Source organism: Canis lupus, chromosome 9 (genome assembly GCF_048164855.1).
Source record: "Canis lupus baileyi chromosome 9, mCanLup2.hap1, whole genome shotgun sequence".
Classification (NCBI taxonomy): domain Eukaryota; kingdom Metazoa; phylum Chordata; class Mammalia; order Carnivora; family Canidae; genus Canis; species Canis lupus.
In genome coordinates, this window is record NC_132846.1 from 36,663,765 (window position 1) to 36,912,943 (window position 249,179).

A 249,179-nucleotide genomic window follows, 5' to 3' on the forward strand; every position below is an offset into this window, starting at 1 on the left:
GCGCCACCCAGGGATCCCTTGAAATAGTTTTAAAGAAAAACTGTACAAATTGCAATTTTAGGGGGCACCTGGGTGGCTCAGTCAGTTAAGCATCTGTCTTCAGGTCAGGTCCTCAGGGTCCTGGGAGTGAGCCCCAAGTTAGGCTCCCCACCGGTGGAGGGAGTCTGCTTCTCCCTCTCCCTCTGCCCCTCCCCCTGCTCGTGCTCTCTCTCTCTCTCTCTCTCTCTCTCAAATAAATAAATAAAATCTTTTTAAAAAATTGGAATTTTAGTTCACAGTCGCCTTTAAGAACTAAGTCAAGAAGTACGCGGTTATTTTTTAGTAATATTTTATTTCCAGAAGTTTTTATCTTTTAAAAATATGAATTATAATATTCTTTATTACTATTTTTATTTTATTGATGAATAAAAATGTTTTTTAATCTGGGCATTTGGGTGGCTCAGTTGGTTAAGCATCCAAATCTTGATTGCAGCTCAGGTCATGATCTCAGGGTTGTGAGGTCCAGCCCAGCGTCAGGCTCTGTGCTGGGCATGGAGCCTGCTGAAGATTTTCTCTCTCCCTCTGTCCCTCCTTTCCCTCATTCTTTAAAAAAAAAGAAAGAAAAGAAAAAGAAATGTTTTGCAAACTACTGAAAAGACACTTCTCAAAACCAAATTTGTGGGCAGCCTGGGTGGCTCAGTGGTTTAGCGCTGCCTTCAGCCCAGGGCGTGATCCTGGAGTCCCGGGATTGAGTCCAGAAGTCGGGCACCCTGCATGGAGCCTCCTTCTCCCTCTGCCTGTGTCTCTGCCTCTCTTTTTCTGTATCTCTCATTAATAAATAAATAAAGTCTTTAAAAAAAAAAAAACAAATTTGTGCATTTTTTTCTCTCTTAAATTTTTGTTTTGGTGAGGATTTTTCCTTACAATTATGATAAAATGAATGATTTTATAGCCAAAACATGAAATGCAGTAACTTGAATGTAGAATATCCAGAGGGACACCTGGGTGGCTCAGTGGTTGTGTATGTCTGCCTGGAGTCCCCGGATCGAGTCCCACATTGGGCTCTCCATACAGGGAGCCTGCTTCTCCCTCTGCCTGTGTCTCTGCCTCTCTCTGTGTGGCTAGCATGAATAAATAAATAAAATCTTTAAAAAAGAAAAAAAAAGAATATTCAAAGGAATTCAGAAGTAGCTTTGAAAGTGGTAATCATCTGAAATCAAATTAGTAACCATTTATGTTTTATTTATTAGGCCTTTCTTTAACTGTATGGTCTCTTCAAGATATCAAAAACCAAATCATCAACATCATCATTTTCTATATAAAATACATGTGATTCTGAAATGCTGTTTAAAATTAAAATAGATTTTTCTTTTTCTCATTAAAAATTAGTATTTCCGTAGGCTATGGATAACATTCTAATTAACTTACAAATGTTTAAATATATTTCATACCAAAAGAGTTAGATTTTTAAACATTACAAAGAGGGGGGAAAGGTTAGTGATGATCTTACTATTTTTGTAAGCCATTTTTGGTTACATTTATTTTTAAATAACATCTTTATTTTAAATTAAAAAAATAAGATCATGTGGTATAAAAGCTGTAGATTTTAATCAGGGACCTGCATGTTTTACACCTTGCTTACTATAAAACATTCTTTTCTAGAAAATGTTTTAGTTCATTTTAGCAGTTTAGCTCTACTAAACTTTAGTTCCATCTTTAATTATAACATAATTATAATCTTTAATTATAGCATAATGCTCCCTTTCTCTTTTCTTCCTCCCCAAAATGTTTTGCAAGTATGTTTCTCAAAGATCAACCAAAAGAGGCTAATCTGTAAAAAAAATATATCAATAACATTTTTAAGTTTCTAGTTATTTCTTATTTCTTCCCATCATTTTGACTGAAAACAAGTATTTACAAACACTGGTAGCCTACTTTCTTATGGTCTTTCACTTTTTTATGAAGTGCTTTAAAAGAGTTCAATCAACCTTAATGATGGTGCATTTTTAGTTAAGGAAATAGAATGGGGAGAAGTCAATTTGAGCTCCCAGACGAACAAGTGTCTTGAGAAAGAATAGGCATAAATGGATTTAGAAAACAGAGAGTAGGAGTAAAATGCAGTGAGCAGAGCACTCAGGGAAGCCAGATACAATGGAAAGAGTAAAATACTGCAAGAGCTTTTTAAGCTACATACAATTGGAACAATGGACTTGATCCAGCCATCTATGTTAAACTGTTAAAAGGTGAAAAGCAAGCTGGAATTCTATAAAGAGTGTTGAGGAACAGTAGAATGAAGAGCTTTAAATCTAAAGAGAATGAATGCAGTCATTCAATAGGATGGAAATGAAGTCAAAATTGGCATATTTCCCTGGTTAATTTACCTTGTGAAGGACTCTGTTCAGTTTTAGATATTAAGCCATTATTAGCAACAAAATAGTCTTTAAATTGCCACCTTTGGAGTTTTTAAGCAACAATATAGTGTACATCTGTGAATTTCATATGTACATACCACATACACATATACATGCAAATAAAAATACAACACATAGGTCTCATATAATTGTAACAATTTAACATTATAGACTACAGCAATAAGTACACTATATATGTCAAACTTACCATTCTTTAAAAACAAGGCTAATTTAGAGTTAGTGACAAAGATGCAAGTGTACAATTACAAAAACTTGAAAAAGAAAACTAATTTAAAATAACACATGTAACACATAGAACAGAATACTGTGGAGTGATTGAATGGCCTAATGTTTTCTTAATTAGCCGACAGTCAATCAGAAAAAGTTTTTTTTTACATTTTGAGGAAACTTTTATTGAATGTATCAATATACTTTCCTGCTTTGGTAACTAAAATAAATAAAATTTTATTTTCAATGATTTATAGTGAGAGCCTCATGGTGATAGTTGTTAATAATTTACAATTTTACAGAAATATAGCTGAAGAAAGTGTATAAAGTATGTACTGAGGACATAACCTTGAAAGTTGCTTATGGCCAAGAACTAATATCGTATTATATTACTACTATGTTTTGAATGAAGGTATATCTATGGAACCAAATCTAAAACATCTGTAAATAATTTAGAAACTGAGTAAGACTAAAATCCAAACATGTATTAATGTTAACAGGTTGGGCTATTTGTTAACTCTCAAAAAAAGAATTAGCCATATAATCATCATCCTTTTTTCTGTTATTAAGTGCTCTACATATTTATTTATTCTATTTAGACTTAGTATTATTAACTGACTAATATTGACATTATCAAGGATTTAAACAACAGCTACAATGGACTTCTACAACACTGAAGATTTCTTAGTGTCACAAGAACCGTTTCAATACAATGCTAATTTCAGGTTTTTTTCAGTGCATCGTAAGAAAATAAGAGTAGAAATATGTACTTACAACATGAGTATTTTGGTTGACTTCAATACTTAGAAAAGAAATCATCAAAAACAGTTATTAAAGATCATAAAGGCCAAACTTAATTTTTAAAGAATATTATTTTCATGGCAGAAACAAAAAAAATGAAAGAAAATTAATTTTTGGTTGGAAGCCATTTCTCTTATAACTCAGAAAGTGAAGTAGTTGTTTCTAATGTTAGATGCTGCATATTTTTTATCACTTTCAATCATATTCAAAAGATCAAAAAAGAATACTATGATAAGCCTAAATGAGGAAAATCAAGTGAAAACAAAGCAGAATATTGGTATCAAGGTAATTTTATTCATATTGATTATAAAGAAGTTTACCTCCCTTATTGGATCATAAACATTTAAGTTATTTTACCCAGAGAATAATTATTAATATATACTGTTTTGTTTCTCACTGAATTTTATAATTGTATTTATTGTGTTTATAATGAGTCCTTCAATGATATGTGGTGGGAAAAGAATAAAAATGATTTTTTAAAACAATTCTAAAATCTACTCACTAATTTAACTGATGGTATAAGATTATTTAAAAAATACTAGAAATTTATGGGCTTATAAGTTTTTAAAAATTGATACTATTCCTTTGATATGTGTCACTTTTTCATGTATGTGTGATCAAGCCTACTACAGCTAACTGGCCTATATACTATTTTTTAAATATTTTTATTTATTTATTTGAGAAACAGAGAGAGTACATGCACACACCAGTTGGGAGGTAGGGGGAAAGGGAGAAGCAGACTCCCCATTGAGCAGGGAGCCTGACATGGGGCTCAATTCCAGGACCCCAAGATCATGGCTGGAGCCAAAGGCAGACACCTAACCGACTGAGCTACCCAGGTACCCCTAAATGGCCTATATATTAAAGAGCTAAGCACATGAATACTATTTTGGCAGAGAATAGAAGATACACAAGTAACAAAAAATATATATATAAATCAAAGAGCTGTCTTTCCACATAGTAGATCATTTCTAGTTCATGACATGATACTATTATTGTTCTTTTACATTTATAAAATAATAATTCTCCATCTGGGAGACCAAAAACTCAAATATATACTGTATCAAATCTTCAACTGAACATATCAGTATAACAAAGAAAACAATATCAGAGCCAATTCCATGATCTATGAAATTATTTCCCTAAGAATTACAAGCTTAGAAGACTTCAGGGACCTGTCATATAACCTAAATAAAGGAGATCAGATAAAACAAAAATTAACAGCCAGAAATATAATTGACTGCACTCTTACTAAAATAAAATGTGCTAGCTTCCATTTGCCCTTCCAGATATACTCACCACCTTTTTCCTACGTTGTGATTCTAGAGAATGACTCATCAATTGACAACATCAATTAGGGTTCTCTGTCTCTCTATCTGGCAGGTGGGTTTAGCCAATGGGAGACACTGGCAGTATATCAAAGAAAGGGAGAAGAATAAAATTTAGGCTTTAGTAGTAATTCCTTTACAAGGGCCCCAGCTCCTCTTGGGCTCTCCTAAAACTCTGGATTCTAGCAAACTGAGCCCTCCTCTTACCTTCAGGCCTAAGGCGGTTGCAAATTTGTAATGTTTCACCAAAGCTGGTCTTTTATTATTTGTTACTCATCTGTTTGGAACTGATACCTGACATCTTTTTCTTCTACAGCAAGATGTTAATGTGAGGTTGGAGTTGTGATGTGCTACATGAAATACAGACTTCAATTCTGGGAGCCATATTTTTAAATCAGCCTCATGGAAAAAAAAAAAAGTGTTCCCAAATACAGGAACTTTAATTATGGATAAAAATCTTTGCACAGTATTTTTACATATTACTCCTGCAAGGTCTATAGAATTCTGGTACTCCAATGTCACTTAATTTTCAATTCACTAAATTCCATTTATAACTATTCATTCTCATTATCAGTATTGAGAAAACTAACTGCACAATTAGTTCATATTCTTAAAGTTTGAAATCCTGTAAACATTGAAATTTAGTCTTAAAGTCCATAATTTTAGAAGTGTCATCAGACCATCACTGATTTTTCTGGAAATTAATTTCAGCCTAAGTAAGGGGGCCAGACTACCCTTGTCAAGTTTGCAAAGATTAAATTTCTCTAGGATTGAGTAAAGTAAACCATACATCTGTGTAACTACTAATGAATGTCTTTCCCGAGAAATTTTCAGAGCATTTAGATGTAATATCTGCCAAAAGGCTGTCCTTAAACAAATCTTCATTTGTGATCTGAGCCAAGAATCTTGTGGATAATTTGCACAAATCAGTTTTCCTGGTTGAAAAAACTCTCTTCAAAACCATGCTTGACTAAGCACCAAATCTGTTGTGCAGTACAGCAATCTATAGCATTGTGCATCCAGCTCATTAAGCTCCCAGCCCTACTCCACCGCCAACTGTACTGTGGCTTTTCCCCCCCTCAATTGTAGGTAATTTACTATTTTGGGCTAAAAGCCTAAAGAATTCTTTTTCTTTATTATTAAATCTTACTAGCTGTAGCCCTGTGCCATGCTCCAGAATTTTTCTGTTTCCTTTACTGGTAACCAGTATTTAAGGTTTATGGTTAGGTCCTCCTCTGTGGTTGCTGATGGTGATTTTTTTTTTATTGTTTCTGTTGTTGTAGTTGTTATTTTGTTAGAAATTGGGGGACAGTGATTCATTTGCCTATCTTAATCTAGAAATTCTTAATGAAGATTTTCATGTCTTTCCTAAACACTTAAAAATAATTCATGTGTGTCTTTAATGTCCAAAATGCTGAGTAAAGCTATATCAATCTAAAGGGAATATAGTGTATTAAAGATTGGTTTTTATCAAGGTTAGTAGAAATAAAATGTGTTTGATTAGTATATTCAAGAAGTATATACATAGAAACTTTGAGGAACATTAGACAAAATGGGAAACCCAACAGAAATAAAGAATGTTTTGCATTGTTTTCAACCCAAGGAGTTGAAAGAAAGCTAAGGATGCTACCTACCAAGGATTAAGGTTTTGGTGAAGACTTCCTCATGACTACTATAGGTTGTCCTGGCAATGGGAGCCCCACCATATGAAAGTGATATTATGATGAAAACAAAAACAACCAAACTCACACACATGAAGTACATGAGAATTAAAGGCAAAATAACTTACGGTCTGGCTAGCTCTATATTGGGAAAATGTCTGGGGATGTTAAGTTTGAGTGTGGTTTATGCTGTATATAATCAGATAATGTAATCAAGTGTTATGTATCCATAGTAACTTATCCGTTGTACTTATGGCAATCATAACCTGGAAGAGTTTTTACATTGAGAAAATGAAGGAGCTTATTATCTTCCTGTCAAGTATAAGTTGGCTGGGGATTTAGGGAGTTCCAGTTCTTTGTTGTTTACATAGCTTTCCCCATCCTTTGCTATGGGCCCAGGTTTATTCTGCACAAATAGAAAAGTGGGATTAGAACTAAGAGTCAACACAGAAGTTCCTTGCTTCCATCAAAAATCATATGGAACCTACAAATAAATAGAGATAACTGATTGTTCATTGTGCTTTTCTCAGCAGAAGTAGACAATGCTACAAATAATATATCCATACAGTTTTTCCTGTAACCTTCACAAACGTCTCTACCATTTCCTTAACTTACTGATGAAAAGAATTTCTAATCAGGTTAGTGTTGGGGCTGCCGATGATAGGGGTGGGCACACAGGACCTGAACTTGAGATATGGACATCGGGACAGTGATTTATTTTTTCCACTATGAGTGTGAAGCCTCTGAAGGCATTTGTAGGCCATTAGGAATCTATTTGAAGAATAAAGCAATGCAAAACCAAAAGTGGAGAAAGTCCTGACGATGGTCTTTGAGCCTCTGGATGCAGTTTTTTCTTAAGATCTATCCTTAATCAATCCTACATGAATTGATAAGTCATTTGGGGAATTCAATTGCTGTCATTTGCAACCGAAAGTGTTCTGACATAGTGCAATGCATAAGATGTAGAAGATGATATCCTTTCTGTTTTGAGTTCTACAATTAAAGAGTAACGAAGAAATACAATTCCCCCACTTCCCACAATAGTAAGGATATTTGGTCATCAATTCATAAAACAGATTAGCTTTAAAAGTAAACAAAATGTAACTTCTCTTAGGATCAAAGGAACTATGGCCTGGGGAAAGAAAAGCTGCGAAGTTAATTGCTTGAGAAACTCAAAAGCAGGAGTAAGACATAGAGTAAAGCTATACCATAGGAAATCACATTTGATATAAGACTTTCTTAACAGGGAAGAAATAATTAAATGTTTCATAAGGGTTTTTTTTTTTTAAGATTACAATCTGGCCTGTACAAGGTGGTATACAACTTAAATAATATAGTAATAAAAGTCAAAGGACCCATTACCCATCTATAAAATCCTAACTTCTCTGGACCTCTGGTTTCTCACCTCTAACACAAGCATCTCTTTTCACCCCTAAAATTGTGATTGAACATTAAAAGTTCATTTCAGTCTGACAATTAAATTTCTCGGCTACTACCAACATACACAAGCTTAGAAAAGCATGAAGAGTAAGTAGAAAAATTTCAAATCATAAATTTGAGCATAATGCAACAGAATTTGATGATATCAAATTCTTTTTCCAACCGCTCTATGCTTTTCATTGTTTCACCATACTGTACTTTTAAATCTATTAACTAGCCCTCTTTTCAACTTCTGATGCATATCTAGAAATCCATTCGTAGCTTCAACCACTTAAAAACTTTCTATTGTAGTAAAATATACAGAACACAAAATTTACCATTGTAATATTTTTTTTCAAATGTGGTGGAATATACATAAAATTTACCATCTGAACCTTTTTTTTTTTAAAGATTTATTTATTCATGAGGGACAGAGAGAGAGAGAGAGAGAGGCAGACACAGGTAGAGGGAGAAGCAGGCTCCTCACAGGGAGCCTGATGTGGGACTCAATCTCGGGACTCCAAGATCACACCCTGGCCAAAGGCAGGCGCTAAACCACTGAGCCCCCCAGGGATCCCCAACCATTTTCAATTGTACAGATCAGTGGCATTGAGTACATTCACAGTGTTGTGTAACCATCACCACCATCTATCTCTAGATCTCTTTTCACTTGCAAAACGGATATTCTGTACCTGTTAAACAACTCCCTATTCCCCCTCCTGTAAGCCATTTTATTTTCTGTCTCTATGAATTTGATTACTGTCATATAAGTAGAATCATATAGTATTTGTCTTTTTATGACTGGCTTATTTCACTTAGCATTATGTCTTCAAAGTCCATCCATGTCATAGCATGTGTCACAGTTTCCTTCTAAGGCTGAATAATATTCCATGGTAAGTACATACCACCTTTTGCTTACCCATTCATCCATCAATGAACTTGGTTTGCTGTCACCTTTCATGGAATAATTCTGCTATTATGAATAATGCTACTATGAACATTGGTGTACAAATATCTCTTCAACTCCCTGCTTTCACTTCTCTGAGGTATATACCCAGAAGTACAATTTCTGGGCAATATGGTAATTCTATGTTTAATTTTTTGAGGAGCCACTATACCATTTTCCACAGCAGCTGTGCCATTTTATATTTCCACAGGCAATGCACAAGAGTTCAGTTGAGAACTACTTTTATATATTAAAATATTTTATTATTTTTAAATAGTGTGCATTTCAAAAACAAACACTGAAATGATCATCTAACCATGCTAACACGGCTATTATTTTCTAAAATCCAAAAGTTTTCTCATTTGTTTATTTTTACAGAACTGTAATACTTTATATTTTTTATTTTTTCTGCATTATACTTCTAAGCATTTTCCATGATATTAAAAAGCCCCAAATTATCATTTTAATGTCTGGATTATATTCAACCAAAGGGAGATACTATTATTTTCTTAATCATTGAAACTTTGAATATTCGAGTTGCTTCCAATTTTACATTAGAAATATGTGATAAACCTATGTTCATAAATCCTTTTCTTCTGTTGAATATTTTCCATAGGAAGGTATTAATCAGTTAAAAAGTTTACACATTTTTATAGAGTTGATAAATATCACTAAATTTATTTCCAAAGGGATCATAACAATTTGTATTACCCCAGCAGTCTCACTGCAGTGACCCATGACTGGAGGGAGTTATCCTTCCAGGCATCTCTAATTCTCTAACAAGCTGCCTATCACCTGGTAAACACACAATCTATGTTTACTAATTGAATTCAAGAATAAATAAATGAGAATTCCATTTAACTTAATCCTCAGCATTACTGAATTTTATTTTGTTTGCTAATTTACGATAGCCATTGCATTTTAGACTAGCTTAAACTATTTAAAAAATTTTTGGCCTGCAAATCAGAAGGTCCATAAAAAAATGAATCTTCTTGCCAGCATAAAAGTCTTTCTTGATATGTAAATATTTTCCTATACATTTCCAGGTGTAATGTAATTTCACTCAATTACAAACTTTCTAAACATAAAATTGTATTGTGGGGTCATTTTCCTAACTTGCCATCTTAAGTATTGGGTAGATATAACCTCTACTTAGCATTTATGTATAAGCAAACAAAATAGTATCAGCCATCAACTCGTCATAACCAAAATGTAATTGGTTTTAAGTTTTCTTTGTCTTATTTTTTCTTGTGAATTTTCTAGCCATTAAACTGAGTTTCTGACATTAATGTTTCTTTTTCATCTTTGTATCTGCCAAACTGACAAAATTTTGCATAGTAGGAATCAACAAATAGTTTTGGTATATATATTATGCTATATATTTTATTTGATCTAATTGAGAATAATTTTAAAGAATCATAATAAAAATAAATTATATATCCATTAAAAATACACATAAGGTACCCTCTTTATGTTAAACTACTAGAATAAAATTATCAAAAAGATTTAAACTATCCTGATATTCAATGTAGTATTCAATTCTTCTTCACAGGTTGTAAATGATAATGGGAATGTTACAAAACTGTCAAATTCTTCCCAAAGCAATCTTCAATTTAATCAACATAGACAATCACTCTTTTCATTTCTATGGCAATAAGAAAATTTTAAGCAATATCTTTTGATTGGAGTTATCTTGAAAATTGCTTAGTTGGAGGCCTTTATTTTAAAATGCAACAAGCCTGAAATATTAAATGTAATTTGTCATGCAGCCTAGAGAAAGAATGAAGCATTTGGTACATTTTTCCTAATTGTTTCTGATTGCTGCCTGGATAGCTCCAGCACTTCTCTATCTTCAAAATCACCTTTCATGGCTTCAACATCCTTGACCATTACTTTTAATCAAAGAGGCTAAATATAAAATAATTTGACTATTATGTACCAGAAATCTTAACAATACTGGCTTTCACATTTTTATTTAATTGATCTTAAAGAGAGAGCCCTCAGTAAATTGTTAATGAATTCTGATTAGGGTGACAAATTACCTATGTTAATACCGACAGCAATCACTGTCCCAGGAAAAGTGGTCAATACTGAAGTCAGTAGAATTCAATTTTCCAATGATAATCATGTTTTGGCCTGCTTAACAGTAAATAAGGCTCATTCCTATGTTTAAAGTGTGATTATTTAGAAAAGTTACACACCTTAAAAATTTGCATCAGTTTGGGACGCCTGGGTGGCTCGATGGTGGAGCGTCTGCCTTTGGCTCAGGGCATGATCCCAGTTCTGGGATCAAGTCCCACATGGGGCTCCCCACAGGGAGCCTGCTTCTCCCTCTGCCTAAGTCTCTGCGTCTCTCATAAATAAGTAAAATTTTTATTAAAAAAACTTGCATGAATTTCTTTCACATTAAGAATACTGTTTTCTTAAATTTCCATGTTGTTATCTGAAGTTCCCATGTCCATTTATCCAAAAGGGAAGAAATCACTTAAGTTAATGCTTTGATAAGGGGTGAAGAAAATATTTGTCTAACAAATAGGGATTATGAAAAAGGGACAAAGTATTTCAGAGCATTCTCCAGTAGGACTACTTTTGTTTCCGAACAAAATGGGTCATTTTCCTTGGGAGGAGGTAATAATGGATGGGATATTAATGCTGTAACTAAAAGGAGGGGAAATTAGCGTAGGGCCCTACTTGTTCACTTTCTCATAAGGCAAACATTATTCACTATGTGCACCAGAACAAAAACTAATAAAAATTTTTCCTGGAGGAATCCACATCACATTCAGGTTAGAATTTTTAAGATGTACTATATTTTTAAAGAAAATGTTGGGGGAAAGAGACACAGATTTTTAAAAAGAAGTCCTTTTACAGAGTAAATGTAACTTGTAAGTTTTCCTAGTCCAGTGTTCTAGCCCAGAGTATATGTGAGCATACCAATGATGGAGGGACAAGTTGCACAGGGATACGGACTGAATCGTGGGATGCCAAGTATATGCCTCTACACTAACTGTGCCATTCAGAATACAAATAGTTTCATCTGAGTTTTTCAGCAGAGAACATGAATATTTGTTGGTTTGTTTTTTTTTTAAGATTTTATTTATTCATTCATAGAGACACACAGAATGAGAGGCAGAGACACAGGCAGAGGGAGAAGCAGGTTCCATGCCGAGAGCCTGACGTGGGACTCGATCCAGGGTCTCCAGGATCACTCCCTGGGCTGCAGGGGGTGCTAAACTGCTGCACCACCAGGGCTGCCCATATTTGTTGTTTTTAATTACACGTGTTAGACAGGACCTATGTGCCCTTAAAGAAAGCTTGTTTCTAAAATTTTATTCATTGATGCCAAGAGGAAAAGTTACAAGGGAGAAGATTCACAGGAAAAAAAAAAATTCAGACTAGCTTTATATATTAAAAAAAAAAAACAAAACAAAACCAGAAAACAAAAACGATCCATAGTTTTTTTTTTTTTCAAGTTTTTATTTAAATTCCAGTTAACATGCAGTGTAAGATTTATTTCAGGTGTAGAATTTACATACCCAGTCCTCATCCCAACAAGTGTCCTCTTTAATCCCCATCACCTGTTAACCTATCCCCTCCACTTACCTCCCCTGTTTGGTTCTTAATACATGGTTGCTTCCACAAGTTAATACATCTTTCCTGCATGCTGCTCTTTGTTGTTATATATGTTTTCTAATTACAAAGTCTTTTAGGAGGAAAATTTTTTTAAAGTTTTTTTTAAATTTTTATTTATTTATGATAGTCACAGAGAGAGAGAGAGAGAGAGAGGCAGAGGGAGAAGCAGGCTCCATGCACCGGGAGCCCGACGTGGGATTCGATCCCGGGTCTTCAGGATCGCGCCCTGGGCCAAAGGCAGGCGCTAAACCGCTGCGCCACCCAGGGATCCCTAGGAGGAAACTTTCTACGTAAAAAGTGAATCCAATATTTGGCTTGAAATTCATACGTAACAGTTTATTTATTTTTAAATATTTTTATTTATTCATGTGATACACACAGAGAGAGAGAGAGGCAGAGACATAGGCAGAGGGAGTAGCAGGCTCCCCACAAGGAGCCTGATGCGGGACTCGATCCCAGATCCTGGGATCAGGACCTGAGCTGAGGCAGACATTCAATCGCTGAGCCATCCAGGTGTCCCCGTAACAGTATTTTAATTCAGTAGGTTTAATTATTATTTTAATGTTCATTTCTATACATTGGTTTTCATTTAAATTATAAGCCTAAAAATGCAGCTCTTATTTTTAAAAAAATTTGTCTAATTCTTGGAATAAGTTTTATTAAAAATTGTACTTTTATTTAGGGGTAGGGTGGGGAGAGGCAACAGAAGGAGGAAAGAGAGAATCTTAAGCAGGCTCCACACCTAGCACAGAGCCCAACTCAGGGCTCCATCTATGACCCTGATATAATCTGAGCCGAAATCAAGAGTTGGGATGCTCAACTGACTGAGCCACCCAGACACCCACCAAAATTGCTGTACTTAAAAATTATGTTTCTAAGGGTGCCTGGGTGGCTCAACTGGTTAAGTGTCTGCCTTTGGCTCAGGTCATGATCCTGGAATCCCTGGATGGAGCCCTGCATCAGAATCCCTGCTCAGTGGGAAGTCAGCTTCTTCCCCACACCCTCCCCCCAACCCCAGCTGGTGCTCTCTCTCTGTTGCTCACTCACTCTCTCTTAAATAAATAAAATAGTTTTTAAAAAGTTATGTTACTAGGGGCACCTGGCTGGCTCAATTGGTGGAGCATGGGACTTGATCTCAGGGTTGTGAGTTCAAGCTCCACGTTGGGTGTAGAGATGACATAAAAGTAAAATCTTACAAAAAAAATATATTGCTAAAAGATAAGTCACATATAAAATTTCCATTAACATTTAGTTATTGTTAGCTCAATAAAATAGGATTCCCATATACTTTGTTATATACATGTTTTACGTATGTACAAGTAGTTTACATATACATATCTGTATAAATAACACTAATACATGTAAAATTTACATACTAAAAATTTTATGTGCAACATTACAAAGAAATCCTAATCTTGAGAATATATATATAAATTCAGCAAAGGCTCTCATTTAGTATAAAATAAACTCACTTTAGGGATTCCTACAGATATATCATTGGAGTAGTCCAGATTCTAAAGCAGTCTCTGATTACCAGAGCTCAAAATGCACTGATATGCCAAGTAACTTATTGTGATTTCCAACTGTAATATAACATTTGAAAATAACAGCATTTCTCTCCCCATGAAAGCATGAATACTGTAATCATTTACTCATAGAAACTAGCCAACTATATATTCCAGTCATTTTCTGGATAAGTGTACTATTATAAAAAACAAAACTTCCCTATGCCAAGTGGATTTTTTGGAAGTGTAGAGATATTTTTTTTTGTCAGTTTAATTTTGTATATAATTATTTATCTGAAGATGATAAAAGTAATACGTGTTGTAAAAATACAATAGCATAAAAGAGTGACATAAAAAGCACAAGTTCCCCTTCTCATCAATCCCCAATTAACTTCTCAAGGTTAACTTCTTTCATAGCTCCTTATGTATCCTTCAAAATAAGCATATCCAAAGCATGCTCATGCTTACATCTAGGTTTTAACATAAGATCATACTATAACTTTATAAAAACTGGAATTTTTAAATTTTTTAAGTTAGACACGTTTGCAGAGCAACACACACACACACATATATTCCCTTTTAACCTAATTTAACCTGCTCTCTATTGAAGAATGTTTTGTGTTTTGCTAAGTTCTGAGTACATCTTTGTACAAATATTACTGCATACTTAGGTGAGAAATCTGTAAAGGTGGGATATCTTTTTTAGAAATGAAATTTCTCTGTCAAAGGGAACTAAAGAGCCAAGCTAAGTTTCAAAGTTTGCAATCTACTAACTAACCCACCAACACTGGTTATTGTTGATATTGCTGTTATTTATATTTCATGTATAAATTTTGTTGTTGATATAGTTTATGTACAAGGTTTTTGTGTTTTGTTTTGTTTTTTTGCTAGATGTGGTTTCTTTCCCTTAAATATTTATCTGTGAGTAACCTCCAATTTTTATATTTTTAAACTTATTAACCTAAAGCAGGCATTTTTTTTAAAGATTTATTTTTATTTATTTATGATAGACATAGAGAGAAAGAGAGAGAGAGAGAGAGAGGCAGAGGGAGAAGCAGGCTCCATGCCAGGAGCCCGAGCGGGACTCGATCCCAGGACTCCAGGATCGCGCCCTGGGCCAAAGGCAGGCGCAAAACCGCTGAGCCACCCAGGGATCCCCTCTATATGGGCATTGATATGGCTATGGAAGCCCAGGTTCCATCCTGGAGGGAAGGGCTGAGAGTCGTGGTCTATGTCCTAGAGCTGATTCAGAAGGAAATATGGCTCTGTATGTGTCTAGAACACTGTGCTCTAGAATTGGGTGTCTTTGGGATAAGAAAGTTAAAACTGTGGTGATCTGAGACTGGTCCTAGTTCAGGCCAAGGCCAGCAGCTGGACAGAGCTCAAATCCAGCCTCTCTCTACTTGGAAACCGGGGGTCCAGCTGGGTCAAGGACAGAAGCCTGATGGATCCAGAGCAGAGCCTGGCAGCATGGCAGCATGGCAGCATGCCAGCATCCCAGCACAGAGCCTTAGTGCAAAAAGGGCCCTGGCTAGGATGCCTGGTGTTCCAGAATCTCTCCAGAACAAGGCAGAAGGTGGAGTGGGGCAAAAAGGAAATCAATCCTGAGCTCCTGTAGGGCTATAAATCTATGGCTCAGTGGCAATGAAAAGGGCATAGTGCTCCCGGGATAAGCTGTAGGAAGTAATTCTAATAAGTGTGGACTTTTCCATTCAACAGCAATAGTATCATGACTCTGGAAAGACTGTGAGTATATAAACTTTTTTCTACCTTTAGACTAATTACACTGAACTTCCTCTCCACCCTCCCCCCGACACACACATTCAATTACAATTTCAAACAGAAATTTTATCAGGCAATTTGCTCACTGCACATCCTTATATGTTCATTCTAAAGGAAAGTGATGATAACATTCACATAATCGTAAACAATCCATACATTTATAAATAAAGAAGTTATCAGTTAAATGCCAGAAAAGGACGTCTAAGAACTCCACCTCTAGCTTTAGAAATTAGTATTACTAAGACATATCCTTGGTACAGCATCAATAGAAGTTAATTTATGTTCCAATCTTAGTGTAGAACACTGGGAACAGATTATGAAATTTCATTTGCAGTCAGTTCTTATTTACATGTGCCAAAATAAGGGGAAATTGTTTTAATTCAGATCCATGTGTACCTTAATTTTTGTAGAGTCAAATCATGAACACATGTGGATATTTACAGATTTTGATCTTTCAGTGAAAGTTATATTCACAAACTCTTACAAATTTAACATAATTTTAAAAACAAAACTCTGGCCTTTTAAATATTTCAATTTTAGTGATTTTCAATCTACCAATAATTCTACTGTGTTCTTTTTAAATGAATACCTAAAACGTTTTTTGGAACAACTTTTTAAAATAGTATTAACTAAAGCACTCCTAAAATTAAAATCTAATCTGTTAAGTTACTGATATGAATAATGAAATTTAAGAAAATTAAAAATTCTTAAAACCAATATCTGAGAAATTCTATCCTTTTCACCCTATGCAACACAGAAATTAAACTTTTCAGAATTGTAATTTCAAATATAATGTATTTTATGACAGTTTAAAACTAATTAATAACAAGCTACAATTACATTATGTATTGTTTATGGTCCTATTTATGAATGTTTACCTAGCATGAAATTCTTTTTTATATTAAAGGAAGTTTCAATATGAAACTTTATAATTAATTATTGGTCACTCCTTGTCTTATTTTATTAAAATATAGTTGATACAAAATGTTACATTAGTTTTTGGTGTACAACACAGACTGGACAAGTTTATAAGTTATACAATGCTCACTTTAAGTGCAGCTACCACCTGTCACCATACTATCCTATTACAATACCACTGACTGTATTCCCTATGGTGAGCCTTTTATCTCTGTGACTTATTCATTCCCTAATTGGAAGCCTGAATCGCTATCTTTCATCCATTTTGCCCATCCTACAATCCTCCTCCGCTCTGGCAACCATCAATTTGTTCTCTGTATTAATCGGTCTGTTTCTGCTTTTTGTTTCAGATTTCACATATAAGTGAAAGCATGTGGTATTTGTCTTTCTCGGACTTTATTTCACTTACCATTATATCCTACTCCCTGTCTTTAATATCCTCATAACTCAATGTCACCCAACCCATATGCCTGTGAGCATACTAAAATTGCTACCTATGATGACATGCCCATTCACAGGGTCTTTATATACATTTATATACATATCATGTTTTGTGACATAAAGAAATTAGATGAATTTCAAAAGCCGTGTAAAAAATCATCTCATTTTGTAGGCCCTTTTCTCTCTCCTAATGGTTTCCTTTATGTTTACTAATATCCAAACTTTGGCATTCTCTTTCAATCTCATGATTTCATATAACTTATTTTAAGCGTAGAACACTTCTAAATCTCTAGGTCATGACCAAGGTCTAATCCTGTATCTGCAACTGGACATGTCCCACAGGCCTTTAAAACACATAATGTCTCAAGTGGATGATCTTTCTTTCCAAACCTATTCTTCTTATGCCTACTTTGGGGCACCTCACATAGCTTGAAGCTTAGGCTCAAACCTTTCCCAAATTTTAGCTTTTCTGTTTCTTTGCCCTGGAAACTCAGCTTCCAAATTCCCTGAAGCCACTTCTCCACTTTAAATCATCTTACCCTTTGCTGCAGCTCTGTATTATCTTCAGAGCCCTCTGGTCAGTGGTCTGTGGGCAATAGGGCAGAGTGAGGATTTTATAATTCTGGATTCTTTTGTTCATTTGTTTTTTACTTTTTGGCAAGAGGAGTAACTTGAAAACAGGCATCACCATTACACAAAAACATGTATGCCATGATAATGGCTGGGTTAAACATTTTCTCTGGCTGAAGCAGCAGCTTCAGATTCTTGGTAATATTTCATTTTGTGTCAATCAGCAGGGTTAACAGAAAAAATATGGATCTTGAAGACATACAGATATAGGCTCAATTCCAAATCTCACTTACCTTTCTGAGGCTCAGTCCTTATATATGACATGAGAATAAGCTACCTCCATAAGGTTAAGTTTAAATAGGGTCCATATATATCTGACTTATGTTCAAAATATTTGCTAATTGAATGGATAACGTTCCTCATTCTGGAATACCTCTTCTCCCGCATCTTCACCAGCTAACTAGTATTTATTTTTTTATACTTCCGTTGCGGCCATCCTGAATTTCCCTAGAATGATTCTTATGTCCCACTTCAGTGTTTCTATGGCTGCAGTGCCTGTTTATCACACACTCTGTAATTACTGATGTCCTTAAGTCTCTCATTATATTCTGGTAAATTCCTTGAGGATACAGATCTTGTGTTACTTGATTTTGTATCTATAGCAATAGGTATGGTTCCTGGCAAACAGCCTCCACTATTTCAATAAATGATGAATGAATACTTTTTATATACAAGTAACCAAAGGCCTTGTACCTTAAATTTACTAATTTTATTCCTAGTGCAAAGTAATAAACATACTAGAAAAAAGAGAAAAAAAAAAGAAAAAAAGAGAAAATTTTAACAACCAAATATCTGCAGCAGGTACCGCAAAAACAAAAATATTAATTCTGATTGAATTATCCTAATTTAAGGTGACAAAAATACGGCCTTTCTATGTAAAGAGAATAGTTCAGCCTAAGCACTGAAGCTGTGCCTAACTAAGCGATTGTCAGTTAATGTAATCCAATCTACCCAATTCCCTGCGCAATAAATTGTCTCTATTATTACTGCTACTTTACAATCCTGTATCACACAAGCAGTGAGCTGTGATGTCAGGGTTCCAACAATTTGGGCTTCCTGACTCCAGAGCCTCTACTCTTGACACACTACCCGGACTTCCTAGCAGTTGCAGATGCCCCAACGATGCTTAATGTGGTACTCTGACACACGATGACTAAGGTTATGTCTTTCCCCCACAATGTGGGGAAACACGGAGTCCATTCCCCCTTCAGATCCAACCGTGAAAGGTTCTATCCACCAACTGTGTCTTTGAAGACAAGTGTAGGTACATCATTGAAACTGCATAGGGAGGCAGCCCAGGTGGCTCAGCGGTTTAGCTCCACCTTCAGCCCAGGGCGTGACCCTGGAGACCCGGGATCGAGTCCTATGTTGGGCTCCCTGCATGGAGCCTGCTTCTCCCTCTGCCTATGTCTCTGCCTCTCTCTCTCTCTCTCTCTCTGAATAAATAAACGTAAAAAAGAAAAAAAAATGCACAGGGTTGTCTTCCACACACGTAAAATAAACTACACTTTCCCTCTGAATAGAGTAGTATCTTTTGTATATAGGTATCTATATCTATAGAGTAGTACCTTTTACATATATTTATATCTATATATAAAAGAATGCTTTGGCTTTCTTTTCATATTAGCACAAAAAGTCGTCCTATTATGGCCTGAAAACCTAGATCTTTAAGAACTAAGACATCATCTCCAGGAAAGCCAGAAAACAAACAAAGGCTGCATTTACAGCCTTGAGGTTAAAGAGACCCAAACAAGGCCGTCCTGGAGCGCTCAGGAGTCCCAAGTAGGCACAACTGCTAGAGTGTCAATCACTTAGGGAAACCCAAGTACCTCAATACTGACAAATGGGCTTCAGAGTTCCCTCAAAGAGCCTCTAAATCACTGGAGACCAATGAACCAGTTTAACGCTCTAAGGGGCCGCCTCGTGGGCTTCCAACTGGCAATCTGGAAGATGTCCAGAACACGGGCAAGGACTCTAACTCCATTGGGCGTGTAACTTTAAACCAGCAAAACTGGGACTGGGACTGGGACTCTGTGGCCACCCTGTAGAGACTCCCGCATCTTAAACTGCCTCTAAGTACAACAGTCCGCCACGGGGTTTGGTTTTGTTATTGTTTTGTTCCGATTAGGATCCGGGGGGGGGGGGGCAGGGGGGGGCTTTGCCTTATTAAACAGACGCCTCCTTAGTGGCAATGACGCAGTGAAGGACACCGCTGGCACATCGACTCAGCTCCAATCTTCCAAGCCGAAGAGGACGTAGGAAGCGGCCCTTAAAAGCAAGCATCACCCGCGGCGAGCGGCGGAGGGACAGGCAAAGCGCGGACGCGGTTAGCGGAAGTCGGCGGGCAGACCCCCGGGAAGCCAAAGCTCGCGAAATGGCGGCCGCACGCACGTCAATCGGCCGGAAAGCGCCACCCGCCCCTCGGACACGTCACGTCACCAGGGAAACGGCGCTCTTGCGTAGGGGCGGGGCTCCGGGTGAAAGTGCACGGCTGAGGCTGAGCCCTTTCTCTCTCGTCCGGGTGGAGGCCTCGCGGCCCCGGGGGCGGCCGGAACTCGAGAGGCTCCCGCCGCCCGCAGTCGCGGGTTGAGGAGGGAGCGTGGGCCTCTCCCGCCAGCCCCGCCTCGCCCCGCCCAGCCGCCGAGCGGGGAAGCGCCCCTGAGGCGAGCGCAAGCCGAGGGGCGGGGCGAGCCCTCGGCGGCGGCGGAGCGCGCGGGAGTTGACGTTAGCCATGGAAACGCGGAGCGGGCTCCGGAGCGAGCGCGGGGAGCTGGCGGCGCGGCCGCCCGCGCTTCTCCGCCTCCGCGTCGCAGGGAGCCTCCGGGCGGCGTCGCCCACCCCGGGTTTACCTGCAGAAATGCAGTTCCCGGGATTCCTTCGCCTCGCCTCTTCCCTCGGGTGACTCGAGGTACGTTTGATTCCCCGTCACCCACCTGGGGACTTCTTGCCCACCTTGATTTCCAAGCCCGTGCAGAGCTACGCGTTTCTTTGCAGTTTTGATTCCCACAGATTTCCTCGTTCTTCGTTATACGACCTTTAAGTGCGGTTATTGCGCTTTTTAGACAGAAGGTGAACTCAGTGGCTGGAGGAATCTATACAGTGGGACTTTAACTTTCTTTCGAACGAGTGCTGTAGCCCGTTGAGTTGCCGCGTTTTGTTTCTAAGAGATGCTTGCGAAATGGACAATGGCCCATTGCGTCTTGATTTAGTGATGTCCTTGTTATTCTCAATAAAGTTTGTGAATTGCGTCCCTAGGGTAATACTGCGCTCATTCCTTACCTCCAGCTAAACCACTTTTGCCCAAACGTAGTCAGCTTCTGGCCCCTTGAACATGAATGACCATCTGCTGGTCTCTTCACAACCCTATCAAGGACCAGCGTTTACTTCAGTGAAATCTGCAGCAACAGAGGTTGTTTATCAGACCTGTGGAGTGATTATCTGGGTGGGTTTTTTTTTTTTTTAAGATTTTATTTTATTTATTCACGAGAGACACAGAGAGAGAGAGAGAGAGAGGCAGAGACAAAGGTAGAGGGAGAAGCAGGTTCCATGCAGGGAGCCCGACGTGGGACTCGATCCCGGGTCTCCAGGGTCACTCTCTGGGCTGAAGGCGGCGCTAAACCGCTGCGCTTCGCGGGCTACCCTGATTATTTGTTCTTTACCAACCATTTCTCTTTTATTCAACTATATAATGTTAGGTGAGGGTTTTTTTTTTTTTTTAAATCATTCTTACGATTAGGGTAAAGGCTATCCTTTATATTATTGAGTGTCCACTGCCACCCATGCCAAATCTCCAAACCTTTATCGTAACATCCAGAGCCAGACTCATGACCAGAGATACTGCCATTTTAATAATTTAACTGGGGATCCCTGGGTGGCGCAGCGGTTTGGCGCCTGCCTTTGGCCCAGGGCGCGATCCTGGAGACCCGGGATCGAATCCCACGTCGGGCTCCCGGTGCGTGGAGCCTGCTTCTCCCTCTGCCTGTGTCTCTGCCTCTCTCTCTCTCTCTCTGTGACTATCATAAATAAATAAAAATTTAAAAAAATATATTTAATAATTTAACTGAGACATCTGTCAGCCACTCTTAAGTTTCCTTCGAGTTATTAGACAAGACCTGGTTGGGGAACTTATCTGTTTTTTTTTTTCTTTTGTTAAGAACTTTGTTGAAATATAATTCACATTCCGTATAATTCACTCATTAAAAGTGAAGTCACTCATTAAAAGTGTACATTACACATTTTTGGATGTATTAAACATTTTTAAAAGTGTACAGTTGTTTTTAGTATATTCAGAGAATTGTGCAGTTATAACTACAGTTAATTTTAGAACATTTCATCCCCCTTCAAAAAAGCCCTGTACCCTTTAGGATTATTCCCTCCCGTCTTTGTCACTATCTCCTCCAGCCTTAGGCAAACATTAACCTGTTCTTTTGTCTTTATAGATTTGCATGTTCCACACATTTCATATAAATGAAAGCAGACAACATCAACATGTGGCCCTTTGTGATTGTCTTCTTCCACTTAGCATTCAGTTTTCAAGGTTCATCCATGTTGTAGCATATGTCAGGACTTCATACTTGTTTGTAGCCTAATAATATTCCGTCGAGTGGATTTATTACATTTTATTCATCTGTTAGTGGACGTTTCGGGTGTTTCCACTTCTTGACTATTCATATTTTTGCTGTGAATGTTCCTATACAGATTTTTGTGTAGTCTTATATTCTTATTTTTCTTAGGTGAATACCCAGGAATAGAATTGCTAGGTCATATGGTAACTCTAAGTTTAGCCTTTTTAGGAACTGCCAGACTAGTTTTGAAGGCAGCTGGGCCATTTTAGCTTGCGACTTGCGGGTTCTATTTTTTCCACAATCTCAACAATACTTGTTATTGTCCATCTTTTTCATAACCAGTCAAGTGGGTTTGAAGTGATAACTCATGGATTTGGTTTGCATTTCTCTTTTCTGATGTGGAGCATTGTCTTTTGTGATTATTGGCTATTTGTATATTATCTTTGGAGAAATGTCTATTTTAATCCTTTAAAGTGACTTGTTTTTTTCACCATTGAGTTATAAGGGTTCCTTATATATTCTAGGTGTAAGTCCCATATCATATATGTGATTTGCAAAATGTTTCTTTCCATTCTATGGGTTGTTTTCATTTTCTTAATAGTGAGAACCTTTTTCTTCTAGACACTTTCCCACTTGTTAACTCTTGTTGAGTCTTGCTTGCATGCCAGTGTCGTCATGCCGGCTTAGCTGACAAAAGTTTCCCATTTGACATTTTGGAGATTCCTCTTAGGCCTTCTTTTCCCTGAAAACTCTTTCTCTCAAATTACCTTCTATTTTTTCTAGCCTCAAAAAATAAAATTCCCTTTCATTTGTCAATGACTTAGTATGACTGAAAAACTCAGGCACCAACTGACGTGGTGTGTTGGTTAAGTCACTTAATTTCACTGGTTCTCAGTTTTCTGTTAAGTAAGTTGGTTTACTTCTAGTACTCCATGTGAATGGTAGACTTCATTTACCTGATACTTGATTTTGAAAGAAAAACTTTAATTAAGTTGAATTAATTGAATTTATAATTGGTAAGATATACAGTGTGGAAAGGGTAAATTGGGAGAGAAGGAAACGTGTCAGCTGGCCCTGCTGCACATTTGTGATGTGCGGATGTGACTTTTGGCTATTTTCTACCATCTTATTTTTTCCTTAAAGTAACAGAATGCTAACAATTCATATTCTACTGTTGTGCACTTGGGAAAGGTGAATTGTAGAACTGACAACTCATCATTCTACCTGTGAAGCTTTCCCAATTTCTGCAATAAATAGATCCCTTGAGCTATCTACTTACCCTTTCCATCCAGTTATAGTTTTCTCTCTAATTCCTGTGAATTTACAGAAAGCTCTTAGAGTCAAAGACCCTTCTAAAATCTTGAATTTGAATAAATGCCATTTTGTAGATCAAGGAGATGATACAGTCTTTCATTTTAAGACTCTTTTGGGTGCTTACTACATAATTGATAAACTATAACATGAAATGTGTTTTTCATGTTTTAGCACTAAATGTCTTTCAAAAGGCTCTTCGAGAATTTAACTGTCCATTGTATGGCATTTAGTTAAGATTCATAGAGTATTTTCAGGATTATAGGGGTAGCTATCTTTTCATCTCTAGATTCCTATTAATATCCTCAACTGTTAGCACTTAGCTATCAAAAAAAAAGTCCACAGGTTTTTGCTTTTTAGAACTTCTTTCACAGTAACAAGTCATTGTATCCAGTGCAAACTAGAATTAGGTTGTGTTCTAGAATGTTTTTGAGTAAACCATTTTGTTTCTTTTCCAGACATGAAGTTTTTGTTTTCTTTTTTTTTTTAAGATTTTATTTATTCATTCATGATAGAGAGAGAGAAAGAGAGAGGCAGAGACACAGGCAGAGGGAGAAGCAGGCTCCATACTGGGAGCCCGACGGACTGGATCCTGGGACTCCAGGACCGCACCCTGGGCCAAAGGCAGGCGCTAAACCACTGAGCCACCCAGGGATCCCCTCTTTAAAAAAAAAAAAAAGATTTTATTTATTTATTCATGAGAAACACACACAGAGAGGCATAGGCAGAGGGAGAAGGACCCTGGGATCACAGCCTGAGCCAAAGGCAGACAGATACTCAAGCACTGAGCCACCCAGGCATACCAAATTTGTGTTTTTTTCCAAATTAATAAAGGTGTGATGCTTAGAAAAGTAGAACTTCAGTATATTTCCTTTCACATTTTTATTTTTTTATTTTTTTCCTTTCAGATTTTTAAAAATACTTTTTTAGGAACGTGGATGAGGACATTCTATTTATTACTGATAAAGTTTGTGTAGGCATTTTTTAAACAAGCAGAAATTGGGGATCTCGGGATTTAAAAGATTTTTTAAAAAATCTTTTAAAAAAGCAGAAATTAATTTTTCTTGATGAGTTAATTTTGTTTAAAAATTTTATGTTATTTATAAACTGTATATTGCTTATTCTCTTGATAATGAAAATGAAAGTAAATCCAGGGTTGCTTTTACCAGTAATAATTATTTGAGAGGGAAATGATAAATTACCTCCCCTACCCCATTATAAACTTCTTTGGATCAGATACCAGTCTTATTACCATTACCTAGTACATTGTAGGAATTCAAAAATTTAAATATGTTGAGAGTATTAAATTTTCATTTAGCTATCTCTCTATGAAAGGAAGGTTAACATATTTGTCTATATTAACAACTGTCAAAATGAACTCTTTAATTCTTACCAGCATCTTTTTTTTTTTTTTTTTAATTTTTTATTTATTATAGTCACAGAGAGAGAGAGAGGCAGAGACACAGGCAGAGGGAGAAGCAGGCTCCATGCACTGGGAGCCCGACGTGGGATTCGATCCCGGGTCTCCAGGATCGCGCCCTGGGCCAAAGGCAGGCGCCAAACCACTGCGCCACCCAGGGATCCCTTACCAGCATCTTCTAACAGTGCTTCAAGCACAAGTTAACATAGGGGGAGAAAAAAAGATTAGAACATATGTCAGAGTTAATATCCTTAATATATAAAAAGTTTTTCAAATTAATAAGAGAAATGAACACTTTAAAAGAAAAAGGGGCAAAGGACAAAAAGAGACAATTTACAGAGAAATTAAATGACATTTATCTGCGTGTACACACTCATGTATAGTGAATATTCTCAGAAAGACCATATTAATGAAATAATAATAGAATCCTATAAAAAGGGGAACATCTAGGAATTAAAGATGTACTTTTAAAAATTAAAAATAAGGGCAGCCCAGGTGGCTCAGCAATTTAGCGCCACCTTCAGCCCAAGGCCTGATCCTGGAGTCCCGGGATCAAGTCCCACATCAGGCTCCCTGTGTGGAGCCTGCTTCTCCCTCTGCCCGTGTCTCTGCCTCTCTCTCTCTCTCTCTCTCTCACTATTTCTCATGAATAAATAAAATCTTTTTAAAATTAAAAAAAAATAAAATATGAGAGCAAAGATTTAATAAAATTTGACAAATATATTAGGATATAGTAAGTTTCCTGAAAGTATAATAAAATACAGTTGAGGCACAATGCAGAAGTGCTCAATAAATATATGTGGATTCAATGTTACCTCACACCTGTGAGGATGGCAATTATTTAAAAAAAAAAAGGAAGAAAAATAACAAATGTTGGCAAGGATGTAGAAAAATTGGAACCCTTGTAGAGTGTAGGTAGGGTGCAAAATGATGCATCTGCTGTGGAGAATAGTGTGGAAGGTCCTCAAAAAATTAAAAATAGAGCTACCATATGATCCAGCAATCCCACTTAAGGGTATTTATCTGAAAGAATTGATATCAGAATATTGAAGAGATACTTGCCTCCTGTGTTCATTGCACCATTATTCACCTTAGCCAAAAAGTAGAAGGAACCCAGTATCTGTCAGTGGGTGAATGGATAAAGAAAATGTGTTATATACATATGATGGAATATTGGCTAGCCCTAAAAGGGAAGAAAATCCTGCCATATGTGATCACATGGGTAAGCTTTGAAGACATAGTGAAATAAGCCAGTCAGAAAAGGACAAATACGGTAGGATTCTACTTATATAAGGTATCTTAAAATTGTCAGACTTGTTGAAACAGTAGAATGAAGATTACTAGGAACTTAGAAGAGGAAGAAATAGGTGGAAGACTTGCCATATAAAGTTTTAGTTGTACAAGATGAGTAAGTTCTAGAGATCCACTCTAGAGCATTCTGTTGTTACTTAACAATACTGTATTATATGCTTAAAAATTTGTTAAAAGGGGACGCCTCGGTGGCTAAGTGGTTGAACGCCCCTCTTCGGCCCAGGGCGTGATCCTGGAGTCCCAGGATCAAGTCCCACATCGGGCTCCCTGCATGGAGCCTGCTTTTCTCTCTGCCTGTGTCTCTGCCTCTCTCTCTGTGTGTCTCTCATGAATATATAGATAAAATCTTTTTAAAAAATTGTTAAAAGGATATATCTCATATTAAGTGTTCTTAACAAAAAAAATCTGAATCTAATAGAAAAAAAACTGTGGGTTCAATGAATGAAATTAACCAATCAATAAAAATAACATAGGATAAAAACAAGTAAACTTCACTAAATAAAAATCAGACAATTGGCTAAAACTTCTTTTTTTAGGAATTCTGTTTGCCAAACTAAGAAAACTATAAGTTTATTGTAATCCCACCAAAATGCTACTTTTTGTTATCTTTTTTTTTTTAAAGGGGTTTTTCAGGTTGATATCTTGCCTGATTCCTGCGTTAAAGCTGAAAAATAAGAATTCCCTCCTAGCATATTGCCAAATTGATCTATTTCTCAGCCTTCTGGATAATGCATAAGAAACATGGCTCAAATTCCAAACAAAGCAGCGTTTCTATGGCTACTTTGTTGGCCCACTTTCAGAGTAGCATATGAAGAAAGCATATGGCCAAAATCAATGTTGTGATGCCATCTTTATCCCTTAACCTTTCTTTTATGGCGTTTTTTTTCCCCTAAGCCTTGAGACACATTTCGTTTTAACTTGTTGGAGGCAGCAGCCATACAAATGCATTAGTCTGCTTAGAAATTATCTCTAAGAATATATGCAAAAATCTCATTCAGGAAGTTAAATTTTAATTATTCTGATTTTACTTTCCGTTCCAGTAATCCAGATTAGGATTTAAAAGGTCTCTGTATAAATGTTAAGTGTTGCTTCCTATGAAGAAAATATTTTTTTAAATATTTAAATCTGTAAATTAAAAATCACAGTATCAATTTATCATAATTTTTGCTTTAATGAATTTCTAGCATCTGTCCTACAATCTTCCTTTATCCTTAAAATATTAGGGAAAATATACCCATATTAGAAATAAGCTTTTCAGCAACCTGATATACTTGTCACTTGTCAAATTTCCATCATAATCTCTTTCCTTGTCTACCTTTGTGAATTTCTACTTGATTGGTATATCTTTTTTAATTCTCTTGGCTTAGCTAAATCTTTAAGATCCTAATTGTAGCTCGACCAATATTTCTTAAAGTGGTTTAAATAGAACACTACACACATGAACTGTTGCTAGGTATCTTGGGAAAGATGAGTTCCCTGTTCAAGTAATTTTGGAAAATTCAAATGATACATTTAATGCAGGTTTGCAGTAGTGTGTTGTTGTGTTTTGTTTTTTCTTTTTAACTTCAAAGATGTCTCAAAGTCTTCAGTTTGCTGATACCTACTATGACCCTTCAAGATAACAGTCTAGTGTGTTATTACTCAAACTTCTTTGGCCATGAGCCCCCTTTTAAGAAACATTGTATAAGGCAAATAATTCTGTATACTACAGCCTTGCTTTCACTGTCACATTAAAAATAATTCAAATCACCATCTCAGTGTCCTCCCACTTGCTGCTGCTTTTTTATTTTTTTTTAAGATTTTATTTATTTGAGAGAGTGCCTGCGCAGTGGGAGAGGAAGAAGCAGACTCCTTACTGAACAGACCTTGAGATCATGACCTGAGCCAAAGGCAGATGCTTAACCAACTGAGCCATCCAGGTGCCCCTCTCCCAAATGCTTCTAAGGTGTCTTGAGGGAACTCAAGTATGAACACTCTTTTCATACTTCTCAATGTGCTCTCACTTCTTTATTGATTGCTCCTGCCTCATTTTCATTCTTGTACTTGCTATTTTATCTCTGCTCTTCTTCACTAGTATGATCTAGCTTCTCTTTCCTAATAATGAAGTTAAAATGTAGCATGGATTTCTGACATGTTAAAATTCTCCAGCCATTTCCTTCTCCGTTGCAGAAACCTAACCATGTTTATTACTATCAATAAGTACTTTCATTATTTATTCTATATTAAAAATAAATTAAGATATTTTTAAACATTTAAAAAACAAGAATAGTTTACAACTTTATTGTTGTGAGTGAAGCAGAGTATGTAAGAAGAGGTTTTCAAAAACAGTGAACTGGGCAGCCCAGGTGGCTCAGTGGTTTGGCACCGCCTTCAGCCCAGGGCCTGATCCTGGTGACCCAGGATCCAGTCCCACGTCAGACTCCCTGCATGGAGCCTGCGTCTCCCTCTGCCTGTGTCTCTGCCTCTCTCTGTGTGTGTCTCTCCTGAATAAATAAATAAAATCTTTAAAACAAAACAAAAACAGTAAACACTCCCAACTTCCCTTGTAAACAGCAGTATTTAATGTTTTAATTTTAATTATCTTATTTAAGCTACACAATTAATGTATCACATTTCTCTCCATGCCAAGATATTTTACTAAATATTAATGGAGAATTGGAAGTGTCTCAAGATTTGACCCCTGCCCACAAATAACGTATTAGTAAAGATGTATATATGAAAAAATAACACATAAAGAGGTGAACAATAGAAGAAATGCCCTATGTTGATATATGTTACAAGATGAGTGGTATGAACAATCAATGTTTAATACGCAAAGAGAAGAGAGTACTCTGGGGAATTTTCAGAAAGGATTAGACTCAATCTTTTTTTTTTTTTTTTTTTAAAGATTTTATTTATTTTTTCATAGAGACACAGCTAGAGAGAGAGACAGAAACACAGGCAGAGGGAGAAGCAGGCTCCATGCAGGGAGCCCGATGTGGGACTCGATCCTGGGGTCTCCAGGATCACACCCTGGGCTGCAGGCGGCGCTAAACCGCTGCGCCACTGGGGCTGCCTGGATTAGACTCAATCTTGAAAGTTGATCAAGAATACCAATTAGGGAGCGAAAGAAAGGACATCCTAGGCAAAGGAGAGGGCATGAGCAGAAGCACCCAGAAAGAAAAGACTAGATGAACCTGTTTGCGGGCATGGGGCTGAGAGTTCTAGAGGTTATTTGATAATTTGAGGATGTATCAAAATGTTCCATGTAAAATACACAGGCACACAAGCACACCCTAGCGTGTATACTATCTGGAATTTTTTGCACCTATACAAACTGTATACAACCATAAGTGTGTGTACTTTTTATTTTTGAAAGTGCAAATGGGATCATCAGTGTGTCTTTCACTTTTCAACATATGGCATCTTTCTGTTTCCACATAAACAACAGATCTTCAGAATATTTCAGTTTGGAATATAATCACAGAGTATTCCATCAAATGGGTAATAACATTTCAACTATGCTCTACCAAAGATTCCAAAGTAGTAAAAGGTAAATGAATATGGGTAGTAACATGCAGCTAGATAATCTGGTTCATAAGGTGTCTTCAGTTTCTGGCTTCCTTTCCCAGCAAGCCATCTCACCTTGTTCCTGACTGATTTGCCTCAGTGGAGCAGAAAGGACTAGCTTTTACCTGACTCTGAATAAATTCCAGGCACATCCAGTCTCTTGAAAAAGCCCAGGCCAGACATCTGAGTTCATTTTCCCTTCTGATGGCATCTTCTGTGGATAATTTAAACCAGAATATTTATACCCATTCACAGGAGTATGCCCTTACTTACCCTTTGGCTTCTATAGAACAATCATATATTTTTTAAAGATTTTATTTATTTATTCATAGAGACACAGAGAGAGAGAGGCAGAGACACAGGCAGAGGGAGAAGCAGGCTCCATGCAGGGAGCCCAATGTGGGACTCGATCCCAGGTCTCCATGACCACGCCCTGGGCCAAAGGCGGCGCTAAACCGCTGAACCATCCGGGTCACCCCGAACAATCATATTAGAATAGAGGAATACACTGAACCTGACATCAGGACAGGAGTTAAGCTCATCCAGAGTGGAGACTACTTTTTATTCCTTGAGATTGAACCATCAATGACTAAGGTTCCATTTGGCCCTGTAGTTCTCTTATTTTGTGAGTACTCTAATGATTCGTGGTGTTGAGCATCTTTTCATGTATTTATTGCCATTTGTATATCTTCTTTGGAGAAATGTCTATTCAAGTTCTTTGCCAATGATTGAATTGTTTTATTGTAGAGTTTTAGGAGCTGTCTATATATTGTAGATAGTAATCCTTTATCAGATAGATATGTAGATATTTTGTCCCATTCTGTGAGTTGCCTTTTCACTCTGTTGATAGTGTCTTTGATGCACACAATTTTTAAATTTTCATGAAGTCTAATTTGTCTATTTTCCTTTTGTTACTTGTGTGTTACCTTTGGTGTCATATCCAAGAAGCCACTGCCAAATCTAGTATTGGAAGCTTTTGTTCTATGTTTTCTTCCAGGAGCTTTATTGTTTTAGGTCTTACACTTAGGTCTATTTTGAGTTAATTTTTGTATATGATGTTAAGGGTCTAATTTCATTCTTTCGCACATGGATACTCAGTTTTCCTGGCACCATTTATTGCAAAGACCATCCTTTCCCCCATTGAATGGTCTTGTGCTCCTGTCAAATATACAACAGCAGAATTGAGTCATTGTAGCTGAGATCATATGGTCCACAAAAGCTGAAATATTTACTCTTCAGCCCTTAGAGAAAAATTTTACTAACCATTATAATAGAGGGAAAGTTTAAAAACAAACATCAAAAACTCTTAGGGAAACAGTTAAATCACTGGCAGATTTGCATTGGAAGAACTGGCTTTTTGCACTTTTCTTTGACTTAAAAATCTAAAAATGTTAGCTAATTTAAGATCTAATCCCAAATATCTAAATAAATTAGTAGTGAATGATTCTTTTTCAAGTGAAAAAACAACTTCATGACTATTTGTTTAGTGCCCCATGTGTGTGAGGCAATGGGGAAGAGCTAGAGAGGTGAAATTATAAATCTTGTCCTTGAAGGAATTAAGGAGATAAAATAGAAATGTGGGGTTCCCCTCACCATCTTTTAAGTATGACATGGTCAAATAGTGACTTTTTTTCTTTTTCTTAGAGACTGCTGTGTTACAGAAGAAGATGCGGCTTTCAGAACAATCCTGAATAAGAAGGATGAGTCCAGATGTGCCTCTGCTGAATGATTACAAACAGGACTTCTTTCTGAAGCGTTTTCCACAGACTTTTCTTGGAGGCCCTCGATTCAAATTAGGCTATTGTGCCCCTCCTTATGTATATGTTAATCAAATTATCCTTTTTCTGATGCCATGGGTTTGGGGTGGTTTAGGAACACTTTTGTATCAATTGGGCATTTTGGAAGACTACTACACAGCAGCACTTTCAGGTGGACTAATGCTTTTTGCTGCATTTATCATCCAGTTCACAAGTTTATATGCCAGAAACAAATCGGTTTCAGTAGAAAGAATGCTAACCACAGATATCTTAGCAGAGGAAGATGAACATGACTTTACAAGTTGTGCTGGTGCTGAAACGATCAAATTTCTCATTCCTGGCAAGAAATACATAGCCAATACAGTTCTTCATTCTTTTCTTGCTGGGTTAATGTGTGGTCTTGGAACATGGTATCTGCTCCCAAATAGAATATCCCTGCTGTATAACAGTGCAGGAGGCACTGTTCTACTGTTTGTCTTTGGATGGATGACATTATGTATAGGAGAATATTCATTAATTGTAAACACAGCTGCAGAGACTGCGACTTTCCAAACCCAGGATACTTATGAAATCACTCCTCTTATGAGACCTCTTTATATTTTTGTCTTTGTTTCTGTAGATCTTGCACACAGGTAATAAGTTATCAAATACTTTATAACTTGCTTTGTTTTTAAGCATGCATAATATGAGCTCTCCTTAGTATTAAAAAAAATGGTTCTATGAATTGAAATCATCAAGACCAAACCATTGGATGATAAGATTGTTTTGATGATTAATCTCTTAGGAGTAATCTCTGTTAAAACATGCATGCTAACACAGTCTCTAAACTTTATTGAAAAGTAAAAGAAAATCCTTTATAAGGTAAGATAAATAAGCAAAATTTCAATTCTTTGTTTCACTTTAAGTAAGGATCTATGAATCTGTAAGATAGCCTGGCTGAGACTTATGAAAAGAGATGAAACTTTCCTTTGAGGATCTAATGAAGAATTTTAAATTATACACATAAATATTATGTACAGATTAAGTAAATTTAAGATGAATAACATTTCTAATTCTGTTGTAACTATTAGAAGGAATAGTGATAATTTTTATGTTATAGTAGAAAAATAGAAAATAGAGTTTTTAAACAAAATTGTTTACCAACTATTTATATAATTGTTAGATAACCCTCTTTACTTGCCTTTTCTAAATCTGACTTTTATTTTTCTGTTTCTGTAGATTGTAGCTTTCTCTTTCACAAGTTTGTGTCCAGGTAGAAATGTATAGGCATCTAATAAACTAAATATTCATGTCCACCCTCAGATTCATATGTTGAAGCCCATCCCCCAGTGTGACAGTGTTTGGAGATGAGGTCTTTGCGAGGTAATTAGGAAAATGAGGATGGGGCCCTGATCTGATGGGATTAGTTCTCTTTTAAGAAGAAACACTGGAGAGCTTAATCTCTCTCTCTCTCTCCCCACTGTATGTGGATACAGTAAGAAGGCTGCTGTCTGCAAACCAGGAAGAGAGTTCTCAGCAGAACCTGACAATGCTGGCACGCTGATCTTGAACTTCTAGCCTCCAGAATAATTTCTGTTATGTAAACCACTCAGTCTGTGGCATTTCATTATGGCAGCCCAAACTGATTAAGACAGATTTTGATACCAAGAAGTGGGTTGCTCTTGTAACAGATAAGTAAAAATGTGGAAGTGGCTTTAAAATTGGGTAATGGGTAGAGGCTGAAGAGTTTTGAGGTACATGCTAGAAATATGGACTTAAAGGCATTTCTGGTGAAGTGTTAGGAATGCGAATCTATTTTTGGAAACTGGAGAAAAGGTGATTATTGCTATAAAGTGGCACTTGGCCAAACCATTTTCTAAAGTTTTGTGGAAAGTAGAACTTGAGAGTAATGAAATTGGATATAGAGGTGAGGATATTTCTAAGCAAGTGTTTGAAAGAACAGCTTGATTCCTCCTGACTGCTTGTATGAAAGGAGAGATGAATTGAAGAAGGAATTGATAAATAAAAATGGACCAGAACTTGAAGGTTTGGAAAATTTTCTGTATTACCAAAAAAAAAGAGAAAGCATGTTCTGAAGTGAGCACCAAGAGTGTGACTGAACTACCACTCAATGGTTTATGGGGTTGTATGACCAAAAATACTGTCAGTTTCAATGAAAGGGGTCAGAGACAAGATGAATGAACTAAGGCTGTTAGATTTCTTAGATTTGACAGGTGTTTAAGTAGAGGGAAAAAGACCCCAAAAGTGATTCAGAGATTGTCAGGGATATTTTTCCTTGGTTTCAACAAACTAGAAGCTGGAAGCCTTGGGACTGGTACTGCCCTACAGAGCCTTGGGAATGGGACCCCCCACCTAGAGCTGTTTGGGTAATTATTGCAACCCTGGAGGCCTGGAGGGCAGAGTGTGAAACCAAAGAGGATTCTTTCCCAGCCTTAAGATCTAATGGAATTTGCCTTGCTATTGGGACTTTTTTGGAGCCTGCCACCCCTTCCTTTCTATTTCTCCCTTCTGGAATAAGAATGTCCATCCTGGGGCTGTCCCACCATTTTGTTTTAGAAGCACATAAATTGCCTGATTTCACAGGTTCACAGCTGGAGAGAGATTTTGCTTCAGGATAGAGTGTACCTCAAGTATCACCTATATCTGATTTAGATGGTAGTTAGGTAAACTTTGGACACCATAGATTTTAGAGTTGATGCTGGAATTTGTTAAGACTGTTGGGATAGAATGAATGTATTGTGCATATAGGAAGAACATGAATTTGGGAGACTGGGGTGGAATGTTATGGAATAAATGTATATGCCCCCTCAAGATTCATATGTTGAAGCCCTAACCCCTCAGTGTGATGGTATTTGGAGATGGAGGTCTCTGGGAGGTAATTAGGTCATCAGGGTGGTCCTATTTTAATGGGATTCGTGCCCTTATAAGAAGAAAAACTAGAGAGCTTTCTCTCTCTCTTTCTCCACCATGAGAGAGCACAAAGGGAGAAGGAGAAGCAGGCCCCCCGCTGAGCAGAGAGCCTGACTCTGAGACTTCCAGTCCCACGCCCATCCTAGAACCCCAGGATCATGTACCCAGTGGAAGGCAGACACTCAACCGTCTGAGCCACGCAGGCACCCCCAGAATTTAGATTTTGTAGTTATTGTCTCACTGTGCTATTTTTGAAATCAGAAATTCCATACCTGCCTATATTACATCTTTACATTTAAAATGATGCCCTAAATACTTGGAATTTTTTTAAAATCTCAGTTAATTTATAATTTGGTTACTTTGACTCTGTGCATTACCCATTTCTAAATGAAAAAGCATAATGTTTTTTACTAAATTCTAGTTGGATTTAATATACAGTTTTAATGTTTATAGTTTGATCATTACAAAGACAGTTCACTTTTTTTTTCAACTAAAAGGAAAAGACAAAAGCAGGCCAAAATCTATTTTTATAGAAAAAGATTGATATATTTGTGCATAACAGTTACCTCCCACTTGACTTAGAAATTTAAACAAAATAGGAATCAAGATGATCTTTATATAGTAGGTATGATACTGTAGATAAATAATGTATGAAATGTGTGCACTGTTGAAGTTTGGACAGTTGTCAGATAAATCAAATTGTGTCTTAATTTTATTTCAGAGAATGTAAAAGTCGAAGAGACCAGCCTCACAGTATAATAATATTTTCTCTTTCCCTGTTCTTTATTCTACTCAGTATACTTGTGTATTAATAATTTTAAGTGACTTTTTCTGTGCATTTTTATTAAAGACAAGTGTTAAATCTTCAGTGCTTTTTAGTTCTTAGATCTCAGGAATTGTTTCAATGAATGATGCATATATATATCATCTTAGTTACTATAAATACTTTTTTTCATAATTTTAAGTGACTTTTTCTGCATTTTTATTAAAGACAAGTGTTAAATCTTTAGTGCTTTTTAGTTCTTAGATCTCAGGAATTGTTTCAATGAATGATGCATATTTATATCATCTTAGTTACTATAAATACTTTTTTTCTGGGCAGGTGGATCTTAGTGAGTATACAGAATTGGAAATGTTTTTATAGCTGTTAGATATTCAAAAATATCTCTGGAAAGCTGAGATATTTTACCATAGAAAATTCCTGTTACATCATCAGAAATAGAATTTAAACATATTTTCCATATAAAAAGACTTAACCACAATAATCATATTATTTGAAAGACTTAACCACAATAATCATTATTTGAGTCTAAGTCATACAGGAAAGTGATCACAGTGTTTGGTTGCTTAAGTTATGTATGCTTATTTTTGTGTATGATATTCTTCTATATAGACAGATTTTCTGTGTCATTGCTTAAGAACAAGAAGATTTGGGGAGGTTAAATCGAATTTGGGTAAAATATTTCTTGAGTATACATTATTTTACATAAATTATACTGTCGTTGAATATGTTAGAAATGTTGTCGTTAACAAGAAAAATAACTACAGATCTGCATGTTTTCCTTGACCTTCCTGCAGTTTATTATGTGTGGTTTGATTTTCCTTTTTTTTTGTTACTTGAGTATTTTCTTCCCAGAATGAAAATGAAGTGTATTTTAAAACTATACTACAAAAAGGATTGTCCTCTAATTTAGCATCACATTGTTAACCTTGTATTCATTAATTCTCTGCTTATAAAATTTGAAGGACATACATTCTGAGACAGAGTGCGTTAACCACCATAGTCCTGATAGCTGTGTAACCGAACACATTGTGTCATTATTATAATCCATGTTTGCTATACATTTGCTTCTGGGCTGTTAACATACACTTAAGTGGGTAATTATTACAGAAGGTGCCTTCTCCTTGACTTTGATTCTTAGCAGCTCAGGTATTCAAGTACAATTACGCTATAAGTTTTGAGATTTAGTTTTCTCTTTTGCAAGTTATTTTTGGAACCTGTATTCTGACATTACTGGTTTCCAGACAAAGTGTTTGGTCAACTTTATTCTAAAGAATTAGTAAGATATTCTTAGTGTTTATTCTCTTATTTTCTACATTTTTGTTAAATTATTTAAAACCATATAATACTATATTTAACTGGTAAGTGCTGTACCAAGAACCGATTTCTCCACCTTATAGAAGCCATCTCTAATTTATGAGATTTTATTTTGCAAGTTTGTATTCTCAATTCCATACCACTATTTATATAAAATAAAAACAGTATTATAAGCCAATTAAGGGGCACCTGGGTGGCTCAGTAGGTTAAATATCTGCCTTCAGCTCAAGTCATGATCTCAGGGTCCTAGGATCAAGCCCCGTTTCAGGCTCTCTGCTCAGCTAAGAGCCTGCTTCTTCTCCCTCTATTGCCACTCTGTGTACTTGTATGCTCTCACAGTCTCTCTCTCTCTCTCTCTCTCTCTCTCTTTCTCTCTCTCTCAAATAAAATGTTATAAAATTTTTTTAATTAAAAAAAATGCTAGTTAAGTTCATAGAGGCACATTCATAACGTTATATTCTCGACTCCTGATACTAATTCTACTGACTTCAAATCTGGGTCTGGGGGTTAAGACAGTATGGTAGGAAGCAAGAAGAGCTCTCTTTGTTGGCAACTAATGGTAAGAACATCAGTAAGGCTTTGGCTTTCCCAGAGTTACAATTTTAAATTAGAAAATTTTAAACTCAAGAATCATTGGTAGAGTTTCAGCCAATGTAGTTTAGACAATTAAGAGTGAAATGTTTCTGCTCTGGGCTCAGTTCAGCTTTACAAATCCCTAAATTCAATTATATTCTAAGTAAATCGCTTTTATTGACTTCTTCCTTCTTTCTACATTTGAATCCACAAATTGTTTTTAAAGATTTTATTTATTTATTCATGAGAGACACAGAGAGAGAGAGAAGAGAGAGGCAGAGACACAGGCAGAGAGAGAAGCAGGCTCCACGCAGGGAGCCCGATGTGGGACTTGATCCCCGGACTCCAGGATCACTCCCTGAGCTGAAGGCAGGTGCTTAACCACTGAGCCACCCAGGCATCCCTGAATCCACATATTTTCTAAGTGCTAATCTATGCAATTGAGTAAGGATAGTCGCTGATAAAGGGGAAGGACAATGGTCACAATTTATTAATGTCGATCTTTTGTAGTTTGGGACTAGGATCTTTTTGTAAGTGTTCTTTGTTTTGGGGAGTGGGTTGCATGCATTGTTTTTCCTGGAAAGATCCTCTTCTGTATATCATTTGGTATGATTTAAATGTATCCTTTTTCTTATAGGTTTATGATAAATGTGCCAGCTCTAGAACAAATGAATCAGATTTTACACATCTTATTTATATTTTTACCCTTTCTGTGGGCACTTGGGACTCTGCCCCCACCTGATGCACTTTTCTTATGGGCAATGGAGCAGGTTTTAGAGTTTGGCCTTGGAGGCTCATCTATGTCAACTCACTTATGGTAATCATCTTAAATATTAAAGTTGTATGTAACTTATTCTTAAAGTATAATTTAAAAATTTTTAAAGCAAATCTTTCTTTTTCTCTGCAGGTTATTAGTAATGTTCACCATTTCTGCTGGAACAGCTGTAACATCATATTTCATTCCCAGTACTGTTGGTGTGGTTCTTTTCATGACTGGACTGGGGTTCTTACTAAGTCTTAACCTAAGTGACATGAGTCTTGTCTTCAAACACAGTGTCACCAGAGTTGGAACCAAATCTAAAGCTTCACCCAGTGGTTCAGAAAAACAGTTTACTTGGAAAGAATGCCTTTTCTACATCATCATATTAGTCTTGGCTCTCACAGAAACTAGTTTGCTGCATCACTTTGCTCGTTTCCCACAGATTTCCAATAACAGTCCTCAGGCTATTGTTGGCTATATTTTGATGATATTGCTTATAATACTATGGATACTTAGAGAAATTCAAAGTGTTTATATCTTTGGAATTGTCCGAAACCCTTTGTATCCAAAGGATGTGCAAACTGTGACTTTATTCTTGGAGAAGCAAACAAGACTTGTGAAGATTGGTGTTGTCAGACGGATTTTGCTAAATCTAGGTAGGAAGATAAAATCTATATGGAATTCCCATATTTTTGCATATACAGCATGCAGGCGTTTATTCTTTTATGTTTGTTTCTTAATTTTTTTTCAGTTAATTGCTTAAATATGCTCATAAAAATCATATTAGCCAAAATAAAATATGGTAGAAGCAGTTATTTTGCTTTAAATTTGTTTCTCTCTCTCTCTCTCTCTCTTTTTTTTGTCCTAGTGTCACCCTTTGCTATGATAGCATTTCTTTCACTGGACAGTTCCTTACAGGGGCTCCACTCTGTGTCTGTCTCCATTGGATTCACAAGAGCCTTTAGAAAGGTAATCCAGATAAGCACCCAACAGTATTTTTGTACTGCTAAATGTAATTGCAATGTTGTTTATTCTACCAATTTACTTAAATCATTAAACTCTACCTAATAAAGTGGATACTCTGGTACTACAGGTATGGCAGAGTACAGAAAATGCTTTATTGGAGACAGTCATTGTGTCAGTAGTACACTTGCTGATCTCCAGTACAGATGTGTGGTGGAACAGAAGCCTGGATACAGGAATCAGACTCTTACTGGTAAGTATATATTTTTAATAGCTCTATTTATTTATTTATTTTATTTATCTATTCATGAAAGACAGAGAGAGAGAGAGAGAGAGAGAGAGGCAGAGACACAGGCAGAAGGAGAAGCAGGCTCCATGAAGGAAGCCCGATGTGGGACTCAATCCTGGGACTCCAGGATCATGCCCTGGGCTGAAGGCAGATGCTCAACTGCTGAGCCACCCGGGCATCCTGTGTTTTAATAGCTTTATTGAGATGTATTTGACATACCGTAAATCACCCACTTACTCTGTTAGTTCAGTAGTAGAATCCTACAACCATCACCACAGTTAATTTTAGACCATTTTCAACATTCCAAAAAGAAATCTCACACATATTAACGTCATTTCCTATTTCCACTCTCCATCTCACACATCGCCCCATTCCAGCCCCAGCAACCATTAATGTACTTTCTGTTTCTCTGGTTGTGTTATTTATCAGATGATTGATTTTTAGGTTGATTTCACTTTTTGTCTATAATGAGTAGTGTTGCTATGAACATTTGTGTACATGTTTTTGAACATAGGGTTTTTTTTTGGACACATGTTTTCATTCCTTTTAACTATATATACCTAGGACTGGAATTTCACTTCCACTTCGTGGCTTGCTCTTTTATTGTTGAATTTAACAGTTCTTTATATATTCTGGATACAAGTTCCTTGACATATATATGATCAACAAAAATTTTCCCCCATTGTATAGGCTGTCTTTCTCCTTCTTGATAATATGCTTTGAAGCAAAGAAGTTTTTGATCTTGCTGAAGTTCAGTTTATTTCGTTTTTCTTCCGTCTCTTGTATTGTTGGGGTCATATCTAATAAACACTGCCTATTCCCAAATCATAAAGATTTACTGTGTTTTTTTCTAAGAGCTTTACAGTTTTAGGTCCTACATTTGAGTCTATGATTCACTTTGAGTTTATTTTTGTATATGATGTGAGGTGGGGTTCCAAATCCATTCTTTTATATATGGTATATACAATTGTCCCGGCATCATTTATTGAAATGTCTTTTTTTGGTACTCTGGTCAAAAATCAAATGAAACGTGAGAGTTTATTTCTGGATTCTCAACTCTTTTCCATTTATCTGTGTGTCTATCCTTATGCTCCTACTATCCTATCTTTATTACTATACTTGGTAGTAGGTTTTGAAGTCGGGAAGTGTGAGTCTTCCAACTTTGTTCTTTTTTAAGATTGTTTTGACCCAGTGCCCTTGCATTACCATGTGAATATTTGTTTCAGCTTTTCAGTTTTTACAAGAAGATACCTGAAACTTTGCTAGATTACCTCAAATGTGTAGATCAATTGCCATCTTAAAAATGTTAATTCTTCCTACCCGTCAACATGACATGTCTTTATATTTAAAATCTTTATTTCAACAATGATTTGTAGTTTTCAGTGTTACAAGTTTTACACCTCTATTAAATTTTTTCTAAGTATATCATTATTTTTGATGATATTATAAATGGAATTGTTTTCTTAATTCATTTTTTAGCTTGTTTATTGCTTGAGTTTAGAGTACAGTTGATTTTTTTTAATTTTAATCTTGTGTCCTAAAACCTAACTTCTATTAGTTCTAGCAGATTTTTAGATTTTTTTTTAAAGATTTTATTTATTTATTCACAAGAGACAGAGACAGAGAGAGAGAGGCAGAGACACAGGCAGAGGGAGAAGCAGGCTCCATGCAGGAAGCCTGATGTGGGACTCCATCCCAGATCCCCAGGATCACGCCCTGAGCTGAAGGTGGTGCTAAACCGCTGAGCCACCCAGGCTGCCCAGATTTTTAGTAGATTTTTAAAGACAATTTGTGTGTAAGATCACATCATCTGCAAATTAGATATAATAGAGATATTTTTACTTCTCCCTTTTCCATCTAAATGTCTTACCTACTTGTCCTTGCCACAACCTCCAGTATAATATTGAGTAGAAAAGTAGACATCAAAAAAAAAAAAAAGAAAAGAAAAGTAGACATCTTATGAGGAAAGCATTCAGTCTTTCTCCATTAAGTTGATGTTAGTCTTTTACCATTAGAACAATATCAGCTATTGTAGATGTTCTTTTGCACATTGAGGAAGTTCCCTTCTGTCTGGTTGATCTTTTCATCATAAAGAGTGTCTAAAGTGATTTTGTCAGATGCGTTTCCTGTGTCATGTGGTTTTTGTCCTTTAATCTGTTAACATGGTGTAATATGTTGATTTCTGGTGTTAGACCAACATTGCCTTCTAAGAATAAATGCCATTTGGTCATGGTGTCTAATCCTGCTTATAGGTTGCAGGATTTGGTTGGCTAGTATTTTTGTGTGGTTGATATTTACATGTATTTGTGGCTTTCTTTTCTTGTCATATCTTTTTGGTTTCAATATCAAAATAGCACTAACTTCATAGAATGAGTTAGGAATTTCATACATTATTCTTAAATGTTTGATTATATTTGATAAGTATCTTAAAATTTTTGTGGTATGTAGTATTTTATAATATAATAATATCCGAGCCTCAGCTTTTCTCTGTGAGTAGCTTTTAAATTACAGATTCAATTTCTTTACTTTTTATAGCTCTGTTCAGTTTTTCTATTTCTTCTTGAGTTGCTTTATGTTTTTCAAGGAACTTGCCAGTTTCATCTAAGTGATTAAATTTATCAGCATATAGTTCATAGTATTCTCTTATAATCCTAATTTTTTTTGTAAGATTGGTGGTTAAGTTACCTCTTTCATTCCTGATTTTAATAATTTGAGTCTTCTCTGTTCTGTTCTTGGTCAGTGTAGCTAAAAGTTTGTCCATTTTATTGATCTCAAAAAACTAGCTTTTGATTTCATTGATTTTCTCTATTGTTTTTATATGCTCTATTTTATTAATTTCTGCCCTAATCTTTATTATTTCCTTCCTTCTGCTTACTTAAGGTTCGGTTTGTGCTTTGTTTTCTAGTTTCTCTAGTTTCCTAAGGTGGAAGATTAGGTTATTGATTTAAGATCTTCTAAAGTAGTCATTTAAAGTTAGCTATAAATTGCCCTCTGAGCATGTTTTAGCTGAAACACAAGTTTTGGTATGTTGTATTTTTGTTTCATTCATCTCAAAATGCTTTCTCATTTTTTTGTGTGATGTCTTCTTTGACCTGTTGGTTATTTAGCAATGTGTCTTTTAAATTTTTTTGGTAAGTTTTTTTTTCTTTTTTTTTTTTTGTAAGATTTTTTTTTTTAAGAACTCTCTACACTCAGTGTGGTCAAACTTACAACCCCAAGATCAAGGCTTGCATAGTCTACCAGTTGAGCCAGCCAGGCACCCCTGCAATGTGTCTTTTAATTTCAAGATGTCTTTCTATTTGTTTTTTATTCCTATTGCTGATTTAATTCTGTTTTGATTAAAGAACATACTTTGTGGGCAGCCCCAGTGCCCCAGCGGTTTAGTGCCGCCTTTGGCCCGGGGTGTGATCCTAGAGACCTGGGATCAAGTCACACGTCGGGTTCCCTACATGGAGCCTGCTTCTCCCTCTGCCTGTGTCTCTGCCTCTCTCTCTCTCTCTCTCTCTCTGTCTCTGTCTCTGTCTCTCTATCATGAATAAATAAATCTTTAAAAAAAAAAAAAGAACATACTTTGCATGATTTGTATGAACATAACTTAGTATAACTGCAATCTATTAAGTTTGTCTTTGGCATGGCTTCTGTTTCTTAATTTATAAAAAATACTCTCTAAAATAAGGATGAATTAAGGATAGTTGCTTAGCTATTTACCACTTCTGGTTCTTGTGACCTAACAAGCATAAAATAGAAAAGTTAGTCAATCTTGAGACATAGCTAGCACTCTGTTGGTTCTCTTTAGTATTACTTTTTTTCTAAGAGAGCTCAAACTTTTAAAAATGTAGACATTTATTATTTGTGAGGTTGGAAAAAATTATAACAAAGAATCATATAAGGACTATTTCCTCAAAAATGTTACAGCCATAATAAAATTCTACAGTTTTCCTTATATGATCTTGAAAATTCATGAAGTCTTTGAAAATAAAAAAAATCATTTTTACATTTCTACAGGTTGGTATCATGCGTGATCGTCTGATTCAGTTCATCTCTAAACTACAATTCGCTGTGACTGTACTTTTGGCATCGTGGACTGAGAAAAAACGTCGAAAGTCAACCACCTCTTTATGTATACTCAACATTGTCTTCTTTCCATTCGTGTTGGTCTTCATAGTTTTTTCTACACTACTCTCCTCTCCCTTACTCCCCCTCTTCACCCTTCCTTTGTTCTTGGTGGGCTTTCCCCGACCTATTCAGATTTGGCCAGGAGCAGTGGGCACCACAGCCTGCATGTGTGCAGATACAGTATACTACTACCAGATGGTCCCAAGTTTGACCACTGCATTGCAGTCTGCAATGGCAGCTGGAAGTTTAGGTAAGTACATGGGTTGTGCTTTAAAAATCCTCACTAATGTAAAGTACAAAAACATGAATATAGAGAAAAAGTCTTTTATCCAAACCATTATGTAGATTTTAATATTTTTGATATATGGCAGAAGGAGTAAATATGAAATAGAAGTATATCTCTTCTTATTTTGAGGTAAATAATAAAAAAATAAAAAATAGTAAGAAAAAATTTCATTAAGGTAATTTGACATTTTTAAAAAACATTTCCTTAAATAAAATCAGGTTCTAATCCCAGCACTATACCATGAAAACACCTATCTCCCAAAATTTCCATGAATTTATAGTGTGTTCACATCAAGTAGATGCAATGGCTTAGATCCATAAATAGGAAAAATTAGCTTTAATATCAGATTGAAGGGCTTATGAGAGTTTGTTCATATCTTATTAGTTATTGTATAGCAACGTAAGCAGTCTGACAAGGTTACAGGGCAAGATAACAAAAGCTGTGGTCAATGATCGGTAGTCTCCCAAAAATGAAGTACTATGCAAGTATCCATAAGGAAAAATATTTTTGATGAGGATGAACTAATTTTATGAATTAATGCTTTCATTGTATGCCAACTATAAATTCAACTATATTTAACTTCTTGAGGTTAGTTTCAGGTTAGGCACAAGCTGATGACAGTAGTGTGTTGTCTCCTACCATATGCCTTAGCTCTTGAAACTTGTTTTAGAAATCTCCAGTGACATCTTGGCAAACCTATTCCAGGCAGAATAGCAATTTCAAATTGGAATTTTAATGAAATGCTTACTTGGATTGAACTTTTCTAATTATCTATTATCTAAAATATGCTAGGTAATCTAGGAAAAACTTTGTAGTATAAATTTTTTAATGAATAATATTTCTTTCTTAAAATGATTTTTTAATCATTTCATCCACTTCTAATTAATGTTTATTATCTAATACTATGCCACTTTTAAAAATACCTGTGAGATTTGACTTACATCTGAAGTAATAAATAGGTAGAAATTAATACTTTATAATCAAATCAGTTATACTCAGCAAGAAGTGTGTCATAAAGTTTCCCTGGGGACAAAAAAAAAAACAATGAGATAACATTTCACATATATCTGGCTGGCAGAAATATAAAAGTTTAAAATTACCAAATACTGGCTAGGATATGTGGAATGGGAACCTTCATACCCTCCCGGAAGGAAATATAAATTCATAGAACCACCTTGAAGAGTAAATAGTCTGTAGTAAAGGTGTACATATCCCATAACCTAGGGATTTAGCTTTAGGTTCCATAATTCTAATTAGATTCTAATTCTGGAGGAACTTCTACACATGTGGTTTGGGGGTCCCCAAGCCCATATCCTGGTTTGGTGATTCACAAGAGGACTGGCAGAGCTCAATATATCTTTGGACTCACGGCTAAGATTTATTATAACAAAAGGATGCGGAATAAAATCAATGAACAGAAAAGTTAGGTAGAGTAAAACATGGTGCAAGCTTCCAGATGTCCTCTCCCAATAGAATGCCACAGAACGTGCTTAATTCCCCACCCATATGTTGTCACAACTTGTATATATGGTGACTACTAGGAAAGCTTATTTGAGACCCTCTACCTAGCATGTACCAAAATTCCAGACTCCCAGAAGGAAAGCAGGTGTCCAGTATAAACTGTATTGTTTGTACAGGGGGATCCTTGGATGGCTCAGTGGTTTAGTGCCTGCTGTCAGCCCAGGGTGTGGTCCTGGAGTCCCAGGATCAAGTCCTACATCGGGCTCCTTGCATGGAGCCTGCTTCTCTCTCTGCTTAGGTCTCTGCCTCTCTCTGTGTCTCTCATAAATAAATAAATAAAATCTTAAAAAAATAATAAACTATTGGTTGTACAAACTGTTTAGGCACAGTGAGACTTTTATCAGGGTCACCACCATCAACCAGCTTTGCAAGTAGGACTTTTAAAGGGTAGCCATCAATTCTGCTATTTTAACTCTTTACTGTACAGTACATTGTATAAGCAGACTTACGCAAAGCTAATCCCTGCAGTATTAAAGTTTTTGTACAGTGTGGTAGGTAGCAATTACTGTAAATTTTAACACCACAAAACATTTTTATATGCCTCTTTATAAAAGTGTCCAAAATGCTTTAAGTAAATAATTAATGTGAAATTCAGTTTTATGCATTTTTTACATTTAATACTTTTATACTTTTAGTATTTTTCCTACTGTATTTAGGATTTTATATAGCAGATTCTACTTGTTTCTCTAGAAAATATATCCTTGAATTTTTATGTATTATCACCTATAGATTTTCTCTTCTGTTCCTGTTCCAGTTCCAGTAAAGAGCTTTAATTTAGCCCCCTGATATGCAATGAATAATTGTTTCTATTCTTGACATAAAGAGAGAATAAAAGGAGCTATGAAACATTCCAAATGTGCTATCAATTTTGAAGATTCACATGGCAAAATAAAACAAGCTTGAATATTACTTACCTTTTTTCTCTAATTTGTTTTAGGTCTCCTCTTACCTGGGTCTCATTACTTGGGCCGTTTTCAGGATCGTTTAATATGGATAATGATTCTAGAATGTGGTTATACATACTGCTGTATTAACATTAAGGTCATTGTACATTTGAAACCTCTTTCTAGTATTATAGCACGTGTGTAAAATTTTTTTACCTGTTATAGACATATCATACACTTAATATTTCAATTTAAGAGTATCAGTTTAAGAAAAAAAGAGTATCAATTTATCAGCCTGTGAAAACACCTAGGGATTTTTAAAGTGTATTTCAATATGCACATGTTGATAGGTAGGCTACTGTTGATTGCATAATAGAGCATAGTAATAAAATACACCTGCCCTCTTTTTGTCCAGTCCTGTTCTTTTTATCCTTATCTAGTTGAGCATCTCAAAATTGTGACTCAGTAATATTTTTTCACTCCTACATCACATAAGCATTCTCAACGTAATGAAAGAGCTTATTCTGATCCTTACTCCCCTAACTGCTTCACCCTGTTTTTCTCCTCTTTTTAAAGCAAAATGCCTTAATAGGATTACTTATAATCAAACATCAAATTTCATTTCTCCCATTTTCTCTTCAACTTACTCTAGGTTTTTGACCCTGTTGCCTGTTACTGTACCAAAACTGTCCAAGTTTCCAGTGGCTATCACATTACTAAATCCAATGACTCGTTCTCAGACCTGGTCTTATTTGACCTGTCTGCAGCATTTGACACAGTCAGTGTCTTTTTTTAGCTTATTTCATGGGTCAGTCCTTGTCAGTCTCCTTTAATGGTTCCTTCTCTTTCCCTTGACCTCCTTTTTTTTTTTTTTTTAAGATTTTATTTATATATTTGAGAGACAGCATGAGTGGGGGAGGGGCTGAGGAAGAGAGAGAAGCAGACTCCGTGCTGAGCAGGGAGCTGGATGCCAGGCTCCATCCCAGAACCCTGGGATCATGACTTGAGCCCAAAGCAGACACTTAACCAGCTAAGCCACCCAGGTACCTTTCTTGACCTCTTAATATCAGACTGCCCCAGAGCCTGGCAGTCTTTGGTGACAACCCCATACTTCTGGTTGCTCAGCCCCAAAGCATCTGATCTTTAGTCCAGTGAAGTAAACTCCTGTTTACTTCATACCCCGCATGCACTCCAACAAGAATCCTGTTGGCTCTGTGTTTAAGCCATATCCTATATCCCACCACGTCTCACCACCCTACTATTAGCTCTCTTTATCTCTTTCCAGGTAATTGCAATAGCCTCCTAAATGGTCTCCCTGCTTCTTTCTACCTGTGCCTCCCTATGTCTTCTCAACTAGAGTTACCTTTAAAATCTAACTCATATCATGTCAATTCTCTACTCAAAACCATACAGTGTATCTCTTTTTTTTTTTTAATTCAGAGTAAAAGCCAAGGGCCCTGGATGGTCAGGCTATTTCCTCTTGGCCTCATCTTACTACTTGAATCTTGAATCTTCTCTACTCCAGCCTACTGGCTCTTCTCTCTACCTGGAACACCCCTCCTTCACATAAGCACACAGCTAACTCCCTTACCACCTTCAAGTCTTTCTCAAATGTCACCTTCTCAGTGAGATCTACTATGGCTATCCTATTTAAAATTGTATTCCCACACCCATCCTGGCACTCCCAGTCATCTTTGGCTTGCTTTACTTTTTCTTTATTTTTATAGTACTTATACCTTCTAACAAACTATATAATTTACTTATTATTTTCATTGTTGATTGTCTGTGTCCCCTTTACTCTCTAATGTAAATGTCACAAGGGCAGGGCTCTCTGAAGAGACATATCCTAAGCCCCTGGAACAGTGTCTGGCACATAATAGGCCCTTGATAAATATTTGTTGAATGAATAGTGGTGAATGAATGAATGTTTTGTCTTAGCACCAACAGGATAAAATTGCTGGTGACTAAAAAGCTTTTTCTTTTGCCCAGTGGTTCTCTAAATTAAGCTCCCTAGATTAGTAATACTAACATCTCCTGGAACTTATTAGAAATGGACATTCTTGGGCACCACTTCAGACCTACTGAATCAGAAACAAGAAGTGGGGGGCTGACAGTCTGTTTTAACTGCCCTCCAGTGGTTCTGACTTACCTAAAGTTTGAGAACCTAGTCTAACCTGTACAGGTAAGAGAAGGCAAAAACTCATGCAAAATATGAGGACATACTGCTTCATTTAGGCTGTATTTTTAAAATGGTATGTTTTATAATACCTAATAATGTGGATCCTTTATTGATCTTTTGTGCTCTGTCATATATGTAAAGATTACACTTTTTTGATGACAAACTTTTTTCTTTTTCATTTATTTGGACATAAGGTGGCTTAGCAATATCATCTTAACCAATATTTATTTATTGTATGCTTTAAAGTTTACAAAGCACTTTTTAAGAAATTATTTTTTAGAAAGAGATTGTTAGAGGGGAGGGGCAGAGGGAGAAGTAAAGAAAGAATCTTAAGCAGGCTCCACGCCCAGCACAGAGCCGTTGTGGGGCTAGATCTCAGGACCCTGAGGCCATGACCTGAGCCGAAATCTAGAGTCCAAGGCTTAACTGATGAAGCCACCCAGGCACCCCAACAAAGCACTTTTATTACTTAAATCTTCACAACCCTATGTGCAAGGATTAGTTTTCTTTGAAAGAGAAAGAAAAGGATTCTCTGGATAAGTGATCTACTCATGATTATGTACTAACACCTGGTAAAGCCATGATTTAAAAATGGCTTCTGATGTCACATTCCAGACTCACTGCTTGGATCCTAATACAACCCGACAGCATTGTCTTTTATTAAAGGCACTGGTAATTTTGTAAATATGTGTAAATAAATGAACAATGGTAGCAATAATAACAGAAAACAGTGACCTGGTTCATCCTCTTCAAGTGATTCCTTGTAGAGAAGTAACAAAAATGTGTTTAAAATTCACATAAAAACACATTCAGGGGTCCTGGGTGACGCAGGTTGGGCATCAGAGTTGGTTTTGGCTCATGTCATGATCTTGGGATCATGCGATTGAGCCCCACATTGGGCTCCACACTGGGTGCAGAGTCTACTTGGTACTGTCTCCTCTCCCTTTACTCCTCCCTCCCTTCAAATGAATGGATACATCTTTAAAAAGGAAATAAATAAGGGGATCCCTGGGTGGCTCAGCGGTTTACTGCCTGCCTTCAGCGCAGGGCGTAATCCTGGAGTTCCGGGATCGGGTCCTGCGTCAGACTCCCTGCATGGAGCCTGCTTCTCCCTCTGCCTGTGTCTCTGCCTCTCTCTCTTTCTCTCATAAATAAATAAATAAGGTCTTTTAAAAAAATAAAAAGGAAATAAGTAAAAAGGAAATAAAAACATATTCATAATATTCATTCTGTCAGCATATATTTGCTGCATACCTGTTGTGTGCCAAGTACTGGTTAGGCACTGCAGGTATAGTAATATCCAAAAGAGAGCTGCTTTATGGAGTTTACATTATAGTTAGATGAGACAGACAGTAACCAAATACATAAATCTATATGATGATGATGATGATGATGTTATAATTAAAAACTGGAACAGGAAAATGAGTAAATCATTGTGGCATATCCATACAGTAGAATAATGCTTTCATATAAAGTAGGATAAAAAACTACTGTATATGCTATATAATTCCAATTTTACCTCTTACCCTCCAAAAAAATTTTATATTAAAAAGTTTTTTGTAAGTGTGATTTGACCTTGACTATACATATAGTCATTCAAAATTGCAGTCATAGTCAATTAAATTGTTTTGGTAATTTCTAGTGGCATTCTATAATTTCTTTTAAAATAGCATTTTTCATCTGTATGCAGCATCAAGTGTGTTTAAGTGGCAATAAGTTTGAGTAAAGGTATAGTTCTTGAGTTAAATAAATTTTTTTGCATTTTCTATATTTTAATTATAATCCAATATGTGGGCACATAGAAAAGTAGTTGCTTTTCTCTGTGTAATAAGTGATCATAAACTGAAGTACTTTTTATTTCCTGTTTAGGGGTTAGAATTGCAAGAGACGTCCTGTCATACTGCTGAAGCTCAAAGAGTTGATGAAGTTTTTCAAAGTGCCTTTGAACAAGAATCTTCAAGAATATGTTCTATTAATGAACACTTTGGAAATGTCTTGACACCTTGTACTGTTTTGCCAGTAAAACTCTATTCTGATGCCAGGAATGTTCTATCTGGCATAATCGATTCTCATGACAATTTAAAAGAATTTAATGGTGACCTTATTAAAGTACTTGTGTGGATACTTGTTCAGTACTGCTCCAGAAGACCCAACGTGCAGAAGGTTGTTCACGAAATGGAAAATAAAGGGAAAGCATCCCCAATAATCCTGCCTGCTTTGACTGCTTCACCACAAACCCAATCCCCAGAAGACACAGATAGTTTAAATTCAGAAATTTTGGATGACTGGTCTGATGATAATATTTTTGGCGATGAGCCAACTATCAAAAAAGGAAAAGAAAAAGATCAATTAAAGGTTGTACCAGGTATAAATTTGCCTATTCCAGGATCACTAGAAGCACAGGAGGTTGGCGATCATTTTTTAGGCACAGTTCCTGAAAGCAGTCTTTACAAGTCAGTTATATTGGGATACCCTGTGGTTGACAAAGGAAAACCAAAAGATATGGCATATATCCCTCTCCTGGAGTTCAGTTGTTCTCATTCTCACTTGTTAAGCTTACCTGAAGAGTGGACATCTAATTGTTTGCCTAATTCCAAAATGAGGGAGATGAGCTCATTATTTCCAGAAGAGTGGTATCAATTTGTTTTAAGGCAGTTGGAATGTTTTCATTCAGAAGAAAATGCCTCAAATGTACTGGAAGAAATTGCAAAGGACAAAGTTTTAAAAGACTTTTATGTTCATGCAGTAATGACTTGTTATTTTAGCTTTTTTGGAGTAGATAATATGGTTCCCAGTCCTGGTCATTTATTGAGAGTTTACAGTGGTGTTTTGCCTTGGTCTCTTGCCTTGGATTGGCTCACAGAAAAGCCAGAACTGTTCCAACTAGCACTGAAAGCTTTCAGGTAATTCGTTTTGATTATATATAAATTACTGGTAGAAAATACTGATTTTTTAAAAAATAACCTAGAAGGAGATACTTCATTTCTAACTTTCAAAAATAATCACTTTCCTAAAAATGGGGAAAAAGATGCTTAGCGATTATATCAGGAGTACATTTTAATTTCTACTTCTTTTTATTTTGTTTATGTGGAGAACCTGTTTTTCATATGACTTAATGGATTTCTTCACTTTCACTTCACTCTATCATTCTCCTTGATCTTTTTATCTAAAATATGTGTGATTTCAGTGCAGAGTCTTAAAAATATTGATTGAACAAAATCTATTTCACCTATAAGGTTGATTTTATAAATTTTATTAAAAATTCTAAAATTCTTTGTTTCTCCATTTTTAAGGTATACTCTGAAATTAATGATTGATAAAGCAAGTTTAGGTTCAATAGAAGACTTTAAAGAGCTGACTAACTGCCTTGAAGAATATGAAACTGACTGGTACATTGGTTTGGTATCTGATGAAAAGTGGAAGGAAGCAGTTTTACAAGAAAAACCATACTTGTTTTCTCTGGGATATGACCCTAATATGGTAAGGCTAAAAATGTGTTTTTAAACATTTTTGTATATTAACCTTAAATAACAGAAATCAGTTATAAAGTATTTGAACTAGTTGATAGAGATACAACATTCTGGGTATGGATATATTAATTATCTTGTTAAGGCATTTGCAACCGTGACTTTATGGCCAACATAGTACAATCCTAGAATGACTATTTACTTTTGGAAACGTAATGTGAGCCAATTAAAAATGTGTAGCCATTGTGTAATAACTGACCTATAAGATAGCCAAGTAAACTTAATTTCTTAAATTGCTATAACATATTTGACTACATGGATTATATTCCTGTGCCAAATTTGAGTCATGACTTATCATTTTGGACTTGACTCCTAGAAGAAAAATTAATTTATAAGTGGCAGAGTATTCCTTTTGCTGACTTCTCTGTTTTATTTTTTTTCTATTTTTTTTCTATGTTTTATTTGAAGCAACTCTGACCTGTGAAAAATCAGAGACTCCGGGAGTTTTTGTTTTTGTTTTTTTTTAGATTTTATTTATTTAATTCATGAGACACACAGAGAGAGAGAGAGGCAGAGACACAGGCAGAGGGAGAAGCAGGCTTCATGCAGGGAACCTGATGTGGGACATGATCCTGCGACTCCAGGATCACGCCCTGGGCCGAAGGCAGGCACTAAACCACTGAGCCACCCAGGATCCCCAGGAGTTTCTTTTTTTTTAAAGAAATTAGTGGCTCTTCTCATTACATTTAAAATGTCATCAAGTGTGCACAATGTGATTCAGTGTTATAAGCTCATTATAGGTTTCATATCTGGTATTGCAGCTTGAGGAGCTCCACAGATGTGCTCTTCATCAAAAATAATGAAAGTTATTTTTTTTTAAGGTTTTATTTATTTCAGGTAGTGAGAGAGAGAAAAAGAACAAGCAGTGGGGAGAGGGAGAAGTAGGCTCCCCACTGAGCAGGGAGCCTGACATGGAGCTTGATCTCAGGACCCTGAGATCACAACCTGAGCTGAAGGCAGACACTTAACGGACTGAGCCACCCAGGCACCCAAAAGTTATTTTTAAAAAACAACCATTTAAAGACTTGGAATGGTCCTCAGGGCATATGCAAATGAAGAAACATTTATTCAAGAGTTTCAACTAAAACCCAGTAAGAAGAGTGAGGGACTGCAGTATTTGAACCAAGACCCATTCCTTCCCAACTTGAGACAGAAATTCCACCCAGACTGATATGAACAAGAAGAGTTCCCTCTCACTTCAGCTCCTATCTAGTTGGAGGACTGTTTTCCTGGGAGAGTCAGGGCTTCGGTGTTTCTTATCTTAGCTGCCTGTTGTGATGTTAGATTCTGAGCATGTATAGTTAAGAGGTGAGAATTCCTTTTTGGCTACCCCATCACTTTGGGTGGAGACTTTACCCTGTATTTGGTGCCACTGAGAATAATGGGGCCCTGGCCACTCTTACCTCCTTGGAAGGTGGAGTTTCCACACTGGGAGAGGCAAGCCAAGAAGGCCTGAGATTACTGCTCCCCTTCTACCTCCTAAAGCAGAGGTGTCTCTCAGAGAGAAGCATGCCATTGTCTCATCCCCAGATACAGAGCTCTGGCTCAGAGATTTTGCCCAGTGGGAGAAGCAGACCATTGAAAAAGAGAACTCTAAATTTCTCCCACAGGAAATTAGTTTATTTGCAGCAGTATGTATACATTGACACCTAAGATGCTCTCAAAAACAATGGAGCTTATGGTAAAAAGTAATTAAGGGGCTACGGGTAAATTTGTTAGAGACATAAACTAAACTTTAGGCTGAATAGGTAAATAGATCCAGGGAAAGAATCCATAGAGAAGAGCCCTCCTGGGGTCAAAAGTGTCCATGTTTAATTGGATCAGTCTATAAAACAATTTACTTCCCAGGTCATTGTTGAAAACAAAGCAACCACCTGGCAATCATTGGAGCTTAGCAGTTGAATGTGAGCAATTATAGATGAAGAGAGCCCTGCTAAAACCACTGCCATCTCATCGTAATTGTGGACATTCACAAGGCTGCAGTCCCTGAGGAACTACATCAAAGGCTTCATACTTGTTGGGAAGGTTAGGGATTAATTTCACTAAAGTCATCCAGCCACTTACTAAACTAACAAGCAAATAAATAACAAGCCCTAGGGTAAGGGGCGGCGGGGGGTGGGGGGGGGTGGGCAAGGATCAATGCTCAGAATTGCAGTGGTGTTACATAAAATATCCAGTATTCAACACGAATTATAAGACATAAGAAACAGGAAAGTCAGACCCATGCACCAGGGAGGGGATATTGCCTATGAGTGACTAAGATGTCAGATTTAACAAAGATTCCAAAGTAGCCAGTATAAAAATGTTCAAAGGGCTGAAAGAAACCATACTTAAAGAAGAAAATAAAGTAGGCAACAAAGTGGATATAGAAGGAAAGTACCTCAATAATAAGGCTATATATGACAGCCCTCTGCCAGCTTCATACTCAGTGGTGAAAAGCTGAAAGCCTCTCCTCTAAGATTAGGAATAAGATAAGAATACCCACTCTTGCATAGTATCAGAAGTCCTGCCCCAGCAATTAGGCAAGAAAAAGAAATAAAGTCATCCAGTTTGGAAAGGAAGAAGTAAAAGTGTCACTGTTTGCAGATGACATGATATTATGTATAGGAAGTCCTAAGTACTCTACTAAAAAACTTAGAAATAATAAGCAAATTTAGTAAAGTTGCAGGATACAAAATCAATATACAAAAATCATTGTGTTTCTATACATTAATAGCAGGCTATCAGAAAGGGAAGCTAAAACAAGTTACAATTGCATCAAAAAAATAAAATGCCTTGGCGTAAATTTAACCAAGGAAGTGAAAGACCTGTACATTGAAAACTAGAATACATTAAAGAAATTTAAGAAGACACAAATAAATGGAAAGATGGATTAGAAGAATTAGTACTATTAAAATGTGCATACTACCCAAAGCAGTCTACAGATTCATTGCAATCCCTATCAAAATTCCAGTGGCACTTTTCACAGAAATAGAACAGACAATCCAAAATTTGTATGGAGACACAAAAGACCCCAAATACCCAAAGCAATCCTGAGAAAGACCAAAGCTGAAAGCATCATTCTTCCTGATTTCAGTGCATTTTTGTGTCTATATCACATAGAAAGGTGTATTTGCCAATAATTGCAGAATGGAAGTCAGTGGAAACAAAGCTATACTAAGCAAAAGAAATTATTCCAGATGGTAACTTGAATCCATAGGAATAAAAGAAAACCAGAAATAATAAATAAAAAGTTAATGTAGCAAAAGCAATAAATATACACTTGTTTTCTTCTCGGTTTCTTTAAAAGATGTAAAATAATTATAACAATCTACTATTGGGTTTGTAACATTAAAGATGTAATATGTATAACAATACCACAAAAAGTGGCAAAAGGAGAATAGAACTATACAGGATTATTTTTTATATATCTCACCAAAATTAGTATAAACTAATGCTGATTCTAATAAGTTATTCATGGCAAGCCCTAGAGCAACCACTGAGGAAATAGTTTTAAGTGAAAAAATCAGGGCAAAAAAAAAAGAAAAAAGAAAAAGAAAAAATCAGGGCAGCCGGGGGTGGCTCAGCGGTTTAGCACCACCTTCAGCCCAGGGCCTGATGCTGGAGTCCCGGGATCAAGTCCCAAGTCAGGCTCCCTGCATGGAGCCTGCTTCTCCCTCTGCCTGTGTCTCTGCCTCTCTCTCTGTGTGTCTCAAATAAATAAATAAATAAATAAATAAATAAATAAATAAATAAATAAATAAATTCTTTAAAAAAATCATTAAAGAAATTAAACTTCTGCATTAGAGGATATTCACTTAAGGCAAAAGAAAGCCGTAAAGGAGGAATAGAGGGATAAAGATGAGATTAGAAGACAAAAGGAAAATGACAGACTTAAATCCAGCTATATCAATAGTAACTAACATTAAAAGATTAAACAGTTGAAAGAGATTGTCAGACTGGATAAAAAAAAAAAAAAAAACGTAAGTAAAAAGGTGAAAAAGATATATCAGGCAAGCAGCAACAAGAAAACTGAAGTATCTAGACTATTGTCAGAAGATAATAAACTTTAAGAAGGGTACATGATGTAACGAGCTCTGGGTTTTACACGCAACTGATAAATTATTGAACACATCTGAAACTAAGGGTGTACTATATATTGGCTGATTGAATTTAAGTTAAATAAAGAATAAAATAATAGACTTTGAAACAAAAAAAAAAAATGTTACTAGAGAATAAGAGGGACATTTTATAGTGATAAAAGTGTCAGTCCAGGTCAGTGGAGCTAACAATCATCAAAATCTATGAGGCAAAATTGACAGAAATAAAGAGAGAAATAGAAAATTCAATAATAATTTAAGATTTCAAAACCCTACTTTCAGTCATGGATAGAACAAGTAGGCAGATCAGCAGAAAAATATTTGAACAACGCTATAAACCTGTAACAGCAGACAAACATCTATTTAATATTCCACCTAAAAACAGTAGAATATGCATTTTTCTGAAGTGTACATGGAACAATCTCCAGGATAAATCATATACTAAGACATAAAATACATTTCAAAGGATTGAAATACTACAAAGCTTATCCTCTGACCAAAAGAAAATGAAAAATCAGTAAGAGGAAGAAATTTAGGAAACTTACAGATATATGGAAATCACAACATGTGCCAAGTCACCAGTGGTCAAAGAAAAAATTAGAATATACCAAGAGATAAATGACAATGAAGAGGACACAGTATACCAAAACCTGTAAGAGGCAATTAAAGCAGTCTTTAGAACAAAATTTGTAGCTTTAAAATGCCTATTTAAAAAGAAGAAAGATTTCAAATCAATGCCTTAACTTTCTACCTTATAACACTTCTGGAAAAAGAAGAGGAAACTAAAAGCATACAGAAGAAAAATTAATAAAGATAAGAAAGGTGATTATGAAATACAAAAAAAAGGGAACATTACTACTGACCTTATGAGAATAAAAATGATGATCAAGGAATACTGTGAACACTGGTATGCCAATGAATTATATAACTTAGATGAAATGTACATATTCCTACAAATACAAACTACTGAAACTGATTCAAGAAGAAGTAATCTGAACAGACCTATAACAAGTAATAATCAAAATACTAACCGTAAAGAAAATCTGAGAACTAGATGGCTTTGTTACATAGTTCTACCAAATATTTTAAAGAATAGTACCAGTTCTTCAAAAACTCTTCCAAAAAAATAGAAGAAAAAGGAGCACTTACCAACATTCTATGAAGCCTGCATTACCCTGATACCAAAAGCATTAAAGACATTAAAATGTCTTTAATGTCACATAAAGACAAGGAGAGAAAACTACAGACTAATATCTCTTATCAATATGGTTGTAAAAATCTGTAACATAATAGCAAACTGAATCCACTAACATATAAACAGAATGAGACACCATGACAAAGTGATATTTATCCCAGGAATGTGGGGTTGTTTTAACATCCAAAAATCAATTACTGTAATATACCATATCAATTGAATAAAAAAAAAAAAAACTGTGTAGTCATATCAGTAGATACAGAAAAAGCATTAGACAAAATCCAATACCTTTCATACTAAAAACACTTAAATTAGGAATAGAAAGGAGCTTACTCAATTTGATAAAGATATCTATGAAAAACCCACAGTTAACATTCATACTTACTGATGAAAAGCTGAATGCTTTCCTTAAGATCAGTAATAAGACAAGGATTTTATTCATCATTTTTATTAAACATTATACTAGAGATTCTAGCCAAAGTAATAAAGCAGGGAAAAAAATACTCAGATTGGAAAGGAAGAAGTAAAGTTATCTCTATTCACAGATAACATGATCTTGCATATAGAAAATCTAAGGAATTCTCTAAAAAACTTAAAACTAATCAGTTCAGCATGGTTACAGGTTACAAGATAAACATACAAAAATCTGTTGTATTTGCATACACTAGGAATGAACAATCCAAAAATGAAGTTAAAACAATTCTACTTAATAGCATCAAAAAGAATAAAATACTTAGGAAGAAATTTAACAAGAAAAGCACAAAACTTATTCTCTGAAAACTATAAAATGTTGGAAGAAATAAAGATTTAATAAAATGGAAAAACAACCCATGTTCATGGTTCAAAATGATATGATGGCAATACTCCCCATTTGATTCACAGATTTGGTACAGTCCCTATCAGAATCTCAGCTGGCCTTTTTGTGAAATTGTCAAGCTGATTTTAAAATTCATAGGAATTTCAAACATGTTCAACAAGTGGTATTGAGACAGCCACATTCAAAGAATGTCATTGGACTCTGTAGTAGTTTCCAGAGCTGCTGCAACAAATTACTGCAAACTGAGTGGCTTGAAACAACAAAAATTTATTCTCTTACAATTCTGGACGTCAAAAACCTGAAATCAAGATGCCAACAGGGCCACACTCTGTCCAGAGATATTAGGGAAGAATCTTGCTTCTTCCAGCTGCTGGTGACCTCTCACATTCCTTGGCTTGTGTCAGCATAACTCTAATCACTGCTTCTGTCTTCACATGGATGCCTTTTCTATAGACCCCATGTCAGTTCTCCCATCCCTTTCTAAGGGTATCAACCACTGGATTTAAGGTGACCTAAATTCAGAATGATCTTAACTCAAGATTCTTAATTACATGAGCAAAGACATAGCCCAAATAAAATTTACAGCTATCATTAGTACTGGGATATGTCTTCTTTAAGATACAGTATTCAGCCAACTGCAGACCCTTACTTCATACTATATTCAAAAATGAACTCAAAGACCTAAATATAAGAGCTAACACTATAAAAATCTTAGAAGAGAACATAGGAGTAGATCTTTATATCTCAAATATGGCCGTGGATTCTGAGATACAACACCAAAAGCATGAAAACAAAACAAAAATAGATAAATAGGACTTCATCAAGAGTAAAAAAAACCTTTGTGCTTTAAAAGATACAATCAGAGGCACCTGGGTGGCTCAGTAGGGTAAGCATCTGCCTTTGGCTCAGGTCATGATCTCAGGATCCTGGGAATGAGCCCCACATCAGGCTTCTTGTTTGGTGAGGAGCCTGCTTCTCCATCTCCCTCTGCCTGCCACTCCCCCTGCTTGTGCTCTCTCTCTGTCAAGTAAATAAATAAAATCTTAAAAAAAAATACAATCAAGAAAGCGAAAAGACAACTCACAGAAAGGGAAAAATATTTGCATATATCTGAGAAGGAACTTGTTACTAGAATATTCTAAGAACTCTTAAAACTCAATAATAAAAGGGCATTTTTATTTAAAATATGAGCAAAGGATCTCTATAGATATCTATTCAAAGGAGATCTACAAATGGGCAAAAATAAGCCCATGAAAAGATGTTGAACATCATTTGGTATAAGAGAAATGCAAACCAAAACCACAATGATATATCACTTCATATAGGACATACTATGATGGCTGGAATTAAAAAAGCAGATAAGTATTGGTGAGGATATGGAGAATTAGAACCCTAATATAGTGCTGGCAGAAATGTAAAATGATACAACCATTTTACATTTTGGCAGTTTCTTAAATGATTAAACTTAGAGTTACCATATGACTCAATAATAGAACTCAATAATTCTGTTCCTAAGTACACATACACCCAAGAGGAATGAAAGCATAGTTCCACATAGAAACTTGTACATCAATGTTTATAGTAGCATTATTCATAACTGACAAAAGGTGGAAAAAGTCCAAGTATCCATCAACTATGAATCCATAAGAAATTGTGTTTTATCCATACAATGGAATATTAGTCCACCATAAAAAGAAATGAAATACTGATATATGCTGCATGAATGAGGCTTGAAAACATTATGCTAAGGTAAAGAAGCCAGTCACAAAAGACCACATTTTTTATTATTCCATTCATATGAAAAGGCAAAACTATAGAGATGGAAAGTACATTAGTGGTTGCTTCTGACTGAGAGAATAAAGGGATAGGAGGGTAATTGCTAAAGAGTACAGGGTTTCTTTTTTGAGGTCATGAAAATGTTCTAAATTGTAGAGATATTTATATATATTTGAGTATACTAAAAATATTGAGTTATACACTTTACATGAGTAAATGGTATAGAATGTGAATTATATCTCAATAACACTGTTTTTAAAAAGAGTCTATTGTGTAATTATCCACTGACTAGTATTTATGACTGACTTATCTCTGTTGAAGCCGGATGGGATGAAGGAATAGAGAAGGAAAGGAAAGAGAAGTGCTGAGATTTTGCTGTTTGGGTTATTGAATGAATGTCATTTCAAGCTTATTCAGAGAGCTACCAAATAGAGGTGATTCTTGATTATGAAGACAAGTAACTTGTGTGTACATTTTAATACACTATTTTCTGTTTAAATTTGCCTAACCACAATGGAATTTTTCTCTGAGTTTATAAATAAAATATAAAGGCTTGAATGTAATCTCTTTATCCCCCTTTTATACTTCAAAGGGAGTTTACACTGGGAGAGTACTTACTCTTCAAGAAATGTTGGTCCAAGTTGGGAAGTTAAATGCTGAAGCTGTTAGAGGTCAGTGGGCCAATCTTTCATGGGAATTGCTTTATGCCACAAACGATGATGAGGAACGATATAGTATACAAGCTCATCCACTACTTTTAAGAAACCTTACGGTACAAGCAGCTGATCCTCCCTTGGGATATCCAATTTATTCTTCAAAACCTCTCCACATACACTTGTATTAGAGCCCATTTTGACTTGTAAGTGTATTATCCTCAATTGAGATGTTTTTATTTTTTCATTCTAGAAGAGTAACAATGTTATTCCTTATAATTTCACTGAACTTCTCTTTTTCCTCCTACAAGTCAGATGCCTGGGAAAAGCAATCTGTGTAAAGTTGATTCTCTTAGCTATCTTAATGATTAAAAAAGCAAACAAACTTTGTCTAACATAAAAGTTAGAACTAGTTGGCCAATATTTGTGCCCTATGAACTGTAGTAGACTTTAGCAAATATGAAACATTTGTATAAGATTATGTAATGAGTTTCTTAATGTTTTCTTAAATATGTGATAGGTGACTTGCCTTACAGAAGTCAACAACAATGTTGACTTTTACTAGAAGATATACACACATATCAGTGTTTTCATGTAATGATAATGGGTCCTATTGAAAGTTGCATAATGTGTATATATTTATTCGAAATATTAAATTTTATAGTATTTTCAAACTGCTGTTTTAACGTTTAACATGGTCTGAGTGTCTTCATATGATCTATTCATTTTCTTTTCATATGCTTCAATTCATAAACCTTAAAAGCTTTTAATAAAACATCTTCCAATAAAATATTTTCCTTCCTTTCCCAGTATCCTTTTGATATATGTGAAAGGAAACGGGTTTACCTTGTTCATCAGAATTAAGTGTTTGGGTACAACATAATGAGTGACTGCTAGAGACCATTCTGTAGATGTGACTTCTTAAGAATTTCTTCTCAATTAAATATACTGTTTCTGGAGAATTACTTGACCCACTAGGACTAGTGGTTACTAGTGTCTTAGGTATCTAAAGGTAGAAAGAAAAATTTTCATAATACGAACAGAATTTTCATTCTTTTGCTGCTTATAGGTACAGAGGTTGATGGTTGCATGAGGAAGTGGGTAGGGGAGGATGAAATGGGTGAAGATCAAAATGTACAAACTTCCAGTTATAAATAAGTCATGGAGAGGCATGATACTATAGTTAATAATGCCATATCACTCGCCTGAAAGTTGCTAAGAGTATATCTTAAAAGTTCTCATCACAAAAAAAAAAAATTTATAACTCTGTATGGTGACAGATGTTAACTAGACTTACTGTGGTGATCATTTCAGAATAATATATACAAATATTCAATCATTATATATACCTAAAACTAATGTTATCTGTCAGTGATATTTCAATTTTTAAAAAATAGTAAGCATTTTCTAAATTCCATGTCCATTGTAGCCAATAAAAAATATTAAGCTATGGCTGCTTCCTGGTGCCTGGTGATTCAGTTGGTTAAGCATCCGACTCTTGATTTTGGCCACACACCACTAAAACTCAACCAAAATTTAAAAAGATGAAATAGACAATCCCAATATCTTATAACCATTAAATAAGTTGAATTTTTGGGATCCCTGGGTGGCGCAGCGGTTTAGCGCCTGCCTTTGGCCCAGGGTGCGATCCTGGAGACCCGGGATCGAATCCCACATCGGGCTCCCGGTGCATGGAGCCTGTTTCTCCCTCTGCCTGTGTCTCTGCCTCTCTCGCTCTCTCTGTGTGACTATCATAAATAAATAAAAATTTAAAAAAAAAAAAAGAAAGATTTAAAAAAAAAAATAAGTTGAATTTTTAATTTAAAATCTCCTGAAAAAGAATAATCCAGACTCAGATGCTCTTCTTTTAGATTCAGCCATATTGTTGCATGTATCAATAGATCATTTTTCTTGCTAATACTCCATTGTATGGAATAATCCACAATATGTTTATTTCATTCATCTGTTGATGGACATTTGGGTTTTTTTACAGTTTGGCACTATTATGTAAAAGCTGTTATGAACATTCATTTGCAAGTGTTTGTATGGGCATATGTTTTCATTTCTCTTGGGAAAATACCTAGATCTAGAATGGCTGAATCATATGGTAGGTATATTTTTAACTTTTAAGAAATTGCCAAACTTTTTCAAATCAGTTGTACCATTTTACATTCCCACCAGCATTATCTGTATATAAACTATGATTTCATGTATAAACCCTAGAAAATGCAAACAAATCTATAGTGACAGAAAGTACATCATTGGTCACCTGGGGTGGGATAGGCAGGGGCAGCAATTACAAAGGGGCACAAAAGAACTCTGGAGGCTGAGGGATATGTTTGCTCTCTTTATTGTGCTAATAATAGTTTCACAAGTGTGGCCTATATGTCAAAACATTTCAAATTGTATGTTTTAAATATGTGGAGCCATAGTACATCAATTATACTTCAATTATACTTCAGTAGAGGTGTTAAAAATAATAGGTTATTTATTTACTTAATAAGATATGTTTATTTCGCCCCTGAATAACTGATTGTGCCTGAGGTCTGATGTGACTTACTGCAGCACCCAGTAGTCAGCAGACTAAGCCTGAAGCCATAGCTTCTGCTGGTGACTCTTCTAACCGGCTCACCAGTTGTCACCTTGCACAACCCCATCTCTGCCTCATTTTCAGCATTGATAGAATGAACACATCATTTCCTTCCTATTTCAAAGGGCCAGTCGAGATGATTAGGAAATGAGAGGTCAGAGCAAAATAATAAACTTCTAAATGTATGTGAACAGTTGGTTTCATAGCTCTTGACTATCTTTGACAAAAAGCTGCCTTTCCATCTTGGACTGCTCACAAAAAAGACCGAGGAGAGAGGGTTTATAACACAGAAAGGTACATAATTGTATATGTCATAGAAAAATGCCATACAGATGAATTTGTAAAGATCATTTTGTTTATGCCTCTTCTACTCTTCATTGGCTGGAGTAATTGAGCAAACCGAACCATTTGTTCCTTCATCCTCATACTATGCTTTGAGTTTTCATTCATAACATTCTGGAAGACTGGCATACTCTCAACAAACCCTAAACATTGGTGACCATAATGACAAGGTTTTGGAGATTTAATGACAGAACTGACCTGGATAACAGTCTCTTGAAACCTTCGTCTAAATTCCACCCTTTCGAGGCTCAGTGCAAATTACTTTCTCCACAAAGGATTTCCACACTTCTAACTGCCCCGGAGGGGTTTCCATAGCATAGTGATTATCATGTTCACCTTGCACTATTCTATATTCAAATCTCTCCCTTTTCTTAATTATTTGTGCTTATAGTACCATGCCATGTGACAATGTTATTTTGTAGCATTCTAGAATTTTTCCAACAATTCATTTTTTTTTTTTAACCTCAGGTGTGGTGTATTCAATCATAATGCCCGTTTTCATCACTGGTTGTGCAAGAGCCCTCTTGTATATTATATTTTATCCCCATACTGTACCCTCATTCATTGCCTTCCTCATCCTGAGTTACCATTTTAATAAATCTAATGTATATCTTTTTATTGTATGTTTTCTTATAAAATGAGCACTACCTTCCATGCACGTAAATTTAAGTGCATGTAAACAGAATTGTGTTATGGCTCATCATTTATGTCCTCTACTCATTGCCACTCTCTTAGGATATAAGCATGTTGCCATGTGTTCATTTATTCCATTGCTGCTGTACCCCATGGTATACCTCTGTCACTTCCCCCTTTTGTTAAGGATAGCCATCCGAGTGGCCTTGAACTTACCCAACTATTCTAGTTATTTTATGTATATTGACTATAGCTAAACTATTAACTGCTTATAAAAAAGAAACATTTTTCTTCTCTACATCCCTCTTGATGGTAGGTGGTCAAGGAATATTTGCTGATTTTCTGTTGTACTTATGTATGTTTTCTACTGTAAAGGGGTAAACATTAAAGTAAAACTCATAATAAAAAAGTAAAATTAATAATAACTAAAGAGTTGCCAATGGAGTTTACCTGAGTTGAATTTAATCCTAGCTTTACCTTTTACTAGCTCTGTGACTTTGGGAAAGTAATACCTACTTGCTTTGAGCATCTCTTTCTTCCTCTATAAAGGTGGATAATACCACACATACCTTAGTGGGCTGTTAGGAATAAATGAATTATCTCATACAAAGCACCTCAACAGCAAACACCATAGGACAGATGTCTAATAATGGGTGCTATGAGCCCTACCCACTGCTTCAAATTATAGTCACTTGCACCTGTCAGCTGAGAGTGTAAGTACCTTAGAGGCAGGTCCACTTCAGCTACATCTTTATATCTGCTCATTATCCCACACTCTGTTTCATATAATAATCCATACATTTATGTCTAGTGGGTTGCTATAATTTTTTGGTTAGCATTTCTACTAACCTAGATTTTAAATATATATGCTGGAGCATTTCAAAATGCTTTTTGCTGGAGGGGAGATGGGTAGGGCATTTGAAATAGCACTGGGTGTTGTATGCAACTGATGAGTCACTAAACTCTACCTCTGAAACTAATGAAACAAGTACCAAAGAAAGAAAAACCATTTTATTCAAGAATGCAGCATGTGTTAATATCTTTATTGCAAGATTCGTGGCAAGCTTTTATTTATTAATTATTACATGTTGAAAGAAAAGCTTTATCTACTGAAAAATAAAATCCGAAGTTAATTTTCAGTGTATAAGAAGATTGCAGTTTTCATTTCTCCCTCCAGCGGTCTAAAAAAATGCAAGCACTCCTTCAATCATGTTTTGTCTTCCAGGTTTTAAAGTAAGAGATATCTGCATCCTATAACAAAGTGACAGAACATGAATCAACTCCTCATATTTACCTCATATTTACTAGTTTTTTTTTGCTTTATTTCCTTCCTTCTGTTCCTTCTGTTTTTAGGAGCTATATCATTATGATTCACTGTTAAGAATCCTTTTAAAACCTGGGCAAATGCTCAAATTAGAATAAAAGTCATAGCCAGAATTCTAGATCTACAGAAAAATATCTCTGTAGGGCTTAGTATTATTACATCCTCTATCAGGTATAAATATCATTGGCATCTACTCATGCCACTTCTTAAATGCTGCAACATCTTATTATTATTCTGGACCAACATGTCTTTCATACCTATAATAAATACAAAGAATTGGGGCGTCTGGGTAGTTTACATGGTTAAGCCTCCAACTCTTGATTTCAGCTCAAGTCATGATATCGGGGTCGTGAGATCTAGCCCCGCATTGGGACTCCACACTCAGCATGGAGTCAGCTTGAGATCCTCTCCCTCTGCCCCTCCCCCACTGCTCACACTTGTGCATGTGCATTCTCTCTCTCAAAAAAAAAAATTGATCTTTAAAAAAGAAAACTAGGGATCCCTGGGTGGCGCAGCGGTTTGGCACCTGCCTTTGGCCCAGGGCGCGATCCTGGAGACCCGGGATCGAATCCCACATCAGGCTCCCGGTGCATGGAGCCTGCTTCTCCCTCTGCCTATGTCTCTGCCTCTCTCTCTCTCTCTCTCTCTCTCTCTCTCTGTGACTATCATAAATAAATAAAAATTAAAAAAAAAGAAAACTAAATAAATACAAAGAATTGGTCAGGGTATTTAGAATTAAGTATCTGACAGACCACTCTAAAATGATTTATGAATTTCTAGTACATTGCTTAACAGAGTAAACCAAGGCAACTCAATAATCCTTAAAACATGACATTTCATTTGGGAAGATATGCATTTACCACTTCTAACAATTTGCACTAAGATAAAAAAAATAACACAATTCAGTGCAGTTATTGTTCTTGATCCTGAAAAATGATATACACTCATAAAAACAAAGTTCCAGACATAATGTTCCTACTCTAAACAGAAATTCAAGTATTATCAACAAGTACATTTAGCTTTATTGGCATTACCTTAATATAGATGCCTTATAGGCAATTTTCAAAAAGGAGATAGATATATGAGGGATCCCTGGGTGGCTCAGCAGTTAAGCGCCTGCCTTCGGCCCAGGGTTTGATCCTGGAGTCCTGGGATCGAGTCCCACCTCGGGGTCCCTGCATGGAGCCTGCTTCTCCTTCTGCCTGTGTCTCTGCCTCTCTGTGTGTGTGTGTCTCAGATAGATAAAATATTTTAAAAAGTTCTTTAATAAACAAATGAGATATATATATATATCTATTGCATATATACATGCAGTACAAAATAATGGGTGGGAAAAAAGGGAAGAGAAAACTGAGTACAAAAGGAACAATTTTTTTTTTAAGTTCATATGGAGTGTAAAAAATGAGGTATTTTATCTCAGAAATGTTCTTGGGACATGAAAGGATGCCTCGTCTATAATCATTAAAAAAGTGATTAGCAATAAGACCATTCAATAAGCAGGGGCACCTGGGTGGCTTGGTCAGTTAAGCACCTGCTTTCGGCTCAGGTCATGATCCTGGGGTCCTGGGATTGAGCCCCACCCCATGTTGGGTTCCTTGAGCAGCAGAAACTGCTTCTCCCTCTCCCTCTGCTTCTGCCCCGCCCCTCTGCTTCTGCTGTCTCTCTTAAATAAATAAAATCTTTTAAAAAGAAAAGACCATGTAATAAGCAATATATTAAAGTTGGTGTTAAGAAGAGAAAGGCCATCATTTTAGCAAAGACTAGACATAATCAAATGCTTGATTTACTGAGTAATATTTACATTTTACAGTTAGATGATCTGTACACCAAACAAAATAATGTTACTGTGGACATTCCAAATAGCACAATTGATACTGTAGTACCAAAACTCTAGCCCTGGTCCCCTCTTCCTTCAAAAACAATCACTTCTATAATGTATTCTTTCTTCACCCTATTGCTTAACTCTGTGATCTTTACTATTAGCTAAATATCCTACTACCATCAAAAGAAAAGCATTAAGGGCTAGTTCCTAACATAATGTTCCAAGATATGTTTTAAGTGCTTTCCATAAACTAACTCACTTAATCCCCATGACAATCCTATGACTAAGTGCATCATTTTGTAGATGGGAAGATTGACTTACAGGAAAGAACCTGCCTGAGACTGAGGGATGAGGTCATAGGATAGAGCTGGGATTTCATTGCAGGGAGCCTGGTAGGAGGCTCCATGCTCTTAACCAGGATGCTATGTCACCTCCCCAGTATGGAGGCCTTTCTTTCTCAACTCTTATCCATCAATGGGCACAATATCACTATATCAGCTGTCCTCTGACTTTAAAATTCACATGTAAATCTTTGCTGAAGCTCTACCTTTGGAGCCATCCCACATTTCTATATCCCAACATTACCAAAACACTTATAAACGGCCCACATTACACCTTGGTAGAAATGGATAGCCCCCTACATGATTTTTTTCAAGCTCTGGACTTGTTAGTGTATCATGGAAGTTTTATAATCTTTAAGTCTCTTTAAGTATTTTAGTTTGTTTTTGCTTTTTTCATGGATTCATGTTCACTGTCCTGCAAAAACTGGTAACAAATTAAGTGCCTAACAATTTGTGGATTGTTTAAATATTGGTAGGTTATATAATGATACATGTGGTATGCTCCCACTGAATAATTCTCTTTATGTATCGATCCCTGCTACCTTATTTCTAGTAGTCATTGAAAAAATACTTTAACAATAAAAACTATCCACAGAAATGGGCTTTCTTTGCATAATTGTATCCATAATTTTTAACCTAACCCATTACATTTTCTGTGCTCTTTATACATTAAACTCCTGTGATGGTCACAATTTTCTGAGAAATAGTTCAAAACATTCCTCACTTTTCTGTAAGAATGAGTGCCTAAAGAATGAATAATCACTATATTTTTTTCAGACACGGACATTTTGGTACATCTCATAGGTACACAGTGCTTCCAGAATGAGGCCAAAGGAAGCAGCACTATACAGAGAGAGTGCATGAGTGTTAAGAGTGCTTTGAGAGAATTAAGTACAGAGCTAAGGTACATGTCCTGGGGAGAAATTGGGAGGGGATGCCAGGTAGCAACCCAAGGAGATGATATGAGGTAGGAACTTGTGGTGAAGAACAGGAGCAAAAGAGTATTCTGACACATACACCAATCAGTCAGGAAGTGTTGAAGATAAAATGGCAATGTATGATTTGTTTTTACCTTGTAGAAACTTCTTTCTCCAAGACCAGTAGTAATTTATAGTAAACCAACAGATCTGCATGGGGGACACAATTCTTACATCATGGTGGAGGGTTACTAAAAAGTTTTCAAGCACTAGAAAATGCCATACTTTACTACAAGACTGATTAAGAATTGTATAAATTGGTCTTACCAAACCATTCTTAAAGTTCTCAATTCTTTTCTTCCCTAATATGTTGGTTAGCCACCAAGCCCAGGTTGGCATATATTGCCACAAATATACCACCAACAAAAAAGGGTGATCCGCAATCCAAACTTCTTTCAAATCATTGGCCATGCTGATTAACATCAGCCGCACACAACGACTGGTCGCCATCTTGTGGGACTGGACTGTATCAATGCCTACAGACTAAGAAAATGTTAAAAAAAAAAAAAAAAAGTGAATGCTGAGTATTTTAACCAAGATATTTCATAGAACTTTTAAGCTAGAAAGGATGCATAGGTCATTTAGTGACTTTTTCATTGGGACCTCATTCCCCTTCGTAGCCCCACAGGTACTAATGAGTGTCTGTCTATAAGCTATTTGTAAAATTTCAAAAAGCTAAGAGAAATCATACACTTACCAGATAAGATTGTACAGGCTAAATAAAAGATGAAGGTTCTTTGCTTTTACTTAGATCGCCTTTAATGTATTTACTGATAATTATATGTCATTTTGGCAATGAAAGTTTTTAAACAAATTATTAATATATTTAGCAAGTGAAATTCTATAAAACGTGGAGTTCATAGGGATAAAAATGGAGGAAGAAGATAAAAGCAGTTTCTGGTAGTGAACAAATCTGGTACTGCTCATCTAGTTAACCCACCACCACTCTACGAATACATAAACTGAGGCCAGGAAGTTAGTGACTCTTCTATGCTCACACAGATCATTAGCAGTAACCAGGTCTACATTCCAAGTCACTTGATTCCTAGAATAGCATGCTCATTCTATTTTACCTTAGAGCCTCACAGAAAATGTGAAAATATAAATTTGTAAACTTTTACATAGAATCATAAATCGATCTACATCTCAGTAGAAAGTGATCTTTATGAAGAAGAAAGAAAATTTCATGATCTTTAGTGGGATTTTGTATTATTGAGTGATACTGGATTCTTCAGAAGACATTTGTCATCTACTGGGGAACTCACTATGCGTAATCCATGAGCCAAGGGAAACACAGGCTTGTGGTTGGTTGGTACAGGTGAAGCTAACCTAAAATTATCACAATTCACCAAGGCTTTTTCACTTTTAGCCCCTCTTTGAAATTCCAGTAAGATTTGATGTACTAAAATTCAGCCACATAGAACCTTTCAATGTTGCTATAACTTGTGAATTGATAGAAACTGGGTTTTAAAAATACTGACAGCCCACATAATAGTGGATTACTTCTAAGCAGTATCTTATCAATTTCTTTAGCCTTTATTAAAACTGAATGCCAAAGCACCATCAGCTAACCTTAACAGTGTTCCTAATGCCATGAGTTAAGTTTTGTAAACAATTCATAATGTGATAACATGTTAGTCTAACATGTTAGAAAAAATTCTAAGCCCTGAGACAGAGTGGTATAATACAAATAGATAACTAATAAAGCATCCAAATTATTCTCCAGCTAGACATTTTTACCTTTGTTACTTCTTCAGTTAGGGAGTTCTTCACAATATTTGATTGCACAGGTCCTGGGCAGATGTTAGAAATTACTATACCTGGGTACTCAGCAAGTTCAACCCGGAGGCAATTAAAAAAACCCTAAGAGGCCAAAAAAAAAGGGGCAACAAATAAAATTAAATATACATATCTCATGTTTGCTATTAGCATGGAATTACTTTTCTTCAACTTTTTATGAGGGACAATAGTGGCCCATTATCAAAATATGTTTTGAAATGCCAAGTAAATATAATATATATATATATAAATATATATAAATATAAATATATATTACTTTATATAAATATAAAGTAATATAACTCGGCAAGCTCATTAAACGTTTTTAACTGTAATACTGGAGGAATCTAGAACAGGCATCCTTAGGTGTCATCATCTTCTGGTATGAATAGTTCACCCCTTTGACAGTGGTGGCTCATAACATCAGTGATTTTTTTTATGGTAGGTGCTAGACAAGTGAAAAACTAACCCTGGAGATTTTTCAGACACACCTTCTTCACACCAGTCCCCAGCTCCCCATTCCAAAGGTGCATGTTCTCCTTTAAGAATCACTGAGGTTGGGCTTCTTTTATCCCTCAAAGTGGTCTACAGTGCCAATGTTGGCACCAGAGGGAGCGAGAGGGGTTAGTAATACTTAACAGAAATTATTAGGAAGGATTTAATTTTTTCTATTTCTATTACTATTTTATTATTTTTTTTTCTATTACTATTTTAATGGACAATTCATTTCAGCAAAATTTTTAGGGTTAGCAAGAGAGTACATGGCTGGTTAAAAATGTAATATGACTGCTTAACTTGATGGCTTTTGTAAAAACAAGCCAGACCCTCTAGACTTAAAGATACTGGCCATTTCAAGACCAACTAGGGAGTAAACATCTACTTCCCCTCGTCTCTTTTTCCTAAATTAGGAAATGTTCAAAGACTACATTTGTATAAGCTGAGTTAACTATTGAAAAGCCTAAACAGCTAACCCAGAGTGTGTTCATTTATGGTAACATTAAACAGTTACCAGCTCTTAATGCTGACCACTAACGAACAGACTGTAAGGGTTCACACTGTCAGACAGACTTATAAAGCACCTGACCCAGATGGACAGGAAAAAAGGCTTTGTAAATTCAGGAATTCCCCTACCCTTAACTTTTTGCCTTTCTATAACAAAAGAGGAGACAGGACACCATGAACACAAATCCTTCAGATGCTAATACATCTCCTTGTTTGAAGTCACAACTGGTATAGGGTGTGAACTTTCTAATGATAAACAAATTGACTCTACAGCTTATCAGGAATCAGGGTAGGAAACTGTTCTTCAAAAAAGTGCCTCCTGGTGCCAGTGTTCAGCTACTGGCTTAAGGAACTAGAGTCTCAACCTGCTACATTGTATCAGAGGATCAAATCCAGTAATAAAACAGTGAGTCCTGGAAGCCAGGCCAGACAATGCAGTTGTGTTTTATTGAAAGCACTGTGCATGTCAATGAGAAACTTGGCTGCCTTCCCTCATCTGCCTGCCTGAGACTTGCCCAGTTGTTTTGCAGGAAGTGACTACTACCCCATTACCAAATATGGGGAAATCATTAGGGTAGCATCCTGCTTCACCAGTTTGCAACTGTTTGCTCTCCACAGCAGAAACAGGGTACCCTAAAGAACCAAAGTTTCAGATCTTCATGAAAGTGTGATGACCATTCAGATGTTGCATCTCATTATTCCAACAGTGAAACATTCTACTTACATTGACCCTCAACAGCATTAATTATAAATTATGTGTCTTGGCTTTAGGCTCTAATTTGTTCCATGTTACAATTTAATACCTCTTCATATCCACTCTTAAGCCAGCACTAAAACTGCATTTGCTTCCAATATTTACATCTAGTAAGTTATGCAACCCAAATCAAGATTTTCTCCTAGCCTCTGCTTTGACTAGATTTTCTTCTTTCAGTGAAGCCTTGGTCAATAGAGTCAAGCCCAGTCCCAGTAGGGATATAAAACCTAGGGCTAATCATCCCATGGGGAGCTCCTATTTCGTGTGTGTGTGTGTGTGTGTGTGTGTGTAGTCACAGAAACAGGAAGGACAAGTACATCCTCAAGTGTGTGCGGAAGAAACGAGGGGTAGATCCCAAATTTGCCATGAAAATGTGGTAGACGTGAGGATATGGGTGACAGGTTGACTAGACTATACATTTCTTGAGGGTGGGGACAGTTTCTTATCTTTATATCCCCAGGATCTGTGGCAGTGCAAGGGCATGGCAGAAATGTAGACAGATACTCAATACATGTTTGCTGAATTCAGAAGAGGCATGTGAGATTTAAGTCTTTTAGCATCTTCTGGGGATGTCCTCACCAAAGGTCTCCTTGGGTCTCTCTTGCTGTCTCCCTACATCACTGCCCAATTCCAATGACCTCTTGCATTGATGGCATATCTCCCATATGCCTATTTAGATCAGTACCATCAGAGTTGAGTTTGAGCAGCCTTACCCGAAGAGCATGTTTGCTGGCACAATATCCACTAGAGAGGGGTGCAGATATGATACCCAGGAGGCTATTCACAGTAACAATCTTTCCTTGCTTCCTCTCGATCATGTGAGGCAGAACACACATTGTCAAGGACACCGTCCCTAAGTAGTTAAGCTCCATTAGCTCCTTGAACACATCCAGGTTGGTGTCCACACACAAAGAACGCTGGGATTGTCCACCATTGTTGACCAGAATGTCGATCTAGTTAAATAAAATCAGAAAAAGGGGCATTTTGAGGATGACCTGTAAGTGGAATGATGGAATTCTTAGGGATGGCTGGTGGTATCATTAACTTAGAAAATCAACGGAATGGTGAATTTCCAGAAGTCAGCAATAAAGAGATAAAATAAAAACCAGAATTCATCTATGGAATTTCTAAATGTCATAAAAATGAAAGGCAGAGTGAATTTTTACCTTCTTGTGTTCTATATCAAGGAATTAGCACTTGTTAAGGTATGGAAAGTACTAATTGCATAAAGACAAAGACTTAGAGTGTAAGAGACTCATGGGCACTGATCTCACTAGTGGACCCATTTACCTCAAGCCCTTTCAATGATAGAACAAAGACAGGAATCTCTGTTGTTGCTATATCAAAGCAAGACTTATCAATTCAAAATAGCTCCTTACTTTACCAAACTCCTGGAGTACCGCTTTGGTAGCGGCTTCATGGGAACTTCTGTCGGTCAGGTCAAGCGGTAAAACGAATATATCTTTTTCTTTTAAAATGCCATTCTCTAAATAAAAACATTTAAAAATTAGTGTAGAAGTCATGAGATAGTTCAATCAAGCTTCTTTCTACTTGAATTCAGTTTAATACCCGCTCTTACAACTGGACTTGGCAACGAACTCATTTTTGGGTGGCCCTGTAGAAGAATTTCTCTCAGTGCCCAAGAGGACTGGTGGTAATAAGGAAACATCTTATCAGACAAAAAGCTGGCTGGGTACACAGGAAGTAGAATGGCTCTCTTCAATTGGAATATATATAGTCTAACACTGGAACAGACTCTAGAAGAAATCAAGATTATGCTACAAGCTAAAAAAATTTTTTTAGAGCTATTCAAGTACAGAGGTATATTTGTCTTATGATAGGTTCACAGAGTATAGCTGCTCTTTAATACAAATTGAAAAATAAAAACCATTTATGTTTTATACTCGTAAGGCATTCAGAATTCCCCAGTCACATGACACACAGAATCTTCCTTCCAGAGAAAAGGATTCCAGGAAGCAAACAAGGAACAGGACACAATGCTGAAATTCCCAATCAAGATAGATGTTGAGGTACACCTGCGTAGCTCAGTGGTTGAGCATCTGCCTTCAGCTCAGGGCGTGTTCCCAGGTCCAGGGATGGAGTCCCGCATCGGGTTCCCTGCGAGGAACTTGCTTCTCCCTCTGCCTATGTCTCTGCCTCTCTTTCTGTGTCTCTCATGAATAAATAAATAAAATTCTTTAAAAAAAAAGAAACATGTTGACCTATACTGGCCCTTTCTATTACAGTTCATCAGAAGAATAAGACTCTAACTTCAAAATACAACTAGAATGCCAATAAGGAAAATAAGCCAATAGGGAAAACATAAGAGGTAGAAAGGTTTTATGGGCAAAGTGTAAACTGTGAAACATGACCTGTTTTAAAAGAAATGGAAATGTTTGCACCAATGATCAGACAGAAAAAAAGGAAAATAATCAGCCAAGAAATGCTGACATGGTGCTTTTCTGCCAGTATAGGACTTGCAAACTCTCAACAGCTGGAGGAACAACCACCATAAGAAGTGTTCCAGTGCAAAACACAAGAGGCCTCTTAAGGCAACGTGTCTCAAGAGGCCTCTTTCACGACAGTTGCCTTCAGAGGCCTTGTGGCCTTGGCTACTGACTCTCTTTTTTGGGTGGTTAACATCATCAGCAGCAAACTAAAACAAAGATGCTAAAGGAATGACAAGTAGAGAGATGACAAAAAAAAAAAAAATGGTCTGCTTGAAAATTCAAAATTATCTAATTTTAGGTACTAAATGTCCCATGAGACATTTTATTTTATTACTTGAGACTGCTTTCAAGTGAACATAACTATACCAAACTCAAACCAAAAAATAAATAAAAATGAACATTGTTGCTCTATATTCTGTGAATACGAATATTATCTCAAGCTGCATCTTAAGACCTAATTTAATGCCTGTTCTTTCATTTTTTGTTCTTTCATTTTGATAAAAATCTTATAGTATCCCATATGACTTTAATATCTGACATTTTATCAAAACGAAGGATCCTTTCTAATTAAGCTTCTATGATTACATACATGTATGCCATACATAAGAACCAAACTGTTCTTTAAGACAAAAAAATGTAAGATATGTGGTCACTGAAAACCCACCAGCATTTGAGAGAATTGGTGGTCACTCCCTAATACCAAGAGTCAGTGCAAAAGAAACGTAGAAAGGCACACATGAATCAATGGAACAGAACAGAAAAAATCCAGAAATAAACCCACAATTATACAGTCAATTAATCTTTGACAAAGCAGGAAAGAATATCCAATAGGAAAAAGGCAGTCTCTTCAACAATGGTGTTGGGAAAACTAGACCACCACATGCAAAAGAATGAAATCTGGACCATTTTCTTACACCATACCCAAAAATAAATTCAAAATGGATAAAACACCTAAATGTGAGACAGGAAATCATCAAAATCCTAGAAGGGAGGGGTGCGTGGGTGGCTGACTCCTGATCTCAGCTGAGGTCTTGCTCTCAGGGACGCTTGAGGTCAAGCCTCAAGGTGGGCTCCAGGCTGGGTGGGCTCCGGGCTGGGTGTGCAGCCTACTTAAAAAAAAAAAAAAAAAAAAAATCCTAGAAGAGAACACAGGCAGTAACTTCCTTGACATTAGCTGTAGCAACTTTTTCCTAGCTATGTCTCCAGAGGCAAGGAAACAAAAGCTATTGGGACTACACCAAAATAAAAATCTTCTGCACAGCCAAGGAAACAATCAACAAAACTAAAAGGCAACCTCTGGAATGGGAGAAGATATTTCCAAATGACATATCCAGTAAAAAGCTAGTATCCAAAATATATATTGGATACTTACAAAAACAACCCCCAAAAAACAAAGAACCCAACTAAAGAAATGGGAAGAATCTGCAACGATGTGGATGGAATAGAGTTAATATTATGCTAAGTGATGTAAGCCATTCAGAGAAAAACAAATACCACATGGTTTCACTCATATGTGGAATTTCAGAAACAAAACAATTTTGTATATGTGCTGCCAAAGCAAGCTCTGAAAAACAAAACAAACAAGTATAGGGAAAAAAGAGAGAGAGAGAGAAGCAAACCAAGAAGTGGACTCTTAAGTACAGAGAACAAACTGATGGTGGCCCGAGGGGAGGTGGCTGGGTGATGGGGGGTATAGGTGATGGGGATTAAGGAAGGCACTTGTGATGAGCACTGGGTGTTGTTTGGAAGTGTTGAATGTCTACATTGTACACTCGAAACTAATACAACATTGTATGTAAACTAAATGGAATTAAAACTAAAACTTAAAAAACAAAACAAAGAAAAGTAGAAAGGTGTCAGAAAAAGAGAAGAAAAAGGCCAGGGCAGTTAATGAGAGGATGCCCAAAGGAAGAGGATTTGGATCTGAGCATTTGAAGCATTTGGAACCAGAGTGGATTGCCCAGGAAAATCCCACTCTTTCCTCTAAAATTCTCAAAATTGTATTTGAATTTGGATTCTGGTTTATTTCTAGGAAGCATTGCTGCCATTTTAGATTTACTCACCAAGGCACCTTCTCTTCACCCTTTCCAGCTCCTGCACTCTTCTGGCTGACAGCACAAGGGAGACTCCTAGTTTAGACAGCTGGTAAACCAGCTCCTCACCAATCCCACTCGATGCTCCAGTCACCCATATCACCATATCAGTCAGCTCCCATTCTAGTGAGAAACAAGTATGGAGTAAAGGCAGAAAATAAGTTATGGATTATACCTATAAATAAAAGATTACCAAAAAGATAGTCTTAAACACTACCACTAAATATGAACACATAATGTGTGGAGTTTTTAATTTTTAATATCCTATATTTTGGTCTTGATTCTGGTGATGATCTCACAGGTATACACTTACCTCAAACTAACTGAGTTGTATACATTAAATATACAGTTTTTTAACATGCTAATCATACTTCAACAAAGTGACTTAAAAATGTTTTTAATTAAATATCCTCAGAAAGCACCTAACCTAATTTTTTTAAAAAGCGTGAATACAAATCTGACTAGTAACAGTTATCAACACATTACCTTGGATATTCCACTCTTGGGTGCATTTTCCAGACTTTATTTAGGGTGAGCCTTGTAAACTCGATGGTCTGACTCCAAGGGTCTATTTATCTATATATTCAACTAAGAAAGGTAAGACTAAGTGGACAAAAAGTCTGTCTGGACTCACCTTCTCACTTTCATTACCCATGATGAGGGATTCAGATAAGATGATCACTAAAGGTCCCATGACAGTTTTGAATTCTATTATTCTGATTTCTTGCAATGGAGGTATCGATGATGACTCTGAATATACCAAGTTCTACCGTACAGCACGGTGGAATCATTCTGGATTTTTGCTTTCCCCATTTGCCAATCGTATCTGATACCTATCAAGTGAAGGCCATTTTGTAAAAGTGCTCCCCAAATGCCTGAGCTTCCATCTTGGAAAATAACTGCTCACCCAAGATGAAATGCACACGATAGAGAAATGAAATGCTATTCTCTGCCTGCCCAATTATGTTCTTGTTAAAGACTGTAAAAAATGTTACAGCACTCAAGCAATGAGTGGTGGTTTATTCTCCTTTTCTCCAATGAAAAACTTAACTTGCATTGTAGGACAGGATAACCACTGTCTATCTGAATTCCTAGAGAGTCATTGTGGTACAACACTCCTGTGTACTTTCTTTATTAAAATATGTGTTATCAAAAACAGCAAGCTATCTGGATGGCTCAGTCGGTTAAGCATTGGACTTCGCATGATTTCAGCATCCTGGGATCAAGCCCCATATCCGTCTCCCTTCTCAATGGGGAATGAGTTTGTCCCTCTGCCTCTGCCCCCATCCCCCGCTCATGCTCTCTTTCTTTCTCAAATATCTTTGCAAAAAACAATAAACAAGGCATCACTTAACCACACAGACTTCTGATTTTAGATCATAAAAATTAAAATTGGGAAATCAGTTTATTCTTTTAGTCAAATCTAAAACCTAACTGTCAGGTTAACAGTATAAGCTCTGGAGATGGCCAGGGTTCAAATTTTGGCTCTGTCACCCAGAACAATGAAATGCCTCCATGAGAAAACTTGGTTCCTTAATTTTCCACGGGATAAATAATAAAACCTCCCTCATAGCACTGTTGAGAAAAAATGAGTTAAAATAAGTCTCCAGAGCAGTGTCTGATACATATTCAGTGCCTAATGAAATATCAACTAATTATTGCTAAACTGTTTAACAAATAGACTTTTTAGCAGCAAAACATAAAATATTCATGCAATAACGTATGTATTCTCATGTGTTCAGCCAGGGGCAATGGGGTTACTAACTATAATGGCTTAATATATTTCCATGACTTCTATGTGCTTAAACACATTACCTTATTAAAACCTTCACAAGAAACTTATGAAATAAGAATTCTCTTAATTTTGTAAAAAAGGAAACTGAGGATCATAGACATGAATTTGCCCCACTAGACTGCATACTCCCTTAAGGCTGGGACCCTGTCTGCCTTATTCACTGTTCAGGGCCTAGCACAGAGCCTGGAATATATTAAGAACTCCATCAGTAACTGTTGAGTATTTTTTTTAAGATTTTATTTATTTATTCATAGATACACAGAGAGAGAGAGAGAGGCAGAGACACAGGCAGAGGGAGAAGCAGGCTCCATGCAGGGAGCCTGACGTGGGACTCGATCCAGGGTCTCCAGGATCAGCCCCGGGCTGCAGGCGACGCTAAACCGCTGCGCCACCGGGGATACCCGGTAACTGTTGAGTAAACACCCAACAACCCTAGCAGGGCTGGGATATAAGCCCAAGTACATCTAGTTCCAAAGCCCACACTCTGACCACTAGCCCATGGTGTCCACATTTTAATATGATCAATATTTTAAAGCCCAACTGTTTCTTAGCCATTCAAGAAAATACACCTTGCCTTCAGAAAAGAAGTTTCATGTAAAGATCTGAACTAAAGTTGGAAACATCCCAAATAGCCTATGTCTAGGCTACAACGTGCTTTTATGGAAATGCACAACAGAGGACTCCATCGGGAATAGCAGAATGTATATTCAGATAATCATGTATTCACTCACTGAAGACTCCTTGTTCCAAAATTCTGTAATACCCAAGACTACAGAGTAAATATTGTTAACTACTCATTAACCAGCATAAAATTAATAAAAATTTCTTCACGTTTACACTACTAAGCAAATATTACTTAAAACCAATGATGAAAACCCCCCAGGCTCATGCAGACCTTAGGTCACCTGTAGTTCTGGCCCCCTTCTTCCCACCCTGAAGAAGAAAACTTGTATTTAGCATCAATTTTTGTTTACCACTTCCATAGAATCTAGCAGACATAATGGCTCCCCTACAGAGTCTCTGAAAGCAGATTCTCAGAGTTGGAAAGAAAACTTCAGGAGAGTTCAACCCCAACCCAGTTTGAGAATTTTCTCCTCAAGCTATTGACTAATGTCTACTTAATTCCTTCACAGGATGAGGAAGCTAGTTATCTCCAAAGCACCCCCTCCTTTTCTGGAGGAGTCTCATTCTTCAAGGGGTCAAGGATTCTTTCTTTCTTTTTTTTTTTTATAAGATTTATTTATTTATTTATCCATGATAGACATAAAGAGAGAGTGAGAGAGAGAGAGGCAGAGACACAGGAGGAGGGAGAAGCAGGCTCCAAGCCGGGAGCCCCGGGAGCCCGATGTGGGACTCGATCCCAAGGCCCCAGGATCATGCCCTGGGCCAAAGGCAGGCGCCAAACCGCCGACCACCCAGGGATCCCCAAGGATTCTTTCTTATACTGTGATATACCTTTAACTTCTCCTGCCCTGCGGCAGTTGGCAGCGGCTCTGCCTTGTGCCAACATTAAGAACACATCAGGCCTGACTGCACAAGACAATCCTTGGCGAATTTGAAGATGGCTTACGTGTCTTCCCTAAATTCTCTCTTCTCTTGCTTCTCGAAGGCTAAATAAGCACTTCCAATGTCTGCGACCTTCCCTCAGAGGACGTGGCTTCAGGTTTCCCCACTCTTTGGCTCATATCCCTCTGCACAAACTCTAGTTGGTCAATATTCCTATTGAAGAGAAGTGGCCAGAAAGGATCCAGGATACCGTGGGGTCTCCACAATGGCTGGCTCAGTCACTGGGGCGTCCCAGGGTCCAGCACGGAGGCAGATACATACAAGCAGCTATTTAGAAGGCATCTGTTGTGCACTGCCATTTGTTGCTTCAGACATGACAAGCCTCCTAGGCTTGCCTAATCTTTCTTGGCAGTCATTTCACAGGTCACTCAGAGGGAGGCTATTGCCAACTAAAACCCAAGTTTTCCTCTGGCGCACTGCTGCTGGTGACATTCCCTGCTCTGGACTAGAGCCAGGGATCTTTCTGGAACTAGGAGCAGGATCTAAAATTAGTCACCCTTAAATTTTACCATGTGATATATATGCTTGGAAGATGGAGAATTTCTCTAGGTGGGAAATATTAGTTGCCTCTAGAGAGGCATATTTGGTGGCTGGGGGCAACTTTTCACCATATTATTTTTGTGTCATTAAATTTTGTAGCATGTGAATATATTATCTATTTTTTTAAGGTGACAAAAACAATAAACCTATGGAGAAGACAAGGAGAATTTGTTTATTTATTTAAAAAAATATATTTTGTACCTTAATAGAGTCTGCCCATCTTTCCAGTCTAAATTATTCTGAGAACCTGATGGGAACCTGAGTGCATCACCATGTGCCTTTAAACAATCTTTTTAAAGATTTTATTTATTCATTCATGAGAGACACAGAGAGAGAGAGGCAGAGACACAGGCAGAGGGAGAAGCGGGCTCTATGCAGGGAGCCTGATACGAGACTTGGTCCTGGGTCTCCAGGATCACCCCCTAGGCCGAAGGCAGGGGCTAAACTGCTGAGCCACCCAGGGATCCCCTCCATGTGCCTTTAACTTTGTTTTATTATCACTCTCCCAAACCTCAGTAGTCTTTCTAAGCATTTTTGTTTCCAAAAAACTCCCCCATGAAATTTTATCACCAGATATACTATATATCTATTTATGTACTGTACATACATATATCTGTGCTTTATACATAAAAAAGAAGTTCAAGAAAGCTTATTCTTCAGTCAATGCAGGTTTGAGAATGACTAAATTTAAAAATTAAGTTAAAAGTTAAATTAAAATTTAAAAGCCATTACCATGTAATTTTATTATAGTATTTGCAGAATAACTTTTAATGTCATTTATCTACTTAGATAAATGATAACCTAATTAGATAAATGATAACCTATCAAATTAGTATGCAAATTAGCCTATTACATAAGTTCATAATAATAGCAATGTAATTAAATGTATCTTAAAATCCTTCAAAATTATTTTTCCAGCAAAACATTGAACAGATTAATGAATTTCTTAAAAATTAGTTTTAGTCAACTTTTAATTTTTGCTTAATAGGTGAAAACCTTAATATAACTAGTTGTTAGATATTCATTCGGACATCGTCAACATTCTTCCTCTTCACCACTTGACATAACTGATGGATCCAATGACTTTTGCAGAATTAAATTCTTTTAAAAAAGCTATTTTTAGGTAATCTCAAAGTCCAAGTTAACACAAAAGCGCTGGGGGTCAAATGTAAATATCCACAAAGCAGCCACAAGGCAGCCATCAGACAAGAGAAAGGCCCATCAAGAGAAGGCCTGACAATCACAACCATCTATTTGCCATCGCTTTGTAGCCTTGACCTCGCATAGGTGCATTTCCCATGAACCCAATAATGGCAGCACTCCAGAGGTCGTTCCCAAGAAAATGCAACGAGAAATGAAACATTAAGGAATAAAATTTTGTCCAGTAGGGTTGGGCTAAAACACGGTACCATCTAAGATTTTATCTGACTCTCAAGAACCAGGTTTGACACCCTGAGGAGCCCTGTCTCTTCCCTTCCCTCCCAGGGCCTTTTTGAAAGCAGAGTCCATCTTCTGAACTGCTATCGCTTCCCAGTAAAGTTCCTCACATGCTTTTCGGGTCCAGGAAACGAAGTCCAGGGAAACCCCACTGCCCCTAGTCCTTAGGGATCCAAAGCCTGGTTTCCCTGTGTGGAAAGTAAGATTAATGATGCCTACTTTGTAAGAGTCTGTAAAGGCCAGAGGTCAGGTGTGCGAAGGGCGGAGCACATCGCTGTCGCACAGAGAATGTGTTTAGTGAACGACACCAAATTTTCACCAGGGTACAGGTGACAGTGGGATGGGCTGAACGCCCCTCAGCAGGCCAGTAATGACCTCACTGCACGCAAAATCCAGTTCCAACTGGGGTGATCCTTCTAGCCCTTGGCTAGTTAGGGGAGTCACTCCGGATTATCTCATTTTATTTCACAATTCAGGGAGAAGGAGCAAGTTCAGGAAGTAGAAAAACCGGGCTCGGGTTCTCGAAAGAAGGCTTGCCCGCAAAGTCCGGGGCCGGGCGCTGTTTCTCCAAGGGGGGCCGCCGGGGTGGGGGGGGGGAGCCGCCAGTCCCGAGGGCGTCCCGCCCAGCGCAGCGCCCCCTTCCTTGGGCCAGCGGGCGAGCCCTCGCCGACCCCGACGGGAGACCACGGGGCACGACCGCCAGCCACCTCGGCCCGGCTCCGTCCTCCCCACCCCCACCCCCACCCCCGGCCGCCCCAGGCTGCAGGCTGCACGGCCCCCAGGGCTGCGGGGCGCGCGGGGGCGGCCGCACGGAGCCCGGCCTCCCGCTCCCGAGGCGCGGCCGGGCCTCACCTGGGCGTCGCCCCTGCCACTCGGCCCACAGCAGGGTCAGGTCGCCATCGGCGCGGACGAAGCGCAGCAGCTGCACCAGGAGCGCGAGCAGCGCGCCCAGCGCCAGCAGCCAGAGCAGCAGCTCCCAGCTCATCGCGGCCGCGCGCGCCCGGCTCGCCGGGGAGGACTGGCCGCCTCGGAGCCGCCGCAGCTCGCGGCAGTCGGCGCGGCCGCCTCCCCGGGCCGAGAGCCGCGCGCCCCGGGCCCCGCCCAGAGAGTGGCAGGAGGAGGGGCGGCCCGGGCTGGGCGGGGAGTGTGGGCGAGGCCCGCGCCGCCGAACCCCGCGAGAGGGGCGCGCCGGCCCGCGTCCGCGCCTGGCCTAGGGCGGCAGGAGGGACCCGAGGCGTGGACGGCTCTGAGGCTGCGCGCCACCTGCTGCCAGGACACCGGCCACAAGGCTGTGAGATAAGAACGATCCTCTAACAGTTGCTTTGACGGCCTGTAGTTTCAAGGTTGGGGTTGTGTCAAAAGGAAGAGCACAGATGTTCCAACTTAAGATCGCCACTTCCTCCATCCTCATCTTTCTATTTTTTTTTTAAGATTTTATTTATTCATTCATGAGAGACACACAGAGAGAGAGGCAGAGACACAGGCAGAGGGAGAAGCAGGCTCCATGCAGGGAGCCCCATGCGGGACTCGATCCCGGGTCCCCAGGATCACGCCCTCGGCCTAAGGCGGCGCTAAACCACTAGACCATCCAGGGATCCCATCTTTCCATTTTTAACTAAACGAACCGAACAAACTATCAAACTGTCTTCCACCCTGCCCCCACCCAAATAACCGCGAGTCTGAGTTGGCACCCTGTCGGTTTACATTTGGGAAGCAATTGCAAAGAGAGTTGCCTCCTTGCTGGACGAGAAAGTGCAGTTTCAGTCAAGATCGTCCACGAGGACTAGCAGGATTGGGGACCTTGACCCAAGCAGGTTCCACCCTCAGCAACCTAAGTACATTTATCTTTAGGTAGCTACAAAGAATAGGGAAGTTTAAATAAAATGCCAGTGAAGGGCACAGTAGTTCGTACGCAATGATTATATTCATTCTTTGATAACTATGAGAATTGTCATTATTAATGATTATTTATTTTCTCCACTATAATTATCGTTTCTTAGAGTCCAACCTGAAAGACAGGGACTTTGTTTATAAACTGCTATATTCTGGTCGTATAGAATTGCCCTTGCTTGTGAAAGCGGTAAGAGTGTTTAAATTGTGATGTATCAGATCCTGTACTGATAGGGATCTCATTCTCCAAGGAATATGTACACTAGCTAAACTTAGATTTTGATCGATTGTTTACCTCAACTATAACTTGATATAATATTGCTCAAGAGCTGCCCTCTTTAGTTTACCTTTGCAATATTGGTTTTGTCTTATGATAAATGACTTTTAAACTATGGTGCTTAAAATACCACACTGAATCTCACTCCTGTGAAAAAATTTCAAGAGTTTCCTCTGAGCCTGGGTCCCCTTCTGTAAAATTAAGGATTGAATTAGATTTAGTGTCCCAAGCCAGACCATTCAATGGATGTGTCTCTGGATTCTCCATCACAAACTCCAGCTCTGGGGAGGGTGAAAGGGGAACAGAGCTGTTTTTATGGAAAACTGTGACTAATACACAAACTTTAATAAAACCACAGGGTCATTTAACCTCACTAGCAGATTATAAATAACAATAGATTCAGATCCCTGGATGGCGCAGCGGTTTAGCGCCTGCCTTTGGCCCAGGGTGCGATCCTGGTGGAGCCTGCTTCTCTGTCTCTGCCCCCCGTATGACTATCATGAATAAATAAATAGAATCTTTAAAAAAATAGTTTAATATACAAATTTCAACATTATAAATTTCATTTTACCTGAATGGAAGCATAATTCGTTTTGGAATTCAATTAGATGTTTAAAGAAGCAGTCACTATGCTCAGAAAAACAACTGTGACAGCGAGTATCTTTGCAGTGCCTAATTGTCCTCATTTGTTTTATTCACCAGTGAGAAAAATCCAGCCTCAGAATCTGCTGCCTCTGGTGAAGATACTCAGCAAGTTCTTAATGCAGTAGCATCCATCAGGATTGCCTCTTGCTATTTTGAGCAGAATTTATCTCAAAACTGGAGCCAGAGTGCTCAAAGCAGATAAAAGACAGATGAATAAACAAAAGAAGGGACTCCTCAGAGGCCCATAGGGGACAATGGGCAGAACAGTGGAACCCCAGCCTCTGCTGGATTAGTTCATTCAGGGACAATTTCAATCATTTTATAAAATTCCAATAATTTTAAAAAGTAGATTCAAATACCAGCTCATTATTTCCATTATGAACAGAGAAACTTAAATGACTGCCAGAGTCAAAAAAGAAGCACTCTCCATTCAACCCCTTCTTCATTCCCACTTAGAAAGAACATTCGACTGCTCCCTCTACTCACATTTCCGTTTCTTTTCATGAAGCCAGGACAGTGCTGATGTAAAGTGGCCATCACACAAGTTCCCATGAGCCAAGGCCATGGCCCCTGAGGACAGAGTCCTTGCACAGTTAGAGAAAAAAAGACTAATGCCACATGCCGTATTTCAGTGCTTTACAATGTGCTTCTGATAGCACACAAGTTTACTCTTAGCCGAACTATCTGTTTTGGCAAAGCAAATTTTAGTTGGGTGCTAAATATCCCTGTTCCCACGCTGTGATTTACCTCCCAAAGGAAACAGCAGAATAAAAACAGAGAATATAATCAAAACAGCACTAATTGCACAAAATACCAAGATACTATTCTTGATTCATTTCCACTAGAAAGGAGCTTCAAAACATTTAATTACTTCCTTCTAAACACCTACATGTGTTAAAATTAAGACTATAAAAATAAGGGTTTTTGATCCACAAGACCCCTAGGAACCTAGTTAGAGTACATAGAAATTAGGTCATGGCTGAGAACCATAGACAGTCTAATGGAGAATGTCATAGGTGTTGATGCAATAGTACGTCCATCCTCTCTAATTCCTAGAATACCTCTTATGCTCTGGTGTCAAAGGCTGTTACTTGGCCTGTAACTTTAAAACAGTGATGAAAGTGAGAGAGACAATGGCTCCCTTCCTCAACATTTTATTTCTTCAGTCTTGCTTAACAAGCTTCTGCTCTCTTTTGTCTTGAAATGTGTTGACTATTACCTGCAATAATTAAGTTTCCTTAAACAGCCTTCCTTCTCCCTTTCCAACCCTGTTGCAAACCTCTACCCCAGCTCCCCACTCCTATCCTCCTCTAGAAAGATTTTTGTGCCTCTCAGGAGTCATAAACACCTCTTCCCTAGGCTCACCTCTTTTTATAATTACTTCTGATGGGAACTATATCTAATATCTCTATTTTCAGGGTTAATAAATTATTACCCCAATGAAACTAAGTTTCTTGAGATCAAGTACCAAAGCTAGTACTTCTTTTGAAGAGTCTACAGTACTTAGCTTAGTGTTAATACAACAAAGGATAAGCCCACATTGAATTGAACTCTCCTTTTCTTAAAAGTTAAACCTCCTTGTAGTTCTTAACTCAAGTTGATAGAATAAGCGTTGCTAGAATTTAACAAATCAATCTTCCCTGAGTGTCATTAAAATACTTTAATAAAATCCCAACCAAGGCCTTTTGTATAATTTGTACCCTTATTTTTAAATTTCAGCTGTGATAGAATGGTAACCCCTTCTTTCCTTTCAGTACTGTTCACTTTTTGGTGGTATGAGCTCAGGCCTACTCAGGATAGACCAGCAGAGATGGAAGTCAGTCACGTGTAAGAAAACGGTCACTTTCCATAATAAAAGCACGTATAAAAATAACTTTAAAAATCCAGATCCAAAAAAAATCCAGATCTCCCATTATTGGCTGTCTCTGGGGAAAAAAACAAAACAACAACAAAAAAGAAAGATCCTTTGAGTGGAAACACAGCCTCGAGGAAGTGGGGGGAGAAGATTATTCTTCTGACAAGAAGAATGGGTTTGTGCTTCTTGCTTGGGGTTATTATCACAACCTCTAGATACTTATTTTGTTGAACGTATTTTGTTTTCCTGGTGTCAGGTGGCCAAGGGCCAGAAGTGCTAAAGATCTGGGCAGCCTATAAAAGCATGCCCAACAGAGAATTGTCTGACCCCAAAAGCCCCCAGTGTCCCTGTAGAGAAATTGTACAGCCCAACCTTGGTGGACACGTGCCCCTTGATCTCTTCTCTGATGAAGGGAAATATTCTCGCATTCCTCTGCATCTGCTTGCCTGGACTCATTATATATGCATTCTGGCTATTGTGTACTATTCTGATATTCTTGCAGGCAGATCTGGTCTTACCAGAATAGTTTTGTGTCTTTGTGTCTCATATAAATTGTTTCCTTATCTTTAGTAATCTTAAGGGATTCCTCAATGAGAAGATTTCACTGCACTGTTGGCCACATGTAGTCCTTGCATATCATTGAATTGATCGTCTTTTTAGATAGCTGATTTCCACAAGATCTTGAGTCTCTTAGACTTAATTCACTCTCTCCCCCTCTCCCTCTCCTTCTCTGTCTCTGTCCCTTCCTCCTTCTCTCTCACAAAATGTCTCATTTCAAACTTCCCCTTACATTTGGTAATAACCGTTACAGTCAGTGGTGGTTGTTACTCAAATCTACATAAGTGATAAAATTGCCTAGTACTATATGCACAGGCACACACACCTACACACAGATGCATATATGTGAAGCTGGTGAAATTTTAATAAGGTCTATGAATTGTGCTGATAACCATTTCCTGGTTCTGTTTCTGTCCTAAAATTATGTAAAATGTTACCAGTGGGGAACATGGAGTGAAGAGTACACGGACTTCTCTGTACCATTTTTGCAACTTTCTGTAAATCTGTAATTATTTTAAAGTAGGAATAATTTGTTATAAGATGCTTGCACTACCTGGAAAGCCAAATAGTGTTGGGGTTTGCTTGGATTGATTATAAATGTACAATGCAAATTCTAGGGCAATCACTTAAAAAAAGTTTTTTAAAAAGTATATTGATATGCTAAGAGAGAAGAGTGTATTTGGGCTCCAGAGAAACAGAACCAAAAGCTATGGGTATGTGTGTAAGAGATCTATTATAGTAGTTGACTCATACAATGAGAGAGACCAAGAAGTCCCATGACCTGCCATAGAGAAACAGAACCAAAAGTTATGGGTATGTGTGTAAGATATCTATTATAGGAGTTGGCTCATACAATCAGAGAGACCAAGAAGTCCCATGATCTGCTGTATGTAAGAGGGAGAACCAGAAAAACCAGTGATGTAATTGGCTCCAAGTCTGAAGGTTTGAGAACCAAAGGAGCTGATGGTGTAAGTCACCACCCAAGACCAAATACCCAAGAACCAGGAGCACTGATGTCTTAGGGCAGGAGAAGATGGATGTCCCAGCTCAAGCAGAGAATAAATGTGCCCTTCTTCTGCTTTTTTGAATGAATTGGATCATGCACACCCATAATGGTGAGGGTGACCTTACACAGTCTACTGATTGAAATACTAATCTCTTCCAGAAACACCCTCAACAAGGTGTCAATTCTTCCCAACTGATCTATAGATTCAATGTAATTCCAATAAAAATTCCAGCAAGTTATTTTGGGGAAAGTGACAAACTGAGTCTAAAGTGAATATGGAGAGGCAAAAGCCCAGAATAGACACCCTAATATTGATGAAGGACAAAGCTGGAGATGAAGGACAAGTTGATACTACTTGACTTTAAGACTTACTATAAAGCCACAGAAATCAAGATAATGTGGTATTGGGCAGCCCCGGTGGTGCAGCGGTTTGGCGCCGCCTGCAGCCTGGGGTGTGATCCTGGAGACCCGGGATTGAGTCCCACATCGGGCTCCCTGCATGGAGCCTGCTTCTCCCTCTGCCTGTGTCTCTGCCTCTCTGTGTGTGTGTCTATGAATAAATAAATAAAATCTTTAAAAAAATAATGTGGTATTGGTGAAAGAATACACAAATAAATTAATGGAACAGAATAGAGAGCTTGTAAGTAGACCTACACAAAAATAGTCAACTGATCTTTAGCAAAAGGGCAAAGGAAATAAAATGGAGCAAAAACAATCTTTTCAACAAATGATATAGAACAACTGAACATTCATATGCAAAAAAATGAATATCTGCTCTGCAAAGACCGGGTCAAGAGAATGAAAAGACAAGCTACAGACAAGGAGAAAGTATTATAAAAGACACATCTGATAAAGTAGAAGAATTTCCCCATCAAAATTGCAATGTCATTTTTCACAGAAATGGAACAAACAATCCTAAAATTTGTGTGGAACCACAAGAGACTCCAAATAGCCAAAGCAATTTTGAGAAAAAGAACAAAGCTCGAGACATCATGCTTCCTGACTTCAAACTATATTACAAAGCCATTTTAAACAAAACAATAAGGCATTGGCATAAAAACAGACACACAGATCAATAGAACAGAAGAGAACCCAGAAAAAAACTCACACATATATGATCAATTAATTTATGACAAAAGAGCCAAGAATATACAATAGGGAAGGGACAGTCTCTTTAATTAATGTCAGGAAAATTGGACAGCTACAGGCAAACGAATAAAACTGAACCACTATCTTATACCATACACAAAAATTAACTCAAAATGGATTAAAGAATGTAAGACCTAAAATCATAAAACTGCATGAAGAAAACAAGCAGTAAGCTCCTTGACATGGGCCTTGGCAATGATTTTTTTGGATTTGATACTAGAAGCAAACAACAAAGCAGAAATAAACAAGTGAGACTACATCAAACTAAAATTCTTTTGCACAGCAAAGAAAACCATTAACAAATGAAAGGCAACATAACAGAATGGGAAAAACCATCTGCCTATTGTATTACCTGATAAGGGGACAATATCCAAAATACATGAGGAACGTATACAACTCAATAGCAACAAAACAAAACAAACAATCCAATTAAAAATGGGCAGAGGATCTGAATAGACATTTCCAAAGAAGACTTACAGGTAATCAACATGTACATGAAGAGGTGCACGACATCACTAAACATCAGGGAAATACAAATCAAACCACAATGAGCTATAATCTCACATCTGTTAGAATGGCTATTATCAAAAAGGCAAAAAATGTGTTGATAAGGATGTGGAGAAAAGGGAACCCTTGCGCATTGTTGGTTGTATGTAAGGCAGCGTAGCCAATATGGAATATAGTATGGAAATACCTAAAAAAAAAATGCAATAGAACTACCATATGATCCAGCAATTCCACTTCTGAGTATTCATCCAAAGGAAACAAAACCACTAACTTGAAAAGATCAATGCATTTCAATGTTCATTGCAGCATTATTTGTAATAGCCAAGCCTGGGAAGCAACCTAAGCGTCCATAGATGGATAAATGGATCAAGAAAATGTGTTATACACATATAATAGAACATTCATGAAAGGAATGAAGTCTTGCCATTGTGACAATGTGTGTGGAACTTGAGGGCATTATGCTAAGTGAAATATGACAGAGAAATGCAAATACCATGTGATCTTACTTATATGTGGAATCTTTAAAAAAAAAGCCAATTCATAGATACAGAGAACAGATTGATGATGCCAGAGGCATGGGCTGTGAGGTGAGCAAAATGAGTGAAACTACTTTCACAAAAGGTACAAACTTCCAGCTATAAAATAAATGTCACAGAGTTGTAACATATAGCGACTATAGTGACTATAATAAATAATACTGCATTGTGTATTTGAACATTGGTAAGAGAGTAGGTCTTAAAAGTTACTATCACACGCAAAATTTGTAATCTTATATGGTGATGGATGTTAACTACGCTTACTGCAACGGTCATTTTGCAGTATATACAAATGTCAAATCATTACACTGTGCACTAGAAACTAATATAATATCTCAATTATATCTCAATTTAAAAGATATGACATCATTTAAAAAATGATGTCTCCCATCTATAGTTGAGTGTCCCCAAAGAGGAAATTCACATGTACTTACAAAGCAGAATGTCAGCAACAACCTCAAATCATCTATCCTCATCTTTTGCCTCTATTCCCACTTGTTCATGACTGACTCCTACGGAATCAATTGTGGAAACCTCACTGCTTCCACCCACCATTGCAAGAACATCAAGTTAGGTGTCAAGACTTTTGTCTCCAAGATTTCCATTCTGTGGGATAGTCACTGGTTTCCCGAAGAGTCTCTTCCCTCCCCTATGCCTTATGTATTATACTCTTCCATCAGCTTCACAAAGCTTGTGTAACTCCACTAGACCCTACGAGCCTCAAACCTTTCTCTTCATGGGAGCCACAGACCAGCCTAAGGACCAGTAGGGACAAGATGGTACTCTGAATCATCTTCCCCAGCACAAGCCCCATAGCTAAGTCTATAAAGGAACATTAATGGGCCCTGGGCCTGGGAGTGTGGGACATAGTGCCCATACTATCCTAGTCTTGGCTCAGCACTCAGAAAGGTACCTTTTCATCAGTGCCTGGGCTGAGACAGCACAGAAACCTGGATGTTCTGACAACAAAGCTGATGACCATGCTTCTCTTTGGTAACAAAGTCATGTTTGATGAATGCTGTCTGTCAGAGGCTTCCTTTAAAAACAAATTTTTTTTAAACAAAATAAAAAAATAAAAATCTGAAACAGACCCATAACTACAGAGAACAAACTGATGGTTGCCAGAGGAGTGTGGGGAAGGGGTATGGGTAAAGTGGATGAAGGGAAGGGGTATGGGTAAAGTGGATGAAGGGGGGGGGGGTACAGACTTCCACTTACGGAGTGAACAAGTCACAGGAATAAAAGACAAAGGTTAGGGAATATGGTGAACAGTATTGTAATAGCACTGTATATGGTGACATGGCAGCTACACTTGTGAGCATAGCATAGAGATAGATTTATACAATCACTATGTTGTACACTTGTAATTAATATAACATTGTGTCTTAACTACAATTAAAAACATTTTTTAAGGCTTTTATTATATACCAAATTTTGCATCGTTCATTGAAGCCATCCATGAATAAGTTAGCACTGCCCTCTACTGGATGATCTGTTTATTACTCAATAAATAAATAACCACCAAATGATTTTTAAAATAGGATTTTTGATATTTTTTCTTAACATCAATGAAAAACTAATGGAAACTAGGACATCGGAGCTGTCTAGATATCCCTCCATACCTACTAATATGGTGAGATAAAAAGTTCCTCGAGAAAAAGGGCTTAATTTTCTAGTTTTGAGAATCATAAGTTTAAAAAATGAATTCTCATATATTAACAACAAAGAAAGAAAATGTCAGAGAGACAAAAAGGTAGAGGGGAGAGAGAAAATGAATTCTCATCTGAGCACATGGGGACTGGTTTCCTACTTTGGCAACCTCAAAAATAAACTCAAGTAAATGCTTTCTTTGTGACATCACCAGCTGCAGTTCTTCTAATGTGTGTGCTAATTCTGGCTCATGGGATAAACTTTTTATCTTCTTGAGACAAAATGTAAGCTGAGTTTAGTCAACTGTAATGATCGCTTCTCCTGCTATGAAAATGGTATGTTCCTACCTGAGCAGATTAAATTGTGGTTGGTTGGGAGTCATCCAGCAAACTGTTATACCTGATACCTGACATAGTAGTAGCATTAAAACTGACTGAAATGTAGCCCAAATTTTGACTTCTAAGATAAGAAAAAAAATAAAGAGTCATTAAAAGATATTACTACTTGACTCATCTTGTTAAGCATCTGACTCTTGATCTCAGCTCAGGTCTTGATCTCACAGTCAGGAGTTCAAGCTCCTTATTGGCCTCCACTTAAAAAAAAAAGATATTAATACTTAAGTAGCATTTACAAAGCAAAAAGAAAGAAATTTTTAAAAAAGAAAAAAAGAGGAATATCTAATATAAATTAAACTGTATGCCATAAATTACCATGACAAGAACACCTGGATGCAATCTTCATAAGACAAATGCAGAAACGGAATGAACCATCATTTCTGGGTTAGAGACTCCCAACACAGAGACTCCTAACTCCCCCAAAGATCCTAGAAAGAACACAGGGTTTGGCATAGACACCTTGGATTCAAGCTGCAGCTCTGCTATTGTGCGGCTTTGAAAAGTCCTCGCTTTCCTTGTCTGTAAGGTGGAGACAATAATATGTTACTCAGAGAGCCTGACAAAAATGGGGTGAAATAAAGCATGTAAATCACTTAACCCAGTATCTGGCATATATTAGGTTTTCAATAAAAACATGGTTTTGGGTGGCTCAGAGGTTGAGCATCTGCCTTTGGCTCAGGTTGTGATCCCAGGATCCTGAGATAGAGACCCACAGCAGGCTTCCCACAGGGAGCCTGCTTCTCCCTCTGCCTATGTCTCTGCCTCTGTGTCTCTCATGAATAAATAAATAAAATCTTTCTAAAAAGTTTTAAAAAACTACTGTCCTTTTCTCTTTTTGTCTTCCTTCCAAACTCCTATATCCACCCAGCTATTTTTTAAAAAGATTTTATTTATTTATTGATGAGAGACACACACACAGAGAGAGAGAGAGAGAGAGGCAGAGACACAGGCAGAGGGAGAAGCAGGCTCCATGCAGGGAGCCAGACGGGACTCGATCCCAGGTCTCTAGGATCACACCCTGGGCTAAAGGCGGCACTAAACCGCTGAGCCACCTGGGCTGCCCTATCCACCCAGTTATTAGACAGCCTCCAGGTGACACACAGGCCATCATTTCCAAGCACCATGTCTAGAACTCCTTTCTCTCCTGCCTATTTCCTAATTACAGCCACCATTATTCACCTAGTTGTCCAAGTCAGACATTTGAACATCACTCTAGATGCCCTTCTCCTGCTCACCTCCTCACATACTTAAAAGATTCCTTCTCTGCCTTCAAGACTCAGTTCGGAGGTCACTTCTGAGAAGAGCCTGGATTTTTCTGCTCCTCTCAGGTTGACTTAACTTCTTGATCTGGTCACATGTTTCCAGAGCCCCCCACATGTGCCTCTATTAAAGAGTTACAGTGCTGTTGTGACTTGTTTTCTCTTCCCCACTGGGGTATGGGTATTTTTCGAGGAGGGACTGTGTCTGATTCAAAGTTTTACCCCCAAGCTCTAGCATCGCACCTGTCATATGAACATGTCGAAAAACATCTGTGTAATAAATGTAAAAATGGATTCATGGATTAATAATATGTTCTTGGAGTTTCTGAAATGCTAGTCTTACCTCTTTCATCTACAGAGCAACAGAGTTAAGAGTCAGAGAGTGCCATGTGGCCTTAGGAGCCAAAATCAGGCTTCCTATTCCATCCCCTCCAGTGTAGATTTCTAGACCCTGGAAGTTAGGCAAGGCTTGCTGAGCAGTCGCCTGCCTCATACCTATCAAACACAGAGATGAGACAGGTCTGCCTCTGAAAGCCTACCCTTAGGCTTTGACCCAGCTGTGCTAGCTCACAGAATCAGGGGCAAAGGAAAATGTGTGCTCTTTGCAGTCAGGGCAGTTCTAAAAAGGAGAATGTATACAATAGTTTAATTGTCCTCTGCACAGGGTGCTAGCCAAGGGGCAGGTGGGACCCGAAACCCAACCCACACTTCATTAGCCAAACAGGAATGCCAGTTTGAGTCTGTGTTGCATAAACTACAGTCTGCTCATCAAGCCCGTTGGTCACCCCCTGAGGTCTGCATCTACCCAGAGGGAACACAAAGCTCCATGTGAAATGGGTGGTCATTTCATTTTGATGGGCTGGGAGAGGAAGGGAAGTGTTCTCTCCAAGAAAAATAGGTAGGAAGAAGAGAATTAGCACGTACTGAACATCTACTATGTGCCAGACACTGGAGCACAGGATTTGGATAAACCACTTGATGTCATTCAAACAAATCTTTAAAAATTGGTGTCTTCAGATGAATGTACTGATGATTAGAGCCAGGAAGACCACGAAAGTGAGGACACTTGGATCCAAAGCCCATCATCACACCCCCACTCCATGATACTTTGCACTCTGCAGACAGAACATCCCACTACTAGTGATTATTCTTTAGTGTTCCCAGGAGCTACAGAGTGTGAAATTGAACAATGCAGACACATCTGTTATCCCAGGGATGTGAACTGAGGAATGCAATTGGGGCGGTACCCAATTTTCAAACAGGTACATGCCAAAAGTTCATTCCAAGACCAGAACTTTTCAAATATTTTTTCTAAGCTATAAAGTGAAAGTTAGGCTCTTGAGCAAGCTCACAAAATTGTTTTTAATAATTTAATAATAATAATTGTTTTTAATATGGTTTGGAAGCTTAAGCCCTGAAATGCTTCTTTGACCCTCTGTGAATATTGAGTTCCTGCTGGTCCTGGGCACCCAATCACAAGCTGGTAAATTTCAAGATGGACTGACTAGCTGTGCCTACAGGGGGCTTATAAGGCAAGTAACATAAAATAAAAGGCCTATGTAAAAAGTCCTACAAATAAGATTTGGAAAATCTCTATTTCAGTGTTTCTCAATCTCAGCGCTATTAACACTGTGGTCTAGAGAATTCTTTGTCATAGGGACCTATCTGGCACATTGTATGATCTTTAGCGGTGCTCTATCCACAACCCACTAAATGCCTGTAAAAACATCCCACCACCGGTTCTCTGTTAACAGCCAAAGAAATGTCCCCCGGGGGACCAAAATCACTCTCCATTGAGATATTGGAATGCACTGGTCTCTGAACAATGGCTTACAGCCACTTCAGTGTCCTGTAGCTCTCAAAGGCCAGAAACCCAGGTTTTTGTGAATAAACTACTAACATGCAAAGACACATAACATTTTAAAAAGTAAAACACACCTTTTGAGGGTTGGGAAAGATTATTTGCAATTCTTTCAAAGATTTAACACATTTAAATATCTAGGTCATTTTAAAATACCTAGAAAGATTTAATACTATATTCTTAAGTAAAGGATGATTGAAAATGCTTTCCAGAGTCAAATAAAATACAATGTTCCCCAGAAAAGTCTAAGATATTTTAGGTGAATTATGATATGCTGGTTTCCAGGTAGTTATTTGGCATCAACAATGGGCCTTTCTTTGGCTGTAAACAGAAAAATGTGGGTGTGGACATAATGAAGCAATTGTACAGTTGGAAATGGTGAATAATTCACATCTCTCATAGAGAGGGGGTCATGCCACCTTCACAGCAAAGACCAAGATGATTCCCATGATGCTAAGAGAAGTTTCAGATTCCACACAATACTTCAAATCCCCCCCCCCCTTTTTTTTTCTCCCATGGGACTATTCTCTGCTTTCAAATGAACAAAAAGTGGTTTCCTTCACAGGCTATCAAGCTAATGCCCAATTGCCCCTTGGGGGAGTTCAACCTTTTTTTTTATATGAAAATTTGATTCTTATCTGATCAACATCAAAATCTCCATTCAAAGATAAATAGGGCAGGCAGGAGTTGCTATAGCTCTCCAAATGCTAGCAAAGCCAACTAAGGAATTAGATTTCAAGACTCTTAAAAAAAAAAAGGCTCTTGTCTCCTGAGTTTTCTGTACACATTATATATTCTCCTTCTGAAAGCTGAATTCTGAGGGCTAGCTGTTCCATTAAACTGACCTTTCTCCTCCTCCATCAGCCCCTAATGCCAAAGCTTTCAAAGAGAGTTGAAAAACTTTGTGGTTCGTATACAAGTTGTGTGGAATGGTTAAGAGCAGAGACTCTGGGACATATCTGGAGTTGGAACTAAAAATCTCAGCTCTCCACTTACTTGTTCTTGGGGACCCTTGGGACACTTCACCATGTGTGCTTGTTTCCTCATCTTTCTGCTGGAAATAATCAAACGTGCCTTTTTAAGGTAGCCATGAGGAACAACAGGAGCTAGTATTCATAAAGTGCATGGAATGGTGTCTAAGGCCTAGCAAGTACTACACAAGTATTTGTTAAACAAAATTGTAAAATAAATAAAGCCTCGGGAGGCTGTTGTCTCATTTTTGAAATCAAGCAAAGCCCTAGGGGAAAATTAAGAAATAGGCATTTTGTCTTTCCTACCTGCACTTCCTTCTTTTGGTTCCTTCTTCCTTTATCTTGAGCATCCTTTTCAAGTGCCTACCAGGGTGTTAGCAGATCACAACTGGTGATATTTAAGATGCCAATCTCAGCTTCCTTTTCCAAGTGGCCTTTGAATTCCCCCTGGAGACTCTGAAAGACTGAAAATCATCAGAGCTTAAAGAAATGAATCTGCAGGCTGCCTGGGTGGCTCAGCAGTTGAGCGTCTGCCTTTGGCTCAGGGCGTGATCCAGGGGTCCTGGGATGGAGTCCTGCATCAAGGTCCCCACAGGGAGCCTGCTTCTCTGTACCTATGTCTCTGCCTCTCTCTTTGTGTCTCTCATAAATAAGTAAATAAAATCTTAAAAAAAAAAAAAAGAAAAGAAAAGAAAAGAAAGAAAGAAATGAATCTGCGGGGCACCTGAGTGGCTCAGCGGTTGAACATCCACCTTTGACTCAGGTCCTGCGTCCCACACCAGGCTCCTCACAGGGAACCTGCTTCTCCCTCTGCCTATGTTCCTGCCTCTCTCTCTCTGTGTCTCTCATGAATAAATAAAATCTACAAAAAAAAAAAAAAAGAAGAAAGAAAGAAAGAAAGAAGAAAGAAAGAAAGAAAGAAAGAAAGAAAGAAAGAAAGAAAGAAAGAAAGAAAGAAGAAAGAAAGAAATGAACCTGCAATACTGACATGTCAGGAGTTGTATTTTCAGATGGGGGGGGCGGGGGTTGGAAATCCGTCTGTGCCTGAGGCTGGCTTGGGGAGAATAATGCAAATTCATACCTTTGAGCCTAAAAATTAAATTAAAAAAACAAGCAGCTTCAAATTACTGTGTTCTAGCATATGGAAATTGTGGCACTTTCTTGAAATGAGTCATCCCAAGACCAAGTTAGAAGCAGACATAATTTCCAGATGTCAAAAATTTTTTACTTTTCACTAAATAAAAAAGCAAGCAAGATGGAGTATGGTTTTTAATACTGCTTCTCTTACTAGCTGTTAATGTTTACTCACTTCTGATTTTTCTAAGATTATCCCCTTGTAAGCTGTGGCCTAAATGCATTTAAATTGCCTTTGAATATCCCAAGCAATCCTTACTACCATGGAAACAGAACCAAGGATATGCAAGATGACTCCTCAGGGGCATAATTTGGTGCTTTAGATACTTTTGATTGGTTGCTCGGTGCTCTACCACCCCTTGTCTGAAATGCAATAATCTTGGTTGTATTTATTTTTATTATCCATGGGAGCACACAATTCACCAGGAAGTAGAATGTGCCATTCATCCATCAAAGTGCTACCATAGATATTTATAATCACAGGCAGCATTAGCAAGGGCAAATCCCTGTGCATCAGAAGTGTGGGCAGATTGATCCAGAAGGATTTAGGCATTTGCCCAATGGTCTATGAGATAACCTGCACTTTTTGTACTTTTATTGGTGGAGGAGAAAAGAGCACGGCCTAGTGCTCCAAAGAATGCTGCCTAATGCCCTGGCTCTTGAAAATGTGACTTGACGGTTGTACAATTCGGTATAAAGGGCATATGAGATAGTAATAATAAAGGTCAAAACTGAGAAATATCCAATTTACAACACTGACGGTAAAGTATTTATAACCTTAATAAAATACCTTAGCTGCTTATCTCGTACATGTAAAATGGCCATTTCTAGAGTGTAGAATTAGGGTTTTGGTTCAGTTTGAGATCCATGTTTGTAAACTAATCATCCTTTGGATGAAAGATTAGACATAAAGAATAAATATTTCCCTTGCCTGTCTCATCAATCCGTGATGAAACCAGGAGAAAGATGTCAAGGTCATGTCCATCTCTCTTGTTCAAAAAATACCGCCTGAGACACGAGAATTTCAGCCACTTACAGGCATAATATTCTCATGCCTCCTTACATAACTAGAGTCATGATATGATATGTACAAAGGCACAAAACAAATATTGCTGTTTTAGATTCACTTTTTTCTTCCCTTTTTTGAGTTACCAGGAGTACTCTGGGGATAAGTCTCAAGAGACTAGCTACCTCTTAGAATAAACGATATCATGGCAACAAAGGGACACAAAGACCAGACAGATTGAGCCTACCTGGCTTTCACCCAGCATAGAAATGATTATGACATTTAGATGTCGAAAGATAAAAATGTTGACAACTAAGTTTTATCTCTACAGGATAATGAAGTTTCTACACAGCTACAGGAAATATATTAATAATCTCACAGAGATTTCTGGTAGAAATATTTCTAATATTTCTAATTGATGAAGAAGATGGACTGATAGAGTCTGTGAGTGGATATAAAACTGGCATGTAGAAATGTGAAAAGAAATTTAAATAGTAATCAGATAAATTTTTTAAAAAGAAATGTTTTATAACTAGTCAGCAAAAACAATTTAATTATCTAACATTCACAGCTATAGAAGGGGAGGCAGACATATCTCATGTTGGTGGCCGCCAGTATCTTTTGAACAAACTTCTTATATTTGGAAAAGTTATCAAATTATGAATTGTGTCTCTAAAGGAAAAAAGATACAACTCATTTTCCCAAGTTCCTTTGCAACAGGGATGTCAACATATAACCCACAAATACATCCAATTGGGAATCTGATATAGAAGAGGGAAATAGGAGGAAGCAGATGACGCACAGAATTCATTTCCTGTTGGCGATGATAGCAGAGTGTCCAGCTTTGAAGGCAGCAGTTTCTGGCATCAGCCATTGCCCAGACTCAGCAGATGAGCTGTGGTGGTATCTCCTGATGACGACAATCTTTTCTGGAACAGCCCTACAGTGTGGCATGGATATCCTTCATTGTGTTGAGTCTCCAAGACTTACTCTCTGCACCAACAAATTCCTTAGTTTGCAACTAAGAATCCTGATTAACATAGTATATATGTATATATTATAGTATATACATTCATAAATCCTTAGTGCAAATATGAACTGAAACATCACTTTTATAAAGTGCTTTAGTATTATATATCAAGATCCACAAAAAAATTCATCTCTGAGTCATCAATTCTCTTCTTTTTAAAAAGATTTATTTATTTTTTTGAGAGAGAGAGCACTTGTGCGCACACACACACACATACACACGCATGCACGTGGTGGGGGAGGGGCAGAGGGAGAGAGAATCCTCAGGCAGGCACATTGTTGAGCAAGAGCCCAACATGGGGCTCAATCCCAGGACCCCGAGATTATGACCTGAGCTGAAAACAAGAGTTGGATGCTTAACCGACTGAACCACCCAGATGCCCCTCATTAACCTTCTCCTAAGAATTTGTGCTAATAATCTAAAGAAAGGAAAATGGATGTATGAATGGGCATGATTTAAAATCTCAAGGCATGAGAAACTATCCAAACGCTCTCCACCAAGGGAACAATTAAGTTAGTTATGGTAAGGCCTTGACCATCAGTAGAATGCCAGCATTTCCACATGGTAAGGGTTTAAGATACAATTCCATTGGAGAGAGGCCAGAGGGCTCAAAGCTGCATTTAGACAGAGTACATGTTTGTTTTCTTCCTTAGACAGAATATTATTTTTTAAGACAGAATATTTATTTGGGGTTGCTTGTGGGGAATGAAGAGTGAGATTGGGGGACATTAAACCCCAATTATCTCCCCTACACCTGTGACCACTGGCAGAAAATTGCACAGTGAATAAAATAATTATTAGGAAGCTTATGTAGCAAGGGAGGAAAAAATGCTCATGCTATCTTGTTTAGGGAATAGAGCAAAAGACAAAATATCTCCATTAGTGACTACAGTTTTGTAAAAAACTAAAGTAGTAAATTGAGCTAGGTCTGGAAGGAAACAGAAGAACGGTGTGATTCATTGAGTGGCAAAAGTGTCAATAAATTTTTATTCTTGTTTTGTGCTGATGTCACTCAGTGTGACAAATATTTTTATGCTTTACAAAATTATCTTGTGGTCAACATAATATCCTTTCTTTGGCAATGTTTCAGTGATATTATGGCAATATAGCTACCTACTCTGTGAAGATGACTTTGGTACTTACTGTCTTGGAGTTAGACTCAATCTGGGCTTTGGGTAACCTGGCTACTTTAGTGTGCATGGATCTGCAGGACCAAAGGAAAAAGGCATCACTCTATGAAATCACTAGCCACATAGGCCTTTCCACCAGAACTCTAAAAATACACCTGCTCACATGGATCAGTGCAGACTGTTGGTAAGGGTAAATTAGCAAACATCTTTGGCTTTGTCTAGTAACGACAGAGGTATCTACAACCATAGATAACCGTAACCACACCATAACCCAGAAATTCCACTCCTAGGTATTTACTCTGGCAAAACTACTGGCACATTTACACCAGTAAATACATACAAAAATGTTTACAGTCACATTATCCTAGTCACCAAAAACTGAAAACGATTCAAGTGCTCATTTTTAAAAAAGATATATTTATTTATTTGAGATCAAAGCAAGAGAGCATGGTGGAGGGGGAGGGACAGAGGGGAGGAAGAGAGAGTCTTAAGCAGACTCTGCCTTAAGCACAGAGACCAAAAAGGGGCTCCATCTCATGACCCCAAGATCATTACTTGAGCCAAAACCAAAAGTCAGGAACTTAGACTGTGCCCCTCAGGTGCCCCTCAATTTAACTAACTGTTCATGAACAGTAGAATGGATTTTCTTAAAAAAAAAAAAAAAAAAAAGGTAAGCATACAGTGTAATCATGCAATTCTATATAACAGTGAATGCATACAAACTACTCTTAGACTTAACAAAACAAATGAAGGGACACCTAGGTGGCTCAGTGGTTGAGCGTCTGCCTGTGGCTCAGGTCATGATCCCGGGGTCCTGGGATCGAGTCCCACATCAGACTCCCCGCAGGGAGCCTACTTCTCCCTCTGCCTATGTCTCTGCCTCTCTCTGTGTGTCTCTCATGAATAAATATAACGTTAAAAAAAATGAAGCTCATAAGGATGACCATGAATGAAAGAAGCAAGATACATGGTATGACTTGATTCATGAAAAGTTTAAAAGCAGATAAAATTAAACAATGCCAGTTAGGAATGCTTACAAAATTGGCAAAACTATAAAGTAAGGACATGATTAACTCAGATGTCAAGATGGTAGTTACCTCTGGAGAGGGAAGGGAAGAAGAGTTTGTTTAGAAAGTGACACACTGGGGGCACCTGAGTGGCTCAGTGGTTGAGTGTCTGCCTTTGGTTGGTGATCCTGGAGTCCTGGGATCAAGCCCTGCTTCGGGCTCCCCTGCATGGAGCCTGCTTCTTCCTCTGCCTACATCTCTGCCTCCCTCTCTCTCTCTCTCTCTGTGTCTCATGAATAAATAAATAAAATCTTAAAAAAAAAGAGAGAGAAAGAAAGAAAGAAAAAAAGAAAGAAAGAAAGAAAGAAAGAAGAAGAAGAAGAAGAAGAAAGAAAAAGAAAGAAAAGAAAGAAAGAAAGAAAGAAAGAAAGAAAGAAAGAAAGAAAGAAAGAAAGAAAAAGAGAAAGAAAGGAAGGAAGGAAGGAAGGAAGGAAGGAAGGAAGGAAGGAAGGAAGGAAGAAAGAAAGAAAGAAAGAAAGAAAGAAAGAAAGAAAGAAAGAAAGAAAGAAAGAAAGAAAGAAAGAAACACGCTGGGGCTTCTGGCCTGGAAGTGTTCCTTCTTGATGAGGTGTTCACTTTATAATTTTACTTTAAATAGTGGTACAGTTGTGTTTTACATTCCTTTCTTTGTAGTTTATATGTTGAAAAAGAAAAAAGAGGAGACCCTAACAAAGAGAGAAGACTCCTGTGTGTCAGGAGTAAGGAGGTTGAGAAATCACCTTTTCTAGAAATAGAAACCACTTTTTCAAGTTACTGAAGTAGGAGTGAAAGGTAGAGAAATTAATGGTGATCTTGATTAATGAAACCAAACCACCTTCAGGATTTGGTTGTCCAGGAACATGATTCAGAATCATTACCTAGTAAATAAATGTGGTCTTTTGAATTCATCAAAGCAAGGTATTACCAGCAAGAATTGTACCTTGGAAAGCCTCCATACAGTGGAAATGAGAGTTCTCCGCAGGTCCTGGAGGCTCATGCACTGGGAGGAGTCCTCTTTTCATGCAGGCTGGCACCTTCTCCTGCCAACAGAGAAGTTGAGATTGCAGCTTCTGTACCTGAATTCAGGTTGTCTCTAGCAGTCATGAAGAGTTATGAACACAGGCATGTTTGTTATCTGGACAATCCTCATAGGGCTTGTGGCCTCTGGAAGTTCTCTGAGATGAAAAAGAAAAGGTTTCAGGGACTTAGCCTGGAGGCAGGACTCCAACAATTTTTAATGGAACCTAGAATGAGAGAGTAATGAGGAGTAGAGGGTTGTCATGACATTTTGCTACAACCAGGGAAACCACCTAAAGCACTCCCAGGCTATGAACAGCTGCTCAAGAAGATACTAGTTAAGCTTGTTGAGCCTTTCTCAAGCTGCCATGGAAAGCATAACACCTAGCAATTTGTTCCATTGATTGGTCAGCATGGATAATCTGCCCCAAACTAAACATTCTCTCAAGAACCAGAAGTTTGCGTCGATTACTTGTGCATTTGAAGTCTATCATTTCAAATTCAAATCTGAAGATTCTCACTGGCTTTAGTTTAATTTTGTATTCCTGGCACACTGTTAAACTTGGGAAGAAGCAAAAAAGGTTACTCAATCCTCTTGCATTGTAGTGTAAAGTTTGACATGCTATTGTCTGGGGGACTTACAGCTCTGTAGGAGTGGAGGTGAACATAGAGCTTCTTGTTTGGTGCACATAATTTCTGCCTGGTGGAACAGGTAACCCCAAATATTATACTGTGGCCCTTTGGACATTAATTGGTTTTGTATATAACCCAGCAATCTATGTTAGCACTATCAAAAATATCTAGTTTCTGAAATACTCTTTTTTTTGGTATATTTTTTATTGTTCGATTTGCCAACATATAGCATAACACCCAGTGCTCATCCCATCCAGTGCCCCCTTCAGTGCTGGTCACCCAGTCACCCCAACCCCCCACCCACCTCCCTTTCCACCACCCCTTGTTTGTTTCCCAGAGTTAGGTGTCTCTCATGTTCGGTCACCCTCTCTGATATTTCCCACTCATTTTCTCTCCTTTCCCCTTTATTCCCTTTCACTATTTTTTATATCCCCCATATGAGTGAAACCATATGATTGTCCTTCTCCAATTGACTTACTTCACTCAGCATAATACCCTCCAGTTCCATCCACGTCGAAGCAAATGGTGGGTATTTGTCGTTTCTAATGGCTGAGTAATATTCCATTGTATATATAAACCACATCTTCTTTATCCATTCATCTGTCGATGGATACCGAGGCTCCTTCCACAGTTTGGCTATTGTGGACATTGCTGCTATAAACATTGGGGTGCAGGTGTCTCAGTTTTTCACTGCATCTGTATCTTTGGCATAAATCCCCAGCAGTGCAATTGCTGGGTCGAAGGGTATGCTCTATTTTTAACTCTTTGAGGAACCTCCACACAGTTTTCCAGAGTGGCTGCAGCAGTTCACATTCCCACCAACAGTGCAAGAGGGTTCCCCTTTCTCCACATCCTCTCCAACATTTGTTGTCTCCTGTCTTGTTAATTTTCACCATGCTTCTGCATGTGGATGTCCAATTTTCCCAGCACCATTTATTGAAGAGACTGTCCTTTATCCAGTGAATAGTCTTTCCTGCTTTGTCGAATATTAGTTGACCATAGAGCTCAGGGCCCATTTCTGGATTCTCTATACTATTCCATTCTATTCTATTCTATTCTATTCTATTCTATTCTATTCTATTCTATTCTATTCACATTCCATTCTATGTGTCTGTTTTTGTGCCAGTACCACACTGTCTTAATGATCACAGCTTTGTGGTACAACCTGAAATCTGGCATTGTGATGCCCCCGGCTCTGGTTTTCTTTTTTAATATTCCCCTGGCTATTTGGGATCTTTTCTGATTCCACACAAATCTTAAGATGATTTGTTTCAACTCTCTGAAGAAAGTCCATGGTATTTTGATAGGGATTGCATTGAATGTGTAAATTGCCCTGGATAGCATTGACACTTTCATAATATTAATTCTGCCAATCCATGAGCATGGAATATTTTTCCATCTCTTTGTGTCTTCCTCAATTTCTTTCAGAAGTGTTCTGTAGTTTTTAAGGTATAGATCCTTTACCTCTTTGGTTAGGTTTATTCCTAGGGGTCTTATGCTTTTGGGTGCAATTGTAAATGGGATTGACTCCTTCATTTCCCTTTCTTCAGTCTCATTGTTAGTGTACAGAAATGCCACTGATTTCTGAGCATCGGTTTTGTATCCTGCCACACTACCGAATTGCTGTATCAGTTCTAGCAATCTTGGGGTGGAGTCTTTTGGGTTTTCTAGGTACACTATCATGTCATCTGCAAAGAGGGAGAGTTTGACTTCTTCTTTGCCAATTTTATTGCCTTTTATTTCTTTCTGTTGTCTGATTGCTGAGGCTAGGACTTCCAGTACTATGTTGAATAGCAGTGGTGAGAGTGGACATCCCTGTCGTGTTCCTGATCTTAGGGGAAAGGCTCCCAGTGTTTCCCCATTGAGAATGATATTTGCTGTGGGCTTTTCATAGATGTCTTTTAAGATGCTGAGGAATGTTCCCTCTATCCCTACACTCTGAAGAGTTTTGATCAGATATGGATGCTGTATTTTGTCAAATGTTTTCTCTGCATCTATTGAGAGGATTATATGGTTCTTGTTTCTCTTGTTGATATGATCTATCACATTGATGGCTTTACGAGTGTTGAACCAGCCTTGCATCCCGGGGATAAATCCCACTTGGTCATAACGAACAATCTTCTTAATGTACTGTTGGATCCTATTGGCTAGTATCTTGTTGAGAATTTTTGCATCTGTGTTCATCAGGGATATTAGTCTGTAATTCTCCTTTTTGGTGGGGTCTTTGTCTGGTTTTGGAATTAAAGTGATGCTGTCCTCAGAGAACGAGTTTGGAAGTATTCCATCCCTTTCTATCTTTCGGGACAGCTTTATTAGAATAGGTATGGTTTCTTCTTTAAACATTTGATAGAATTCCCCAGGGAAGCCATCTGGCCCTGGACTTTTGTGTCTTGGGAGGTTTTTGATGACTGCTTTAATTTCCTCCCTGGTTATTGGCCTGTTCAGGTTTTCTATTTCTTCCTGTTCCAGTTTTGGTAGTTTGTGGTTTTCCAGAAATGTGTCCTTTTCTTCTAGATTGCCTAATCTATTGGCATATAGCTGCTCATAATGTTTTTTAAATAATTTGTATTTCCTTGGTATTGGTTGTGATCTCTCCTTTTTCATTCATGATTTTATTAATTAGAGTCTTTTCTCTTTTGTTTTTAATAAGGCTGGCAAATGGTTTCTCTATATTATTAATTCTTTCAAAGAACCAACTCCTGGTTTTGTTGCTCTGTTCCACAGTTCTTCTGGTCTCTATTTCATTGAGTTCTGCTTGAATCTTTTTAACTCCCTTCTTCTGCTGGGTGTAGGTTTTATTTGCTGTTCCTTCTGCAGTTCCTTTAGGTGTGAGGTTAGCTTGTGTATTTGAGTTTTTTCCAATTTTTTGAGGGATGCTTGTATTGCAATGTATTTCCCTCTTAGGACTGCTTTTGCTGTATCCCAAAGATTTTGAATGGTTGTATCTTCCTTCTCATTAGTTTCCGTGAATCTTTTAATTCTTCTCTAATTTCCTGGTTGACCCTTTCATCTTTTAGCAGGATGCTCTTTAACCTCCTCGTGTTTGAATTTCTTCCAAATTTCTTCTTGTGATTGAGTTCAAGTTTCAAAGCATTATGGTCTGAAAATATGCAAGGGACAATCCCAATCTTTTGGTACCTGTTAAGACCTGATTTGTGACCCAGTATGTGGTCTATTCTGGAGAAAGTTCCATGCGCACTTGAGAAGAATGTGTATTCAGTTGCGTTTGGATGTAAAATTCTGTAAATATCTGAAATTTATCTGGTCCAGTGTATCATTTAAAGGTCTTGTTTCTTTGGTGATGTTGTGGTTAGAAAATCTGTCATTTGCAGAGAGTGTCGTGTTGAAGTCTCCCACTATTAGTGTATTATTATCTAAGTATGTCTTTACTTTGGTTATTAATTGATTGATATACTTGGTAGCTCCCACATTAGGGGCATAAATATTCATAATTGTTAGGTCCTTTTGTTGGATAAATCCTTTGAGTATGATATAGTGTCCCTCTTCATGTCTTACTATAGTCTTTGGGATAAACTTTATCTGATATGAGGATTGCTACCTGTGCTTTCTTTTGAGGACCATTTGAATGGTAAATGGTTCTCTACCCTTTCATTTTCAGGCTGTAGGTGTCCTTATGTCTAAAATGAGTCTTGGCGCCTAGAGGGTTCCTTGATGGGCTAGTGAATGGGGCAACCCCTTCGGCTGGAATTCCTGAGCCGCCAGGCTGCAGGGCAGGGGTGGGGAGCTGTTTGCCAAGCGGCAGAGCCAAGCAGACAGTGCTGTCCCGACGCCTGCCCAGCTCGAGTTCTCCGGTCACAGCCCCTGAGTCCTCCAAAGCTGCTGGACCCCAGGGAGTGCTGACCACCGCCTGAGCAGCCGGCTGAATCTGCCTCCACAATGCCGCTCTCAGGAACCCCAGCCCCCAACAAGAAGAGGAAATCCAGCAAGCTAATCATGGAACTCACTGGAGGTGGATGGGAGAGCTCAGGCCTGAACTTGGGCAAGAAGATCAGTGTCCCAAGGGATGTGATGTTGGAAGAGCTGTCGCTGCTCACTAATAGGGGCTCCAAGATGTTCAAACTGCGGCAGATGTGGGTAGAGAAATTTATTTATGAAAACCACCCTGATGTCTTCTCCGACAGCTCAATGGATCACTTCCAGAAGTTCCTTCCCACTGTTGGGGGACAGCTGGGCACAGCTGGTCAGGGATTCTCCTATAGCAAAGGCAGCAGTGGAGGCCAGGCAGGGGGAAGTGGCTCTGCCACACATCATGGCTCTGACCAGCATCACCATCAGGGCTCTGGGTCTGGATCTGGGGGTACAGGTGGTCCTGGGGGCAAGACTGGCAGAGGAGGAGCTGCTGGAACAGCAGGGGTTGGCGAAACAGGAACAGGAGACCAGATGGGTGGAGAAGGAAAACATATCACTGTGTTCAAGACCTATATTTCCCTATGGGAGCGAGCCATGGGGGTGGACTCTCAGCAGAAAGTGGAGCTTGGCATCGACTTACTGGCCTATGGGGCCAAACCTGAACTTCCCTAATATAAGTCCTTTAACAGGACGGCAATGTCTTATGGTGGATATGAGAAGGCCTCCAAACGCATGACCTTCCAGATGCCCAAGTTTGACCTGGGGCCTCTAGTGAGTGAACCCTTGGTCCTCTACAACCAGAGCCTCTCCAACAGGCCTTCTTTCAGTGGAACCCCTATTCCTTGGCTGAGCTCTGGGGAACGAGTAGATTACAATGTGGATATTGACATCCCCTTGGATGGAGAAACAGAGGAGCTGTGAGGTGTTTCCTCCTCTACTTTGTATCAATTTTGTCTTCTCATGTTCAATTTGAAAGGGAATGCTAAGCAAGATGTCCCTACTATAAATCCAGTATCCTGGTGGGAATGGAGGGAAAAAGGAGGGAAATATCTATCTTTCCAGTCTTCACTACAAGTCCCCACTCCAAGCATCCTTCCTCACCAGCTCAGAGCTCCCCTTCCACTTGCTCTGTATGGAACCTGCTCTTTTGTGGAATTTGCTCTGCCACCAGTAACAGTCAATAAACTTCAAGGAAATGAAAAAATAAAATAAAATAAAATAAAATAAAATAAAATAAAATGAGTCTCTTGTAGACAGCAAATAGATGGGTCTTGCTTTTTCATCCAGTCTGAAACCCTGTCTTTTGATGGGATCATTAAGCCCATTCACTTTCAGAATTACTATTGAAAGATATAAATTTAGTGTCATCATAATACCTATTCAGTCCCTGTTTTTGTGGCTTCTTTGGGCTTCCTCTTTCTTTTACAGAGTCCCCCTTAATATTTCTTGCAGAGCTGGTTTGTTAGTCACATATTCTTTCAGTTTCTGCCTATCTTGGAAGCTCTTTATCTCTCCTTCTATTCTGAATGAGAGCCTTGCTGGATAGAGTATTCTTGGCTGCATGTTCTTCTCATTTAGGACCCTGAATATATCCTGCCAGCCCTTTCTGGCCTACCAGGTCTCTGTGGAGAGGTCTGCTGTTAATGTAATACTTCTCCCCATGTAAGTTAGGGATCTCTTGCCTCTTGCTGCTTTAAGGATTTTCTCTTTATCTTTGGAATTTGCAAGTTTCACTATCAAATGTTGAGGTGTTGAATGGTTTTTATTGGTTTTATGGGGGGATCTCTCTATCTCCTGGATCTGAATGCTTGTTTTCCACCCCAAGTTAGAGAAGTTCTCAGCTAAGCTTTCTGGTCCTCTGTCCCTTTTGGCACCCTCGGAAACCTCAATTAAACGTAGATTTTTCCTTCTGAAGGTGTCATTTATGTCCCTTAACCTTTCCTCATAGTCTTTTAAATGTTTTTTTTTTTTTTAAGATTTTATTTATTTATTCATGATAGACATAGAAAGAGAGAGAGAGAGGCAGAGACACAGGCAGAGGGAGAAGCAGGCTCCATGCAGGGAGCCTGACGCGGGACTCGATCCTGGGACTCCAGGATCACACCCTGGGCTAAAGGCAGGCGCTGAACCACTGAGCCACCCAGGGATCCCCCTCCTCATGGTCTTTTAATTTTTTTTCTCTTTTTTCCTCAGCTTCCTTCCTTGCCATCAATTTGTCTTCTATGTCACTCACTCTTTCTTCTACCTCATTAACCCTCTTCATTAGGACCTCCAGTTTGGATTGCATCTCATTTAATTGATTTTTAATTTTGGCCTGATTAGCTCTAAATTCTGCAGTCATGAAGTCTCTTGAATCCTTTATGCTTTTTTCCAGAGCCACCAGCAGCTTTATAATTGTGCTTCTGAATTGGCTTTCTGACATGGAATTGTAATCCAAATTCTGTAACTCTGTAGCAGAGAGTACTATTTCTGATTCTTTCTTTTGTGGTGAGTTCTTCTTTCTAGTCATTTTGCTCAATGCAGAGTGAAAATGAGTCGTATTGAAAAAAGGAAGAAAAAAAGAAACAAAGAAACAAAACAAAATAACAAGGATAGGTATCCTCTGGTTCTATTATACTGTAATCCCTTGACTTCCCCTGGAGCCTTCCAGCACTACTCAGTCAAGAACTTGCTCTTCTCCTGTCCTTTCAGCTGGTCTTCTGGGGGAGAGGCTGCTGTGCTGAGTCTCAGGTGTGTGCACCTGGGGGAGCTGCCCCGTCCCCTGCCGGGTGCCGGGCTCATTGGGGGCTGTTTATCCTGTGAGGCCCCGGTTCCCTGGCACCCCGCTCCGTCCCAGGCACAGGGTGACACCAGGAGGGACACCACCACTGGTGGCGGCCAGCTCTCCAGCCCTGGAGTCAGCTCCCACAGTAACTCCCGCAGTCTCCCCGTCCGCAGGGGCCTGGATGCTCTGGAGGGCGGGGGGCGCTGACCTGCACAGCTCGGGGGCGCCCGGTGGCAGGAGCGTCCTTGCTGTCCTGAGTCCTCCCGGACTCCGCCTGTCCTGGGTGGAGCGCAGGATCCTGGGCTGTGTCCCCCGCACCCTGGGCTCCAGGGCCTGCGCTGCTGGGATCGCCCCCTGGGGCGCACAGTCCCCTCGGCGCGGAGCCGCCGCCTGAGCTGCTCCCGGGCCCGCTGGGAGCGCTCCAGCCCTTTAGAGAGCTCAGACCGCGGTGTGTGGGGCGCTCTCCCCCCGGGGCACACTTCCTCTGTTAGTGACCCTGGGAGCCTGGGGGCTCCCCTGCCCCTCCTGGGGACCCGCCGGGTTTCCCTGTGAGCGTCTTTCCGTCCAGGAAGAATCCGGTGCTGATTTTTAAAGTTCCTGCTTTTCTGGGACTGGGCTTTCCTGGCCTGGAGTCTCTCGCCACCCCCCTTAATCCGGCTCCTTATGGGGCCCCTCCCCCACTTGATTCTTTTTTATTTTTTATTTTTTTCTGTCTTCCTACCTTGTTGGAAGTGAAAACCCTTCTTTCTGTGGCATTCCAGCTGTTCTCTCTTTAAATCTCAGGTTGAGGGATCCCTGGGTGGTGCAGCAGTTTGGCACCTGCCTTTGGCCCAGGGCGCGATCCTGGAGACCCAGGATCGAATCCCACCTCGGGCTCCCGGTGCATGGAGCTTGCCTTTCCCTCTGCCTATGTCTCTGCCTCTCTCTCTCTCTCTGTGACTATCATAAATAAATAAAAAAATGGGAAAAAAAGAGATTTAAATCTCAGGTTGAATTCGTAGGTTTTCAAGATGATTTGAAAATTATCTAGTTAAGTTGGTGGGGACAGGTGACTTGAGGACCCTACTCCTCCACCATCTTGCCCCACCCCCTGAAATACTCTTTAGACAGGTTTTATTTTTTTAGATAGGTTATTTATTTATTTATTTATTTATTTATTTATTTATTTATTTATTTATTTATTTAGAAGAGACAGAGGCATAGAGAGAATCCCAAGCAGGCTGCATGCCTAGCATGGATCTCAAAATGGGGCTCCATCTCCAACCCTGAAATCATGACCTGAGCCAACATCAGGAATCAGACACTTAACCGACTGAGCCGCTAAGGTACCCCTCTTTAGATAGATTTTAAAATAAATTGGACAATCATAGGCAAAAAGGAAGGAAGGAAAGAAGGAAGGAAGGGAGAAAAGAAAGACAAAAACCTTTGCTCTGTGAGAGACCATGTGAATAGGATAAACACACAAGCTGCAGACTGAGAGAAAATATTTGCAAACCATATATCCAACAAAGGAGTGGCATCTAGAATATATACACAATTAAAACTCAACACTAAAAAAAAAAAAAAACACCAGCACCTCAAATCATCCAAGAAGATGGTCAAAGTCATGAACAGATATTTCACTGAACATGGTAAATTAGCACGTGAAAAGATATTCACCATCAGTAGCTACCAGGAAAATTCAAATTAAAACCACAGTAAGATATCACTATACACCTAGCAGAAAGGATGAAAATGAAAGTTAGTGACAACATTAAATGCTGGCAAGGAATGTGGAGAAACTAAATCACTCTTACATTACTGGTGAGAATGTAAAATGGAACAGCCATTCTTGGAAAATACTTTGATAGTTTCTCAGAAAACTAAACACACAAATACCATACAATGTAGCAATTGCACTCTTGGGCATTTATCCCAGAAAAATGAAAACTTATGCCCACATGAAAACCTGTACACAAATGTTCATAGTTGACAAATGTTCATCACAAATGTTCCTCATAATAGCCCCAAAGTGGAAACAGCCCAGAGGTCCTCCAACAGATGAATAAACAAACTGTAACACAGTCGTATCAAAAATACCACTCAGCAGGAAAAAAAGAGAGAATGAGCATGTGAGAGAGTGAGGAAAACTATTGATAGACACAATAATTTAATCTCCAGGGAATTATACTGAGAAAAAAAAAAAAGCCAATCCTAAAAAGTTATATACTCTATTATTCTTTTTATTTAACATTTAAATGTTAACATTCCAAAATTTAATATACTTTAACATTTTGAACATTTAACATTCCATAGTTTAAATTATTTAACAAATTGAAACATTTATTTACCCTATTTAATATGAAATTGGAGAAGCAGAGAACAGATTAGTGGTTTCCTGGATTAGGGATCAAGAGGGAGGGTGGGAGAAGAGGGAGGGAGGTGTGGGTATGAAAGAGAACTGGAGGGATGCTTCTTACTATAAAAGAACTATTTTGTATCTTGCATATGATTGTGGACACACAAACCAACAGATGTGATAAAATTGTGTAGAACCCCCCAACACACATACACAAGTACAATGAAATAATAAATCTGTACAAGACCAACGGATTGTATCAGTGTCAATATTTCTGGTTGTGATACTCTATTTTTTGTGAGATATTAACATTGGGGGATACTGTAGAAAGGGTACCTGGGATCTCCTTGTATTATTTCTTAAAATTGTATGTGAGCATACAGTTATCTCAGTTAACATTTCAACTGAAACAATAATACACACTCTCTGCAGGCAATATAGAAAATAAAGAAAAAATATAAAGAGGACAAATAAAAGAATGCTCAATTTTATCACCTAGAAATAAACAACTGTTAAGATTTTGAAGTATATCCTTCCAGACTTTAAAAATTCATATTAAACATATTGGTATCATATTGTTTTATAAGCTACTGTTTTTCCCTTAATAAACCGTGAGCAGTTTTCCATATCATTATATTTCCTATAATCATTATTTCTGACGACTATATATAATTCCTTCATATGGGAAAATCATAATCTATTTACTCAATCCCTTGTTTTGTTCAAATTTTCTCTATTATGAGAAATTTTCAATGAATATCTTTGCAGATAATCTTTGAGATCATGACCTAAGCTGAAGCCAAGAGTCATATGCTTAACAGACCGAGTCACCCAGGTGCCCCATGAAAACTTTTCTTTCTTACCACAACTTTTTCTTGTTCACCATTCATCTCACCATTATTGATTGAGTGGCTTCACTTTTCTTCAAATTCACATTCTAAAAGTCATTTTTGTCAGATACTAAATTCTGGTGTGTTTGGAGTTGCTTTCAAAGATTTCTGTAGTGTCCCCTTATTTTGCTTACTGTTGGAAAAGTCTCACTTTGTTTTATTGATTGCATTGATTTGTCTATTGTAATGCCTGGAAATACAAGCATTTATTTTATTATTATGCTTTTAAAAGTTTTCCTGACTATTTTCAGCAACATATTTGACAAATCTTTTACTGCCTTGAGCATCCAACTAAATGTGTATGTAGATTATACCCTGTACTTCCATTTCTCTGCCTGCTAAATTCTGATAGAGAACATCTATTGAGTGCTTTGTGCCAGGCACACAAGTATTTTTACACACATCAACTCATTTAATATTTAATATTAGCAGTGACCCTATAAGCTATGTATGTTCGCTGGTTGTGTTCTACAGAATGGAAATGGAAACAGAGTTTAAGTAAGCTCACCAAGGTCACATAGCTAGTGTGTGGCTGAGCTAGCTATGGCGCATACCAGGTTCACTAAGTCCGGGCAGTCCAGAGCTCACTATCTGTCGAACAGTCTAGCTAGGACTAATATTATCTTGATTTTTTTTTTTTTTTTTGCTTAAACTGGAAATATTATGAGGTAATAAGCCTCATATTACAATGACTAAAAACAATGTCCTATTCTATAGCAATATATTTTTTCCTCTAAAATGATGAAGGAGGGCAGCTCCTGTGGCCCAGCGGTTTAGCGCCACCTTCAGCCCAGGGCGTGACCCTGGAGACCAGGGATCGAGTCCCGCATCGGGCTTCCTGCATGGAGCCTGCTTCTCCCTCTGCTTGTATCTCTGCCTCTTTCTCTCTCGGTGTCTCTCATGAATAAATAAATAAAATCTTTAAAAAAATAAAATAGGGATCCCTGGGTGGCGCGGTGGTTTAGCGCCTGCCTTTGGCCCAGGGCGCGATCCTGGAGACCCGGGATCGAGTCCCACGTCGGGCTCCCGGTGCATGGAGCCTGCTTCTCCCTCTGCCTGTGTCTCTGCCTCTCTCTCTCTGTGACTATCATAAATAAATAAAAATTAAAAAAAAATAAAAAATAAAAAAAAATAAAATGATAAAGGATATAATTTTCTTTTCTTTCTTCTTCTTCTTTTTTTTTTTTTTTTTTTTTTTTTTTAGAATTTTCTTTACATTATAGCATAGCGCTGAGAATTCTGAATCTCTATAAAGGAGAAAACGAGAGGCTGCAAAACTAAGGCTGGAAGGACCCTGAACTGGGCAATAGGAAAACTAGGTTCTAGTACTTCTATTGGTGCTAACTAGCTTAACCACCACAAAAAAATATCTTCCTTATTAGTTTGTAAGTCTTACAAAAATGCCACTATTACAAATTCATTACTCAAGGTTAACTCTCTAGGGTGTAACTAGCCCTGGTGACATAATACTTGTTGGGGCATGTGTTATCTATACTATGGTGTGATTTCAATTCCTCCCAGCTGAGAAATGATCCCTGACCTGATAGAAGTCATCACAGTCCAAAGGAAAGACGGAAATAGAAGGTGTTATTCTGGAGCCTGGAGAGGAGAAAGGCTCTAAGAGTACAGGATGTGTGGTGGGAGACCACAGTTACAAACAGCCAGTTGAACAATAAGTAACCTCATGTGACAGAAGTGAAGGAGGAGATTGGAAGGAGCAGGAGGGTCCCACGGAGAGGAAGGAGGTGGGGAGAGGCTCCTGTACTTGAAGTTTTCTCAGGACTAGGGTTGGGATCACCTGAGCATTCTAGAAGGAGGACTTCCTCTGGAGATCTAGGAGGGAGGAAGGGAATATGAGTGGAGACCACACCCTTGACATTCACCCAGAGGCTCTGAGTTTCATTGGAAATGCTGCCTGAGAAGCTCTGTCTAGGGGCATGCAAGCTTACACATGCATACCATAAAAGGAGATAGCATTTTAGACTTTCCTCAAATCCTCATGGCTGTGGATTTCTTCAACAAAGTTCATGGAACATCATGCCTCTACCAAATCTTCCCCCATTTGTCACTACCACGGTGATGCTGATCTTGAAATCAATTCCCAGTAACTCCAAACAACTTATCTTGACATAACTTTTCTTTTAAGTGTTACTCAGTCACTCAGTTTCCCAGTTCCCTATTCCCAGGAGAAGAGCATATTTTTGTGAGCAGATCATATCAAAAGCAGATAGCCAGCAAGCCTATGAGTGGGCTCACTCTAATGAAATGGCAATACCTGGTCTAATGAACTCTGACCAGATGGTGGGATCACCTGATTTACTGTCCAATCAGCTAGAGTGTGAGATGTCAAGTATTTCCTGCCTACTGACAGTCCCTTCTGTGAGGGTACAATAATATTCTCCTCTGCTCTATTCCACTACCACCTTTAGAATGCCTATCCATACATCCAAGTCCAATTCAGCACTACCTCCTTCATGGAGTTTCTGCTGTTCCTCTCAGCCAAATGTGATATTTGTCTCATTTCAGTTCCCACATGCGTGGTTTGCATCTCTGTATAACAGTCATTATATCCTACGGCCTGTTATAATGCCCTTGTTTCTTACACTCATATACACATATCTTCTAATAGTAAATGGACTGTATGCTCCTCCAATGCAACTTCATATTTTTGACTTGTTAAATATAATTGACAACCAATTTGCTTAGGGTCCTCAGGTATCAGTGGACCACCTGCATGAAAAACACCTATGGCACCTGTTAGAGTACAGATTCCTTGACCCTGTCCCAGACCTAATGAATCAGAATGGGAAGAGGACCAAGGCCCACAAATCTGAGTACTACCAAGTCTCCCAAGAGATTTCTACATACACGATTATCTGAATTCTCCACTCTAGCAATTGCTTATCCTCATGAAGGTCTGCAGCTTTCCACACAGTAAACCATAGAAAGAACTGTGACTAGCTGTGAGCAACCAAGACGGCTCCCATTCAAGGCCTGAGCAAGCACAGTCTCCTTTCTCCAGCCCTTCACTAATCTGAACCTCCAAGTGCACATGATGTCCTGTCTTCACCATAGCCTGTGAAGAGACTCTGATGGCTTTTCACATGACAAGAGCAGCTGCTGTTGCCCATGGCACTTTCGTAACCCTAGCTCAGGAGAAAAGCCTGAGAATAATTCATTGAGTCCTGCCTCTAGATGCTGAACAAGATAGAAAAACTGTCTTGCCCTCCACCACCTTGCTGACTGAACACAAACTTTGTGGTTTCTCAGTGAGGTGGCAAAGATAGCAGATGGCTAGAGTGTTTTGTGTGTGTGTGTGTGTATGGACACCATCTGCTTCTCACAATATAGATGGGAACTCCTCTGTGACTTAAGCTGGAGCTTAGGCTCTAGGGTTGGGATTCTGTACCCCAGCTGTTCATCAGAATCACATGGGCACCTTAAAAAAATCCCCATGGCCAGGCTGCATCCCAGATCAGTAAGATCAGAACCTCTGTGGGTGGGACCTGGCATCAGAACATTTTAACGCACAGGCAGTTAAAAAGCCTCTGTGCAACAGGAAGTTAAAATATTAGTTGATCTATAGGAATTAACAACCTTCACTCATTGATCAGGCGAAGCCACAATGGCAAAGATGGCAAAAACATGAAACTGAAATATGGCAAAATTCTGACACTGTCAGATCTGAAGCAGTGGCTTTCTCAGCCTCAGGCGAAGCATCTCACCGATGCAATTCAAATTCTGTTAGACAAGGCGATTTTACAACTGGCACTCTGAACAGCTCAGTCCTTGGTAAAATGGAAAAAGCCTTTTGTCACAGAGGTTATAGGAACCCTGTGGGCTGTCAGGACTCTCCATTCTGCCTGCAGGTTCACAGATCTGTGTGTGTGTGTGTGTGTGTGTGCATGTTTGTATTTTCCATATTTTTTCTTTTCAAAATGGTTGTTATTGAATTTGACAGAAAGGAAGGCAAGAAAGAAGTGATGGAGTGCTGCCATACAGTCTTGTCTGTTTCTATTTGCCTTAATAAATATTTGTCAATGACATCATGTCAGTTACTAAGCTCACCACTAGATGGATATTATCTTGCTCAATTCCAACAGCTCTGTGAGATGAGTGTTATTCCCTATCTACAGATAAGGAAATTGAAGAGCACAGAGATTAAATTTGCCTGACATCTGATCAAATCCAAACCGATTTGACTTAAAAATCCAGGCTCTTAGCCACATTTTACTGCCTCTTAGAGCATTTTGGTGGTCATATGCATGCCTTTTACCAAATGCCAAGTTTTAATAAAATGTGCTTTTTACCTTAAGGAACACCAGAATTTACTGATCAGACCCATAATTACAGTTTATAGATCTTTATAGATGCACAACGATCAAAGTTACTAAGGTAAATGTTTGCTGACAAAAGGATGAATGGACAAATGATGGATAAATCAATGTATGGATAGATAAATATATTAATGAGGTATCTAATGTCAATCTTTACTATTTTTATTTTTAGGTTAATCTCCTTGGGAGCCCCTGGGTGGCTCAATGGTTGAGTATCTGCCTTTGGCTTAGGTCATAATCCCTAGGTCCTGGGGTCAAGTCCTGCATCAGGCTCCCTGCAGGGAGCCTGCTTCTCCCTCTGCCTATGTCTCTGCATCTCTCTGTGTCTCTTATGAATAAATAAATAAAATCTTAAAAAAAAATTAATCTCCTTGGGGGGAGAAAAACTATATTTTGTTAACCATTGACTCCATGCCTGGCATAGTGACTGGCACTCACTATGTAAGGAAAAAGTAGGTACAGGCCATGGAATCCAAAATTATTCTGTTGGTAGAATTTGAAAAAAATAAATTTTAATATCTTTCCATAGAGTAAGAAGGTCTGCATCTTACCTAAATTCAGGAAAAAAGAGTACCAAAGATGTGGCTGAAAATTTTAAAGTGTTGGGAACTTTTCTTGTTTTTTGTTTTTTTTTCTGTAAAATAAGCATCCGTGCATTTGGAAAATATGAATTTTTAAATATAGTTAGCTCTTCAATAACACAGGGATTAAAGGCACCAATCCCTACACAAGTAGGGAATCCACATATAACTTTTGACTCCCTAAAACATAACTAATAATAGCCTACTGTTGAATGGAAGCCTTACCAATAACGGTAACAGTCAACACATATTTTGTATGGTGTGTACTATATTCTTAGAACAAAGTAAGCTAGAGAAGAGAAAGTGTTATTCAGAAAATCACAAGGAAGGGAAAATATATTTACAGATCTGTACATACATGTACTGAAAAAATGTCTGCATGTAAGTGAACCCTGTAGTTCAAGGGTCGTATGGTTTTTAAGGGCCAACTGAATCTTTTTCACTTTAATTTTATTTCTCAGTGTCAGGTATACAAAGTTTCAGGGTTAACCCCATGCAAACACTCAGGAGAACTACAAACAATCATAATGTTACTTCAATCGTGGGAAGGCAAGTGGAATTCTGTTTAGCATACAAAGAGCTCATATGATCTGATAAGCACCAGACCCCTCAGAGTTGTGAAGTGGAAGTATTCTGGCTCTTTGGGGACACTTTCAGGCTATTCTTCTTCATCCTAAACTCTTCTTCTTTTTGGTTCACACTGTACAGACTATACCATGCTCTACCCACCTTGGCATAACAGTCCGCTGATCACCTCTTTGCTTCCTGCTCCTATTGACTGAAGGGCCTTGCTGTCTACATGGCTCCCACCATTACTCTTGAAGATTCCATCATGCGGGAGTGTAACATCCCTCCATTTCAGTTCCGTAACCTCCCTATTCCTAATGATCTCCATTCCTCCACAGCCACCCATGTTTGCATTCTGTACTTGTTACCACCAGAAATTCATCACCTCATAAATCATAACTTCGGACATCCCATTTCTCATCCCTGACCTCCCCTTTGTAGCTTTCCCACTTGGCCTCATTGAGATTTTAGATTCATGGATCCTTTTGCCTTGGTTCTTTTGTGGTTTGAGGGTTTTGTTTGTATTTCTCTCCTCCTTTCCCCCATACTAGCTTAGATTCCTGGGCACATGCTTATATTTGTCCCGTTGCAAATATGCTGGGCTTACTGAGCTGCTTCTTTCACAGCATCTACTCACAGGACTCCAGTCCTAGATGAACCACCCACCTCCCCCTGTGGCTGTGCCTGAGCAACTGTGTATTATAACAAGAGTCACAAAATCAATCCAGGTTAGTATCACAATAAAATCTCAATGACAGATTTCAGTGGGTGTTTACTTTGTTCTCTATGAAGAACTCAATCTTTTGTTCTCTGGAAAGTTTGAGTTCCTGCTCTTCCCAACCACTATTTCTCTGACCTCCGTTGACCCTGACTCTCAGAAGACCACCTGTAGCAGATATTGTAGTTTTGTCCTTAATTATGAAATCCTGATTTTATTTCAGTGACATGGAATCACATTTGAGCAAATGTTTCTGCACTAATCTGCCTGAAAATGTTCTACTGGTCCTCTATTCTCACATCACTCTGGCAATTACCCTTTTTGGCTTTATAGAATAAATTCATGCATTTCACCTTTTTTAAATCTTACCATGCAGAATTGTACAGTGATGTAAGCTCTGATGCAGTAAATCAAGGGAGATTTCAAAATATTATCAGAGAAGCTTCTTTAATTAAGGCATCATAAACTTATAATAGGAATTCATGGCTTTTTGATATATTTCCAATAGAAGTGAAGCATAGTTTTGGAAATGGGACATTTGACCTATGTCAGGATATCTTGAATTATGATATAGAGTGTGGGAGGGATGAAAACTTTCATTTAATGACTTCTAAGAAATGTTAAAGGTGGTGTACCTTGTTTTGTCTTTGGCAAGATTCCAGGATTTCCCTGTCTTGGAATTCATATATTCAAGATTTTTTTTTAAAAAGATTTTATTTGTTCATGAGAGACACAGAGAGAGACAGAGACAGAGACACAGGCAGAGAGAGAAGCCAGCCCCCTGCAGGGAGGCCATTGTGGGACTCCATCTGAGACCCCAGGACCACGCCCTGGGCTGAAGGCAGGCACTAAACCACCGAGCCACCTAGGGATCCCTCCATATATTCAAGATTGTAATAAGCACGCTGGCTAGTACCAATCTGCATGAGAGCTACTCTCTGAATCTTTACCATTCACGGTAGTGAAAAGTATCAGGTGAATACTTTTCTTTTATCTGTGTCTCTGATTGTGCCTCAGTTGTGTATTTTGTTGGATTTCAAGGAAGAAGAGGTGAAAGGTTCTGTGCTGACTTCCCATAGGTAACAATACAGCTTAGAGTAAAATACCACGAATTACAGTTAATGTTTTATTTATTTGTTCAGACTAGTAGGATAACATTTTCACGACTATATACCAAAAAATTATTGAATATTGTAAATCCACATTCATTTTTCCTTAAGTGAACATCTTCAACTGGCTGTCTACATCAAGCATGCCCTTGCTAGTTGATTTAAACCTACCATCCTTGTACATGTTTTGGACTATCCCAACAGAAATATGCAGTGGATTCTACTATGCTCTTACCAACTAGTGCTACAACATTGTACAACCCCAGGGAGCACCATTCTCAGGCAGTCCCATTAACAACCATCATTACATATTTTGTAAGCCTGAATTGACAAGTGCCCATTATCTTCTGCCCCTCTTTCTCTCGTATTTTCTGTAACTTTTCACAGCATAGATTTAACTATATTATGAAAAGTAGAGTTTCTATTTATGTTGAAGTTTAGGACAATAAGTTCATTAAATGCAAACTAGGATGTGAATTATTTTCATCCTCTCAGATGAAGATACTCAATTCTCATAATTCTAACTGCTTAGTCCTGGGCTTTATGATTAAGGGAGAAAACTAAACCCTAATTTGTTTAAGCAGCTTTTAGTTGGGCATTTTGTTACTTGCAGCCAAAGCATCCCAAACTGACTCACCCTCTTAATTCATTTGTCACAGAGGATAGAGACAGTGCCTCCCAACCGTGAATCCCACAGAATTTCTTGGACCCCACACACTCTTTCTCTCCTTCTTCCACAGTAGAGGGAACATCTGTCCTCTGATCAAAAGTCATTCAGCCACATGTGGTTTGCCTTCCAGCTGAGGACCTTGCTCTGGTAATCATTGTCTCTGTTTTGCATCTTCAGCCTCTTACTCTCCACCCAAACTTTCCAAACAACGTTCAAAGCCTCTTATATATTCCACTCTCAAACAAACAACAAACAAAAAATACCTCCCTTGATGATACGTTCTTCACTGCCTGTATTCCTATTGTTCTCTCATTTCCAGCCAAGGCTCACTCATCCTCTCTACTTCCTTTCCTTCTTCTATGCCATCAATCTATAAAAAGAACTCCTACTAAGATCATTGTGACAGTTATGTTGCTAAATCCAACAGATGCTTCTCAGCCTTATCGTATTTCACTTCTTAGCAGCATTTGATACCATTGACTATTGACGACACTCTTATCTGTCTCCTATCAGACCACATACTCATGGCTTACTACCACTCCTGTGGCCAGGGCATCTCAAACTCCTGTTCTGATTCCTCCTCAAGCTGCTTCTGAATGTTGGCCCTCTTCATGGCTCTCTCCTAGCCTTTCTCCTCCTCCTCTTCTTCTTCCTCCTCCTCCTCTTCCTTCTTCCTCCTCCTCCTCTTTCTTCTTCTTCTTCTTCTTCTTCTTCTTCTTCTTCTTCTTCTTCTTCTTCTTTTTCTGTTCTGTCATCCCAGAATGATCTCATCTGTGTAGGCAGCTGACTCTCAATTGTGTAAGATGCTGAAGATACAAAACAGAGAGGATGACTACCAGAGTGAGGTCCTTATCTGTCAATGGCATCTGGGCTTTTTCCATATTTTGGCTATTGTGGACATTGCTGCTATAAACATTGGAGTGCAGGTGCCCCTTTAGATCACTACTTTTGTATCTTTGGGGATAAATACCTAATAGTGCAATTGCTGCCCTAATCATAGGGCAGCTCTATTAACTTCTTGAGGCTCCATACTGTTTTCCAGAGTGGCTGTACCAGTTTGCATTCCCTCCAATAGCATAAGAGGGTTCCCCTTTCTTCACAACCTTGCCAACATCCGTTGTTTCCTGACTTGTTAATTTTAGCCATTCTGACTGGTGTGAGGTGGTATCTCATTGTGGTTTTGGTTTGTATTTCCCTGATGATGAGTGATGTTGAACATTTTTTTCATGTGTCTGTTAGTCATTTGTATATCTTCTTTTAAGAAATGTCTGTTCATGTCTTTGCTCATTTTTTGACTGGATTTTTGGGTTTTTGGGTGTTGAGTGCAACGAGCTCTTTACAGATTTTGGATACTAGCCCTTTGTCTGATATGCCATTTGCAAATATCTTCTCCCATTCCATAGGCTGCCTTTTAGTTTTGTTAATTATTTCCTTTGCTGTGCAAAAGCTTTTTATATGCATGAAGTCCCAATGGTTCATTTTTGTTTTTGTGGAGACATGTCTAGTAAGAAGTTACTGAGGCCAAGGTCAAAGAACTTGCTATCTGTATTTTCCTCTAGGATTTTTATGGATGTCTGTTTCACATTTAGATCTTTCATCCATTTTTAATTCATTTTTGTGTATAAGAAGGTGGTCCAGTTTTGTTCTTTTGCATATGACTATCCAGTTTTCCCAACACCATTTGTTGAAGAGACTTTTTTCCATTGGATAGTGTTCCTGCTTTGTTGAAGATTAGTTGACTACATAGTTGAGGGTCCATTTCTGGGTTCTCTAGTCTGTTCCACTGATCTATTTGTCTGTTTTTCTGTCAGTGCCATACTGTCTTGATGATTACAGCTTAGTAATACAGCTGAAGTTGGAATTGTGATACATCCAGCCATGGTTTTCTTTTTCAACATTACTCTGGCTATTCAGGATCTTTTCTGGTTCCACACTAATTTTAGAATTGTTTCTTCTAAGTCTGTGAAAAATGCTGGTGTTATTTTGATAGGGACTGCATTGAATATGTAGATTGCCTTGGGCAGTATAGACATTTTAACAACATTTATTCTTCCAATCCATGAGCATGGAATGTTTTTCTGTTTTTTTCTTTTTTTAATGTTTATTTATTTATTGTTATTTAAATTTAAGTAACATATAATATATTATTAGTTTCAAAGATAGTTTGTCTCTGATTCATCTGCTGCGTATAACACCCAGTGCTCATTCCATCAAGTGCCCTCCTTAATGCCCATCACTCAGTTACCCCATCCCCCCACCCACCTCGCCTACAGCAACCTTCAGTTTGTTTCTTCTAGTTAAGTCTCTTATGGTTTGTCTCCTCTCAGATTTTGTCTTATTTTTCCCTCCCTTCCTCTATGATTATCTGTTTTGTTTAAGTTCCTTTTATACATATATATATACTTTTTATTGAAGTTCGATTTGCCAACATATAGTATAACACCCACTGCTTATCTCATCAAGTGCCCTCCTCAATGCTGGTCACCCAGTCACCCCATCCCCCTGCCTGCCTCCCCTTCCACTACCCTTTGTTCCTTTCCCAGAGTTAGGAGTCTCTCATGGTTTGTTACCCTCTCTAATTTTTCCCACTCATTTTCCCTCCTTTCCCTATAATCCCTTTCACTATTTCTTACATGAGTGAGAGCATGATAATTGTCTTTCTCTGATTGACTTATTTCACATAACATAATACCCTCTAGTTCCATTCACATTATTGCAAATAGTTAAGATTTCGTTTTTTGATGGCTGAGTAGTATTCCACTATAAATATATACCACGTCTTCGTTATGCATTCATCTGCTGATGGACATCTGTGCTCTTTCCGTATTTTGGCTATCATGGACGTTGCCACTATAAACACTGGGGTGCAGTTGTCCCTTCGAATCACCATATTTGCATCTTTTGGATAAATACCTAGTAGTGCAATTGTGTTTTTTTCATTTCTTTGTGCTTGACATGGCCCTTACCTTCCATCTCACCTCCCTCCTTCAACCCCAACTTCAATTCCAAATAAGACATCTCCAAGTCCTACAAATTTTACCTCTAAAATATCCCCTGTATCAATCTACTTCTAGTTGTTTCTGTCCTAACAACAATTTAAACCACCACAGGCTTTTATCATAGCTTCTTAACTGATTTTCCTCTATATTTTCTCTAATTCATTCTTCACACATAAGCCTGACAATGATTGAAAAGATAAAGTTGATCATGCCATTTCCCAGCTTAGCACACCCCTTCAATGGCTACTCATTTCACTTGAATAAAACTCTGTTATCTTTGGGTTTTTTTAAACTTTTTTTAGTCAAATATGATGAATAAACAGTGCTGTATTAATCTTAGATGTAAAATAAATCTCAGGTGTTCAACAATCCTATATATTACTCAGTGCTCATCACCAGAAGTGTATCCTTGTTTTTAATATAGTTGACACACAATGTTACATTAGTTTGAGGTGTACAACTTAGTGATTTGACAAGTTTATACATGATGCTATGTTCACCACAAGTGAAGTTACCATTTGTCCCATTACCTTGTTATTACAATATCATTGATGGTATTCCTTATGCCGTGGCCTTTATTCCTGTGACTTATTCATTCCATAACTGGGAACCTGTATCTTCCTTCCCCCTTCACCCATTTTGCCCAACTTCCCACCCCCCTCTCCTCTGGCAGCCATCAGTTTATTTTCTGTAAAAAAAAAAAAAAAGTCTGCTAACTTTGGTGTTGCCTTTAAAGCATTGCATAATTTATCTCCCTCTTACCAGCCCAGTCTCATCACGTGTCTCTCCCCTTGGCTCCCTGTGACCCAACCACATTAGCCTCCTTCGGTTCCTTGAGAGCACCAAGTTCTTGGCTTATCCAGGATCTGCTCAGTGTACAATGCTATTTTCCAGGCTTTGCCTTCCAGTCTAAATTTAAATGTCATTTCCTCAAAAAGTTCTTTCCTGACACCTCAACCCAAGTTTTACCCCTGCCATTACTCCATACACAATGTTTATCATTGGTTGGATGCAATTTTCCCACCTTTTTTTCATATTTCTAAAGTGCTCCTATGAACATTTTTACACATGTGAGCAAGAGTTCCTCTAAGGAAGTGTTTTTTAAACTGAGGGTCCCAATCCATTTTTTAAAAAAATATGAGAGAAAAATAAATTAGAGAAAAATAGAATAAAAATACTGGAGTGCGTTGCATTTAACAAGTGTAAGCTTAGTTTTGTGAAACTTTTTTTTTCCAGTGTATGTGTATGTGTGCGTGTGTGAGTGTGTGTGTGTGTGTGTGTATGTTAGATTACAAGGTAAAATAGATTTATTACTGCAGGTCAAAGTAAAAAAATGGGACAAATATTTAGAGTATATTTTAGGAAGGTGTATCTTGGCTCATAATCTCCAATTATAATTTTAAACACAAATATAGGAAATCAGAAACTCCAGTGGGGGAAAATTTTATATATATAAATATATATATTCTTAGAATAAAATATCTTACAGATATTATATAAGAGGTAAGTTATTTCTGTAGGAATCGGTGTTGTTCAAGTATACAGAGCAGTGACAGAAACCAGGAGGTCTGAAGTTTTAGCATGCATTCTCTTTCCATAACTTTCCACATCACCAATTTACATTATAGCTAGAAATAAATCCTTCATGTTTATTTAAACACTAAAAGTGCAGAACACATTTATTTTATTGTGTAAAAGTCTACTGGAAAAATCCTGGCTGCTTAGGATAGTAATCCCCCATCCATGGACCAAATACCATCTCCATGTGCTGTTTTCTATTCTCGGTTCCACTTGGTGCACCACCGCCCTTTCACCCACCTTTACTGCACAGCAAAGACCTGTCACTGTGCCAGCCCTGCCAAGCCAGAGCAGACAGCTGCCTCTGTGGAGGCCTCGAAGGAAACCAAAGGACAATCTACCCTGAAATATCCACCCAGTGCCTGATTTCCCACTGTTTGGTGTCAGCCAGAAGACCCTTGTTAAAATTCAAATGCTTCAGTTTGAAAGAAGTCGCATTTTTCATCCATTGGTTTTTCAAAGCTGGAGCAGGACCTTGAATGAATGGGATTGGAAATAAGTTAGCTCCTCCAGCAGGCTGAGGTGGGAAGCAGCAATGGAATCTTGAGTGAGTGAGGAGGCAGCAAGATGTGGAAAAGATGGGCTGGAGACAAATTCTTCCTACCCAGAAGTTTTGATGTGCCTATAAATACTCCTCCTGTTACTGTGGGGACATGTTGGAAGCAGTAGGACTCAGAGCCACATGTCAACTCCATTCTATTCAACCTCATTCACACACTGTGTGCGCTGTGAGGTTTCAGGCACTGCCCCACATCACACTCCTCAAACGTGGTTTCCCAGAAGTTGATATTTGGAATATAGAAACTGACAAAGTTTTGGATACCCATCTGGCTTATGTGTCACCCTTTTATTTCTATTGTAATTATCTTTAGGACTGGCCTGCCCCTTCTTGTAGCCAGCTTTGTTTTTTCAATCATCTCCAAATAGATATTCCATTTGAGTGAAACCAGTACTGCCCTGTAGCCCAAGCCAGCAACAAAAAAGAAGAACGTTAGATTTCAAAAGCAATAAAAGAAAACAAAACCAGACAGAGAACAGGTCTGTTTCTTGGGACACATCAACCTTAACACCACATTGCCGGAGTCACTTTTTATTGAAGATGACAAACAGATAAAATCCCTCTGTCGCTGATGTAAGTAAGAAGTCTTGGTAAGAAGAGCAGTAAGGAGAACTCAGGTCCAGGCTGAGACTGCTGGGCCAAGATTCTGTTGTGGGGTGGGGGTGGGGGTTGTGAATGATCTCCTTGCCTCAGATATATAAGACTTGATTTGATTTTGCTCCCAGGAGTCCGTGGGCTCTGAGTTTGGGGGCAGCGGCAGAGAGGCAGAGTTCCTCATCTTCAGAACTCACATCTTCTACTTCATCACTCACTCACTCGCAAAGTGTTGGTTACACTCATTCACAATGAGGTATAAATGACAAATATGGCCCCTTGTTTGGTTTTGACCCTCTTCCTCCTAGAAATTCACAGTGCACATTAGCATATTGAAGTATGGAGAAGCCCCAGAGAAGGAACCTATCTAATTTTGTTTTATCCAAGGTGTCCCAACTTATCTGACCATGGACTTTTTTGTGCCCTCAGGATAATTTCACATTTTAGGGGACACTAGCACTGGGACAAATGCATTCCCTTAAGTTAAATGAATGAGTCTCTCATTCATTCATTCTTCTTTCAACAAATAGTTACTGAGGCACCAGTGGGTAAAATGGGCACCTTCATGAAGCTTCTGTTCTTTAAACAATGCTTGTCTTCCCCCCATTAATAAAATAATCACACAGGTGGGACATTGCTGAGACTCCTGAAGACACCTGAAGATAAGGTACTAACCAGATGAACAGGGAGGAAGTGCGAGGAGATCAACGTTCCAGGGAGAGGGAACACAGAGACCGATATCTGGCATTAGGAGAAAGCATGTGCTATTCAAGAAGCAGAGTGAGAACTTTCTTCCTGTTTGAAGCTGAGGTGGGTAGAGGCCAGAACATGTCAGGAAGTTGATTGAGAAAGGGTTTGTTTTGGCCCGAGGGTCCTTCTCAGTGCCACTAAAATCACACCACCTCTGTGCAGTCAGCACTTGCCAGGTCAGGGCCAGAGGCTATCTGAGGCCACTGCACAGCAGGCATTCATGCCCTTGGTTTCCAGAGGAGGAAACAAAGGTCAGAGGAGCATGTGACCTTCCCAAGAGCATACAGCTTACTCGGGTCAGAATCAGAATTTAAACTCCAGTCTGTCTGAGTCCAAAGCCATGTCCTAAACTAACAACCCTGGGAGACAGCTCTCTGCTCTAAAGGCCTGTGCTTTTAGGTGCTCTAGAGAGGCCATTATGCATAGCCTCTCTAGACCACCTAGTTTCTAAAGGCTTCTGTGCCCTAGGGAAGGCACAGCCAGAGGATGACACACACAAGTCACGTTCAGTGTTAGAAAGCGTGGGAGCAGGACACCAAGACACCTTTCAGGACTCAAAGTACAATTAGTATCAAAAGTGGACATAATTTTCCAAATCATGTTTTAAAGTAGGCTGAACTTCCATATACAGAAGGGAGTACCCTTTGGAAGTCTTGATTTTCCTGTGGTTCTGAGCTCTGAAAGGTGACAGTGGCCTTTAAATGGCCCCAGGAGCAGACGCTCGTGGCCTCCCATGGACCTCGGTGCCAGCAATGCGGCCCCAGATCCCACTCAGAGAAAGGAACTGGTGATGGCCTGAGGAGATTCATAGCTGCCAAAAAGTGCTTGAGGCTAGAGGGTGAGGAGACTGAAGAGTTTATTGTAAGATTTTTTAGAAGATCTAAGGCTTCATCTGAAGAGTAAAACCCATGTCCTCAGAAAGCCCTAGATCTTCTCTACTTCCTCTCTGGACTTTCTTAAATGTACAGACAAGTGGCAGACAAGGCCAGAACCTCATGCTCCTAACATCCTCTACATCATATAACCGTGTGTGTGTGTGTGTGTGTGTGTGAGTGCATGCATGCTTGCATATACACACATACCATGCTTTCCATCTGAGCACATTTCATCTGTACCTGCTATAACCCTAACAGCCAGTTGAGTTCCAGGAATCCTAGAGCCTCTTATATCTAATAATGGTTCTAATTGGAGATACCCCAACAAAATGTCATCTTTTGGTGCTCCTTGGGCTAACTACATGAATATTCGCCAGCCTACACAGGGAGACAGTGGGAGACTCCAAAGCTGCAGTGAATTCCTATAGATCCTACCTGCCTTTCAGAACGTTATTGCCCAAAGAGTGACCTCTTTGTAGGGCACAGGCTTTCACAACAAAAAAATCTGAATTTGGTTCAGGGTCTAGCTATATGATCCTGGACAAGACATTCAGCCTCAGTTTCTGCATCTGGGATTGTTGTAATGATTACATGAGCACATATAAATCAGCTCACAACATCCTGGATACATGGGAAGTTCTTAATAAATGGTAATTATTTCCTCAGTGACTACTGAGCAGAAGAAATCAAGGGCCTCAGATGCATAAGCAGAAGGAACTAGGAAAGAAAATCTGCAGTATTGTGATCTTTGGCTGTGGTGACCCCACCCCTGACCACTCTGATCTCCAATTCGATCTGAGGGTCCTTGAATGGACTGACAGGTGGCCTAGGTTCTCAGCCATGTCCCTGAGCCAAGGCATGTCTTCAGAATCGAGGCCACACAGGGTAATATAATAGATCAGGAATTATCTTCACAGTAGTTCTGCCTTCATCTTCTCTTGACTATTTGTTCTTAAAAATAATTTATACTTCCTGTATTTTACTTTTCTCATTTGCAAAATGAGAATAATGATGACACCTCTCCCGTAGGACATTTGTGCAGATTAATGAGATACTGTAGAAAGGTACTTTAGGGTATAGTTACGTTTTATGATGAAGACAGAGAAGTAATTGTTCATAAATTTGGCCTCTGCTGGAAAACTTCCAGTAACAATGAGTTCACAGAAAGGATCATATTATCGATCAGTTATAACTGTTTGAAGTTTTTCCCTTTACATTAAAGTGGATGCCTGGTCTTCATCTCAACCCTGACACATGGATTTTGTAGCACAAGTTCCAGACTAAATCAGAATCTCTAAGGATAGGAACTGGGCTTGTATAGTTAAAACCCCCACAGATGACTAAGGGACAGCCAAGACTGCCCACTACCGACCCAGGGGTCAGGAATGACCGGGAGTTGGGGCAGATTCTCTGGGACTCACAATATGATCAAGTTCCATGGATGGCAAGGACACAAATCTATCCAGCCTGATTCAAACTCTACCCTTGGATAGGAGTTCATCTGGAATAGGGGAAGATATATTAGGAAAGTCTCCAACTGACTTATACCTTTTAGATTCATCTAACTTGACATCCAAATGACCAAATCTCAATGTATTCCTCTAACTATCTCCCCTGGGTATCTCCGTAGTGTCTTGACGAGGAGCTAGGAAAATGATCACAGCAAGGTTGGCTGAAGGATTGGAGACACTGAACACTATCAGGCCATGTGTTCATTGCAAGGTGCAGAGTGAGGAGACCTCTCTACCGTACCCGACTTAACTGGTGCCTGTAAGTACTTGGACAAAAATGGACACATTTTAAAACAATGATAAACTTTAGCCATTATTAGTTTGTAAGAGATTCATCTCATAGGTCAAGAAAATGTTTCACCATATAGTGTCTTTTGTATGGGAAGTTATTTAAATTATAGAATACGAGCAATATAATTGCAAAGAAAACATTCTGACTTATTATTTTGTTTTCCCCATGCTCTTCTTCTTGGAATGTATTTATACACCTTCTTACACCATCATTTCATATAAAAATTTCATTATTCCCCCAAGCAGAGTAGGAGCCCCACGAGGGAAGGAATTCTGTCCTATGCAGACCTGATATGGAATTCTGGGTGTCTGGTAAGTGTTCATCAAATACTTCATGAAGCACTGACCGTACACTGGGACCGTGTACTTTATGCTGCTAACCATAGGTCCAAGATAGGGTTGCTTGTTTGGAAAGTACCACCCCAGCACCTTATGTCAGACTGTGACAAAACATTCCTGGGAAGCCCCCAGAAGTTTGTCTGGCTGCTTTCTATTGCTGCCATCACTTGAGTGACATGTGGGTCTCCGGAGACCAGTCCAATGGCATTCACTTTCCCTTCCCCTTTTCTCACAGTGCAACACACACACTGTTGGCTGAGGGATACATACTTTTTGTAGAGAACAGGTTAAGTTATACATAGGCATTTTCTTTACTCAATGCACTGGGCACTGGTTTGGGGCAACAAGCAGCCTCCTGACTGCTACCAAGGGGAGAGGGATCCTTCTTAGCTCAAACCTTTGACTCCCAACCTGTCCTGATAATTTGACTTGTTTGTGCCATTTGGTTTAGAGATTCCTGATTTCTGAAGGCATAAAGTAACGTCAGCCCAGAACTTGAATTTCTCTCCTTCTCACCACTAGAGCCCAGCATCAACCAATCTCCCGAAGTGCTTTCGTGGTATAAGATGTGAAATGAAGGTTCAATATTATTTGCTGTTTTGACATCTTATAAAATCTAGAAGTCCCCCAGTGGCCTAACTGCAAGTTCCCCTCCCTGCCCTCTTCATGCAGATAAGGTCTCTTAGTCAAGCAACCCTCCTTATCATAGGGACCAGGCACACCACTTGCTCATCCTTGAGTTGTAGGTTTCATTTCCCTGCAGGCCCACAGAATTATTCAAACAAGCCAATCACATCTTCCCTTGGGAGTCAAGTGGCACCTCATCCTCTTGATACTATGAAGTCTACCTCCCATAGGCCCTGCTTTTCCACTCTGACCCTAAATGCAACCCCCATGTGGCCCTGTGTGGCATGGAGTGTCCTCCCTCAGGCTAAGTATGAATGACCAATAAACTGCTGTTGAACTCATCTGTTCAGGGTCAAGTGCCACAGCCATCCCCATCATCCTAGGGTGGGAATCTTTCCCTTATGGATGGGGTGAAGCAGGGGCAATTAAAACAGCTCTGCCCACACCATTCCTGAAGTTCATCCCGTGGTTATTAGTTCTTGTGCCTGTTTCTCAGCACTCCTAGGATGCATCCATTCCCTACAGATTTTTGACTCCTTCTGCTGCCCTTCTGGAATGCTGCATGTTGCATTTTCCCAGACTTGCCGACCTTGCTAAGTTCAGACTTAGCAAGTTACCAACTCTTACAATGCCAACAACAACATAGGGGGAATTCAGAAGCAACTTCAAGTCAATAAAAAGTAATAATTGAATGTGTCACGATCTTTCTCTGGCAACATTAGTGTCCTCCACTCTTCTTCAATATTCTCCTACATCCATCCCAACGCGCTGAGGTCATACACACATAGTCTGAGAAATAAAGGGAGTTTCTGTTACGGAGACTCAAATGTCAGAGAGTTATACAGTAATACACCTTTTTAAAACTCCACTACTCTGAATAAGAAGCCACTTCATTTTTTCACTTTCATACAACACCTGGAAGCTCATCAAAGTAAGGTCAGAGTAGAATGCACTATTAACTAACCCAACTACTTCTAACCTACTTCTGCAGTAGGCTCTCACATGCCCTTAGGAGTGCTGAAGGGAAAAGAACACCCCTCCTATGTTGTGTTTGCTGAATTTTGGTAGATTTCTCCTGTGTTCTAGGATGTAGAACTGCACCTCCCTTCTGCGACTTTATGACAGTTTGACCAGTTCACTTGAAAATTTGGAAGTTAGATTTATTTGGATTAGCTAGAAAATATAGGGGACCACTGTTCTTACTCCTGATTAGGGAAGGCTTAATTTTAAAAGCAAAGTGAGAAACCCTAATGGGAAAAGGTGATAGATTTAAGTATAAAATTACCAATACTGAAAAAAAATAAATAAAATAAAATTACAAACAACTAAATAAAGCTAAAGATCAAGAAAAGATAAAACATATTTGGCTGTTTAAGTGTTCATAGTCTCTTAAAAGTAGTATTTATAAAAAGGACAGATATTGCCCCAATAGAAATATTCCTATAGAAAAGGCATCAAAAGATGTGATTAAGGAGTTAACAACAACAAAAATCACAAGCTATCAATAGTTCTATCCAAAAGATCCATCATCTCTAGCAAACAAATGCAAATTAAAGGAAGACAAAGAGACTAATTTTTGCCTATCAAACTGGCAGTGAGTGCACTCTCCCACCTTGTGAGTCTTGGTGGAAGGCATCTCTCCCCATAAGAGGTACAAACACCGGTACTGTCAATCATAGCCTCTAGGTTTGGGCGCTTAGATGTAACGACTCAAGATTGTGTGTCCATTGTTTGTCATGCCTAGAAACTGGAAGAGAGCAGAACTCTTTCTGGCTGCCATAGCCACACCCAGTGTCCGAGAGCCACCAGGGCAGCAGTGCCAGTGTGGTGTCTAATGTCCAGGCCCAGCGCCAGCAGTGGCAGCAAGTGCAGGGTCCCGTTCCACCTCAGTGGGAGTGGCAGAGGAGTTCTTGCTGCACTTTGTTATTGGTTAGACATTGGCTGGGGCTCTGGCTGCCCAGCCTTCCTCCATTCCTGCCCACTACCTATGCCTGAGGTTCTAGCTTTCCTGATAAATCTGTGGGCTGCCCAACACCTTGCAATAAATTCCTGCAGTGGTTTCTGTTGTTTGACTGATATAGTAGTATGTACAGGAAGCTTTCCAACCTAGTAATTTCACTTTCTGGAGATATGTTAAGTAAATAATTAGATGTGTACATTTAAATAAAAGGATATCCTTCCAAGCCCTGTTTATAATAGGAAAAACATGGAAACAATCTGAATATAATCTTTCTACAATGGGGAATTGGTTAAATGGATTATAATACATCTATGGCATGGAATATTATATAGTAATTAAAACTCATATTCTTAAAGAACATTCAATGGTATGAAAATACTCATAATACTAAATTTAAAAAGCAAAATGTTCAGTAAAATCTACTTTTTCACAAATAACCAAGATATTAATAGTTTCTTTCTCTTGGATATGAAATTATTGGTAGGTTTTCTTTTCATGGTAGTTACTGGGTAAATTCTTTTTCTTTTCTTTTCTTTTTTTTTTTTTTTCTTTTCTTTTGGAGTAGGGAGGGTCAGAGGAAAAGGGGGAGAGAATCCTAAGCAGACTCCAAGCCCTATGCAGGGCTCCACACAGAGCTCAATCTCACGATACTGAGATCATGACCTGAGACAAAATCAAGAGTCAGAGAATCCACTGACAGGCTCCCAGGCGGGATCCCCTTTATTGGTAACTTCTAATGCTATATTATGAACATATTTTTGCTGATATCAAAAATGTAAACAAAAGCTACATTAGAAAACCAAATAGATTTATCTGAAATTGTCAAGTGGGTTAATTGGTCTTTTGTTTGGTTGTGTTTGCCTTTTGCAGTTTGGTAGTAGATAATTCAACTGCAAAGGATGGTGGAAAATTTAGCAAGCTTCTGAAGAGATCTAATGCCCCATTTTCTGTATGCTTCAGACCAAATGCATATATTTCCCCCCCAAATTCATATGTTGAAACCCTAAACCCCAAAGTGATGGTCTGAGGAGGTGACTAGATCATGAGAGTGGAGCCCTTATGCATGAGATTATTGCCCTTATAAAAGGGACCCCAGAGAGCTCCCTCACCCTTCCCACCATATGAGGAAACAGTGAGAAGGCAGCTATCTATGAATCAGGAAGCAGTCCTCATCAGACTTCTAATCTGTCGGCACCTTAATCTTGGACTTCCCAGCTTCCAGAACTGTGAGCAATAAATTTCTGTTGTTTATAAGCCACCCAGTCTGTGGTACTTTGTTATAACAGCCTGAACTGAGACACTGTATTTTTTTTCTCAGCTACTCAAAGAACTGTCTCAATAAAACAATGATTTTAATTTAGGAAACTTTTTTTTTTTTTAAGATTTATTTATTTATTTGAGAGAGAGAGTGTGCACGAGCACATCCACTCAGGCACACGTACACTCACGCCCACAAGGGGGCAGGGGCAGAGAGAATCTTAAGCAGACTCCCCACTGAGTGCAGAGCCTGACACAGGATTGGATCTCACCACCCTGAGATCATGACTCTGAGATGGAAACCTGAGCTGAAACCAAAAGTTGGACGCTTTACTGTCTGTGCCATGCAGGTACCCCAGGAAACTTGCATTAAACAAAACAAAACAGGGGCAGCCCGGGTAGCTCAGCGGTTTAGCGTCTGTCTTCGGCCCAGGGTGTGATCCTGGAGACCCGGGATCGAGTCCCACATCAGGCTCCCTGCATGGAGCCTGCTGCTTCTCCCTCTGCCTGTGTCTCTGCCTCTCTCTCTGTGTCTCTCTCTGTCTCTCTCTCTTTCTCTGTTTCTCAGGAATAAATAAATAAAATCGTAAAAAAACAAACAAACAAACAAACAGGCTGGAATTCATTTGTCCATTCAAAGCAGGAGGTCTGAACTGAGTAAAAGATTAGATGATAGGTGTATGGACTGATGGGGAGCCCAGGTAGGGAGGATGGAGGGTCATAAAAGCAACACAAAGTCTAAAAACCTGGGGAACAGAAATATATCCTCATTCTCCCCTGAGAATATGTTAATTGTCTTTGCCTTATGCTGATGCTGCTCTTAATAACAATTATTACAATGGCAGGATGCTTTACAGTCTATGAAGCACTTTCTACTTCCCCATATATTATTATTAGGCTCATTTTACTGGAGAGAAAATTAAGCCCTAGAGAAGTTAAATGATTTATTAAATGTCTTTGTTATTTTGTGGCAGAACTGGGCCTACAAACCAGGTCTTTTGCTCTTGTGACTATTCCTGGAGGTGGCGGAGTAAAGTGATTGATAGTTCAGGCTTTGGAGCCAGAGAAACCTGGGCTGGTACCCAGCTGGGCCCCCCAACTGTGTGAACTCAGAGCAATTGCCTAGGCCTTCCCAGGCTCGGATTCCTCATCTCAAAGCAAGAGAGAAAAACACCTACTTGGGACAGTCTCTGTGAGAATAAAAGGTGGCTGTTATTACCCCACCATCTCTTTGACAAGCCTTATTTTTAGTCTCCCAGGACCTTCATCCCTATTTTGGGTCGAATTGCGTCCTCTCCAAATTCATGTTGAAATCCTAATGCACAGTACTGCAATAGGACCTTATTTGGAAATGGGGTCTTTGTAGATATAATGAGTCAAGTTGAGGTCATACTACGGTAGGGTGAGCCCCTATTCCAATACGACCGGGTCCTCAAAGAGAGGAGAACTTTGGAGACACACACACACAGGGAGAATGCCATGTGAATATTTTCATTATGCTGCCACAAGCTAAGCAATCAAAAGCTAGGAAAGAGGCCCAGAACAGATTCCTCCCCAGTGCCTTCAGAGGGAGCATGGCCCTGCCAACACCTTGATTGTGGACTCTGGCCCCCAAACTGTAAGACAATAAGTTTTGGTTGTTTAAGCCAGCCAGCTTGTGGCATTTTGTTATGGTAGCCCCAGGGTACTAGTATAATCTTCAACCCACTGTGGTGCTGGCGCATCTGTGTCAGGACCTATTCCAGTCGCATTGAGGTTTGTTTTGTTTTGTTTACCATCACTGGATAGCAATCAGCTTATCTCTGTGATGCTTGCATCCGAGTTCATTCATCAGATAGAGGTCATCAAAAGGGATATCTGTGAATGCTGGAGAAGTCCAGATCCTAGGTTTAAAAAACAATTAGCCTGATTGTAAAAGTTTCATTAAAAATATACCTTAACCATAAATGTGCTTAAAGTTGCCATTTACACTTTAACCATCCATCCTGTTACAGTGGGCTCTCCCTTTAAGCCGTACTTATTCTGGAGCAAAGAATCCCTGGGGATGAAGCTCAAGGAAATGTATTTTTAAAAAAGCTTTCCAAGTGATTTTGATGCTCAGTTGGTTTTCTGTACTAAAATGCCATTATTTCGGAAACAGATGGAGGGTTGCTGAAGGGGAGGTGAATAGGGGGATGGAGTAACCAGGTTACAAGCATTAAGGAGGGCACATACAGTAATGAGCACTGGATATTAACTATATCTTGGCAAATTGAATTTAAATTAAAAAAATAAAAATAAAATAAATTTAAAAAATAAAATGCCATTATTTAGTTATATTTGAAAATATCTTCTAATAGCAGTAAGAAGCAAATTAAGATCCAAAAGAAGTAAAGTATATGCACTAGCTTCTTGCTGCTGCTATAACAAATTACCATAGGGACGCCTGGGTGGCTCAGTGGTTGATCCTCTGTCTGGCTCAGTTCGTGGTCCTGGGGTCCTGGGATCGAGTCCTGCATCAGGCTCCCCACAGGGAACCTGCTTCTCCCTCTGCCTGTGCCTCTGCCTCTCTCTGTGTCTCTCATGAATGAATAAATAAAATCTTTTTAAAAATTACCATAAGCTCAGTGGCTTCAAACAACATAAGTGTGTTATCTTACTATTCTGGAGATCAGAAATAGTGATACATGCCTGTAGGGCCATGTTCCCTCTGGAAGCTCTATGGAGGAATTAGTTTCCTTGCTTTTTCCATCTTCTAGAGATCCACCTAACTCCTTGGCTTGAGACCCTTTCTTCATATCATTCTGACCTCTGCTTCCATCATCCCATATTCTTCTCTGACTCTGCTCCTCCTGATTCACTCCCAAAAGGACACTGCACCTCTGGCAATCCATGATAATCATCCCACCTCTGTATCCTTAACTTAATGACATCTGCAAAGTTCCTTTTGCTATATAAGGTCATATATTTGCAGGTTCCAGGGATTAGAGGTGAATATTTTGTTGGGGCCATTATTCTGTTCACCACACTGTAAGAATATTTGCTTTAAATATATATACACATATACATACACAGAGAATTAAGGAAGAATTATTATTATAAGATGCTAATAGACCACATCCTCCCTATTTATAATTCTGGACTCTAGATCTATCTGTATTCTGATTTTCAATTAAGAAAATGGGGATGTCTGGGTGGTGTCCTGAGGTCCCAGGATCGAGTCCCACATCGGTCTCCGTGTAGGTCTCCTGCTTCTCCCTCTGCTGTGTCTCTACCTCTCTCTGTTTCTCATGAATAAATAATTAAAATCTTTAAAAAAAATTGTAAGTAACAAATCTGGAATAAACCTGCTAAGATTTGAACATCTTTGGAGAAGAAGAGAATATAAGGTCTTTCAGTCCATTTTAGTTACCAAAATTATAGGCACCCTTGGGTTTGGGACATTATAGGATTTCTCTAACTACTTCCAAAGACATTGTTAACTTTTTAAAAATGTGTCAAGATGAAACTTATTTTTATTCACACTAACTTTAAACAAATATACCATATATATTGGGGCACACAGAAAGAACTGTGCTGCAAAAAAAATTTTTTTAAGCAGCATTGGAATGTTAATGTTAGAGGTAGTATAGAAATCATGGGCTTAGATGCTATATTAGTTATCTATTGCTGCTTTAAAATTACCCCCAAAACTTTGTGGCTTAAAGCAACAAACACATCTCACAGTCTGTTCAATTATCTGGGGGTGGGTTAGCTGGTTCCTCTGGCTCAAGGTTTCTCACAGTCTAAAATCAAAATGTTTGACAGAGCTGCTGTGACCTCAAGGTTCAATGGGGGATGGATCCCCTTCCAAGCTTGATCACACTGTTGTTGGCAGGATTCAGTTTCTCCACACTGTTGGACCAAGGGCCTCAGTTCCTCACTTGCTGTTGGCTGGAGGTTGCCCCTAGTTCCTAGCCAAATGGACCTCTCTATGGAGAAGACAGCTCACACCATGCCAGCTTCCTTCATCAGCACAAACAAGCTGGAAGGAAAGAGAGAGATCTAGCAAGACAGAAACCACAGTCTTTTGCAACCTAATCTTGAAAGTAACAGGTCATCACTTTTGCCACATTCTGTTTGTTAGAAAGGACTCACTAAGTCCAGCCCGTACTCAAGGAGAGTACAAAATGATAAGAATACCAGGAGATGAGGATCACTGTGGCCATCTTAGAAGGCTGTCTACTTTAGATGGCTCTGGGATCATCCTCTTCTATTTCTTTATGACTCCCCCAAACTCTTTTTCCTTGACTCTGGCTGCTAGTCATTAGACGTCGACAAACCTTACAATGACTCCCAACTGTGTGCGTAATGTTAAACCTCTGTGATTATGATCGCTGCCTTCCTGCCCAGATTGCACATTTCCTTTAGTGTTATCTTTCCAAAAGGCTTATCAAATCCTATCATTTCCCTACTGACTCTTGCATGGCTCACGGATGTCCTTCTATAAAACTTTGATACAAGGATCTTAGTTACTAAGCTGAGGTCCACCTCTTACCCATAATTTTTCACTGCATTATCTTCCTTCCCCCCCAAAATAAGCAGGCACTATTATTTGAAACTGCTTGAGAACTTCATAATTTTTTACCCAATACTGTGCACAAAATGTTATTGAAATTGTGCTTGAAATTTATCCCCCCTCCATGCCCCCTCATACTACAAAAAACTTTCTTCACTAACTCTCCTCAAAGTCTTCTCTTTCTGCTCCTAGGTCTGAAAGCCACTGGCCTGTGTTTTAGGTGTTCTGAACCCCTTCACGTAGGTTGGGCTAATATCACCCAATTCAAAACCCCAAACCTCTACTCACACGATTGGTCTTTCTGGCATGGGCAGCTTCTATCCTGGGTCATCACATTTGTTTAAATTATTGAAGGTCCCACTGTTAAGTCAACAAATCAGCATGAACTATCAGGGAACATGATGAATAACAAAGATACTATCACTTGTGACATTCCAAAGTTTTTTTTAAAATATTTTATTTATTTATTCATGAGAGAGAGGGAGAAAGAGAGAGAGAGAGAGGCAGAGACATAGACAGAAGGAGAAGCAGGCTCTGTGCAGGGAGCCTGATGTGGGACTCGATCCTGGGACCCCAGGATCATGCCTTGAGCTGAAGGCAGGCACTTAACTGCTGAGCCACTCAGGCTTCCCCGGACATTCCAGAGTTTTAAAGGTAACTTCCCAGGAACTGGGGAAAAAGTCCAAATTCTTAATTAAACAGGCTGTCAACTAAAACACCTACACATGGTTCTCTGCTCATAACGTTGTAGTATGGTTTCGAGGGCAAATGTTCTGAAAGAGAGAGAACCAGATGGAAACCACATTGCCTTGTGTTACCTAGCCTTGGAAGTAATGCAGTGTTGTTTCAATCACATTCAATTTGTTGAGGCAGTTTTAAAGACTTACCTAGGATCACTGGGAAAAGATATAAATCTTCTCCCACCTTTTGATGGAAAAATATCAAGGTTTGGAAGAGGAGAGGTGGAACTCGAAATATCATAGGGGTCTTTTTTGAAACATAAAATCTGACATAACCATCTAAGTCTAAAGCCCTCCTGGCAGCTTAACAACATGTGTTTGAAAATTCGGTCTCAAACCAGTTTTATTTTATTTTTTTTAAAGATTCTATTTATTACAAACCAGTTTTCATTGCTGATATCCAATCACCTCTTCACACTTCATTTCCAATCCAGTTAAGAGAGTCATGCCCATCTCAAAGATTCTGGGCATAGCTTTTCCGCTCTGAAATCCAACTTAAAGAAAATCCAGCCTATCCTTCAAAGAGTACATGTATTGTGACTCTATGAGCCAGACAGAAACTCCAAGTTAAACTGGCTTAATAAAATAGAGAATGTATTGCCTCAAGAAACTATACACTCCAGAGGAGAGGCTATCTTTGCACATGTCCCAAGAAGCTCCATACTCTCATCACCTTTACTGCTAAAAACCATAGAGGAACAAGATGTCTTTCTTCTAATGACTCCCAAGCAATTCCTAGGAATTACCCAAATTGGTCCACTTAGGGCATGTGTCCAACCTTGCACCTGATTCTGAGATCAGGGGAAGGAATTATACTGAGAGGAAGAGGTGATCCTTCCTAAAGAAATGTATATTACTATTACTGGAATGTGGAAGAAATAGAAGTTCAATTCCAGAGTCAGGGTTTTTTTCATTGCTAGAGCAGTGGAATGTTGAAGGTGGAAGGAACTACAAGGATTATTTGACTCAACACCTTCATTTTAGAAAAATGGAAATTCAAAATTCAAAAAGATGAAATGACTTGACTAAGTTGTACACAGTGGCATAGTATCAGAGCCAAGACTAAAACTCTGTGTTCTGACTTCCGAGGCCAGAGGGTCTTTGTATAACCTGATGTCTTAATAGACACCAAGATCATATTTTATTTTATTTTTTTAATTTTTATTTATTTATTCATAAGAGACACAGAGAGAGAGGCAGAGACACAGGCAGAGGGAGATGCAGGCTCCATGCAGGGAACCCGACGTGGGACTCGATCCTGGGACTCTAGGATCACGCCCTGGGCCAAAGGCAGGCGCTAAACCACTGAGCCATCCAGGTGCCCCCAATATCATATTTTAAACGTCAATTTTATGTTATAAAAACCAGCAATATTTGGAGTCACCTGGGATTCAAATTCTATCCACTCCCTTGCTCTATGAATTTGGACAAGTGACTTAACCTTTCTGAGCTTCCACTTCTCATCTGTGAAATATAGAAATAACAGCTACCTTGAAGGGATATTATAGATACTGTAGAAATCAAGATTCTAGCAAAAGAGGAAGTGCTCAATAAATGGTAGCCCCCATTTGTATCTCTTGCCATGTTTAATGTGATTTGACACATACTACTTTTCTTTTTTTTTTTAAGATTTTATTTATTTATCCATGAGAGACACAGAGAGAGAGAAGCAGAGACACAGGCAGAGGGAGAAGCAGGCTCCATGCAGGGAGCCTCATGTGGGACTCGATCCCAAGACTCCAGGATCACCCCCTGGGCTGAAGGCAGGCACCAAACCTCTGAGCCACCCAGGCATCTCACGTACTATGTTTTTATTCCAAACTTGGTGTTTGACTAACAATTCTTTTCATAGGTATAGGGGTTGTGATTTACATTATCTAGAGCATTTTATTAAGTCAGTGAAATATCTTGCCCTTGACAGCTTCAAACAAAAGTTAATAATCAAAAAGGATCTATCTAATCCAAATTAGATAGAGTTACAAGGAGCATTTCATGGATTTTTTTTTTTCATGGACTTTTAAATACCCTTTTGTAACATTGCCTTTGGGACTCTAAGTGTAGGACAGAAGAAATTTTATATGTTGTCAGTTCCATGTGTTTCTGTATTTTAGTTTTTTCTTTTGAATTTAGGCAGGACTGACATGTGATGATGAGTTTAGTGATGACAGTCCAAATAGTCTGACTGCCTTTAAGGCAATGTTTATGGGTACATAACCCAGATATGATACACATGACTCACCAGTCCATATAAATCACTGGTATTTTATATCAAGCCAAGATTTTTTTTTTTTTTTTGGCATCCCATGTTTCAAGGACTCACATTGTTCCGTTTAACCTTTCCATGTTTTTGTTGTGATTGACAACACAAAAGAGTTTTGTATGTCTTGCCTACTTGGACAAAGGTCAGTAATTTTACTGACTGCCCCTCCCCAAGAGATGTACATATGGTTTTTTAAAAGTACAGATCCATATATTTTTATTAAATATTCTTTCAAGAACTTACGATGGCTATAAAATGTAACTTAAACAATATATTATTTCTAACAGATATTTTTAATAGAATTGACATGACATATACCAGAGTCTGATAAATAGGAAGTTTGCGATATGTTGCAGCAACTATTATTTGCATCCTTCTCCATATTTAACCACATTTGACAAATTGTAGGTTCATAATCAGTCTTGGTTTTGAATGATGGATTATTTTTACCAGTGATAGATGCCTATGATTTACACTATCTAGTGCACAGGCTGAATCTGGCACCATAGGCAGAAATTGTTGTCTGGCTCACCGATGCAGACTACATATCCTACAGTTGTAATATAATAGCCATAACAATTTTTACCATGAAATATTTCTTGGGTATTTATAATGTAGATTAAACATAAACTTGTTTATCAAACACCTATTCTAGGTTTACTTTGAAGATTGCCAATATACGGCCATTAAATTAATGGAAGAAAACTCAGTAGCAAATAAGAAGACTAAACATGAAATATTTGTATTTCATTCTTGGTCCATGAGCAAGATTGAAACTAGATATGGCTGTGGGAGAAGTAGAATTCATCTTTGATTTTGTTGAGGTCTTTACCAAATTCCTTCGCAAATTTCCCTTACCCTATCCCATTAATGCACATCAATAAAACTTGCTTCCCAAGCATTAAAATTTGACTATTCAAAAGATCTAAAGATTTTCATATTAAGATGTAAAAATATCTGCCTTAGATAAGGACACCTAAACCACCATTTTCACTGGATAGCACAAGATATAAATAACTGGTAGAATTTGAGTCTTCGGCCTTCAGATGTGTATTGGGAGAGCATCAAGTGGAGAGGGAGAGATTAATGAGGATGGTTGAGAGTATTTTTGAGGGCACTAGATATTCACCTGAAATTGAACCACTTGAATTGGAGTCTATCTTACCTACTCTTAATTTAACCTTTCCTACAAGGTACTCCTTGCTACATTTTACTACACAAACCAAGAAAGGTTACATGATGAGTCATTGGCAAAAATATCTAAGTATAGTTCTCAGAAAATGAAAACATAAGCTCCAGTAACAAGAGCTGTCTAAAAGACCACATTCCTATCACCAAAATGTAATCATTCTCTGCCATTTAAAGCTGAAAACTAATTTCACTTCCTCTTTAAGGATTTATGAAACTGACATGAAAGGATTTTTCTACTACCACTCTTACTTTTCTAAAATCTTTTCTCCATATTGCAGCAAGAGCAAAATATAAATCAGATCACATCATTCCCCTGAATAAAAACCTCCAGTGGTTTTCCATCAAACTTGAAATAAAATCAAAATGCTTGCTGTGGCCTATAGGCACCCTGCCTACATAGCACTCTCTGCACCTTGACTGTGCCCCAGACATCCCAGAGTTCTGTTGTTCCTTGACATGCCAAGAACACTCCCACCCCAGGGCCTTTGCTCTTGCCTGGGCTTTCCCCTTACAGCTTTACATGGTGATTTCCTCTGTCATCCTTGCCTGCCCAGCAGCCACCTCTCAAACAGGCTTTCTCTGACCAGTTGGTGTAAAGGAACCTTCCCTTTGCACCCCCTTCCACACTGCTTGTCCAGATCATTCTTTTTTTTACATCTATTACAGTTTTTATTCCTAAGAATCTTGTTTGTTTTCTGTTAACCTCAAATAAGCCCTATGAAAACTACCTTTCTTCTTCACAATATCCCTAGCCTCTAGAGCACTGCCTGGCATTTTTGAAGTACTCAATACCTATCGATTAGGTAAAATGCATGGTGGTGACTCAAGCCTATAATATAAAAATGACAAACACTATAACATATAAAATACAGGGTTTGGAACCCTTCTTTTAAAGCAGTATAAGAAGAACAATCCAGAGTTCTGATTTTGGTTCAGAACCAAATGATCACCTCTGGTGTAAACCGCATAAAGTAGAAAATCACTAGAAAGGTTCAGCAGTGTGGTGGGTGGCAGACTGCTCCAGCAGAGGATCCTTGTCATAGGTCACACATACATTCCCACAGGCCCTGAGGAAGCCAAAGGTCTAGAAGTCAAAACAGGCCTTGAAAATAATAATTTTAGCCTTACCACCGACAACTCTATTGTGAACCCATGTAGACCTACAGAAGAGATAAAATATTGCATGAAAGGTGTCAAATCATTTGCAATGTGTTATGAAAAGTATCATGTGCTTTAAAGAAACAGTTATGTTTTCTTGTGTGTCTACACACCATGATATCGGGCAATGTGTGTTTTTTTTTTTTTTTTTTTAAGATTTTATTTATTTGTTCCTGAGAGACACAGAGAGAGGCAGAGACATAGGCACAGGGAGAAGCAGGCTCCCCACAGGGAGACCAATGAGGGACTTGATACTGGATCCCGGGATCACACCCTGAGCCGAAGGCATGCAGATGCTTAACAGCTGAGCCACCCAGGGGTCCCAATGTGGTAGGTTCTTTCTGTGCAAGATCTCTTCTGTTTCTGCAAGGTGATTATTCCTATGTTCCTGATGAAGAAACCGAAGCTGAGAGAGGTTAATAACTTGTCCACAGGATAAACAGAGCACAGATAGGCTTTGGGATGTCCTTTTTGGTTCTCACATGTTTAAAATATTTAAAAATGATTGTTAAGAATATCTTCAAACAGAATAAATATGTTCTTCTCCTCCACAGTTTTCACCACTGCCTGTTGTTATGTCCGGCCTGGCCTCACACTTGCAGTGGGCCTGCCTGGCCCCTCCCACAGGCTCTAGAGTTGTCAGTCTCTGACGCTAATCTGAATTCTTCCTTCTACCTGCTGTTTCTCTACAGGAAGCCTCTGCCCTGTTTGTATCATTGACCGGATGCTCTCTAAGGACCCTTGCGCTGGGGGTCAATGCTGTTACTCTGGCTTTTGTCTTGCTAAGTGGGATTTGTAAAGAATAAGCCAACAAGAAAGGAAAGTCTTGGGAGAAGGCAAGAGAGTTTTCCTTGAGTAGAGAGAGTAGGAGAATGGAATTGGTGACAGCTAGAAATAAAATTCTGAGATAGTGGTGATTTTACGGGTAGCATGAGAAAGATTTTACTGTTCAATGTGCTGTGTACTTCCTTTCCCAAGACATCTTCAGCAAAGGCACCATGTTTGGACTTGTTCTTCTTTTCTTGGATGGAAAACTGCAGTGGAAAGGGCCTCAAGAAGACCGAAAGTCACCTCAAGTGGGCCAGTCAGCCCCTGGGACAGAATAAGCAGTGCCTTTGGACTCAGATGGTCTCAGATCTGAAAAGAGCTCTCTTTCTCAGCCTTATTTTTCTCTTCTGTTAAATGGGGGGTGGGATGGAGTATCTTTTTTTGCCAGGTTATTGTGAGAATTAAATAACACCCTTAAGGGGCCTGGTATGGAGCTTGGCATATTCTAGACCATGTTCATTCCCTTCCCCTTATATTGAACTAGAATGGTCTTCTCTGAATTCCCATGAATTGGTTCTTGTTCTGCTCTGCAGAACCTGAAGGGATTCTATCACCTTTTTCATGTGATAAAATTTTAATTTGTCTAGAGCTTTCAAGAAAATGATATCCATATCAACATCTCTGTATCAATTGCTCTCAAGCCTAAAATGACTTCATTTTTCAATTACTACTTTTACTACCTGATTAAAAACACTTTTAAGAAAGCACCAAGGGATGCCTGGGTGACTCTGTGAGTTAAACATCTGCCTTCAGCTCAGATCATGATCCAGGGTCCTGGGATGAGCCCCACGTTGGGCTCCTTCCTTGCTCAGCTAGGAGCCTGCTTCTCCCTTTCCTTTGCCCCTACCCTGCTTGTGCTCTCTCTCTCTCTCTCATTCCAAGTAAATAATAAATAAAATCTTTTAAAAAAGGGAAGAATCAAGATAAAGATTAAAAGTTACTCTACATACTGAACAAATCCTTCAAATATTAAATAATAAGTATACATCTCACCATACAGCTTTTCTAAAGACAAAGGATCTAATTTGGTAATTAGCTAATCTTATTGAGCACTCACTAGGTGTCAAGGATGTACCAGTTCTTCTGTATTTGGCTGATTTTAGCCACAAATAACTGAATACAAAAATAAAAGTGGCTTAAACAATGAGAAATATTATCCACTCCCACTCCCAAAATAAATTCCCAAGGTAGACAGTTGCAAGAGTGGCTCAAAGGCTCAATAATATGCAGGACCCACCCTTTTGTCATCATTCACCTCCACATTACACTGGAGATGGCTCAGAAGTTCCAGGCTCACTCACAGACATGACAGCACATGGTTGAAGAAGGCATTTTCTCTTGGGTGACTCTTCTTATTAGGAAGAAAATCTTTCCTAGATCCATCTCCCAAGACTTTTCCCCCAGGTTCATTGGTCAGAACTGCCTCACATATCCATGTCTTAGGCCACTACTTCCCAATTTTTTCACATCATGATGCAAACAGAAAGATACTGTTTTTTATGATGTAAAGGCGTACCTGGGTGAGGTTTCTTGTGGCCAGACAGGGCAGTCTCAGCAGCTGACCCTCACTCAAATATTCCAAGGGCTTAAGGAATCAATACATTGTCATATCTTTAACTCATTCAAGACACACCAGTGTGTGCTGGCATAATGATTGGAAACTGTGCTCTAAGCTATGAGAGAGACTAGGAGAGACATTATCCATCTTCAAACTGTAGTGAGAGAAAGATCCACCAGTGAGAAGGAAGAAGGACATGGTGGTCAAGGACTTACTTATCAATGATGTGAGTGCTCTTTTGCTGAACTAGTATGCTGGTAAATATTTAATAACCAACTTTCTGAATACAGTTCTGACATATCTGTTGGTTAGTATTTTGATAAAACTGCAACAGTAAACATGTATATGGGAACTTACTTGTCAATGATGTGAGGGCTTCTTTGTTGAATTGGATGTTCTGTGCCATTCACCATATAACAGCTATAGATACAACAAGCTTTTTAAAGTTTAATCTGCATGAACAGCTTCTTTGTCACTTAAGTCTAGACAATCAACAAAGCCTAAGTCAAGCCTTGATTTGTGGCACTTAGTGACTTCCATGGTGTAAATATTTCTTCATAGCCAATTTCAAGCTACCAAAGTAAAGTCACTGAATACAGCATTGGGGAGAAATGTGCAGTAATACATTATAGAGAATTTTCGTCACACAGACACAATACATGTCAGTAACCTCAAGAGCATAGATAATAGTAAGATACATTAAAAAAATTTGGAAGTGATGAGTTTTTAAATATACTTTAGCTTTGTTTACATTTTCTTTAATTGGATGTTTTATATAATTTAATTTTTAATAATGATTCTGTTTAACAAACAACTGGAAAAATTCCTGAAAATTTAACAGTCTCCTCTTATGAGGTAGTATAAGCCAGTTCCACATGTCACTGTTGACCCTAAGTCCTTGCATATGCCACCGAGTCTCCTTACTGCCTTTATCACTGCGTGTAAAAGCTAGGACCATCTGTAGCACACAGGGAAAAACCTGGCTACCAAGTATTACTTTTGGTGCCCCTGTATGGCTGCTACCCACTCAGTTTTCTCTTCTGTAAAGGATTAGAACAGTTCTTACCTTGCCTACCCATAAAGGATGCTGTGAGGATTAAACTAGTTGGGCCTAAGTGACAGTGCTTCGAAAACTGCAGAGGCAGATACAGAAAAAAAGCCTTTAATATGATGATCATTTCAGCACTGGTTTTCAACCAGGCCACCATCATTAAGGATGCAAAATGTGTTGCAGCTTTCAAAGATATGGTTTCATTTTGACATTTTCTCTAATGCCCATGGTAGACAGTAAACACCCAGAAAAATTGTTCTTAAGAAATCCAAATTTTTGCTAGTCTTCATCCACTAAGAGTAGCTATCTATGTTGGGAGAAAAATGATTCTTTTTACTTATTTCTAGCTGCTGTTGGATTGTCTGAGGGGATATCTCTCTGGGGTTGTAAAATGCATCTTATTTTCAATAATTGAATCAAGGTCCTTTGATTTTTAATTTCGATTTTTCAAGCTCCTTTGCTTTTTGGGCCAATTCATGAAGTTATTTGGCATGGATCATGCCCTTCTGTTCAAGATGGTTTCCTAATCTTAAATTGGATTAAGTATCCCAAATATCACAGGATGAAAATTTAAACTTGACTGACTTTATCAGACATATACATTGAGCTTACTGAACTTCTTGGTCTGTAGACAACCTTTCTGCCAAAGCCTATCTCACATCAGGCCCTTAGCCTATGCTGATCCCTCTGCCAAGAAAGCTCTTCCGTGATTCTTTGCAAAGTTGACTCCTCCTCACCCTTGAATTCAAATGCTATCTTCTTACAAAGGTCTTCTCTGAACATCCATTTTAAGTCATGTCCCCAATCTATTGCCTTCATAGCACTGATCCCAATTTTAATTTCCTTATTTGTTGCTTCTTTGTCTTTACCCTGATTGTAATATCAGATCCTTTTGCCCCTTCATGTCCTTATCTACTACTAGTCTGGCATATAATAACTATCTGTAGAAAAAATGAATTTGTCCAAAAGGATCTGCACCAATGTTGTGGGGCTCTGGCCATTTATAGTTCTCTCTCTCTCTCTTTTTAAGATTATATTTATTTATTCATAAGAGACACAGAGAGAGAGAGAGAGAGAGAGAGGCGATCATGACCTGAGCCAATGGCAGATTGAGCCACCTAGATGCCCCCATATACAGTTCTCTTGTAGGTGAGAGCCTACTGTAAAGACTCCCTAGGATTTGGCCTGTGGTGTTCATGGTCACCCACATTTCTCCTTAAAAGGCCCAGGAGGGGAGAAGTCACAGAGGTAACATGAGACTGCTGGCTCCCATCTGCTTCACCCTAATGGAGCTGCCTCAGTGATGTCACATAGGACTGGATTCTCTAATCCTTTTCATTCTGTGACAGTGCTTTCAAGACTTAAGGTTTTCATGGCCCTATATGGTGGGGGGAGGGGGAGGGGGGAGGATGGAGAAAAGAGGGCTAGGGTGGGGGGCATACCCCCCACTCATAAAATTAGTTTAGGGGCACTATCCACTAATATGTACTGCTTCAGGAGAAAGTGGGTAGCAGAGGTTATAATTTGGACTAAGCTAAGAAAAAGTGAGAAGAGAAGAATGGGGAAAAAAAGGGCAAAGGGGATTAAGAAAGAACAGAAGAAAGGGAGAAAAGTGATAAGGAGAAAAGAGAGAAGAGGAGGACATACGAAGAGGATATTTGTGAGAAAGACACGTGCAACAGGTAGTGAAGGTGGAGGAGGAAGGAAGAGTTGAAATTCTGTTCTGCTTGGCTTGGTGACTCTTGAGTAGTGACTGACTTTAGTGTGAAAGGATGGATGGCTCAAGTGAAGAGAATTCTCACATACTCCCCTCAGGGGGTCACTTACATATTCAATCTTTAATTTTGAGGGGCCCAAGCCAGGCTGTCTCATAAGTTATTCTCCTGGATGGATTCAGAATAGTAATCTGGGAACAAGGAATGTAACCTTCACTTTTTTTTTCTTTAACATTTTATTTATTCATCACACACACACACACACACACAGAGGCAGAGATATAGGCAGAGGGAGAAGCAGGCTCCCTGCAGGGAGCCTGATGCAATACTCATCCCAGGACCCAGAATCACTGGCTTAAGCCAAAGGCAGACACTCAACCACTGAGCCACCCAGGTGCCCCTGCCCTTTTAAAAGATTTTATTTTATTTATTTATTCATGAGAGACACAGAGAGAGGCAGAAAGTAACCTTCACTTTAAGTTGTGACTGTGGAAGAACAGAGGAGAGAGTATTGCTAACCAGAGCTTCTGATTCCTCACCTCAGCCCCCATCCTCACCCCATGCCTTTCGATTACTGGGCTAATGGCACACAGTTAAATTCAGAATTTGAAAGCCAATCTTTCAGAAAATCCTCCTCTTTGGTAACTGAAATGTAAACAGATTTGCAGAGCAGGGTAGAATAGTTTTACAATACACCTGTAAGAATTATTAAAATACAATTATGGGAATATATTCTCACTGAGGTTTCACAGAAACTAAGAACACCCTAAATACCTGTAGGAGGCCCACGCAAAACCTTGTAGTTCAAACAAAAAGAAAACTTTTAACCCTATTGTTTCCAATGTCCTTTCCTCCCTTCTAAATAGTGGGGTTTTGCCCATAGCATAGTATTTCAGGAACATAATGTTCAATATAATATAATAATAAGGAAGGGGGTATTATAATATCAAACATATTTATTCAGACAATATTAAGATATCTTTGTTCCAAACTTTTCCATGGTTATCTTATAACCCATGAGATTCCTAGTTCATACCAAAATGTCCCTGCAAGCTGTATCCAGAAATAAGAAATAGTAGGAAGGTACAGCTTTATCAGCAATCTGTGGTACACTCTGTAGCCTCCTTAAAAATCTCTTTATGCTCATGTTTTCTATTTTTCTACCTCTTCTGCTATAATTGACCCAGATTCTCCTACATGTGTAGAACAGAGAGAAGAAAGATGTGGAAGCCTAAAGGAAGGAAGCAGAAAGATAGGCAAGGCCTTTAACGTTCTCTATGGTCCACTACTGTCATTGGCTACCCAGGCTCTGCTTTATGAACAAGAAAATTTGTTTTCCAGGGGCACTTCAAATAATGGTTGCCACATGGGCTTTTCAATTTCAGAATTGTAATGAGTCCACTAGCATGCTAATCATGCTGTTACTTGTCTGAAGTATTAAGGATTTCAATACGGCACAGTTTCAAAGATCTTTGATCTAATTTCCCCCTTTTTGGCAAGTGTACGGAAAAGTAATTAGGAAATGTGTCCTCAGATGATACCGGGACCAAGTGCATAAGTGAATTTTATTTTCACATTGTATACCTGGAAAAGATCCATCTCTGTCTTCCTCTAAGAAATCGTAATGCCATAAACATTGGGTAGAGTGATTTTCGGGTTCCTTGAAGAATTGGCCTGCCAGTGACTCTTTGGTGAAACCGTTTTCGCTTGTTGTTAGGTTTCAGGCCTAAATGTGAAAGGAAAAGAATCATCCAAAAAAAGTCATGTAGAAAAAATTGGAGATGGCTTTCACAGCTTCAAAAACAGCTAAGTGTTCCCTGAGTGACAGAGTAAATAGATTTTGATATAAGAGTTGGGGCAACAAAGTGCTTTTAGGATATACAAAGTAACAGGGTATATATTGCTACAGGGAGTTCTTAAGATAAAACGGAGAGGCCTCCCACAAATTTACCTTCTTATTGGCCAGAACACAATTTGACTAATATTTTCAGGTGTTCTTTTTTTAAAGTATTTGCCTCCTGCACTTAACTATTTGGTTTTTTATTTTTCTTTGTCTATACAAGAGCATCTTTTTAAAACACGGCTTTTTCTTTTAAACTTCTCTTCCAGCAAACGTGGTATGGGTCCAACCCATGAACAGGTTAAGCTTCTGACAAGAGAGGGAAAAGACACCCCAGCCAATGGGAGCTCGTGCTGGTGATGTACTGCTCCCAGTTCTGATTCATTGGCCGCCTAGGGTTTGTCATTCTATCCCCGCGTCTGCAAACAGCGTGGGTCGGTTTTCTGTAGTCCAGCTAGCTAAACTGGATTTTGGCCGCCTGCATATGCAGCTGCAGTTAGGTTCAGTTGCTAACTTCTAATGGAAGCAGCTGTTAACGTTTCTGATTATCCTCAAGAAAAATCTTGCGTTCCTTAAACCTTGCTGGAGGTCGTTGGAGGTCCCCTGTGACAGAATCACGTGACTGTCTAACATGTGCAAATAAATACGATGTGGAGCCTGATGAGCTGCAGATGGAAAACCTGCCAGAAACTCAGAGCATATGCCCCGTGCGTGTTATCAGTGGCGCCCGCGCATGGGTGGGTGCCGGGAGGGTGTTGCTGCCCTTGGGGACCAGAGGTGTGCGGCGGGGGCACCTGCGAGGGGCAGTCCGGGGTCACCCGCGACGGCGGCTCCGGAGGGGAGGGGCCCTGGGGGAGGGGGTTTGGCGGCGGCCTGGGCTCCGCAGCGCGTTCAAGCCGCAGCAGCTCGGCGGCAAGTAGGCCGCGACTGCGCCCGAGGCAGGGGGAAGGACGGGGTCTGCGCTCCGGGCTCTGGGAGCCGCGTCCTTGCGGGGAGTGGGGTGTGTATTTAAGACCAGTGGGAGCGCCGGGGCGGGAGGAGCCGACGCCCTAGCGGGAGCTCCCGACTTCTGGCTCCACGGACTGCCGGCTTCGGAGAAGCTCTCCATGGCCGGGGCTCCTGACGCTCACACACCCGGCGGCCGGGGGCACGAAGGCCCCGGTCCCGGTCCCGGTCCCGGTTCCGGCCCGGGATTCGGATGCTCCCGTCGGCCTCGGCTGGGGCCCCGGCCGCGAGGGGGCTGCGGCGAGAGAGGCTGGGTAGGGCAGTGACGTCACCCGCGGCTGCCCCTCCCCCGCCGGCCGGCCCTCGCCGCAGTTCCTGCCCGACGACATCCGGGTCTCTCCAGCTGCTCCGCCGCGCCGCGCCGCAGCTGTAGCGGCCGCCGGGCCCGCGGGGCGGGGCGGACGGAGGAGTCGGGGAGGGGCGGCCCGGCGCCGTCGTGAGCGCGCCTGCGCGGGGACGCGCTCGAGGCGGCGGCGGCGGCGGCGGCGGCGGCGCTACGGGCGGGAGCGCGCGCGGGAGCGAGGGAGCAGTGGTCTCGGCGCCGGCCCGGCCCGCAGCTTTGGGTGCTCGGGCGGCTGCAGCGCCGGAACGGGCGGTTGGGGAGGGGGGGTGGGGGGGCGCCAGGCAGGTGAGGCGCGAAAGCGATGAATCTTCGGCTCTTCCTCCTCCTCCTCCGGGACCCGCTCTCCGCCTCCCGCTCCAACGCCCGGATGATCTGAGCCGCGAGGGCGCCGAGAGCCGGGGGCCCGGACGCAGCCCGGCTCCTCCCCTCCGCCGCCCCCTCCCCGGCCCGACCTGGCCGGCGGCCGCCGCGGTGACCCCCTTGCAGCCCCCTCCCCGGTCGCCGTCGCCGCCGCTGCCTTGGCCGACCAGGGACCTGCCCGCCCGCGGCTGCTCCGGGTAAGCGCGACGCTCGGGCCGAGGGCGGGCGGGCGGGCGGGCGGGCCTGCGCGGCGGCGGCGGCGGCGGCGGCGGCCAGGCCTGGGCCTGGGGCCTGTAAACAAGCCGGGCGTCTGCCCGGGCGCTCCCGGGAGGAGACACGACAACTCCACCCCCTGGCCCGGCCTCCTCCCCGAAGCCGGGCGCCGGGCGGAGAGGGGTTAACGCTCCGCGAGGGCGGTGGCGGCGGGGCGGCGGGGCGGCGGGGCGGCGGGGGCGGGGTGTCGGGGGCGGCGGCGCGGGGAGGGGGCGCGACCCTGCCGCCGCCGAGGCCCGGCGGGTGTTCGCGGCCGCGACGCGGGCGAGGGCCCCAGGCCAGCCTGGCCCGAGAACCGCGGGCGGAACTTTTCCGGAGCGAAGAGTGGGGCGTCGCGGCGCCCCCACCCGCCGGGCGGCCCAGGGCTCCAGCCCCTGGGAGGGAGGCCTGGAGGAAAGAAGGGGGGTAGGTTTCCTTTGGACCGGGCTTGGCCTCGAGGCACCAGACCCTGGAGGGTTTGCTTCGGGTTTTGTAGGGGGGCTGAGCTGAGCGTGGGGCCGCCCCAGAACTCAAGTCTGTGATGCCTCCAGCCCATTCATTATTGAGACCTCGAACACCTCCCCTGGAGTCCATCACCCTGATTCCTTCTCGTATTCTTGACTGTGCGAGGAAAGTTCTTCTTGTTAAGAGTTCGGTGGTTGAGGTATGGGTTCTGTTCTGCTCGTAGATTTAAATATTTTCGGAGAGCCTCCTACCAACCGCAGTTTAGATACGTTTTGAAAATTTCATCACCGGAGGTATTTTTCCTTTTCTCTTTTCAAGCACCGCACGGTACTTAGAAACCCACAAAGGTCATACTTAAGTTGGCCGAGCCGAGAAATTAGACGCGCCGCCCCCATCCCCACCCCTGAATTTTCTGCAAATTGCACTGATGAGCGGAATGAATTTTAAGAAGCGGTTGGAAGAGTGACGGGAGGAGGTATAAAAATCAATGAGATACAGAGGTATTGTTTGACCAGAGTAGAGGGTTTTTGACATTATTGAAAGAGATTTAATTTTTTTAAAAAAATTGTTCTGAGGGAAAAGGCTTGATCTTTTCAGATTTGCATGTTGGGATTTTAAACACAACCAGGTTTTAGATGCAACGAGCTCTGAAGAGTCAGAGGATTTATTTAAACGGCCCTCTGCTGAGCCTTAGGGGTTCCAGAGCTCAGAGGGTTCAACCGAGCTTACTCTTCAATTCCTCTTCAACCGCAACAACTTCACTGTTACAACTTTTGTATTCTTACATGGTGGGCCTTTTACAAATATTGTATTTCTTTAGCACTTTACAGATTAGAAAATTGATTAGGGAGACGGTGACCCACTCTCCTGTTTTCTAATCATAGATGTTACCTTTGATCTAATGTTTCTTTGTTAGTAAATGATTTGAAGCACAAAGTAACATTCCTTGACCTGACGTTGTAGTTGTGTTCTTACATGTAACTCGTGGATCTGAATAAATATTCAGTCACATAGGGATGATTACTTTTAAGCTTCAAATTTAGGCAGTACCACATTATTGAAACCTTAATGAGAAGCGCACATGGAAGTTACTTAAGACATTTTTGATTTGATATCATCAAACATTATTCACATCAGTGAAGTGATTTCATTAGGGGGGAGGTATATAAGACCAGGAAGTTTGGCTAGCTACCTCAGTATATATTTGAGAAATAACAGGGTTGAATGATAGAGTAAATAAAATTTATTTTTTAGGGGTGCCTGGGTTGCTCAGTCCGTTAAGCTTCCAATTCTTGATCTCAGCTCAAGTCTTTATCTCAGGGTCATGTCTCAGGGTTGTGAGTTCAAGCCCTGCCTTGGGCAGGAGCTTACTTAAAATTTTTTTTAGTTTCTTTTTCGGTGGAAATTTACATAACTTTCTTTAAAAATTCTTTTTTAAAAAAACAGGTTATATGTTTTTTGTATTTTAGTTTGAAGGGCTGGAGAGATGACCATATTTACAGTATAACATGTTGAAGGGAACACTGTACTAGGGAGATAAGAATTATTTAGTCATGGCTGTGCTCCAAAGTAAGTGTCCATGGACAAGTCCTTTAACCTTTTGAGTCTCAGCTAAAAATCAGTAAAGCCAGAGTGGTATACTATATTAAATTCATGGCCAGTTGTTAAATTTTTTTTATTCTTTTAACATTGTCTATTCAATATGCCTTGACAAAATGCCTGGTATATGCCAGGCACTTAGATGTTTCAGTATTCTAAACCTGCATGCTATTTAAAAATAAGTGTCTTCTTTAAAATAATTTTGAGTTGGTGATTGGTCTTATGGGGTGATATTCCTGTAGGTGGGCTTTATTGATTTTTCTGTTGGGAATGGGATGTCTTGAAAAACTTGGGTGGAAGAAGGATGGTGATTCCACAGGAGACAAAGGGTGGTTGAGACTACAGGTTTGAACAAGCACAGGACCCTTGGTAGTTTGATGTGAAAGGCATTATAAGAACATATTATGAAGGTGTTTCTGTGAGTTCAAGCTGGGTCTTGCTTATCTTGACTTGTTAATAAACCTTTGTCTGAGAATTTGTTTCCTAATACCTAGGTTTTTTTTCAAAGGAATCCATAGCAGTGTCATGTCACATGGTAAACATTGCTGAGCAGTTACCAAAAACTTAGTCTTCTAATTTGTTTAGATTATACCTAGACTGTTTATTATAATAGCTAATAGAATGTGTAGCTAATTCTGGCTTAGCTATGAATGCTTATTTATTTAGAAATTTAAAACTGAAGAGTGACGTACATATGTCCACAGGGAGCTTGTTGTCCCTGAAATGCTCACCTATGAGAGCTGCATTAATTTCTTAAGCTGTAAGTCTGTGATCATGTAGATATAATTAATTATAGGGTGATATTTTGACGATTCGCCTCCTTCCCCCAAGTGATTACCTAACTCTTGCCTAGGCACCTGACTCTTGAGTAGTACTGATTACTTTCCATCCTTAGATCAGAGAAGGGAAGCAGCCATGTAAGAAAATCGGCTCAAACGGAGTCCTATAAGAGTTAAGCAAGAAGATAAAACAAGGTGTGGCTCTGTGAAATATGTGGACCTTGGGTGAGGGGAAGGTGTGAGGCAACTAGGTAAAAGTTTGTATCTTCCTATACCTTAGGTAGTAACTTATGCCAGAATGTGTTCTTTCATCTCAAATAATGTTGGTAACAAATTTTTAAAATTCAGTTTCTTCATTTATTATCGCATTTATTAGCCAAGAAATTCTCTGAATTTCTATCTTAAGAGATTATTAACAACCCTTATATGAAAGAAGCTTGGGTTAAATTATATCAAAATCAAAAGGTTGATTATATTTTTCTTTTGCTCTTTCTAATGTCTAATGTATTTCATGTTACATGAGTAACAATTTTATATTTTATTGAGTCTCCAAAATATATTCCTTGATGATTTTGACCTTTGCATGCCCTTGCTGTCTATGTACTACCTAGATAATCTCTTTACCTAGCTTTTCTTTTGCTGAGGCAGGTAGGAGGATAGAGAAAGGAAACGATTAAGAGAGGTGAGCTTTATATACCTTTATCTAAAATGTAACAGGCTTTAGAATTTTTTTAAGAAACAGAGGGAAAAGTACTAGATGTTTAATGTGTATTAATAAAGTAGACTACTGATACTGTGTTTATGAAATTAGAGATGTTTTAAACATTCCTTGAATAAATGTGTGATAAAAGAGGGAGATTGAGTTTTTATAATTCCTAGTATGTTTATATGGAATCCATGGACAAAGTTTATGTAGTATTCATATTTAGGATCTAGATTGTTAGGGTTTTGTAGCTGATATGATTTGAATTAAAATCCTGTGAGAACAGACTACTTTTGATACAGAATAAAGTGAATAATAAAAGCTATAGTTTATTAACCATTTGTCAGGCTTTAATTTTCCCCACAACCCTGTAAATTATATGATGTTATTTCTGTTTTACAAATGAAGAAATATGTACTCATAGAATCTAAGTAACATGCCAGGATCAGAACTGTGTAGATATAAAACTATTTTCAAAATATTCCTAAGTGAATTTTTCCCAGCTAGATGAGCCGTCTTTTTCCTAGGAATCAAAACCTGAAAAGCTGAATGTTAACAATGTTAACACTATGATTCGAATTCCTCAAATTAAATGATACCTTATAAACTTATGAATAAAGTCTTCCAATACAGGAGTCTCTTCTGAAACATTTGGAAAAGATTTAAGAAGTTCATTTTCTCATTTCCTAAGTTTCAGGAGTCAACAGAGCGAAACAGTTTTATGTCTTCAACTATCATTGTTTAGATTGAGGAATAGAATCAATATGAAATTCTCAAATGGTTGATATCCTTAATGAAGGACTAAGGGAACTGTTTCTAAGTACTTACAGTCATACATAGAGCCACATTAAAGGCTTTAGAGAGGAGTTGGTAGTAAAATTTCCTGATGGGGTGACTTGGAGCAAGTTCCTCAATTTCTCCTAGCCTCAGTATTATGTGTCTTATGGGAGAGCCTTTCTCATAAGGTATTCTTGAAGATTAAGCGAGATGATTGTTTAAAATACTTGATGTTTTCTACCATGAAGAAAGTACTAAATAAATAGTAGCTGCTATTGAGTTTGTGAAATCTCGAGATAGAGGAATAGAGACTTACTGAGTGTGAGTCTTTGAGTACGGTTTTAGTAGTGATCCTGGAAACCTTACTATGAGAGATTGAGTAGAGACTTTAGAAGAAGTTATAAAAGTTGTAGGCATATAGAATTTACATATAAAAGTTAAATGTTAAGAGGTAATTGAAGAGAAAGTTGAGTATGAGTAGATGTATTTGACTATATGAAGCTGAAGAGGTCATGGGTTTGAGTTAATGGTTGGGTGGGAATAGATGATTAAATAGAGGATAAAGAGTAAGAGTAATAAAGCAAAGGTGAATGTTCAGACTAGAATGATCAGTAAGTGAAGAAAGGGTGGGTATTTTGAAGAGAAGGTACAGTTTATGATTAGAAATGAGCAAAAAGATACTGCTATGGAAAAAATACAAGAGAGTAAGAAAATAAATTCTAACTAACTCTAGTTCTTGTAAAAAAAAAAAAAAAAAACCAACAATAGGGAGTCTTTATATAAAAGGTATAAAGGCCAGGGCATCTGCGTGGCTCACTGGTTGAGCATTTATTTGCCTTTGACGCAGGTTGTGATCCCAGGGTCCTAGGATTGAGTCCTGCATCGCCTCCCCCTCTGCTTATATCTCTGTCTCTCTCTGTGTGTCTCTCATGAATAAATAAATAAAATCTTTAAAAAAAATAAATAAAGGGTATTAAGGCTTTGTAGTGGGTCCTGTGTTATTTAAGGTTGAAAAACTGTTAGAATAGTGCAGGTCTTATCACTTCATACCCACACCATGGTTTTTGGCACTCCAGTTGGTCTTTCCCCCTTTCATTTTGTGCTGTCTCTCTCTCCTCCATTCTATAAACCATCACAAACTCCTTAAGTACTGTTTATATCGTATTATTTCTCTTCTCAGTATACTTCGGGAATCCCTTTTTTCTCTAGGATAAAATTTAGAATTTGCTGGGCATTTGACACTTTACATAATTGAACCTCAGGACTGATCTATTTCTTTTTTTTTTTTTTTTTCTTAAGATTTATTTATTTTGGAGAGAGATTGAGTATGAGGGGAGTGAGTGGGGGAGGGGCAGAGGGAAAGAATCTCAAGCAGACTCCCCACTGAGTGGGGAGCCAGATGTGGGACTTGATCTCATGACCCATGAGATCATTACCTGAGCCAAAATCAGAAGTCAGATGCTTAACCATCTGAGCCACCCAGGCGCCCTAGGGCTGATCTATTTCAACCAAACCAGTACATTTGCCATCTCTGGAACACACCCTGTACTTTTATCTCAGTGGATCGATGCTAATGCTAATTGGTAGCTTGAAATTCTTGCCCTTCCCTTTCTAGCTTTTGCTTTCCTCTTTATCAGAGCTCATTTCTAATATTTCTTCTACAAAGCATTCTCTGATCAGTGTTTGATCTCTCATTTCTCTGTACTTCTGTAGCAGTATCTCACTGTACTATTAGCATGGCTTTAGTTGTATACTTTATTGCTAGGTATTTGTGTTCTAATTATAACTGTGTTCAATGTAATCATAAAATTTTGAAGGGGAACATACAAGAACTTTTTATTATCCCCAAAGCTTACCACAGTGGCTTGTGGATAGTAGATATTCAGATATTTTGTAAATATTAAGCAAAATCTGCCTGACAATAGAAATGATTGCTGTAGGAGGTGATGGAAAAGTTAAGAGCTTTCAGGTAGCAGATACGACTGACTATTTTTCCTATATATTATTTTGGCTGAACCTGGATATTTAAGTGTGAAGATTATACAAATCAGAAATGCGACAGAGTTCTTATGTTGGTATAGAAAATTAGGTTGATTGATTCTAGACCTAAAGGTTTCATTTTAACTTCCAGTGTTTTTGCTTTGAGGGTTAACAGGACATTCATAATTATGCATTTCTTTCCAGATGCACGATACTATGCATATATACCTTTACATACCTTTACAGATACTTGCACTAGGCAACCTTTTAAATGAGAGCTGTGGAATCACAGTAATTAGATGATGTATTAGTTAAAGAAGGGAGATAATTGATTGAATTTGAACCAAAGCAAATACCTAATAGATGAGTGGTCTGTTTTCATAAACATTTAAGCTAAATTTTAAACCATACCAGGGGATCCCTGGGTGGCTCAACGGTAATTTAGGGCCTGCCTTTGGCTCAGGGCATGATTCTGGAGTCCTGGGATTGAGTCCCCCATTGGGCTCCCTGCATGGAGCCTGCTTCTCCCTCTGCCTGTATCTCTGCCCCCCCCCCCCCCCCCCCCCGTGTGTGTCTCTCATGAATAAATAAATGAAATCTTTAAAAATAAGTAAATAAACCATATCAAAACTGTTAAACTATTTCCAGTATTTGGAAAATGCATAGTAAAATTTCCTTTATTGAATTTTTAAATGGATAATTTTATATAGGCAGTCTGTGGTTGCTTAGGCCCATTTATTGGAGTATGATACTAATGAGACCAGAATAATTTGATTCTTTGTGGCCCTTTTAAGGTTTTCTAGCCTTAACATGAGCTACTAATAATGATAGCTGACATTATTGAGCAGTATGCCAGGCATTATCATAGAAAAATTTTAATTACTATATCATTAAATCTTCCTATCTGTATATGAGATAGGTACTATTATTACTTGTATCTTAACAGATGAGGAAATTGAGACAAAGGTTAAGTTACCTTTTCAAAGTTTCACAGCTAGTAATAGAAGTTAAACATGTCCTTGGACTTTTCATAGTTAATATATATATGGGTCACTGCAGTTTTATTGCTCCTGCTAAAAAACTGTTGGCAGTTGTGATGGTTTAGAAAATCCTTGGTTATGAGGGTAAGACTACAGTTCCATTGTATCCAGTGAGTGAATCGGGATTGAGGTGAAAGTATACACTAAATTTGAAAAGTGTGGTATCCTATGTTATGTCAGTTCCCTTTTAGAACTTTTCACAGAGCTATTAAATTTTGTAAGACAAGAAAAATATAAGATATAAGCATAATACAACTAGTACCACAAGCCATACACAGCTTTGCCTTATGGCTTATTCATTACTTTGCAACCCACTGACAAATGATTTCATCAGTCCTTTATTCAAATTAAATTCTTAGTAAATTTAAGGAGATGGTCTTAAACACAAGCTACCTAATTAAGCTTACAATAGAAGATACACAATAGGGGCACCTGGGAGGCACAGTTGGTCAAACATCTATCTTTGGCTCAGGTCATGATCTCAGGGTCCTGAGATGGAGCCCCACATTGGGCTCCTTACTCAGCGGTGTCTTCTCCCTCCCCCTCTCTCTGTGATCTCTCTTGCTTTCAGTCTTTCTTAAATAAATACAAATTAAAAAAAAAAAAAGAAGTTATACCATAAATGGAGTATTTCAATATTAAGATTTATTAAAAATAAATTCCTTGAAAGCAGGGACCAGGTTTTATTCACTTTAATAGATACTCAATATATGATTGTTTAATCTTTGTAGTCTACTTGCTTATTTTCTGATAAACACTTGACAAAGAAAATTGAACGTGAGCCAGAAGTATAGCAAACTGTGAGAGCATAGGTCTCATATAATCCATTTTAAATTTAGGCTAGTTCTTTTATTTATTTTTAAAATATTTTATTTATTTATTCATGAGAGAGAGAGAGAGGCAGAGACCTAGGCAGAGGGAGAAGCAGGCTCCCTGTTGGAAGACTGATGTGGGACTTGATCCCAGGACCCCAGGATCATAACCTGAGCCAAAGGTAGACGCTCAACCACTGAGCCACCCAGGTGCCCCTAGGCTAGTTCTTTTAATTCATCTGTGACATGACCATTCAGGCAAAGATGTAGATAAATGGGTTGGTGGTGGTGGTGTTGGTGTTACTTTGTTTTGAATCATGCTGTATGTAGCTTAATTCTTTTATTTAGAGAATATGTATTCAAGAATTATTGTGCTATTTCTAAGAATGTAATTCATTACTGATTTTGAACAAATGCCTTGGGGGTTTTTTTAGCACTTTTTTTTTTTTTTAGCATGAATGGTAGAAAATTGCATCTAACTTGGTATTATGTCTATAGGAGATGCAGCTTGCTTACTTACCTTTGTTATCAAAGTTCAGAAATGAAAATATTAATGATAAGGATAAGCAAGGAGTGCCTATATAGTGTTTTTGTGGGTTTTGTTTTGCAGACCATTGCAAAACTTACCAAGCTTTAGAAAAATATCTCTGCAGTATTCCATCATGCTTCAGAATGTAAATAGTTGGTAAATAAAATTTTCACTTTCTATAAAGCAGTAGATTATTACCCTGGCTGAGAGTCTTCTTATAAGGCTGTTTTGGATATTAGGGGCTGATCTTAGATGTGGCAATTTTTGTTTTGTCCGCCCTCGGCTTAACCCCTTTATTACTCCATATTCTGTCATCTTCATTTTTCTCTGTGTAAATGCTTCCTGATAGTATAAGCAAGTAAGTACTTCAACTAGTCAACCATCTAGTGTGATCTTGTACTAGTTTGCTACAGCCAGTAGAATAAGGAGCTCCTTACATGCATATGGGATTAATTCATTTTATATACAATAAAACTCCCAGACTAAGTTAAAGATGTTCTTGTCTAAAATACATTGAAAGTGGGTTTCCTAGCTCTCAGAAATTATTCTTTTGTGTCTAAATTACCTTATATTTTACTTCTCATATAGAAAACACTTTTTATTTTTATTTTTTATTTTTTATTTTTTTAGAAAACACTTTTTAAAAAAACTTACCCATTCGTGACCACTAATTGAATGAGCAGATAAATAAATAAATAGCTCAGGGAAAGAGAATGTATAGGCTCTACCTCTCATCAGAACTACATCTTTCTCTTTTGTCCCCTCCAATATATTTTATGGGGCATTTTTAGTAATGAGAGTGTCAATGATGTCAGGAAACTTAAAAATCATGAATGAACACGATCTGAAAATCAAGTTTTTCTTTTTTTTTTTTTAATTTTTTTTTTTTAATTTATTTATGATAGTCACAGAGAGAGAGAGAGAGGCAGAGACACAGGCAGAGGGAGAAGCAGGCTCCATGCACTCCATGCACCGGGAACCTGATGTGGGATTCGATCCCGGGTCTCCAGGATCGCGCCCTGGGCCAGAGGCAGGCGCCAAACCGCTGCGCCACCCAGGGATCCCAAATCAAGTTTTTAATTGACGAGTTGCACATTTGCTTTAGAAACCAGTATTTTCTTATTAGAAATAATTACATTTCTTTGAGATTTTAAAAATTAGAACTATGCATTCTGTAGAATAAGAAAATGGAAATGGTAATATACAGTTTGTTTTCGGGTCCTCTTCTATGGGAATACATTTTCCTGGGGAGAAAAGAATTCCTAAGTCTGTTGACAAGAGAGAAGTCATGATGATGGCTATCATTCCTTTGTCCTACATATTAAACAAGTGTCTCACTATTTATAAAGTATTATGACTAGAAAAGACATGATCCCTTCCTTCATGAATCTTAAAATCTAAAATGAGAGAATTCACAGGGTCTTATATACTATGATGAGGGTGAAATACAGTATTCTGTGAGCTTGTGACTAATGGTAGATCTATTTCCTGAGACAGAGAACTGGTTAGGAGAAGCGGCAGGGAATTGAGAAATTCATTTTAGGTCATGTCATTTGAGCTGTGGCTAATCAAGTATAGGAGGTAGTTAGATATATTTTTAAGCTATTAGAAAGATGGAATTTTCACTTAAAATTTTTTTCCTCTTACTTCCCCAACACCTTTTTCTTTTTCTTTTCTCTTTTCTTTTCTTTTCTATTCTTTTCTATTCTATTCTATTCTATTCTATTCTATTCTATTCTATTCTATTCTATTATTTATTCATTCATGAGAGACACAGGCACAGAGACCTAGGCAGAGGGAGAAGCAGGCTCTGTGTGGGGAGGCTGATGTGGGATCCCAGGACCTCAGTATTATACCATGGGCCAAAGGCAGATGCTCAACCACTGAGCCATCCAGGCGTTCCCCCAACACTTTTCAATACACACAAAGCATCTCATCAAAACTTGTGGACTCAGTGAATGAATCTTTTCTTCAAAATGTTAGATTTTATGGACAGAAGTCTTTCTCTTAGAGGCAAATACATTTTGGTTCTTCTAGCAGTGACATTTCATGTGTAAAATACTTAAAATTGCTGCATAGTTTGTGAATAAACCATTTGTCATCTTAAATATATAATAACTTTTATTTTCCCCTTCTTTCAGGTTACTATCATACATTTATAAGTGTTCTGTCACACAGGGGGTTTTGTTTGTTTAGGCAAAAGAAAAAAGAATGGATTGGCTAAGGGAGGCAGTTATTATTTTCTAGGTCAGTCTCAGTCTGAATCCTCAAATATACAAGGATTAAAAAATTAGCAAACTGGAAATTGAATCCACTTCTGTAGTCAAGTTTCAAAACTGAGAAACTGGAAATAGTTAACAGGTGAGGCAAATTGAGATTGTGAATACTATTGAACATTCTTAGAAAACTTTGAAAACTAAATATGCTTTCCACATCTTTTCAATGTTTTGCTCATACTTTAGTTGTTAGTGGAAATAGGTCAGTATCTAATTTTTATAGTCCCTAGAACCCACCAACTAAATTAAGCTTAGATATTTTTCAGGTAATTATGTACTTCTAAAGTTTATTTTTAAAATTGTGCAGGCACATACCTTTGTTGAAACTTATGACTACCTCATGGAGTATGTAATTCATATTACAGTACATGTCTAGAAGATATTGATATATTAAAAAATTGTGAAATATGAAGGAAACCTCAAAAGTGGCAAGCTCTGTCTACACGTACCATGTGAAATTGAGACCCCTGCTAATACCTACACCAGGCAACTATGGTTTCGGTAGTTGTAAATTTTTACCTAATTCAGCAAAGACTGATTATTTTTTAATGATTTTTGGTAGGAAAAAAAATGACGTGTTATGGACTTAATGGAAATACTATTTAGCATAGAAGAGTTGTATCTGACTTATTTTGGTTGGTTTGGTTACTTATGGTTTGCTTTTTGAAATTTCACTTTTAAGGTTAATTCAGGGCATTTAAATTTAGATATTTAACTCAGTGACACTCTTGCATTTTAATTCATTTGGATGAAATTTGATTTTTTGGAAAAAGTATTTAATTCAAAAAGTGAAGTCAATATTTAGCTGAAGCTATAAGATGAAATGTTGAACTGAGGAAGTTTTCAGTAATTTTTGAAAAAAATTTAATATCGTATTTTCCATGTTGCTTCATATACTCCAGCCATTTTTAAAATCTTTTTATGCAAAATAAAATATAGATACAGAAAACTATAAAACTATTAAATGCAATCTTTATTTTTTAATAAAACTATTAATAGTTTTAATAAAACTATTAAAAAGCAATCTTTTTAAATGACTTTACTGAGATATAACTCACATAGCATAAAATTTACCCATTTAAAGTTAGCAGTCAGTAGTTTTTAGTGTATTCACAAAATTGTGCAACCATTAACCACAATTTAATTTTAGAACATTTACATCACCCCCAAAGAAACTTTGTACTCATTAGCAGTCACTCCACATTCTTCTCTCCCCCAGCCAGTATCAACCACTCATCTACTCTCTGTCTCTGTACTTTTTTTTTGATATTTCATATAAATGGAATCCAGATAACTTTTTAATCAGTTAATTTCTGGCCTTTATAAACAGCTTGTATATCTTGTGAGATAACCAGTGATGAATAATGTAGCTTCCTTTTGTAGCTTAAATAATGGTTGTTTCCTCCTCCTCTGACCAGGAAAAATAATTCAGTAATTGGGAGACTGTATCCAAATTTAATTTTTTTTTTTTATTTATTTATGATAGTCACAGAGAGAGAGAGAGAGAGGCAGAGACACAGGCAGAGGGAGAAGCAGGCTCCATGCACTGGGAGCCTGATGTGGGATTCGATCCCGGGTCTCCAGGATCGCGCCCTGGGCCAAAGGCAGGCGCCAAACCTCTGCGCCACCCAGGGATCCCTGTATCCAAATTTAAACCGACAATTAGGCTCTTCATTAGTATTAAAATTTCAAAGACTATATATCATTAGTCCTCATCCAGAAGTGCTTTTTACTGTGGGTTGCTCAGTAGTTCTTCAGCTTTCCCTAAAGTATTGGTGGAGTAGACATTTCTCTTCTGTCTTTCAAACTCAGGCTTGCAGTTCACAGAAATGTTTCCCCTTGCAGCTGACTTGCCCGAACTCTATCTACCTTCTTATTCCCCTAAATCCAAGAATTAGAATTAAAGGCAAGAACAGGAAAATAGAAGACGAAATTGATCAGTCTGGGCAGGGACACCGTTCTACTGATGAGAACAGGAATAGAAATGGTATAAAATTGGCAAGGAGACTGAATTTGTTTTTGTTTTTAAGATTTCATCTATTTATCTGAGAGAGATCATAAGCAGGGGGAATGGGAGGGACAGAGGCAGAGGGAGAAACAGACTCCCTGTTGAGTAGGGAGCCCGACATGGGGCTTGATCCAGGACCCTGAGATCATGACCCGAGCCGAGGGCAGACACTCAACCGACTGAGCCACCAGGCACCCCAGGATACTGAATTTGTGAACAGAAGAATAAAACTTGGAGATTGCCTAGGAGAGAATAAGACCTAGAGGGAAGAAAGAAAAGGCAAAAATGTCATGCAGTAGAAGATAATGATTTTAAAAAATTTTCCCTTCTGAACTTTTAGTTTTAGTTATCATGTCAATGAAGCACAAATGAAATCCCACATTTTGATAAGGTTTAGTACCCTTGACATACTTTCTTTCCAGAACTCTGTATAGGAATTTTGAAGCTGAACTATAGTCATGTGTTATTTTTTTTGGGTTATTTGAAGATGTTCAGGTTTGAACCAGTGTAGCATGGGAAACCATTATCACCTTGGGATACTTTGGAGAAATCCCACAGAGAATTGAATGGCACTGTCCCCTGAGGGTTTTCAAATTGAAGGGGTAAAATCCTATTCTGAGTGCCTCCATACTCAATGGACTACTTCAGGGATCTAGAATTAGCACGAAAGAAAATCTTTTTTTTTTTTTTTAAGATTTTATTTATTTATTTATTCATGAGAGACAGAGAGAGAGAGAGATAGGCAGAGACACAGGCAGAGAGAGAAGCAGGCTCCATGCAGGGAGCCTGATGTGGGACTCGATCCTGGGTCTCCAGGATCATGCCCTGGGCTGGAGGCGGTGCTAAACCGGTGGACCACGGGGGCTGCCCTTCGAAAGAAAATCTAATTTGAATTGATCAGGGGCCTTCTGGTTGGATTAGAATTGTTAGTGGGATTTTAGGTACAATCAGTAAAAGTGCCTCCAAAGAGCTGCAGTCATACATATAGCAATAAAGTAGCAAAATCCTGTAATAAGCAAACTCAAAATTTGGGAGAAGGGGAGTACAAACTAATGGGAACTGTTTGTACTTCTATTTTACACCTTGGATGATATGTTTAAAACCTCGTAATCAGGTCCTTATCAGAATATTGCCTACAATATTTTGTGTGCAACTTTCTAGAGGAGCAGGTGATGAAAATACTTAATTTTTTTTTATAACAATGAGATTCATTATTTAGCATATAAAATTTATCTGATTTATTTTTTTTTCACCCCCAAACCTGGGTTTGGTGGGCTTTTTATTTATTTAGGAGTTAAGAGATTTATTTATTTATTTATTTATTTATTTATTTATTTATTTATAGAGACAGAGAGAGAGAGGCAGACACACAGGCAGAGGGAGAAGCAGGCTCCACGCAGGGAGCCTGACGTGGGACTCGATCCAGGGTCTCCAGGATCACGCCCCGGGCTGCAGGCGATGCTAAACCGCTGCGCCACTGGGGCTGCCCTGTTATCTGATTTAAATGAATGTTTTTAGTTTTGGAACCCAAGTTTTCAAAGTATGTGTGTAATTTTTATATGTGTATAACAAGTCTTTCTACTCAAAAGAGCTCTATACAAATCTTCATAACTTTAGGGAAGGCTGAAGACCTACTGAGCAACCCAAAGTAAAAAGCACTTCTGGATGAGAACTAATGATAAATATTCTTAGCCCTATGAGCTGTAAGCTAATGGGCCCTATAGGAAACTTGTACCTCTAAAGTAAAGATGTACAAATTTAAAGATTGCTATGATTTAGGTATATTAATTAAGAAAATGAGGGCACCTGGATGGCTCAGTGGTTGAGCTTCTTTCTACCTTTGGCTCAGGTCCTGGTATTGAGGGAGGGAGCAGGGAGCCTGCTTCTCAACTTCAGCCTATGTCTCCGCCTCTCCTGTGTCTCTCATGAATAAATAAGTAAAATCTTAAAAAAGAAAATGAGATACCAGAAGAGCATTAGTTAAATGAGATTAAGCTGTGCCTTACGGAGTAAGGTACCGTTATTTTCCTGGTGTTTTCTGATTCTCTCAGTAGAATAAATGTTGACTTAGAATATAAAGAATTGTGCTACTACCATAGCCATGTTCTAGGGAGTTGACATCAACAGAGAGATTAGTTAATAGTTCCTGGGCTTTCAGGGGCACTATACAAAGTCCAAAAAATTTCTTAGGGCTACTTTTGTGGACTATATATGCTACTTAATATTGTTGGAGAATTTTATTTTTTTCTCCTTCCTCTTTCCCCTTATCCTTTGGCTGTAGGTTTTTTGAAGTGAACATATATATATTTTTTTATTTCTTCAATTCAGTGAACTAAATTTATTGCATTTGTTTCTAATCTCTTGTCATCCTTTGAAATTTTAGTATCAATGATTTTTAATTCTTAATTTCCAAAAGTGGTATTTAATTCTTTCCCAATTTTCCTGGTGAATTTTTAAATAATATCTTCTCATTTTCCTATTTTTTTTTGGTGTGTGAAATCTTGTTAAACATTTCACACGTAGTTATTTTATATCTTATATTTGTTATGTTAACTCCTCCTGGCAACCTGTTTCCTTGTATATTTTGTGATTTTTTTCTTTGAGCTCATATTTTATTAAAAATAACATTCCTTCAACATCCGTATAACTACGATTTTATTTCCTCTTTTGGTAGCATGAAAAAAGTTTTCTTTTTTATATTTAATACCTAATTTAATCAGCCAAGTATTCTACTGTCCTTACCTGTTGTACCTCACTCCTGAATTTACCTTTCCTTTTGCTAAGATGTATATCTTTAGTAATCTTTCCCTGAAAGTATGTTTTATACATTACTTTCCTTTTTTAGCAAATAAAGAATTCTTGGTTAGTAGGTTCCCCCCACTCCCTTCCTATTAGTACCCTCAAGATAATTCATTGTATTATGAAACTTGGATCTCTGAGAAGTCTGATTTCTACCTAGTTGTTAGGCCTTTGTATGTAATTCTTCTCTTTATAGCAGTTTTTTAAATGATTACTTTTCTCTATTCTGTCACTACTATTTACTGTGCGACTTTGCGCGAGTTCTAAACAGAGATAAGGAGATAGTATCTGTAATATAATAGGGGTTGTAGCAATGATTATGTTAATATATGTAAAATATATGCAGGACAGAGCCCTGTTTTTTGAGTGTGGCATATTAGTATTTGTTCCCCTGTACTTGACAGCCCTGAACACAATCCCATGTGCCTAGGTATGTGTATGTTGGGCTATATGGAGGTACTCTTTGAAATACATTGTGGATCTAAATATGCATATCTTTCTTCAATTCTAGAAAATTCTTTGACCTTTATATTGTCCTTTTTTTCTGAAGATTATATTTTTAGGTAATCTCAATGCCCAGCATGGGATTTGAACATACAACCCTGAGATCAAGAGTTGCATGCTCTACCCACTTAGCCAGTCAGGCGCCCCTTTATTTTTGAATATTGTTTTACCAGTATTCCTCTTTAATTTCTGTGTTATTTTCTAGGCATTTCCTAAGTATCATTTTTCAATTTACAAACTTAACTCCTTGACTTTATAAAGCTAGAGTTATTTTTATTCCTCAATGAATATTTTTCTCCTTTTCAGGTTCTCTCTCTCTAATAGCCACCTATTCTGGTTTGATTTCTCATGTTTAAAATTTTTTCCTCTTCATGTCTATTGTTTTGTTTTTTTTTAACTTTGGAAGGATCCTAAACACACATTTTAAGTTATTTTCAGATTGTTATTTTTCCTTCTAGTTTGAATTCCTACAATTGTTGATGCTGTTGGCTGTCTATCATAGTTTTTTTTCCTCATGTGTTTTGGAGTTTGGTTTTGTGTTCTCATATCAAATGGAAGTTTTTTGTTTTGTTTTCTTTGTTTTCACCCTTCTTATCCAGTGTTTTTGCATGTGCCAACATCTTGGCCCTGGGGTGCCTAGTCTGAAACCATGTCTTATATTGGAGGTGTGGTTTCTGATTCTTGATAACATCAGAATCAGGCTTATCTCTCCAAGAAAAGACAGACTAAAAGAAGAGCTATACTTCTACTCACTGGGCACCTAACTTCATCTCAACTATAGCTCCAGGTTATGGTTAGTAGTTTTTTTTCAGCTCCTTTTATAGGCAACAGAGCCCTTCAACCCCAGGCATGAGTTTCAGGGAGCTTGAGTACTATCCCAGCCTTGCACCAGGCATTTTTAATCTCTGTTACTACTCATATAGGATGTAGACTCTTGTCCATCTCTGTTAGTTGAACCCGGGAGGCACATGGTTTCAGCTTCACAAAAAGCTTTGTATTACAAGAGTTTATCTTTAGCAGGTGGCTTGATCTTCTTAAAGATTTATTTATTTATTCATGAGAGCGAGAGAGAGAGGCAGAAACATAGGCAGAGGGATAAGCAGGCTCCTTGCAGGGAGCCCTACGTGGACTCGATCCCTGGACCCGGGATCACGCCCTGAGCCAAAGGCAGACACTCAACCGCTGAACCACCCCGCGTCCCTAGTCCTTTTGTTTTAAAGTACTTTTGGAATAGAAGGGCACTTCAGAGTGTGAATATAAAAACCATTTAAGTGGACGTCAATATTTAAAATCAATGTGTGTGGTACATGTCCTTTAGAAAGGTGGCAGTTTACTCTTCTACCTATGAGAAGCATATTTTATTTTACTCCTTAGCCAATACTGGACATTATAATTTTTGATAATAAAAAATAAATTTGCATTTACTGGCTACTGAGATTGGTTATTACTCCATGTATTTATTGTCCATTTGTATTATTTTATAAATTGAAGTGCCTGTTCTTTGTTTCTTTTCCTTTAAAGTGCTCATTTTATTGTCTTATTAAGAGACTTCTGTCTATTTTAGGAATATTAACTTTACCATACATCTTGCAAATACTTATTTACAGATATTTGCCTTTTAAGCTTATGAGTTTGGTTTTATAGTGTAGAAGTCTTATTCCTATGGAATTGCGTTTTGTTCCTTTAGAGTCTTTTTTTGCCCAATGCCAAAAAAAATGTTACACTTAGAAATTCCTTTCCTACCATAAGGTTATAGAAATATTTACCTAGATGTATTTGTATGGTTTTATTATAGTACTTCAAAATTAAATCTTTAATTACCTGGTAATTTTTTTAAGATGTGTGATAGGGAGGGAAGGATTGAAATAGGCCAGTTGTTTTAACACCATTTATTGAATTTTTGTTCTCACAGTTGTCTTTCCAGAGTCTCAATTCTATTATATTGATAAATCCTGTAACGGTAGTCCCTCTTAAATACTATAATTTGAAATTACTTTAATATTAGAAATGGAGAATGCTAATGTTTTTTAGAATGTTTGGCTATTCTCAAACATTTATTCTTTCATATAAATTTTGGGATCATTTCATCAAGGTCTGGGAACAAAAAGGCCCAGTTGTGGTTATACTGGATTTATTGATTAATAAAGGGAGGATAGCCATCTTTGCAATATTGAGTCTTCTTGTCTCAGAAAGAGGAGTGTCTTTTATTCTGAGGCTCTCTTCTTAAAAGTCCTGAATATTTCTTTGGTTATTTATTTAGGTATACTTTTATTGGCATCTTTTTATTTTCTAAGTGGTTATTATTAACAGCTTTCTGTATGTAGTCAGATAACCATACTGAACCTTTTTTCTTAATAATGTTTTAGATTTTGAGTTTCCCATCACACAGTTATTATCTGCAAATAGCAATTTGATCTCTTCTCATAATTTTATGCCTTTTTAAAAAATCTTAACCATATTGATCTCTATTTCTAGACCTCCCTAAGTATTAGGGTAAGAGTAGCAGGTATCCTTGTGTTTGCTTCTTTTCTGGGAATTGTTCTAATCACTATGCTTCCTCTTTGGCTTGAAATATATAGTACCGTATTATGGAATAAATTTTATCAGATGAAGAGATGATCATGTAGTTTTTTTCTCTTTGAACTTTTTAAAAAAGATGACATTAATAGGTTGCTAAATGTTGGCTCATAGTTAAATTCTTAAGATGAGCTCTACTTGGTGATTTGTTCTATATGCTTGTATTTTACTTTGGAGTTTTTGTATCTAAATATTTTTGGACTATAGTTTTATTTTTTGGTACTGTCTTTGCCATTTTTTAATCAGGATTATGGTAAGTTTGAAAAATGAACTGGGAAGCTTTTTTCTCTAGGTAATTTAGGTAATTGGGGCAGTATTATGTTTTTTAAGGCTTGCAAGATCTTGGTTGTGAAATTGTCTGATACACTTATTTTTCATAACTTTATTTTTTTTAAAGATTTTACTTATTTATTCATGAGAGACATAGAAGGCAGAGACATAGGCAGAGGGAGAAGCAGGCTCCCCACAGGGAGCCCAATGTGGGACTCCACCCTAGAACTCCAGGATCACGCCCTGAGCCGAAGGCAGACACTCAACTGCCAAGCCACCTAGGCGTCCCTCATAACTATATTTTGAAAACAATTTAAATTTACAGAAAATTTGAAGAAAGGTAGAGTGAACTTTCGTATTTACCTGAATGACTAATTTTTTTGCCACATTTGTTTTATAAATTTTCTTTTTTCCCTTTGTGCATGTTCTTTTTGCACACACAAATATATATAAGCCAGTGCACAATTGCACATTACACTTTATTGTCATATCTCTGTGGTTTTCTTTAACCTGGAATGGTGGTTCTGCTTTTTTTATTTTGTTTTTCATGAGCTCTAGAGTTCTTTTGAAGGTTAGTTCTTTGGTAACTTTCTCATTTATTTCCAGAGTTACTGGTCTCTGTTTTGTTACTGCTTGAAAAAAATTTGGTAATTTGTTTTTCCAGAACATTGTCTATTTCCTCCACGTTTTCAATTTTATTAGCAAAGAATTGTACAATGTGTTTTATAAAAACAAAACAAAGCACCTATGTCTGAGGCAAGTATAGCTTGTTTGAGTTCTAATTTTGAATAATAGTTTTTCTCAGACTACCTAATGTTTTATCTCTTTTACTCATTTTTCTCTCATGATATCATGTTTACCTTAATTTTTCTTGATATATTCCTTAATGTATTTCTTTCCTTAGGTCTGTGTGTATGCAAGTGGTTGTTCTTTTTACTTTTTCAGTTGAGATTTAGTATACTGATTATCACTTTTTTACTAAGAAAATGAATTTTCCTGAGTAAGGTTTGGTCATATCTTACAAAATCTGATAAAAGGCTTTACTTATCATTATTGTTTCTAAATATTCTGTAATTGTAAAAATATGCAAACTCAATGCAAGGTTGATTAGAAGCTGGAAAGTAATTTCCAGATGTTTGAAGTTTTCTTCTTTCTTTATTGTTACCAACATCTACCGTTTAACATCTACCGTTATTGTTAAAGTCAGATAATATGGTCTGTGTCATTTGTTTTCTTTTTCTTTTTCTTTTTTATGAGGGGAGGGGTACCTGGGATAGGATGGGTGGGAGTATGTTAAGAAACTTTAAAGCTTTTGCTTTCCAATATTCAGTCAAGTTAAATGCGTGCTTTTTAATCAATATTTAAGCATATTTGAACAGAAAATATAGTCTTAATTTTAGCACATAGTATTTTTGAGTTTTGAATTATCTGACATAAAAATATTTAGCTCATAAAATTCATAAGTTAAAATTTTAGAGTACACGCTCCTCAATTTTTTTAAAAAAGTCTTATTTATTGACTTATTCCTTATGCTTTTCTTTCTCTGAAGTTAAAGTCACAACCCTTGACTTTTGTTACACAGTTGACCATTGGACACTATGGAGATTAGGAGCACCATAATTACTTATTCACGAGAGACACAAAGAGAAAGGCAGAGACATAGGCACAGGGAGGAGCAAGCTCCCTGCGGGGAGCCTGATGCAGGAATTGATCCCAGGACCCCCAGATCACGAACTGAGCCAAAGGCAGACACACTCAACCACTGAGCCATCCAGATGCCCCTATATACTATATTCTTAATATTAAAATTAGAGAAAAAATGTTAAGAAAATCATAACGAAGGGAAAATACATTTATAGTAATGTATTGCATTTATTTAAAAAAAAAAGTGACGTATAAGTAAGTGGACCTGTGCTGATCAGACCCATGTTTTTCAGGGGTCAGCTGTACTTGCTTAAGTGTATTCTGCCCATCCCAAAGTCCTATATATCCTATGACATCTCCATTTATTGTATTTCTGGTTTTGATTAATCTCTTGATAGCATTAATCTTTCTTTAAATAGGCTTTTAAAGACTTTATTTGAGAGAGAGTGAATTTGTGCACACTTGCATGCACACACAGGGGCAGAGACAGAGGGAGAAGGAGAGAGAATCCACAGCAGATTTCTCCCCTCAGCATGGAACCTGATGTGGAGCTCCATCCCAGGACTCTGAGATCATGACCTGAGCCAACATCAAAAGTTGGCCATTCAACTGACTAAGCCACCCAGGCGCTCCTGAATGATACTTTTTTAGTGCTGGCATAGTTGATAATAACTTTTCTGTTATCTTCACATATAAATGCCACCTTTGCTGGGTGTGGAATTCTGGGACTATCCTCCTTTACTCTCAACATTTTTAGGCATTACTTCATTATTGCATATTGTGACAAAAGTTTGAGCCCAACCTGATTTTATTTTTGTTTTTATTTTTTATTTTTTTGGACTGTTTCATTTGAGTTCTTGTATTCTTAAAATTTATTATCAAACTATACTTGGTGTTGGTTATTTTCTATTAAAATTACTACTTGATGAACACTTTCAATCATCAATTCAAATTTTCCCTCAGTTTAGGATTAATTTCTTTTTTCTCTGAAGTTTTATTTCTTCTCCATTATTTGATGTTCTTTTTACAGTGTACTAAGTAAATTGTTGGATCTGCATTGTTTGTATCCTTAACCTACTTCTATCTCTTTATTCTTAACTGCATACAGGGTGAGTTTTCTCTTACTTTGAATTTTACCCCTTGCAGATTGTTTTCTATAGGTTCTTTGCTCATTATTGTTTTACATGCCATTTAAAATATTACAATAATTTTTATCTCTTAAATTTCTTTCCTTAGCCCTATTAATACTTTTATACTCCAGTTTCTTATTGTCATACATATTTATTCTCTTACCTACCATTCTAGAGGGCACCATTCCAAAAGTGTTGGCAGGAATGTGTTCACTCTGGAGGCCTTAGGGAAGAATGCAGCATTCCTTGGATTGTAGCCATATATCTCTTGTAATCTTCAAGGCCAGCATCTTCAAATCTCTTCACATCATTTCTCCTCTGTGACAATTCTTGCGTTGCCTCTTTATACGGACACTTCTGATTGCATTTAGGGGCTTCAGTATAATCCAAAATAATCTCCCTATTCCAAGTTTCTTAGTAATCATGCCTGCAAAGACTCTTTCCAAATGAGGTAACATTTATGGGATTGAGACCTGGTACCTTTGAAGCCATTATTCAGCTAATTACAAGTATCATTCTGTTTTGCTTCTCTGAGATGAGGTAGCCACTTCATGAAAAATCAGATTAGAGTAAATCCTTATGGATTGAATGCTGTTACAGTCACAAGCATTGTCCTCTTTATCAAATGATGCAAGCTCACATGCCATGTGGTCAATAAGGAGGAGCAGTAGGAACTCTGGAGAACACATGTTCAGGGGCAGGGGCTAACAATATATGTGAAGATCAAATTCAGGCTACCAGTTTGTAGTCCTAGTTGGTAGCTGTTTTTTTCTTTTTTCATTCTCTGTAGGTTGATTTTTCTGTTGTAAAATAATTTTATCTCACAATCTTTATTTTAGTATCGGGAATAAAAAATTTTTAATGGAATTCATCAGCATGATTTTAGACTGAAATAGTATTTACTAATGCCATTTACCTAGGTATTCTTAGAATTTTAGGCTTCTCACTTCAACATTTCTCAGAACAAGGTAATTGTTCTGAAAATGGTTAATCAAGGTTGTTTATCAATGACAGAGTTAGAAATTAAGCTAAAGGATTTGTCTAAAGTCACATATTGGATGCATCTATAACTTTTAAGTTTAATCTTATAAAAGCTATTTCCATTTATAGACATAAAATGGGTGTCTCCTTAGTAGTAAATTGGATAAGTAGGCAATTTTGCAACTTCTTTTTACTTTATATGTGGGGTTTTGTTTTTTTTAGATGATTTTTAAGAAGCAGGTTATTTAAGAGAAACTAATGACCCATCATAGAGATGAACATAGTTTTAAAACACAGTGAGTAGATATTTGCTTGGCTGGATTTCTCATTTAAAAAGTATGAGTGTATACTTTGATCCTTGTGTATCTTAAAATATCATCTGGTTCCCTTTCCTTCATACACATGAATAATAGTTCAGATGCCAGCATAAAGTGAGAAAAGGGCTTAGGTCTAAGCCTTGAATGTCAATATTAATGGCTTAGAAGATGAAGATGGGCCTGCAAAAGGAACAAGAATGGAAAAGCTAAGGGCAGGAGGAAAGTGGAGTGTGTGTAACATCTTGAAAAGCCAGTGGGAAGTTGGAAGAGGGAGTATCGAATGCTGTTGTAAGAGTCAGTGAAATCAGGACTAAAAATGTTCATTGGATTAAGCAATTTGGAGGAGCTCATTTGGTGGAATGGCCGGGCAATAATGTGGAGCATCAACACTTATTTTTAAGAAGTTGAATCACAAAGGGAAGGGAAAGGCAGATGGGTAGCTAGAGAAGAAGGAGTCACATAAAGACCAAGTCTGTTCATATATAAGCATTAGTGGGCAGTGTAGAATAAACATTTGGTAGTAGTAAAGAGTTTATATCCCACAGCCTACTGCACATGACTTGAATTTTGCCATATTATGTACACTGCCACCTATATTGCTAGTTCCATTTTTTTCCCTCTTTCCCCAAGGAGCTCCTAGTCTCTCATATATAGTTTTTTATCCCCCTCTTAATTCCCCCTAGTCTTTAGAATATAATTTCTCTACATTGTTTACATATGTCTATTTTGTTCTCTGTTTAGGGAGCCTGGAGGGGTTCTGTATTAGACTGTGTCCCCATAGGTAAACAGAGAAAGACCTTGTATGGTTTTACTCCTCAGTTTTTTTGCTAAGAGACTGCTCAAACTGTTACTTGAATGATTCTTGTTTTGGGGCTAATATGTTACTTAAGGATCTTAACAGTTGACTATATAGAGCTTTTATGGGGCGGGCGGGGGGAGGGGGCAGGATATTTGAGCAGATTAAACCAAATGACAAGGTTTAAGATTTTTTGCTATGATTATGGGATCAATTTTGCTTAATAAAAACCAGTGGATGAACTTTAATGAATGACTTCCTGGCCCAACCTTAGAATTTTTCAATTTAGGAGTTAGTTTGGTTTTCAAAGACAAAAAGTGTTCACTAAATTTTCTGATTATATCAAAGATGAATTCAGTCTTGTGATTGTCATAGTACTTTGTTTTGAAAAGTTCAGATCAACTGATAAGCTAGTGTTGTGGTGAGATCCATCCAGCATGTGCTCAGAGTAGATTTAAGACGAAGCGACTCTAGAATTTCTCTTAGAAACTAGCTTAAGCTTTCATGGGCAAATTGAATCTCCTTGGATTTACTATTTATAGATATATGCCAACTTAATAATTTGACTATATAATTAGTAGTCCACTTCTGGAAGATGACTATGTAAACATAGTATTTATAAGTAAGTAGTTTCTGGTAAGTGTTGTATTTGCATAACCATCTGCTATATTTATGTAGCTATTGTTGGCTGCTTCACTTGGATTCTACAAATTACTCAGAATCCCAGGAGGTAAGATTTCTGAATTGTCTATTTTCACTTTGTGAAAGTCCAACCACAAAATTATTAATTTGTCCTTGATGTATGTAGATTTTTATATTTGCTCTGGATCTGTACCTAAAATTTTATCAGATGGTTGACTTGGTTTGTTACGTATTTACATTTCTAATACATTTTTTGAAAGTTTGGGTTTTGTTTTTAGGAATTTTACCCTGTTTATCTTCAAAGAATTATTTATTTGATAGTTTTATATATATATATATCTGGAAAATAGCTACTGGACTTTTCTGCAAAAGAAAATAATAAGTTCCCTATTAGGTAATATCAGAATCCAGATGTGACTATGTGTGTAGGAATGTAGTAATAATTAGTTTGCTGAGTGCCTTATTTTTGCCTACCTCATTTAAACCTTGAAGCAACATTCAGAGGTAAGTATAAGTATGTTCTTTGTACAGATAAGGAATGCTATATTAGTAGATATCAAGCATCTTAAGTGTATCTCTCTCCTCTCCTTTAGCCTAGCTAAAGGTATTGAGGTACAGAGATGAGGCAAATTGCTTTTGACCTTCAGCATATGACTTAACTTCATGATGGCTCAGTCATCATCTAGCCATTTACCTATCTGGGCATCCCATCTAATCTTTTCTACAGATGCATAGATGCCTAGGTTCCAACCCTATCCTGGAAATTCTGATTTGTTAATTATAATTTTTCGAAAAGTCCACAAATAATTCTTTTGTATATCCATGATCAAGACCATTGTCTTAGTAGTAAATGGTACTTGAATTAGAGTCCTGATTCCTCTAAACTTACCAGTTGAGTAACCTTGGCCAAGTTCTTTTGTCTTACTAAGATTCATCTATAAATTGAAGATATATTATTACCCAATTTAGAGGGTTGTTGAGAATGAATGAATGATTTAGAATTATTCTTAAATATTGTCTGCTCTTAAGATATCATCATTATGTTATCCTTTGTCCAGTCAAAGCACTCACTCTTATCATAATAATGTATACCAACTTGATATCTGGTAATCTAATCATAAAGATTAGATTTTACCCTCATAAAGAATGATGGCTAGTTTTCATTATTTACCTTCATTAGTGGAATTGTACTGGGGGACAGAGGAGTAGGCAGGAGATTGTTTGATCACACCAATCAGCCAAACTTCTCTCTTGTGTATTAGTTTGGCCCTGGTAGGAAAAGAAGGGGGAAAAGGTTACTGGGAAACTATTACCTTCCTAAGGAGTTTTTCTTACCCTTTTTCTCCCAACTTCTTCTCAGAGCTTAGCATCACTAGCATCATCAATCCCTTAGTCTCATAACTGCATCCTGATTTATCTAGGTACTTTTACCTACCCATATTTCCCCTCACCATTTTACCTCCATTAAATTTAATTCTGTCCTTCTTTTAGATTGGTTTGAGTTCAGTTGTGACTTATTTGATGACTTTGATCCCATGTCTCTACATTCCTAGGCTATTACTCAAGTAAAGGTCAACCTAAATTTTAACCAGCTGTCTCTCTGTGTTGTATGGGCCCATTTCAGACCAGAATTTTTAGCTTTTGATTATTGGGAAAGGATTAGATAGCTCAGCTTTCCTGCTTGTCCACATGGCTGTTCCTAGACCCTCGAATCTCCTTTACTATTTATACCTAATGGTCATAGAATATAATAATAATGATACACGTGATTACTGCTAAGTTGATAGAACAGTAGATCACAATAGGTTGATTTTGTTATATATAACAAGCTTTGTTGTGTGTATATATAATTGCTTTGCACTTTGGCAGTTGAGGTTGTACTCCTTATTGTAATTTAATAACTAATGGCTTTTTCAAAGACTGAAAAACCTATGGAAAAGGTAGAATTTGAACTAGATTTTGCAAGATGGATATACTTTTTTCTTTAAGTAGGGAGGGGGGCAAGGGTTTCCAGTTAAGGGGACTGATATGAGCAGACACTTAAAGGAATGAGTGTGCAAATTTGGATCATTGTGAGTAGATCATTTTTTTACTTTTTCAGAGAGTTCATATAGTAGGAACAAAATTGTAGGTAGTTGAGAATAAAACTAGAAAATCCTAAATATTCAACCAAGATGCTTTGAATTAGTAGGCTTTTGGTATGTTGTGAATTCATTTGGCTTTTTCTTGATTAACATACACATACAATTTAGAGAGAGATTCACCTGTTCATTGCATCCTAAAACACTTGTCCTGGTTCATGGAAACTGATAACCACTGCCAGTCTCCTTTCTACCTCAGGTGGTTGTTTCTGGTGGGGAAGTGTCATGTCAGCTACTTTTATCTTGATGCCTGAGTTCCCTCTGCCTGTTGTTCATTCTAAGTTGTGCCTGATCAACCTCTCTCCCAATTCTTTCTTGTTAATCTCTAGGTTCTAAGTCAGCAACACAATAAGTGTCTGCTTATAAGAGTTGTGATTTTTTTTTTAAAGATTTTTATTTATTTGAGAGAGAATGAGAGAGAGCATGTGAGCATGAGTGGTGGGAGGGGTAAGGGAGGGAGAAGTCCGCTTCCCACTGAGTGGGGAGCCAGATGACATGGGGTTCAATCCCAGGATCATGAGCTGATGCTTAACCGACTGCCCCTGAGTTGTGATTTCTTAATTAAAGCTTTCTTTATATCTCTTTCACTCTTAAAAAGGATGTTGGAAATGTATTTTATATATAAGATAGTTACTAACTTTTCTGTTTCTCTTCCTTTGCAGACCTAGAATATCAAGACATAATGGGAGCATTTTTAGACAAACCAAAGATGGAAAAACATAATGCCCAGGGGCAGGGTAATGGGTTGCGATATGGGCTAAGCAGCATGCAAGGTTGGCGAGTTGAAATGGAGGATGCACATACGGCTGTGATCGGTTTGCCAAGTGGACTTGAAACCTGGTCATTCTTTGCTGTGTATGATGGGCATGCTGGTTCTCAGGTTGCCAAATACTGCTGTGAGCATTTGTTAGATCACATCACCAATAACCAGGATTTTAAAGGGTCTGCAGGAGCACCTTCTGTGGAAAATGTAAAGAATGGAATCAGAACAGGTTTTCTGGAGATTGATGAACACATGAGAGTTATGTCAGAGAAGAAACATGGTGCAGATAGAAGTGGGTCAACAGCTGTGGGTGTCTTAATTTCTCCTCAACATACTTATTTCATTAACTGTGGAGACTCGAGAGGTTTACTTTGTAGAAACAGGAAAGTTCACTTCTTCACACAAGATCACAAACCAAGTAATCCGCTGGAAAAAGAACGAATTCAGAATGCAGGTGGTTCTGTAATGATTCAGCGTGTGAATGGCTCTCTGGCTGTATCGAGGGCCCTTGGGGACTTTGATTACAAATGTGTCCATGGAAAAGGTCCTACAGAGCAGCTTGTCTCACCAGAGCCTGAAGTCCATGATATTGAAAGATCTGAAGAAGATGATCAATTCATTATCCTTGCATGTGATGGTATTTGGGATGTTATGGGAAATGAAGAGCTCTGTGATTTTGTAAGATCCAGACTTGAAGTCACTGATGACCTTGAGAAAGTTTGCAATGAAGTAGTCGACACCTGTTTGTATAAGGTAGCTAGACTTTATTTTAAAAGATAAAAATGATTTTATGTCATCTTAATTATTACTCTCGTATTTAATCATTTTAGAAACTAGTTCTCAGAAATGAGTTTTGGGCACAAAACTGTAGGATACTCTTTACCAATTATGAACATTTAGGAAACATTTTTAGAAATTATCCAATTACTAAATATGCAAGAGTTATAATCTGAATGGTCTTTTAGTAACCATGACTACCTCAGCTTTTTAATATTGTAGAAGATTATCAAAGGCAGAAAGACTATATCATGGTGTGTGTCTTAAAAGGAAAGGCATGGGGGGGGGAGGGTTAGGCCCCTGTGTCTAATGAATAAAAAGCATTTTAGAATTTTAATAATTTATTTTTATCATGTGATATTGCCTTACATTCATGGAAGTACTTTGAGACTATAGTCTAATGAATCTGTAGCACTAACAAAGTTTAGTGATTAACTAGCATGATATGATAAAAATAGCCTTGAACGCGGAGTCAGAAGAACTTGGTGTAAGACTGTGTATGACTTCAGGTAAGCTATTTCAGCTTTCTGGAAAATCAGTTTCTTTAACTGTAAAAAAGGTAAGAGATACTATCACCCTGTCTCATGGGGTTGTTGGGATGATCAAAGGGGATCATATCGTAGATGAGCCAGCCCCTTTATTTTACAGAGGAGGAAGCTGAGCAAGAGGGAGCCCACCTGAGTCAGGCCTTGAGTCAGGCTTACCTCTGTCACTTTTGTACTCCATAGTCTTGGACCAATTGTTCAGCCTCTCTCAGCTATTGAGTAGAGATCATAGTATCTAACTTATAGGACTGCTGAGGAATTAAATTTTTTGTTAGTAATTTTTTCTTTTTCTTTAACAAATGTTGATTTTATAAAACTTCTGAGGCTACATATTTGATTTTCTTTTAACATGTAGAAATAGAAAGCCATCTTTATGTTCTCTGTAGTTTTATAAGCATACTGCCAGCTCTACTTAAAATCTTAATTAAAATCTGATCATACTTAGAAATCAGATTTATGTAACATCCAACACAAATCAAGCTTATGTAATATCCAGCAGATATGTTAAAAACAACAACAACAACAAATAGAGCAGCAACTTACTAGTGCACACTACTGATTTCTGAATTTGAGGAGACCCGAACAGTGATGCATATGTTCTTTGTCCCTTCTAGTATGCATAAAAGTAGTATCCATTTGTTGGTCTTAATTCTGGAACTCTTGAGAATTAAATAGTCACTGGCTAAATTAAATGCTATTTTCTTGAGAGAATTGTAACATTCAGACACTAGTAAATTAGGACTCATCTAACACTTTATCTCTTCTGCATTCTCCATTTTAAAAATTATTCAGTACCTTATCATCTGCCGCATTTTATACTGTTTTTATCCAAGATTCTTTTTAATATTAAATTCCTTGGTTTACTTAAACTAATGGCATAAGGTCAGTTCTCCCATATTGAGGAATCAGATACTTAAGATGTAAAATTTAACTCCAGTTCCTAAGAGAGAGAGGAATATTAGGGATGCTAACATTGATTCAGGTATTTTAATCATACCTAGGTATCTTTAAAAATAAATATATTTCCTAAAAGTTAATTTTTTTAAATTATGAAAATTTTAAAAATGTTTAAATTATATATATAGCTTTACTTCTAATTCCATGTTTCTATTTATTATGAAGCAAATTAGTTTAAATATAAGTGTCTCAAGTATACATGTAAGTATAGGTCAAATCCTCTTGTAAGTAATGCCACTAGAATTTTCAGTTTTGTTGAATGAGTGTGTGTGTGTGTATGTTTGTGTATTTTTATTAGGTATCACTTCAAATTAAGTAGGCCACCAGTAAAATGTTCAGAAATCTTTTTGCTGTATAGCATTAAAAAAAATGATTGTTGTAGTGGAGGTTAACCTGTAGTGTTTCTCCTGTCTTTTGGAGTGTTAGTTATACCGTATACCATATGTAGTATATGTGTACAGGGGTGTGCCTCTCTACATATGCATATTTTTTCTCCTTGAAATATATATATATATATATATATATATATATATATATATATATATATGTATGTTAGAGCAAGTATAATTAAAATTGTCATGGCTGTAGAAGTTCTCAAGGCTTTAAAGAGCAAGACAAAAGCATAATATTTCTCAAACTTTTTTCTTCCCAGGGAAGTCGAGACAACATGAGTGTGATATTGATCTGTTTTCCAAATGCCCCCAAAGTATCACCAGAAGCAGTGAAGAAGGAGGCAGAATTGGACAAGTACCTGGAAAGCAGAGTAGAAGGTGGATCATTTAACAAAAAATAAGTAGCTTTAATTAAAGAAAAACCTCAACACAATCAAACTTTAATATTTTAGCTTTTAGATCTTTACATGCCTTTGACATCTAGTGTTTAGTGTACAAAAGTGGGAAAGGGCATTTCTGTAGTAACTGTTCAGATGCTTTTGATTGTCCTATTACAGTTATATTAGAAATAAGAACTAGTGTGACCCTATACATTCTGTTCAGGATACTTTTGTTTAAAAAGGCTAAAAAGTGTTTGTATGCTTTGAAATTCTTGATGAATTCACTGGCATGAGTAATTTTATGCCAGGAAAGTCTGATATGTGGTTTATTTAATTATAAGCAGATTATTTATGATGGTAATAATTTGAATACCATCTTTCTGTGTAAAGCTATGTATACGGATTTAAGATCTTTAGGACTTTTTTTTTTTAATAACTTGAAGATCACAGCCTGGTTATTAGAAACTTTCATATGCCACAGCTTTTACAAATATATTTTAAACTGTTTCAAGTCATCTTGCCTAAGCCATAAACTTCCTCACCAAGACAACATAGACCTGAATAGAAGATACACTAGGTGTCTACTTGGCAGAAATATAAATGCTGAATAAAAGCAAAAATAAGTTGGGAATTCCAGAAATATGTTTGTCTTAATTCTGCAAATTACTTTGAGACAATTAGAAAGATGTTTGTAACTCTCTAGTGTAATGCCTTTAAATATTTGAAAAAATATAAATGACCTTATATGCAGCTACTACTTATAATGCTAAGGTCTCCCCAGAGAATTCCATTTCGCTACATATATGCAATAAGCATATAGATTTGCAGTTTCTTTAAGCAGAAAAACTTGACATGCCTATGATAGCGTTAAAATGCATTTTGGGCTCCTAATGTCATGAATTTGCACGTTAAAGATCTAATAGCATGTAAGCGTTGACCTACACACTATTATATTCCGCTGTGCCTACATTATTAAAACTAATATGCACTTTAATTTTGTTTTCTCCCTTTTTACTGTTTGATATCAATTATAATCAGTCTGCTATTAGAATCATGATTGGTTTTGATTTTCAGTACTATCTAGAGCTGCTATTTTGTTTTTATCGCTTTCCCCCACATGATAGTGATATATCTAGTATATGTATGTACTATTTAGTATTTCATTCATTGGACATACTATTCAATGGGTTTGTTTTCTCACTACTACCTAAGGCTCTTGGAATTTTTATATTTTAAATGAATCATTTTGAAATGTTATTTATATATATAATACAGTAAAATAAAATATTTAGAATGCTACCAAGTTATCACATTGGTTCAAACTGCTGGCTAGTGGAAAAATGAAACCATAAGAATATGTATTGGGATAAATTGGTATTTGATTTATTGGCACTTTTAAGTAATTTGGGTGTACATGTTTTCTTACTGATTTAAAGAATAAGTACTTCCGTTTCATTTACTATGAAATAGGATCATGTTTTTAGAAATGAATTACAACATTTCTCTTTCGTGTGCACTCTTTTAAGTTTTTGGTGCAATTCTAAATAATTGCTTTATATACATAATTTTATGTTATAATATTAAGTTTTTTTATTGCTTTTTATCAAGGAAGAATTACCACCTGAACAGTTTACATCAATACTCAGTATTTTTGATATGTTGAAGTATTATACTTGTATCATTCAATTTGAGATTACTATGTTACAAATCAAGTTTCATATTCTTTATTGATGAATTATTCTTTATTGAGGTAGGTTTGATAAGACTGCAACTAGAGGATAAATATTACATTAATTAAAATTGCTACTATATTTTAAAACATAGAATGTAACTATATTGCAAAAGTTGTTCTAAGTAAAAAGTACTGCATTCAGCTTCTAAAACAGGCACTGAATATTTTTTCTTTTTTTTTTCTTTATTTCTTTAAGTACATGTCTTCAAAATTGCTGTGACCTACTAAACCTCATTTTATTTATTTTGCATACTTTTGGCTTCTCTGTCCACACCATCAAAGGAAAGACTTTTCAGCGCTCCTATTACCTGTGCCCTTCTAAATACTTGACTCTCTCTAGGGTTGCGATGAAAAGACTCAGCTCATAATTTAAACTATATCACTTAAGTTTGTGGTCTTTCTAAGCCAATTTAAGATTGTTCTTGTACTTTTTAAATCTTTTCTGCTGACTGCCCGAGCTTTAAAGTTGTTAATTTGGAGATGACTGCTAGGATCCCTCAGACTTGGTGTGGAGGGAAGTGGGGAAGAGCAGAATGTGTTTATATGTTAGTATGAGAAACATATCTTCTATACATATATATATATTCTTTAGTAAAAGCATTCAATCTTTTTACAATTCTATTTAAAATGTATAGTCCAAGAGCAAGTGAAGGAATATTTCTTAAAATTCATTTTGTTTTCCTTTTTAAAAGCAGAAGCAATGCTAGTGTAGCATTAATGGTAAGACAGTTTAAATGTATTGTCCCATGTGGAATAGGAGTTATTAACTGTTTTTAAAGCCTTACATTATTTTTTTTTTAAAGAATTTGTCTTCCTGTAATTTTCTTCACAATTAAAATACCCCAATATTTTAACAAAGGAGATGTAAGATACATCAAATATAGGTGATTAAGGTAATGTTTTTTAGACCTGAAACTATCATTGCTTGAATTTATCATCAGTGTTCATTTCTATTGTATTTAGTTATCTATCCAATAATTGTATTGGCTTAGCAGAGACTGTATGTTAAGTGTATTACAGCTTTAGATTGTGAAATTGTGCAGCATAGGTAAACATCAAAACCCTTTATTTTTGTACAGCAGATTTCCAGCATTAGAACCATGTAGAATACTAGCTGTTAAAGATTATACAATAAAGGAACTTGGCAAACCAAATCTGAGATCCTTGCTTTTTGTTCAGATTTAAGACTGGTTTAAAAAAAAAAAAGGCAAAAAAATAATACATGGTGAAATTTGGCCTTAATTCCAAAAGGACAATTTGAGCCATTTAAAGAAATATGAGTAGCAGTGTCTGTTTTTTAATATAATGTGGCCTTAATGAGGAATTGATATTTTGAGACTTGATCCAAAGGATGGAAGATCTTTATATGCATTGTGATTTTCAAAGGTATTTACAAATTGAGAACTAGAATGATAATTTTATTGCCCTAATGATGACAAAGAAAATGTCTTAGTATAAACATTTAAAAACAGATAATTGAGCAAAACTTGAACTTTTAATTTACAAATACCTTTAGTATGATCTTGCATTTAGAAAAAATAACTCCAAGAAAAGACTTCTTATACTTGATAGTTTGAGAATTCTTTAAGTTGTTTGTACATAATTGTTGGTATTCTGTGGTATGAATAACAGTATGCATCTACATGGCAACACTGCAGATCATATCACTGACCCATTTTGTAACTGGATGTTTTGAAATTAACAATTTTAAATACAGTTGTATGGTTTTTTTAATTTTTTCTTTGTAAAAATTTATCATGAAATTTAGATTTTTTTCCATTCCATATGCCCTGTTCAAATAACGAACTAAGGAAATGGTATTACATAGCTGTTTACTGCTTAAAGATCTTCAGACAAAAATTAAGCTATGAGTGGTATTCAGTTATATAACCTAACCTGCACATGCTACTTACATATCATTTTGCAAATACAAAGATACGTAAAAATGATTTGGGTTAGTATATAATCAGTAAATTCCATTATATTTAAAAGGTTTTTTTCCCTTTCAAATTTTGATGTTGGTTTTTTTTTTTTTTAAACTGCAAAATTCAGGAAACATGTTTCCAGTCTGAAGAGAGGAGTTGACCTCCTCAGAAGTAACTAGTTGGCATCTTAAGAATATTCTCATTCATATACCCATATCCTTGATGATGTAATATACTGATTTTAACATGACATTTTTCCACATTTTTATCTTGTTTATTTTCATTCTTTGAAGTTAATCTGGAAAGTATCTCATTTTTTGTGTTATTTTGTGCATCCCTTTGTCAAATTTTCAAAGGTCAACTTGATTTTTTTCCTAATACCAGCTTAGAAAATCTCAGATGTGGTAAATGCCATCTTTAAAAACCTAAGTTATCTTTGTTTCAGTTTTTTTTAAAAAATTAAATTTGGATAACACTTACAAAAAAAGTACTTCTGATTCCCAGAAATCATAAAGAAGCAGGGGGAAGGCGTCCCTGACTTAGTCCATGTGATGCGCACATTAGCAAGTGAGAACATCCCCAGCCTCCCACCGGGGGGTGAATTGGCAAGCAAGTAAGTTATATTCTGCATCCTGTTAAAATTTATCTCAGTACATAAAAATGTTAGGTGTTCATTGATCAGATGTATACTTACCTAATGGCTAAAGTGATGCAATTACCTGTATCTTCAAATGTTTAGCCTGTGATTCATTGTTTTTCATTATTAATGATAAAATGCCGTGTGTTTAGGATAGATGTCAGAATGTCATTGTTTGTAACTGACTGTACTGAAGGCTGTCTTTAGTGGAGGCTTGGGTTACATTGATTGCCTGATAGCATTAAATAGTGAAAGAATTTTTTAAACTAAATTATGTAGCACTACAAAATTCTAATTGTCATTTTTATTATTATTACATTTATTACATTTTTATTACATTATAATTTGATTTTGTCAATCCCTGGATAATTTATCATCCCAGGGATGAACATCTTTCTCTTCTTCCATCTAAGCCATTTTTTTTTTCCATTTTTCTACATCTCTGATTTTCCCACTGTTTTTGGTTGTTGATTCCTAGTTGGTTGGATTTTGTTGTGAGGGAAGATAGGAGGATGCGTTTCTTGCTTTTTTTTCTATGTGAACTCCAGTTCATAGAACTGGACTAATTTGTGTCAGATATTAAGCTTACATCTTTATAAACTTAAGTGGAGACTTTAAGAAATTTTATAATTCAAACAGTTTTACCTCTATATGATATCCACATAATTGACCTACAAAGATATTAGACAATTTCCTTCATTCTCTACTATATTCTGTAAATGTAGCCATGTTCTTTATAATCATTTCTCTAACTAGTAATTGTAGAAATTCCTATTTGAAGCTTTTCTTAGAAACCTTTTCTTCCAATATGACTTTCTGTGAAATGACTATTAAACTGCTTCAAGTCAGTTTTGGAAGTACGGAGGCTATAACTTATAAATACCATTACAGATTTTTTAACAAAATGTTATTCAATAAGGTCCTGTACTCGGCAGGGAAATTTCAGCTTTAAAATCGAGCCTTTTAAAAGGGGTATTACAAAAAGCTGAAATTTAAATGTAAATTTTATTTAAATTATTTTACTGCAACAGACGTTGAAGTTACTTCTACTTCAAAACTAACATTGAACTCTTAACCAGAATGTTAGTGTTATATCTTAAAACTGCATCGTCATTGCTGACTCATAACCACAGAAGCCAGTTCAAATGAAATAGACAATATATAAATGAAGTAGACTGCTTTTTTTTTTTTTTAAACCATGGCTTAGTCTTCTTCTAGTAATTGGGTTGGTGGAATGTTACATTTTAGAGTAAATTCACCTCTAGTTATCATTGGGGCTCAAATGTCTTAAAGTGAGGATCACTTATTGATAGTAAGAAATAGAATTAAAATAATTTCTAAGTATAAGATTATCTTTGACATTTTAATGAGCACCTAACTGTGAAGTATTAAACAGTTTTGTGCTCTAAAGAATTAACTTTCTGCATTTCTTTAAATTTAGGCGGAATGTAATTGAAGCCGTTTACAATAGACTGAATCCTTACAAAAATGATGACACTGTAAGTAGCATTTTGGCTCTGTCTACTTTCCCTTCCCCTCCACTCTAAATGCATATCCTTCCTACCTGTTTTTGCAGAGCTGTTCAGTGTACCCATTCTCTTACACACACCCCTGATTGATTGCTCTGAATTCTGGCTGCACCACAGTTCTAGTGATTGAGGACATAATCATGGTGAGTGGCCACCTCTCTCAAAAAAGAAGAAAGTCCCTTTGAATTATTTTTGTTTTTTTTAAGCCTCTACAAGCAATCAGCTTCAAAAGATTTACCTCCACTAAATGATTTTTTAAAGTTGGGAATAATAGCTCTGCTCAGAATCTTGAATTATTCTGAGTTTTATAAGCAGCTGCAACAGAATTTCAGAATACGCAGCTCCACTAAATAGTTTTTATATTTGGAAATACCTTTGCTGAGAACCATGGAGTATATACTTCATTTAGATCCTAACATAGAGAATTCTACTTATATAAAAAGACATTAGAATGTCATATTCTGCAGTTGAATTTCCTGTTAGAATTCTGTTGTAGTATTGGTGTTTACAGAAAAGTGGGAACTTAAAATCATTTGGGCACGGCTCTGAGATATATATTGCATTATGAATCCTCAGATCTCACATTACTTGAAGCCTTAATTTCTTCTTATGTAATAAAAGTTTATACAAGTAGTGTTCTAAAAAAATTAGGTTTTAATTGAAAATAAATTTTTTTAGCAATTATACTGGTTTAGAAATACATTCGGTTAACATCATGGTAAAATGCTATTTCAGATATTTCATTCAATACAAAACAAAGGGTTAACATTTTTTTTTAACAAATTGAATACTGATATTTCATTTACACACATACACTTACTTCTACGCTATAAAAAGTGTTAGTCTAAATGTCAGCTTTACAAAACCCTATCTTTCTGCATTATCCAGAAAGTAATATGTTGGAACCTCTCAGCTTTAATGTAGTTCCTTGTTTTGCTTTGTTTCCTTTTATGAAGGACTCTACATCAACTGATGACATGTGGTAAAACTGCTCATCTAGCCATGGAGTTTACCTTCACCTCCAAAGGAGAGTACAGCTCAACTTCCTTGAACCTTTTAAACATCCATCCTCAACTTTAAAGAAGGACATGAGACATGGGTGAGAGTGGATCACACCAGAGAGCTTCAGCCGTACAACAGCTAGCCCAGGACTGGTTTTTTTGTTTTTTTGTTTTTTTGTTTTTTGTTTTTTTGTAAATTTGAGACTTATGTAAACGTGATTTCAAACCATAATTCATGTTGTAAATCAGACTCCAGCAATTTTTGTTGTATGATTTTGTTTTTTGTAAAGTGTAATTGTCCTTGTACAAAATGCTCATATTTAATTATGAACTGCTTTAAATCACTATCAAAGTTACAAAAAAATGTTTGGCTTGTTGTGTGATGCAACAGATATATAGCCCTTTCAAGTCATGTCGTGTTTGGACTTGGGGTTGGGACGGGGAGAGCAGCAGCCATGTCAGCTACACGCTCAAATGTGCACACGATTATGGAGAGTAATTCCAAAATCTTACGAAGCCCAATATGCAGGGAGTTAACTGAAAACTATCTTGGCAGTGAGGTTGGCACTGTTGATAAAGCTGGTCCCTTCCTTTAACTGTCTTTTAGGTTGTTCTTGCCTTGTTGCCAGGAGTATTGCAGGTAATACAGTATATTCATAAGAATATCAATCTTGGGGCTAAAATGCCTTGATTCTTTGCACCTCTTTTACAAGTCCTTACGTTGAATTACTAATTGATAAGCAGCAGCTTCCTACATATAGTAGGAGACTGCCACGTTTTTGCTATCATGATTGGCTGGGCCTGCTGCTGTTCCTAGTAAGGTATTCTGAATTCCATTTTATCAATAAAGCTTGATTTAACAAACAAGAAATTTAATCATGTATGTGTAATTCCTCCTTTACCTCACCCTTTTAAAACACCATGCCATTGTAAATGAGAAGTTTCTCATGGGGAAAGATGTTAGTCTCTTTTATTGGGAAATACTGTTACTGTACTGCAAGGCACAGATGGAAACTGTTTCCCTTCCATTAGAAAGACTACAAGATTTAAGTCTCTGTTGTTTCTTAATCTGTTTTTTAATGGATTTCTTTCTGGCTGCTTATTTTTCATTAAGATGTGGATCAGCTTGAATTTGCCTACTGTTTCATTAAAATAATTGTCAGAGCTTGACAATCTAACACTCTATAGTAGGGGTGTGTGTAGGTATGTGTGTGTGCGCGTGCCTTTGTGTTTGTGAGTGTGTGCTTGCCTGTGATTCTACATTGGCCCATGTCTTTAGAATCCAAGTAGTTAAGATGTATTTGTGATTTGAAATATAGCATGTTGCTAATATTTAGCTGTTGGCCTTTAAAAATAACTTTCAAAGCTTAAAGAATTGTAGATATAAAAATAACCTAATCTAATTTAGGCTTAAATTCCTCTAAGCATGTGAAAGTAAGTTTTTAAATCTGTCACTCAGAAAAGACTACTGTTTTGTGCCCTTCTGTATTTTTGTCTGTCTAGGTTGGATATTGTATTTATTGCCGTGTAATTTAATCATTCAGTAGGCAGATTCTCCACTAGGAAACTATTAACATGTAAGATTACAATACAGCATTGAATACAAAATCGAAACTCTGTATAAAAGGTAGTATAATCAGTTCTGTTATATTTGTTTTTTCCCTAACTTGGAAATATACATATTTGTATATATAGCCTTAAAAACTAATGTAAAGTTAGGGGAGTAGTGGGCAAAGTAATGTGAAATGTCTCAGATTTAAGTAGTTACATACCAGCAAAACCTTTTCGTTATCCCTCTTATTTGTGAGGAGATTTCAATGTAATTTAATTGTATTTAATTTATATCTCAATCCAGCATGAATGAAGAAAAACAAGTACTATTTATATTTAGAAATTCCTAACAGTTGGAATTACAGAACCAATTCCAAACTTACAAATAAATGCTCAGTGTCTAAATCTGTGGTAGAGTGCGAAGTATGACAATGTTCTGTTATGGCTTTGCAAGCATCTCAGTGTGCATTCAGTAGATACCAGTGCTTCTAGTGTAGAGTGGTTACTAGACCTACTAGTGCTGAAAACTAAATTCCTAGTATAAGAAGACAACTCCTTAATTTTTAAAGTAGACTGAATTTTTTACTTCTAGAAATTTCAAAACCTTGAATTAGATTTTGAGATGCAAAATTGTTAAATCACAAGTAAAAATATGTGATGAAAAGCTATATTTCAGACCATAATAGCATACTTAGAGGTTGGTGGGGGGGGGGGGGGTTGAGAATTTTTAAATAAAAAGAGGTTAAGATATTCCTTGTTAACATTATTAGTACTGAAAATGAAGCTTGGAAGTGAGAGAAAACTATATTAAGTGTTCTCTGAGAAGACTAAATCTTTTCCACATGAGTCAGCATTGCCATACAATATATAATTTTTCATTGTAAAAAAGGAAGTATACATCATAATAGACTATGTGTGTTCTTGATTCTGGGGGGGGAGGGGAGAGGGTGGTGGTGGTGGGAACCAACCACACTTTTAAAAGGCACTTTTGCACCTCTCTTGTGCACTTCATTTTTGTACCACTTAAGTTCTTGCCTTCCCGACCCCCTTTAGTGTGCTAATTAATTAGCATCTCAGGGCAATGCCTCGAAATTTTTTCATGTGTTGTATGTTATTTTCTTTGGAGGATGAAAGTTCTTGTGTGATGATAGTATACCATTCAAATGTACTTTCATTTATGTGTTTTAATAGGACGAACTCAATTTGCTGCTTTTAATAGGAAATCCATTTTGTGTAGCAGACTCTTGTTACCTTAACATTAAAAAATGTCACTGATCTCTTACTGTTTTAGCAAGGTAAGCTCTCTTAATTTCCACTTTCTTAAGAAATATACTTTTACAGATAACAGAAGCAGTTCTCAGTATTAGCATTAACTTTAAAAAATCCAAGTGGTAGGTATTTTTGTTAATTTGCTTTAGAACTATGTCAAACATTTTTAATTATAATGCTTGCTTCTAGAGTACCGTGCAAATAGTGTACTGTTCCAGCCACTTATTTTTTTTTTAGTACATTAAGAAATTTGGAATACAAATTGTATTATTAAGAATGTAAATTCTTAATAGTACATTAAGAATAAATCAGTTATGTAATTCAAATAATCTGAATTATACCAACACTTTTAGTATTCATCCATTTGACCACATATTAATTCCACTAATAATTCAGCTTTTCCACAAAATGTATTGAGGGTTATCTACAGAACACTGTTCTAGGCTAAGTACTTTGGAACTATAAAGAAATGAATAGGTCCTTGCGCTCAAGTTTACATTTGAGTACAATTTATAATCTAATGTATGTTAATACTATAACTTAATTACTCATTCAAAAAAATGGTTACTGCCCTCCTACTGTCTGCCAGATAATTTTCCCGAACAAGGCAGGTCTCTGCCCTGAAGAGCTCATTTATACTTCCATTATTCATTTGAAACTCTTCATTTATTTTTTTTCCCCAAAGTTAAAAATCTCAGAAGAAAATTTTACTCAGCATAGTAATAGAATTGGACTGAGGAGTATGCTTCACTCACTACCTTTTAACCAATGGCCTGTACTCTTCCTGCTGACAGCAGCCAGGCAGAGAAATAGGTCATGGATTTCCTAGAATTCTCCAACCCTGGAAATACTGTTGGGAGTTTGAGTTTAAGGCATTTAAAAAAAAAAATATATATATAGATATATATACACACACACACACACACACACACACACGTGTGTATATATGTATAATGTGTGTGTATGTATATATACACACATATATAAAAATTTAAGAAAAATTCTGTTTCTTGAAAAAACACTGCCAGTTTTAATATCTGGCTTTAGCCAAATGATTACTATGTTTTAATTTTTAAGATAATTTCACTGCCCATCTTTATTGGACAAATTCAATTTGTGATTTCTGAAAGAACTGACAAAATTGGTTACAGGTTTTCTTTTTTGTTTTAATTTTGAATTTCATGGCATATATATACTTTTAATTCATAAAGTTTGAATTAGAGGTGTAAGCCTGTGATGTTTGTACAGTATTACGTTAGGATTTGGTAGTAGAAAATATGTAAATATTTCAATACATAGATGTTTCTCTTTTGAGGTTTTTCTTTGAAGGAACCTTAAAGAGTTTCATACTTTTGCTTGCAGATACTGCTGGTGAGATGACCATTTTGTAATTTGAGTGATCTAGTCTAATTAGTTTTTCTTTTAGACATTAGGATGACTTCGTTAGAGTTTAAAACTTTAGGAGCCTAATTTTACTTTATTTCCTTCAATAATGTGCCATGAGTTTTGGATTGTATTTTTAAATTATACATTACTTTAGAATATGCTTGAAATATTTAAGAATACATTTTCTAAATGCTGGGAGTATAATACTGCTGTTTTGTTGGTCAGAATAATATGTCTCAAGTGTTAGTTATTACTGATAATCAGAATGCCATACAGAAATGATGAGAGGCATTTGGTTCCACTTCATTGTCAAATGAACATTTCTGTTTTTGTTCACCTTCACACAGATTCTCTCCCTTTTACCTGCTCTATACATATATTAACCTAATGGCCTCTGCTCTTATGTTTTCCCCGATTATATTACCAGCACGTAGGAGTGCGCCAAGTAGAAGAACTCACATCTGTTGAAATTGTAGTTGACATCTTATATTAGATGGGGGAATATGTTGTTTGAATTGATAAAACAAAAAAGTAACTTTTTTTTCCCTCCCTCATCCAGCAGAAATGTTGCTTTATTTCCTCTACTACCCTCTTAGTGATGTTCTTTCTCTCTCTCTGTCTCTTTTTAAGCAGGCCAATTCTGTTTTCTTGGGTGCATTACCTTACCAAGGCCAATTAATAACACTATATAAAAGTGGGCCAAAAATAAGAAAACTTGGGAGATTAAGGGGTGGGGAGATGCCAGTGAGGAAGACAGAGAGGATTACTCTTAATTATTTTAAAAGCCATAGGAAGGTCCTCCTTAAGCCCAGCTGTATATTATTAAGAACTGTTGCATCACATAAACCAGCAAAGAACCGACCTTTGTTTCTTCAGATCATTTGATTTTTCCCAGCAAGGGAGATAATGATAAAAATTGCTGCTTCAACTTAAAAACAGAAAAATAAATGCAAGGTTATTTCACCCCAAGCCCAATCGTTTTGTTCCTTTAATTGCTCTAAAATAGTTTTCTATTAGCTTGCTTATTGAATTAAATGTTTAGAAAATTTTAATGTTTTTCCTTTCTTTTATATAGTCCTCCTGATTCAGTAAAGAACATTTAGTAAATTTGTGTTTGTATGGTACTATCTGAAGTAAGATTTGTTTAGATTGGGTAGCTGCAGAACAAAATTAGTAATAATTAGGTACAGTGAGTGGTACAAAATCATTTTAGCAGTGGTTCTTAACTTTTTACGTTCCTAGACCCTTTGAAATTGATAAATCCTAGGAACTTCCTTACCCAGGAAAATTCATGTAATGTACATAACTCCCCAAAGTTTACAAATATGCAGCGATCCATCAGCCTTTTTCCTGCAAAGCCCATAAAAATTTCAAGGGCATCAAAATAACTAGAGTCTATTTTAAGGAAGTGTTTCACTTTTTAAAAGATAGAAGAGGTGGATGGGAGACTAAACTAGATCCTGGCATTAAAATAATTCTTTTTTAAAGACTATTTTGGGGAAAAGCAAGTGATTAAAGATGAATAAAATAGAGCATTTGTACTAGTTTTGGAGGACAACATCACTCTTAAGTTTGCCACGTGAAACTCAATAGAAAAGGGGTTTTAAAAAATGGAAATTGAAAGTTTGGAATGTTTCTGACCTGCATAGTGCAAATATAGTATATTCATAACACGTTTAACTGTCAGATCTCACTCAGGTTTTAAGATTTTGAGCTCCCTAGTCTTAGAAGAGTTCATTAAATGTATAATTTACTTCAAATTCTAAGGAATTAGGTATTTACTTAGTGATACAGAAAGTTAAAATAAGATGTAACATATGGCCATTAATGTACAGGATTAATGGGATTTTTCTATTAAAATATAACGACCATGAAAAAATTGATTAGCTTGTTGCATTTGTTGCCAAAATTGGGTGTTCAGTTATAGCTTATTCAATTCCCATTTGTGGGAATTTTGAAACAAAAACCAATTGTCTTACTTGGTTAGCCATTGATTAAGGCAACAGCATATCTGCAGGAAAATATCTTGTTTGTAGTAATACACCCCAATAGTTGGTTTTACTCTTGAAATGATTTATTTCACTTAATTTGTATAATTGTTATGAGTGGAGAGACCATATACATGTTAAAAGCATGTTTCATTATATATATATTCATTTTTTAAATCTATAAATGTAAGACTAATACAACTGAAGAAATATTTTTCCTAAACAATGTATAACGAAATTCTCCACAGTTAACTCACCCACTGTTTGCTGTTTATGTGATCCAAACTTTTAAAGAAATTCCATAAATGTATATTTTGTATTATGTACCATTTTCCTGGTCCAAAGAAAACATGTGAATTCAGTTCTAACTTTAAGAATGTACTTTTTTTTTTAAGTCTGTTGAAGAAATTGCATTCAGCCTGTGAATGATTGCAGATTGTATGTGAGATGAAAAGTAGAAATAATTTCTAGTTTGCAAAACTGGTGCCACTAAATAAACAGGCAATTGCATAATGTGTGTGTGTTTATGATTGTTTGATATTGCAAGGAGCATTTTTGTTCTGCCTAGAAACATGGAAATTTTGAGGTTATTAGGCTACATTAAGAGAACTTTTGTTCAACTCAACTTGGTTAATTGGCTAAAGAAGATAGAGCCTGATAATCATAATTTGAAGTAGACTTGTCCTTTCTTGATTTTAGGAAGATTACTGAAAGCAAGTAAGTTTGAATTGATAGTTATTTTCATAAAAACATTCCAGAAACTACAAAAGTAGTTCCTCTTTTGGCAAGAACATTCCCCTTTTTCTATTTATATAGATGATAAAATTTCTTACTCCCTTAAAGAACTGAGACTAGGAATTAGGAGTGGTCTGGAACGTAACTCATTTAGTGTCCCAGGAGTAGTGCTCACTTCATAGTGGGGTGTGTGTGTGTGTCTGAGTATATGTGTTTTGATGCTTTTGCTAATTCTGAAATTTTGTTGTATTACCTGTGTTCATGTCTGAAAGTGTGACTCATTTTATAGGCTTGCATAATTGAATTAGAGGGATTTTAAAGTACACTCAATTGGTAATGTAAGTGAAGTTGTAAGAACTGCAAAAGTTTACTTTCATTATAAAATGTGGAATGAAAGCACAGTTAAGCACAGTTAAGTAGTGAGTCTTCAAAGTAAGTTTGAGGCAAATAAGAATGTATTTGGCTTACGTGTAACTAGTATCGATCTGTTCACCTGTCAAAATGTCACTTCATATCCTGGAGTGTTGTTTTTGTTTTTTTTGTAATAATTCCTTTAAACATTGAAGGTAGGGTTTGTTTTTTGTGTTTTAAGTACAAATTGTTTATTTCAATTACTCTTTTACTTTTAAGTGATTACTTACCAAGATACTAGTATTGGGGCTCTCTTTCCTTGTTATCAATTGCTTCGACTGAAATTCCCATCAAATCACAGAAATTTTTATTCTAGTTGAAAAATATATTCTTAAATGAACTACCCTATAAAAACTTAGTTTGTATGCCGTCAATAGGATTTTGTTTACTTGTCACAAAACCAATCACTTACCAGAGACAGGTAAATGATTTGTGCTCTGCTGCCTGTTGTCTAAATGAGATTCATATTAATTTCTCTGATACCTTATATAAGGTGATACAGAGTACCTAGAAAGCTTTTTATAGGATTGAGTTTTGTGGTAATAGTTGTACCATTACCTAGATAGTAGATGAGCTAAACATACTGCATATGTGTTCCTCCTTTGCTTATAGTTTGGATATGGGCTTGGGTCTCCAAACCAAAGCATTTTCTCCATGGCTTTCCTTATAGGTACACAAGAGGTTTTCCAGATATTAATTAGAACCAGTGAAATTTCTTTTTATTTTTAAAGATTTTGATTTTTAGAGAGTGAGTGAGAGTGAGCAGGGGAAGGAGCAGAGAGAAAGAGAGAGACAAGCAGACTACATGCTGAGCACAGAGCCCAATGCAGGGCTTCATTTCCCACGACCCTGAGATCATGACCTGAGCCGAAATCAAAGAGAGATGATTAACCAACTGAGCCACCCAGGTGCCCCTCTAATTGAAATTTCTAATTTCAAATTTCTAATTTGACCACTTTTGATCTACAAAAATGGCAGTTTTTATGTGGTTCAATTTCATAGCTTCTGAAGTCAGTTGAAGTCAGTTGTTCCTGAATGATCAGATTGCAATTCAGTACTTTTCTCGTTATTTCAATTGAATCCTGTCTCCTGGGACGCCTGGGTGGCCCAGTGGTTGAGTGTCTGCCTTTGGCTCAGCACTTGATCCTGGAGTCCCGGGGAGTCCCGCCTTGGGCTCCCTACATGAAGTCTGCTGCTCCCTCTGCCTGTGTCTCTACCTCTCTCTGTGTGTCTCATGAATAAATAAATAAAATCTTGAAGAAAAAAAAAAAAAGACTCTGTCTCCTTAGAATTGACTCTTAGAACTGGGTGACTTTTTTTTTTAACGTTTTTTTTTCTTTTTAAGATTTTATTTATTCATTCATGAGAGACCCAGAGAGAGAGGCAGAGACATAAGCCAAGGGAGAAGCAGGCTCCATGCAGGGAGCCACACCCTGGGCCAAAGGCAGGCGCTAAGCCCCTGAGCCACCTAGGGATCCTCGAACTGGGTGACCGGTTTAAAGAAAAAACATACATATATAAAGCTTGCATATATAAAGTTTGATATAGACAAAAACCAACTTTATGATTCCTACTTTGAAATTAAATCTAAAGATGTTTTTATTTTAAATTATTTTTTTGTCATTTCAGCTTTACATAGAGCCCCCCCGCCCCCCCGCCCTCCGATGCTCTAATATTAAATAAACTTGCTTGGACATGATCTGAGAAATGTTATTCTAGCAGTTGACTCGGAAAGAAAATAATACTGAATTAAATGTTAATGCTGGATTATAGCATAAAGATAGATAGGAAAACGATTTTCAGGTTTTCCTTTGGATTACATAAAATTGAGGTAATTGGAGAGTTCCTTTCAAACAGTAAAGGTGTTGAGATTTATGGATCCACCTCAGTCTGAGACATCACTGAAATCTCTGAAAATTATTCTTTTAAGTGTAGTTTTAAAAGAAGAGGTGAATGAGGGCTCTAAGTGACAGTCAAACTCTGACTTAGATTGTAGCAATTCTGTGTACTTCCTAAAGATCCTTTTTGTATTATATTTTGCTATTGTGTTTGTTTTGCTATCAACTGACTAAAATTGTTTGGTATTGAAAAAGGGTTTGCTAGAAGAGTTTGTGACTATTCTGGGTCAAATGGGTTATATGTGTACCTCACATTAGCATACTGAAATCATCCCAAGGATTGTCTCTTAAATTTTCAGTTTAATAATCTTCAGTGTGTATTCGATTCTATTTGATGAAGAAAACAAAGATTCACTATGTATCATTATAACAGCAGGGTCATTCTCAAGTTATTTTAGCCATTGATCTTTTCACTGCTTGATAACAAAGTTTTTTTTTTCTTAACTAAAGGTCTCCAGAACATTCCTAACAAAACAACTATAGTGACTTGATGTAGAAAAGCACATGGGAAGTGACTTTTTAACCTGTCATTAAGCAAATAAAAGTCTTCATGTAGCTGGCGTAAATTCAACTTTTATAACTGTCCACTTTTCTTGATGTGTTTTGACAGACTTTGCTGCAATGATCCTTAATAAGATGAAAAGACCGAAGTCTTAGCATTTACTAAGGGCAGCAAAACTGCTAATGTGCCTGGATCTCAGAAAGGAAGCCTGCTTGGTGTCCTTCTTCCTTAGTATTTACTTTTATGTCTAAAATCAGAATGCTTGCCTTGTGTTTTTTTTTCCTTTGGTTTTGTTTTAAATATGTTAAGTTGCTAGACTATGTTCGCTTTAGGACTTCATGTAAATTTGTTTTTTTTAGAAAAGTCTGAGGGTGTTGAATTCTGCATCCTCACATATCCTAAGGGTTTGCATTATGCTCTGTCCTGATTTCTACAATATATGTAGGTTGGACTGTTTGATGACAATATGGTTATAAGGGTGTTATATATGCATATATAAATGCCCTTGTTCAAGGTCAACTCAGAGCATGTCACTAGTGTTACTGGTTCAACTTGACCTTCAGAGAGGTTGGCTGCTTCACAACCAGATGGATTTGGCATCTGACAGAACTACAGTGTCAGTAAAAGCTTCATCTCAGGAGGGCTCCAAGAAGGAAACTTCCTGGAGGGCAAGTCTCCATGATTTGAGATGATGCAGTAGCAGTTTTTGAAGATCATGTAGTTGGTTCTCTAAATCTGTTGGAACTGTTTTGATATTTTAGTTTCTTGGGCTGAAAAGCAAACTTTTTTGGTCAAAAATCAGGTATAAAAATTTGAATGCTTTATGTGAGAATCATTGTACTTTTTAATCTTAGAATCTATGATTTTCTTAGACTTTAACTTGGAGTCATTTAATGAAATTGGCAGTATTCTTTTTGGCAAGAGAGGAAGAGGAAGAGGGAGTGTGGAGGCAGGGAAGAAAAGGGCAAGAAGAAGGGGTTCTAAAGTGTTTTCAGGTTTTCTTAAGATAATTCTACTTTTCTGAGACTAAAAACAATGAATCAACCTAGGCTCCACAGATGACCCTTACTTTTTTATAGCTGTCAGGATCAGGCATCACTGGTTGGCAGAAGAGTCTCTGTCCTCCCTCTAGTGTGTCCTCTCAGAAGCCCTGGATGAGGGGAGGGAGGGGAGGACCCAGCGTCAGCCATCAACTTGTAGGTGTGATTAGGAAAACAATAAAAATGAAGTTTAAAATAAGGATTGCAGGTTTCCCTTCCATTAATTGGTCCCCTGGCTTCTCTGAAATGGTGGTTCTCAACTTGCCTGCAAGATAGAATGACCTAGAAAACTAAAAAGTCTGTCATCAGTCAAGGTGCACTTGGAAGGTTACATACACCCACACCCACACACACCATCACATCCGCAGTGAGCACCTGCATTCTCCCTTGCCCAGCAGATCCTGTGTTGGAATTCCTGAGCTGGCTCCCGTTTCCCTCAGTGATAGCCCACGTCCTTAACAGTGGCCCCCAAACCCCCCTCTATGAAGTGCTCCCCGAGACCTCTCAGACTCACCTCCCTTGCTTTGCTTCAGCCACTCTGGTCCCCAGAATCCTAAAGTCTAAATGGGAACTTGCTTTCCTGTTCCCTCTACTTGGATGGTTTCATTGGCCCAAGCAAGTCACATCTAACTTCAGGAGACCTGAAAGGAACAAATCAGAGTATTTGTGAGTAAGCCCAGTAAGTGCGATGGATGCACGGTATCCATTCGGCTAAATAAGCCTGTGCATGTGTATGTGCCTGCAGGAAATGAGACTGGTGTATACGCTCCCGGGGACGCGGTCTTCCTCGAACTGTTCACTTGGAGACGCGCAGGCAGCAGGGAGCTGCGAGACCAATCGGGACGACCTCCTGACCTCCTGTTGTAAGTGCTCGTGATTCCTGGAGGTCGGCGTTCCTGCATCTTTGGGGGTGAAGCGGCGCACCTGGCCTTAAGGGTGAGGCTAGGTTTGCACGGACAGAGCTGAACAGGATGTTTTCCAAGTAAAGGAACCCCCGGAGCCGAGCAGTGCAAAGTCAGGCAGCCGGGGCGGTGAGAAGGCGGGTGAGCAGGGGCGGCTCCCGGGAGCGGCTTTCAGAGCTTTCCGCGGGGTCTGTGGCCCCAAGACGCCGCTGCTGCCTTCGGACAGACGCGCTTTGCGCTCCCGCCCCCGCGGTTCAGCGACGCGCGCGCCCTCCGCCTGCGCTGCCCCAAACCGAAGTCCCTCAGCCCTTGTGGCCGGCGGCCCGCTCAGAAAGTCCATCTGTTATGTCCTCCACCCGGGGAGCGTTCTGGAGCCTCTGGAAGAGATGCGGGCTGTAGAAGAGCCTCGGCAGTGACGCGCAGAGCGGGGACGCCTGAAGCCGGCCCCAGCCCCCCGCCAGGCCTGCAGGCGCCCGGGCGCGGTCTCACCCGACGGTGCGCTCGAGGCAGGCGCGGGCGCAGGGGGCCGACCCGACCGCAGGGCCTGCGGCTCCCGCTGGCCCGTGGGCTCGGCTGCGGGCTGCTGCCTCCGCCACCCGCATCCAGAACCGAGGGTCGCCACGAGCAGGGAAGCCCTGGGTGGTTTGTCACTTCTCAAGGGCCAACAATGGACAACATATGTCATCATTTAAAAAACGCTCTATAAAACAGCTTCCAATTTATCAGCAACTTATTTCTAACGTGACTACCCTAAGATGTACAGTTTCCTGTGCATGTTTTTAAGCTGCTTTGACAGCTATTGCCCAAGTCCATCCGCTGTGACTATGACAATGTGACTATGACAATGACAAACATTGCAAGAGGCTTTTTTTTTTTTTTTTTTTTTAATCAGAAAGCTGCCCTCCTCCCACTATGCACTTCCTTCCATTCTAAAACAGCAACCTGTACCAGTAGCGGCTAAGACAGGCAGTGAAACAATCATATGCTTTTCTTCTTAGTAAATGTGATTTTTTTTTTAAAGATTTTATTTATTCATGAGAGACACAGAGAGAGGGAGAGGCAGAGACACAGGCAGAGGGAGAAACAGGCTCCTCATGGGGAGCCCGATGGAGGACTTGATCCCAGGACCCCGGGATCACTTTGGAGGAGAGATGCTCTGAATAGAAGTGGTGCACAAAAAACAAAAGCAAAACCCAACAGTGTGGGTCCTGAATGCTTTGCTGGCTGTTTCATGGTCCTGCGGCCCTGGCTGTCCTGCCCCCGGTTGCTGGGTACAGTTAGTAACCAGTGTTAAATAAAGAAGCCAGGCCCTCCTAACCCTGAAATATGCCAAAGCTGTCCCTGTCAGAGGCCGTGGCTGCCATCCTCACCCGCAGCTGGGGTTTCTGCCTCTGGGACGCAGCAGGCAGTTCACGCCCACCGTGCACTGGGGGCCAGCAGACACTTGGGCCCTCGGTCTTATCTTCTGCAGATAATGTACATCTTAGGGTAGTCAGGCGCTCCTGGGAGGAGCACCAAAGTGCACTTGAGGTTTGCCACAGAGCCTGTGTTTTAAATGAGACTCACTTAAACCTCGAGTTCAATGACAATCTTGCCAATCCTTTTCTTGTGATTCAGGGAAGAGACAAATCAAATAGAAATTCTAGTGTAAATGAATTATGGTATAAACAGGAATATTAATAATTGAAATGTACTAGACTTACCTCCAACCATGTTTTACAACAACCTGTAAAAAAAAAAAATCCTCAAGCCTGGGATAAAACAGTATTTTTTTCGAGTATCTTTGATCGTTAGCCACCCAAATTAACTTCTCAGGGAAGATCTCACCAGCCTTATTATCTTGATAATTTCTTTATGACAACATGTACATAACAAAATTACCACTGTCAGCTTACATTTCAGTGGCATTAGGTACATTCACAGTGTTGTTTACCCACCATCCACCTTCAGAGCACTTGCATCACCCCAAACAGAACCCCTGTATCCATTAAGCAATAACTCCCCATTTTCCCTCCCCTCAGCCCTTAGCAACCTCTATTCTACTTTCTTATCTCTAGAAATTCCCCTAGCCTAGATATTTTATATACGTGAAATCCCACACTATTTGTCTGTGTCTGGCTTATTTCACTTAGCACCATGTCTTCATGTTTCATCTATGTTCTAATATGTGCCAGAATTTCATTCCTTTTTATGGCAATGCGCACACCGCAGTTTGTTTGCCCATTTGCCCACTGATTGACAGGTTTGTTTGTTTTTAACCTTTTGGCCCTTGTGAGTACTGCTGCCATGAGTATAGATGTACAAGTTTGAGCTCCCGCTTTCAGCTCTTTCAGGTATACATCTAGAAGTAGAATTGCTGGGTCATATTGTAACTCGGTGTCCAACTTACTTAGGAGCTGCTGTTTTCCACAGCAGCTGCACCATGTTACATTCCCACCAGCAATTTTTTTTTTTTAAAGATTTTATTTATTCATGAGAGACACAGAGATCCCACCAGCCATGATTGGGGGCTCCGCTCTCCACATCCTCACCAATGCTTTTCTGTTTGACTAATAGTGGTCCTAATGGATATGCACTGGTGTGGATTTGCATTTCCCTGATGACTAGTGATGTTGAGCATCTTCTTATGTGCTTACTGGCTACCTGTGTATCTTTTTTGGAGAAATGCCTAGTTTAACCTTGGCCCATTGTTTAACTGCGTCGTTCAGGCTTTTTGGTGTGTTGAGTTATAGGAATTCTTTATATATTCTGGATATTAATTTCTTATCAGATAGATGATTTGCAAATATCTCCTTCCATTCTGTGAGCTGTCTTTCTACTATGTTGATAGTGTCTTTTGATGCACAGAAGTTTTTAATCTTGTTGAGGCCTGATTTATTTTTTCTTCTGTGCTTTTGGTGTCATACTGAAGAAATCATTGCCTAACCCAAAGTCATGAAGATTTTCAACTGTGTTTTATTCTAAGGACTAGTTCTTAAGTTTAGAACTAGCTAGTTCTTAAATTTAGGTCTTTGATCCATTTTTTGGCATAAAGTAAGGGTCCAACTTCATTCTTTTGCATATGGATATCCAGTTTTCCCAGCACCATTACTCAGCCATCAACAAGAATGAAATCTTGCTATTTGCAATGATATGGATGGAACTAGAGGGTACTACGCTAAGCAAAATAAGTCAGAGAAAGATAAATACCATATGATCTCACTCATATGTGGAATTTAAGGGAAAAAAACAGATAAACATAAGGGAAGTGAAGGAAAAAAGAAAATAAGATAAAAACAAAGAGGGAGGCAAACCATAAGTGATGAACTCTAGGAAACTGAGGGTCACTGGAGGGGAGGCGGATGGGGAGACAGGGTAACTGGGTGATGGGCATTAGGGGGGCACTTGATGGAATGAGCACTGGGTGTTATAGGCAAGTGATGACTCACTGAATTCTACCCCTAAATTAATAATACAGTGTATGTTAGGTAAATTGTATTTAAATAAGAACTTTTTAAAAATTAACTCTTTATGATGATGGATTTCTCTTCCTGTCTCACCTGTCATGGGGCACAGGCTGGAGAAAGCTTGCAAACTGCTTCTTCCCCTTGGCTGGTGAGGATCAACTCCTGATTCCTACACTAAAAACTGCACTTAGGCTCCCCTTTTAAAATTCCCCGATTAGCAGAGACAAATGGATCTGTGGTTCTTGCTACTAGCAATTAGCCTTTAAAGGCCTCTCTTCTCCATGAGGCTAGTAGGGGGCTCTGAGACTTGTTGACAGTGTATGATAAACACCTACCACAGTGCCCATCACACAGTGAATGGATCAGTCTTTCCAGGCCATAGATCCTGACTCTAGGTAATTTAAACAAAAAGGGAACTTTATAACAAGGCTCTTAGCAGCTCACAGACTTACAAGAAGGCTAGAATATCAGGCTTGGAAATGGGTGGAAACCAAGGTAATTAGAGGAAAAATCTATCCTCTTCGCTTCATAGTAAGGCAGATGCCAAATTTCAGTGATGCACCAAGACCATACATAAAGCTGGATAAGAGAGCCCCTAAAGGAAATCAGCGCCCAGGATCGGGGGGTGAATACCAGGCAATAACTGATGGCAACTGTCTGCCATAAATCACCTTGCTGGTCTCCCAATATCTCCATCCACATCCTTTTCACTCATATGCTTCCCCAAATGCTCCCAACCTCACCTAATGCAATTTTCAAAAATGCATTAGCCCTTCCCCAGAGGGAGACCATACCAAGTGTCATCAGCTACTGCTCCAAGTCCCGGAAATCTCTGTGATGTCTGCTCTTTAGTTTTTGCCTTCAGTAGCTGAAGCACTAAATGGTGAACTTAACCAACAACTGGCAAGAGTGTTGGGGCAAATGATGGCAGGAAGATGGCAAATCATCTAAAACATTTAGATAAATTCACGCCACTATTTGTTGTAGCAGCAATGCTGTTTTCTGAACCATCTGAGAATGAGCTGGAAACACTGCTTCTTTCCCTCTGAATACTTGGGTGTGTTTCCTGAGAACAAGGATGTTTTCTTACAGAAGCACAGCCCGATTTCTCACCATCAGGTAATATCACATTCATGAGAGAGTTACCTAACCCACAGTCCATATTCCAATTTCATCACTTACATCAAAATATGTCTCTGGCGATTTTTGCCATGCCAGGGTTCAGCGCGGGATGGCGTAGGGCAAGCAGCTGTCTTGTTCCTTCTGTCTCCTCACTGCAGAACAGCTCCTCAGCCTGCCTTGGTCGTTAACGACTTTGCCACTTTTGAGGAATAGAAGCCAACTGAGATTATCCCTCAACTGGGGTTTTTCCAGTGTTTTCTCATTACTATTTCAGATGATGCAGTGTGGACAGCACCAGCGCAAAACCGATGCACCGCATTGGGAGGTGCCTATTATCTATTTGTCCCATTCTCGGTGATGTTATCTTTGATCAATGAAGGTGGTCCCTGCTGACTTTCTCCACTGTGAAGTCATTGTTTTTCCCTTTGTAATTAATGTGCAATTTGTGGGGAGATTATTTGAGGCTGTGTAAATAGACTTTCCTCATCTCTCACCCACCAGTTTTAGCATCAACTGATTTTATAACTCCAAACTCTCTACATTCTGAGGAATGGCTTTCCCTTTTCTTTCCAATTTTTCGCTTTTTAAAAATTAATACATGTACCCAGCATATTCTCACACCATCCTTGATTTCCTTATCCTGAGCTTCAACCCACTGTTGATCCCTGCTCCAGTCCTGAGCTTGGTCTTCGACTCACTGCCATCCAGTCCTGACTCCTGCTGCATCTCTGAGCTTCCCCCAAGTCTGGACCTTCCCACTCACCCTACCCAACGTTTGATCTTGAGTCTGGATAATGTGCCCTGGAGAGTAGACTGGACATTGATAATGTGCTGTTAAAAGCATTTACCTCAGAGAGCATATTATGTCAATCTTCACTTCCTTTTAAGTATTTTATTCCCTCTCTTACATCTTATAGTTTTCTACTATTTTCCGTCAATCCTGCATGTTTTAGACATACTTTCAATGCTAATCTTTGTCTCATTGGTTTTTCCAAAAGTCAAAACTAAGATTTTTCTTCTCAAAACATGAGTCCTGGTTTGACTATTTATGCCTTGTCCTCAAAGGTAGTTTTCAAAACTATACCAATGACTTTAAGAGAAAGATCAGGGGGGATCCCTGGGTGGCGCAGCAGTTTAGCACCTGCCTTTGGCCCAGGGCGCGATCCTGGAGACTCGGGATCGAATCCCACATCAGGCTCCCTGCATGGGGCCTGCTTCTCCCTCTGCCTGTGTCTCTGCCTCTCTCTCTCTGTGTGTGTGTGACTATCATGAATAAATAAATAAAATCTTTTAAAAAAAGAGAGAGAGAAAGATCAGGGATTAGGGAAAATAAAATGGGCTAACTGTTCAAATGTCTCATATGTTCATATCTAGAAATCCTTGTGTTGAAATGCTAATCTCTAATCTCATGGTATTTGGAGGTGAGTCTTGAGGGCAGAGCCCTCAGGAATAGGATTTGTGCCTTTATGAAAAGAGGCCAGACAGCTGGCTAGCTCTCTTTCTACCCACCGTGTGAAGATACAAGAAGTTGGCAGTTTGCAACCTGCAAGAGGGCCCTCACCAGAACTCAACCATTCTGGCACCTTGACTTGGGACTTCTGACCTCCAAAACTGTGAGCAATACATTTCTGTTCTTTATCAGCCACCCAGTCTGTGGTACTTTTGAACAGCAACCCCAACTAAGACAAGGAGCAAGAATAGCAAAAGTCAGATTAAGCCTGGAGTACGGCTTGAATATAGAATGCATCTCATATGGGCTTTGCTTGGTTTGGGGCTTTCTAGTAGCCTGTGCAAAAGGGGGTTTTATCACTACCTAGTCATCTCCATTCATCAAATAGAGGGTGATACTTTAAAAATTCTCTAAATTGAAGTCACATCAAGTTTGCTACTGAACATGTGGAATATTCAGACATTACCCAGTGCAGGGAGGTCTCGTACCTGCCTCATGCAGTCTCCTCACATGTGTGTGCTGCATGGAGCTCAGCTGGAGACGTGCAGGAGCCTCTGCTGCTGTCTAGAGCCCTTTCTTTTCAGCTTTCTCAGAGACTCTCTCCTGAAAACTCGTGCCTGAGCTTCTCTGACTCCAAACTCTGTCTGCCTAACATAGAGGGGTCACCAGGCTCCCCCTTGTTTGCCCTTGCTGTGATGTAGCCTCTCCCCCCTCCACCCGGCAATAAGTTGGCATTCACAGCCTCAAGTTTTCTGTTTCCCTTCTTGCAGGGACACCAGTGCCTTACTGCCTGATGGTCCAATGTCCTGAAAACCTGTGTTGCATATATTTTGTCCATGTCCTTAATTGTTTCATATGCAAGGATAAATCTGGTCCCCAATACTCCATCTTGACTAGAACCTGAAGTCCCTTGCTTCTTGACAACCCCACACTTTAAAGTCCTAGCCTGAATGCACTAACCTGCGAGCAGAACTCTCAGGAACCACCGTCTTCTAAGCAGCATTTGAATAAAAATATCCTAACAGAAACTCTGTGACATTCTATTTCCTCTAGCTGCATTCAGGTTGGACGTACTCAGATCCACAATGAGTTGAGAAAGGAGATTTTGTAGTATTACAAAATCATGTTACGTTACACAGACTTGCCAAATCACCACTGTTGTACACCTGAAACTAATGTAACATCGTGTCAACTGTACTCCGTTTAAAAAAAAAAAGATAATGCAAAAGCAATAGATGCATTGTCTGTGGATAGGAAATTCACAAGAGAAATATGAACTTCCAGTGACTATGGGAATACACTGGTCTTGAAGCTAAAGCCAAGTCTCAGTTCCAAATCTCTTCTTTTCAATTCCACCGTGTGATGCTGGGGCTCCAATCCTTCCGACTACATTTGTCCTTTGCCAGCAGACATTTTGTTTTCCTTTTTAAGTTACTTCATACCAGTTATAGGAGATAGACTAAAAAGCTGGAATAAATTTCCTAAATAGAAAATGACTCGAAAAAAAAGAAAATGACTGGACTATGACTGATAAAACTACATCACCCATTAGGACAAGGACAACTCATGGCTGTTACTTAGGTGTTGTCATTTCTCAGATTGGCAAAAACTAAAAATAACAAGATCCAGTGCTGGTCAATGTGAGAGAACATACAAACTTCTACACTCTTGAAATGTAGATTAATATAGTCATGATTTTTGTGGACAATTGGCAATACATATTTGCAATGTGTATGTGTTTTGACTTCATGGCAAAAAAAAAATCATGTTTTGTTATTAGCTGGTCACGTTATTAGCTGAATAATAAATAATACATAAATGGTCATTTATTATTTATTAATAAATAAGTGGTGGCACTTATTTTCTAGAATGTAGTAATTATTGTTGGTTATCGTGTCACATTTGTTGGTAATGCCCATCGTGTAAACATGTTTGCAGCTTACATGGATGTACATGGAAATATGCAGATTTACTTAGAATGCTCAACTCCTCATTATCTAGACAGGTAAACTATAATGAGGATAGAAAAGGACAGTGTACATTGGGAAAAATAAAATCACCTAGAAATTGACAAATAGCATCTACCAATTGGAAGTCATCTATTGTCTGGCACTACATGGAGAGAGTAGACATCAAACTAGATCCACCATATCCTGGGGATGCCCCTCCCTGGCCAACCAGAAACACAACAATCAGTTTGATTTCTCAACCCACAGCCCCTCTGGCGAATAAGGCAGTGACCCATAGTCTAGGTGCAGCAGCCTGTGTGGCCCAGATCCCATCTCAGTTAGTCATGGGAGACCATTGAATTGGGTGAGGAAGAGGAGAAAGAAGCAGGTGCAGGCAATAGACAGTGCTTGGCCTGGTCCTGAATTTCAAAACAATGGGCTCAGCTAAGAAACTGTTCGGCTGTTTTTTAATTTCAGTTTATATTCCCAAACTCTTTTATAGTATTTATACATTTGGATGGTGGTTGTAGAAGAGTAAACATGTTCCTAGTATAGCATTTAATTTTAGCTAGACAAAGCTTCAGGGTTACACCATTCAAGGATATACCAGCTCTAGCCTCTTACAAGTGGGCAGCCCTAGCTGTTCACTCCCAGGATTCCACAGTATGTGTGACTTGTTTCTTCTACTTTTGCTACCATCAACTGATGAACTCCATTGACCTTTAATCCAAATTCCCTAAGAGAGAGGATCTGATTGGCTGGCTAGTCAGCATCCATTCCCAAGAGTCCGGTTGGGCTGGTCCTCCCCTCCCCTCCCCATCTCTGGCCTGCCCCTTGTTGACCATAGCCTCAGGTGCCAACCTCTGACGTAAGGCAGCAAAGGCACAAGGGGTAAGGCAAGATCATCTGTGAGTATGGCAGGCCCTCAGTAGATGACGTCCAGTACATGGAAGTGGAGGACTTTACTTAACATTTCTAACAGCACATGCCAGCCCCCTGCACTGATCTCTGTGGGAGATAAAGACGTGAGAAGGACTTGATTCTTGTCCCTGAGAAACAGTGTTGGATGCTGCTCACATTTATGAATGAACAGGGGAGTGAAAGAATGCAGCATTCAGCTGATGCAAAATGTTGGCTCCCCCTGAGTTGAGCATGTAGGTCAATTGCTTAACTTGGATGCTCCCTAATGACAACTCAGTAAGTGAGAGCTGTTACTAGTGAGACAGCAGATAAAGCCCCATCCTGGACCTCCCAGGCGTGCGCGTGCGTCCACCCAGCTCTGCTAGACAAAAATCGGTTGGGGGGCAGGCACAACCAGTCTGTGGTGGTGCAGCTGCTTTTGCAAACGGGAGTGAGCAGCTGGGACAGAGCCCCCAGGAGCTGCCATGTCCCTGGGGGCTGCCACTATCATTCCAGAAAGCTCCTTATTCTTGCCTCAGGGCTACCCTGAGGTGGTGGCCAGGCGGGGGTGGGGGGTGGGGGGGTTGGTGAGCACCTGGCAGGGCTAATAGGAGTAGTCACCTGGCACTTGAAGCTCTGAGTACATACAGTTCTTTAGTCCCCACAGCCTACCCCTGGCTTGGAGCCGGTCAGCTGGCACCATCCTTTCATGGGCACAGCTCCCATGTCTGTCTTGGAGTTTGTGTATTCAGATAAATTTCTACCAGGTTTGTTGGGGCACCTTCAGCTTCCTCAAAGCCACAAACCACAGCAGTTGGCCGGAGGGTCCTCCTGAACAGCAAGCGACTGTGTTTCCCTGGGTGTCCCCTTGCCCCTACGGAGCCAGCCTTGTGATTCCCCCTGGACAGGACGAAGGCTCATGTGGGGGCTCCCCCCACCACTTTGCAGGCATGGTGTGAGCTCTTGGTTTCAGATGTGTGCTTCCCAGGTCAATGAGCTGAGCTGAATGAATAGTAAGGAATATTTTATGCAGCACTGCAGTTACTGCTTGTAAAGTCCATTTGGGTCTTAAGTTCAAATTGGCCAATTACTCCTTTCACCACAAAAACATGACTTTTGAGAAGTCACCTTTGACATATATATAGGCAGGCTCTCAGCCTTTGGGAAGCACAGAGGCCGGCACTGTGATCTCCCCATTGACGGAACTGGGAGCAGGGGGAGGGGGACCAGCAGCCACCCAAAGTGACTGCCCCCAAGGCCAGGGCAGGTTTTCAAGGGATGTGAATGGGAATTGTATCCCTGTGACTAAATTTGGCCTCATTTCTAATTTGTGAGCTGGGTTTGTTTGTTTGTTTTTTAAAAAGATTTTATTTATTTATTCATGAGAGTCACAGAGAGAGGCAGAGACATAGGCAGAGGGAGAAGCACTTGGCTCCCTTCTGGGAGGCTGATGCGGGACTCGATCCCAGGACCCTGGGATCACGTCCTGAGTCAAAGGCAGATGCTTGACCACTGAACCACCCAGGCGTCCTGATTTGTTTTTTTAAATGGAGGGGAGGCAGTGTTTTCGGCTGTTGCCAGGGGTTAAGATTAAGTCCCACAGGCCAGTTCAGGAAGGGGGTTGGGGCTGATGATCATCACACTTCTCATCTGTGAGCAGGTGTCTGCTCCTTCCTCATGGACTCTCCTTCCCAGGAGTCACACGTCATCACTCCACCTTATTCCTAAAGCCTTGCCTTGCTAAATTCTTCCAAATTCTCTCTCAGAGAAGTGAACACGACTAGAGAACTGGTGTCCCCACAAACTTCTCAAAGGTAACCTCGCCCACAGAGGAGCTGATGGGGAGGGGTGGTAAGGAAACCTGGTTACCAAAAGATTTTAAATCCTCCAAAATTGGCTCCTTAGAAAATGCATTGGTCTGGAAAACACTGGAGACCCTCCCTGGGGCCCTTGGGGTTTGTACCTCATTCTCCCACCCCCAGGGAAACCCCAACGCAGGGGGACACGGTGAACACACAGCTTAGAGTCCCTTGTATTTGAGTCACAATAGGTGATTTCTTCCTCCGTCAGCCGAGATGCAAGTTATTCACTACTGAGTCTTTTCTTATCTCTCTTAGTTCACTGGAGGGGCCTCCCCAACTTCTCAGTCTGCAGCAGTAGGTCTCCTGAGCGAGGTGAAGGCCAGAAAGGAGGAAGGAGTCTCTTGTCAGCCTGCCTTCCTAAGGAAAGACACTTGCACAGAGGCCCATAGAAGCAAGAGACACACAAGACCAGCTGCACGCGTCATTCTCTTCAAGACACCGAGCATGGCAGGCGCAGGGGGAGACGCCCCCCGAGCATGGCCTCTGCCTTCTGACTACTCGGCACAGGGCTGGGCAAAGAAGTCAAACTAGCACCAGCACGTGGTTGACACTGTGTGTGTGTACTCGGTGCCAGGTACTGTGCTAAGTGCTTCCCGTGCAGCATCTCCTTTAAATCCTTGAAGCCACACCACGGCAGAGGCACAAGAACTGTCCTGTCACTCAGGCGAACGGCTGAGGCTTCGAGAAGGTGGCTGCCTCGTCCGCGGGGGCACCACCGCTTAGTGGGAAGCCAGGGTTTGAACAGGACGTCGCCTTCCAATCCAGGCCCCTAACTACTCTGCAGTCTTCACTGGCAATCTGCTGGGAGGATAAACCAGTCTTTGGCTTCCTGGCCTTGATCTCACTTTGGCCTTAGGGCAAATGCCCCACTCGGAGTACTAAGCACCCACCCCGGGAGCTCAGAGTACTAAGCACCCACCCCGGGAGCTTCTCCTGCCACACGCCCTTTCCGGCCCCTTCTCCGGAGCCTCGCTCTCAGCTCCACGGTGCTGTCTAGCGCTAAGGAGAAGTAAGCAGCAGGCTTCTTTGCTTCCTGGGTAAATTCTATTTCCTTTTCTATTGTCTAAGGATTCTGAGTGATGTAACATTATACCCCGAGTATTCTGCTTTTAAAAAGAAACTTCCGTGGTGGTTGGCAAATTACTGCTCACTGCTCCGTGAATGATGAAGTCACAGGAGGTGAGTGGAAGCGGTGCACCTGGTGTCAGTAATTACAGGCTTGGACAGCGAGGAACGAAGGGACGAGGGCAGGCCAGATACGGCTGGGTGTGGAGACTGGCTCAGGAGGAGTTTGGGGAGCACTGGGGATGAGAAGGAGGCACCCAAGGAGGGTCCATCATCTCCCATCCCAACCTTGCCCCTGCACTTTTTCTTCTTACCTCAGGTTTCTTGTTGATCTGTGTTTTTTCCTCATCTCAGATCTTTGTCCATCTTCCCACACTCCAGATGGCCTGTGAGGATCAAAATAAAAGCTCTGGGGGCATCTCATGTCAAACAATCTGTGTTTGGCTTCTTCATTTGGGTTCTCTAATCTGTATTATGTGTGAGAACATTCCAGGAATACTCTAGGAACTTAATACGGAAACAAAACTGGAGGGACCAGAAAGCAGACATCGCAATGTCCCCTAGCCCTCAAACTGGATTTCTTGAGTTACTCTTTTTCATTTTTACCTAGGAAATAATCTAATCCCTTAGACCTGAACTGTAGCTATTCAAATTATAAGATGAATTAATGAATATCAAATGCCAGTAAAAAAAAATTCAGTTCTCCACTTGCACAGCCATACTTCAAGCACCCAATAGCCACGGGCAGTTAGTGGCTACCATATTGGATGGTGCAGCATAGAACATTTGCACCACAGTGGAAAATTCTGTGGGAGAGACCTGTCTTAGACACCAGCATGATTGTCCTAATGCTGATGACACTTCATTGGGGCAGAACTCCTGATGGAGGAGCTAAAAGATACTGTTCACAGGGACAGTGCACTGCTTTCCAGGCAGCCCAGGGAGCCACTTAGACAGCGATCCCATCTTCTCTTTCTGTCCAAGAAATAATCTGAGTTCTGAGGGTGAATCAGGGGCTTCAAGAATTATCCTGGCATTAAGGGTAAGGCATCCAGAACCTGTGACATCCTCTGTCCTTGATAGTATTTAAGTATTGGCTCAGTCTCTAAGGATGCTTTAGTCCTGCTGGGGTCTCTAACATGTATGGTCCAGCTTATACTGTTGAGGGCATCCCCATGTCATAACTAAGGCTTTATCCAGGCTATCAGCCCTCTCAGTCACCTCCAGGCCTTTTAAGGGGACATAGGAAGCTTCTGGAAACTCCTATAGACCACTCAGTATTGAGGCCACCTCCACTTCCTTCATGGGGTCACATGCAGACAAAAGTTTCTGTGCTCTCTGCTTCCAAGTCAATCTGTGGTTTTTATTTCCCTCTTTTGAGCTTAGCTCCAGATGGTGAGCTCTGTGCCCAATCTACAGGACCCAGAAATCTCTAAGCTCTAGTCACCCATCCTTAAATTTCTCCCTTCCTCCTGCAGGTCAACCCTTATCTCTTTTGGCGTGGAGAAAAACACCACCTCTTCTTATATTCTTCCTCCTTTCTATGATTTATGCAGAGGTCAGCAAACTTTCTGAAAAGGGCCAGACAGTAACTATTTTAGGCTTTGCATTCCATACAATCTCTGATGCCATCACTCAACTCTGCTATTCTAGTGCAAAAGTAGCTATAGAGAATTCATAAAGAAATGGGTGTGACTGTTTCAGTAAAACTTTATTTATAACAGCTTTATCCCTGCAGGCCATAGCTTGCTGACCCTTGATTTATAGAATAGTCTGGACTCGTGGTACTCTTGTCTTTGGTCTTTAGTTTGGAAACAAAATTATAGAATTAAAAAGACAAAAATTATTCAAGTGCCTGGCTCTTACATTTGAAAGTCTGATATCTGCTATAAATTTTTTAAAATCTACTTTTGAATTCAAACAGCAAGGATTTTCTTCTGTCTGCTAGGATTTTCATACTATCCATATAGAAAGGCCCATGGATGTTTGAATGATAAGAGAAAGAAGGTGGGTAAAGCATCGGAAAAGAGGGATCCCTGGGTGGCGCAGCGGTTTAGCACCTGCCTTTGGCTCAGGGCGCGATCCTGGAGACCCAGGATCAAATCCCACGTTGGGCTCCTGGTGCATGGAGCCTGCTTCTCCCTCTGTCTATGTCTCTGCCTCTCTCTCTCTGTGACTATCATAAGTAAATAAAAATTTAAAAAAAGCATTGGAAAAGAGTGAAAATCATAATATTTCTCAGCTACATTACAAAATGGACTAGAGTTCTTATCTGTGATAGTAGCGATTATTTTATAAAATGAGCCTCACAATGTGTGAGGCATGTTCCATAAGCGCCCATCCTTTTTTATTTCTAAACCTTTAGGGTCAACATTGTGATGTTATGTGAACAACAGCTGGAAGACCTGCTCTTTTCTAAAGTACCTGCACTTACCAGTTTATTGAGTTGCAAGGTATTCCTTTCTCTTCTCTTCTCTTCTCTTCTCTTCTCTTCTCTTCTCTTCTCTTCTCTTCTCTTCTCTTCTCTTCTTTCTCTTCTCTCTCTTCTCTTCTTCTCTTCTCTTCTCTTCTTTCTCTTCTCTTCTCTTCTCTTCTCTTCTCTTCTCTTCTCTTCTCCTCTCCTCTTCTCTCTCTTCTCTTCTCTTCTCTTCTCTTCTCTTCTCTTCTCTTCTCTTCTCTTCTCCTCTCCTCTCCTCTCCTCTTCTTTCTCTTCTCTTCTTTCTTTCTTTCTTTCTTTCTTTCTTTCTTTCTTTCTTTCTTTCTTTCTTTCTTTCTTTCTTTCTTTCTTTCTTTCTTCTTTCTTTCTTTTTCTTTCTTGTTCTTTCTTTCTTTCGAGAGTGCAAGTGAGCAGGGTGCAGGAGAGCAGAGGGAAAGACTCTCAAGCAGACTCCCCGCTGAGCAGGGAGCCCAATGTGGGGCTCAGTCTCACACCCTGAGAACATGACCCGAGCCAAAAATCAAGAGTTGGATGCTTACCCAACAGAGCCACCCAGGCACCTTCTTTTTCCATTCTTAAAGAAATTGCAGATTTTCCCCAAAGGAGAAAATTTGAAATTCTCAGCTTTTTCTTAAAAACCACAGAAAGCTGATAGTCAGATCCTCTGGGAAGGCGCCATCATCGACCTGCTGGGTTTGAAATGGGAGAAAAGAGTGTCCCCTGCAGAAATGCACTGCTCGTTCACTTCAGAAGTGTAGATTTTCTCAAGTCACATTTCATACTTCCTCTATAGGAGTCAGGACTTTTCCTGGTGACGAGTGATAGAAACGTAACTAAAGTAGGTTAGGCCAAAGGGGAATAACTACTGTTGCACAACTAAATTGTGGCTGGTCAGGAATGCGCCTGGGCCGCAGCGACAGCTGGGACAGGCCTGGGAACACTCTCCCTACTCTCTCCCTAGCCTCTCTTACGTCCTATGTTAGACCAGCTTCCTCCTTGTCGGGAGCAAAACGGCTGTGACAACTCCTAAACCTCAGTCCTTCCGGTGCTGCCACTCAGAGGGTAAAGATTCTTTTGTTTATGGCCAGTTTTAAAAATCCCAGCAAGGGACTCGGACTGTTGCGGCTGGGGCCACAGCCTGCCCAGCCGATGCCGGCCAGAGCTGTTGCTGTCCTAGCCCTGCGGATGAGGGAGGCAGCAGATTTGGGGGGCAGGCAGCAGATTTGGGGGGCAAGCAGCAGGCTTGGGGTCAGGCAGCTGGCTTGGGGGGCAGGCAGCAGGTCTGGGGGGCAGAGAGCAGGCTTGGGAGGCAGGCAGCAGACTTGAGGGGCAGGCAGCTGGCTTGGGGGGCAAGCAGCTGGCTTGGGGGGCAGGCAGCAGACTTGGGGGGCAGGCAGCTGGCTCCTAGCACAGACCCAGGACAGTGACACTTCCTTAGATTGGTCATGTGTAAAAGCTGTTACTGTGTTGACTTGAAGCCGATAGATTTTTATCCCTTTCAGGCAAACTCTGCATTTTAGGTTAATATCTTAGAAACCCTGCCCGTCCTTGGGGAAATGTTACGCGAGCCGTGGGCCTTCGCTGTCCTGTGTCACTGGTTAGGCTCTGCGGCAGAGAAGGGCCAGCGAGCGGGTGCTGGGCCTGCCCTTCCTGGCAACGTGACGCAGCCCCTGTCACGCTCTGTTTCTCCTCGCGGTCACTGAGTCCGCCTAATGCAGCCCCTCGGTGGCCGGCCTGGTGTTCCCGGGGGCTGGGGATCTAATGTCAGTAGGACACGATTCGATTCACATTGAAGATGGATATTAAGTCTCTTTACTCAGGGTCTTGTCAAGAAAAGCCAATCTGCCTGCTATCAAAAGCACAGAAAATGCCCCTTCCCATAACAGCAGCTGTCTGCGTTCACTGATACTGAAGGGGCGGCCTGTCCCCAAGCCTCTGAGGCGGTTTTGTCAAGGTCAATTCAGCTGATCTTTTTCAACGATAACCCAAAGAGGATTAAGTTAACATCTGACCTTTAAAGAGCTTTATCTTTGGAGAACCGGGCTAATTAAAAAATTAAAAGGCTGCTTTTTAAAAATATTTGCACCACAGCCTAGGGAAAAACATGAACACTCAGCTTAAAGCAGCAGCGATATCCATAGAATATTCCAAAGGGCAATCTGGATTTACCGTTACACGGAGGAGCTGAGTGTGGGGACTCTGGAGTCAAACAGAAGTGGGGTCCGGGACGCCTGGGTGGCTCAGGGGTTTGGCACCTGCTTTCGGCCCAGGGCCTGATCCTGGAGACCCGGGATCAAGTCCCACCTCAGGCTCCCTGCATGGAGCCTGCTTCTCCCTCTGCCTGTGTCTCTGCCTCTCTCTCTGTGTCTCTCATGAATAAATAAATAAAATCTTAAAAAAAAAAAAAAAAAAAAACAGAAGTGGGGTCCAAATCTCAGTTCCACTGCTTTCTAGTTGTGTAACCTTGGAAAAGCATCTCACCTTTTCTAAGCTCTGCCTATCTTATTTGTAAAAAGGAGAGGGATAGTAATAGTAATCACCCCATAAGGTTGTTGAAAGAATTAAATGAAATCGTACACTTAAAATCCTGCCATTTAAGCTACTCATCGCTATCACTGTGGACATGTTTAAATTTAAAAATTTAGTTTAGTTACTTGTCCCATCATGTTGATGGCTGAATGGCATCTCATGACAAAGTGGCTGGTTCTCCTAAGCAAAGAACTCCGAGAAACCTCTAGGTTTTGAGATGATGCTGCCTGGGGCCAGATGTTATTAGCACAGATGCAGCAGCCCCAGTGCCTGGCTGCCCCTGAACTTGACCAGATACCATTGTGATGAGTCTGCTACTGAAGTCATTTTGAGGAAAGAGTAACATGAGATTAGGGATGGTAATATTGTCCCCCAAAGCCAGGAATATTTCTATCCTTTAAATTCTGTAGATACTTTTCCATTCAAGGAGATACTGATCACTGTTAAATATTTTCTTCCAGGGATCCCTGGGTGGTGCAGCGGTTTAGCGCCTGCCTTTGGCCCAGGGCGTGATCCTGGTAGACCCGGGATCGAATCCCACGTCGGGCTCCCGGTGCATGGAGCCTGCTTCTCCCTCTGCCTGTGTCTCTGCCCCTCTCTCTCTCTCTCTCTCTCTCTCTCTGTGACTATCATAAATAAATAAAAATTAAAAAAATAATAATAAATATTTTCTTCCAAAGCAGTGTTCTTGATTTCTTCTCATTGGTTTATATGATGCTTGAAGTGATCTCTTTTGCATGTTGACAAATGTCATATAGCCATAGGGACTTTGGGATAGCCTGAAAATAAGATCAAGGACTCTTCCTGGGAAGGAGATATGTCCACTGCCAAAGGCCTCTAGCCCCTTACTCAAAGCCTGTGCAGAGACCAGAGCTTTGACATCCCCTGAGCACTTGTTAGAACTGCAGAAGCTCTGGTCCCATCCTAGACCTGCTTCATCAGAATCTGCATTTCATAAGCCCCCCAGATGGTGTTAATACACACCACAGTTGCTCTCTTCTCAGTTTTAGCTGCACATCAGAATCACCTGGAGAGCTTTAAAAATTTCTGATGCCTGGGTCCACAAAGATCCTGACTTAATTGGCCCTGGGAGTTTTAAAACCTCCCCAGGAGATTGTGATGTGCAACTAAGATGGAAAACTTGTGTGCCAGAGACATTCATTCCTTCCTCTTTCTCTATTTATTCCTACAATATTAATTTCTCTAAAAGTGAAAATCTCTCAAGCTGCAGTGAAGGTTCATTTCATGTTCTTTATGTCAATGGATGGATGCCCACTTCCTAGATTTGAAGATTCACTTGAATCTTAAAAATAACCTTTAGGAATTTCTTCTAAACCTTTGCCAAGGTCACCACATCCTTCTTTTATCATAAATCCCAGAATGAGACACAGTCTTCTCGTACGGCAGTAAACAGCACTGAGCATCAGCATAAAGGACTTTTGTGTCCCTCTGAATGAAAGGTACTGTTGTTATAAGTCAAGTCAGACCATTTGAATGGGGAGGGGGCAACTTGAATGGCCAAGCAAAAGATTTTCTCATGCCTACACTCAGTCTGGAAGCGAAAACCCAGTTACTAGGGAGGAAACCCACCCGAGGAGGTTTTGAGCTTTCCTAATGGAGCAATAAATGTGTTGTTGTTTAATCAAAAAATTCATAAGCTTTATTGCATCTGTAACTCATGGACAACCAAATAGATAAATTCACTTGTACCAAAAGACACCAAAGACATTTCTACTGATTCAAAAATTTGGCTGATGTCATGAGCATAAATAAAAGTCACCTGTACCTTAGACTTTTGTCACAGTGATCTCCAAACCTGACCACTCAATTTATAAGAATCACGTAGGCTGCTTACTCAACACACCTAGAAGTCTGGGCCAGAGTATTTGCGGTTTTAGAAAACTAAACCATTTCTTCTCAAACTTTAACTCGAGGTCTTGTTAAAAATTTAGGCTCTCGGGATCTACCTCCATAGATCTGAGGTAGGGCCGGAGGTTCTGCATTCTAACCATCTTGAAAATGATGGTGTGCGGCTGTTCCATGGACCACACTCTGAGCGGCAGTGCCCCAGAAAACCTAATAATCAGCCAGTTGGAGAACCAGAACTTTAGGCATCTCATATGTTGCTTGAAATATGAAAAAAGCTTACTTCCACTTCAGTGTTTTTCAGGAGCTTAGGGTGTATCAGTGAGAGTAGGACATAGGCTGATAGAAAATGTCAGTGGGCAAAGTCAATTCCAATCGGTGTTAGAAACCTGGTTGAGAATGTTTAATTACAGTCACGTTCTGCCCATAGGAGAAGAAAGTGGCATCTGAGTGCCTGTGTTTCTTTAGGGATCTATTCTTTAGAGTTCACCAGCAAGCATAAAGGCAGAAGGAACGGTTACTTTAAATTCATATTATTTTAGCTGATGTATCTGGAGCACGGTGATAAATTAATCATGACGTCTGCTCTGATTCACAATCATGCTCTGGTCCAATTTACACTTCGCATGTGCAGAACTGAAATACGATGCATTAAAATGGTGCACACAGCACAGATTTTTCTCTCCAGTGAACGCGCGGAGGGAGGTGCCCTCCCCGCCTGGGCAGTGAGGCACCTGCCCGGAGGCCCAGGCCCACGGAGAAGGCGGCCTCGTGCGCCCCGCTGGGCGGGGAGGGGGGCGGGGAGGGGGGCGGGGAGGCCGCAGGGCCCGGCGCTCAGGACCGCGGCGCCGCCTAACGGGCGCGACCGGCCTGCGCCGGGCAGTGGGGGCGCTGGGGAAAGAGCTTCCCGGCTTACTGGCCGAGGCGGGCTTATTCTGGGCGAGGGGGAGCGGCGCGGGGTGGTTACTAAACATAACAGATGGCAGCTGTCTGCCGCTATCTAGGGCGCACTGACAAATCCCCGGGACGGCCCCGGGGCGCTCAGGGGTGCGCGAGGGGGGCTGCGGGCGGGGTGCAGCTGCCTGCACCGGGCTCGGGAGGAGGGCGAACTCCTGCGGGGCCCCGAGAGCGGGCTGAGCGTGTCTCCCGACCCCGCGGCAGGAGGGTTCGGTGCAGCGCCTGGGGCGGGGGCTCCATCCGCTCCGTGCACCTGCGGGCGCCCAGCCCAGGCGGCGCTCCGGCCCCCCCGCCCCCCGGGCCGCCGCAGCCCCGCGCAAGCCCCCAGCGGGTTGTCAACGACCCCGCCTTCCTCCGGGCCTGCGGGGCTCGGCGCCCGGGACGCGTGGGCGGCGGCCGAGACGCGGTCTCCCTCCGCGACCTTACCAGGCCCGAGCCGGCTGGAGGGGGCGCCACAGTGCGGTTCCCGGTGAAAGTGCCATAGCCACGATTTCCCTGTGGGAAGCCTGCTTTCCAGCCGCCACATCCATCATGCACGGACTGGCTACCTTTTATAGCTTGTCAGATGATTCTGTTTGGTCTATCATTTGCATATTCAGATGGGGGAAATCTTACGAAGCTGGGCAAGTTAAGTTGCTTTTAGAAATACACTAAAACTACTTTATTGGAAATAATACAATAAAGTTGGGCAGCACTAAGCATTTGGGGATGATTCCCGAAACAGAGCAGGTGAGTCAGGCTTCTCAGTTTACCACTGGTGGCGGGAGACCCGGAGAGGCAGAGCCAAAGGGAAGGGACTGACGAGTTCTGAGAACTGAGTAGCCACGCAGTGCTGTGATTTTTCAAGTTGCAAAGACTATTGAAGGTCGAAGTCCAGAGGAATGGGATGCATCAGACGGTTTTTCTCTAAATCGATGGAACTGTCCCCAGAGAGGGAGCAGGAGAACGACTTCTTCACTTTCTGGCTATAGTTCTAAGTCCCTGAAATGGGCTTCAAGAATGACCGCGTGGGGTTATGGTGCATTTCATGTGTTTCACGCTGGCCTGTGTGGCATGGGAAAGCCGCCTCTCCTCAGTCCTCATGGACTCCTTGGCCCCTCCATCAACAAATCTCAGGGACCAGGTTTCCTTATTCTCAGTCGCCTTGCAGTGCTTTTCATTGAAGCTGGGAAAGACCAAGTTTCATTCATTCATTCAGAAAATGTTTATTAAGTGCCTTCTGTGTGTTAAGCCCAGGTGCTCAGACAAAACAGGTGAGAATCTCTGTCAGCTTGGAGCTTGCAAGAAGCAAGATAAATTGATGAAATCTATGGACAATGTCAACCCGACAATGATCTGGCACTAGTTTCCTATAAATAGAATCCTTCCTTTTGACTTAATGAGAATTTTGACACACTAAGGGTCCTCTGTACATGTGACGGTATCATTGTGATTATTCAATAATTTCAAAGAAAAAGGCATAGCTGATAGAGAAACCCTTATGTTTGAAAGAATAGAAAAGAGTCCTAATTCCTTCTTATGAATTCGATGAAGTTGGTACCCAACCTCAGTGGGACCACCGTCTATTAACTCGTTTTAATTCTCTCTCCCTGACCCTCTTTCTGTCTTCATTTCCCTCCTTCCCCACCTTCAATTCCATGGCCACATATTATTTTTTCCCTTGTCTCTGCCAAAGGACCTGTTTCAGTGGTTTCCAAAGCCTAGAAGAAACTGTATGTCCACTCTTCATGAGCCAAAACAGACTAATACACATGTCAAATTTCTTTGCTTTTGGCTACAGCATTCATAATTCATTGTGATAACGCTGATTATTTTACCAATTACCTACCAAGGAAAATGAGGAGGGTAATACTAGAATGCAACATCAGGCCACAAAGAATATTAGATATAACTGATTGCATGCACGCATACACACTCATATGCATGCACACATGCTCACACGCATGCACACACAAAGTCACACATTCTAACTCATGCTTAAGTCAACTCTTATCATAAACTTCTATGTATTCGTGCTACAAACACAGGTTTATTCTCTTTTAATCCCTCTGCTTCCGATATAGGATCTGGATTTTTAAAGCTTTGTTTTGTTGTTATAGGTTACAGTTATGGTTATAGTAATAGTTACTGGAGGTGATTTAAGAGACTGTATACGGAACTTTAAAACTTTTTAAGTTGTGCATATATTTTAAGGTATATTTGAAAAATATAAATATCTTATCAAAGCATCATTTAGCAGAAATTAAGGTGCAAATTTTTAAAAAGTGAGTTGATAAAAATATTCAGTTAATTAAAACACATGGTAATCAGATACAATAAAAATAACATAAGCAGTAAGGAACATCTAAAATTTAAGTTATGGGTTCATATATGACCCAGGAGGACCAAAAAAGGCAAGTGCACTGGGCCCTAAAAAGGGGGCCTTTGACAAGGTATGCTCCAGTCTGACTCCATCAAACATTGCATTAGTCTTCACTAGCAGACAAATGAAATCAGGTACCAATGGCTTAAGAAAAAGAATTTTTTTCCTGCAATTCAAGAAAATTCAACTGTACAATTTATCAACATAACATTTTCTGGCTCATAGGACATCTGTGTTTAATGTGATCATGGCTTTAGATCTTTAGAGCTCAAAGGCATTAGAAACATGCCAGAAATGTTCCAGTCACAGCAAAGCTGTTTCCTTTAGAAAATCACCCCGTATTTAAAAGTCTGTTTGGAAGCCTCCATATAAATCATGAGCTATTTTTCTCACCACCCTTTAACATTTTAACTTTCAACTTTAAGAAGCACGTTTAACAGAACTTCAAAACTTAAAATGGCTTTACTTATATCTTTACCCTGTAAGGAGCACCTGTATAGACTCAGAATCACCCAGTGTTTCTCGGCATGTTTAGCACTGATGGCTTCCGGGTGCTCAATGCCAGTAGCACCCCCTCCATCTCTTTTTCACAATCAATATTACCCCCTGCCTCCCTATACAAACATTCTGGGTGACCTCAATGGGGCAGTATCACCCTCACTTATGAACATAACTGTCTAACCTACTGAAAAGAAGTCTGAGGACCAGAAGAGAGAAGGGATTTGCCCAAGGACCTACGCTGAATTGGTATCATGTGAGGTTGCCAGGTTGTAAAGAAGACAGATGGGCCACCTCAGATGCCAGGGGATGACTGTAAGTTTACACAGGAGGTGAGGACTCATGGGAGACCTCTCGGGAGCGCCTCTAGGCCCCCAGGGGAGGCAGAGCACTGCATCCCATTCTTACAGACTGAGTAGGCCTGACTTTTCAAGGGAAGCTCCAGGGACTTGGCCACCACGTTGTTTCTCCTAGCAACTCAGGGGTACCGGGGCTCAACTTTCTCCTGACAGCATCACCCTCTGCCTCTTTCTTCCTGCTGTGCTTCCCCTGTATTGCCTCTGGCCCCAGTACCCTCTTTCTGATGGTCTTACTTTTCTCAAGAAAATACAAACAGCATCATTGGATATCACTAATAAAAAACATGCCTTTGGGGCCAAGTTTTTTTGTCTGGCCACCCTACAGGCCATGGGTTCAGCCCAAAGGGGGCTGCTCTGCCTTAGGCCAGCAACCTGTTTCCCCTGCTGGGGGCAGCGTAGCTCACACGCATCTTGAGGTCCTTTTGATTAATGTGGATCTTGAAGAGCCACTCCCAAGTTTGAAAGCTACCTCCATTCCAGAGCCCCTGTGTAACTTCAGCTGTCTGTGCCTCAGTTTCTCATCAGTAAATTGACCCATTAGTAGGATAGACCTCAGAAGCTTTGTGTGTGTGTGTGTGTGTATGTGTGTGTGTGTGTTGTTTCAATAAGATAAGGCATTAAAAGTACTTGGCACTTAGTAAGCATTTGCTAGACACCAGCCTGTTGCTACTATTGCTATTACTATTAATAAGTAGAAAATGGATTATTATTTTTATTAAGTGGAAAGTTAAAACTTGTATCTCCTAAACACCACCCACCCCTCTGTCCAGCAGTGTTTTTCAGACTTTTCTGTTCAAGTATTTCTACTGGCTGAAGGCAGTGAAGACGCAAACCCTGGGAGGACAGAGGTGAGGTAAGGTTCTAAGTGTCCTAGTGCAAGCTTGATATTTGTTTAAAAACACTTGTTTTCCCTTTGTTTCATACATCATTTATATGGTATGAATAGATTCAGTGTGCTTTTTTTTTTCAGTGTGCTTTTTAAGATGCTGTTTCTTAATACAGCTATGTCTTTTTAAAAAATATATTTTATTTATTTATTTGAGAGAGGGAGAGAGAGAGAGCAAGCGAGTGAGCGAGCGCATGAGCAGAGGGAGAAGGAGAAGCAGACTCCTCATTAAGCAGGCAGCCCGATGTAGGGCCCGATCCCAGGACCCTGGGATCATGACCTGAGCCGAAGGCAGACACTTAACAGACTGAGCCACCCAGGCGCCTCCAGCCATGCCTGTTTTCGTACAGAATGTCTTAAATTACTTACTGGTTCAAATGTTTAGTGTGTGTCCAAAAATTCTTCAGAAAAATCAGTATTCCAGCAAGTTTTCCCTGTTTCTCTCCAAGCACATGCCTAGGGGTACACATAGCTCATTCAGTGTCACCATAATTCTGTCTTTGTGGTTACAGGTTTTCCTTTGAGGGAGATCCAATAGAGAAATATGTAGTCCATCATCAGATTGTCACATAGTTATGAAATGTTACTGTGTGCAAGACATGTGGGCAGTGCTACAGAGGACTGGACCACAGACCACTCCATGAAACCTCACGTTCATCCATATTAGTGATGCTTCGGGGAAGTGACCCGCCTCGCTCAGCCTTCCCCAGGTAAGTAGAGACGGAAACCCATTCATGCCCAAATTTCAGAGGCCTTAAGTCTCTTCTCCCTCCTCGACCACAGAAAATACCTTCTTTTACAGAGGTCCCTCTTGCTAAAGTATCTCTGGGAACTTCCAAGGTCTTTACAGGAATCGATAAATTAGTCCCTGTCGCCCCTTGCTGCTGCTGGTGGCCAAGACACCAACTCCACCTCAGGACCCAACAACTCCATGGAGGTTTCCCTTGTAGGACCTGCCCTTGTAGCCACGACCTCCACCAGGGTGACGGTAGGGCTGAGAATGTGCTGTGTTCAGGGGGCATCACTGTTCTCGAGAAGACAGGAGGATCTATTTTTACTTTTGCCCCATTGGACTCCCAAAGCAAGGTTGCTTGAGCTCCCGAATATGACAGAGTAATACTCTCTTTCTTTTGCCACCTGAGCCAGGCCCCCGTGGCCTCCAGCCTCTAGAGTTCCAGAGAGGTCCTGCTCAAGTGTTACCTCATTCTCATTCTTCTCCATGGTCACCACTGCCTGGATGTGGACAGAGCAGAAAACTTCTTTGGCTCAATGCAAGCAGAACGGGTCGGCGGCCTCCCTGAGGCTGACAGACGTGAAGGAGGGGCTGCGCTGTATGTCTAGAGATCCGAGTTCCCATTCAGGAAAAAGAGGACTGCACCTTCCGGGTCACAGTTAGTTTGTGGGTGGAGGGGAAGGTGTCCCCTGTGCAGCCACTTGCACCCAGAAGTGCGCCAGCCTGTTCGGCGCATACGCACAACCCCCCATCTCACACCTGACTTCCACCTCTTTCTTTTTTTTTTTTTTTTTTTTTTTTTAGTTTTCCAACTTTGGTTTATTATATTTCTTTTTTTTTTAATTTTTAAGTTTTTTTATTGGAGTTCAATTTGCCAACACATAGCATAACACCCAGTGCTCATCCCACCAAGTGCCCCACTCAGTGCCCATCACCCAGTCACCCCAAACCCCCACCCACTTCCCCTTCCACTACCCCTTGAGTTAGGTGTCTCTCATGTTTTGTCACCCTCACTGATATTTTCACTCATTTTCTCTTCTTTCCCCTTTATTCCCTAATTTTTATATTCCCCAAATGAATGAGACCATATAATGTTTGTCCTTCTCCGATTGACTTATTTCACTCAGCATAATACCCTCCAGTTCCATCCACGTCGCCCACCTCGTTTTCTGCAAACATTTCCCACAGTTTGGTTTTGATCGTGGCTGTATATTTCCAAACCCCAGCTGGACAAGGATAAAATCTTTGGCACAGGAGGTTCCTTGGCCCGTATGTAAACCAGCAAATGCCACATAGTCCTGGGAACCCCTTCCAGTTCGTAGATGCGCCGTATTCCCTCTGACTTGCCAGCCTTTGCCATGCTGTTCCCTCCACCTTTACCCATCTTTCCCTTTGCCTCACTCCTTCCTCAGGCCATTCATTCTGCGTCATTCCTATTTTCTCTTTGGGTCTGACATCTTTCCGCAGAGAAAGCTTCACTGACCCCAGATCCCCAATTCTGAATTAGGCGCTCTTCCATTGTTCTCACATAACCCTCACAAACCCTTGTTTGACTGTCTCTCCCCTGGAAGACTTACTCCTGTGAGGGGGCTGGGATTATGACTATGAAAGGCCAGCAGTTGCTTCATATTCCACAAAGACGCCACCAGCATTTGCTGAGTGTGGCTTAGTCCCACTCTCCAGAATCCTGTGTCTAAGATGAAGAGACAAACAGCTATGTGGGCAGGATATCTTCTTTTGGTCTAAGTCATAGTCAAATGAGCAGTAAGGCCAACTGTGGAATAGCCAATCTGAATCATCTTAGCAAACGATTCCATTCATCTGGTCTCCAGTCATATCAGTGACAGAAACTGGTTGATGGCACAATCCTGTTCCAAAAAACAGAAGGTCTGTGGGCTACTTACTCAAGGGGTGATGGTCCTGTCTAATGTGAGAACTAAGGCTTCACATAGAGGGACTTGAATTTAGGAAGCCCTTATAATGCAACCAAATAGTAACGCTCCCTTCACAGTAGCTTTGGCAATAGCAAAACTGTTAGGATAGCTGCAAATAAAATTGGCAGATTATAGAGAGCAGAGCAAAGTGTGGCAGAGAGGAAAGCAGGAAATGGAGCCCCTGCTCCACCACTCACTTTTTTTGTGTCTCACATCTCTAGAAAGGGGAGCAAGATGGAAGGAGCTCTTCTTGTTCTGCCAGCACTGACATTGGGTTATGACTGTGGGCAAAGGACCACCCCAGACCAGCCCTGGCCAGTAGCAGAGGAACCAGAGCTCAGCTCTCTGGGACATGAGGGCTGCACCGTAGTTAGGGGTTGGGGTCTCAGAAAAGCAAAGCTGTGTTTGATCCCCTAGGTGAGCCTCTTACCATGTGACTTGGACGTTTCTTTTGTGTAAGCCTCAGTTTCCACATCTGTGAAATGGGGATAACGACAGAACCAACTTTATCGTTGTTACGATGAAGTGAGAAAAGTACTTACACATTGAGTACTCAAAACAGTGCCAGGTACACTCTCAGTAAATGGTCCCTACTCTTCTTAACTGACTACAAGGTTCATAACACATTTTTATTCTCCTAATGTGTGCCTGCTTTTTAAAAAAAAAAAATTTGTTTAAGTAGGCTGCATGCCCAGTGTGGAGTCCCACGTGAGCCTGAACTCACGACCCTGAGGTCAAGGCCTGAGCCCAGGTTGGGTGGGATGTTCTATCGACTGAGCCATCCAGAAGCCCCTTGTATGTCTGCTTTTTAAAGTTAGAACAATAAATAGGGCTTCTGACATTAGTAATAAAGCCTTTCTCACAGTGCAGTATGTTTCTGCCCCCATATTGTCCATGGTCCTTTGAGCTCCCGCTTCTCAAACACATACAGTTGCTATCTCAGCATTGGGAATCCTGCCTCAGGAGGGAATATGATCAGCTCCTATTATTTCCATTTCAAGGGAGCATCTGTGGTAGTCAGGTGATTATACAGTATTCTGAACTATCTCATAAGCTGTGGCAGTTGATGGCAAAAATTGAAATACCTATAAATTATTTCTTTTAAAGAAAGGAAACCATGGTGATTTTTAGAGCATTATGGTGTATTGTAAATGTAAGAACTCCTTTTGAAATTCATTTTTAAGAAGGGCTATTTTTCTTTGTCAGCAAAGCTATGTATCTTATGTTATCACAGACTTCCTGGCATGTTTTCTAGCATTTGCTTATGAGCTACAAATATTCCTTTGTGCATACCTAAGAAATGGAAATAAGCAAGATCTGTACTTAGCAAAATCCAGTCTTTCAGATTTTCAAAACAAACCTATAGTGGAACAAAATAAAGAGCTTTAAAAAATAGTCCACAGAGATAGAATGCAAGAGAAACATTGGCTATTCTTGTGGAGAGATTTATTCTTTTATGATTAATTTATAAGTAGGTTATGTCATAATGAATAATTCAATCCATTTTCTAAGTTTGTTGACTTGTAAATTCAGTGAGACTTAACCCATAATCTTGAGAATTGTTGGGAGGGCAAGTCAGGCATTCAGAGAAGGAGAGTAAGGCTTTTTATTGCTTAGTTGTGAAAGAGACCGTCCTCCATCTTTATTGCCTATATTCACAGCATGAAGAATCTGCTACCCATTGTGTCAAAACTCTAGGGGTCTCTATGTCACAGCCAGAAAATCACGAAGGGAACAGATTTCATGATATATATTTTTAAGATTTTATTTTTTATTTGACACAGAGAGAGAGAGAACACAAGTAGGCAGAGCGGCAGGCACACAGACAGACAGAGGAGAAGCAGGCTACCCGCTGAGCAGGGAGCCTGACGCAAGACCCGATCATAACCTGAGCTGAAGGCAGATGCTTAACTGACTGAGCCACTCAGGCATCCTCATGCTATTTCTTTCTAATTACTTTATCTTTTTATTTTTAGTAGGGACCACAAAGTGACTCAAAGGCCCAAGATAAAGTACATATGATGGAAGAAGGTCCTTTTTCTACTTCTTTGATTGATAAGGCTTAGAGGATCTTTCAGGGGTTTTCTAGTCTAGTCTGGATACAAAAGTGGATTGGGTGAGTTTCAGAGTTTTCAAAAATATTGCAGACTATGAAGCATTTAGCTTACTCTTTAAGTCAATTTGCCCATGTTTTTGTTAGATGATAGCCATAATTTGTCACATGATAACTATTCACCATGGCAATTTAAAAATAAAACTATCAATTCAAAGCAGCATCTCAGGCCTTCATTTTCAACCTCTCCCAACTACCTCCCAGAACAGAGATGAGAGTCAGTGACATGCTAGCCAGATTTGCCATTGAGAGAACTGAGTCACTCTCACAGTGTCCTTTTTTAAAAAAAGATTTTATTTATTTATTCATGAGAGACAGAGAGAAGAGAGAGAGAGAGAGAGAGAGAGAGAGAGAGAGAGAAACAGACACAGGCCAAGGGAGAAGCAGGCTCCATGCAGGGAGTATGACATGGGACTAGATCCTGGGTCTCCAGGATCACACCCTGGGCTGAAGGCGGCGCTAAACCACTGAGCCACCTGGGCTGCCCTCTCACAGTGTCCTTGGTGATGAAAATCTTATGTTTGTACCATAGAGTTGTGGCAATAAAATGATCAATATCATTAGAAATTTTGGAAATTGTAATGGAGTTAAATTTAAGCTACAGAGTAAAAATCTATATCATTTTAAAATTTATTCTCTTTTGTTTCCACAGAAGCAAAGTAAACTTAGTATTATTACAATTTTCAACTGTTAATGGCATTATTACTTTGTACGATAGCCGAAACAGTAAAATTTTGTGGTGGTTTTGATCAGTTTCTCTGCTTCTACTCTTTCCACAGGGCCTTCTTAGAAACAAACATAGTCTTGTTGTTCACCTTGCCCAATACCCTTTCCTGCAGGATTAAGCACACACTTCTCAGATGCAACTTCTTTCTCTACAACAGACCCAAACCACTCCCTTCACCTGGACTCCCCTTGCCTCAATTTTGTACTCCAGGAAACTGGAATGTTCACAGGAAGCAACTTTTCCTGTCTACATCATCTCTACCTATGGAAATACTCACCATCTTCATTGTTGCTAGCCACTGTTTTCCCTTACTTAGAATGCTTACTATGATAGTGCCCCCAGAAGACCATAATGCACCGTCTGATGTAACTCCCATCACAGCACATGACATGAGTAATAATACAATACTTGAACCTAAAACAGAAAAGTCAAATGACTCTCTTCAGGTCACACCACTAGTGCATGGGATGGAGCCAGTGGTAGAAAGCTGGTCTGTGAATTCCATGCTCAAAACACCTCACCATCTGGTGCTTTACTACTTTCTCAAGAGCATCCTCAGCTGTGAAGCCTTGCCTAATTTCCCAACCAGTTTTGATGGCTCACTTTTCAGAACTGGAGACAGGACTATTTTATACCCATCTCTGTGCCCCTTGCAGCACCTCCCACAGGCTGGATTGTCTGATGGGGGATTACTATGTACCTGTCAAATCAAGTTTACCTGGAGAACAGCTTATCACAAAATATCATGGTTTGATAGTAAACTCAGTAGAAGTTCAGAGGAGAGAGGTTGAACTGTCTCAAATGGCTTCCTGTGGTGGTGGAGCTCCAGGGGGTCTGTGAAAACTGGGCTGTTTCAGTGGACTCTAGAAGTGGTAAAAATGTCAGTAAAATCAGGAAAGAAGGAAGGATCATGGCATACATGAGGACCTATGAAAGAAGCAGTGCCTAGTAGAGTCAATGACTTAATGTGCTTTGGGGAAGGACATGAGATTGGATAGATTAAATGGGCTTTATGGATTATGAAGAGATATGAGTGCCAAGCAAAGGAATGTGTATAAAGCTTCCTGCTGCTTTTATATTCTTCTGTGACACTGTGTTCCTGATATTCGTCAGTGTTGTTGTGTGTAGCTTTATTTAGTTCATTCATTTTCTTTTTTTAAAGATCTTTTTAAAATTTATTTATTCATGAAAGAGAGAGAGAGAGAGAGAGAGGGGCAGACACAGGCAGAGAGAGAAGCAGGCTCCATGCAGGGAGCCTGATAAGGCACTTGATCCCGGAACTCCAGGATCACACGCTGGGCCAAAGGCAGGTGCTCAACCGCTGAGCCACCCAGGTATCCCAGTTCATTCATTTTCAACACATTTTCAATCTTCTGTTGTATCACTAATATCACAATTTATTTATTTATTTATTCTAACATGAGTGAACATTTTGACTATTTCAAGTTTTCTATTATGAATTTTTCAGCTACGGATGTTCTTGTACATGTTTCCTGGTGCATATATCTAATGACTGGGTCATCCAGCATGTATGTCTTCAAGTTTTTTAGGTAAGGCTGAATTGTTTTCCCAAGTGGTTATAACAATCTACATTCCCACCAGTAGCATATAAGAGTTTCTTTTCCTCCACATTCTTGCCAACACTTGATTTGGTCATACTTTAAATTTTTTGCCAATTTGGGGAGTGTGAAATGATACCTCAAATTTTCTTTTTATGTTATTGTAAGACTTTTCCGCCACAGTTTGTGCTTTTAGTGTCTTGTTTAAAAAATAATTCCCATAAGTCAATTGGAGAAGGACAAACATTATATGGTCTCATTCATTTGGGGAATATAAAAAATAGTGAAAGGGAATAAAGGGGAAAGGAGAAAAAATAAGTGGGAAATATCAGAAAAGGAGACAGAACATGAAAGACTCCTAACTCTGGGAAAGGAACTAGGGGTGGTGGAAGGGGAGGTGGGCAGGGGGTGGGGGTGACTGGGTGGCGGGCACTGAGGTGGGCACTTGATGGGATGAGCACTGGGTGTTATTCTGTATGTTGACAAATTGAACACCAATAAAAAATAAATTTATTAAAAAAAATAAAGAATAAAAAATAATTCCCCATCATTAGTCCACAAAGGTATTCATCTTCTAAAAGCTTTATAGTTTTGCCTTTCACGTTCAAGCCTCTAATCCACTCGGAATTTTCATTTAGACGTGTGTCTGGGAGTGTTCCCTTTTTCTCCTACTCCTTCCCGTGTTTGTTAAACTGTTAAAAGTGAAGGCGTCTCGTGTTTAATCTCTATGGCATTTTTAAATGACTAAATTCAATTTCTTTAACGGTTATAGAACCATTCAGATTTTCTTGAGTCAGTTTTATGACATATATATATATTTAGAATTTGTCCATTTCTTCTAAGCTTTCAGATGTATTTGCAACAATTTATAATATTTTCAAAAAAAAATCTCTGCAGCATCTGTAGTAGTGTTTCTTTTTTATTACTGATTTTATTTGTATATGTTCTCTATTTTTAATTGATTAATCTTTATGGAAATTTGTGATTTATGCACTTTCAAATAGCCAATTTAGAACTTTGTTGATTCTCTTTATTTTCTACTTCTTTTCTATTTCATGAATTTACACTCTTTATTATCTTCTTCCTCTTCTTTCTCAATTTATTTTGTTTTTTTTTTTTTGTAACTACTAATGTTTAGCCTTTCTTCTTTTCTAACATAAGGATTAAAAACTGAATTTTTCTATAACTATCAATTTAGCTTTATTCTACAAGTCTTGATATGTAGTATTTTGTTATTCCATTCTCAATATTTTCTCATTTTCATTATAATTTGTTTATTGATCTCTGAGTCAGGTATGTTTCTTTGTCTTATTCTTTGATTAATAGTCAATTAATTTAAATTTAAGAGATCAAATTTCCCCTAAACTTTTATAACTTTTACATAGTTATTCAAATTCCTTTAGATATTTTAAACTATGATTATAAATTCAGCATATCTGATTTTCTCAAACACTTCAAACATCTAAAATGCAGACTTAAACATCAAAATCAACAAGAATTTTCTAAGCATGTGAGTCAGACTGATCAATTGTGTAGTTCAAATTCTCTTAACCGGTTCACATATTTGAAAAACACAGGCCAGACCACAGTATGATAGCAGAACTCATGGATGCACAGAAGTATAATTATTTCTAAAAATACTTTCCCTAAAATTGTAAATTTATTCATAAAAATTGGAATAGGATGCCCTTCTTCAACGAGCTGAATCTACTCTATCACCTTGTTACTCAAGGTAGGATCAACACACCAGCAGCATCAACATTACCAAAGAACTGGCTAAAAATGCAGACTCTCAGACCCACCTGAAACCTCCCACATCAGAACCTTTAGCAAGATCTTCTAGTATGTCTCACTGACTTCCATTCTAAGGTGACTTCAGGGAGGCTGGGAAATGAGAGGCAGAGCCAGGCCCGATGGAAGGCTATGTCTGGGATTTATCAGGAAGCAGAGAGAAGTTTCAGGCAGTCCCCAGTGGGGAATCTCCCTCTTTCCTATTTCCACACCTCCACGTCCTGAAAATGCACAGGTGAAAATGGGCAGGCGGAAAGGAAAGCAGAAGCAAGAACTAAGGCTCTGTTGTCTGAGGCTACAATATCGACTTGCCAGACTCAGCCAGTGTTGACACCTGATTTCCTGTGCCAAGTGAGCTTGTGTTGGCTGCTGCCTGATGAGAACCATTAAGTCAGTAACAGACTATATTTCCATTTAGTGGCCTTTTCACCAAGACACAAGAAGTCAGTCACATGGCAAGATCATTAAATTGTTGGCCTAATTGATTGGTCTAATTATCCTCACCTAAGGAAGAAAAATTGGTTACTGGGGATAAAAAGGCACTGGCTGTGAGGCAGTATTTCTGGATTATAATTTTGCACCAGACTCTGACCCTGCTGTGAAAGTTTGACAAAATCTCCCTTAATTTCTCTGGACCACAGATTAGTTATTGAGCAGGAGGGTTAATTCCAAAATAATTAGTTTTCGAAGATTTCCTGATTTCAGGCTATCCAGGATATGCTGGAGTCCTGTGCTTTTCTAGAATCTTCCCATACCATTTATTAAATAATACTGTGTGTGACCAGGGCTGTTCTTACAACTTGACTCAGCAACAGAACTCTTTGAGCTTTTCACTCAGCACTGAAAGTTCTGATCCCTATATTGCCTCTACCACCCTTGAGAATCAAGAAGAAAACTTCCTGGAGAACAGATCGGTGTGGGGAGACTTACTAGCTACTGGCTTCCAGTGAATTAATGATATGATGGGGAGTCACAGACTCTGGACCTTGCTGCCTAGGTTGGAATCCCTACTCAACCACTTACTATCTGGTTTTGGATAAGTTAATCTCCTTATGCCTCAGCTTCTGCACCTGTAAAATGAGGCTAATAATCGGAAATACCTTATGGGTTGGTGTGAGGGTTAAATGAGACAACACATATAAAAGAATGTTTGGCATGTGGTAAGCACTCTATTATAAACTGTGTTTATGAAGCATTCAAGCTGAATGTAAAATACCCACATTAAATGCTCATTTTGGTACGTAGGTTATCCCAACATATTTTAAAAGCAGATTTTTTCCACGCATTCTAGTGAAATCAAAATTACTCTTGGTACTTAATTGTAGTGGCTATGTCACACAACATGGAGAATTCCAGAATCACTGATCTGGGTTTTCTTTACCTGAACTCATTGCTCTGAGAAGAAAACAACTACATTATGGCTGGCAATTGACTCTGACTTTTTCTTTTGACAACAGTAGGGCTTTTAATCCTTGCATTCAGAGTAATACCTGCCAATCACCTTTTTCCTAATTAAATTTACCTGGAGTTCATTTTAAAGAAAATAATTTGTTCAGCCAAAAGTGGTTGCATATTTATGCTACAATTAGCGAAAACTTCCACAAACGAACCCTTCCCCCTGAGCCTCTGTAAAGAAAGGAGAATGCAGTTGAGAGCCTACAAGATTTCAGAGCAATTAAGCCTAGAAATGCAGGTGTTGGAAACACCTGTTTCCCCCTCCCTCCCAGGCTGACTGCCCTGGCCACCCTTCATCAGTAGGTTAAAATAATTAACTTACCCTATTGGCAGAAAAGCCCAAGAACTGCTAAGGGCAACAAGTCTCCTTTTCTCCCCTTTCTCAGATTAAAAGAGAAAAATAAAAAGATTCATGGGTGGTCTGCAAACAGGAGGGGGGAAAAAAAACTTTCCTCTTCTAAAAAAAAAAAAGGACAAAATCAAGTGACAATAAAGACATTGTCTCCTTCAAGCAGACTAAGTGGCTTGCTTAGGTTCAGAATTCTATGTTTGTTTTGTGAGAGTGATTGCAGTGCTGTTCAGGAGCATGAAAAAGCCTATTTTAAGGGATATTTATGTGAAGAAATAAAGCAATTGGGGAGGATGTGATTTTTGCCTGACCTGCCTTTTGTGAATACCTGCAAATTTATATTAAATCTCAACATCAGAGTTCCTCACAAAGATAAATTGTAGAAATTTTATTGGGGTTTTAAAAAAATGGATCGTCCATAGCTAGGAAATCAAGAAATTGTTGGTGGGGGGAGGAAGAAAGTTGATTTTGGCAATTTGAATCAATTCAATTTTGACCTTTATGCTTTGTGTGTATCCTGATTTTGTTTCCCTGAGTTCCATTAAGGCCATCTTTGAATACTATTTGCCATAACTAGAAAAGATGGTGAAGGTAATTTTGTGTTTATGATTACTGGCACTATCTCTATTTGAAGCAATTTGGAAAACTTTCAGTATTTTAATTGGAATAGGTACTTTTGAAAGATGGAAGAGACCGTACAGGTGAGGAATTGGCTGAAGTTGGAAAGTGGTTCAGTAAATATACAAATATGCATATGCATTTATACTTTCCATTTTTCTAAAGGTGATTTAAGGTGACCTCAGTTCAATTTTGGATTTTAAAACTTTTCTCACAATATCCACATGAAATACAGATTATGGGGGCACCTAGCTGGCTCACCCCATAGAGCATGCAACTCTCCATCTCTGGGTCGTGAGTTCGAGCCCCATGTTGAGGGTGGAGCCTACTTAAATTCACTTAAGAATTAAAAAAAAAAAAAGAAATACAGATTATAGGAAGCCAAAGGACTACTACATATTGTTAATCCAACCCCTTACTTCTGACCAATATATCTATTTATATAATGCCTTACAGTTTTAAAAAGTATTTTTCCATTTGAGGTATGTAAGGCAGGTCTCATGACACCTATTCTGGGGAGGAGGGAATTAAAGGGATGGGTAGAGTCCTTGGAGAGGGAGGGAGAGGGGCTCTCATGGAGGGAGCCTTAGGCAGCTGGGCATAGAATAAGTGATAACACCGAGACTCCTGCACCACCACCACTGCCTCGTTGTCACCCCCTCGTTGCCACAGCCCAGTGAGATTTCTACCACCACCCACTAGGTGAAGTTTTTTCCCCCCTTTACAGCACACCATTCTCATAAACCAGGGTCAGGCTCCTTGTTTCTGTGGCAAGCTCCAGAGAACAGCAGTATTTTCAAATGACCAGCAGGTGGCGGAGTAAACCCTGTTCCCAAATTTATTCCAGTGATGTTTAAGTTATTTGAAAACTAACGGATTAAAAAATTCAGTATCAGCTCAAATAAATTTAGCATTCAAGGTTGCATTAAAATAACATCAATGATAATATTTAATATAAAGACTTAAGTCCACTGTCAAGCTAAATGCTGACTATAGGGCACACTAGCATTGTTTTTTCTTAGCATTGTAACACAATGCAAGGTCATTTTTTAAAACTACAATTCTTTTCTTCTTCTCACTGTACTATTGAGTTGGAGAGAAGTGATGGCTTATTACTCCTCTGAGTTTATCCGTCTCTGTTAAGGAACCTTTCTAATGGTTGTCAAAGTGTGACATGAATCCACTAAATGCTACAGCTCTGTCTAGGTTTAGGAACGTCTTTATTAAGTGTTCACTGTTAACCACTAGTTTTCCAGCTCCTCTTCCTCCACAAGAGCTGCTGCAATTACATTACACTCCTGTCTGCACCCTGAGCTGCTCACCAGGCAGGAGAATTCAAGAAGCCTCTCTCCTCACCAGAACCTTCCTCTCCTTCATAGTTTATTTTACAGTGCTGTGACTCTAGGGTTTGTCAATCTTAAGAACACACATTGTCCCTAAACTCTTCAAATAGTTTCTTCAGCTGTTTTCATACATTCTTGGCAAACACCAGTAATGATTAAAAGAGGTTTCCATCCAAACGTTTTCAGCAATATTTACTTAAAATACAATCATACACAAGTATCATACCCATACACATTCTCATTTCCACACATTCATACATTGGTCACTGCATATAGGTGCAGATATTTGCATACATTTGTATAATTATCAAAACTCATTACAGTGAATTTCATTGGATTATCCAACTCCCTATATTGTGTGGAATTTTATGCCTCAAATATGTTTTAACTAAATGAAAGGCACTAGGTTATAAGTAATAGGAACTAAGTGATACCACCTACTCCCTATCATTTATAACTTAGAGATATGAAGATATTATATCTGCAGTTTATTAACTTATTTTTAAAGATTTTATTTTTTAAAGTAATCTCTACACCCCCTGTGGGGTTTGAACTCACAACCCCAAAATCAATAGTCACACACTCCACTGACTGAACTGGCCAGGTACTCCTCTGGGTTTATTTTTGATATGAACTTTGTCCTATGTACACAGACATCCACAAGTGAATTTATTAAAGAAAATGCACATTGAAAATATACATGTTAGTATCTATTTATATATGTTTTGTCTTTTTTTCAGAAAAAGATTTCAAAAGGATTTACAGAGTTACATGAGAGTTCATACAGACTCACTAGGGACTTTAGAGATTTTGTTATAAGGATAAAAAGCCAAGAATGGTTAAGGGCTTTGTGAAAGGCATAGAGCTAACTACAGATTGAAGAAGGCCTGGAATAGACATTCATCAAATGTTTGTGAATTAAATAAGGTGGAAAGTAATTCGGCAAGACTTTAAAAGATGCATTGGTGAATAGGTGATCAGCTATTATAGGAATCAATAAAGCAGAAAGGCTTATGAGAAGAAGTGGAAATGCATATGTTTGTGGCCTTCTACAACTAGTAGAGGGGCACACATAGATACTGATGGTGGTACTTGTTACTGGATATTTAGAACAAAGCATTCTCTTTGTTCTCCAAAATTCCAGAGTATTTTGGAGAATGAAATAGAGATCAATGAGAGCTGGGAAAAGAACCCAGGAATCATTGCATTTCATCTCCTTTGTGTATCAAGGAGATAATTCTAGCTGAGGACAAAAATCCAATAAATATTTCATTATGTTATAAATATTTTAATGCATTTATCTGCCAAGATTTATTAGAATTTATTGATAACTGACCCTTCTATAATTACCTAATACTTTCTGTGAGTTAATACGTATTTAAGCTGACCAAATAAAGGTAAATGTTAGTAGTGAGCATTAGCCATCTACTTGTTGTGCTCTAAGTCACCTTATTTATCAACTGAAGAGTGGAGCCTGAGCCAAAGACAGACACTTAACCATCTGAGCCAACCAGGTGCCTCTACAGATTATCTTTTTTTAAAGATGATAAATTGTATATATTGTATATATATTAAGTGTCTGTCTTTGGCTTGGGTCATGATCTCCAGGTCCTGGAATTGAGTCCCATATTGGGTTCCCTGCTCAGTCTGCTTCTCCCTCTGCCCCTCCCCCTGCTCATACTTTCTCTCTCTCTCAAATGAATAAATAAAATCTTAGAAAATAAAAAAAGATTCCACCAAGAGTGAAAATAAGTATGTTGATGGTGACTTCAGAAGTCATTTTGCCTTTCCCTGAAATAGAAAAATCTATTTTATTACCATGATAAACTCCTTCTGTGCCCAATTCTCCAATTGACAAGTACATCACATACACACACACACACACACACACACACACACACACATACTTTACAAAAACCCTGAACTCTCCTCTCTAGGGTTATTTTTTATTTTGAAACAACACTAAACCTATATAAAATCAGCTTTGAGAATGTACAAATTTTGTTTGCTTTTCTAACATGTGTTTCTTTATTTTATAGATTGGGTTGAGAGCTGGAAGATTTTTTTTTTTCCTGTTTCATCTTAAAAGCCTAAAGATCAATGCCAATTGCATACTTAGATATCAAGGTAACTTTTCCAGCTGTGCTCCAACTGTTTTCTATTGTGTTCACTACCATGTTCTTGGTACCATTTTTCTGATTTGAGTGAAACCTATGCAAGACATTAATTGTGTCTCATTACCGGTCCTTGCTCTTCTTTTCAATTCTGGTATATATGAATGTTCCAAGAGAAATACAACTGATAAACAAAACAGCAGTGTATTCCTCTGTATATTGCTCATGAGTCAAAGAGTAAGTGAGAGATTCATATTTGCCAGTGAATTTCAGAGCATTTTGTGGGAGTCTTTAAAAAAAGTCTATTGCTCTATTTCTACCACAATACTTCTTCAGATCTAAATGTTGAGGTCTTTTAACCAGAAGGGTAATAATTACTAGTTTTTTAAATCAAAATATTACAGAATTTTGTAGAGTATTGTCCACTACTAACAGAATAAAATATGCTGCTATTACAAAATGAGGGGAAATGCAAAATAGAAAAACACAGGTGTCGTTAGAATAGTTTCTGTTAATTTATTACTAAAAAAATATTTCAACCTCTGTTATCCACAATCTGGATTCAAACAGTCAAGAGTGAGCTAAGAGAACCCACATTTCAAATAACATTTAAAGCATTTCCTTAATCTATGGCATAAAAATGCTAATTTTGATTTTAAATTTGATAAATGCTGCTTTAATATAGAGGTCATAAGAGAACAATTACTAAATGATGGAAAAATCTTTTATTCAGAGAACCCTTATAATCTCCAGAGGCAAATCATGACTATCATGATCCTTCAACCATTATGTAGCACTACCTTAAAAGTAACTTTCTCTTTTGTTCAGCCAAAGGACACTAGAGATTATAAGATTTGGGAAGTCCATCAGCTATTAACTTCAGGCCTGACTAAGTAAGAGCTAATATAATTGGAGTACTTTTATCAGAGAGCAATTTCTGGACCAAAATACATATCATATAGCGGAGCAAAGTTTTAAGAATTACAGAGAACATCTATTCAAAGCAATGAAATTTTTGGATTCCGACAGGACTTTTAAAAGTTTTGTATATTTCTATATGTCCAAATATTTGATAATCTCACATCATTGAGTATGCAGTGGCAGAGTATAATATGTATTTGACATTTTGTGCATCAACAAGAACTTATTTTAACTCTAAACTTGTTGTAGGTTTAAGTGTGTTTCCTGCAGTTTTATTAATGGAGAAAACAGAATACTTGGAGTGGAAATAAAATTTCATCCTCAGAGATAACAACATTAAGGGGAAAAATATCTTGATAATTACTAATTGATTTTCATAACACATTCATTGTATAAGAGTATTTTAGAGGGCCAATGGCCTGAAATTATACTTTCTTACATTGAAAAAGGTTAATTAGGAATTGAGCTCAAAGTTAATTTTTTGAAGGTCAGCTGCTATGCTGTTGGGTCCTGTGACCCTGTCTCAAGTAATCACAGCATTAACATACAAGATATAGCTTTCCTTTCACTTGATGACATAATCTCTTTAATTGGTGTCGGGAAGCCTGCATGTGAAAGAACCATGGAAAACACCTAGAGACTATAATTTTACTCTCTCCATTCACAGGGCAAATGAAACAAGCCTTAAGAATGTACGAAAGACTCATTACAATCCCTTGGCTGTCAACACAAAGCCCTCACATTTCAACCAAGAGTTTTAGGAATGGTCAATTCTGTTTAGTTCCAACTTTGGCTGGTGAACTATTAACCTTTTCAGAAAAACCGGTGAATGCTAAATGTCAGATAATCTTCTATGAGAAAGCTAAGAAGGTAGATAATGTGGTTTAACTGATTAGACATAAATGCGAGAAGGTGATATTTGCAAAGTTATTAAGCATGGTCTCTGAAAGAAACTATTGGAGTGAGACTCCCTAACCCTCACATTTCTACAACCTTTGACATCATTCTCATAAATCCCCTGTGGTTCTTGATGCAGACTTGATACAGCCCATTTTCATTTGATAGTTTAAACTCACCTTTTATAGAGAACTGATCAGTGTTGTTGTGATCCTGTTTTCCCAACAGATTCTGCTTAGTAAAGAAGAAAGCTACTGTGAAGTAACCCTTGAAATACCCACTATGAAACTTTTAAGGACACACTTGGGGAGAGGGAAGAAAGGAATACTAAAGTCTGCGAAGGCTGTCAGCATCAGTTTAACAAGGGCTCGCTGCAAAATGGAAGGCCCTGAGTGTGTTGTTAATTTAGTTCCTGTCCTTATAGCATGATTTCAGTTTTCTCATCTTTCGTGATCTTTTTACCTCTTGAGATCTGAGATGACTTTTTAAAATTAGGTAACCATCCAACCAAGAAGTGCTATACTTGGACTGCTTTGTGCTAAGACTTCAAATTGGGTGCCATCAGCAGTCTGGTGAATTTGGGAATGTGTCACCTAGCAGAGATCTGAAATTATCATTTGGAACTGGTTCATATTTGGCTTTGATATAAATACTGGACTCTGCCTCTTGTACCCTGTCTAAAAAAAATTGTACCCTGACGGTGTGGGAAGTGAGGTTGTGGGCAGAAACGACAGGCAGGTGCTTGTGTTGCAGACAGTACAGTACTGCATTCAATGACAACTATCAGACAATTACTATATTGTGTATTGACATGTCTTTAATCATGCCTCTGTGTAGATAATACACTGGTCTTATGCGATCTGTTTTGTGTTTCATATAATCTTCCATTTTTCTTCCCAGATTCATAGTACACACAATCAAGACTAGAAAGCCAGAAAATAACCTATTTGCTCCATTATTCTAATTTAGTCACTACCACAATTTTATTAATCAACAAAATAATGATGTGAAAATGCCTTAACTATAATTTGTTTTGTTTCACTCTGGGCCAATATGGTGCAGCCTCAGTAATAGCAAGGATTCACAACTTCAATATGCCCTGAAAACTGAATTATTTTTCACCTTCAACCACTCTATAAAACCGACAATTCTCTTTTCCCATCAGAGTTTTCAGCAAAATCTGAACTCTATCATCTAAGTCAAGGGTAACTCATAATGGGAAATTTGCATTATTTTATTACTTGGAAGCTTTCTGCAGGAAGAGGAAATAAAAATTACCTGTTAATGCCCTTACAAATCTAATGCTGCTGTATCTTAAGATCTATCAGTATTTCCTCACTCCCTTCAAGAAAAGTCCTGAGAGTGATGTCACCAAGATAGCAGCATAGATCATTCCTGACTTCACTCCCCCTCACAAGAACCAACATCTATTCAAGGACAAGGCGTCACTGAGAGACTCCTAGAACAAGAAGCTGAGGCTGAGGAACACCTTGCACCTCAGAGACCAAGACAGACTGCACTAAAAGGGTAAGAAAAGTGATTAGCTGCACACCATGTTGCCCTTCCTACAGAATAGCACAGTACCACACAGAGAGATTACTCCTGGGCCACTAGTTCCTCCAGTGGGAAAAGAGAACCAGGGGTACAACCAGCCTCCTCCAGGATTGTGGTTCACTTTTAAGGAGCCCCTACTCTGATCTTGCACCATGGAATTGCAGAGAAACCTGTAAAGCCAAACTGCTAGGCATCTGACTGTGATAGAGAAGCAAGAAGAAGCTTTCAATGACCATTACATGGATATTGGCAGACTGAGTTCATAACTGCAGTGCCCAAGTAGTAATCCTAATCAGCCCTTTTGCTCATCTGCATAACCAAGTCAGGAGCACACTCTGACCAGGAAACTCAGTGGGATGCAGATCTGCATGATTCATATCCTCAAATATAGAGTTTTGCTGGCCCTAGAGTTTGCCCACACCTGGACAAGGTGCTGAGTCACAGACCCACCCACTGTTAAGAGTCACTTCTAGGGGCACTTGGGTGGCTTAGTTAAGAATCTGGCTCTTGGAACGCCTGGGTGGCTCAGCGGTTGGGCATCTGCCTTCAGCTCAGACCGTGTTCCCAGAGTCCCAGCATCGGGTCCCACATTTGGGTCCCTGCATGGAGCCTGCTTCTCCCTCAGCCTGTGTCTCTGTCTCTCTCTGTGTGACTCTCATGAATAAATAAAATCTTTTTTAAAAAATCTGACTTTTTATTTCAGCACTGGTCATGATCTCAGGGTCATGAGATTGAGCCTTATGCCAGGCTCTGAGCTGGGTGTGGGGCCTTCTTGGGATTCTCTCTCTTTTCCTCTGCCCCTCCCCTGTTCTCTAAAAAAAAAGTAGTCCCTTCTAGCCCCATCTAACCAGAAAGGCAGTAACAACTCCTGGAAGCTGTGTGGCCCAGTGGCGCTTGAGATGAAAGGTGGGTAGACAGAGCTGATCACCCCCAGAGCAAAGCCAATACTGGACATAAAGACTTCCAATGCTATGTACAGGTAGGGGATTAATTATTAGCAAAGGCTGAGGGTAGCTCCTAATCCATTCAAACTTGAGAGCCTGTTTGGGAAATTGAGTAGCGTAGGACATTCCCCCTCCATCCTGCCCAGGAAAAGGGGCTGAGAGATAGCTCTACTCACTGTGAAGTATATTTTGGTCTTATCTGACAAGAAGAGTTGGTGACAACTCTTGGGAATTATTGGTGCTCTAGCTAAAAGAACGATGGAAAGAGACAATAACTCTCAGAGCAAAGCCAGTGGCTCTGTTAGGCCAAGAAACTTGAGGTATAAGTCAGTTTGAGTTAAAACATCAAAGAGCTTTAGAGTTGCTTCTCCTTCTACATCTAAGCAGGGAATCTAATTTATGGCCCTGATCGCTGCTGAATATAGCTTTAGCCTGTCTGACCAGGGAACCTAACCAGAGCACACAAGAAGCTGTGTAGCTCCTTCAACAGCCCTCCACATAATAGCACTTGAAGAGAGAGTACAGCCTGTGGCTTCCCCTGTCTGCAGACAAAACCTCACCAGACCAGGAAATTCAGTGCACACTCAGGCCTGATTCAGGCCCTTAAACAATTAGCTTTCTAGGCTCTGTGCCCTGGCCTACTCTCCTGCCAGGGCAAGGAAGCAAATTTATAGCCCCACCTACTATTAAATATAGTACCCAGTCACAACCAACTAGTAAGCCTGACCAGAGGATTCAGGCAATTGTGGAGCCCATGTTACAGTCTCATTTGACTAGTAGGGAACAAGCCTGCAGTTTTGCTCCAGCTGTTTTTACCCAATGGCACACCCCCATGTCCTGTCCTCAAAAGTCAAACAGTTGCCACATCCAAAAGTAGACTATAATACTGGACTTTACCTAGTCAAAGATTACCAGCCGACATAACCAGAAACCAAACTGAGCCAGCCAGTGAAGAATTGTCTCTGCCCAAGCAAACCTGCAAAGTCTGGAAGAGAAGCCTCATTATCCAAATGTGAAAATAACAATATAAGGAATCAAGGATTACAAAGAAATCAGGTAAAATACAATACTATCAAAGGAAACTATTAAAGTTAATAATAATCAACCCTAAAGAAACAGAGATCTGTGAACTGTCAAAGAATTCAGAATAATCCTCTTAAGGAAGTTTTGTGAACTCCAAGAAAACATAGACAACTAAGTGAAATTAAGAAAGAAAATAAGTGAATAAATCAAGAAGTTTGACAAGGAAATAGCAACCATCAAAAACAAAAGCAAACAAACAAAAACTCCAAAAATCCTAGAGTTGAAGAATATAATAACTAGACTGAAGAATTCAATAGAGAATTTCAAAAGTGGGCATGACCATGCAGAAGAAAGAATCAGTGTTCTGGAGGATAGGACATTGGAAACTACACAGTCAGAACACCAAAAAGAAAAAAGAATTTTAAAAGATTGAAGAAATCCACAGGAATTATAGGACACAATGAAAAGAAACAATATTTACACTATAGGAATTCCAGAAGGAGAAGAGAAAGAGACAGAGAATATATTTAAAATAATAATGGCTGAAAACTTCCTAAACCTGGGAAAAGAAATGAATATCTGGATCCATGAGGCCCAAAGGATCCCAAATAGGTTGAACCAGAACAGAGTCACACCAAGGCACATTACATTAAATGTCAAAAGTCAAAGACAGGGGAACCTGGGTGGCATAGTCAGTTGGGGCTCCAGCTCTTGGTTTCTGCTCAGGTCATGATCTCAGGTCCTGGGATTGAGCCTCGCATTGGGCCCCATGCTCAGCAGGGAGTCTGCTTCTCTGCCTCTCTCTTTGTCTCCCTCTGCCCCTACCCCTGCTTGTGCACATTCTTTCTCTCTAAAATAAATAAATAAATCTTTAAAAAAGTCAAAGACAAAGAAAGAATTTTAAGAGCAGCTAGAGAAAAAAAGAGAAGTTACATACAAGGGAAACCCCATGAGACTATCAGCAGATTTCTCAACAGAAACTTTTCATGCCAGTAGAAGAGAATGGCATGACATATTCAAAATATTGAAAGTAAATAACTCAACCAAGAATTCTACACCTGGCAAAGCTGTCCTTCAGAAACAAAGGAGGGATAAAGACTTTCCTGACCAGGCAAAAGCTGAAGGAGTTAATTACCACCAGACTTGCCTTATAAGATATGCTAAAGAGAGTTTTCTTGAGTGGAAGTAAAAGAATGCTAATTAACATCATAAAAAACACAGAAAGGTAGTGTAAATCTCTGAATACTTACTGGTAGTGGTAAATACACAGTCGCAGTTGGATTCTTCAATATGGTAATAGTTGCTGAACTCACAACTCTAAAAGTTAAAAAAAAACAGCAAAAATAATCACAAATAAGACAATCTGTTATTAGTTACATAATAAAAACCATGTAAATTGTAACCACAGTAACCTAATGTGAGGAGAAGTAAAAGTGTTAAGTATACAAATTCTATTGAGGCTAAGTTGTTATCAGTTTAAAATAGGATGTTATAAGTTTAAAATATTTTATGTAAACCTCATGGTAACCACAAGGGAAAATCTTGTAGTAATTAGATAAAAGAACAAGATAGAGAACTCAAAGCATACTGATATCAAAATACATCAAAACACAGAAAAAGACAGACGGATAAGAAACAAGAAACAATATATATAGAAAACAAGAAAACAATTTAAAAAATGGTAATAATAAGTTCTTACCTATTGATAATTATTTTAAACATAAATGGATTAAGTTCTCCAATCAAAAGACATAGAATGGCTCAATGGATAAAAAACAAGATCAAACAATATGCTGCCTACAAGAGACATTAGGTTTAAAGACACACATAGACTGAGAGTAAAAGGGGGAAATACACATTTCAAGCAAATGGTAGCCCAAACAAAACCAGGAGTAGCTATACTTAGACTTTAAACTAAAAATGGTAAAAAGTAAGGTGCCTGTGTGACTCAGTCAGTTAAGCTTGATTTCATCTTGTGTCATGGTCTCAAGATTGTGGAATTGAGCCTTGTGTCAGGCTTGCTTGGGATTTTTTTCTCCCTCTGCCCTTCCTCTCTCTCTCTGCCCCTCTTTCTAAAGCCAAACAAGCAAATAAGTAAAAAGAGACAAAGAAGGTCATTATGTAATAATAAAGGTGTCAATACATTAAGCAGATATAACTGTAAATATTTATGTGCTCAATATTAGAGCACCTAAAATATATAAATAAAAACTAACAGAGCTAAAAGGAGAAATAAACAGCAATACAATAATAATTGGGGACTGTAATACCCTTCTTTCAGCAATGGAGAGATCACTCAGAGAATCAATAAAGAAACAGTGGATTTGAACAACACTATAGACTAAATGGATCTAACAGACATACAGAACAGGACAACACACATTTTTCTCAAATGTGAAACACAAAACATTTTCTAGGATAGATCATATGTTTGTTCACAAAATAAGTGTCAATAAAGTCAAGAAGATTGAAATCATACCGAATATCTTCTCTGACCACAATGGCATACACTAGAAATCAATAACAAAAGGAAAAATTTATGAACATGTGGAAATTAAACAACATTCTCCTACACAACCAATGGATCAAGAAGAAATTAAAGGGGAAATAAAATTTCTTGAAATAAATGAAAATGGAAATGGAACATACTGGTACTTTATGGGATATAGCAAAAGCAGTTCTAAGAGGGGGAAGTTCATAGCAATAAATATGTACATTGAGAAGCAAGAAAGAGCCCAAATGAGTAACCTAACTCTATATCTTAAGAAGCTAGAAAAAGATCAAACTGAGACAAGGTTTGGAGAAGAAAAGAAATTCTAAAGATTAGAGTAGAAATGAATGAAATAGAGAACAGAAAAACAACAGAAAAGATTGACGAAACTAAGAGTTGGTTCTTTGAAAAAAACAAAATTGACAAATCCTTAACTAGACTAACCAGGGGAAAGGACCCAAACCAACAAAATTATAAATGAAAAAGGAGACATTACAATTGATATCACAGAAATTCAAGGGGCTATTAGGAATAATGTACATGCCAAACAAAGAGAGGCTATTAGGAATAATGTACATGCCAAACAACTGACT

At 38.8% G+C, this 249,179-nt stretch overlaps 3 protein-coding genes, 4 long non-coding RNA genes and 1 pseudogene across 25 annotated transcripts; 4 read left to right on the top strand and 4 right to left on the bottom strand.

Moving 5' to 3' along the window:
- Window positions 1-341: 341 nt before the first annotated feature.
- LOC140640044 (uncharacterized) lies at window positions 342-20,409 on the bottom strand. Its single transcript, XR_012036708.1, has 3 exons — window positions 17,592-20,409; window positions 4,719-4,825; window positions 342-582 (listed from the first exon to the last, which is right to left on the bottom strand). It is a non-coding gene; the product is annotated as an uncharacterized lncRNA (long non-coding RNA).
- PCNX4 (pecanex 4) lies at window positions 20,141-64,216 on the top strand. Of its 3 annotated transcripts, none has more exons than XM_072838792.1 (11): window positions 20,141-20,590; window positions 31,483-32,227; window positions 37,814-37,993; window positions 38,084-38,592; window positions 38,805-38,905; window positions 39,030-39,152; window positions 43,194-43,554; window positions 46,049-46,152; window positions 50,044-51,077; window positions 51,468-51,654; window positions 63,622-64,216. In XM_072838792.1, exons 2-11 carry the CDS (start codon window positions 31,539-31,541, stop codon window positions 63,640-63,642), a joined length of 3,309 nt encoding a protein of 1,102 aa, XP_072694893.1. In that variant the 5' UTR covers window positions 20,141-20,590; window positions 31,483-31,538; the 3' UTR covers window positions 63,643-64,216. The 3 variants fall into 3 exon arrangements, with proteins under 3 accessions (XP_072694893.1, XP_072694892.1, XP_072694891.1); XM_072838791.1 differs by lacking the exon at window positions 63,622-64,216 and adding an exon at window positions 53,550-60,131; XM_072838790.1 differs by lacking the exon at window positions 63,622-64,216 and adding an exon at window positions 60,161-61,671 and having other exon boundaries at window positions 20,144-20,590; window positions 31,485-32,227.
- A 592-nt stretch (window positions 64,217-64,808) lies between these two features.
- DHRS7 (dehydrogenase/reductase 7) lies at window positions 64,809-82,753 on the bottom strand. The gene is made up of 7 exons (XM_072838797.1): window positions 82,519-82,753; window positions 76,299-76,451; window positions 73,165-73,271; window positions 72,499-72,738; window positions 69,991-70,113; window positions 68,518-68,733; window positions 64,809-65,037 (listed from the first exon to the last, which is right to left on the bottom strand). The coding sequence occupies exons 1-7, from the start codon at window positions 82,649-82,651 to the stop codon at window positions 64,990-64,992; spliced, it is 1,020 nt and encodes a 339-aa protein (XP_072694898.1). The 5' UTR covers window positions 82,652-82,753; the 3' UTR covers window positions 64,809-64,989.
- Window positions 82,754-91,755: 9,002 nt separating this feature from the next.
- Window positions 91,756-130,334, top strand: LOC140639413 (uncharacterized). Its single transcript, XR_012036144.1, has 4 exons — window positions 91,756-92,074; window positions 119,195-119,296; window positions 127,422-127,605; window positions 130,051-130,334. It is a non-coding gene; the product is annotated as an uncharacterized lncRNA (long non-coding RNA).
- On the top strand, window positions 107,006-108,294 carry LOC140639412 (myozenin-1 pseudogene; annotated as a pseudogene).
- A 13,661-nt stretch (window positions 130,335-143,995) lies between the features above and the next one.
- On the bottom strand, window positions 143,996-149,039 carry LOC140640046 (uncharacterized). 2 transcript variants are annotated; one of them, XR_012036710.1, is made up of 4 exons: window positions 148,937-149,039; window positions 147,744-147,810; window positions 147,035-147,097; window positions 143,996-144,200 (listed from the first exon to the last, which is right to left on the bottom strand). It is a non-coding gene; the product is annotated as an uncharacterized lncRNA (long non-coding RNA). The 2 variants fall into 2 exon arrangements; XR_012036711.1 differs by lacking the exon at window positions 143,996-144,200 and adding an exon at window positions 144,471-144,679.
- Window positions 149,040-149,132: 93 nt separating this feature from the next.
- On the top strand, window positions 149,133-192,606 carry PPM1A (protein phosphatase, Mg2+/Mn2+ dependent 1A). 15 transcript variants are annotated; one of them, XM_072838802.1, is made up of 7 exons: window positions 149,134-149,410; window positions 151,553-152,020; window positions 180,675-181,528; window positions 183,707-183,824; window positions 187,988-188,096; window positions 189,562-189,619; window positions 189,697-189,770. In XM_072838802.1, exons 2-7 carry the CDS (start codon window positions 151,984-151,986, stop codon window positions 189,733-189,735), a joined length of 1,215 nt encoding a protein of 404 aa, XP_072694903.1. In that variant the 5' UTR covers window positions 149,134-149,410; window positions 151,553-151,983; the 3' UTR covers window positions 189,736-189,770. The 15 variants fall into 15 exon arrangements, with proteins under 15 accessions (XP_072694902.1, XP_072694903.1, XP_072694899.1 ...); XM_072838804.1 differs by lacking the exon at window positions 189,697-189,770 and adding an exon at window positions 190,606-192,606 and having other exon boundaries at window positions 149,136-149,410; XM_072838805.1 differs by lacking the exon at window positions 189,697-189,770 and adding an exon at window positions 190,606-192,606 and having other exon boundaries at window positions 149,136-149,410; window positions 151,553-151,990.
- On the bottom strand, window positions 149,844-202,818 carry LOC140640048 (uncharacterized). 2 transcript variants are annotated; one of them, XR_012036713.1, is made up of 5 exons: window positions 202,286-202,818; window positions 201,945-202,071; window positions 201,460-201,540; window positions 179,043-179,140; window positions 149,844-151,169 (listed from the first exon to the last, which is right to left on the bottom strand). It is a non-coding gene; the product is annotated as an uncharacterized lncRNA (long non-coding RNA). The 2 variants fall into 2 exon arrangements; XR_012036712.1 differs by lacking the exon at window positions 149,844-151,169 and adding an exon at window positions 164,963-166,470.
- Between the last annotated feature and the right edge of the window lie 46,361 nt (window positions 202,819-249,179).

Coding starts and splice junctions, on each gene's coding strand:
- PCNX4 (XM_072838790.1), top strand. CDS start 31,539: ATGAGTCCAGATGTGCCTCTGCTGAATGATTACAAACAGGACTTCTTT. Junction 43,555..46,048: donor AATGGCAGCTGGAAGTTTAG/GTAAGTACATGG, acceptor AATTTGTTTTAG/GTCTCCTCTTACCTGGGTCT. Junction 51,078..51,467: donor CTAGCACTGAAAGCTTTCAG/GTAATTCGTTTT, acceptor TCCATTTTTAAG/GTATACTCTGAAATTAATGA.
- DHRS7 (XM_072838797.1), bottom strand. CDS start 82,651: ATGAGCTGGGAGCTGCTGCTCTGGCTGCTGGCGCTGGGCGCGCTGCTC. Junction 76,452..82,518: donor GTGGCAGGGGCGACGCCCAG/GTGAGGCCCGGC, acceptor GTTTCTCACTAG/AATGGGAGCTGACTGATATG. Junction 73,272..76,298: donor GGTGAAGAGAAGGTGCCTTG/GTGAGTAAATCT, acceptor GTTTTTATTTAG/AGAATGGCATTTTAAAAGAA.
- PPM1A (XM_072838798.1), top strand. CDS start 149,212: ATGTACTGCTTCAGGAGAAAGTGGGTAGCAGAGGTTATAATTTGGACT. Junction 188,097..189,561: donor GGGGGTGAATTGGCAAGCAA/GTAAGTTATATT, acceptor CTTTAAATTTAG/GCGGAATGTAATTGAAGCCG. Junction 189,620..189,696: donor CTTACAAAAATGATGACACT/GTAAGTAGCATT, acceptor CTGTTTTTGCAG/AGCTGTTCAGTGTACCCATT.